The following is a 288,358-nucleotide window of genomic DNA, read 5'->3' on the forward strand; positions in this document are numbered from 1 at the left end:
TTTCCTAGCTAAGTCCACTGATTTTTTTTTTTTTAAGCCATAGGTTGATGGTTTGTCTTCCCAGTGAAGATAAACAGTTGCTATTGCCTGATTGACGACTTGATTGACTTGATTATCTTAGAGTGCCTCAATGCCTGTGGTACTCTGGTGTGGCCGTGACCCACAGGTGGGAGAGGTTTAGCTCCCTATTGCACCTCTTCTCCTTATACTCCTTGATGTGGTTTTGTGGCTTTTTCTTTACACCTTTTAGCTATTGAAAGTCTGCTCTGCCAATCTTAAGACATTTTTATAGTGAGTTAGATTACATGTAGTTATTTCTTCAGTGTTTCCATGGAGATGAGCTCAGGATCTTCCTACTCCATCATCTTCCTCTCTCTCTCTCTGAAAGTCTGAACAATACTGCATTTTATATGCCCTTGGAAATTCCTAGTAGAGTAGTTAAATGTTTGCACTATTAAAAGATGGTAATTATGCAAGATGATGCATAGCATAGCATCATTCTACAAAGACAATTTCTCAATAAGGAAGTATATCAGGTCATCACATCGTATGCCTTAAACTCATGCAATGTTAGATGCATCTTAATAAAGCTGGGGAGAAAAGAATCTTGATTTACAATCCTATCCAAAGATAGATTTTATATGTTCAAGTCTTTGAATTATTTAGGAGGAAATAAGAGGTAACTATTAAATAATTCCTCTATGTGTGTATAAATATTCAGAAAATTGATAAAGATAACCAGATTTTGGTTATGACTCCTCCAAACATAGGGACTAAGCATTAAGTTATGGGAACATTATTAATCTGACCACTTAATGTGAAGCACATTTGGACAGGCAGCTTTCTTATTTGAAGGTTGCGCCCGTTCTGGGTCCCTAGAAAGGGTCTCAGCCTCCTTGCATTCTTCTGAGGGTCAAAATGGTCCTCTACTCTCTCAGCACATTGTTGTATTATGCAGTGTTTTGTTGGAATTAACTTCAAATCCCTCCTTCACTCATGGCTTCCTTCCTGCTAGAGTTCCAGTGACATGTGGATTTGGCAGTATAATTAATGCATGACTTTGCTGAGAGAAAAGCAGTAGATCTTTTACACTGGCATTTCCCACAAACTTACATGGATGTTAACATTGTTTGTCATTTCTGCCCTGGTACCAAGCCCATGGTAGGTTCTCCTAATGATGGGATGGGGCAGTGATTGGGAGTCTGGGGAAGTAGTGGTTAAGAACGGGTCAGGGCAGAGTGCCAAAGTTGAACCTCCGGCTTCTGCCTTTCTCTTCCCTTCATCTCTCCAGGATTGAAAGTTTCCTATCAAATGTGAACTTTTCTTTCAACATATTCCCCAGATCGCTTATACTAGAACTTTCAGTGCAGCCCTACCGCTCAAATCAGAATTGGATCATGATACACACAGGAAAGTTAATAAAATTTAGAAAATACTCTCAACAAAGCCTCACTTTCAATGCTATTGTTTCCTCATGTTCTTTTAAGATTTTGAGCTCAAACTAAACAGTAATTTCCTTGGTCTAATACTGTGCCCAAATTTAGGAGTAATGAATACTGTTGCTTCATTAGTTTTGGAGCTGCAGAGAATCACAATTCAAGGAAAATGATAGGAAATTTTTTGACAGCTTAAGATTTTCCATTATTTTCCTATTACATGCAGCATGTCAACTAAAAGCCAGAGTTAATAGAGGAAAGAGGAAATAAGGACAAGGGAAATAAGAAGAAAAGAGTAGATGAAAGCTGGTGAGAAGAGAGAAAAGGTGGGGGCGGGGTGGGGGGAGGGACTACACTCTGCTGCCATCTCTTTCATTTCTTATACTATTGTACCGCTACTGCAGATAGAAAACAAGAGTGCCTGTTAGAGCAAAGGGTACCCCAAATTTAAAGCTGTAAATTGGCGCTTTTGTTGATTCATTCAGATTAGATTCAGATTAGGACTTCCGGGTTGTAGTTGCCTCACTGTTTTGCAAGTAACTATAATGATTGCCACAGGTCAGAGAAGATTGAAAATCCTACAGTTTCCCCACACTGGATTTAATTGGCTAGTCAAATATATATTTATAAATATATATGTACATTTTTTGTGAAGATCCATGGGACATAGTTAATATTTCTGATCTAGAAGTACTTTTGATAACAGCTTTGGAATGTCGGTGAGAGTCGACTGCCAAGAAAGAATTCTTGAGGCCTCCTTGGAGGAAAAGGTGATTTTATTAAAGCACAGGGACAGGGCCTGGGGGCAGAAAGAGCTGCTGCACTGCCTTTATGAGGAATGGCTGATTATATACTTGGGAGTTGGGATAAGTTAACAAAGGGAGGTGTCCAGAAGGACTTTCATATGCTAAAGAAAACCCTCAGGATACTGGAGGCCTTGCTAAGGTCAAGTTAAGGTGGTTTTTCCCTCTAGCAAAGCGTTAACTTTAAGAGGGTTGGGGGTTTCCTGGAGGAATGTCCTAAATATCCCACCCAGTAGTGGGAGGGGTAGTTTGCAGGGTGTCAGCTCCTGCTTTGTTCTCAGCTTGCCTTCTGCTCCCTTATCAGTTTGATTGCCTTTAGTAGCCAATTTACTGTTATATAATGGACGCTCAATCTAATATCTAAGTGTTTGCCTTTATGAAATAACTAAAAGAAAGTGGAGTTTAATTTGCATCTGACATCCACAGAGTATCCCTGACTATATAGACTTTTATAATTTTTATTATCTATTTGCATTTGTCTTCATTATTTACCTTGTTTCTATTACTAGTGATAAGTGCGTCAAAGTAGGCTGGGTTATTTTATAGAAATGAGCTGTCACAAAATGTCAATGGATCCCAATAACAAAGGTTTATTTCTTGCTCACACTACAAGCTGATTTACATCTAGGTTCTGACTGTGCCCTGTTGCTTTCCCTGGGAGGTCCAGGCTGATCAAGCTGCTTCTCCCTATACTACTACTAAAAGGAAATCAGAAATCATGACAAAGTACATTTTGGGTCTTAAAACTTTAATCTGGGAATAAAACATGTCCTTTCTGCTCATTTTTCATTGGCCAAAGCAAATCATAAGGCTCTCTGAATCAGTGAGGTAGGGAAATACATTGTTGCTACAGGGGAGCCCAGAGGATATTTGGGTATAACAAGTCCATCCAAAAGAGATAGCATTTAAATAACTATTCTGAACTCTGTATCCTTGTAAGACTGACATATTTAATACTCATCAGAGTCCTTGTTGGGTATACATGAAGTTTTTCTTATCAATGAGCAATAATGAGTTTGGAGAGTAAGAAATTAGCTTAGGTTTATAAAATTGATATTGGGCTAAGATGGGATCAGAACTGGATTTTTTTTTTTTTTTTCTGTCTCCAAAGGCAGTTTCTACTTACGGTTATTGTATTGCATTTGTTTTCATAAGCTCTCTGGGATAAGGAGGGAGTTGAATATTTAAGCAGAAGCTGATGAGAAGCTGAATGATCCACATTACCACTCTTGGTATTAGGAAAATCCCATTTGATGGTAGTGAGTTTTCCTCTACCCTTGTTTAAGGAACCAACTGCTCATAAGCCAAAGTAGCTGCAAATGAGTCAATGATTTTCTCTTACTGGTAATTAAGTAACCTGGGGGCACTTGTCCATTGATGTTGAAAACCAATAAATGCTAGACTAGCTAAACAGGTAAAACCAGATTTGTGAAATACAAAAATTTTGTGTGTGATAATAAATTACATGTATACATGACAACTAAAGAGATGTTACAGTCAAATCTATATATCCCCTTTGTATTTTCTAAGGTACCATTTATTTTGTATATGAATAATAGAATTTCAGTAAGCCATGGGCTTCTTAATCTAAGCAATCACTGACCACAATACTTAAAACCATTTTGGGTTGTTCGATAGGCAGCTTTAGCTTTCTGGATGGCATTTTTCTTCACATACAAAATTGCTCTTGCTTCCCACTGCTACACTCCAGTGTAACTTCTTAAGGCATCACTGAGTGTATACTAAGGCAACATAGAGAAGGAATCCGGAAACACAATTATATACCTGTGCTTGTGGTGAACCTGGATGTTAAAAGAAGAAAAAAAAAAATCTGACCTCTTGGAGCTAAAAGTCAACTGCAGTGACTAATTTGCAAAGGTATTTGTATAATTAATATCAATTATGGCAACATTAAAGCATTTTAACAATACATCCCATTTGTAATTTCCTCATGAAGTTAAAATTACATTTAACTTCTTTACCGGCAGTCCTGACTTTGACAGAAAAGTAACATGCAAATTCATTCTCTTCAACTTCAGTATTAATTGTGGACTGAATTGTTGTATTTCTCCTGAAATTCATATGTTAGGATCCTACCCCGCCACCCCCATATAATGGTATTGGGAGGTGGGCCTTGGGAAGGTAATTTATGTTACAAGGGTGGAGACCTCATGAATGGGATTGGTATTCTCCTCAGAGAGACCCAGAGAGTTCTCTAGCTTTCTTCTCCCCATGTGAGAATAACACAAGAGTCAGCATTTGCAGCCTGGAAGAGGGCTCTCATCAAAACCCAACCATCCCAGAACTCTGGTCTCACTTTCAGCCTCCCAAACTGAGAAATAAATTTTCTTATGTGGTACTTTGTTATAGCAGCCCAAGCTAAGATGTACTATGATTTAACTTACACTACATTGAAGGTAGATATTTGTTAATCTTGATAATTACCTATGCTTTGACAATTATATATCAGGGATTTAGAAATATATGTATCAAAATTAAAAACTTAGGTATTTAAACTTATTTTTGAAGGCTTCGAATTTCCTCATGAAGTTAAAATTACATTTAATGCTTAATTTTTGAATGCTGCCAAAAAAACTTCAAATGTAGTTATAAGTAAACATAAATATTGGAAAGTATCTTTTGTTAAGTAAAACTTTGATTTGTCATGAGAACTGAAAATTGTTACTAATAGACCTCTTAAAGTTGGTGAAAATGGTACTATGTATTTAACTCTATCATAATAAAAAGACTTGCATTTTCTGGTTTCTAGAATATATGACCATATATTCTCATCCTTGAATATCTTGTAGCATACTGTGAAGCTTAGCATAGAAGTGAAAGGCCCCTCAAGCAGGTGGATAACATAATTTTCGTTTTCCTAATGTATAACAGAATCTAAATTGCATTTTGCCTTCATTTGAAACCCAACCATTTGGTTATGGTAAACTCTTGATGGGAAGTTTATCTTAAGACTTATGTAATCTTTGCCCCTTGTGTATCATGATATTTGGGGAATATATTTTCTGGGGATAACATATGGTGGAACAATCTTTCAGGTTACCTGTTGTGACCCTGAGTTTGCATTATGGGGGGAAATATGCTTCCAATTAAAATTGTCCTATGGGGATTCTATTCTTTATGAATTCAGGGTGAAGAATAGCTAAGGAGTCTGGTCTGTGTCTGACAGCTGGTGCAAAGCACCTTGAATCAATAAAACTCTTATTAATTCCATGCTAAGTACTTGCTATTGGTTCACATGAACATGATTCTACAAAGAACTGTAGATTTGAAAACTCTAATACAGGTTATCGTTCAGAACAATGCCAATATTCCTAAGAAAGGCCTACAAACTGACAAAAACGACATCAAGTAAATATACGTTAGCAATTTGTGGTCAGCGTTTTAAGTGCTTTGAGGGTTACAAAGAAGTTTAAAGACCCAATTATTTCCTTAAATGGTATTTCTAGAAAAAAAGACCTAGAACTTTAAGGCTACATAGACTATGGTTTATAGACATTCCTCTTATAACACGAACTCACTTTCTGTTGAAAATGATCCAGCCATTTACAAATGATCTTCTAGGTTGCACCCTGTATAATGCTAAAACTATTAAACATTCTGCAGAGTCAAGTAAAATTTTAATTATAAGAGGATTTATTTTTCATTACTGTTCTCCAAGCCTTCAGGTTGTTCCGTATTCAGTTTTTTTTTTTTTTTAATCATCATCCTTGTTTTAATCCAGGGCAAAATAGAACATTAAGTCATGTTTCTTCCCTATTTAGTCTTCATTATGCATCTCTAGTTTACTGGTATATCCCATTGGTTTTCTGGGATATGTTCTACTATTTTATTGTATAATTCAAATCTGAGTATCCAGATTCACAGAAAGTGTTTTCTCTTGATATCATTACTACAGACCCTCATCTTCATTAGGAAATCAACTTAATGACCAAGAAGGAGTTGACCATTCATTCCTTTTTTCCTCATTACAAGAATCTCAAGGTAGTTATTTTTTTAAAAGATCTACTTCTCATTCCTAATATTCCCTAATAACCAGTCAATAAGACAAAAGATCTATATTGCTTTTTCATATCTGCTTAGTCATAAGGATTTGGGTGTTGTTTAAGAACCATTTCTTGAAATGACATTACATGACAAAACTAATTCTTAAGTAAGTTAGTTAATTTAAAATTTCAGTCTTTTACTGAAAAAATACATAAGTGCAAAGTGATTGCTGTGTCTTAAACACTGAGCACATGGTTGTAGAAGAACTCTGAAGCTACAAAGAATTCCTAAGCATCTGCCCACCTAAAATCTTTGTGTATTATTTGAGCGCTCTTTTAACCAACTTGTGTCTGTGTGTCCATATTCCTCCATTTTTCCCTGTGCTTCTTTGAGTTTCCCAGATGCCTTGTACCTCTTTCATGCAAAGGATCTTGACACTTAAGTTTCCTTTCACATGAAATGGTCTTTTCTCTCTCTTATGTAGCACCTTAATTTTTTTAGACTTCACCTCACAAATCATGTCCTATGGATGGAACCACTTGGCAAGGTGGGTCATACCTTCTACTATACACAGAAGAAAATGTTTCTTCTTTATATCACTTATTACAAGTATAATTGTCACTTGATGATTTTTATTTCCCCCTCTTAGATAGTTCTACAAGGAACTGCGGGTGGTTTTACTCAGTTACATCTCTAGCACATCATACAACCTGGCCTGTATTTGGGCTGGTTGACAGTTGCTTTCTTGGGATCCAGTCTCACATCTGTACATAGAATTATGATTTTTTTTTTTTTTAGGGTAGCAATATGCTCAAATGAAATGCTTGAGTTCCCTGACTCTTTAACAACTAAGTAGAGTGATGACACATTTCTGGCTAATGACAATGGGAAGACTATAATTTTCCTGATAAAGAGACAAGTGTAGCAAGACTGCTGTTGCCCTCACTTCTGACCTAGAATGTGAATGTAGAGACTGGAACTATAGGAGCTATTTTGAGACCAGAGGAAACCAGCAAAAAGCTGAAAAATAACATACTTCCATCCTGGTGAAGCAGAAATAGAGCATTACAGTGTTGTGATTACTTACAGAGACAGGATAGGCCTCCACCCAAAAGTGGTTCAAATAGTGAAACTGGTGATGCTTGTGAAGAGATGTATTCCTCACATAGTGAATCTTTTTGAGATGATCAGAGAAGATAGACAAGCAGATATAAAAATGGCTTGTGCAAAGGAAGGTATGATTGGACTTGGATTTTATAGTGGCTAGGATGTAAAGCCAACATCCAGATTTCTGCAGTTTAAACTTACGTGCTGGTGATTGCATGGTTTGAACTTCCTCACCAGCACCAACAGGAGGAGCAACTGGGCTTTCCTTTGAGGGTGTCCAAAGGAAATGTGGCAGGGGGGTGGGGTAGAGAAGTATGGGGAAGATATAAAAGCTGTCAGTGGTTAAACACCAAAAGGGAGTCAGGCATTTTATTACCTAGAGCATTAGGACAGTAACTCCAACCATGTATCTCTGTATTCTTGTTACTGGCAGGCAGTCACAATCCTAACTATATAATAGGTGTTGAAAGAATACTACGCATTTGTCTTTGAGGTATAATTGAGTTATAACATATTCTAAGTATATAACATAATGATTCAATATTTTATATAATAGAACTATCAAATAAATCAAATTAGAATCTATCACCATCCATAATTACAACATACTTTTCCTCGTGATGAGGACTTTTAAGACTTACCTATTAGCAACTTTGACATACGCAATACAGGATTAACTACAGTCGTAATGCTTTACTGCATCTCTATGACTTATTTTAAACTAAAAACTTGTACATTTGGACCCCTTTCACCTATTTTGCCCACCTACCTACCCCCTCTATCCCGGCTTCTGGCAACCACCAATGTATTCTCTATATCTAAGAGATAGTCTTTGTTTTTTAATTTTTTCAAGATTCCACATATGAGATCCTATGGATGTCTTTCTCTGTCTTAGTTCATTTAGCATAATGCCCTCAAGGGACATCCTTGTCACAAATGGCAAGATTTCATTCTGTTTCATGGCTGAATATTTCATCATATATACACCTGCATACATGCATCCCCATATAGATATACACGCACACATGTGCAAGTATGTTTCTACATCATATCCACACAACCACATTGTCTTTATCCACTCATGTGTCAATAGACACTTAAGTTGTTTCCCTTTCTGGGCTATTGTAAAGAATGTTATAATAAACATGGGGGTGCATGTTTCTTTTCAAGATAGTTTTTTGTTGCTGTCTTTGTTTTTTTTAAGATTTTATTTATTTATTTGACGGACAGCAAAAGAGGGAACACAAGCAGGGCGAGTGTGGGAGGGAGAAGGCTTCCTGCTGAGCCAGGAGCCTAATGAGGGGCTCCATTCCAGGACCCCTGAGGCCTAAGGCAGACACTTAACAATTGAGCCATCCAGGCACCACTAGTTATTGTTTCCTTCAGATAAATACTCAAAAGTAGAATTGTTTAATTCTTTTTAATTTGTTGAGGAATCTCCATATTGTTTACCATAGTGGCTGTACCCATTTACATTCCAAGCAGTGATGCATAATGGTTCCCTTTTCTCCACATTCTCACCAATGCTGGTCTTTTTGATGATCACCATTTTAACAGGTGGCAGGTGATTCCTTCTTGTGGTTTTGATTCATGCTTCCCTTAGGTTTAGTGATGCTGAGCATCTTTTCATGTACCTATTGGCCATTTGTATTTTTGGGGGGGGGGGGGAATATCTATTCAGATCTTTCCCTATTTTGAAATTGGATTGTGTGGGTTTTGCTTCTGAGTTATAGGAATTCTTGATATATTTTGAATATTAATCCTTCTCAGATCCATGATTTGGGAATATTTTCTGATTCATTAAGTCACTCTTTCATCTTGTTGATGAGTTTCTTAGCTGTGCAGAAGCTTTCTACTTTGATGCAGTCCCACTTCTTTTTTAGTTGTTGTTGCTTTGCTTTTGCAATAAAATCTAAAAAATTATCACCCAGACCGAAGTCAAAGAATTTACTGCCTAGGTTTTTTTTCCTAGGAATTTTATGGTTTCTGTTCTTATATTTGGGGTTTTAACCCATTTTGATTTTTTTTTTTTTATGGTATACGAAAGTAGTCCAGTTTCATTCTTTTACTTGTTAACTGCCCCAGATTTCCCCAACACCGTTTATTGAACAGACAGTTTTCCTTTACTATATATTCTGGCCTTGTTTGCTGTGTATTAATTGACCATATAAATATGAGTTTATTTTGGGGCTTTCTAGTCTGTTACGTTGATTGATGTGTCTGTGCTAGTACTATATGTTTTGATTATTATAGCTTTGTAGTATAGCTAGCAATCTTGGCTTGTGATACTTCTAGCTTTGTTCTTTCAAGATTGCTTTGAATATATAGAGCCTTTCGTGGTTCCACAGAAATCATAAATTACTGTAATTCTGTAAAAAAGTGCCATTGGAACTGATGGGAATTGCATTCTTTCCATCCATGGTCATAAACATCTTCCCATTTATTTGTCATCAATGTCTTAAGTCATCATTGTATGTCTTTTACCTCCTTGGTTAAATTTATTTCTAAGTATTAGTTTAACTTAAATTTTAGTTAACATATAGCATAATATTAGTTTCAGGAGTAGAATCCAGTTATTCATCACTTAAATATAACACCCAGTGCTCAACACAACAAATATTGTTGGATGCCATTTTAAGTGGAATTATTGTTTTTTTTCTCATACCTTGTTATTAATGTAGAGAAATGCAAAAGATTTTTGTATACAGATTTTATATCCTACGATTTTACTGTATTTTTTTCTTATTGGTTCCAATATTTCTTTTCAGTTTTTGTTTTTTGTTTTTGTTTTTAGTGGAAGCTTTAGAATTTATATATATACATATATATGTATATATATATGTAAAATCACGTTAAATCACATTATATGTAATAGTAATAATTTTACTTCTTCCTTTCCAATTTAGAAGTTTTTTTTTTTTTCCTTGCCTAATTACTTTTGTTAGGACTCCTAATATTATGTTGGATAAAAGATGAGAGCAAGCATCCTTGTCTTGTTAGTAATCTTAGAGGAAAAGCTTTCAGCTTTTTCACTGTTTGACTATGATGTTAGTCGTGAGCTTAAAATATATGGCCATTATTAAGTCAGAATATGTTCCTTCAATACTCACTCTGTTGAGTGTTTTTTATTGCAGATGTATATGGAATTTTGTCAAGTGTTTTTCCTGCACATACTGAGATGATCATAAGATTTTTAACCTTCATTTTGTTAATGTAGCCTGTTGATTGACTTGCAGATGAAACATCATCTTTGCATCCCTGAAATCATACCTGATCATGGTATGCTCCTTTTAATATACTGTTAAATTTGGTTTATTGATATTTAGTAAGGATATTGGCATCTATGTTCATTAGAAATTTTGGTATGTAATTTGTTGCGGTGTTCTTCTCTGGTTTTGGTATCAAGGTAATACTGACCTTATAAAATGAATTTGAAATTACCCTTTTTTTATTTTTTTTGAAGGGTTTGGGAAGCATTATTATTATTATTATTATTATTATTATTATTATTATTATTTTAATGTTTAGTAGAATTCACTGGTGAAGCTGTCTGGTCCTGGGCTTCTGTTTGTTGGGAGGCTTTAATTGTTGCTTAATCTTCCTATCCATAATTAATCTATTCAGATTTCCTATTTACTCATGATTCAGTCTCATAAATTTGGATGTCTAGGGATTTAACCGTACCTTCTGAGCCCTGCAATTTGTTGATATGTATGTATGTATGTATGTATGTATGTATGTATGTATTTATTTATACTAGTCTCTAATAATGATTTGCATTGATCTGGTATCAGTTGTAATGTCTCTTTGTTTCTGATTTCCTTGAGCCTTCTTTTTTCAGGTGAGTCTAACTAAAGGTGAGTCCATTGTTCATCATTTCAAAGAACCAGTTCCTAGTTTCATTGTTACTTTTTGTCTTTTTGTTCCCTATTTGATAAATATTTATTAAATGATGAAAAAATGAATATAAGTATATAAGGTATACAAAGCCCTAGACTTTCATAGTTGCAACTTTTATCTTTTTCTGTATATACTATGCCCTTTCAGTTGGGCATTATAACAAAGAACAGAGGACCAGTAATAAGGAAATTCACACAATGGTACATCGTTACCTACCTATGCTAGAATTTGAGGCCAGGTACTGAGTCAGAACCAACAAAGTAATATGGAGATATTATGACTGAGGAAGATAAAGTTTGGCATAAAAGCAGACAAGTACACAGAAGTATATAGTGGGCCTAAAATTGAGACAAAGTCTTCCCAGACTTTTTCTCTTGTTTGTTTTCTAATTTCATAGTATGTGATCAGAAAAGATGCATGCTAGGACTCCAGTCTCTGACTTTGAGCCTTCTTTTGTGGCCTAATACGTTTTCTATTCTGAAGAATGTTCTTTATTCTGGAGAATGTTTTCTATTCTGGAAAATGTGCACCTGAGAAGAATGTGTATTCTTTGCTTTAAGATGGAATGTTCTGAAGATGTCTGTTAAATCCATCTGGTTCCTTGTGTCATTCAAAGTCACTGTTTCCTTGTTTCTGTTGAGATGTCTGTTCATCTATGTTAGTGGGGTGTTGAAGTCCCCTACTATCACTGTATTACTATCAACTCATTCCTTTATGTTTGTTATTAAGTATTTTATGTATCTGGGTCTTCCCTTGTGGGTGTGTATATATTTACAACTATTATATCTTCTTGGTGGATTGTCCCCTTTATTATTATGTTGTATCCTTCTTTGTCTCTTGTTATAATCTTTGTTTTAAAGCCTGTTTTGTCTGAAATGAGTATTGCTACTCCAGCTTTCTTTTGACCTCCATTTCCATGATAAATATTACTCCATCCTTTCACTTTGAATCTGCCTAAAGACCTAAAGGTGTCTTTAGGTCTGAAATCAGTCTCTTGTAGGCAGCAAATAAATGGTTCTAGCTTTTTTAATCTACTTCATCACCTTGTGTTTTGATGAGAGAACGTAGTCCATTTACATTCAAAGTCATTGTTGACAGATGGTTATTTATTGATATTTTGTTACTTGTTTTGAGGTGGGTTTCATAGTTTTTCTCTGCTCTGTCTTCTCTTTCTCTCTTTCATAGTTTGTTGGTTTCTTTAGTGATATACTGAGGTTCCTTACTCTTTATTTTTTGCATGTCTCTTACTGTTCTTTGATATGTGGTTCCCATTCAGTTTATAGACAACATCTCTTGGATGTATCAGTTTATATTTAGCTTAATTTTGAACTCATTCTTTGCTCTTCCCCCCGTGTGTTTAAAATATTTGGTAACAAGTTTTACACCACTCATTTTGTGCTTCCTGTTTCTCTTACTTTATGATTTTTGTTTTCCACTCATAATCCTCTTTATCATTTTTTAAGGTCGGGTTTAGTGGTTATAGATTCATTTAACTTTAGTTTTTCAGGGGAAATTTCTTTCCTTCTATTCTTATGTAGCAAAGTATTCCTGGCTACAGATTTTTCATTTCAAGCACTTTGAATACATCATGCCACTTTCTTCTAAACTGTAGAGTTTCTGCTGAAAAATCAGCTGATAGCCTTATGGGATTTCCTTTTTGTCTTCTGTCTTGCAGGCTTTTGAAATTCTTTATCACTATTTTTTTTTTCCATTTTAATTATGATGCGTGTTGGTGTGGACCATCTTGGGTTGAACTTGTTAGGGGATCACTGTGTTTCCTAAATCTGGATCTCTGTTTCCCTTCCCAGATTTGCGATGTTTTCAGCTATTATTTCCCCAAATACATTTTCTGTCCCCTATTATCTTCTCCTTCTAGGATCCCTATAATGCAAATATTACTAAGGTTGGTGGAGTGACTGAGTTTTCTAAGTCTGTTCTCAATGTACAATATTTCTCTCCCCTGTTCAGCATGATTGTTTTCCATTACTCCATCCTCTAGGTCACTAATACATTCCTCTGCCTCCTGTATTCTATTCTTTTCTTATTTCTTTAGACTGAGAATGCATTTGGGAAGGGGGGCAGTAGGGAGAAGGAGAGAGAAAATTCCAAACAAGGTTTGTATCAAGCCCAAAGCCCAATGAAGGACTTGATCCCACAGCCTTGAAATCATCACCTTAGCCAAAATCAAGAGTCAGGTGGTTAACTGACTGAGCTACCCAGGGCTCCGTGTGTATGTTTGTGTGTGTGTTTGTGTGTGTGTTTGTGTGTGTGTTTGTGTGTGTGTTTGTGTGTGTGTTTGTGTGTGTGTGTGTTTGTGTGTGTTTTTAACCCACAAGACAACATATAATTTTCATTAATACCATACTAACTTGTATGTGAGGCATTTGTAGAAAAAGTGGTTCACACATCAAATATATCTTGGATATGAACTGAGATTCTGCTGAGCTCTCCATCTTGACAGATTTTTAAATAGTAGGAAAATAGAATATGTCAAGAGGTGACTTAAGAGTGAGAGTTCTTTCAAATTAGGAAGATAAAGTCAGTTTCCCCAAAGAACACAGTCTTAGTGTACTGAGGGCAGGGCTTACATTTTGCCCTGTACATTTCAGTAATAGACTGCTAACTAATGAACTAAAAGACTAAAAGAAAAAAAATGAATAAAGTTAATAATAAATCCCCATATTATTAAGATAAAAGTATGTCAATTCATTTATTCTTGCAACATCTACTCATGAGATCCTACAATTTGTTAGATATTGTGAGAGTGACTGGGGATATGTAAGTGCATATGAGACAGACTGAATTTCAGAAGTTCACAGTCCAGTCAAATGGGTACATAGCAAATAATCACACTGAACAGTGATTAAGTATTAACAAATTCCAGTCGGAATATGCTGGAGGAATAGCAGCTACCCAAGGGAGAAGTTATCAGAAGCCAAGACATGAGCACGAGGAGAGGCAGAACATTGAGGAGTAGTATTTGATTTTGAGGGTGTTTGAACAGAGATTGTGGAGGGTAGGAAGTAGAAGATAACAAAGGTAAACCTGAATGGTAGATGAAATCCATATTGGGAATGGCCTTGTATGTTGTGAAGAGTTCCTGAAACTGGAGAATAGGGTGCCTGGGTGGCTCAGTTGGTTAAGCGACTGCCTTCAGCTCAGGTCATGATCCTGGAGTGCGAGGATTGAGTCCTGCATCAGGGTCCAAGCTCCATGGGGAGTCTGCTGCTCTCTCTGACCTTCTCCCCTCTCATGCTCTCTCTCACTCCTCTCTCAAATAAATAAAAATCTTTTAAAAAAATAAAACTGGAGAATAAATTCCTGACCATGGCAATAATACTTTCTACAGAAATGTTGATTCTTTTGATAGTTGTGATGTAAAGTGGAAATTTTCACTCAGCTTGGAAAATCCTGCATCTTTAACAGCCTATCCCTAATTCATATAGATAAGTGGTACTGTATTCAAGGTGTGAGATATAAAAATATTTCTTAAACAAACAACTTAAAGATAGAAATCAATGATACCCCTTCAAAACTGCTGACCTGAAACTCTAGGCACCTATTCAGACATTCTGCCAGTTATGTTAATGTGTTTATTTATGGTTTCATGAAATTGTTCTAGAAAAATAATCCCATTCTTTTGAATTATCTAGAAAGTTGAAAATACCTCTTGCATCAAGTTTTAGATAACTGAATATCATTTGGATAGAGACTTAGTTAATAATGTAGATAGTTGAATGTAGATAGTTGAATAACTACTAATAAAAGGTAAAAATAAAATATGGTAGATACTATCTTTGTTAACAATATCAGTGCAACCTTTCCTGCACATACAAAATATTTAATGATAGTGGTATACTGTTAGAGTCCAGTGAGTCCAGGGAATAGTGTCTCCTCATCTGAGTGATAACCCACCAGGAGGCAGAAGCAGACTAAGAGCATGGCAGTGTCTGTGTTGTCCTTTACATATGTAAACCCCTTACAGAAACACATCTACTTCCACACATTTCTAACATTTGTTATCAAATAATTCTCCCTTCTTATTGCTCATAATTCTAATCTGAATGTCTCTGATCTTCAACATGCATGAAGACCTTAAGAGATGACAAACCCAAGACGTACTGCTTTTTGCTTAAAGACAGGTCCATAGATAGGCTTTTCTTTATACATAGATGTGATAGGTATCTGAGTGTACAGACTTCTGTAAAAAAGAGCCAGATGTTATATACCTAGAATTTAGTCATCTTATAACTAGAACATTGTACTCTTTGACCAAAATTTGCCCATTTTCTTCAACCCTAGTCCCATTAACACCATTCTAGTATGATGATTATAGTTAATAATACCATATAATATACTTGACAATTGCTAAGAGAGCAAATGATAAATATTATCACCACTATAAAGTATTGGTAATTATATAACATGGTGAATGTGTTAGCTAACTATTGTGTTAGTAATGACTTTGCAGTATGTAAGGGTATTAAATCAACATATGTGTACCTTAAACTTATACAATGTTTGTCAGTTATATCTTACCAATGCTGGAGGAAGGGAGGAAAGCTATAAGGTCAAATAAACCTAAATAGAAGTAAATTGGGGACTATGTTTATAAAACCATGACCTAGGTTTTAAATCCCATCTTCTAATTTTTAGAAAGTTTTATTGAGATTCAATAAAATATGTTGCTTTCCTAATGTTTATCAGTTATTCTTGTATACTTAACAGAATAAGATTTTTAGGTTTTTAACAAATGCATTTCAAAAAGAAAACTATTGAGACGAACTAGTTTTTTAGATGAACTAGTTTTTTAGACAAACTAAAATAGTCACTTTCCAATGTTTTAAAATGAGAATATAGAAAGTTTTTATGGAGAGCATACCTTGTTTTCTCGCAACAAAATCTAACTAATTATTTTCAAATTAACTATTCTCAAAAAAATTTTCTGGTATTTCAATTTCAATTCCTCCCCTCTCCTTTGGTGTATACACACATTCAGAATATTGATTTTTATCAGCTGACTCCCACGTGATCCAGTGGCACTAGATGAAGCTCCTAGGAACAGTAAACAGTGTTTTCTTACAATGTTGCTGGCCTTGCAGAATGCTTTCTGATTGTCTGACCAATAACCCAATACATTTTCATTCACATACAAATACAGAGGTCACTGAGAAACCCTGACTGGGAAGCAGCTTTTTAGAATTCAGATGCTTCAGGATAATGGTCTGGCTACTTGTGATATGATGGTCAACTTTATCAATGACAGGGGCTTTAAAGAACTAGCTGGAGAAAGGCATGTTTAGGTGAGGGTTCTCAGAAGTTCTGAGGTATTTATTTCTTCTCAATTCTTAGAGTATAATCCTTTCCATATGCCATGTAAGCTTGATACTATGGTTCAGGACAGAAGAGAGCTGACTCCCATGGAAGCAGAGAAAAGCTCTCTTCAACAACAAAGCTTCATAAAAGAAGCATGTAGAATAGTATTCTATAGAACAAGAAGAAACCAAAGCCTGCCTAGCTAGATAGCCCACCAGATGAATACTGGCAACTCATGTAGCAGTAAACATCAAATCTACCTGCTCTCATGTCCAACTGCCTAAAGAATAGGACAAACAGATAATTTTCATGAAATTCTTGCCTTTAGGTGATGTCTGACATGGAGACTGAGCCTACTGTGATATTCTTCAAACAGATTTACTCAGTAAAATAGTTTACTCTGTAAAAATTTCATAATAAGTTCTTACTGAAATTATAGTTACAGGAAATGCAGAAAGAAATTAGTTCAGAATGCATAACTCAATGATGTAACGTAATAAGTAAAGCATAAGACTTTATCAATTTAAGATTATATGGTTCTGGGGTTTGATGGTGAACAGTCTCTTTTGGGATCACGAAAAGCTCTTCAAGACAATGCACACTTTACACGGAACAGAATGAAGGGTGATCTTTTATAAGAGCCTGAGAGCTAAACAGCTCATAATGGAATTCCACTGTAAGGCACGTCCATAGAAAGGGATCATAAAAATAATAATAGTTAACATTTACTGACCGCTTACTAGGTGTCCAGTACTTTGTCAAACACTTGTAAGTATTGCATGAAATCAAGGAGCTCTATAAACAAGGACTATTCTTCAAGTTTTACAGATGAAGGGAACTGAAGTTTGAAGTTTAAAGTTACTAGGTAAACTGACCAAGGTTGTATAGCCATTGAGTAATAGTCAGATGCTACCACAAGACTCAAGACTGATGGATATATAGTAAGTCCATTACACCCTTTCTCTCCTTGGGCAAACTAGTTTGTTGACAATGTCTTCTTCCCTCAACTGAGGCATTATGTCTAGTCTTCCTTTATAACTATCCCAAATACTCCCTAGCACTCACTCTATTTTACTTTTATACTTGTAATAATCTTGAAGAATATCATATACAGAAAATTGTTGGAATTTATCTCAGATCCGAGTCTCCTGGAACAATTCTGATGATGACCCTGTTAACATGGAACTTGCATTTTATGGAGCTGGGAAACAGTAAAGGGGAGGAATGTGACAGGAGACATTGATAGGTTTTGCATATTCTGCTTAGACCTTATAAGACTTTATCACATTGCAAATGTGATAAATGTGATAATATGGCTGTTTAGGTTGTAGGAGTTAATTTGAGGGGATGCTTTTGCTGTGTGAATGAGGAACTTGTAATAAACTGACTCTGGCCCATTTCCCCCCTCAATTAAAAGGGTAGTAAATCACTGTTGTGGAAAGAAATTCACTCTAGAGCAGTGTTCTCAAACTTTAGGGTACCTGAGAATGCCTTGGAGAGTCTGTAAAAACACAGCTTCTGATTGGCTTGGTGCCCAAGAATTTGCATTTCTGTTAAATTGTAATCACATGCTAATGTATTGGTACTCTATTCCTTCCCCTGATATCAGGAGTATAAACACATTAATGATCTGGAGTTTGTGAGTCGACTCCTAAATGACTCACATTTTTCTGAATAAAGCTTCTAAGAAAGATGTAAGCCTTGTTGCTGATGCTGCTCATCCTAGAGCCACATTTTATTTTATTTATTTCTAAGAACTTTTTTTTCCATTTTAGAGAAAGCAAGTGTGACCGCAAGTGGGGGGAAGGGCAGAGGCAGAGAGAAAGAAAAATCCTTAAGCAGCCTGCCCACCTAGTATGGTGGAGCTTAGTGCAGGATTCAATCTCAGGACCCTGAGATCATGACCTGAGCCAAGTCAACAGTCAGACATTGAACCAATTGAGCCACCCAGGTGCCCCCTAGAACCACATTTTGAAAAGCACTGTCCTAGAGTAGAGATGTAAATTCTGGCTTCACATGCAACTGCCTTGTATACATTTTAAAAAGAGAGAGAGAGGAAAAAAAAGGAAAAAAGAAAATACAAACAAATCCTCTGGTGTGCTTGAAATCGTAGTCCACACCAACAAAATCAAGTCTTTGGAGGTGAAGTCCAGGCATCTGTATGATTATCTACACCCCCACTTCCATCCTCCTTCCACTGATGGATCAAATGGACAGCCTGAATGGAGACCACAGACAGTAAGTTTGTGTCAGCCACGGAGAACGGAGGGCTATATCCATGTTATATATAACACACACAGAGACACACACAGAGACACACACAGACACAAACAGAGAAAGAGGTACAGAGAAAGAGACATGGAGAGACAGATACAGAGAAAGACACACACACACAGATACACATAGATGCAGAGACACACACAGAAATACAGAGAGACACAGAGGTACACACAGAGACACCGATACAAGGAGAGAGAGACAGAGATACAGACAAATAGTGGGATACACACATTCACAAAGGGTGATACAGAGAGGAACTATAAGCAATTCTTAAAATAGCTATGCTTTTCTTCCAACCCAAGAAGGTTTTTAATATTATCACTTTTGTATCAATCTGGATGGCTTAATTCCTGCTTTAAAAATATTTCTCTGACAAATTAGTTTCTGTAACATGTCTTAACCTTTTTGGTACATATATGCATCCCTTTTAGAGTTCATTCAATGTACTTTTTTTTAAGGATTTTCAATAAGCTTTGTTGTCAAACCATTATAAGACAAATCCTAACGAATGACTAAGGGCTCAGGAAAAAAATTAAGAAATATATTTAAGACAGTTCAGGTAGAATGGTTTTCTTACTTAAATTCCCAAATGTCTGATTTAAACTCATTTCTATTATTTTTCCTTCTCAGTAACCTTTACTAGACACTACAGTTCCAGGCCTGAGCAATATGTTCTGAGCACTAAGGAAGTAAAATTAAAGAAGGTGTAGCCAAGTCCTTGTTCTCATGGAGCATCTATTTGTTGGGGAAAGAAAGACCATAAACAACTAAATATACAAAGGATTAAAAATTCTATAATAGAAGTTAAACAAGTTAATGTGAGAGAAAGTTATTAAGACCTTTCTTTAGACTGGGTTGTCCACAAAGACTTACTAAAGAGGGGAGATCTATGCTGAACCTGAATGACAGATCAGAAGGAGCCAGGCTGAGAGCCAGGAAAAGCAGTCCAGGCAGAGAGAATAACCAACTTCCAGGACCTGAGGTGGGTCTGAATCTGGTTTGTTTGAGGAACAAAGACCTTGGGTTATAGTACAACGCATGAGGTGTAACAGGTAGAGGTACTTTGAATATACAAAGTTTCAGATGCCCATTAGACACCCAAGAGGAAGTATTGAACAGGCACTTGCTTCTTGAACTTTAGAGAGAGTAGGAGTCCTGGGATGGAGCCCGAGAGACTATTTCTCTAAAGGTCGCAAGCAATGGTAATTCTGCTGGCTGTGGAATGCATTTTGACTGGTGGGGATGTTGGAAAATTTGTATTGGTGGTATGTAGTTAAACACAAAGGAGAGAAGCAGGAGACCAAAATATCAGAAGTAGAGCACATGGGACCAGAGAAGTGGTGGGACGTGCACAGAGTGGTCCCTAGGGGCCAAGAAGTGCTTCCAGGAGGTGAAATGTCAATTGGAGTGTTAAGGTTAGCATGAGGACGGATACTTACTCCTGAACTTAGTGCACAACAGCCACTGGAAAACTTGGATGGAGTAATAAATTCTAACAGAGCTCTAGGTGGATTTCAAGCTTTCCCATTGTTCTCCAGCCCTCACTCCACCCCAACTGATGCATGAAGACCTTACCTCCTCTCATTTCAAAAATTAGCAGGATCATGTACTTTCCCCTTAAAATGCATACCCCTCAACTTTAAAACTTCTCCTGTTTCCATCTTTTGTCCCTATCTGTGAGAAGCTAAATATGGTCTTTCCTTAGAGTTAACTCAATTGCCTCAATTCCCCACCATTTCATCATAAAATGTGCTCCTATGAGGTTTTTTTTCCTCCACCACTTCATGGATTTGTTGAAGGTCACCAATGACCTTAGTTGGTCTATCTTAATGTATTATTCCTGTCTTAAGTTAAAGTTTAAGGAGGGGCATGTAATGTTCTTCTCATTGAAACCTGAGAAGTTTCTAATGCTGGGAAAACATTCGTCATTGATTTAAAAAAAAAAATCAGAATAAAAGCTGCTGAACACTGTGTGGAATGTGAGGCTGGGAAGTGTACACACTATCTTGTGACACTGGGGAGCAGGGGCCTGACCATGAGCCAGAACCCTGAGACAGAGAGGACAATGCAGAGAAACTTCTTATTTGGAACATACTGAGCTTCTGAATAAAGTGATGGTGGAAAAGCAGTATTTCTTAACTATTGAAGAGAATTTTGTTTCCAAAGCTTATCAATTAAGGCTTTTTTTTTTAAGATTTTATTTATTTATTTGACAGATGGAGATCACAATTAGGCAGAGAGAGAGAGGCAGGCAGAGAGAAAGGAGGAGGCAGGCTCCCCACTGAGCAGAGAGCTCAATGCGGGACTCGATCCCAGGATCCTGAGATCATGACCTGATCCGAAGGCAGCGGCTTAACCCACTGAGCCACCTAGGCACCCCAATGCTTTTTATTTGCAATTTATAGCAGCTAACAGATGGACTCCATCATAGCAGAGTGTGCCTTCCTTCGGGTCTCAGGGCAAACAGCTTCTCACCCCTCTCGCCAGCCCTTTTCCCCCACCAAATTTCCCCCCTCCCCCTCCATTCTTCACCTTTCCTCCCTGCCTCCCTCCTTGCCCAAAATCTTCCTCCCTTTTTCCCTGTCTCCTAAAATATTCTTTTAACTTCTGGGTCTACCCCACATGGTACAAAACTTATATTTTCTAGCTTACAAAAGTAATTGGCAAACGGTTATTGGTATTCACAGCAACTCCTCACCGGCCTGTTACTTCCATTCAGATTTCTGGCTGTTGCCCAGGCCTTCATTTTATCTCCTCTTGACCATTCTGATAGGGATGATATTTGTGGCTCACTTATTCAATGTTGTATAACCTGTCACTCTCATATCTGGAGTCGATCATTTTGGAGGTATGGGATGCACATATCCAGAACTGAGTAGCCATAGAAGAACAGCTAAGAAGGAAGTAAATGTTAGAGTAATCAGAATAACATAAAGCGGCATCCTACATTTTCTCAGAAGGTCCTAGTCCGTTACCATTTATTTGCTTGGTGAATTTCATGAATCTGGAACTTGGAAAATTTATAGTTTTCGGAGGACATCATTTTCGTTTTCATCTATAATAGGTCATCAAACATAAACTTATGATTAAATATGTCACATATTCTAGAACACAGGATATTTTCCCTAAGGGCAGATGTCATAAAAGATTGTTTTGATAAGTATTTCAGGAAAGGTCATAATTACTTTGCCATTCTTAAGCCTTTCCCCAAGGCTAACTCTGGTATGGGTTTATGTGTGGGTTGCTGGGGTGGGTCCTACAGTGATTACAAGGTTTCCTGGTTAGTTGAAATGTGGCTTTGGGGAGATTCTGCCTGTGGACTTTGGATGGTTTTATGTGCTTAAGTGATTTCTCCCCCCACCCGCCTGCCCCCAAAGCAGAAATGAAACTCCAGTCTAGCAGAAAGGTTTAGATGGTTTGGGTAGGGAAAGGGTAACCGATAACTAAAACATCAACTTTCTTGTGGTGAGTGTGAAGAGGAAACATTGAGGTATTCTCGGAAATGAATCTGTAGACTGAGCTGTGAGCTAAGTGTGTGCTAAGCTGCACCGGGGGTTTTGGATCACTTGCTCTGCCTTCTGGAGAGTCCATGGTTTGTGTTTCAAAACAACAAATCCTAGCTGTTTCTATAAGCAGTATGCACCAACAGATCATTTTGCAGGTAGCTTAAAACTAAGAATCTCACAGTTCCATAAGAGAGAAAGATCCAGTCTCCACAGAAGATGGGGTATGCATCTTGCTGTGCACTCTAGGGCAGATATCCCTTTACTGTCCCAGTGCACAGGGCTGTGTTCTTGGTGGAGAGACTCACAGGGAGATGTAACAGGTTGATCCATAAAAAATGATGATTTTGTTTGCTCCCTGCACTGTCCCCTGACAACATGAACCCAAATGCAGTGACTACTCAGTACTCAGGATAACAAGTTCCTGCTCCAACACCCATCACAACCTGATGAGTTAGCCTCTTCTGTGGGAATTTAGTGTACTTTTGTCAATTACCAATATGCTTTCCTTGTGATTCTTATTACGAATGTCTTTAAAGTTAACTGAGTTATAATCATTACTTCTCATATTTTCTTGAATTTCTTTTTATTTCAATAGTTGTGAATATTTAATAGACAGTCCACAATGCTCACTTTCATATTTAAAGTTATATTCAAATTTATTCAAAGAAAAGATCACTAAGTATTACTGGAGAAGTCTACATAAATAATAGAACTGATGGTTCAGACCTTCATTTAATAATTCTGTCCCCTTGTGATTTGCATAGGTTAAAGAAATGTTTTTTTTTTTTTTCTTAATGTAGTCTTCCTGCTCTTCTCAACTTGGACATATTAATTTTTGTTATTTCTGAAATGATGTCTATTACATCATTGTAATAAAATCTCAGTCATTTCAACATTAAAAATAACCATAACATCAACCAAAAAAATGATGTGATTTAATCAAAGTAGACCTGAATCAATGGAAAACAGTTGTTTTCGTTTTTGTTCTTTGTTTGTTTTTCAATAAAAAACTGCCTTAATATTCTCAGGGTTACAGTGACCTTTCCTTTGGCAATTTGGATGTGATCTGAAAGTTACCAAAGTGGATTATAATATATGTATCAATCTATTCTTAGCACTGCAACTGAGACATTGAGATGAAAGTCAGACCTTATATTTTTCAATAGTTGAGTAACACCATCCTGGTTTTTACTGATGAAAGAGAAAATATGGTAAACTGGATACATATAACAAACATGGGAGGTCGTAATGTTTCCAGGATATGGCGTCTTGCCATTGACCACAGCCTCTTGGAACAAGATAAAGTCATTGAAATAGTTAACAGATGTTAACCATACTAGAAGTATAAAAGTTCTATTGCTAAAAGTTATGTACGGTCAGATGGAGATTTGGCGCTTGGTCCATAATTTAACTGACTTGGCAAATGGAAAGTTAAGATCCAGAGGCATAATGCATATCAAGGCCACACACTTTGCACACTATGCAGGAGCTCATAAACTACTGACAATATGTATACTGTGCTAAGCCAGCTTGATTAAGTATTAACACAGTATTTGATACTTAGGGAAATCTGAAGTCAATTTTCACATCTACTAAATTAAAAAGTTATTTCTATAAGAGCAAAAGAGTAGACTTTTCTCCAAGTTCAAAAGCAGGTCTACAAATTGTATTATATAGCTTCAGCTTGCAATTTACCAATGATTGGTATTGCTTTCCACCGATTTTGTAATCCATCCAGTAATATTCTTTAAAATTATATTTTTCCCACTCTTGTCTATTACTTCACATTTCAGAACAAGTTGACAGTAATGATTTTCAGATGAGTATCTGTAGCTGAAATGGATCTTCTCAGCCTTGAGTCACAGGTTCATCCAAGTCAAGTACTGAAGGAGGCTTGTGCTACTTTAGAGTTTGTGGTTTTATTCACAGCTTTGCAAATAAAGTCCCCAGCTTCCATCACTTTGTAAAGATTCACACCCTGTTAAGGGAAAGAAGGGATACCAGGTGGATTAGGGAGAAAGAAGACAAAACAGATTTCTTTCCATTTTATTAGTAGTTAATTAACAATTTGAAATTATTAAACAAAATGTTACTCCTTGTTGATTTGAGAGTAACATTTGTCGTCTTCTTCATGAGTCACACAATCTGCAGATTTTAGATTTTTATGCTTTATTAAAGCATATCTTGAATTTGACTTTTAAATAAAATCATAGGCTAGCCATTCCTGAAAAAAATCCACATAATTCGGGGTAGTATCTGAATTCTAGGAAGGACAATAACAGAACTAGAAACAATCTACAAAATACCAGTGGCAAGCAATTAAAATTAGTAGGGTTTGGAGGAGTTCATAGATAATCACTTAAGAAAGAACCTTTTTACTATATAAAGAAACAACCTGATAAGCCTATGAGCAATGTATATGTATAATTTTAATGGTATTCAGAAACACTACCGGTATGATATTGAGGGAAGTAGTTGTAGGTCAAATAAAATGGAGCAGTATTAGTACACATCTGGAACTTGTTTGTCTGAGAAGTTGTACTGTTTGAAAGCATAAACAGGATCAACAAAAGCTTAGGTAAATCCATGAAAGACAGATAAGCAGTTGGGTATGAAGGCCAAGTTCAGGGCATGCTCCTCATCTCCTGGTCCCTGTGTAACCAAAGATCCCCATCGAGGTCTCCACTCTGCACCTCAGCTGTCACTATAGGGGAGGTAGAGCATTAGGTGGATTAGCCAGAGATTTGCCCTCAGCTAGCATTTCATAAACTCCTATGTCTTGCCTTACCATGGAATAGAAACAATGTTGACTTAAAACTGAACAGACTCGGGCTTCCTTACTATTAAGTAGTTCTTAATATTTATGTAAGTCTGTCATTTTCTTAAAAGAGACAATAAAAAGTTGTTCTTCAGGTCTCAACATTTGCTTTGATTTGAGATTGTCCTGTCCTGGGAACAGCTACAGGTAGAAAATATGTTATATATATATATAAATGGATATATATATCCATTTAAGATGTCAACTAAGAAGTGCTAACATATACCTATATAGCATAGAGATGCTTAACATATACCTATATAACATATACCTATATATATGTTTTGTTGTATATGTTATATATATATATGTTATATAATATATAATATATATGTATATCTATACAACTAAGAAGTGCTATACCTATATATACACATATATACAACTATGTATATATATATATACACACACACATATATATACAACTAAGAAGTGCTATAACTATATATATAGATATGTTTTTGTTATATGTTATATATATTATATATATGTATATATATATACAACTAAGAAGTGCTTAACATATACCTATATATATAGTCAGACGTTCTACACACCAGGGTGGAGAATTGAATACCCAGGAAAGAATTAGGGAATTGTGCCGACATAGCTACAGCATGGGTATTAAAGAACAAACAACCAAAATATCTTGCACGTCAAATCAGTGGCTCTTGGTAAGTGACTTGGCATGGTAGCCATAGTAACATTATGTTCTACAGAGAATCTTGGCTTGCTAGTCTAGGTAGCTCGTTGAATTTTAGATCCTACCCCATGTAACCATTCTCTCCTTAAATTTTGAATTCTTAGGAATGAAGCCATGGTTTATGTGCATTTTAGTCCTCAAGTTCTAGAACAGGACCTGATATATAATATGCATCAAAGCATCAGCTGAGATCAATTCACTCATCTAAACCTCCAAGAAATAATCTAACTTGCCTCAGTTTTTGTCATGGCCATACAATTCTACCAGAAATGATTAAGTTACTGTAAATGAAATAATAGTTACTCCTAACCAGGAAAGACAGGCAGTAGTGTTTTTTTTTTTAAGTTATTTATTTTTTTAAGTTATTTTTAGTTATTTATTTGACATACAGAGAGAGATCACAAGTAGGCAGAGAGGCAGGCAGAGAGAGGGAGGGATGCAGGCTCAGCACTGAGCAGAGAGCCCCACTCGGGGCTCGATCCCAGGACCCTGAGATCATGATCTGAGCTGAAGGCAGAGGCTTAACCCACTGAGCCACCCAGGTGCCCCCAGGCAGTAGTTTTTGATGTTTATCCCAAGTGACACCCATCTCCCAGTGAATGTTATTGAGCATTTCTAGGTAAGGCACATAGCTGTAATTGCTCCCTGGCTGCAGGGAAAGCTAAACACAGAAATAAGGTCCGGAGATCACCTCAGGTTAGGTTCAGAGAGGTAGAAGCACACAGGTTGGCATGGAAGTCATAAGGTGAGGAACCCAACAGCAGGAGCCTGGGGGTTAGGCAGGGAGACACGAGAAGACTTCAGTGGTTGGGAGCAGCTCACTCTCCAGGTGAAACTGAGTGTGGGGAGTAAGGCCATCTGAGTGGTGATGGACACAAGAGCCAGGAGTGAGAAATAAAATGGTATGGAAATGGAAACTACAGGTAAATGGTACTGCAGGAGCTTTCATGTAAGTATAGTGAAGAGAGAGAAGCTTTCATGTTGTAATCCGGAGGATGCTTTGACATCTCAGAAAAATATTTTGAACTTCTAATCATCTGTGAACTTTTTTCTTCTATATTTTTGCTCCCTTCCTCCCCAAATCTGCCTTAAAGACTAGTAAGTAATGTTAACAAGCATGTGGCAAACAAAGTACTAAATTATGTGGATGCCATAGAGGATGTGGCTTTCCAGGAACTTTTACTTAAGAGACAGTTCTTGCTGCCCAGTGTCTCCCATGCTAAGTAGTGTTAAACTCTCTTTTCTGACCATTCCAATAGTGCCCCGGGCTCTTTTAGAGAAGCCCTAGTTGTCACTGCAAGAAAATCAAGATCTCTGTTTCCTCCTAGGAAAACATCCATCCCAAACCAAAGCGCCAAAACAACAATCCTAAAGGCAGAGACACAGGCTCTCACTCAGTTTGTGAAATCAAATCAGATGATACATAAAAAAGTACTTTGGAGGTCATGAAGCACTATAAAAATGTGAAATGGTAGCATTATTGATGATGGAGCTACAGCAATAAGTTACTTTATAAAGCCCCCTAAAGAATTTTTACTGTATTTTCCCACTGTGCATTTTAGCAAACAGCAAAAGGGTAGTAAAACTTTGACCTCAAAATTGCTTCCCAAATCTGAGACACATTCCCACTTGTATCTGAAAGGCATACATGAATATTAAAATATGTTAAGTGACTTACCGTGTTGAGCCCCAAGCCATTAAGCATATATATCAAATCCTCAGTGGCTACGTTCCCAGAAGCACCCTTTGCATAAGGGCAGCCACCTAATCCGGATACTGCTGAGTCCACCACATTAATCCCCATCTGGAAAACAAACCAGAACACTCAGGGCTTGTCTATTCAAGGCACATAAATTGTTGAATTTCTATTTAATCTGTTCCAAAGAGCAAATAAGCAAAATCTAAACCCGTTATCCAAACATACTCGCTTACTCACCTGCTGCTAGAAAAGTCCCCAGGGTGCTCATTTCTTTTTTACCTAATCTTGTCTTTTAAGCTAACAGAAACTCAAGGGATCTCAGGAAGTAGAATAATCTTAGATCAAAATTGAAGTGGTGTTATTCGTTGATAACCACACAACTGTAGGGGGTGAAGCTTGAAGTAAGACGAATTCATTCCCAGGTTGTATAGATTCTCCAACCAATTCTCCAATTGGACCCTAATACTGTTATGTAAGCACAAAACACTTCCAACACTCTAACTCAAAGTCAAGGTGCCTTGGACGACTGGTGGTAGTGGTAGGGTCGCTGTGTTTGAAATAGGATTTTTGAGGGCTTAATTCATCCTTTCAATTCACTTGTTCTTTACTGAGCCATTATTTTGCATACCCAACCCTGCTGCTTTGGGAGAAGCAGATAGCTACCAGCACCATCTCACACTTACTGAGTCCTCATTAAGGGAGGGGATTATTCCTAACATCTTGTGAGTAGTAACTCCTAATCTTCACAAAAAGACCAATGAGGTAGATCTCCTTCTATCATCCCAAATCACAGATGAAGAAACTCAAGTACAGCAGGATCACCAAATTGGCCCAAGGTCACCTCTGTCTCCTGGAAATTTACACTGGGATTTATGGCTTCTGGAAACATGCAGATTGTTACAGGTCATGTGTGTGGGGATATCAGAGGTAGAGGATATGTATAAGCTCGAATGTCCTTGAGGACATGATTACAGTGGGGCCTGAAAGGAGCCCTGAAAATCAGAGGATTGGAGAAGACTGGAGAAGAGAGGCAGGGATGTCCTATCTCTGTAAAGGGTGACAGTTGGATGATCAGAAGCTACCAAGAGGCATAATCTGGTCACTCAGCTCCCGGATATTAAAGGAAAAAAAAGTAACATGACTTCTGTTAAAATGAGAAGATTTTAGGCAGCATGTTAGGTCAGCTGTTTGCATTCACAGGATCGGAACCCTACATGGTGGCTACATCTCCAGAGTCAGTCTCACAAGACCTGTGCTCAGTCTTGAGAATCTGAGTTTTTCACAAGATTGCAGATGCTGCACTCACTGCCAATCTGGGGATCCCACTTCTTTTTGTTTTTCTTTTTTTCTTTTTAATATATATTTTTAAAGATTTTATTATTTATTTGACAAATTGAGAGATCACAAGCAGTCAGAGAGGTGGGGGCCGGGGGTGGTGGCAGGAAGCAGTCTTCCTGCTGAGCAGAGAGCCCGATGTGGGACTCGATTCCAGGACTCTGAGATCATGACCTGAGCCAAAGGCAGAGGTGGCTCCTGAGCCACCCAGGAGCCCCTTGTTTTTCTTTTTGATGAACTTTTTATTATAGAAGAGCTTCAGATCTTCAGGAAATCGTTGGAGAACAGAGCATCCCCATATACAATGCACCTAGCTTCCCATATTGTTACATTATCTTGCATGATTATGATGAACCTGTCCCAGCTGAGGGACCAATATCAGAATGGTATTATAGTCCATACGTGATTCCAATTTCCTTATTTTGAACTTCATGTTCTTGCCTGTCCTTCAGTTTGGGTTTGTCTGATATTTTTCTATTTTTTTTTTAACTTTTTATTTTTTATAAACATATATTTTTATCCCCAGGGGTACAGGTCTGTGAATCACCAGGTTTACACACTTCACAGCACTCACCAAAGCATATACCCTCCCCAATGTCCATAATCCCACCCCCTTCTCCCAAACCCCCTCCCCCCAGCAACCCTCAGTTTGTTTTGTGAGATTAAGAGTCACTTATGGTTTGTCTCCCTCCCAATCCCATCTTGTTTCATTGATTCTTCTCCTACCCACTCTGATATTTTTCTAATGGCTAGACTAGAATTCTGAAATACTTCAAGGCAAGCCACAGAGGTGAAATGCTGTTCTCAATACATCAATCATATCAAGGGTGCACATGCTGTCAACAAGATTTAGGACTGATAAGCACCCTGATCACCTGGCTGAGGTAGTGTTTGTCAGGGTACTGAAGTAAGGAAGCCTCTACTCCCCTCTTTCCATACTGTACTCTCTGGAGAAAAGTGACTGTGTGCTTACAGTTAGAGGTGGAGATTTCTGCAGAGATCACTTGGAATGTCCCGCTTGGACATGTATATTCTCCTCTGTTTATTCAAACATTATTTTTTATCGGTAGGGACTCAAGGTATTTTTTTTTAGTTTGGTTTAGAATCTAATATTACTTTATATATTTGGGGGATCAGGTTGGTTTTTAGCAGTTCTTTTAGTTGGTTCCTGTGTCTCTTTGTCCTACCAAAGGGACTGTGTTTCTTGAACCATTCTTTTATATTTCCCTTTGAGACTTAAGATACCTACATCAAGGCCTACAAGGTTTAAAAAAAAAATTTTTTTTTTAATGGTAGACCAAAACAGTTAATAGCGGTGATCACTGGGTGTTGTGTTTATAGCACATAATTAATTAATTAATTTTAATTTTAATTTATTTTATTTTAATTTGTTTATTTTAATTGTCTTTATTTTCCAATTCTTTCACAGTGAATTCTAATTATATATAAAGCATAAAAAGTTTCTATAAACTTTCACCTGTAGTAGAATAACAATATGGAAAGGAGAATGAACATAAATGAATCCAAGACTCATTTTCTTGATTAACGTCATTATTTTGCAACTAAGTGATCTTCCTAGGGTGTCTTCATTAAAAAATGTTTTGTAGATACTCCTTTTTCTGTGTCTCCAAACACAAACCACTATTTTCAGGCTTTCACATTCCGAGGGGTATGGGTCTGTGTGCACGTGTGTGTGTGTGTGTGTGTGTGTGTGTGCCCACGCGCGCGTGCAGGAGAGCAAGCTTTTTGCACCATAGATTGAAAAACAAAGCACTTGCTTGTTTTGAAGGAAAGTACGTCTTTAGACAAAAAACCACAAGGTGGCAATGTCGCTTCAAAATCAGAGTTAAAGCCAAGCATTTGACCCCACTGTGTTCAGCTGCTCCAAATGACAAACATGTAAATAATTAGCTTTATATTATACAAATAACTATTTTCTTTCCAAATGAGGAAACTTTGACTAATGGTATAGAATAAAAACTGTGGTTTAATATATTTTTTATTAGTCATCCTTTGACGTGAACACGTTTATGAAGTGCATTCTTCGCACCAGGGACTTGGAATCCATACAAAATCCTGTAGCTCAGGGAGTTTAGCATTAGAAATCAAAATTATATATTTTGTCACTGAGAAGTAGCATATTGTTATTAAACGAGAAACCATTTTCTTCAGAGCTAAGGGAACTGGTAGTCCTGCCTAAACTAAAACAAACCCAGAACTCAAAGTGTTGTGGTATCCTTGGCTCCCACCTTCCTCCAAGCTCACGATTAAAGCTACTAATCCAGTTACCAGGAAATGATTAACTTGTTTAGTTACATATGCTCTGTCTTCTTGAGCTCTCTATTTACACGCTTGGATTTAGGGGCTGAGAAAAATGAATAAAATACTAATAGCCACTTTTTCTGGAAAATGGTAAATTGTAGATAAACCACGAGCCTGTCGTTCTGTGCTACAATCTTAGGTGAGCTCTGTGTAGAATTAATCTTATGTAGTGCTTAGATGCCTGGACCATGATGATATGCTAATGAAAAGTACAACTTGGCTTTTTCTTAGTGCGGTAAGAACCTATTTCCCAAAGAAAATGAGAAATCCTGAAGTCAAGTCAAATCATTTTGCAAAGCTTATAATGTCCCATATTTTCATGATTTCAAAATGTTTAATGAAATATTAAGTTTTAGGTATTGTGGATACTAAAATACTAAGGAACACATAAAATTTTGATATGTTAAGTTTTGAAATGACATCTACTTTCTTTCCCCTCTAAGATCAACATTTTCTTTAAAAGAATCTATAATCTTAGATTTTATTTAAAAGGAGATCTTTCTGATGGTGTAAGGTACTCATTTTTGGATTTCAGTTCCTCGGGAGACAAGTCAAATGTTCATATGGGATAAATATTAAAAATATACTCCTTTTTCTAGTAGTTGTCTCCTCAGCCATTTCTAAGCCAGTATACCCTCCAACAGAGGATTGCGATTACCCAGGCATACGGTGCTACTGGTCTTCCAGTCATCAGGCCAGATAACACTAATGGAACAGGGCACTCTTGCCACTAAGCCCACCACTCTAAACGGTTACTGTATATGGAGTTAGGCTACCACCTGTGAAATAAACACTATTTGCATTCATGGGTACTAGGGATGTAACATATTATGTAAATTTCTGATAATGAACAGTTAGCATACATGAATTAAGCCCAGGGTTTAAATTAAGTGAGGTATATACCAAATTGGTATGTAAATAATGACAGGCATATATACTGCTGTTGGGGGATAACTAAGCTAATGGGACAGTGTCATGTAACCTCCTTCCTCTTTGAGAAGGTTTTCCTACATGTTTCACTCTTCTCTGCCTTAGTACACATAATGAGATAGATTATATTCTTTGCCTCATATAGTATATTTCAAATGGAGATAGAAATGGGACTGTGTACGTAGACGTGGGGGTAAGGAAACAGATTAAAAAAGGAATTCTTGGGTGCCTGGGTGGCTCAGTGGGTTAAGCCGCTGCCTTCGGCTCAGGTCATGATCTCAGGGTCCTGGGATCGAGTCCCGCATCGGGCTCTCTGCTCAGCAGGGAGCCTGCTTCCCTCTCTCTCTCTGCCTGCCTCTCCATCTACTTGTGATTTCTGTCTGTCAAATAAATAAATAAAATCTTTAAAAAAAAAAAAAGGAATTCTTAATTTCAGTAAGAGGAAATAATAGACTATTAATGAACATTTATTGAATGCTTATTTTGTCACAGATCCTGTGCTTTAGGCCTTACATATGATAAAGCCATGCAGAATTAGGGTGAAATGCGTAGGAACCCATGCCCATTTTACTGATGAGGAGACTGAGGCTCCAGGAAGATAAGCACCATCTCCTGCTTCAAACAGTGTAAGACAGAGGAAGAATGCAGATAGCTGGGCTCTACTGTCCAGTGTTAATTGTTAACATTTCATTAACATTGACTGTCTGCCAGGCACCTGACTAAACACTTCCCGTGCATTGTTTCATTTAATCCATATAATAACACCAGGAGGCAAGGTATGAATTAGGAAGAGAACATTGACCAATCAAAAGGCTTCCCTTTTCTTAAGATTCTGTTTTCAACTTTCTGAAAAGTCTCTACACAATGTACTGATAAGAGGCTTTTGAGAAAGTAATGCTGATTGTCCAAAGGATTTTTTCCTAGGAAGCTATCTCAAGAAAATAGCCAGAAACTTTAATTATAGGTTATTGTTCAAGGACAGATAGTCTTTGTAGCATGATTTATAATTGGAGAAAAAAGGCCATAAGTTAATGTCCAATAATAGGGAAATAGTTAACAGATTATATAAGATAGACTACTATGAAATCATTAAATATTTTTAATGAGTTTGGAATTGTATAGAATTATACATTATGCTCCTGAGATGGAGCCCCACAGCAGTGTACCTGCTCAGCAGGAAACTTGATTCTCCCTCTCCCTCTGTGCTCCCTTTTTCTCTCTCTGTCAAATAAAATCTTAAGAAACTGGAAGATACGAGAGGATGCCAACCATGCTTGGCATTGTTTGTTTCTAAGAATTTTTTTTATCCTAATAAATACATACCACACATGTCAGGTGTACTCTTGTTTCCTCATCATCCCCGTCTTCTGCCAAAACAATATCCCAGAACCATACCGGCCTTTCTTGTTTCCTGGTTTCAGTCCAAATTCTAGAGAGGGTTCCTCTAGGAATCCTCTACTTCTGCCTGTTCTTGAGAGGCTTTTACTCCTAAACTGCACTTCTTCAGTAACCACCTATTCCCTCTAACCTACTGGCACAAAATAATTAAGCCAGCCTCCCTCAAACGTGACTGAGCATAAGATTCCACTTACAATGTCTGACTAGAGGGTATTACATGAAGTGAAGTAAATGGGACAGAGAAAGACAAAACCATATGATTTCACTTATATGTAAAACCTACAAGAAACCCGAACAAAAGAAGAAGCATTTATGATGTCTGAGGTGGGACCTGAGCTTCTGCATTTCTACATTTCTAACACTTTCTAAATTCTGCCGAAGCTGCTACTCCCCAGAACATAGCTGAGTGGGAAGAAACTCTGGTTCTTCTAGGGAAGAACTGGTTCTCGAGGGTGTCAGTACATCCTGGTCCAGTGCGCAGTGGTGCCATCTTGCGTTGCACCATATTGCTCAAAATGGGACCGCCCGAGTATCAGAGTTACTTCAGTCCTAGTTTAAAAACGCAGATGTCTGGGGCACCTGGGTGGCTCAGTTGGTTAAGCAGCTGCCTTTGCCTCATGTCATGATCCCAGCGTCCTGGGATCGAGTCCCACATCGGGGTCCTTGCTCGGCAGGCAGCCTGCTTCTCCCTCTGTCTCTGCCTATCACTCTGTCTGCCTGTGCTCACTCTCTCTCTCTCTCTCTCTCTGACAAATAAAAATAAAATCTTAAAAAAAAAGGCAGATTTCTGTTGTCTATCCCCAAAACTGATTTTTTTTTTCTCATAAAGTCAAAGTACTTGCATTATTTCCTACTCCAAGATGACTTTTATGCATAATAAAGTTTGAAAATAGCCTTCTGATTTACCTGTTGATCTACGGCAGATAGTGCTGGCTCTTCAGAAAAAAAAAAAAAAATTGTTTCCTCTTCTTCTGGGATTTAGCTAGGTGGCATAATCAAATTGTCCTTTAACTTACATGTGGTTACATGACTGTAAACTAGCCAATGATGCATAAGCAGAGAGATACAAGCCATTTTAAAATTATTTCTTCTCAGAAATTTTGTCAATAGTCAAATGCAGATGACAAGACCTTAGAGAATGGTAAGCCAAAAAATGGGAGGAGCCTGGGCCCATGAATTACGTGGAGGAGAGATACCCACTGACAAAAACATGGATGCTTGCCCCTCACTAAACATGTGTTTGAGCTGTTATTCATTTTGGGGTGTGCAGTTTTATCAATCAATTAGAACTAATACACCAATTGATGAGACAGATTAAAATTCACCTTTTCCAGCTATTTTCTATTCTTTTTTTGTCCTCTTTTCTATCTTTTGTTGAGTATTTTTTTTTAATTCTTCCATTTTCTCTCTTCTACTGACTTAATACTTCTCCCTCTTTACATTGTTCAGTAGTTACTTTATGGTTTAAAACATAAACTTAAATAGGTCTACCTTCATGTATCCATTCCACATGTATGGAAAGACTTTACAACAATATATTCTCAATTCCATCCAACTGCTCTTTGTGCTATAGTTTCCCTACCTTTACTTTTATATACCCATAATACATTTACATGCCCATGAAGTGTTGCTCTTCTTTTTGCTTTAGGCAGTTGCCTTTTAGAGCAATTAAGATTTAAAAAGTTATCTTGATTTATTCCACTTTTTCTCTGAAGAAACTTGACAGGAATAAGAATATCAGAGATTCGAATTCTAGTATTTAGTTAACAATCACCTTTTGGAGGTAGAGGAAAGAAGGTGAGTTAGTGAAAGAGACAAGGAGTTCAGGAGGTACAATGTCACAAGCCAGAGTAGGAAAACTTTCTTTTCTTTTCTTTTCTTTTCTTTTTTTTTTTTTTTTTTTGAGAGAGAGAGAGAGAGAAAGAGGAAGGTAAGAGAAAATCTCAAGCTGGCTCCATGCTCAGTATAGAGTCTGACATGGGGCTAGATCTCATGACCCTGAGATCATGACCTGAGCCAAGATCAAGAGTCAGACACTTAACCAACTGAGCCACCCAGGTGCCGCAAGATTTCTCTAAATACTTATACCACAGTGATGAATACTTCTCCCACTTAAGGAAAGTAGCTGAGAAAAGTCTGCTGTATTTATAAAGTTGACAAATTTTTAGTTGGATGGTTTCAGCAGAGATCAGACAGGAAGAGCTGGCAATTAATTGAAAAACAAACCGAGGACATACAACCTAATGCTTAAAAAATCAGTTTCAGGACACTTGTATTTGGACCTGTTCTGCCACTTGTTGTGTGATGTTGATGTTATTTCTCTGTCCCACCAACTGTAAGATGAATATAACAGTACTGAATCGTGGGCTTGTTGAAGACTCAGTGGAATCTTCCATGAAAGTGCTTATCACATAGGTTGGCACATAACACTCAGCAAATGTTGGCTCTAACAAGTATGTGTCAAGTACAGGATCAGAAGACACATGGTGATAAAGAAGAAAACCAGGGCACAGTTGGGTGTATAAGAATGGAGACATAAGGAGGATATTTGAGACCTGTAACTGGGAGGCTTTAAGGGATAGAGGTAAGTAAATGGAAGTAAAGAATGATACCGTACACAGAAGAGAAAATTCACAGAGAAAACAACCTTGGAGAATGTGGATGGGTTTGGGATTAGGGCAGAAACCTGGGTTGAGCTAGAAATTAGTGGAGAAAACTATCCTTTGAAGTAGGTTGAGAGGAGAGGATGGATGAGGTATGAAGATATATTAAAGGAACACAGACCATGAACTCTTTAGGGCAATAAATGATCAATACTCTCAGAAACACAGTAATTGAGCTAATCTGCTGGAAGTTCAGAAATTATATCATTTCTAGATCCCTGACACTAGCTTCTCTTGGAACAGCCCTACCTTCCACTTACCACACTCTTAGATGTGTGCACAGAGGAGGAGGAAGGAATGGGAACAGAACAATAAATAACACCATGTAAATAATTAAAAAATTGTACCTATACATGTGTAAATGACATTTTAATAAGAATCTATAAGTCCCACATTTCTACAGCTAGATAATTTAGTCAATTTTCCTTATGACTGATTAATTGATTTAAAGGGAACTAAGCCCCCGAGTTCCTAGTGGGGCTACTAAAAGTCACAGAAGCCATTATTCTATAGATGGATCTAGAACGTCGACCTTCATGTTTTTGGAATTTCACTGGTAGGAGGTAAATAACTTCAATTACAAATTAATGTTAGTGGGAGGTCTATGCAATAGTGTAAATATGCAAGTAAATATTAAGTGAAAAGTTACAGAATGAGAGCGCAGTGCTGCCTAATAAGAATTAGGTGTTACAGGGGCGCCTGGGTGGCTCAGTGGGTTAAGCCGCTGCCTTCTGCTCAGGTCATGATCTCAGGGTCCTGGGATCGAGTCCCACGTTGGGCTCTCTGCTCAGCAGGGAGCCTGCTTCCTTCTCTCTCTCTCTCTCTCTGCCTGCCTCTCAGTGTACTTGTAATTTCTCTCTGTCAAATAAATAAATAAAATCTTAAAAAAAAAAAAAAAGAATTAGGTGTTACAGTGTTATTACAAACCAAGGAGGGCTTGGGTTAGTGGGAGGACCAAATTTTGGTAGGAGGCCGGGAGTCAAAAATAGCAGGTAACATATACAAACTACATGAGGGCAAGAGAGTTCCTCTATCTCACTCTGTTCTAGGATCCACATATGGCGTAGCACTCAGAACATGATGAGTTATCACACAAATATTTCTGAAAGAATTGAACAAATAACATACCTAAAAGAACAATGAATGCAAAAGCAAGGCCTGTGGGCAAGTATAACAATACATGGTAATAAAGGAACTTGATACAATTCAACTGGAAATACAGAACTGCATAAGGAGGATACTAAAATAAAACAGTTCAGTGGTTCAGTACCTTCTTTTATTTTCTCCCTCAACCTCCTTCTCTTAGTACTGCCTTCTTATAAAGATGGGTTCTTGGAACCTGTTTGTTCAGTGATTTCTCATTAATCCTCAGTGCAATTGATGGGCCTAAGTTGGGCTAATCACAGTCTTCTTGGCCAAAATTTAGAACAGAAACAAAGACAGAATCCACCTTTCTAAAAAGTGAGATGTACAGCATATGAGGTATGGACAAGCAACTTTTTCCACAAGCAATGGGAAGTAGAGAAATTGAGTCTGCAGTGAGAGGGAAAAGGAAGCATCACTGAATTAGAAATGTCACCTGAATTCCAGACGACTTTTAATCTTTCTAAGGTCCAGCTTCATTTCCTCCCTTTGTTTTTGAAGTAACATTTAATTAGAGCTATGCCAAGTGCCTTAAACCACACAATAAAACCTGGAAGTAGGCACTATTATCATCCTCATTTTCTAAATGAGAAAACCGAGCCACAGAACATTTAGTATGATGACGCGTGGTGTTACATATTTGGTAAGTGATGTAAGGTGAGATGCAGGATCAGGTGGAAAATCCAAATCTCTGCTCTTGACTTGTGTGTATACTTCTCTAAGAGGTTTCCATGGGACATCCCTGTATCCTCATAACAAAGTCTCCTTTTTGCTTAAGGTAGCTTGAGTTGGCTACTGTTACTTGGAAACAAAGAGTAGTAACTAACACATCATTAAGTTAATGACCTGGCAGGGAAGAGATTCATAAGTACAGAGAACGATAATGCAAAGTAGAGTGTGGTAGCTATTATGAAAATTACAAACAGAGCTATTCAGAAACACCAGTGAGACCATTTCTATATTTTGTAGTAGAGCAAGGAGGGAGGGGCAGGGTGAAAAGGTTGATGAATAGTTTGGCTCTGCTTTGGACCTTGAAGGATGTTGACAAGTGGGGGATGGTAAGGGAAAAGATATTCTACAGAGAGGGAACAGCTTGAGAAAAGGCACATATGATGAACAGGCCAAGGATGGACTGAAACTATTTTAATGTGACTTGTATTGTAGGGGCTGTTGAGGTGTGGAAGGAGTACAGCTCCAGATCATGATAGGCCCTTAAAGCTTGTCTCTGGGGGATGAACTTTATTCCCTAAGAAATAAAGAGTTACTTACAGTTCATGAAAAATCATGACATCATCAGCATTTGCTTTACTCAAATTTTTTTAACAGGGGAGCAATAATTGAGATGGATAGAAGGTTGAGAAATCTGTAAGTAGAAGTACTTGTTAGAAAATTGGTGCAATGCATGAAGTCACTGGTGATGAGTATTTAAAGTGAAGCAGAAGGGGGAAAAGATTTTTGTTAAGGAACAAATTTGACATTTATGAGGTAAAATTGTGTCTAAATGAATGAGTAATAATGGAAGAAAGAGGTGTCATCGACAAAAACAGAGATTTCTAGCTTAATAACTAAGATGATCCATTAACTGGAATGGGACGTAGGATCAACTCTAGTGGAAGGTAGAAGTTGCTTTCTTGGAAACCATTACAGATAAACAACAAAAAAAAATTGGAATATTTAACATGTTGTTTCTTAAAGCATCCCTGCTTATTCAAAACTAGCTTTAATTCTTAATCTTACATTGCATACCTACTTCTTCTCATTGACATCTGGGGTGATCCATAGCTTTGGTAATGTTCAAATTCATGGTTAAGCATTCTTATAACCCAAAGAACTGGCCTCCACGGGGTAGTGATATAATTTATAAAGATATAACAATGTGTTTCCTAGGTCCCTGAGTTGAAGACTTCTCCTCTCTGCTGAGTACCAAGGGTGTGGTTGGGGGAATGGGTGATAAAAATTCCAGATAGGTTTAGGGGAGCCCTAGAATACAGGGGGCTGGTCCTGATTCCAAATGTGTATAATGGAGAATGTACAGGACTCAAAACTCCCATCCAGTTGGCTGAGATACCACGGTAGCAAAGGTAAAATAAGGAGCCTGGCAAGTGGGACCCAAGGCAGCCTCAAAGACAACAGGACACTTAAACCTGGCCATCAGACTAGGTAACCCCTGGCTAATGGTAGATGGATACTCAAACCTCCTTCACACTAAGCATGAGCATAAGAACAAGCGGCAAAGAGGGGGCAGGGGAAAATTGAGACACAGAATTTTAAATGGAAATGGCTAAGCTGATTAACATATTATTCAGCCATTAATTAGGAAATATTTAGGGCATTAAACTGAACATTGTCATTTACATAGAAAGTTTTAAGCATTTCACAGTATTACATCACTACAAGAATATTACCACTCCGACCTTATTGTTCATTTCAAATAGTTCAAGTTCAGTTTGATTTTTCTTTCTTCCTTTATTTCTCTTTCCCTTTCTTCCTTCCTTCCTTCCTCCCTTTCTTTCCTTTTTTTTCTTTCTTTCTTTCCTTTTTTCTTTCTTTCTTTCCTTCTTTCTTCTTTCTTTCTGTCTTTCTGCTTCAAGAGAGGTAGAGGAGAGGGGAAGGGAGAAAGAGAATCTTAAACAATGATTGTAGAGCCCAGCACAGGACTTGATCTCACAACCCTGAGATCATGACCTAAGCCAAAATTAAGAGTGTGTTGCTTAACTGAGTGAGCCACCCTGGTATGCCCAATCTGATTTATAAATGACTCACCAGAAACCTTGCTTACTCTAAATACACAATAGGTCAGAATATCTCACAAGGTATTTATGATAATGTGTTAATTTTTCTAAGTAGTAAGCATAGCTTGAAAAGTGGGAAAGCTGAGTACACATGAAATCAAAATAGATTTTCCTCCAGTTGAAGCCAGTTAACTCAAAGAAAGTAGGAAAACAAAAGTAAGTATAATTACATTTACATATATAGGAGGTGAAGCAGCCTTGGAGCAAACTAACATATTTGGAAAATATGATATAATCAATGGTTGAGGCAATTGTGGGTATTGATCTTTGATAAGATTCAGAGGTAGATAATAGTTGCAGTTAACAGAGTTCAAGGTCATTATGTGGTCAAGAAAGTAGACATACTCCATATGATTCCAGAGGAAAATTGACAGAGGTCGATTTTGCTTGATTATGAGAGATAACTCTGTAGCCATTCAATGCTGCCTAAACTTAAGTGATTAGATCTCAAAATAATGATCTCTCTGTCACTGAAACTATTAAGACAATCTAAAAGTTGTAGAAAGAATCCCTACTACAGTGAGTGAAGCTCTTGTCTTTGATGCCCCGTAGGAATTTTATCCAATCCTAAGTCTGTCTATAAATGCATGTTTTACTTAGCTTACTCAGTAACATCTAATTTTGTCATAAAATTATAAACATAGACAACATTAAAATATGAAGTGCTGCTGCTATTGTGACTTGTGGTTACACATTCCTGTGGTAGGTCCATTCCTTGGCATCTGAACACAACAGGTAAATTCTAAGTAAAAACACAGCAACTTCTCGAGAAGGCCACATGCAGTAATCTTTTAGATGGCAAACAACTTCAGAGTCCAGAGCTAATAGCCAAGAAAAAGACCTATAAAACATAGCTTATAGAAAAAAGAATTCTTGCATATTCTCTTGAAAGTCTCAAACCCACGCATCTTGCATATTCTCTTGAAAGTCTCAAACCCACGCATATTTGGTATTTGCGGCAAGGTTGCCCAATACCACTAGAATTACAAAAGCTTCCATATGACATGTAACATATTTTAGAATTTGTTTTAATACTTCCAAGAACCTAAAATTCAATGCCACCCTTAGTTAAAAGTGAAAATAGTGAAGCAGATAAGAATTCTTATATCTGAGTCCAAGTACTATTCCCTCACTTGGCTAGATAACATTCAAAGAAAAAGAAAACTCACCTATGAAATATATAGGAAAATAACAATATTAACCACGGGGTGGGGGGAGCTGATAGATAAGGCCAAATATCCTGTTCATGCAAGAATAAAGTAAGACTCCTCAACTTTCACAACTACAAGAAAGCTGCCACCTGTATCTCTGATTTCCCAAGTGCATAGCCCTGTGATGGTCAAGTGTTTGATTGTTGTGAGAGGTCATTCTTGTCTGTCTCTTTTCTGTTTTTTAACATAGGGGACTGCTTGTGCAGTCCCAACTCCCAAATGAGATAGATTCCAACTGGTTCAGCCATCAGAAGGCTCTGTTGGAGGGAAAACCAGAATATTCCCCCTTTCTGTTTCAGGTGCTATTTCTAGCAGAGCCTGTTTTCTCAGTGGCTCTAAATGTTGACCATGGACAGGCCCACCACAGTTCCAACTTCTTCCTGGTGATTCCTGTAACAATGTCTTTTTTCTTTGTGGTCTTCAGGTGGTTTCCTGCTCCTGCTCATCTCAGGAGTTAAAAGTGCGGGCACTGAGAGGCAAGCTATAAGGAGGCACTCACATTCAGAGTACAGCAAGTACAATCAGCGCCTGAGAATGAGTGCTCCCTAAATGATGTGCCCTAGGCACCTTGTTTCCTTGCCCTAATCCAGACACTGCTAATTTCTGGGTTGCTTTGCTGCCTAATGTTTAGTTTTATGGTTCTCTAGTCCCCTGTGCAGAGTTCCCTGGATTCAGTTGCTTACATGGCTCCTGTTTTCCAGCTGGACCTTGAAAGACCCAAGCATCCCTTTCATGGAGTCAGTCTGAATTTGCTTCTATCAAGTTCCTACCAAAGCTAAATTGAGAAAATATTAAAGGAACACCTTTTTAGGAGTATAGAGACCTTTTTCTTCTAAGGATCTGAATTCTAGACTTACACCAATTTAGTTTATCAGAACGACATCTACCAGGATCTCATCAGCTCAGAATCCGGCAGAGATAGCTTCCCTGAATCCCAGTTTAAGGTTATTTTCTTGTATTTACTGAAAGTCATTAAAAAAACACTAAAGAATAAGTCGTGATACAGGATTTTCCCCCAACATGTATCTTACAACCTTCTGTTGGAGATATCATTCATTAATTTTACCAGATTCTGTCCTGTGGAAAATTGGGTTGAACTAAGAGGGAAAAAAAAGAGAGGAAATCTAGTGGCTCACTTAAGTGGATTATGGGAAGAGTTTGGAGCTAATCTTGGATAAGACTGGAAGCTTTCTCTTTCATTCTGTCTCTTCCCTTCTCTTCCTCCTTCTCTCTTCACCTTCCCATCCTCCTTTCTCTCCTTTCCTCTGTCTTCACCACCCATCCTTCATCATTTCTTTTCTGTGTTGACTTTATTTTTTCATGTCTGTTTTGCCAAAGGTCACAGGATTTTATTTTATTTTTTAAGATTTTATTTATTTATTTGACAGAGAGGGAGAGATCACAAGTAGGCAGAGAGGCAGGCAGAGAGAGAGAGGGAAGCAGGCTCCCTGATGAACAGAGAGCCTGATGCAGGGCTTGATCCCAGGACTCTGGGATCATGACCTGAACTGAAGGCAGAGGCTTAACCCACTCAGCCACGCAGGTGTCCCTGGTCACAGGATTTTAAATAAGAAAAGTGAGTACTTTTTTCATGAGCTCCAGCCAGGAAACTATTGGGGAAGGGATCTTTGTTGAGCCACCTTGAGTCACATGTCCATCTCTGGATGGGATATTGAAGCCAAAGGTTTCTTGAACTAGAGCCATGAGTCTACCATATCATCCACTTAGGAGGAGTGTTGGGTATATGTTGTGTGTGTGTGTGTGTATGCGCGCACACACGCACGTGCACAAAGGGAAAGTGCTACCATTTGTATGCCTTCATAAGAACTACATGGTTTGACTTGTGGGGAGCAGTTTCTTAGAAGAAGGAAGGTGTTATTTTCACAAATCAAACAAGGACTGTTCACCAAATTCCTTTGGTAGAAGTCACTCAGTATATTCCATTTAAATTTCAGTACCATAAAAAGATTAGTGTTTAGCACTCACACAACTCGCTTTGTCTTTGTTTTTAGAAAAGTTAAAACATCACGTAATGCTCTATAATGGCAACTATTGGTCCCACCAGTACACAAACATTTGTTGAGTTCCTATGCTCTTGGTGCCAGGTTTCAAGTCATGGGAAAGAACATGCACAAAATTTGTGCTCTTATGGAGCCAACTTTCCAGTGGAGGAGAAAAACATTTAAGGTGGTTAAACGACAAGGTAAGAATAATTCAGGAAACAAGTGACAGGGAAAAGATGCCAATTTATACCACTCCTCCAAGGAGCATTGCTTGACAAAGGAGTATTTGAGCTGGGATCCAGCTGAAGTAGGAAACTGAACTTAAGTACTTCTGTGAAATAACTGTGTTAAGGCAAAATGAACAAAGGACAAATGCCTTGAAAAGGGATGACACTTGGTGTTTTGAGAGCAGTAAAGAGACCACAATGACTGCAGTAGTGGGAACAGGAAGATAGTGTTAGAAAATAATACCAGATGTGTGGCAGGGACAGATCTTGTGGAAAGTATATTTTGATAAGGTCAGTATCATTAGTGTGGCAAATAGGAGTCTCAAACAGCATTTTATTCGATGGCAGGAACAGAATGAAAAACATCGTGGGGCACTTTCCTGTTTGATAGGCCACAATGTTTTGGATGAGGAAACCACAGTAGGCAAGGGACTATGTTACAGGCCAAAGCTCATGAGGCTATTAACAAATTAACCAAAGTCATGTTAATGCTTTCCTGTCAAATAAAACATGTTTACTTGAACAAAAGTCTTCTGTAATTGACTATGGGAGATTTAGTTTCTTACTAGACAATGTAATAAGAATTTCATAAATGTCTATTAGTTGAACAAGTTCTGATTTCACAGGGAGACCTCCTCTTTTGTTGGATTAGTATGAAATGATAGCTCTTATGAACATATTCAGCTTTATAAAAGCTAAAGAATCAATCAACCAATGTTGCAAAGTTTTTGGATACCAGTATATTCAAGGGACAGTCCTTGATAGAAAAACTTATGATCTAGTGGAAAAGCTACAATGTCTATGTGAATATATAGAAAGAAGACTGTGAGAAATACTAATTCAGGTCAATTATGAAAATATTATAAGAGTTCAAGGAGGAATGAAGTTATTTCAGGCCCAGTTCATCAGAGCACGTTGCACGGAGGAAATGATGTCTGAATCTGGCTTTGTGGAGTAGGATGATTTTACAGAGTGCGGCACTTGGACTTAGGAATACTTTAAAAAGAACTAAAAACAACACCAATGACTAAACTTGTTAATAACAGTTTCCTGTTTTTTGACATTAACATGAGCTCGATTCGTCCCACTATGTAGAGAAATTTTGTAGATGTATCTGAAATATTATTCATTTACTATTTATTAAAGCATATTTATTAGGTGGTTTCTATGTACAACTCACTATGGGGACAAAAACAAAGATTACATGCAATATTATAAATCTAGATGCTTAGTAGGATGGGTTTTTAAATAGAGGATTATGGTATGTACACACAAATACTTTTTAACTTTCAGTTAAATGCTACATTATTGACTATGGTTAAGATAGCTATATATAAGTATAGAAGGAGATATCTATATGTTGCTTTTGGTGGGTATGTGTGTGTATATATTTCAGCCATCTCACATAATTCATGTTTAATTTAGAACTCTTAGAATCTTCTTTACATTTATGTCCAAAAGACATCTGTAGGTACTGCTGCAGTTCTTCATAGAAATATGTCTGTTCTGGCTCAGTGTTTCAGGCCCGTGTCTAATCTTGTATCAATTACTCACATCATCTCACATGTCCAGAAGGAATTTATATCAAAGTTTGTAAGCCATGTAACAAATGTGTGCATGCTTCTCTAAAGTAGAGCTGTATTTGAAATTTTACAGAGGTGGCACTCTTCCAGGCATCATATCTCACAAAGGATAAGAGAAATCCAAAACTTTATACAAAACGAAGCATAGCATTGTACAGTTATCTATGCAAAATGTGCTAGTTACTTATTGCAATATATGTAAAACCAAACATATCTCTGTCAAGTTGGTATCTAATTCAAAGGTGAATGATTTATGTACACAAATAACTCACTTTCACTTTATCAGAAACAAATGACAATTAAGAGTCAGAGAAGCACTCAAGTTTAATTTTACTCAAGTTTTTGTCCCCTTCACCAACCACATACTGATAAACATCATTTCACACCAGGCAAGGTTTGGGGGAACACAATAGACATGGACTTTGGTTTTGCTTTTAGTTCTTCAATAACTGGTATTTGAGTTGGGAAAGGTCACCTTACTTCTTTGGGTCTCACTTTCCATATTTGAAAAGTGAGTTGTTGAAATAGTCCCCTTTGAAGTCCTACTCGTAGAGTACAGACAAAAAGTCTTTAAAAAAAGAGGAAGGACAGAGTTCACGGTTACTCCCCTAACTATAAAGGAAATGAGGGATGTTTATGACCTCCCTATAAAGTTTCAATAAAATGTCATTCAGGGTGCTCATACCTGCTGAACGTCAGACATTCATAACACAGGTTTGTGCATGGTAGACAGGCAGTCTGTAAGTGTTGGGTGAGTCGGCGAACATATTTTGTGCTTTTAATATATTATTCTAGTGATAAGATACATAAGAGTTAAAATGGCATATTTAACATTAAGAGAATAGCGTACTGAATGTACTATAAATCATTCTGCTTCTCAATATACATGTAATTCTTTTCCTAACTCACAGTTCCAAATGTTTTATAGGTCATATAAGCACAAAAAAGACACACATTCAAAAGTGAATATATTGATCTGATCTATGGGTAAAACACTTTTCTAAAAGAAATGTATTGAATCCACTTATCACTTTTACCCAAGGGAGGAAAAATGTTCCATTGTTACGAGTAAGCAGTGTAGCCCATGTTTCTGCACATTGTTGGTTATTTTTTAATCTAGACATTTCTGAAATTTAAGATGAAGGTAAGTTTTAATGTTACCATTTTTGTATTAGTAAAACACTAGCAACATTTAAACATTTATGTGACCAAGTAACATTAAGTAGGAAATTTCTATGAGACATAAAATGTAAGATGTAATCTCTTTTCATGAGAAACAACTTAATGTGTTTTATTAAGACTTTTGCCCTTAGGGTGCTGCTACAGAACTTGGAACCAAAATCATTTAACTCTGTGCCCTGAATATGGAGAAAAAGAAAGAGAAAAAAAAAAAACAAAACCCACAAATCTAATTTGTAAAATTATTCTGTGGTGCTTTGTCGGCAAGCAATATAAACATCTTAAAGAATAATGACCCATTGTATTTTTTAGTCATCCAGACATTCTTTAAGGTAGTAAAGATTTTTTTTTTTTTTGAGAGTAAATTGTTTTTTGGAGAGTCAAAAAAGGAAACATGTGGAACACATTCCTTGGTTTTCCAAAATCTCCAACTGTGAGTGACACATGTACAGTATTTTAAAAGTTTCAAAAATAAAAAGCACAAATCATACTGTCATTCTCCAAATAATACTATATCTACCAAATAGTACTGCTTTTGAAAAGGTTTAGCTAGCTAGTGTGTCAACATCTGGTAATCAAAGGTTGGGGATGTAGGGTAGGAAGTGGACTAAAATCAAATAGTCAAATATTTGCCACATTTGAAGTACACTGTTGGTTAGAATACTTGGCACATGGTAAGAACAAGAATACAATTTCTTCCTTTGTGTTACTTTGACTAGTAAATTCACTTAAAGAAAACCAATGTATTTTGGTACTTCATTTAAAACTAAAACCATCCTTTGAATAAGAGAAGGTAACTATCATTTTATCAGAACTTCAAAAAATACTACCATAAAATTAGACCAATGTTCTACAAAACAATACTTTGTATTTTAAATGTATATGTACTTGATCAGACTCTGGACTTAAATAAATTGAAGAAGTACTCAAGATAGTCAATGCCAGACTGGCCTCTGCAAAACACATAGCTGGGCAAAACTACCCTAAAACACACCAATAATGAAACCATCCTACTTATAACTTGAGAGAGGAAGGTTAAATAGTAGCAAAATTAGTAAGAATGTAAATGGCTATTTACTAACTGGGCAGAAGGTTTGTGTGATTCATTGTAATCCATATGAATGACAAATACAACAAATCAAGACAAACATTGCTCCTATCAGACATGCAATATATGCATTATTACGGGGCCTTTGGAGCATAACTGATGGAAACCTCTGTTGAAATTAGTCAACAAATTAGACTATAGGAAAACTTACCTTAGAAATTTTCAAACAGATGGAATAAGAATGGCTGTTATGCTTCTCTATGCTTTTTTTTCTAAAACATGAGTTAAATTTTTTTCTCAAAAGAGGCAATCTGCTGTCTTGGGACCTTGTCACGTTGTCCTCAAAATTTTCACTTTTATCTGTTGCAACCATATCCAAAATTATTTCCATTCTTCCTGTGCTAATCATGGATACTCCCCTGGTAAATTTCTGGGTTTCTTTTTCTCTTCCTCACTTATACTGCAACATAGCTTTCTCCTCCTCTCCTCTCCCTCTTGCCTAGGCTCCATGACTACTAGAGCTCTCCTCTCTCCCACACATATCTACCTTCAACTTCTGTATCTGGATTTACAACTATATGATTTTAATTTCATCTAGAGATTTATGTTTCAAAAATGTAATCCATAACACTGTGCCAATAGAACCTTAAAAATTCTTTAAAAAATCTAAAGGAGGGGCACCTGGGTGGCTCAGTGGGTTAAAACCTCTGCCTTAGGCTCAGATCATGATCCCAGAGTTCTGGGATCAAGCCCAGCATTGGGCTCTCTGCTTAGTGGGGAGCCTGCTTCCCCACCCCTCCTGCCTGCCTCTCTGCCTACTTGCAATCTCTGTCAAGTGAATAAATAAAATATTAAAAAAAAAAATCTAAAGTAGATGGTGCAAATGATCACTGAAAATGCCAGTCATCTTTAGCTGTACTTGGATAAGCTCCTATAAAATGGGCTAAGGATTATTTTGAATACCACCTAAGACCAAACCAATTATACAGACTTCCTTTGCTATAGGCATGGCTTAGATGCTCAGATCTCATATTGGGACTGTATATTTCAGCCAATAGGCTTTTCAGAAGTAGTGCAAAACATATACACCAAGTAATGACTCCATCACAATTAAAACACAGTTTATGAAAGCAAATGGAAGACACAAAGAATCTCTTCCCATGTGGAACAATATGTGTCAATATTAACAAAAACATTATGTTAGGGTTGGGGTGCTGAGTCCATACAGCCTTTACCTCAGAAGAGTGAGAAAGATAAGTGGGGAAAAAATGGCCTTTGCAATGTAAAAAAAAAAAAAAAAAAAATACAACTCTTTTAAAGCAAATGTGAAAGAAATGTTATAATTTATAATTTATTTATGGCTGTGCCTTAATTTCCTTGCTTTAGAACTTTTACAGAGAAAATTCCAGAAAAAAATATGTTAGAACATAGTTTTCAAAGTGTTTCTATAAGATAAAATAAACTCAGAGACTGATATCTCAAAATATAACAATAGAAACAGAAAAATCTTGGTTTGAAACCCTAGGTGAACTGTAGATTTTCTAATATTTCAAATAAAAAAATACCTACTTTTGTTCCCTAAATATAGTAACCCCTTGGCACCTCTCCAGATGGAACCATCACTAAAAGAAAGTGAGCTTTGTCTTTTGTTCTGTTTCTGATTGAGCTGTTCATTTTTCTACTCCACATACTTCTGCTTTCCTGAGAGAACACATGGGACATGCTTTCAGTATAAAATATTCCAAAGTCTTTTGATTGTTTTGAGTCTCACCTCCAGGGCCATACTCTATAGGTACAGGATCATTTTTTAAAAATGAGAATACAAAACAGGTGGAAATCAGGAACTAAATAAAGCTTTTCAGACTAAAATGCCTTATTTTGATTAGAGTGTCATTCCTTTTTTTATATGCTTTAAATATTGGTAATGAGACTCTTGTACAATTATCTAGGATTAAGATTTCTGTCAAGATACACGTTTCTAGAAACAATGACTATGACCAATATTAAAGTTAAATTCCAAGAGAAATTGTTAATTGCTAGCATGTGATAGCCACTGAAAAAATTACACCTATGTCATTAGATTTTCATGAAGATGATTCACTGGTTTTATATACAAAAATATTAGACTCTTTAGTTGCAGAAATCCAATTAAAAAAAGAAGACATAAAAGTCTTATTCTGCAGCCATAACGCTGATAATGTGACTTAGTGATTTAAGTTTTTTGAGTTTAAGAAAGCAAAAGGACTCTACTGCTAGGCCTCTATATATCCATCCAGATAGACATCTAAAGGATATTTTTAATAGGTATAACCTAAAACAAAGTTCTCCCAACACAAATAAAATGGCAATAGCTAAGTCTGACATTCAGTTTGAATTGTGACTCAAACTCACTCACATTAACAACCTAGTGAAGACTAACAACAAAATAATGTTTCCTCTGTGTGGATTTCTACAGGTAAAACCGACACCCTCTCCTACTTTCTAGCGTTTTAGAATTAAGTATTGAGCATTTTCTCAAGCATTGTAAACTGGCCTAAGGGCCCCATGAAATCAGTCCTGGAAGCTGCTTTGTCATGATGAAGTGTTTTCCTGATTAGAATTTGGTAAGGCAGGTTCTCTTATTTTAAAACTTGTTTTTTTTATTCTGCCTTCTACGCCTGTTTGTTTTGCTCTTTCTTATTAGCTTTATTGAAAGACAGTTGACATGTAAGATTATGTAAGTTTAAGGTATACGGCATGCCAATTTCATACATTTATATATTGCAAAATAATTACCACCATGGCATTAGCTAATACCACCATCTGGTCATATAATTACCATCTTTTGTGAGTGGTGAGAATATTTAAGATGTACTCAGTTCATAACTTTCAGGTATATAATACAGTACTGTTGGCTATAGTCGCCATGCTGTATATTAGATCCGAGGAACTTATTAGTTTTATAACTGAAGGTCTGTACCATTTAACCAATATGTCTCCATTTCCTCTACCCTGCCAGTCCCATTTACTGTGCTTCTCTGAGTACACCTTTTTTTTTTTAAGCTTTCACATATAAGTGATAACATACAGAATTTGTCTTTCTCTGATTTATCTAAGTATAGAAAGTGCATCTAAGTTGCTGTCATAAACAAGATTTCCTTTCCCATGGCAGAATGTACATGTGTGTCCACACCACATCTTCATCCACCAAAGGGCACTTAGGTTGTTTCTCTATCTTGGTTATTGTAAATAATGCTGCAATGAACATGGGGTACAGATAGGCCTTAAAAAATTTTTTTTATTAGAAAAGAAAAAATATATTGCATAGGTCTTAATACTCGGATACCAAGTATTTTCACAAATAGCAAGTAAGTTCATGTGAACAGTTCTGGGTGGGAGACCCTGATGGCACTCGTCTGGGGGAGGGGTTTAGCCCCTACCTCAATCAGCCCCATCCTCTCACAGCTCAACTCTTGGGTACATCAGGGAACAAGCCCAAGGCAGCCCTCCACTGTATTTTTCCTTCAGGTGTCCAAGATCCCTGAGTAATCACAACATCCTCCCCTTCCTCCTCTTAGATCATGCCTCTGTAAGATAGCTGCCTAGGACAGGTCAGTAGTGAAGCTCTGATCAAACAAACAAACAAACAAACAAAAAACACAAAGGCTACAAAAACAAAGAAGAAACACATTGGGTCCCTTAAGACCATGAGACACACAAACCACTTTTATGACCTCCCCATCGTTCTGGGGCCATGACCAGAAGCACATCCCTTGCAGGGGCCAGTGTAGCCCAGACACTCTCCTGGCTCTGTCATACCACTGCTGTCTTACTGACAGTAACAATAAGGCACCTGCTACATATACATCCAGCCAGAAGCCCGGTTGTCCTCTAAGCCTGTGCTTTATGCTATAGCACTAGGGAGCATGTGCCCCCAACTGGAAGCTACCTGCACACCCCAGTGAGCTTCCTAGGAAACACAATGTTCCCTCTATCTCCATCTTCTTCCCCTCAGGTGGCTGTTGTCCATTTTCTAACAAGCACCAATCCCTCAGTTCCTGCCTGCCAAAGTCCATCCCTAAAATTCGGTTGTCTCTGCCATATGGGTAAGGTTGGTCCCCAGGTCCAAGTTCAATATTTCTCAAAAAACAGTTCTTAGGAACTATACAGATTTTTCTTGATGATTCAGAAGACCATGCTTAGGGTCAGGGACTGGCTGAAGGCAGAGATGAAAGGAGTGATGGTAGAGCTGAATAGCCCCTGGCTCCTAGGCCAGAGGCAATAGTTCAGACACCGACATGAGGGTCAGCTGGAAGCTGGGCACTAAGCTGGGGTTGAGGGCCCACCGGCCAGTGCTGTGGCAGCTCCTGCCCTGCTGTACATAGGAATCCAGCAGTGCCTCTCAGAGACCACAGGGCTTGCTGTAGCCCAGATGGAGTAGTTTCTTGCCCACCTGGCAGACCAACTGGCTGGGCATTGATGACAGCCATTCTAATGTGTATGAGGTAATATCTTGTGGTTTTAATTTGTATTTTCCTGATGATCAGTGATGTTGAGCACCTTTCTATGTATCTGTTGACCATCTGTATGTCTTCTTTGGAAAAATATTTGCTCAGTTCTTTTGCTCGTGTTTTAAAAGATTTTATTTAAAATAGAGTGAGTGAGGGAGCACAGATGGGAGAGGGAGAGGGAGAGGGAGAAGCAGGCTCCCTACAGAGCAAGGAGCCCAACACGGGCCTCCATCCTAGGACTCTGGGATCATGACCTGAGCCAAAGTCATATCTTGACCAACTGAGCCACCCAGGCACCCCTTTTTGCCTATTTTTTGTTGTTTTGCTCTTGAGTTGCAGGAGTTCTTCATACATTTTAGGTATCAATACCTTATCAGATATGTGACTTACAAATATTTTCTCCTATTCCACAGGTTGCCTCTTTATTTTCCTGATTGTTTCTTTTGATGTGCAGAAGGCTTTTGGTTTGATGTAGTCCCATTACCCTCTTGTAGTTTATTTTTGCTTTTGTAGCTTGTGCTTTTGATGTCATATCTAGGAAATTGCTTCCAAGACCCATGTAAAGGAACATTTTCCCTATGTTTTCCTCAGCGGTTTTAGGGTTTCAGGTCTAAGAGTTTCATCCATTTCAAGTTAATTTTTGTGAGTGGTATAAGATAGGAGTCCAGTTTCATTCTTCTGTATGTGGTTATCCAGTTCCCAACATCATTTATGAAAGAGACTATCTTTTCCCCATTGAGGATTCTTGGCTCTCTTGCAAATATTAGTTGAACACATATGTGAGAACTTATTTCTGGGCTCTCAGTACTGTTCCATTGGTCTATATGTCTATTTTTATGCCAGAAACATTCTGTTTAGTTTTGTAGTATAGCTGTATATTCGATTTTGAAATCAAGGAGCATGATGCCTCCAGCTTTGTTCTTGCTTCTCAAGACTCCTTTGGTTCTTTGGGGCCTTTTTAGGAGAAAAAAAAAAATATACAGACACACACACACACACACACACACACAATTTCCTTGAATAATGCCACTGGAACGTTTATAGGGGTTGCATTGAATTTGTAGATGGATTTGGGTAATATAGACATTGTAACAATATGAATTCTTCCAATCCATGACCACAGGATATCTTTCCATTTGTTGTGTTTTGTTCAATTCCTTTCATCAAAGTCTTCAAGATCTTCCAGCTCGTGGGTAAAATTTATTCCCAAGTATTTTAATGGTTTTGATGATACTCTGTATGGGATTGGTTTCCTTATTTTTTGGATGATTGGTTGTTAATGTATAGAAACCCAATTATTATCTGTTGATTTTTGCGTATGCAACTTTACTGAATTCATTCATTAATTCTAGTAGTGTTTTGGTGGAGATTGAGATTTTCCGTATATAAGACAGTATCATCTGTAAACAAAGACAGTTTTGCTTCTTTCTTTGATGTCTTTTATTTCCTGTCTGAATGCTCTGGCTAGGACTTCTAGAACTATGTTGAATAGAACTGGAAAGGGGGTGCGGGGGAGGCCACTCCTGTCTTGTTCCTAATCTTAGAGGAAAAACTTGCAACTTTTCACCATTGAGCTTGAGGTTGTTTGGGTATATCACACATAATACTCATAGATTTTGTTTTTAAGTTTCATGACCAAAGCTGTTAGGATCATTTCAAAGAATATAAACTTTAGAAATCAATATTGGGACATTTACCATTTTTTTAAAATTTATTTTCAGCATAACAGTATTCATTGTTTTTGCACCATACCCAGCGCTCCATGCAATACGTGCCCTCCCTAATACCCACCACCTGGTTCTCCCAACCTCCCACCCCCCGCCCCTTCAGAACCCTCAGATTGTTTTTCAGAGTCCATAGTCTCTCATGGTTCACCTCCCCTTCCAATTTCCCTCAACTCCCTTCTCCTCTCACTTGTCCTCCATGATATTTATTATGCTCCACAAATAAGTGAAACCATATGATAATTGACTCTCTCTGCTTGACTTATTTCACTCAGCATCATCTCTTCCAGTCCCGTCCATGTTGCTACAAAAGTTGGGTATCCATCCTTTCTGATGGAGGCATAATACTCCATAGTGTATATGGACCACATCTTCCTTATCCATTCGTCCATTGAAGGGCATCTTGGTTCTTTTCACAGTTTGGCAACTGTAGCCATTGTTGCTCTAAACATTGGGGTACAGATGGCCCTTCTTTTCACTCCATCTGTATCTTTGGGGAAAATACCCAGTAGTGCAATGGCAGGGTCATAGGGAAGGTCTATTTTTAATTTCTTGAGGAATCTCTACACTGTTCTCTAAAGTGGCTGCACCAACTTGCATCCCCACCAACAGTGTAAGAGGGTTCCCCTTTCTCCACATCCCCTCCAACACATGTTGTTTCCTGTCTTGCTAATTTTGGCCATTTTAAGTGGTGTAATGTGGTATCTCAATGTGGTTTTACCATTTTTAAGATACTGAATTCTCTCCTCTGTGAACATTATATATCTAGTTATTTGCTCTCATTTCTTTGTATTTCTTTTTTTTTATTTTTAAAACTTAAATTCATTTAGTCAACATATAGTACATCATTGGTTTCAGATGCAGAGGTCAATAATTCATCAGTTGCATGTAGCACCCAGTGGTCATCATGTGCCCTCCTTACTGCCCATCACCCAATTCCCCCATCTTCCCACCCCTTTGTTATTCCTAGTATCATTTTTAATATGTATAGGTTTTTACATCAAAGGTTTAGTATATATTTGGTTTTAATACATATTTGGTTTCTTCTAGTACTTTATAGTTCTTTTATTGCTAACTTGAATATTTTATTATTTTATTATTTGTTATATTTTGATTGGTAACTATTCTGTGTAGGAGCACTGTTATTTTGGATATTTTTTAGCCTGAAATTTTGCTGAATCCTCTTACTACTATATATATTCCCATCCCCGCTACCACCCAATACCTATTACAAATGATAGAACTGTCTACACGAAAATCCAAGAGAATATATATTATCTTATTATAACCAGCCATTTAAAAATACAGCAGATTTTTTAAGTTTTCAAAGATATTTCCCTTATGTATGAGAGAGAGCACGAGATAAAACACAAGTGAAAGAAGGAGCAGGGGGAGAGGGAGAACTGGACTCAGGACTCACTGCTAATCAGGAAGCCAGCTGTGGGGCTCAATCCCAGAACCCTTCGAGCATGACTTGAGCTGAAGGCAGACACTTATCTGACTAAACCACACAGATAACCCTGATTTTTAAGTTCTAATTACTTTTTATTTCTTTTCCTTATGTTATTACATTTATGATAGTGCTAACACATTGACAGGTTTTTGTTTGTTTGTTTGTTTTTTGTTTTTTCAGAAAAAGGCTCAATTAAAAAAATTAATCATTTAGTAAAATATTCATTGTAAGGTTTTGGTAGATAATACTCATGAGCTAAGGAAGGTTCCTGATATTGAACCAATCTTCATTCATTCCTGGTATAAACCTTGGTGTTGCAGTCAGTTTGGGCTATTATAACAATACTATAAACTGCATGGCTCACAAAACAGCCATTTGAATCTCACAATTCTGGGGACTGGGAAATCCAGCATCAAGGTGTCAACAGATCTGATGTCTGGTGAGGTCCCTTTTCCTGATTTGCATATGGCTCTCTTCAAGTTGTATTCTTACATGATCAAGAGAAAAACCAACTAATTTCTTCTCAGAACGCTGTCCTACTCATGAGAGCTCTTATGAACTAATTACCCCCCCCCCAAATTTTCCCATCACCTAAAAAAGAACATGGGTTTTAGGATTTCAGCATGTGACTTGGCTGGGGGAGGGAAGAGGGTGGGCACACACATTCAGTTCATAATAACTGTTCATGTTGTATTCATTTTTTTGATTTTGTAACAATTTTATAACAGTTTTTCAATTTTGTAAGTTTAAAATCTGTGTTCTTAAAACTTTCTTTTTTTATATTTGCATTTATGCCCATGCATGTTTTAAAGTTGGTCTGGCTCCAGAACCACGGCACTTAATCTCTATGGTGTACTGCCATCAGTAATGGAAGTTATTAAGTAACAACTCAGCAAAGTAAATTTTAAAGATCCAACTGGATTTACTTAACTCGATTAATGAATCAGGCAGTATCCCTTCTAGCAAGTAGAGGGGAGGTTCAAAGGGCTACAGAAAAGAGTTTTTAAATGTAAAGAGGGAGTAGAAAAAATGAAATTATTAGCAAAGAACCCATTGTTCGAAGCAAGGTCACCCTCCTAAGGAGAATAGAAGGGGTCTATCAGTAAATCTCCTAGGGCTGACCAGGAAATTCCCATGTTGACTGGTTAAAGGTTACATTCTTCAGGGGTTGAAAGTGCAGTTAAGTTAGGTATTAAATCTTGATTTACTGACTTGTGGCCTTAACCTAAGTGATGCCATCTTGGGTCTGTAGTTTTCTTTTTAACAAAGTGAATAATTTTCCCAAGATACAATAAGGTGAACGTAAAAGCTGGATGAAAGTATGCCAGACTGTAAGATTCTTGAATACAGAATCTATTTGTAGACCTGTGGAGGTTCAGTATCAAGGGCCCTAGAACCCTACTCCATAAATCTTAATGGTTAGTGGGGCAGAAATTTGAGTGAAATTATGCCTGAAGGACTAAATCAAGAGTCAATATCACTAGCCAAGCAGGAAGGAAACAATTTTGTAGGAAGCTTATGAGGGATGAATGTTGAGAATAGTGGTAGCTCAAGGGAATGAGACACAAAATCAAGAACAAGAGCTTTGTCACAAGTGCCATAGAAATAAAGGATGAAGTTCCACTTCTTGAGCAATTCTGACAACCTGAAATGGCTCTGGTTCTTGCTCGCTTGTTTGGCTCGCTCTTTCTTTCTTTCTTTCTTTCTTTCTTTCTTTCTTTCTTTCTTTCTTTCTGTTTAAAGAATTCATGTGTTTTTTTAAGAGAGAGAGAGGGCGAGCATACAAGTAGTGGGGGCAGCAGGCAGAGGGAGAAGGTGAAGCAAGCTCCCGGCTGAGCAGGGAACCCAATGCGGGGCTGGATTCTAGGACCTTGGACTCATGACCCGAGGCAAAGGCAGACACTTAAGGACCAAGCCACCCAGGAGCCCTGAAATGGCTCTTGTGCTTTAACTCCTCTGTTTCCACCAACTGCTTCTTCCATATTTTAGGCACACTGTTCCTGCTGGAGGAACATAGCAGTTTAAATGTATCTACAGAACAGTGGTTTGATCATTGAGTCTCCAGTCACTCCTGCAGAAACCATGGAAATCAGCTCTGCATCTCCCCCTCCCCTTTCTTTCTCTTTCTTCCCTTCCATTTTCAGCCAATCATGAGGTCTACGAATATCAGCTTCTAAATAAATTTCCAACAGCCCTCTTCTCCTACTCGGTACAGGATATGCCCTATGCACTACGCCATTAATAACTCCTGCTTTGTTCACTGAAAGAGAACATGATCTGCCTTGTCCTATGTTCATTACATTGATCTGTTCCTCTACAGATCTGCCGGAAAGATTTTTCTAAAATACAAACCTAAAGTTCTAATATCATTTCCCTGCTTAAAATCCTTTGTGGCTCTCCATCACCTACTGGGTGAAATCCAAGATTCTTGCCCATGCAGGTGAGGACCTTCATGTTTTGGCATCAGGATATGTTGTGCAGCCTTTTTTTTTTTTAAATAATTGTCTCATATTATATTTACATCACCATTTTATTTATGGTACCATTGTCTTGAAGTTCGTATTTCAACAACATAAAACTTCATGTAGATTCCCTCACACTGTAACTTCCTTGTTACCACAAGGTCTTTTCAACCTGAAAGTTTTCCTATATATGAAGTAATTTTTCCTCATCTGAAAGACTGCTTCTTTTACAAAACTACATTTTTTTGAATAAAACTATGCCTTCAACTAATAAAGATCTCATTTTAAGAATTTCTTACACACATGTAAGAAATCATTTATTTTATGGATTTCCATGCCTATAGTTCAAATATACAGCCTACATTCAATATGGAGTATCTTTTTTAGAATTTATTTTCTTTTTGTGAATTTTTTTTGCAAATGTATCAAGCAAGAGTCATTTCAGATTTCTTTTGTATAGACATCTAGTATTAAGTTGTCATGCTACCTGAATGAACATTATCTAATTCCTGCTCTACCTTATATCTAACACCAACTAAAAGTGAATTAAATAATTCAACCAGAGTTCACTTAAGGAAAATCAGCAGACCTAAACAAATGAACCAAAGTCAGCTTCTGAATTTTTAATCATTTCATAGACTTCCCAAGTATTCCCCCATTAAGTTTATATGTTCTGTTCTTCTTGTATCCTTAGGTACTGGAGTATCAGGTAATTCAGTAGAAATTTCAGTAGAAATCAAGTAAAAAAAATTCCTTATCACTGATGTAAGAAATAAATTGTTTCTGTGGAAACTGTATATACTTAGCAATATTTAGTTACTCTGAAGATAGGTACTGAACATTAAGCTATTATTATGTGCTAGTCTTTGTGCTAAAAATTATGACTAACCATGATACACAGTCTTTTTCCTCACTGGTAAGTGGGACTCTGACATGTAAGTAAGCAGTGTATAGTGCTGCAATAAACATGGAGGTGTGGGGGTGCCTGGGTGGCTTCATTGGTTAAGATCTGCCTTCAGCTCAGGTTATGATCCCAAGGTCCTGGGATTGAATCCAACTCAGGACATGATCCCAGGGTCTTGGGATGGAGTCCCACATCAGGTTCCTTGCTTAGCAGGGATGCTGTTTCTCCCTCCTTCTGTTCTGCCTGCCACTTCCCCTGCTTGTGTGCATTCTCTCTCTCTCCCTCTCACAAATAAAATCTTGAAAACAAACGAACAAACAAATGGAGGTGTAGATATTTCTTCAATAATGTTTTCATTTCCTTTGGATTTATACCCAGAAGTAGGATTACCAGATCATATGGTAGTTCTGTTTTCAATTTTTTTGAGGTACTATTTTCCACAGAGGCTAAACCAATTTACATTCTCACCAATAGTGCCAGGGTTCCCTTTGTTCCATAACCTCACCAGTATTTATGACCTCTTGTTTTTTGACAGTAGCCATTCTAACAGGTATGAGGTTATATCTTATCATGGATTGACTTGTATTTTCCTGATAATTAATGACAGTGAACAACAATTATCAACAATAGTTAAAGATATGGAAATAATCTAAATGTCCATGAACTGATAAATGTATAAAAAAATGTGGCATATATATGCAATGAAATATTCTTCAGCCATAAGAAAGAAGGAAATCCTCTTATTCCCAATAATATGGATGGACCTTGAGGTCATTATGCTAAGTGAAACAAATCAGACAGAGAAAGCCAAATACTGCATATCACTTATATGTAGAATCTTAAAATACACACACACACACACGCCAAACAAACAAAAAGCCCCCATGCTGATAAAGAGAAGTAAAGTGGTTACCAGAGGTGGGGGCAGGTAAGAGAAATAGAAGTTAGATGAAGGTCACAAATTTTTAGCTATGAGTGAGTTCTGAGGATCTAACATAAAACATGGTGACTACAGTTGGTAACACTGAATTGTGTAAGTAAAATGTGCTAAGACAGTAGAATTTATGTTCTCACCAAAATTTTTAAAAAATGGTATGTAAGGTAGTGGATGTATGGGGGGAATCCTTTCATAAAGTATACATACATATCAGAGCACTATGATGTACACTCTAAGTATATTTTTGGTCAATTATACCTCAAGCTGAAATTTAAAGAAAGAAATCAGCAGTGGAAATACTGTGCGAATAGCAACAGAGCTGGGGGTTTAACATATGGTACAGGAGCACAGTCCAGAAACACCTGTTAAGGAACTCTTTGTAAAGTGTGACTTAAAAGACCAATAGAGATTGTCCAGAGATAGTCGAAAAAATATTCCATAAAGAACAGCCTATTTGAAGGCCTCCAGTTCAGAGGATTTGAGTGAAGAGTAGGTGACCGGTGGTAAGGCTGTGGTGGCAGGCCTAAGGCACCCTAACGAGGGATTTGAGATCTATTTGGAGGACTGAAAAGGGCAGGGAGTCACTAAAGTCTTTAAGAGTGTGAGTTCTTATTGTCTTTGTTAGGTAACAATGGATTCAGTTATTAATTATTTTGAATATTATTATTTTGAAACTATTAGAAAATGATCTAATGCCCTCTCACAGATAGATAATTAAGTGCGATAACCAATTTTACTACCTAGTGAAGTACAATATATTTTCATAAAAGTATAATGAACATATTAGCATATTAATATTAACATACTAAAGTATAATTAACATATTACATAATATGTTATATATATAATTAATATACAAAATCATATTAGTTTGAGGGGTAGAATCTCATTAACAGTTCTGTTACAGGTCATCACAGTGAGTATAGTCATCCTCTGTCACCATATAACATTATTACAACATTATCGACTATATTCCCTACACTGTACTTTTCATCTCTATGACTTATTTATTTTATAACGAGAAGTTTGTATCCCAATCTCCTTTATCTCTTTGCTCATATCCCCACTCACCTCCTTTCTGGCAAATATCAGTTCACTGTATCTAAGAGACTGTTATTTGGTTTGTTAGTTTTTTAGGTTGCCTACAGTATTAATTTCTCTGACTTACATTACTTAGCTTTATACCATATAACCGCCACCCATGTTGCTCATTCTCTTTGTTGGATGAGTAATAGTCTATCTTCTGTATCCATTCATCTGTTAATGGATGCTTAGACTGATCCCACATCTTGGCTATTGAAAATAATTCTATAATAAACATAGGACTACATATTTCATTTTAAATCAGTGCTTTTGTTTTCTCTGGGTAAATATTCAGTAGTGGAATTACTGGGTCTTTTTTTTTAATTATTATTATTACTATTTTATTTTTTTCAAGAAATCTCCATTCTGTTTTCCACAGTGGTTGCAACAACTTGAATTCTCACCAACAACATATGAGGGTCTTTTTTACTCTACAGCGATGGGTTATTGTCATTTTGATGTGCATTTAATTGGTCACATTGAGCATCTTTTCATGTGTCCATTGGTATATGTTGTCTTTGGAAAAGGTCTGTTCAGGTCCTTTGCCAATTTTTTAATTGGATTATTGCTTTTTTTTTTTTTTTGGTGTTGTAAAATTCCCTAAGTATATTGGATATTAACTCCTTGTCAAATATATCATTTGTGAATATTTTCTCCCATTCAGTAGATAGCCATATTATTATTCACTTTTTATTTTTTTATTAACGTATAGTACATTATTTGCCCCAGGGGTACAGGCCTGTGAATCACCAGGCTTATACATTTCACAGCACTCACCATAGCACATACCCTCCTCAATGTTCATAACCCAACCACTCTCTCTTTACCCCGGACCCCTCAGCAACCCTTAGTTTGTTTCATGAGATTAAGAGTCTCTTATGGTTTGTCTCCCTCTCTGGTTTCATCTTGTTTCATTTTTTCCTTCCCTATTCCCCAATAACCCCTCTCAAATTCCTCATATCAGAGAGATTATATGATAATTTTCTTTCTCTGATTGATTTATTTTGCTCAGCATAATACCCTCTAGTTCCATCCACATCATTGCAAATGGCAAGATTTCATTTCTTTTGATGGCTATATAGTATTCCATTGTGTATATATACCACAATTTCTTTTATCCATTTATCTGTTGATGGACGTCTAGGTTCTTTCCATAGTTTGGGTATTGTGGACATTGCTGCTATAAACATTCAAATACATGTGCCTCTTTGGATCATCACACTTGTATCTTTTGTGTAAATACCCAGTAGTGTGATTGCTGGGTTGTAGGGTATCTCTATTTTCAACTTTTTGAGGAATCTCCATACTGTTTTCCAGAGTGGCTATGCCAGCTTGCATTCCCACCAACAGTGTAAGAGGGTTCCCCTTTCTCCATATTCTCACCAACATCTGTCATTTCCTGACTTCTTAATTTTAGCCATTCTGACTGGTGTGAGGTGGTATCTCATTGTGGTTTGATTTGTATTTCCCTCCCTGAGTGAGTGATGTGGAGAGCTGAGTGATGTGAAGCACTTTATCATGTGTCTGTTGGTAGCCGTATTATTTTGTTGATGGTTTCCTTCACTGTGCTATAGCTTTTTATTTTGGTACAGTTCAAATACTCTATTTTTGCTTTTGTTTCCCTTACCTGAGGAGACACATCTAGAAGAATGATGCTAAGGTGGATGCCAAAGAGATTACAGTTAGTTTTCTTTGAGGATTTTTATGACTTCATGTCTTATAACTAGGTCTCTAATCTATTTTGAATTTATATTTGTGTGTGATACGAGAAAGTGGTCCCATTTCATTCCTTTGCATGGAACTGTCCAGTTTTCCCAGCACCATTTATTGTAGAGACTGTCTTGTCCCCATTGCATATTCTTGCCTCCTTTGTTATAAATTAATTGACCAAGTGTGGGTTTATTTCTGAGTTCTCTGTTCTGTTCCATTAATCTATGCATCCATTTCTGTGCCAGTACCAAACTATTTTGATTACTTTAGTTTTATAGTAAATCCTGTAATCTGGCATTGTGATTCCTCTACCTTTGTTCTTCCTTTTCAGGTTTTGGCTATTTGGGTTCTTCTGCAGTTCCATATCAATTCTAGTATTATTTGCTCTAGTTCTGTGAAAAATTCTGTTGGTATTTTGATGGAGATTGCATCAAGCCTATAGAGGGCTTTGGGCAGTGAGGATATTTTAATGATATTAATTTTTCCAATCCATGAACATAGAATAACTTTCCATTTGCATTATTTTCAATTTCTTTAGTCAATGTTTTATAGTTTTCATAATAGAGATTTTTTTTCACCTCCTTGGTTAAGTTTATTCTTAGGTATTTTGTTCTTGCTGGTGATGTGTAAATGGAATTGTTTTCTTAATTTCTCTTACAGTATCTTATAAAATATGCTCAACAGATGTTTGATGAATTTCTAAGGAACACAGGAAAGTTCTTTTATAATGCAATGTTGCCACACCTAGTTAACTACCTACCTCAGACACAGATTTAGAGAAGAAGCCAACCTTCCAGTGGAAAGGTGTAATGATTGAATGATATTCCTGATCCTGGTATGAAGGCTAGACTGCCTGTTAGGTGAGAAATGGAGCAAATATGAGGAGTGAGAAAAGATAACACTATCAATTATTAATATGTATTCACACTCATTTATTCCTCACAACTTCTCATGAGTAGGTACTACTGATATCCCAAATTTACAGGTCTGGAAACATGGGGAATGGGGAACTTAAGTAATTTTCCCCCAGCTGCAGCATCAGTTAGAACTTAAACATTTAGAATCCAGAGGCTCTGCTGGTCACTAGTGCTCTGTATTCTCCCACTCAGGAGCTAAGATACCGTAGATAAAAATCAGAAAAAAAAAATGAGTTGGCTTAGGAGAAGCAATAGCTGTGCTTTATTTTTAAATGATATATTTATGTATTTGTATATTTATATTGATTAGGGACCACACAAGATGTTTGAGGATAGAGAAAGCAAACCTCTTGAATAGCATGTATTTACAGACCTATATTTAATTGTGCATTTTCTTTATTCTCTAATTCATTTTATGAGTTTCACTTCATGATTTAAGTATTTTAGTATTAGTATTTTGAAACTGGGCCGAAGATATTAATGCTGAAATGAGGAACTTAGTGGAAATTAAAAAAAAACAAAAAAACAAAAACAAAACTGGGGGAAAAAAGTTTTCAAAAGACTGAAAATGACAAAAGCCAAAGCCATCCAACAGCAACTTGAAGCAAGGGAATACGCTACATGAAGGAAGGAGCAGTGGGCAGAATCCACAGGGAAGCTGAAGTGAGGAATAACAAGTCCAAATCCTCGTTATGTTTTACCATGATTCTGTATATCTTCTAGACACTGCAAGACAGAGGCAGCTTCTGCAGTCCGTTGATCTTAAAGCCAGACATTTATGCAGTGACCCTATAGCTTGCCGAGAACATGGAAATATACAGAAGAAAATAGTTGTACTGTCTTACTCCTTTGATTATTTGAAATACACAACGCAAGAGCAGGGGAAGCTCTTGAGAGCTAGTTAGCAGAGAGGGAAGGACAGACAGAAGGGGAGGAAAAAACCCTTGCTACTGTTTGCAATTGTCACTGGCCAAATGGAACCCGAGTAAAGGGGGCAAATTACTAAACCAAAGCATAAACAAATAATGCAGGGGTCTTCTTACTTCATGGGGGTGATGCAGGTGTATGTCCATCTTTTAGCACGTTTGGGAAATGAAAATTCTATTCTTTATTCAAACGCCATTAAGTTATTTACAACTAGATCTGGATGTTTCATATATATTATCATGAAGTATAAAGCCAAATGTCCCTTTTTCAGGAGCACCAAAGATTAACAGATTAGAATGTTTTCCACATGTCCATTTTTACTGTCAAGAGAATTTTAAAGAAGTTTTCCAGCTTCCGCAGCTGAACCAGATGTCAGTGGGTCCCACAGTGAAATGAAATTGGCAGAGTAGCCTTCTCATGACCTCAGGGTTGTTTTATCAGGAATCAGTTTAATGTCTAAGAGCCATTCCTTGTTGAAGACTGTAAAGTTTTTGGGTCCAGTCTGCCACAATTACAGAAATCTGCTGACTTTGTTGAACCACTGAAACCAAGCAATATTTCTTATAACTTTTCTCACATGATGCTATAATTGTTGCTTATGTTGGCACAAGAAAAGTAAAGGGTCTCATTTCCACTGTGAATTTCTGGTCTCTGGTTTCAGGAACATCAGTAGAGAATATTTTACCAGCCACATTTTTTGTTGTGTAAATAGTCCTGGTGATTTACCCTATAGGTCCTTCCACTGTGTTCTCAAAAGACCACAGGCTGAAAGATAGTGGATGACACTTTGTAAAATAACTGTAGAAGTGAACACAATAATGTTTTATATTTTCATTGCTAGCTTTGGTTCAGGATTTCAAGGCCAAAAGTCCAAATGTGGTTATGCTGACATATTTCATTCTTTCTTTCTTTAGCATTTAATTTGTCATCGTTAATGTAAAAAGCATAAAGTGGACATACAGTTTAAAACATAAAAAATGAACATACTTTTTACTGCACAGTTTAAGAAACAGAGCATTACCAATATTTTTTAAACCCCCTGCAAAGGTTCCTTTGCAGAAAATTCTACAAATCACTGTTTCTCTTTATAGTGTTACAAGGTAATGTGATTGCTAATTTTGTCTATTTTTGAACTTTACATAATTGAAATATTGCTTTAGATATTCCGCAATAATTTGCTTTTTTTCACCCATAATTAGTTTTTTGAGATGAATCTTGTAATTGCTCAAAGCTCTAGATATTCATTTTTATAGCGTATTTCACTATGTGAATACGTCCTATTCTACCCAATTCATTTGAGATGGAAATTGGGGCTGAATGAGTTTTTATCATTAACAGTTTGCTAGAGTCTCTTTTGCTGCGTCTCCTGCTGTACATGTACATGAGATTTTCTAAGTTTTTATCTCAGGATGAATTCCTGGATCATAGGGTATGTACATGTTCAAAATTACTATGAGGAGCCAACCTTATTCAAAAGTGGTTGTATCACCACATATTATCATTAACAATACGTGAGGTTTTCTGTAAGTAGACATCATTACCAGCACTGGATATTCTGGATATCCAACCCTGGATATGTCTGACTTTGAGACATTTGGCAGTATACTAAGCATATACTAAGTATACTAAGTATACATGGAATTGCTTATTTTCATTTGCTTTTTTCTGATTAATAACATGTTGAATATATATTGTATGTTTATATGGCATTTTTGTTCCCTTTAATGTGTACTTCCTAATGGAGTCCTTTGACCATTTTCCTACTTGTTTCTTTCATTTGGGCGGTTTTGTTTTGTTTTTGTTTTTTTAAGGAAACTCTTTAAGTACAACATACATAGAGAAGAGCACAAATCATAAGTGTACAGATCAATCAAAAAATTTTATAGTTCATAAGCCCACCCATATCAGGAACTAGAATATTACCAGTCCAAGACATGCCCCTGACACTGCCCCTCCCACTTTATGCTATTGCCATCTCAATATCTATCACTGTGGATGAGTTTTATGTGTTTTTGAATGTTCTGTAAATGTAACATAATAAATACTTTATTATGTCCGACTCCTCTTGCTCATCAAGTTTTCTTAAAATTCAAACATGTTGTTATGTAGCAGTGTTTGTTAATTTTCATAAATGACAGATGTCGATTCCATCTATATAACTTCTATTGCTAACGTACATTTGAGTCACTTCCAATTTGGGCTATTACAAAGCGTATTAGTGTGAAAATTCTTGAACATATTTTTTTGATGAGTATACACATACATATCTGCTGGTATATATTTAGGAATGCCATTGCTGAGTTTTAAAGTACGCGTATGTTAAAAAGTGGTGATATCAACTTAAACTCCCACCAGCACTGTGTAAGAGTGTCATCTGTTCAAGTGTTCAAGGGTCATCTTCCCAGTATCTACCAGACATCATAATTTTAGCAAGTCTTGTGGCTATCCAGTGATATCTCATTGTTGCTTTAATTTATGTTTCTCTGAGTATTGAGTTGAGTAATGACCATTAGTAAACTTTCTATTGTAAAATGTTTCTTCAGCTCATTTTTTCTTTCTTTTTTTTTTTTTTTGAGATTTTATTTATTTATCTCAGAGAGAGCAAGAGTGCATGCGTAGGAGAAGGGACAGAGGGCGAGGGAGAAGCAAACCTCCTGCTGAGCAGGGAACTGATAAGTGGCTTGATCCCTATGATCTGAGCTAAAGGCAAATGCTTAACTGACTGAGCCATACAGGCCAGGATTTCTTTTTTCATAGATTTTCTATATGTAGTCAGTATTACTATTCCTTTGTCAAATATATGATTACAAATATCTTTCCCCACACTCTGGCTTGTTTTTTTTTTAAAACACTTTCATAATGCATCTTTTTGTTTTAATAAACTTAATATTTTAGGGCAGCTTTAGATTTTCTGTAAAATGTGAATATAGTACCTATAATTACCATATTAACTTTCCAATTACCATAGCTAGTTACTCCTATTAATAACATATTTTATTAGTATGTATCCTGCTCTTTTGGGGTGAAATATCCTGCAAATGTCAATTAAAATAAATTAGTTGATAGTGCTATTTAGATCAACTCTACCTTACTCATTTTCTGTTGCTTGAGCTATAAATTACTGAAACAGGTATGTCAAAGTCTCCAACTATAATAGGGAACTTGTCTATTTCTTGTTTCACTTCTATCAGTTTTGCTTCAAATTTTGATGCTGTGCTGTTAGATGCATCTACACTTGCAACTGTTATTTCTTCTTGGATTCTTATCCTTTTGTCATTATTAATAAGCTTATTTATCCCTGGTAATTTTCCTTGTTGTTAAGTCTGCTTTGTCTGAAATTAATATTGCTACACCACCTCTCATTTAATTGGTTTTAGTATGGTATGTATACATGAGTATTCATGTTTAAAGGAGATTCCTGGTATACAACAAATAGTTAGGTCTTACTTCTTATCCACTCTGACAATCTCTGTCTTCACATTGGTGCATTAATGTTATAGGTATAAATGTATATACAGAATATATATATATATAAAGATATATATATATACAGACACACACACACATATACAAATATATTTGAAATGACTGAGATTATGGGTAGATTAATAAACACCATGTTTGTAAATGTGTTTAATTCATTGAATTTTTTAATTTCTCCCATCTTTTTCAGTCTTCTCTTGTTTTAACTGGACATTTTATATGACTCTATTGTATCTCTTAGTATATCAATTATAATTCTTTTTTTTTAAAAAATCAGTATAGGTTTGAGTATTTAAAAAAATTATTATGTTCAATTAGCCAACATACTACATCATTAGTTTCTGATGTAGTGTTCAACAATTCATTAGTTGCATATAATTCTTTAAAAAGTTTTTAGTGATTTCCCCTAGGTTTTCCCATAGACATTTTTAAAGTCTAAATTCACCTTCAAGTAATCCAATAGCATTTATGTGTAGTGCTGGTACCTTATAACAGAGTATTCCCCATTCCTCTCTCCCATCCCTTGTAACACTGCTGTCACTCATTTCATTTATCCTTAGGTTAAAGTTACTCAATACCTCATAACTATTATTACTTGGAACAAACGGATGTCTGTTAGATGTATTAAGAGTATTTCAAATAAAATAATTGTATTTTACTTTCATTTATTGCATCTGCTCTTCCTTTCTTATGTAGATCTGATTTTTCAGACACACATAATTTACCTTATCTATGAAGAATATCTTTCACAGTTCTAGTAGGGCAATTTATTGACAATGAAATCTATCAGTTTTTGTCTGAAAAAGCATTTGTTTCCCTACCACCTTTGAAGAATTAATTCTTTTGAATACAGAATGCTAGAATTGTGGGTTTTTTTCTTCAACATTTTAAATATCTCACCTGATTTTCCTGTTGCTGGCATGGTTTCTAACGAGAAATCCAATGTAATTATTATGTTTCTATACAAGTAAGATGTTTATTTTCCTCTGGCTTTTTAAAAAGATTTTCTCTATCTTTAGTTTTCTGCAATTTGAATATGATATGCCTAGGCATAGATACTTTTATATTTATCCTGCTTGGTGTTCTCTGTGTTTCTTGGATCTTTGGTTTGGTGTCTGCCATTAATTTTGAAATATCCTCAGATACTTAGATATTCCTTCTATTCTGTTCTCTTTTTCTTCTCCTTCTGGTATTATAATAACAAAGGTTACACCTTTTAAAGTTGTCCCACAGTTGATTTATAATCAGTTTTTATTTTTTCCCATGATTTTTCCCTTTGCATTTCAGTTTAATGAGGCTTCTTTTGACATATTTTTAAGCTCACTGATTCTCTCCTTGGCTATGAATGAATCCATCTCATTTTTCATTTACCCCTGGGGATAAAAATATATGTTTATAAAAAATAAAAAATTAAAAAAAAAAGATGGAAAACCATTCCATGCTCATGGATGGGATGAATAAACATTGTCAAAATATCTAAAAAAAAAAAAAAAAAAGAATAGGAGAGAAAGGAAGGAACAAATGAAAAACTAGTAGATATGAATTAACTTGGGGATTTATCTGAGACATGATAGAGTGAAGTCTTAAAAATTTACAGAGTAGAAACATCTTTGGGTGAATGGATTATAAAGGAACAAATATGTTTTAAAAACGAGAGTCATGGGGCGCCTGGATGGCTCAGTGGGTTAAAGCCTCTCCCTTCGGCTCAGGTCATGATCCCAGGGTCCTGGGATCGAGTCCCGCATCGGGCTCTCTGCTCCATGGAGAGCCTGCTTCCTCCTATCTCTCTGCCTGCCTTTCTGCCTACTTGTGATCTCTGTCTGTCAAACAAACAAATAAAATCTTTTAAAAAAAAGAATACATGTATTTATTTAAAAAAATGAGAGTCATTACCAAAATATTTCATATAACCAAAACAGTTCTTGAAGATGAAAATATTATTCAAAAGAAATATAAAAACATACATGAATCTAGGTTAGTAATCACATAGATGTTTAAACATTTTACATATTTGGTTAGATTTCTCTCAAATCACTCGTGAGGCACCATTGCAATGCCAGTCATTCTCTTTGTCTTTTGTGGAATGAAAATTTGCATTTGAGATAACATCTTGTTAAATTGAGATATAATTAATATACATAACTGTGTAAGTTTAAGGTGTAGAGCATAATGGCTTGATTTACATATATTGGAAATGATTACAACAATAAGGTTAATTAGCATCTATCATCTCATATAGACACATTAAAAAGGAAAAGCAAAAAAAGAATAAAACTTCTCTTGTGATAAGAACGCTAACTTTTTACTCTTAATACTGCTGTAAGATATATATAGATATAAATATAGATATAAAATCCTGATGCTATACCCATCATCAGTACCTATTTATTTTTTTTAACTTGAAGCTTACTCATTCTGAACATAGTTCCCCAATTTCTCTTCTCTCCTTTCCTCACTTCTGATAACCACAAAAGTGATCCTTTATTTATGAGCTTGTTTTTTTCCTGCAGGTATTTTGTTATTAGATTCCATATATAATGGAGGTTATACAGTATTCCCTTTCTCTTTGTCTGCCTTATTTCACTTAACATAATGTCCTCAAAGTGTATTGTGTTGTTACAAATGGAAGAACTTCTTTTTTGTGGCTGAATATTTCACATTATATATTACAAACTTCTTGGTCCACACATCTGTCAATGAACACTTAAGCTGCTTCCATATCATGACTGTGGTGAACACTGCTGTGCATGTGGGGTTGCGGATGAAAAGGTTATACCAACATATCTGAAAAGTTAGGTTAAATGAGAATTCATAGAATGTAATAAATTATCAGAAATGGAAAAAAGAAATAAAACCTCATAGAATGAGTAGTTTGCATATTTCAGATCACTGTTTTCATTTCTTTAGATATATTCCCAGAAGTGAAAATGCTGGATCATAAAGTGGTTCTATTTTTAATTTTGTGAGAGTACTCTTTTCTAGTGTCACTATACCAGTTTACAATCCCAGCAATGGGGCAAAAGGGTTCCCTTTTCTCCACATCCTCACCAGCACTTGTTATCTGTTGTCTTTTTGAAGACGGCTATTCTGACAAGCATAAAGTAGTATATCATTGTGGTTTAGATTCCTATTTCCCTAATGTCTGGTGGTCATCTGCTTGTCTTCTTTGAAAAAGGTCTATTCAGATCCTCTGCCCACTTTTCAAGTGGATTATTATTTGGTTTTGAGGTGTAAAAGTTTATTTTAGATATTATCCCTTTATCAAATATAATTTATTAATGTCTTCTCCCATTCGTAGATTCCCTTATCAATTTTTATGGTTTGCTTCACTGTGCAAAAATTTTTATATTGGTATAGTCCTAATAGTTTATTTTTGGTTTTGTTTCCTTTGCCTTAGGAGACATATCTAGAAAAATGTAGCTAAGGCTGATGTCGAAGACATAACTGCCTTTGTTTTTTTCTAGCACTTGTATGGCTTTAGGTCTCACATTTAGGTCTTTAATTCACTTTGAGTTTATTTTTCTATATGGTGTAAGAAAGTGGTCCATTGTCATTCTTTTGGTATGTATTTGGTTTCTTCATCACAATTTACTACAGAGACTGTCTTTTGCCTATTGTATATTCTTGACATCTTTGCTGTAGATTAATTGATCATGTAAGTATGGGTTTATTTCTGGGCTATTTTGTTCCACTGATTTATGTGTCCATTATTGTGCCAGCAGCATTGTTTTGATTACTCAGCTTTGTAGTTCTTTTTCAAATCTGGCATTGTGAGGACTTCAGTCTTGTTTTTTGTTGTTGTTGTTGTTGTTGTTCTTCCCCTTCTTTTTTAAGTTCAATTAGCCAACATATAGTACATCATTACTCTTTTTCAGATAATTTGCTATTAGTGTATCAAATGCTACTGTTAATTGTATGTTAATTTTGCATCCTATAACTTTAGTGGATTTGATTTTTGTGGAGACTTGGGATTTTCAACATATAAAATCATATCACCTACAAATAGAGACAGTTTTACTTCTTCCTTTATAATTTTCATATGTAATTATTATGTATTTTTTTAAATTTTTTATTAACATACATTTTTATCCCCAGGGGTACAGGTCTGTGAATCGCCAGGTTTACACACTTCACAGCACTCACCAAAGCACATACCCTCCCCAATGTCCATAATCCCACCCCCTTCTCCCAAACCCCCTCCCCCCAGCAACCCTCAGTTTGTTTTGTGAGATTAAGAGTCACTTATGGTTTGTCTCCCTCCCAATCCCATCTTGTTTCATTGATTCTTCTCCTATCCACTTAAGCCCCCATGTTGCATCTTAAATAATTGCTCTGGAAAGGACTTCCAATACTGTGTTGAATAGGAGTGGTGAGTGGGAATCACATCAATCTTAGGGAAAAGCTTTCAACTTTTGTCTGTTGAGTATGCTGTCTGGGGACATATCATACACAACCTTTATTACATTGAAATTTGTCCTTTATATCCTAATTTGTTAAGTGCCTTTAATCATGAATGGATGTTGAATTCTGTCCAATGCTTTTCAAGTTTCTTTTGTGATGACCATGCAATTCTTTTTTATTCTATTAATGTATCCTGTTGATTGATTTGTGGTTATTGAACTGTCCTTGTATCCCAGGAATTATACCCACTTGATTATGGTATGTGATTTTTAAATGCACTGAATTCAATTTTTTAGTATTTTATTGAAAATTTTTATATCCATATTGATCAGAAATATTGATCTGTAGTTTCCTTAGCCGTGTCTTTTTCTGGGTTTGAAATCTGGGAAATTCTGGCCTTATAAAATGAGTTTAGAAATGTTCCCTGCTTATTATTTTAAAAAAATTGAGAAGTGGTATAAATTATATAGGTGTTGGAAAAAATTCATCAGTCAGTGAAGCCATCTGGTCCTGGGCTTTCCTCTGTTGAGAAGTTTTTGATTATTGATTCAATCTCCTTACTAGTAACTCAGTCTCTTATTAGATTTTTAAATTTCTTTCTCATTCATTCTTGTAAGCTCTAGGTTTCTAAGAATTTTACACCATTCCTTCTAGGTTGTCCAGGTTGTGGGCATATGTTGATAAGGGTAGCCTTTTGTGATCCTTTATATTTTTATGTTAGCTGTTGTAATGTCCCATTTCTCATTTATAATTTTGTTGGTAAGTGTTCTATTTTCTCTTTGGTTAGTCCAAATAAAAGTTTGTCAAGTTTATATTTTCAAAGAACTGATTTCTTGGATTGGTCAAACTTTTCTCTTGCTTTTCTGTTCTCTTTTTTATTTCTATTTGCTTTATTCTCAATTTTTTTTTCTCTGCTTCTGCTAATCCTGAGCTCAATTTGTTCTACTTTTTAAGGGATAAGATTAGTTGGTTACTTGGGATCTTTCTTGCTTCTTATTGTAGGTGTTTATTGTTATCAACTATCCTCTTGGAACTGCTTTGTTGCATCTTATACATTTTGGTATGTGGTGTTTCCATTTTTGTCTCAAGATACTTTTTAATTTACCCTTTCATTTCTTCTTTTATCCATTGGTTGCTTAAGGGAAAGTTGCTTCATATACAAGCATTCTTGAAATTTTGTTTTGCGCTTTTTTTTTAATTGCTGTGTGACAAATCATCCCAAACTTCAACAACTTAGAAGAGCGCAATCATTTGATTCTCTCTGGGTCATTATTTGGGAAGGTCATCCCTGGCTGCTTCTGACTCAAGGTCTCTCCTGCAGTTACAGTCAATGACTGGTGCTGTCAGTTTTGCTCTTTTTATAGATTTCCTGTTCCATACCATCTAGTCAGAGAAGATAGTTGGTATGATTTCAGTGTTCCTGAATTTGCTGAAACTTGTTTGGTGGCCTGACATATGGACACTCCTAGTTAATGATTGATGTGAACTTGAGAAAAATGTATATAGGCATACCTCCTTTTATTGAGCTTTATTTACTTCACAGGTACTCTATATGTTTTGCAGATTAAAGGTCTGTGTTAACCCTGAGTTACATAACATACTAGCATCATTATTTCTACAGCATTTGCTCAGTTGGTATGTGTTATAATTTTGGTAATTCTTTCCATATTTCAACTTTCTCATTAGTACTTTGTTATGGTGACCTGTCATTAGATTATGACTCCCTGAAAGCTCAGATGATGCTTAGCATTTTTTTTTTAGCAACAAAATATTTAGGTATATACATGTTTAGACATCATGCTATTGAACATTTCTTAGGCTATATACTGTATAAATAGTGTACACATATAATGTAAGCATAACTTTCATATGCAATGTACCGGGAAACCAACAAAATCATTAGATGCAATCATCATTTTTGCAATAATCACTTTATTATGGTGACCTGGAACAAAACTCCAAATATGTCAGAGATGTGTCTATAGTCTCCTATTATCAGATATATATATTCTATATAAGTCTATTAGGCCCATTTGGATGATAATGTTCAAATCTGCTGTTTCCTTATTGATTCTCTGTCTGGATACAATACTCATTGTTGAGAGTGGGGTATTAAAATCTCCAACTATTATTGTATTCCTATGTAATTTTTCTTTTAGTTCCCTTTGTTTATGCTTTATATATTTAGGTGCTCTGATGTAGGGCACATAAATTTTTAGTAGTCACATCTTCTTGATTGACACATGGCCTTTTTGTACCTTTTTCCTATTTTTAAAGATTTTATCTAATATATCTCCCTCTGCTTTTTTGTGGTTAACACTGAAATGAGATTTTTCCATTACTTTGTTTTTAGTCTGTTTGTTTTTAAGGCTAAAGGGAGTCTCCTATTGGCAGCATATTGTTGGATCATGTTTTCCATTTTGTTTTCCATTTAGTCACTCTATGTCTTTTGATTGAAAAATTTAATACATTTAGGATTTATTATTAAAATTTGGTTTATTGTTTTTTGCTTTTTTGTGAATCTATTGTTCCTTTTTCTTAGCCCACTGTCCCTTTTTTGTGTTTTGATAACTTGTGGTATCAGTATACTTTGACTTCTTTATCACATGTTATTACTACTAGTCTTTCTATGTGGTTGTAATGAGTCTATGTTAGATATCTTAAAACTATAACCCTCTATTTTAAAGTAATAACAACTTAATTGCAATGGAATTCCTTTACTTTTCACTTTGATTTCTCCTTTCTGCACACTTTTAGTTTAATGGTGTTAGAATTTACATATTTTATATTGTGCAATTATAGTAAAAATAACCATAACTACATTTTTAAGCATTATTTAAATCACGTTGTAAGTGAATTATATACCACCATTACCACACTACAGAATCCAACTTTGACTACCTATTTCTATTACCAGTAACTTTAATAGCCCTCTGATATTTTTATGACTTAATTAGTGCCCTTTTTATTTCCCCTCTATAACTTTTCTTGTAGGCAGGACTAGAAGTCCCTCAACTTTGTTTTGTTTTGTTTGTAAAACTTTTATCCCTCCTTAATCTCTGAAGGAAAGCTTTCCCATGTATAGAAATATTGGTTGATTTTTTTCAATATTTTGAATATATCATCTCATTCTCCTCTGGCCTGAAAAGTTTTTATTGAGAAATCTATTGACAGTCTTATATGAGGCTTCCCTTTTATGTAACCTCCCCTTTTCTCTTGTTGTTTTAGAATTTTTTGATTTTTGATTAGTTAATTGTAATATGTCTTGGTATAGCCTTATTCAGGTCACTCTATTTGGAGTGTTTTGGGCCTCTTAAATCTGGATGCCTGTTTCCCTTACAAGGTTTGAGAAGCTTTTAGTCTATATAGTTTTAAATATATTTTCTGTCATTTTTATCTTTCTCTTCACCTCCCAGAATTCCTAAGGCAAATATTGTTTCTTTTCATTGTGTTCATAAGCACCTAGGCTTTCTTCTTCTTCTTCTTCTTCTTTTTTTTTTTTCCTTTTACTCCTCTGATGACTGAATAATTTCAAATGTCCTGTCTTTCAGGTCACCTATTCTTTCTTCTGTATGATCAAATCAGCTTTTGAATCTAAAGAACATATCCTTTCATTTATTTTATTTCTTAGCTCTAGGTTTTTGTGTGTGTGGGTAGTTTCTTGAATTTCTTATTTAGCTCATATATTGTTTTCCTAATTAGTGTTCTTGTAGTTCACAAAAGTTTACAATGATTATTTTGAATTGAGAATTCATAGGTCTTAATTTCTTTAGGATCAGCTGTTACAGCTTTTTATATTTCCTTTGTGTCAAATTTACCTCCATTTTCATGATCCTTGATTTGTGATACTGTTGTTTTAGCACCTAAGTGGTCTCATCTTCCAAACTTTGCAGGTTCTCTTTGTCAGAGACAGTTCTCCAACAGTTTGTTCAGTTTTGGTTCTGAATATGTTTAACTGTAAAGTCCTTGACCAAATGGGATCAACTACTATGTCTATTTTAGGGTGAGTCAAATGGTCGTGCTTGAAGTTCAGGGTGAGTATGCCACTGGCTGAAAACAGTTGGATAGGACTGCTGGCTTGGTTCCATACCCAAATGAGGCTATAAATTGGTTCATTCATCAGTTTCCTTAATTCTCTAGTCAAACTTATTAGATGATGTTCATGACTGGGTAGTCTAGTCAGTATTATCTGGGGCTATGAATTAGCTTCTCTGCATGGGAGGAAAGCAAGAGAAGACCCAGGGCCTATATGGGTTGTTGTATGGGGGCTCTAATCAGACAAAAAGGTACACTGAATATCCTGGTCAAGTGAGGCCACCAGTTTTTCTCTGCAGCTAAGGAAAGCCACAAGCTGTGTTCTCTTCTTAAGTGCCACTGTAGGCAGGGTTGTTGGATGGGCCCTGCAGCGCTCTATGCACTCTGGTACAGTTCCCTGGTTGGAAGGGCTGAAGGCTGCCGTCATCAATAAGTGGGGCAAAAATTGATTTTCTAGCCTGGGTACAGTGGAAGAAGTGGCTTCAAGGCTGCTAAAGCTTTTTGTTGAATTTTCTTTCTAAAAATATTTTTGAAATGGATAAAAGGTGTCATATTTTTTATTATAAATTATTCTATTAAAAAAATAGTTCAGGAACCCCTGACAACCACCAATATATTCTCTGTATCTATGAGGGTCTTTTTTCTTGTTTTTCTTGTTTTTTTTTTGTTTGTTTGTTTGTTTGTTTGTTTTACATTCTAGATATAAGAAAGATCATACAGCATTTATCTCTACCTGACTTATTTCATTTAACAAATGCCCTTGAAATCCACCCTTGCTGGATGGCAAATGGCTGCAAATGGCACAATTTCATTTTTTATGGCTAAATAATATTCTATTGTATAAACATCTTTATTAATCAGTGGGCACTTGTTTCTATATTTAGCAATTGTAAATAATGATTCAGTAAATATGATGGTTCATGTATCATTTTTTAAATTAGTATTTTCATCTCATTCAAATAACTTCCACTTCAAAATGAAATTGCTGGATCAAATGGTAGTTCTAATTTTAATTTTGTTGAGGTACCTCCATACCATTTTCTATAATGGATGTGCCAAATTACCACCATGTTTTCTTCTAGAAGTTTTATGGTGTCATTCTAGTTTAGTTTCATTCTGTGGCATGTGGCAATCTTATTTTCCCAACACCATTTATCATAAAGATTATCCTTTCCCTATTGCATATGTCTGGCTCCTCTGCCAAAAATCAATTGACCTTGTATTTGCAGGTTTATTTCTGGCTGCTCTTCTGTTCCATTGAGCTATTCATTTATTTTTATGCCAATACCACTGTTTTAATTACTGTAGGTTTATAATACATTCTGAAATAACAGAGTATCATTCCTCTCCCTTTGTTCTTTCAAGATTACTTGGACTATTTGGGGTCTTTTTTAAAGTTTTTATTTTAATCACAATTAACTGCATGTATTACACTGGTTTCAAGTGTATAAAATAGAGTTTCTACAGTTTCATAATGACTCAATGCTTATCAATCAAGACTTATTACGTGTACTCCCTAACCCCCATCACCTATTAAAACCATTTTCCCACTCACTTCCCTTCTGGTAGCCATCAGTTATCTACAATTAAGAATCTGTATTTTGGTTTCTCTCTCTCTCTCCCCCCTTTGCTCATTTGTTTCTTAAATTCCACAGATGAGTGAAATCATATGGTACCCGTTCTTTCTCTAACTTCACTTAGCATTCTACTCTCTGTCTCCATCCACGTTATTGCAAATGGTGGGATTTCATTCTTTTGGCTGAATCGTATTCCTGTGTGTATGTATAAACACACACAACATATATATCACCTTTATCAGTTCATCAATCGATGGACACTGGGCTGCTTCCTTATCTTGGCTACCATAGGTAATGCTGCTATAAACATAGAGATGCATGTATCCCTTCGAATTAGTGTTTTTGCATTCTTGGGGAAAATAAATAATAGTGTGATTGCTGGATTATAATTAGTGATCTTTTTAACTTTTTGAGGAACGCCCATATTTTTATCTAGTGATTTTACCAGTTGTAGTACTATATAAATCTTAAAACTGTTTTATGGAAAAATGCCATTGGAACTTTAATAGTGATTACAGTAAATCTGTAGATTGCTTTGTATAATATGGACATTTTACCAATATTAATTTTTCTAATCCATGAACATGGACTATATTTCCAATTATATGTATCTTCTTCAATTTCTTTGATCAGTATCTTAGAGTTTTCAGTGTATCAGCCTTTAACTTCCTTAGATAAATTTACTGAAACTTTATTGAACTTGTTTATTATTTCTAAGAGGTTTTTTTGGTTCAGTCTCTAGGCTTTTCAATATATGGTATGTCATCCACAAACAGTGACACTTTACCTTCATCCTTTCCACTTTGGATCCCTTTTATTTCTTATTCTGGCCTTACTACACTGGCTAAGACATCCAGTACTATGTTAAATGGAAGTGGAAAGAGTGAACATCTTTGTCTTTTTTCTGATTTTAGAGAAAAAACTTTCAGCTTTTCATCAAGTATCATGTTAGCTGCAGACTTGTCATATCTGGTCTTTGTTGAGTGCTCTTTCCTCTACCCAGGCTTTGTTGAGAATTAGTATTATAAATGGACTTTAAGTTTTGTTAAAGGCCTTTTCTGCATCTATGGAGATGATCATATGACTTTTATCATTCTTTTTGTTAACATGGTATATCATGTTGATGGACTCATGAACGCTGAACCATCCTTGCAGCTCTGGAATACATTCCACTTGAATAGCTATATGAGCTTTTTCATGTGCTAAATGTGGGCTAATCTTTGTTGAGAATTTTTGCATCTAAATTTATCAGGGATATGGCCTATAGTTGTTTTGTTTGTTTTTTATTTTGGCTGCCTAAGACTGCTAGCCTCATGAGTTTGGAAGTATTCCCTTTTTTATAGTTTTGGGAAGATTTTGAGAAGGGCTAGTATGACTTCTTACTCAAAGCAGTCTGTTCTTGGACTTTTGTTTGTTGAGAGGTTTCTAATTATTGGTTCAATTTCCTTAGTAGTAGTAGTAGGTCTGTTCAGATCTTATAATTCATTGTGATTAAGTCTTGGTTGGTTATATGTCTTTAGGAATTTATCTATTTCTTCCAGGCTGTCCAATTTGTTGGTATATAATTGTTCATAGTCGTTTCTAACCCATTATTAGTGGTTGACATTTCTTTCCTTTCTGAAGGTCTGCCAATTCATTTACCTTTCAAAGAACCAGCTCTTCATAGAAAATATCTATGGACTTGTCTCTTCATTCCCTATTTTGTTCATTAGGGCTTAATTTGTTCTGGTTGCTTGAATTGTAAAATTAGGATATTTACCATTATGAACTGCCTTTGCTGTGACCCACAAATTTTGGTATCTTACATTTGTGTTTTTGAAGTGTCTGTGGTCTTGACACAAGCAGATGTGTATGCAAGAATAGAGCCACTGGCTTTGCTGTGTGTGCAAGGAGGTCTGTCCACCTGCCTGACTACAGTTTTCAGGTGTTCTCATTCTTCCTGTCAGGGGGCACTTAGGCTACACTCCACACTAGGTGGTCTATGATGGCACATTCCAGGTTCTCAAAATTTCCTGAACATGATTTCTAGTTGGGAGGGGTCATAAATCAATCAGGAATTGGTGGGGTTATGACTCAGCTCTTCTGGCTAGGCAGGGACAGACCAGCCTTCAGGGCAAGCAAACTAGGCAGACTTCCACCTCACTAGCTCTCTGGTTAGAGTCCACCACCAACTTGGATCTGCAGATGAACAAAACTACTAGTGTGGATTCGTACTTGGATTGTGTGGATATAAATTACTCTGTCAAGAATCAAGTACTGGGGCACCTGGGTGGCTCAGTGGGTTAAGCCGCTGCCTTCGGCTCTGGTCATGATCTCGGGGTCCTGGGATCGAGTCCCGCATCAGGCTCTCTGCTCAGCGGGGAGCCTGCTTCCCTCTCTCTCTCTCTGCCTGCCTCTCCATCTACTTGTGATCTCTCTCTGTCAAATGAATAAATAAAATCTTAGAAAAAAAAAATCTTCCTTTAAAAAAAAAAAGAAAAAAAAAGAATCAAGTACTGTTTTTTGGGAGCCTTTTCTTCCTTCCCCTCAGAACAATTAGATTCCCAAAGGTTGAGCCCTGCAGCATACCTTGAAAACTCTGAGGTGAAATCAGTAGATGTACCCACAGTGGTGGAAAAGGCAGTGGCTGGATGTGACACCTGGGCTCTCTCTTCCCACTGGAGGAATGAGAGGCAGAGGGGAGACTTATTACATGGTTCTGTGTAGCCCAGGAAAAGGGAAATGTGCTTATCATGTATCTGTTCATCTTACCCTTCTCCTGTTGTGTTGGTCTCTCAGGTGCAAGGTGGTACTTCAGACTTACTCCTGTGTTCTACAATTCTCTGAGTAGTGCCTTGTCCCTGAATAGTTGTTACTTCTGACTTCACTTTTTCTCACAAGTAGCACTATGTCAACATCTTGGTGATGTCAACCCTGTAAACCAAGTCTTTTCCAGGTTATTCTCACATAGAACTATACTGAGGGAAAGAGAATTTCACTTAAATTTCTTTTCATGATAAATATATAACTTCATATTGATGGAGAAATATTTCTCTAGAAATTTATTCTTCACCAATATGTCCTATACAATTTTTTTTTTTAATGGGAGATAGTAGATCTAAAATGTCCTCAGGTCTTAATTTGTCTTATTTTTTCCTTATCTTCTAACAAGGAATTGAATGTGGCTTTGACTATAAACCAAAATGAAGGGACTCTCAAAATCACCCATACATCCAGGCTTGGGCTTTTTTTTATAAAGCTCTTTACCAGCCTTTCCACATTCTGCATGGGAGCCTCTACTGTCTGCTGAGAACAATTTGCCACCCCTATTGTTCTTAGTCACAACCTCTGACAACACTTAGAACACTTTTCCTTATATTACATTTGAGTGCAGCATATGTATTGAAATACGAAGTCTTAATAAATCTCCTTTGAATTTTCATTGAATATAAAATTATAAATTCCCTGTTGCTCTCATCTTAACTTTTTCATTTATATAACCACAAGTGATTCTCCTATAATCTTACACTTTATATCTATGCTGGTTCCCCACACCCACCCAGTTTTGTATTAGGACAAGATCTCCATACAGTGTAGAAACTCACTTGAAATATTTAAAGGTAATATTTTTTTTCAACTAAAGGAAATCATTTGTGTAAAAGTCTGAAGGTTAAAACAATACACAGAGATAATTATAAACGTACATGTGTATAGATCTACTACTTTCATTTGCTTTAGCTGACTGTAGTTCAACAGGATTCATTTTAACCTATAATTCCAATTAATCTGATCTAGAATTTCTAAGACCACAGACTCTGATTGAATCCTGGCTTAGGAAGAGGTCCCAGTATTTTTATGTCTTAAACCCAGCAACCACTATAACTCAAATTCTTGCAGGGATGAAAAACAAGTAAGTGAGATACAAGAAGCAAACCAGATTTTAGGGCATGTTTTAGGGCATCCCCTTTGCAGGGGCTACCTGTAACTTTGGTCCAGCCTATTTCTGTCAGGCAAGAATATAAAGTCACTTTGACAAGCAACTTAGCAAGATTCTCAAGCACCTAAAATTTTAAGAAGGTAAGTAGTTAATATAATTAACAGCTCATCTAATATTATATGTATTGTTGTTCCCTTCAATCTTATTTCATTACAAATGTCTTTTTTTTTTTTTTTTTTCAATTTACTTCTCAGGCCAAATGGCCAAGAGAGGCTACTCTTCGTCTGCCTCTTCCCTAATGTCACTTCTATGTTTTTACTTTAACTTTTTTGTAATACAGTCACATCTTCCAACCCATGCCACAAAAGAACACACTCACCTAGGATTTCAGATGGGAACATACCATGATTTTTAATAACCAAACACCATAACCACATTGGCAAACATAGTAACATTCCTAAATCACATTATTTTGAATTAATATAATCTCACACACTCTGGTGATCCTTAACTCTTGGTAAGTTCTATGCCTTTGTATTAAAAAAAATGAGTCAAAAATAAACTAGGATCAAATTCAGAAAGCTATATTTTAATTAAAATATCTTGCTTAGTTTCAGTATCTCCCTTTCTTTTTAAGAGATACACTATGGATAACTGTTGGCCTTCTTAGAGTTGATGTGAATGCTAATATATTTCGCTTGAAGGTCTGGTACCCATAAAGTCTTGTGTATTTTCAAGGGGAAGTGTTCCAAAATGTCTATGTAGAAAAATAAATAGGATTTTCTTTCCTTACAGAATAGAAACAGTATTCTTTTAATTTAGACTTTGAGTGAAAACAGTGGGTTTTGGTTATTGAAACAAATGTTTCCTTTAAGAATGTTTACTGAATTGGAAACATTTTACTAAGAAATATGACCTTTATTTAGTTATCTATAGTTATTATGAGATCAAAGTAAAGGGAATCTAATTCTGAAAGCATCCTTTTCAAACCTCAACTTTTTACCTCAGGAAATGGATGTTGTAAACATTTTCCATATCCTGTAAGGAAAGTTTTCCCCCCCAAAATTAATGAGGAAATGAGCCTCATGGAGAAAAAGATGGAAAAAATATAAGAAAGAAGCAACCCAAAATCAGGAAGAAAAACATAAGCATATATTTAAACAATTCTCATCCAGGGTTAGAAATCTAAATTTGTAAGCCATCTACTGAAATAACGTATTTCATTTTTATATAAATAACATGAAAAAAAGTAAAATATACCAATTTATTGAATGGAGAGACAATATTCTTATGTCGCTCCTCTCTAAATTTATGTCTTCAATGGATATTTGAAGGATGAGGTTTTAGATAAATTTAGTTAAATGAGACAAATATTTAAAAATAAAGGTTTGATAAAAAGACTAAATACAGGGGTTGTGCCATATTAGATTAAATCTCTAATAAAAAGTCACAGTAATTAAAGGTATGACACTTGCATGAAATAAATAGACAAAACTGACAGGAAGAGACAAGATAACCTAACTTGTTATCCTAATTCTATTACCTTTCAAGTTGGTGCCTTTGGGCAACTAATCTAACCTTGGTAAGTAAGCCACAGTTGCCTTAGGTGGGAGAGAAAAAAGTATAAAAATCTAGCATTTGTCATAGCTTAACATTGTCTATTGGTGAGGAAAGAAGTTGTATAATAACTACATTAAAAATTCTTTTACCATAAATTAAAATATAGTACAACTGGATAAAATATTGGAATATAAGAAATGAAGCCAAAGAAAAGACAGGTAAGCAAATTATATAATTTAAAGGTTCTTCTAAGCACAATTCCAAAGGCAGAAGCCATTAAGAAAAGATAATATTATCGATATGCAGTATTCCTCTATCCAGCACTTACGACCATTGATACCCTCTTCTCTTTGAAATACTTTTTCCTTGAAAGTTTAGGAATCAAGAGTAACTTGATTTTCTTCCACCCCATGAGACACTATTTCTCAGTTTCTTCAATATCTGCTTTGATCTACTGATACAATAGTTTGGTAGTTCAGCTTTTGTCCTCATTTCTTCTCTATTATCTTATGCATACCCTGGGATTTAAATATTATCGACAGCTAATTACTTCCAAGTTTACCTCTCACCCAAAATCAATTCTTAACCCTCAAATTGCCTCTAAGTATGTGTAGGGGTGTAGTAGGGATCATGAGGTACAGGTTTTTTAGCTTAATACATGATCAAAAACATTAATTATGTGTGTATACAATTAATTATTAAAATAAGTCTTACATATGTAATAATTTCCCCTACATGGTGAAATTATAAGTACAGAATTTTTCCCTGTGCTTAGCTATAGCTTCCAAATATTTAAAAATAATGGTTTGGGGTGTTAAAACCCAACCTATAGGAGGAATGACATCACCTAGAAGGCAATATCCATTGTTCCTGACTTTGCTTTCCCCCATAAGAACAACTACTCATGGACAACACACCCCCTAAGACAATCCTAGAACAGGGGAATGAGACCTAAGAGACAAAGGCATACTGCATTAGAAAGTAGCTACAAGGAGACTGCACTGCCACTCTCCTAGGTAAGTATAGGACCATGCTGAGAGGTCTCCCCAGGGAAAAAGAGGTGCCTCCAAGGGGGGGGAAAAAAAGCCTCACGGTGCATCTGGCTGGGTGACATCCTACTGGGGTCTTACACTGTATTGATTGAGTAAAGAAAACCTGCATGTGACAGAGAAAGGTATAGTGGCTTGTAACAGTCAACACTCTAGTCTTGGCAGAATACATTCATACAGGCAGCATCTCCACTAGCTAAGGGCAGAACCAAATCAATGGTCCATTAGGACCAGGGAGATCAGTTGAATGCCTGTGTGATCCCAACCCTCAAAGAGCGTTACCAATCCTTGAGCTTGGTTGGCCCAGATCAGGGAGCTAAATAACTGCCAAACGTGCTGTAGCCCAGCCTGGCCCCAGTTGACCAGAAGGGCTGATGGGAGCGCCTGAAAGCTGCACAACCTAGACATGTTGTTGTCCTGTTGCTCCAACGCGGCTGGAAACACAAGTTATAGCACCCTCTAAAGCTGATTACAGTACCCAGTCACAACCATCCAGTAACCTGACCAGAGAACCTACCAAACCAGTGAGACCATCCTTCAGCCTCATTGGGGCAGGGAACCAAGCCAAAGGTCCAAATCAAACTGCACTTACCCAATGGTACAACTCCAACCACTGATGGCAAGCTTGAACAATTGACTCTGCAAAATAGACATGAACACTAAACCCAAGGACATTACCAGCAGACACTTTAAGAACCCAAACTGATGGGTGCTATACTATTTATGACAAAGCAAGTCTGCAAAGTTTAGAAAAGCAGCCTTCTTATTAAAATGCAAAAATCACGGGGCACCTGGGTGGCTCAGTGGATTAGGCTGCTGCCTTTGGCTCAGGTCATGATCTCAGGGTCCTGGGATCGAGTCCCACATGGGCCTCTCTGTTCATTAGGGAGCCGGCTTCCCCCTCTCTCTCTGCCTGACTCTCTGCCTACTTGTGATCTCTCTCTCTGTCAAATGAATAAATATTTTTTAAAAATGCAAAAATCAGGCAAAGATACCACTAAAAGAAACTAATAAAGCTCCAACAACTCTAATGAAAGAGAGATCTATGTAGTATTGTCAAAGACTTCAGAATAATGCTTTTAAGAAGTTTAGTGAACTATAAGAGCATATATACAAGTGATCATAACTAGGAAAACAATGAGAAGTTTTACAAAGAAACAGAAACAAAATCTCAGAACTGAAGAATTCAATAACAATAGCTTCAAAAGCAGATGTCACCATCTTTACCTATTAGTGATTACTTTAGATCAGAGAGTTTCTTCCATTTTTATGTAAAGACATAAAATAGCTGAATTGATTAAAATAAGACATATTAATATGCCACCTACATGAGACCCCCCATTAGCCCTTAAAGACACATACAATAAGAGTGAAGAGAGAGAAAATGTATTTCAAGCAAAGCAAAGGAACTACAATAAGAAAACAAACTGAACCCAAAGTTAGAAAACGGGAAGAAAGAAAAAGAAGAGAGGAAATTCAGGATTCTTTGAAAAGCTAAAGTTGAGGAAGCTTTATCTAGACTAAGGAGAAAAAAATTAAAAAATCCTTACAACTGATACCAGAGAAACAGAAGGTAAAATGCTACTATGATCAACTATATGCCAACTGGGCAAAGTAGAAGCAATGGAAGAATTTTTAGAAACATATAACCTACCAAGACTAAATAAGCAAGAAGTAAAAATTCTTCCAACAAAAGAAAGCCCAAGAGATGTCTTTGATAGTGATATTTATGAATACTTAAAAATGTAATACCAGTCCTTCAGAGAACAGTCCCATTTATTTTACAAGGCCAATATTACCTTGACACCACAGCCAGAGAAGGGCACTACTAGAAAACCACACACCAATATTCATGATGAATATAGATGCCAAAATAAAATACTAAAATAAAATTAATTGAGCAGCCCATTAACAGGATCGTTCACTACAGTCAAGTGGGTATTGCCTCTGGGGTACAAAGATGGTTGAACGTCTACATTACTTAAATCACATTACTATAATGAAAGGAAGGAATCCAATCATCATCACAGTAGATGCAGGAAAAGTACCCAATGAACACTCATTCATAATTAAAAAAAAAAAATTGTACTCAGGGGAGAAAGGTTGAATGCTTGTCCTCTAAAATCAGGACTAAGGCAAAAGGTGTCCACTCTCCTCACTCCTATTCAACATAGTACTGGAAGTCCTTACAAGATAAATCAGGCAACAAAATGAAAGCCATAAGAATTAAATAAAATAAAAGAAGAAAAAGAAGTAAAATTGTTTCTACTTGCAGATGACATAGTTTTCTGTACTGATCATCCTAAAGACTCAACCACAAAACTGTTACAGCAATGAATTATCTGGAAAAGAAATAAAGAAATTGATCCCATTTTTAATACCATCAAATAAATTTAACCAAGAAATCAAGAAATTACTCTGAAAACACTGATGAAAGAAACTGAAGGAACCACAAATAAATGGAAAGTATCTTGTGTTCATAGATTGGAAGAATACTATTAAAATGTCAACAATACCAAAAGCCATCAAGAAATTTGATGCAATCCCTATCAAGATTCCAATTGTACTTTTTCCATAGGTAGAGAAAAAACAATCCATATAGATAGATATACAGATATATAGAACCACAGAAGATTCAAAACTGAGAAAGAAGAACAAAGTGGAAGGCATCAGACTTTGCACTATTCTACAAAACTACAGTAATCAAAACAGTATGGTACTGGCATTAGAAAGGATCAATGCAACAAAATCTAAAGCTCAGAAAATAACCTTAAGTAGTATGTTTAATATTTGACAATGGAGAAAAGATCATCTTCAATAAATGGTGGGGATAAAACTGGATATTTACATATAAAAAATGTAACTAGACCCTTTTTTATACTACTCACAAAAATTCATTTGAAATGAGTTACTGTCTAAAATGTAAGATCTGAAACTATGAAACTTCCAGAAGAAAACAGTAAAAACTCCTTGACATGACTCTGGCAATGATTATTTGGTTATCACACCTAAAGCATAAATAAACAAAAAGTTAGGACTACATCAAACTAAAAAGCTTCTGTATAGAAAAAAAAAAACATGAAAAAAATCTACAGAATGAGAAAAAAATTTGTAAATCATTAACTGGTAAGAGATTAATATCCTAATTATGTATAGAATTCATACAACTCAACAGCCACAAAATAAAAATCCAATTAAAAAATGGGCAAAAGGGGGCATCTGGGTGGCTCAGTCATTTGGGCATCTGACTCTTGATCCCAGCTCAGGCCTTGATTTTGGGGTTGTGAGGGCATGCCTCATGTTGGGCTCCACACTGGGCATGGAGCCTACTTTAAAAAATATGGGCAAAAGATCTGAGTAGGCATTTTTCCAAAGACACAATGCAAATGGCCAAGAAGCATATGAAAAGATTTTAACATCACTCATCAGTAGGGAAACACAAATTAAAACCACAATGAAATATTACCTCATGCCTCTTAAAATGGCTATAATTGAAAGGACATGAAAAAAGTCCTGGTAAAAATGAGGAAAAAGTGAAATCTTGTACACTGTTGGTGGGATTATAAACTGGTGCAGCCACAAAAGATAATAGTACAGAGGTTCATAAAACAAACAAAAACTACAAAGAGAACTACCGTGTTATCTAGCAATTTCACTTCTGGGGCTATATCCAAAGGAAATGGGAACACTGTAACTCAGATATCTGTACGTCATGTTCAATGAAGCATTATTTATCATAGTCAAGACGTGAAAACAACCTAAGTGTCCATTGATGGATGAATGGTTAAAGATGTTTTCATATGTGTGTGTACACACACACACACACACACACACCCATGGAATACTCTTCAGCAATAAAAAAAAAAAAAAAAATCATGTCATTTGTAACAACACAAATGGACCTTGAAGAAATTATGCCAAGCAAAATAAGTTAGACAAAGGCAAATACTGAATTATGCCATTTAAATCTACACTCCAAATTTAAAACCCACACACCACACACATATACACAAAACCCTAGAGAGATCAGGATTTTGGTTACCAGAAGTGGATGGAGAAGGAACTGGAGCAAGGTGGTCAAAGATGTCAACTGATAGTTATAAATAAGTACTAGTGATAGAATACACAACATGATAATTATACTCCCAACTGTTTTATATGAAAATTGTTAGGGGTACCTGGGCAGCTCAGTCATTTAAGTGTCTGTTTTTGGCTCAGGTCATGATCCCAGGGTCCTGGTATCAAGTCCCACATTGGATACCCTGCTCAGCAGGTAGTCTGCTTCTCCCTCTGCCTCTCCTGTGGCTTGTGCTCTCTCTCTCTCTAATAAATACACAGAAACTTTAAAGTAATCTGTTAAAAGATTAACTTTTTTTTTTTCATTTCTTATCACGTCTATATGAAGTGTTAGATGTTATGGAAACTTGTTACTGTGATAATTTCACAAAATAGGTAGTCAAATCTTTATTCTTTACACTTGAAACTCATACATTGAATTGTATCTCAATAAAACTGGGAAGAAAAACAATAATATGCCCCTTTAAACCTGTTTTAAATAATAAAATAATAAATGCAAAATTTAGTTTTGACTGTACTGTTAAATTATTAGGTGGACAGGCATTCTAAAATTCTATTTGCCTTAAAGATTGAGGCAGCCCTGAAGAATTATTTTGCTGTGGTCATGTCAAATATAAATTCATAAAATACAGATGACTATCATTAACAGAACATTTCATTTTTTCTCATAAAGTTGACAATATCTTAGAAAGATTAAATATCCTAATCCCCTGTTTTTTATACTTGCAGTCTTGGAGTTATTACTCTGATTTCCTGAACAACTCTCACCTATAAATAAATAAATGGGCAATTCCTAGTCCCACTGAGTCTGCATTGAAATAACATTTTTCTTATGTGTCCTTCATTCTGTTTCCCCCTAATCATTTATCAGAAGGGACTATTGTAATAGGTTTTGCCCTACTGTGTCTCTGGTCTCTGTAACTTTGTCTTCTCATCTCTGCATCGCCCAGAATCATATCCGTTCATCTTCCACAATAAAACAAGGCATTAATCAACTTATCTGACTTGCAAACATAGCTGTCTATTGACAGTAAAAGTATAACAAAATAAAAAAGCTCTTCCATGTTTGGTGCATATATTGCCACCCTTGGTTTTCTGTGAAACTGGAAATTCCCTCTGCTCATACAGGAAACGCTCCAAGGTCTGACAGTAACCAAATCTACTCTTGTATGCATTCTCCCCACTACTTAGAGCTCTTCACTGTTCAAATTACATATCTATATCTATATATCTATATACACACACCTATCTATAGATACTTCTCTAACCCTCTATAGAGCAAAGCCAGTACCAAGCATGGAGGGTTCCCGTGATACATCCAGATGAGGACTTAATTCATAGCCTCACCCACTGCTGGGTGTAGCTTCTGACATCACCCTACCTGTTCTCCCCAGGCAGGAGAGCTGTCATAGCTCTACCCACTACAGAGCACAGCTCCTAACCCTATCTGATCAGAAAGTCTGATAAGAATACCTGGATATTATGTAACTGACCAGTGCTTGAGCTGACAGGAGACAGAGCTCATCAACCACAAAGTAAAGCCAGTGGCTCTGCTGGGTCAGGGAACAAGGAACACAGGTCATCTAAGATCACAAAGAACCCTGTCACAGCAGGGAAGCTAATCCATTCCCCCAGTTACTAGTAAATATACTAGTCAATCACAACTATTTAGTAAGCCTGAGCAAAGAATCCTCGTAACCATAGAGCCATCTTACAAACCCATTTGGACATAGAACCATACATAAGTAGTTTCCAACTGTTTTCAATCAATGGCATCCCCCCAACCCTGACCTCTGAGCTCAAATAGTTGCTTTTTCCAAAAATAGACCCTAGTGGCAAGCCCCATCTACCCAAGAATATTACCCAGAAACTCAAACTTAACTGAATAGTGAAGAACTATCTCCCATATGCAAACCTGCAAAGTTGGGAGGAGATTGCTTACTCCGATGTGCACATAATAGCATAAGGACTCAAGGACCATGAAAAAATCAGGTAAATAGGACACTGTGAAAGGAAATTAATAAAGCTTCAATAACTGTAAAGAAATGGAAACCTATGAATTGTCTGATAATTCAGAAGAGTCCTCTAGAAGAAATTTAGTGAACTGTTTGTTTAGTGAACTAAACAAAATTAGGAAAATGGTACATGAACAAAATGAACAAAATGAGAAGTTAAATAGAAACCACTAAACAACAAACAGAAACACTCAAGCTGAAAAATACCATAAGTGCATTCCAAAGTGAGTTCTAAAAGCAGGCTCAACCTTGCAGACTGAAGAATCCACAACTCCTAGATAGGACGTTTGAAATTATCCAGAGAAGCAAAATGAAAGAACAAAGAAAGTTGAAAGAACTTATGAGATACAATGAAAAAAAAAAAAAAAAGAACCATATTCTCATAGGAATTCCAGGAGATAATACAAAAGGACAAAAAGTATATTTAAAACAATACTGGTTGAAAACTTCCCAAACATGGGGAGAAAAGTACATAACCAGGTCAAAGAAGACCGTGAGATCCAAATACTTTTAGCCCAAATAATGCTACATGGAGATACATATTAAATTATCAAAAGTCAAAGATGGGAATCCCAGTCCAAGACGGTCAGATAAGAAGACCATGAACTCACCACCTCCGTGAACATGGCAAATCTATACCTATTTATAATGTAATTCCTCCTGAGGAAGAAGGGGGTGCTGACTGAACAGCTTCTACACAACAAAAGATAGAGACCACATAGAGAACAGCAAGGGAGATGGAAACATGTACTGAAGGGAACCCTGAACCCCAACACCGCAAACTACAGTAGGGAGAGCTGGTAATGAGAGAGTGAGTAGATCTGTCTGTTCCATGGCACAGAAAAAAAAAAGCCATGGTTTAAAAGGGCAACTATAATGTAAAACAACCAGACCTAGAACCCTACAAACCTCTCTGGGTCTGAAGGGCTGGACAGCTCCATGGTTCAAGTTCCCTCTACAACTTAATAGCACAGAAGGAAGCAAGGTTCCAGGTGCCTTAACTGACCAGCCCCCTCAGTGAGTCCTGGGCCGCTAGCCCATACTAGCCCTGGACATACTGAGGCACAGGAAAAAAAAAAAAAAAAAAGAAGAAGAAGAAAAAAGAAGGAAGAAGGAAGAAGGAAGAAGAAAGAAGCAGAAGCAGCCATAAAAGCAAAAGAAAAAGCAAAAGCTGTGATTTAAAAGAGCAAGCAGAATATAAAGGGAAGAGCACTAGAATCCTTCAAAATAGCAGCAAGTCACTAGAATACTCTCTAGATTTAAGAGGCGAGATTTAAGATTCCTCTCCACAATGACAGAGTGGATGGGAACATGGTCTAGGCCCTGAGCCCCTAAACGACACCAGACATAGCCATCCCACTGAGCTGGCCCTAGCATGACACACACCGGGACACTGGTCAGCACTCACTGTAGCTCCATCTATCACACCAAGAGAATACTGGCATAAAGCACACTGGCACACTCCAGGCTCATACCACCTTGGCTCCAGATACCTTCCTAGGGTACCTCTGGTGCACAGTGCTCCAAGACCTGCAGGTTCATGTCTCCTCACACAACAAAGGTGTCCCATGCATGGTGTACCCTGGGAAGCCCAGCTGGTGCCCACCTTGATTTTAGGTCTCCACCAGGTCACCCTCTGTACTGAGAAATCTAGGTCATCCCAGCTTGACCTTCAGCTTTAACAGTCCTGCCAAGATGCCCTTGCTGCAGAGAGCACAAGGATACATAAGCTTACACCTGCTTTAACTTCAGCTATTTAGTCAAGAGACACCAGGCAAACTGTCTACTTCAGGGGGTGACCATACATAAAACCATTCCTTCAAGTTTAGGTCAAGAACTTATTCTAATTCACAGAAACACAGAAAGCCAAGCAAAATAGGGAAATAGACAAATCTCCAAATGAAAGAACAGGAAAAAACCTGAGAAAAGGAAGTAAATAAAATGGAGATAAGCAATATATCTGATAAAGATTTTAAAATAACAAAAAGAGGCTCAGAGGAATGGAGAGAAGAGCAGAAGAACTCACTGAGAACTTCAACCAAGGGGCATCAAATATAGAAAAGAACCAATAAGAGTTGAAAAATATAAAAACTAATATGAAAAATACACTAAAAGAAAACAAAAGTTTAGTAGATACAGAAGAACAAATCAGTTGAGCTGGACAACAGCACTTATGTTGAATAAAATAAATAATAATTAGGGGCGCCTCTGTGGCTTTGTGAGTTGAACATCAGGCTTTGGCTCAGGTCATGATCTCAGGGTCCTGGGATGGAGCCCCACATTGTGCTCCCTTAGTAGTGGGGAGCCAGCCTGGTTCTCCCTTTCCTTCTGCCCCTCTCCCCAACTAGTGTGTGCTCTCTTTCTCTCTCTCCACTTAATGAATAAAATCTTAAAAAAAAAAAAAAGAAGAAAAGTATAATTTAAAAAAAGAAGAGAGCTTAAAGATCTTCATTAATATCAAGCAAACAAACACTCACATTATAGGGATCTCAGAAGGAGATAAGAGGGAGAAAGGGACAGAAAACTTATTTGAAAAGGTACACCTGACCGGGGGGAGGAAACAGACATCCATGCTCAGGAAGCACAGACAGTTCCAAATAAGATTAATCCAAGGAGGTCCACATGAAACTTATAATGATTAAAATGCCAAAGGTTAAAGATAAAGAGAGAATTTTAAAAGCAAGAAAGATGCCAAAAGTATAAAGGAAACTCCATAAGGTTATCAGCTGATTTTTCAATAGAAACTTTGCAGGACAGAGGGAGTAGCATGATATATTCAAAGAGCTGAAAGGAAAAAAAACCTACAACCAAAAATATCTGCCTGGCAAGGTTACCATTCAGAACTGAAGGGATATATGGTTCCCAGGCAAACAAGAGTTAAACGAATTTATCACTTCTAAACCAGACTTCTAGGGATGAGAGAGACCTCTTTAAGTGGAAAAGAAAAGACCATAATCAGAAGAAAATTATGAAAAATAGACACAAAATATGATAACACATACATAAAACATGGATTGAAGAGTAAAAACTGTTCTTTTAGAATATGTTTAAAATTAAGTGACCTTCAATTTAATATACACTGTTTTAAACTTAGGGTGCAATGTATGAACTTCATGATAACCACAAACTGAAAACCTATAGTAGATACATTTGAAAATAAGGAGAAAGTCAGGACTAACACTACAGAAACTACAGAAAATCATCAATCATAAGGAAAGAGATCAACAGAAGAACAGAAAAGAACTACAAAACAACCATAAAACAATTAACAAAATGGCAATAAGTACATACCTATCAATACTTACTCTACATGAAAACAGTGTGAACGCTCCAATTAAAAGATACAAGGTGGCAGAATGGGTTTCCAAAAACAAGATTAACCATATGCTTCCAAGAAGAGAATCACTTCAGACCTAAATACACATACACACACAGACTGAAAGTTAAGGGATAAAAAGAGACATTCCATGCAAATAAAAGTGGGGGGAGGACTGTAATGAAAAACAGAAGGGGTCAATCCAAGGTAAATATCTATGCACCCAACAATGGAGCACCTAAATATATAAGCAAATATTAGCAGACATAAAGGGAGAAGTTGATGGTAATATAATAATAGTAGGGGGCTTTAATACCCCATTTATATCAATGGATAGATCATCCAGACAGAATCAATAAAGAAATGATGTCTTTGAATGACACATTAGCAGAGATGGACTTAACAGAGAAATTCAATACAAGAACAGCAGAATATACACTCTTTCAAGTGCACATGGAACATTCTCCACTTTGGGCCACAAACAAGCCTCAATAAATTTAAGATTTAAATAATATGCCATCTTTTCTGATCATGATGGTGTGAAACTAGAAATCAATAAGAAAAAAGCTGGAAAAAACAAAAACACATGGAGCCTAAACAACATGCTACTAAACATCTAATGGGTATATGAAGAAATTAAAGAGAAAATGAAAAAAATACATGGAAATAAATGAAAAGACAATGGCCCCAAATCTTTGGAATGCAGCAAAAAGGAAGTTTATAGCAATACAGGCCTACCTGAAGAAACAAGAAAAATTTGAAATAAACTATCTGAATTTATGCTTAAAGGACCTAGAAAATGAGAAACATAAAAGCCTAAGATTAGCACAAGGAAGGAAATAATAAAGATCAGAGAAGAAACAAATGAAAGATTAAACAATCAAAAAAGAATGGAAATGACTGATGTAACCAAGAACTGCTTCTTTGAAAAGACAAACAAAATTGCTTAATCTTTAGCCATACCCAAGAAAAAAGACAGAATTCAAATGAATAAAATCAGATATACAAAAGAAGTAACAACTGACACCACAGCAATACAAAGGATTATAAAAATACTACCAAAAATTATATGTCAATACATTGGATAACCTAGGAAAAATAGATACATTTCTAGAAACAGGCAGTCTTCCAAAACTGAGTCAGAAAGAAATAAAAATCTGAACAGACCAGCTAGTAGCAACAAAATTGAATCAGTACTCAAAAAACTCCAAACAAGCTAAAGTCCAGGACCAGACAGATTCACGGGTGAATTTTTATCAAACGTTAAAGAAGAGTTAATATTTGTTCTCCTCTAACTATTACAACAAACTAAATAGGAAGAAAAGCTTCCATATATATTCTACAAAGCCAGAGTTACCCTGACACCAAAAGCAAATAAAGACTACAAAAATAGAATCCTACTGGCCAATATTACTGATGAACATAGATGCAAAATCCTCAACAAAATATCAAGCCATATTCTATAATATGGTAAAAGTATTATCCATCACAATCAAATGGAATTTATTCCAGGGATACAAGGATGGTTCAATACTTGCAAATCAATCAATGTGATAACAAAAGGAAGGATAACAATGAGATGATCATCTCAATTTATACAGAAAAAAAGCACTTGACAAAATTTCACATCACTTCACAAAATTTTATCAGGTCATGATAAAACCCGTCAACAAACTGGATTGAGTGGGGATATGTCTCAACATAATAAAGGCCATACATGAAAAACCCACAGCTAGCATTATACTCAATGACTATTTTGCTCTAAGATCAGTAAAAAGATAGGGATATCTGCTCTCTACTTTTCTCAACATAGTACTGAATTCTAGCCACAGCAATCACATAAGTAAAAAAGACATCCAAATGGCAGGAAGTTCAACTGTTACTATTTGCTAATGATGTGATATTATGCACAGAAAAGCCTAAACACTTCACCAAAAAACAATTAAAATAAGTGAATTCAGTAAAATTGTAGGATACAAAATTAATATGCAAAGTTTTTGTGTTTCTATACATTAATAATGAAGTAGTAGAAAGAGAAATTAAGACAATTCAATTTGTAATTCCACCAAAAAAAAAAAAAATACAAAAACCTAGGAATACACTTAACCAAGGAGGTGAAAGTCCTCTAAAAACTATAAAAGTTGATAAAAGAAATTGAAGACTGCACAAACAAATGTCAAAATTTTCCATGCTTATGAACTGGAAAAATTTAATACTGTTAAATGTCCACACTACCGGAAGCTATCTACAGATTCAATGCGATCCCTATCAAAATACCAACGGCATTTTTCACAGAACTAGAGTATTACTCAAACTTATAGAGAACCACACATGATCCCAAATAGCCAAAGCAATTTTGAAAAGAAGAACAAAAAAACTGGAATGTCACAAACTCAGATTTCAAGATATACCACAAAGTCACAGTAAACAGTATGGTACTGGCACAAAAACAGACACACATCAGGATAACTGAATACAGAGCCCTGAAGTAAACCAACTCTTATATGATCAATTAATCCTTAAGAAAGGAGGCAAGAATATACAATGAGGAAAGGACAGTCTTCCTGATATGTGGTGCTGAGAAAACTAGATTATCTACAAGCAAAAAAATGAAACTAGACCACTTTCTCCTATCATGCCCCCAAATAAACTAAAATGGATTAAATACCTAAATGTGAGACCTGAAACCATAACAATCCTCAACAAAACATAAAAATCCTCAAGAAAACATTGGCAGTAATTTCTCTGACATTAACCTTGTCACATTTTCCTAGATATGTCTCCTCAAGCAAGAGAAACAAAAGACAAAAAAGTTATTTTGACTATACCAAATTACAAAGCTTTTGCACAGCAAAGGAAACCATCGTAAAAATAACAAGGCAACCCATGAACAGGAGAAAATATCCATAAATGACAATGAAAATGAAAATATCCACAAATGACTAGTAAGTCATAAATATCTAAAATAAAGAATATATACAACTCAAAACCAAGTAATAATAATAATCTCATTAAAAATGGACAAAACAGTTGAATAGACATTTTTCTAAGGAAGACATAAACATAGCCAGCAGTCACATGAAAAGATGCTCAATATTACCAATCATCAGGGAAATGCAAATCCAATTCACAACGAGATACGATTTCAGACCAATCAGAATGACTAGAATCCTAAAGACAAAAAGTAACAGGCGTTTGGTGAGGATGTGAAGTGAAAGGAACAGTGTGCCCTGTTGTTGAGGATGTAAACTGGTGCAGTCACTCTGGAGAACAGTATGGGGTTTCCACAGAAAGATGAAAATAGTAATACTATATGATCCAGTAATTCCACTCCTGGGTATCTACCAGCATATATACACTCCTATTATCACTGCATTGTTATCCATAATAGCAAGATATTGAAGCAACCAAGGTGCTCATCAATAGATGAAGAGATAAAAAGAAGTGATACATACACACTCACACAGGAATATCATTCAGCCACAAAAAATGAAGCTCTTGTCATTTGCAACAACACGGATGCCCCTGGAGGATATTAGGCTAAGTGTAGTAAGTCAAAGAAGGTCAAATATAATATTATTTCACTTACATGTGAAAATTTTTTTAAAAAAGCAAACAATGGAAAATCAGAAACAGACTCATAAATATATAATAAGCTGATGGTTTCCAGAGGGGAGGGAGGGAGGGCGATGGGCAAAATTAATGAAAGGGAATGGGACATAGAGTCCAGTTATGGAATGAATAAGTCCCAGGGACAAAAGGTACAGCATAGGGAATATTGTCAACAGTGTTATAGTAGTGTTTTATGTCTAACTGAACATTTTGTATCAACTATATTTTAAAAAGTCAGACAAAAAAGAGGGTTGAAATTAGCAAGGAAAAAAATAGAGAAGTACCTGCAAGGAACCCACATAAGATTATCATTAGATTTTTTTTTTTTTTTTAAGATTTTATTTATTTATTTGACAGACAGAGATCACAAATAGGCAGAGAGGCAGGCAGAGAGATGAGGAAGCAAGCTCCCCGCTGAGCAGAGAGCCGGATGTGGGGCTTGATCCTAGTACCCTGGGACCATGACCAGAGCCGAAGACAGAGGCCTTAACCCTCTGACCTACCCAGGTGCCCCTATCATTGGTTTCTTGATGGAAACTTTTCAGGTCAGGAGAGAATGAAAGGATATACTCAAGTACTGAAACAAAAACTGTCTGGATTCCTGTGTGGTGCAGTCTGTAAAGTGTCTGACTTGGTTCTGCAAAGGTTATGATCTCATGCTCATGAAATTGAACCCCACATTTAGCTCTGTGCTCAGCATGGAGTCTGCTTTAGATTCTCTCTCCCTCTCCTCCTCCCACTCATGCTCTCTCTCAAATCTTTTTTTTTTTTTTTTAAGGAAAAACCTGTCAATCAATCTATACCAGCCAAAGTTGTCCTAAAGAGATGAAGAAGGGATGACAATGAGTTATCACCTTGCACCTCTACAATGGTCATCATCAAAAAGACGGAGATTACAAATTCTGCGAGGAGGAGGAGAGGGAACTCTTACGTACTATTGGTGGAATTGTAAACAAGCATGGCCACTATCAAAAACAAAATGGATAATCCTCAAAAAAATAAAACTACTCTATGGCCCAGAAATTTCCAGTTCTATGAACAGATCTAAAAGAAACCTATATTGAAAAGTTATGTGCATCCTATGTTCACTGCAGCATTATTTAAAATAGCTAAGACAGGAAAATAATGTGTCCACTTTAAGATGAAGGGAAGAAGCTGTGTTATGTATATGCAGCCATAAAAAATGAGGAAATCCTGCGCATTCTGCTGACATGTTTGGACCTTGAGAGCACTGAGCTAGGTGAAATAAATCAGACAGAGTAAGAAAACTGCTGTATGATCTCACTTGTATGTGGACCCCAAAGAACAAAACTTCCCACCAAACTAAGAAAAAAAGATCCTATTTTTGGTTAACAGAACCCTGGTAGAGGGAGGGGATTGGGAGTAAAGTGGTCAAAGGGTACCAAAAAGTACCAGTTTCCAGTTATAAGATCCATAAACACTTGGGATGTAACGTACAACGGGATGACTATAGTTGCGATCGTTGTACGACACACAGGGATGGTGTTAAATTCTGAGTTCTCATATCAAGGAGAAGTTTTGTATTCCTGTCTTGCATTTTCTTTTTATTGCATCTGTATGAGATGATGGATGCTAACTAAGCTGATCATGGTAATAATTTCACAATTAATTAAGGGTGATTATGTGGTATAGCTGAAACTTACAGTGATTTCAGTTTTATCTCAGTAAAACCACAGAAAGACAATTACAAAATATATTTTACTTGAGAAGTCTTTAGAAATGTGTATCCGCAACCTGATTTTTAGTTATTATTATTTACACATATTTTTAAAAATATGAGTCTGTAGAACCTAAATTTGTCACCTAGGTGAAAATAATATTAACTAAACAATTTGACATGATTTCACTATTTTGAATGATGAAAATATTATTGAGTAAAGTGATGGTATTGCATCTGCTTTTTTTTTTTCTCTGTCATACCTAATAGAGACACGGTCCCATGGAAGGTAGACAAATTTTTGGTTAAGTGAACATTTTAGAATAAATTATAAAATAATTCTAAAGGTTCACAATTGATAAGCATAATTTCCATTTTATGTTCTGCTCTATATTAAAGAAATTTATCAATAATAAGGAAAAAACTTTGTAGCTTCTAATTCAAGATCTCACATTTGACATGAACTTATTAAGCTTCTCTACCTCCATTATTACTGAATCTAACTTTTACTGAGAGCACTAAAACCAAGTTTGGTATGCTACAGTGAGACGTGGTTTTATAAAAATGAGCCAGTGTGATCTAACAACCATATTGATAACATATATTACTCCCACCTATTCCAAGCTCAGAGCTAGAAATATCTGGCAACCTATGAGAAAGTTGTTCAAACAATAAAGCTGAGGGATTCTTGAGTTTGGCTTAGTAGAATTATCAGTGGTTCCAATTTTCTGTGTTTGTTCTTGTTTTTGTTTGCAGTGCTGGGCATCTAACCATTAACTGGTTACATTACAATAAGCCAAATATGAGTCAAGAGAATACTACTTTACATGATTATCAAACTGATCAACTTCACACCAATATTCTAAAGGAAAATGAGTGTTCACATTACATTTAGTGGCAAAATTATATGTGGTATATACAGTTTCCTTGTAAATATGAACGTCCCAAGAGACAAAAAAAAAAAAAATTGAGGGAAAAAGAAAAAAAACTTGGAAAAAATTAGAAAATGAAAACCTGAATGTGTTTTTATACAAATAGGGCAAAACAACAAGATTTCCAAATTGAAACCATATGTGTTGAGAGAGATGTGATGAGTACTTGGTTGAAAACAAGATCTTGAACACAAGATTGAAACAATAAGATGAGACATTTACAGAATGAATAAGAGAGGTGCTTGAAAAGATAGTGAGTTTTGAAGTTTCCATCTCTTATGCCAAGAGAAGAATCATATCATATCCTGGCCCAAAGAGCTACCAACAATATAAAAGCCGAAGTTAAGTCTAAGGAGAAGAAAGACTAGAGTGGGAAGAAAATAATTTTATGAATAGATGTTATTCTTTTCCCTGAAGGTGGTAACAGCAACAATGATTCATTTTAAATTAAGAATGGCTATGTTTTAGAAACCGATAAAAATATTTACCAGGATGAGTCTGCCCTCCTTATTCAAAACTTGCATTATTATGTGGAAAGGAAATGAAATTACAACTTCAGCTGAGGATTTCTGTCTTACTTGGAGTACTCAGGGTAAAGACAAAGAGACATCCATTAATCTGATTTTTGGAATAAAATGGTCGTGCTAACAAAATCAAAATTTCTAAGAGAAAACAAGATATTTTGATTAACCATATCTGCTATGAATTGATGAAAATTTAATGAAAGAGATATGAACATGTTCTTTATCTTCTAAGGTGGCAGATGTTTTTCATATGAGGAAATGGGAATCTAGAAAAATATGAAACTTTCCCAGTATCCATAATTTGTAGGCAATGGAAAACTCAGTGCCTTAGCATAATATTGTTTGCAAGTCTCCAGTGGAAAAAAAAAAAGCATACCCACTGGGAGAACACTAAGTAATTTCAAGAAAATGAAGCCAACAGACCACATTCAGGCTCATGGGGACTGAGAAGACATCACGTAGGTCCACTCTCCACTTTCTACTCCAAGCTGCATCATTCTTCATTCTACTTTTCTGTTCACACCTGTTCTCCAGGACTGCACCCTCCACCCCACTCAGCCTCTGGGTCCCAAGAAAGATGGTCTAATGTGTGTTAGGGATTCTCCTGGATCCTGAGAGCTGAGACTGGTGGGAAAGGTCACAAGGTTTAAATAGTGTTCTCTATGCATATATCCCTTTATCCCAGAGTGTCAATCAGATGTAAAGGACAGATTCTGATATAGCTGAAGAAACAATGATTTTTTTTTTTTTTTGCAAAGTTAAGCCATGATTAAAGATAAAAAAGATTCTGCTGATGAATTCAGTGTTTTTCTTTATAGTCTCATAGAATCTTTTCTAAATAGAAAAAAAACCCTGATAATCAATTTTTATAACATTTGCCTCTTTAATCAGCATGGATGCATTACTGTAGGACAGACAGAACATTTTTGGACATTTTTCTTTTGTGGTGAGCTTCAAGCTTATGATCTAAGCATAATCCATTGCATAAAGATTAAATACTTTCATTTTTAGCACATGACAATAGAATTCATGTATTTTATATGCTTTTATTCATATATTCATGAATTCATGTATAGAATTCATGTATTTTATATTTCTATAAGCTTATTTATTTTTCTAAATGCCAGTTTAAAATGCCATCTAGCTCAGAAACAGTTTTTCCCCCTCTTTTAAATACCTGTGGAAGGACACCTGGGTGCCTCAGTCGGTTAAGCATCTGCCTTTGGCTCCAGTCATGATCCCAGGGACCAGAGATACAGTCCCACCAGGAGCCCGCTTCTCCCTCTACCTGCTCTTCTTGTTGCTCCCCCTGCTTGGGCTCTCTCTCACCCTCTCTGACAAATAAATAAAAATATTAAAAAGATAACTGTGGATTTGTAGAAATAGATAAAAATTGTTATCTCTGAAAACAAAACAAAAAAAATTGGCACCTTTTGCTAAAACCAGAGAGAAGTTTATACTAATAAAAAGATATTGGTGATAAACAAAAGAAAGCAACATTATTCAAATATTTAGCCATTTTTCATCACTGATATAAGCAATCCAAACACTTGAAAAAAATAGGAAGGTACTTTGTTCATCTTTTTCCCACTGACTTGTGTGGCTCAGGAGCCCTGCTGGTACACACTTGAAAGTTGGACAATGCTATACTTTTGCTGGACTTCTTGTCCTCTTTTATTTATTTTTTTAAAATAATTTACACATTATCCTACCTTCCATGAAAATATATCCCAACAGAATACTGTGTTGGAGAAAGTTAATTGTGTAGAAAAAATATAATCAAAAAGTTTTGAAAATACAGAGTTAGACTAAAACAATTTTCTTTACAGAAGTACTGTTCAGGGACTTTAGCATCTGAATCTAACATCTACAAGAGCATCTGATAAAATAAATATTTATTGATGAAACCGTTTAGTAAACCTCTGTAGGGGCATCTGATTTTAACCATTTTATTTTCTTTCTTGCTCATTGATACCTATTTAGATCTTTATTCATATTTAAAAACTGCATCTAATGCATGTATATACACAACACATTTTTAATGCAACTTTTTATGTCTCTGGGTCTACTCACAAATAAATTGAGTGATAAGTTATTATTACTATTGTTATTGGTAGTTTTTTTTTTTTTAAAGATTTTATTTATTTGACAGACAGATATCACAAGTAGGCAGAGAGGCAGGCCGAGAGAGAGGAGGAAGCAGGTTCCCAGCTGAGCAGAGAGCCTGATGTGGGCCTCGATCCCAGGATCCTGGGATCATGACCTGAACCGAAGGCAGAGGCTTTAACCCACTGAGCCACCCAGGCGCCCGTTATTGGTAGTTTTAATTGCCATGACTATGATAATAGTATTAAATGTAGTGTTATCAAGGCAATCATTCTAGAAACTCTAACTCTCATCTCAATTCTGCAGAATTTAAAGAGGGAGACATCATTGTATGCACTCTATCGATGCAGAAATGAAAAAAGTTTCCATGGCCAGTGTTTGGAATTTTGAAAAGTCTTCCTTGTGAATCTCAAAAATAAATCACATACAACATATCTGTAGGGCACTTGGGTGGCTCAATTGGTTCACTATCTACCTTCAGCTCAGGTAACGATCCTATGATCCTAAGATCCTAGAATCCAGCCCCACATTCGGCTCCTTGTTCAGCTGGGATCCTGCCTCTCCCTCTCCTTCTATCTGCCCCTCCCTTGTCAAATAAATAATTAAAATCTTTAAAAATTTTGCTCTTGGGGGCTTAAGTGGGTATGAGAAGAATCAATGAAACAAGATGGGATTGGGAGGGAGACAAACCATAAGTGACTCTTAATCTCACAAAACAAACTGAGGGTTGCTGGGGGGAGGGGGTTTGGGAGAAGGGGGTGGGATTATGGACATTGGGGAGGGTATGTGCTTTGGTGAGTGCTGTGAAGTGTGTAAACCTGGTGATTCACAGGTTTAAAAATATATGTTTATAAAAAATAAAAAATTAAAAAAAATTTTGCTCTTTGCTAGCATTTAAATATGGTTTACTAAGAGCCAATATAAAATGAATGCTTTGATATGAACATTAGGAAAATAATTAGGTTTTTCTAAAGGAGAATAAACATGTGGAAAATATTAGGAAGAAAGACATTAACTAAGAGTCTATTACATTTAAAAAAAAAAAAGGCAAAGTATTTCTTTGGGAGAAATTTAAATATTGCCTATTATGTCTTGTCTCCATGCTACCAATTAGCACATACTGTTTTTTGTGGTACTGTTTTACTCGATTCTTACCCAGTTATGAAGACAAATCATTTGGATGAGAAAAAAATATATATTGTGCAATTGTCTGGTAGATCAAATAATTTGTTCACTTATGTTTTACCCAGGTACTTGGGACCACGAGAAGGGTGAAAGTCAACTTTTACATAAAAAATTAAGACAAGTATATTGGTTCATGTACGTTTCTTCCATTACTAAAATGTTGTATGTTTTGTCACCTCATTTTCTTGCTCTTTCAGTTTTGAGTGGTTATACATATCCCACACTTAAAACTCTTGTCTCAGAATTATTTCTCTATATTAAATAGCTGATAACTATGTATTTTTGACGTCCATACAATTATGTACAATTGAAGAAGTCATATGTTCAAGTAATAAAAAAGTAGAATAAGACCTGGGAACCCAAGAAAGATCTCTCTACTCCACGATTAGGATGTGCTTTCCAGACTGAGGGGGATGTTCCATTTATAACTCTCATTTGTTTCCTACCATTGTGGCCAAGTTTCCACTTATTATATGTCTCCTTGCCTTAATATTAACTTCCAGTTTAGAGCTCTGTAAACCGTTTCTCAAGCCCTAAATTAAAACAAATGATATCCATTCCACATCCACCACCAATTTTTCTAGAAGCCACTTCAAAGATTCCATTTAAAAAATGAAGTATGGCCACCGCTTCCTGAGGCCAAGGTTAGCCCCATTCATAATGAAGCGGAACTTTCTCTGATTCCCTTCTATTTAAACACTGGCAGTTTTTTCCAAGATATTTTTTCTCCCCTACTAAAGGTAAAGCTGGTCATTTTGCTGTCGTGGCTATTGTTATTGGGGATGGGGGGAACAAGAAAAGGACCCCGGAGAACTCAGCCTTACTTGCTGCTGCTGGGGACCAGCACTCATGTGTCTACGTGGACAGTCCAGAGCCACGTCCAGCTCCGTCCAGGAACATCCAAGCTCCACAACATTAAAGATGGTCTCAGCCACACTCTGTTTCAAAGAGAGCAGCAGTGTAGGTTCTTTCTTATGCCCTCACTGACTTATCCAACTGTACAGAAATGGATGGCAAAAGAGACAGAACTTTACGTCAACTTTTAGCTTCCCCGGCAGATCTCTGCTTTTCGACCATTTCCTCACTTGTTCATTTCAACTCGCCTCCCCCGCTTTACATCATGCTGCTGTTTAGACAAGCCACTGTTACCTTCTTTCCCTGCTGGTACTATGACTACAACTTGAGCTATGGGGCAATATAAGACCAGCTGGAAGCACCATCTTGCTTTCCCTGGCCCCCAGCCTCCATTCTGCTGTCCGGCCTCCCGCAGTTATCTGGTGCTTGTGCACATAGTACAAGAACAGAAAATACAGTTATAGTCACCTGCTCAGTGGGGAGTCTTCGTGCCCCACTCCCTCTGCCCAGTTGGGCTCACTCTCTCCAGGTCTCACACTCTCTCTCAAATAAATAAATTAAAGAAAAGAATATCCACCTTCTTGGCCCCTTCGCTCCCTTGACACACACAACACACATACGCACATACGCCAAATAGTTCATCTTAAGTTGAAGATGTTTTCTTTTAGAAGAGTTATAAGATTCCTGACACCTGAAGCCAAAGCCATAATGAATACTTTTGCCTTCTCCCCTTGTGAGGTGGAATTTTTGCAGGTTCATCCTTGGAGAGTGTGCTATCTTGGAGGGAGTCTCTCTATCTCATACAGGTTCCCATCCATGTTCCCTATAGTGTGCTTGGGCCCAGAGTTGTTATCTGACCCTTTATATGGCTATTGCAAGATGAGAAAATGCCTCGGGATTTTGGTCCTCACTTCTTTCCAGACACTCTGCAATTCAACTAATTCAGCATATGTTATAAAGCTTCGCTTCCCTCTGAATATATTTGCTTCTCTCAGTTCCTAGGACATAATCTTCCCCTCTCCCAAGTCCTTTGAGCAAGGGGTGTTTCATCAGTTTGAAGCACTCTTTTCACATACTGGCATGCACAGTTGCACATGCCTGCACACAGACACACACCTTATAGGAGTTAGTTTCATGCTTTACATTTGATTTTTTTCAAAGATTTTATTTATTCATTTGAGAGAGAGCACAAGGCAACACTAGCAGGGGAAGTGGCAGAGAGAGAGGGAGAAGCAGGCTCCCTGCTGAGCAGGGAGCTCTGTGGGGGGCTGGATCCCAGGACCCTGGGAACCCTGGGATCATGACCTGAGCCCAAGGCAGACACTTAACAACTGAGCCACTGAGGCGCCTCACTTTACATCTGATTTTAAACATCACTTCCTCAAATATACCTTGTTAACCATTAAATCACAACAGGGAATCAGCAGTATTTTGCATTTTGGCATTTTCAAGAGGCAGAGATTTGGGTGCCTGGATTTTGCGCTATAGCCCTGAATCCCAAATAGCTAAGCTGTCGTTCATTACATAGTAAATATGCTCCACAAGTAAATTACTACTCAGTGTTATCATATAGAAGATATATAAAGGAAAGAGAAAGGGAAGGACAGGGGAGAAGTAAGAGGAGGAGGAGAGACAGAAATTAAAAAAAGTAATATCCATATCAGAGGGGTGGAGGTGGTGGGAGAGACAGATGTCTTCAGGAACATGCTGGTCAGGAACACTTAATAAGTTACAGTTGTGCCTGAACACAGAATCCTGAAGTGATGCCTAGTTCTCTATTGTTTTAGAAACTAGAATACCTAGGAAGGGAAAATTGTAAAAATTCCCACGCCCAAAAGTCCATGGGGTATCAGTTTCTATTCTAATTCAATACAATATTCCTTACCTGCTTCCAGAGGATAAATACGGGTTTGTGCACATATGCTACAAAGTCAAAATAAGCCTTTTCTAGGGCTTGATCTTCGCTTTTTTAACTTCTGCCAAACAACTGCACACTTTAGGTCTATGACATAAAGCTTTACATGTTGATTTTCAGCCTCACAAAAATGTTCTGGTAGTCTTATTTCCAGTTGTCAAAATCTTAGGTTTTGAAAACATCACATGAACTTATTTTTGGCCAAGTTTAACAAACTAACACTAGTTTTAAGATATACCCTTAAATACTTTTTATATGGATTGTTTTAAATAAATATATTGAAAATAGTTAAGTTTTTAGAATTTAGTAAGTAATTTTTAATCATCTAATTTTCCAGATCTCTTCACTTTGATTATCTAAAAGCATATACTTGACAAAAACCAGGGGTTCTGATGCCTGCAATATCAGAAAAATATGTTAAACAAAATACAAAATTATTTTAGCACCATATCTTCTCATAACAGAACACCAAATTATCAACAAGAGCATTAGTTACATGAATACAGTTGAACACAGTCTTTGTATTTTGTTCTCCTCAAAATGCCATTATACTTTACTAAATATATAGCTGAGAGCATGTAAGAAAATGTCTCTAAAAGGATTAATACTTTAAAAAGAATAAATTCGGGACTGAGGAACTCAAGCAGGTGGCATAAGACGACTCTGGGCTTGTTTCCTCCCACAGACACACCGAGTCTATACCCATATATGGCGCAATTTCTCCTGAATAGGAACTGAGGGCTGAATGAACTGCTTCTGCACAACAAGGGATGGAGGGACCATATGACAAATGGCAGGAAAGAAGCAGGCATGGTAGCAATGGAAATCCTACCCCTATACTATGAAATGCACAAGGAAGGACAGGACTATGGCTATGCACAGATTTCTCTGACCTGCAGAACAGCAAAAAAGCAGTGGTTTGAAGGATGCTTAGACTTTAAGTTAAGGAAGCCTATTTACTAACCCTAGAGTATTCAGTCAAATGGTGGGGGATCTGCTAGAACTCTCTCTCTGGGATTGGAGGTAATGGGGGACACCATTGTCTCCATTCTCTCTCCATACATAGGTCTTATCTGAGCTAAGAGCAGAGTCTAGGCCCTCTAGCTAGCCTGCTGACTCTGAGCTTCAAGACCCTAGCCCACAACAGCTGTAGCCATCCCCATGATATAGTTCTCCCCATAATGCTCCCCAGCCAATGCCACCCCAAATATAGCTGTCCCACCAAGGATGCTCCTACACAGCATATAATATGACATCCTCAGTGTGTACCCACTATAGCTCTAGCCATTTTGGAACATCTCCTGCCTGTGTCCATGCTGTCAGGGCACTTCCTATACAAACCACCCAACGCAATTCTACCCAACTCTGGCCAGATAGCTAAAGCCTCCAGGCACATGCAATCCACAAAAGAGATGTTTCTGTACAGCGCCACTCCTTCAAGACTGGGAGAGGTAGCTGTTCCACCTAATTCATAGAAACAAACACAGAAAGTCAAACAGAATTAGGAGTCAATGAATATGCTTCAAGCAAAAGAACAAGATGATGCTTTAAAAAAAAAAAGAATTAAATGAAACAGAGATAAGTAATCTACCTAAGAGTTCAAAATTATTAATATAAGGAAGCCCACTGGACTTGAGAGGAGAATGGATGAACTCAGTAAGAACTTCAACAAAAAAATTTTTTAAAGGAACCAGTTAAAGCTGAGCAATACAATAACAAATGAAAAATCCACTATCAACAGTAGATTAGCAGATGCAAAAGAATGGATCAGCAATCTGGAAAAAAGGGTAATGGAAAGCACCCATGATGAACAACAAAAACATTTCTTTTAAAATAGAGGTAGGTTAGGGAAACTGAAACAACATCCAGTGTACTAATGTTCACAATATAGGGATCCCAGAAGAAGTGAGAGAAAACGGTACAAAATGTTTACCTGAAGAAATAAGAGCTGAAACTTTTCCTAAGCTGGGTAACGAAAAAGACAGCCAGGTCCAGGAAGAACAAAGAGACACTACTAGGATGAACCCAAGAAAGTCTACACCAAGACACAGAATAATTGAAGTGTCAACAATTAAAGAAAATCTTAAAAGCACTAAGAGAAAAGCAACTAATTACATAAAAGGGAAAGTCTATAAGGTTATCAGCTGATTTTTCAGCACAAACTTTTTAGGCCAGAAGACAGTGGCATGATATACTCAGAGTACTAAGAAGAAAAGAAAAAAAGAAAAAAACAAAACAAAACAAAAAAGAAGAAAAACAAACACTACAACTAAGACTGCAGACTAAGACTAAACTACATGGCAAGGTTATTTCAGAACTGAAGGAGAGAGAATGAGCTTCCCATACAAACAAAAGTTAAAGTTCATCACCATTAAACCAGCCTTATAAAAAGTTTCAAAGGGATTTCTTTAAATGGAAAAGGCAATAACTAGAAAATTATTAATGGAAAAAAACTGTACTAGTAAAGTAAACATACAAAGCTAGTGAATCAATCAATCCAGGATAAAGCTAGTATGAAGACAAAAAAAAGCAAAATCAATTCTGTTTCAATTATTAAGGGAGTCACAAAATCAAAACATAGAAAATAGACATCATATACATAAAACATGGAGAGGGAGTTCTTTTACCCATGTAATTCTTTTACATGTGTTCTAACATAAGCAAACATCACTTAACATTAACTTCTGTATACTTAGAACATTATATATGAACTTCATGGTAAACACTATCCAAAGACTTATAATAGATTCACAAAAATTAAAGACAAAGATAGTCAAGCATAACACTGAGGAAGGTCACTCATCAAAACGGAAGAGAGCAAGAGAAAAAGAAAGAAACAAAAAAGAACTACAAAACAACCGAGAATAATTAACAAAATGACAATAGATATAAACATATCAATAATTAAATGTAAATAACCTGAATGTTCCATCAAAAGATATAGGATGAATAAAAAAATGAATAAAATGAATAGATAAATGAATTTTAAAAAAGCAAGCGCCACCTATAAGCTCTCTATAAAAGACTAACTTCAGACCTAATGATACGTATGGACTAAAAGTGAAGGGATAGAAAAGACCTACCATGCAAATGGAAACAAAAAAACTAGGATAGCAATGTTATATAACACAAAATAGACTTTAGAACAAAGATTGTAACAGGAAACAAAAGGGACATTACATAATGATAAAGGAATCAATCCAAGAACAGGATATAACAATCATAAATATCTATGCACCCAACCATAGGCGCAACTAAATATATAAAACAAATATTAACAGACATAAAGGGAGGAATTGGCAGTAATACAATAATAGTAGGGATACTGACCACCCCATTTACATCAATGGGTGGATCATCCAGACAGAAAATCAATAAGGAAATGCTGGTTTTAAACAACACATTAGACCAAATGGACTTAACAGATACACACAGAAATTCCATCCAAAAACGGTAGGATACACATTCTTTCAAAAATGGATGGAACACTCTCCAGAAGAAATCACATGTTAGGACACAAAACATGTCTCAATAAATTTAAGAAGACTGACATCACAGTGAGGATCTTTTCCAAAAATGAAACTGGAAATAAATTACAGAAAGAAAAAGAAACAAACAAACAAGTGGATGCCAAACAACATGCTAGTGAACATTCAGTGGGTCTCCAAAGAAATCAAAGAGCAAATCTAAAATTACATGGGACAAATGAAAACAGAAACACATTGTATCAAAATCTTTGGGACATAGCAAAAGCACTTCTTTTCTTTTCTTTTCTTTTAAGATTTTATTTATTTATTTGACAGAAACAGTGAGAGAGGCAACCTAAGCAGGAGAAGAAGGCTTCCCGCCAAGCCAGGAGTCCAATGTGGGTCTCCATCCCAGGACCCTGGGATCATGACCTGAGCTGAAGGCAGACGTTTTATGACTGAGTCACCCAGGCACCCCCAAAAGCAGTTCTAAGAGAAAAGTTTAGAAAGAAAGGGCCTATCTCAAGATACAACAAAAATCTCAGAAAAACCACGATCTAATATTATGCCCAAAGAAACTAGAAAAAGAACAAAGCCCAAAGTTAGCAGAAGGAAAATCAGAGTGAAATAAATGAAATAGAGACTAAAAATACAATTGAAAAGATAATCAAAATTAAGATTAGGGTCTTTGAAAAAGTAGGCAAAATAGACAGCCAGATCCATCAAGAAAAGAAAAGAGAGGGGACACAAATAAATAAAATCAGAAATGAAAGAGGGTAAATAACCAACACCACAGAAATACGAAGAATTATGAGACTACTATGAAAAATTAAACACACTCATTTGGACATTGTAAAAGAAATGAATAAATCCCTAGAAATATATACTCTTCTTATACTGAAAAAGAAAAATAGGAAATCTGAAAGACTGATTACTATCCATGAAATTGAATCAGTAATCAAAAAATTCCCAACAAACAAAAGTCTAGAACCAGATGGCTTCCTAGGATAATTCTACCATACATAGAAAGAAGAGCTAATATCTATCCTTCTTAAACTAGCACAAAAAAATTAAAGAAGAAGGAAAGCTCCCTAATTTATTCTACAAAACCACTTCACATTACCTGATACCAATATTCTACAAAACCACTTAACATACCTGATACCAAAAAAAAAAACCCAAAAAGATAAAAATACTATTAAAAAAGAAAATTACAGGCTAATGTCTCTGATGAACATAGATGCAAAATCCTCAACAAAGTATCATCAAACCAAATCAATAATACATTAACGATCATTCACCATAATCAAGTGGGATTTATTCCAGGGAAGCAAGGATGTTTCAATATCCAAAAATCAATATACAAGATATATCATATTAACATAATGAAGCATAAAAATCTTATTATCATCTCAATAGATGCAAATAAAGCACTTGATGAAATTCACCATGACTCGATAAAAACTCTAAAAAAACTGGGTTTAAAGGTTACATTCCTCTATATATTGAAGGCCAAATATGACAAACCCACAGCTAATATCATATTCAATGGTAAAAACTGGAACACTTTTCTGTTAAGATCAGGAGTGAGACAAGGATATCCAATCTTGCCAGTTTTATTCAACATAGTACTAAAAATCTTAGCTTTGGCAATCAGACAAAAAAAAATCTAAATTATTATGGAAGAAGTAAATCTGTCACTATTTGTAAATGACATGTTACTACATATAAGACCCTAAAGACTACATCCAAAATGCTGTTAGTGTTACAAAATAAATTAAGTAATGTTTCAAGATGGAAAATTGATAAAGAAAAAATTCTGTTGCATTTCTATACCATAATAACAAAGTAGAAGAAAGAAAAATGAAGTAAGTTGGGGCGCCTGGGTGGCTCAGACACTTTTAAAGCATCTGCCTTCAGCTCAGGTCATGATCTCAGGGTCATGGGATCGAGCCCCACATCGGGCTCTCTGCTCAGCAGGGAGCCTGCTTCCTCCTCTTTCTCTGCCTGTCTCTCTGCCTACTTGTGATCTCTCTCTCTCTGTCAAATAAATAAATAAAATCTTAAAAAAAAAAAAAAGAAAGTAAGCAATCCCATTACAATTGCATCAAGAAGAACAAAATGCCTAGGAATAAATTTAACCAAGCAGGAAAAGACATTGCAGTTTGAAATCTGTAAGATTCTAATTAAAAAAATTGAAGATGGCAAAAAGAAGTGGAAAGCTATATCATGGTTATGGATTAGAAGAATTAGTATCATTAAAAAGTTCATACAACTGGTAATAATCTAAAGATTCAATGCAATCCATATCAAAATACCAACAGCATTTTTCACTTGACTACAACAAACAATGCTAACATTTATAAGGAACAACAAAACACCCTAAACCGTCAAGCAATCTTGAGAAAGAAGAACAAAGCTGCAGGCATCACAATCGCAGATTCCAAAGTATACTATAAAGCTTAAGTAATTAAACTAGTATTAGACACATCAAAAATTAGATCAAAAGAACAAGACAGACAGTCCAAAAATAAACCAATCATTTTATTAATTCATCTATGACAGAAGACATCAGAATATACAAAAGAAGTTTTTTCCAATAGGGAAAAGACCATCTGTTTAATAAATGGTGTGGGAGAGCTGAACAGGCACATACAAAAGAATGAAACTGGACCACTATTTTACACCATATACACAAATAAACTCAAATTGGATTAAAAACATGAATATGAGGGGGCGCCTGGGTGGCTCAGTGGGTTAAAGCCTCTGCCTTCGGCTCAGGTCATGATCCCAGGGTCCTGGGATCGAGCCCCGAGTCGGGTTCTTTGCTCAGCAGGGAGCCTGCTTCCTCCCCTCTCTCTCTGCCTACTTGTAATCTCTGTCAAATAAAATAAATAAAATCTTTAAAAAAAAAAAAACATGAATATGAGACCTGACACCATAAAATTTTTAATATAAAATGCAGGCAGTAATCTCTTAGACCCTGGCCTTAGCAATATTTCTCTATACTTGTCTCCTCAGGCACAGCAAACAAAAGCAAAATTAAACTATTGGGACTACACCAATGTCAAAAGCTTTGTCACAGTGAAGGAAACAATGAAACAAAAAAACATCCTACTGAGTGGGAGGAGATATTTGCAACTGATGCATTTGATAAGGGGATTAACATCCCAAATATATTAAGAATTTACACATTTTGGGACACCTGGGTGGCTCAGTTGGTTGGGCAGCTGCCTTTGGCTCAGGTCATAATTCCAGTGTCCTGGGATTGAGTCCCACATCGGGCTCCTTGCTCGGCAGGGAGCCTGCTTCTCCCTCTGCCTCTGCCTGTCTCTCTGTCTGCCTGTGCTCGCTCTCTCTCACTCTATTCCTGACAAATAAATAAATAAAATCTTAAAAAAAAAAAAAAGAATTTACACATTTTAACACCAAAAAAAAAAAAAAATCTAATTACAAATAGGAAGAGAATCTGAATAGTTTTTTTTTTTTTTTTAAGAAGACATACAGATGGTCAACAGACACATGATAAGATACTCAGTATGCGTAATCATCAGAGAAATACAAACCACAACCACAATGAGATACTGGCTCATTCCTGTCAGAATGGCTAGTATCAAAGAGATGAGAAATAATGAGTGCTAGTGAGGATGTGGAGAAAAAGCAATCCTCAGGTGCCTGGGTGGCTCAGTGGGTTAAGCCGCTGCCTTCGGCTCAGGTCATGATCTCAGGGTCCTGGGATTGAGTTCCGTATCGGGCTCTCTGCTCAGCAGGGAGCCTGCTTCCCTCTCTCTCTCTCTGCCTGCCTCTCTGCCTGCTTGTGATCTCTCTCTGTCAAATAAATAAATAAAATCTTTAAAAAAAAAAAAAGCGATCCTCATGCACCGTCGGTGGAAATGTAAACTGATGCAGCCACTGTGGAGAACGGTGTGGAATTTCCTCAAAAAATTAAGAATAGAAATGCCATACAACCCAGTATTTCAACTTCTGGACATTTGCCTGAAGAAAACAAAAACATGAACCTAAAGAGCTATATATCCCTATCTGTTTTACGACAGCATTATTTATAATAACCAAGACATGCAAGAAATTTATGTGTCCATGAACAGACGAAAGGATAAAGAAGGTGCAGTACATACATTCACAATGCAGAGTGACTCAGCCACAAAACGAAATGCAATCTTGCCATTTATACCAACATGAATGTTGCAAATTAACCAGACAGAAAAGTCATATATTTCATGTATAATAATATAGGTCAGCAAACAAGCCAGACAGGAAAATACAAATAGTATATGATTTCTCTCATATGTGGAATCTAAAAACCCAAACAAACAAGCAAAGAAAAAGAAGAAATAGACTCATAAATACAGAGAACAAACTCTTGGTTACCTGAAGGGAGGAGGGTAGGGGGAATGTGTGAAATAGATGAACGGTATTAAGAAGTACAAACTTCCAGTTATAAGAACAGTTATAAGCACGAAAATCATGTAGAACATAGTCAATATTATTGTAGGTTTGTATGGTGACAGAGAGTAACTACACTTGCTGTGGTGATCATTACATTTATATGATTATTGAATTACTATGTTTTACCTAAAACTGATACTGTATGTCAATTACCCTTCAGTAAAAAAGAACAAATTTTATCAAATCAAATTGACAGTAATAGGAGACATCATTGCCCTAAAAAAGAAATGTGTAGAGATATTTCCTGAGTGCTTGTCAGGTGGCGGACACCATTTGATCACTCTATTCGTAGCAATTTATAAATATTATCCCACTAAAGCTCTTAATGTTTATAAGTAAGGATACCCATTTTACATGTACACACAAATAACACAAAATACCTGAAGGGCCGTGAGGATATTTGCTAAGGCTTGTCCATATGTGTCATGGCAGTGGACAGCAAGAGCACTAGGTGGGATTTCTTTCATGACGCTCTCCAACATTCTCTTCATGCTTCCTGGAGTTCCCACTCCAATGGTGTCTCCCAGAGAGATCTCATAACAGCCCATGCCATACAGTCTCTTAGACACCTGTTGGGAAAAGGGAGGAGCTCGTAAAACAATGGAAATGGAAAGACTCAAGCCCTGTTATTCCTTAGCAAACATCATCTAGAAGTAAAAGTCACAACTGATATCAGTTACATATCCATAGGAAACATTTATTTTAGTTTTCTGGTCCTTTTCCCATTTATTAAATCCAAAGCATTATATAAAAGTTTTAAAGACATTACTCTATTTTTCTAACATCCAAGTTTGCCTTAGAATCCTAACTATCTACATAGTTTGGTTGTGAAATTATAAGCTACAATTTCAAATACAGGAACCTTATGTTCGCAACACTTTAATCAAAGCAGAAGCATTACAAATTTACTTTGGAAGTTGTATTTCTCAAGGCCTTAAAGTAGAGATCAAGAGATACCAATCCTAGTTCCCACTCTGTCAGTAAGTAGTTTTGTGATTGGTAGCATCACTTAATATTTCTAACTTAATTCTTCTGGCTCATAAATGGATGCACGTGTGCAAGGTAAACTGCAAGTTCCCTCAATGCTGTGTAACTAATGTCACTGTAAAGGGCAATACAAATTTGCAAAAAGGCAGCATGGTGTGTGAACAAAGACTGGCATTCTGGAGTCAGACAAGCCTGGATTTACATCTCAGGGGTGAGGCATGCTAGTCATGTGATACTGTTAGAAGACTGACCTCTTTAAGCCTTAGTGTCTCTTATGTAAAACAGACACCACAAATACTCTTATTAGCATATTTTCTAAGTCTTATTAATTTTTTAAAAATTATATTAACAATGACATTAATAAGGACATGTTGGTTATGAAAATGAAATGAGGATCTATAAAAATCATTTTGTACAATATCTGGCACGTGTACAAAATACTGTAACTCATTATTATGTATTTCTTCAGTGCCCATTTTATGACAGGCACTTGGCTAGGTGCTGAGATATAATAAGCATACGAATGTTGAGATGGGTTATGCTGTTGTGGAGCCTGGAGTCAATTCAGGATTGAACTTAATCAATTACACTCAAGAATGTGTAAAAACAAGTAAAATAAGAGTTCTGGAGCAAAGAAACAGGATTCTAAGCGCATGTAGCAAAGGAAATTGACCCCCATCTATCAAGTAGGATGGGCCTGAGTGAGAGCTTAAGATAAAATAAGCGTTAACTTGTTGAAGAGGGTGAGAAGAAGGGCACAACAAGAATGTTTCATGACACGAAACACGTTTCAGACAGTTGAAATGGAAAATGCAAGGGGCATTCCCGATAGGAAAAAAATACAAAGGGCAGGCGTGGCAAGAAAGCAAAAACGAAGCTACATGAATCTGGTGAGGTAGGCTGAGGGCAAACCAGGCAGAGCCTTGCAAACCAGCCAAGCTGAGAATTTGGGTTGAGGATTCTATCATAAGATCAACAGAAAGCTACAAAAGACTACTGAGGTAGTGGTGGTAGGGGCAATATTAATCTTCCAGAAAGGCACTATCAACAATATCAAAAACAGGTTAGAGGGGACTCAGAAGGGCTCCCTAGTCCAAGCAGGAGACTACTATTGGATGGAAACTTGAATTAAAAAAAAAAAAAAAAAAGGCATAATTCTCAGTCTTCCCTACGGCTTATTAAATGCTGGAATTTTTTAATGGCCCAGTAAAGGACAATGATATTTCAAAAGAGGAAACCTAACCACAGTTGGAGAAAAACCCTAAGTGTGGTATCAAGGGACTTTAAGGAATACAAGGGTGTCCTCAAGGACAAATGATAAGTAGTCCCTAATCCTGCCAAGATGTCAAGATGAGTACTAAATATCATTTTGCATTTTTTTTTTTTTAACCCAAGTGCTAAGTAGTGGTCTTACAAAGAGGGATTTCAGTGAAGTGAATGGTCTAAAAGTCACCTTGGAGGATGAGGAAGAGCTGGTGGCACCTGAGGAAATAAACACCAGCAGTGTAGACAGCCCTTTGAAGAAGTTTAAATGTAGAAGAATAAAAAATAGGTCGCCAATAACTACATGCAGATGCTTCATTAAGAAAGGAAGCTTTCAGGCAGAAGAGACTAGAACGTGTTCAGGAGTCAACAACAGGAAAGATTCTAAGCAGTTAAGTATATAGGGAGGAGGAAGTAAATGAGGAGAACTAGAAGCTTGGACAGAGTGAACAGTTTGTAATGGTGACTGCAGGGAGTAAGAGAGTGAGTGGCCACAAAATGTAATAGAAAAGCACAGAACGCTCATTTATGAGAGCTGGCCATCAACACCTAATGCCTCCAGTCTGCCTGTTACATGATTCTTCTCAGCAATTCCTCAGGCATTCTGGTGCAGGCATGGAGAGTATGCGGGTGTGGTCCGTCCATGGATTCCACCAGGCAAAAGGCAGAAAAGCAAGGGTCTTGATGTACAGGTAGAGTTGGATCCTAGTGCTTGTGGAGTCTGAAGTTAGACCATTTTTGAAGTTTTAAGAAAAAAATAAGTAATTGTGAATGCAAATTAATAACCAAGTCTTGGAAGGGTTCCATGCAGGTGAAGGACTATGACACTGAAGCTTTTTTTTTTTTAATTTTACAGTACCTGCCATGGTGTGCAAAGGTCTTGCTTAAAAAAAAACAGACTGTGGGACAGCACTCATTGAAAAAAAAAAATCTGCAGTACATTTCAAAAGTTCAAATGAAAGCACAAAGGAGGAATGGCTTTAGCCAAATTGAATGTTTGTCTGCCTAAATTCTGGTTTTCTAACAATGTTATCGTCACTACTTTGGTACCACATTACAAAATATATGAAAATAACAGCCTTAACAGCAGGGACACATTAGAATAGTTCATAAACAAGTATGTTTCTGAGAGCTTAATATAGTCTCAAAGACTGAGTATTTTGTATTCCTTGGTATCAATAAGTAGAGCAGGAAGTAGAAAATAAACTTCAACAAGCAGGTCTTTGGGGACCCTGGGTGGCTCAGTGGGTTAAAGCCTCTGCCTTTGGCTCCAGTCACAATCCCAGGGTCCTGGGATGGAGCCCGGCATCAGGCTCTCTGCTCGGCAGGGAGCCTGTTTCCTCCCCTCTCTCTCTCTGCCTGTCTCTCTGCCTACTTGTGATCTCTGCTTGTCAAATAAATAAATAAAATCTTTAAAAAAAAATAAGGTCTTTAATTACTATAATCTATTGCTACAAAATTGCTCTCTAATAAAAGCAACTTGAATCTCAGCAGAAAGAGCTATCAGATCTCAAAGGAACAAAGCAATGTACCCAAAAGCAGTGTATACTCTGATCCAAGATCTGAAGCATGCAGGACAAAAAGAAAGGGAGCCTCCCTGCTCGGTGGGGAGCCTTCTTCCCTCTCTCTCTGCCTGCCTCTCTGCCTACTTGTGATCTCTGTCTGTCAAATAAATAAATAAAATCTTTAAAAAAAAAAAAAAGAAAGGGAGCCTATCCGAGCAACCAGAGTGAAGGTCATCTGTGTGTGCATAAACTGTCCTGACATTCTGGTGGAATGTAGAAAGGCCACTGAGTTCTACCCATGGAAAAAGGAAACAGGTATTTTTATTCCTTCACCTGTGAGCACCCAAATCATAAGATTCAAATGTTATTTAACTTTGAAGAATTGTCCCCAATATAACCATCTTAAGTGTTAGAATCAAACTCTTAGTTAAGTAATCAAACTTGTCTTCCATCCCATGGTTCTCCTTAAACTTTGTTGTGCAGATCAACACACAGCAAGGAAAACAGTCCACTTTTTAAAAAAAGATATATATCATTTTACCAAGAACCAGAAAACCAGGAGTATCTTACTTCTGTCACTTTTTGTGGTGTGATGGTTCCTTCATACGGACAACCCAGGGCACAGGATACATACCTAAAATACAGAACCATATAAATACATAGATGATGGATAAGTCATTTCCTAATTTTCATTTTATAAAAATTAAGAAATAGCTTAAAAGTCATCAAAATGTATTTTACAGTAATTCATTCTTATTCTTACAACAAATAAAGAATTTTGGAACATTTTCAATTTAACTCACATTTTCATCTAGTAATCACAATTTGATACATGTTATTTGATGGCAGATGGGAAGAAGATAAAAGGTGTTTATCTTGTGGAGTTATTTATACTATAGCAATATATGAACATTCATGTATGAATGAAAATATCACTGAATTACATAGTTTTATTTAAGTAAGGATAAACATTCAACTGTTAAATATCCAGGTCTTTGGAATCAGAGAGAGACAGCATGTAGATGACTAACTGAATTTCTCTTTACTCCCATCTGGATATTTTGGCCTCATTTAGATACAGTCATTAATCACCCCAAAACTCCTAAACCTGGCCACAACCTCAAAGTTCATCTTGTTTATCTCCCGTGGGTACACCTAAATCATTCCAAACAGAAGAGTTTCTAGTCTATGTTTAAAAGACTACAAATAAAGATATTCTATAAGCTTCTTCAACAATTTAATATAAAAAGTCAAGCCTTTCCTGAAATGATAATGATACTTTTCCATCTTAAAGTATTAAGCTTTAGAAAAACCTGTTTTAGCTATTTTCAGCTCAACACCAATCCCATTTTATTAAACTTTCCTCAGAGATTTTACAATGCTTGTATTAAAATAATGCATCATGTGCTTGATTGTCAGGGGTGAAGCAATTCACATGAGTGAGAGGGGGTGGTAGGAAATGAGGCTGGAGATGCCATTTTCTGAGCCAGAATATAACAAGCTTTAGATAATAAGGCCCTTGAATGCCATGCCAAGAAGTCTGAACTTTGAGATTACTCAAAATTATTAGGTAATGTAGTGACAAGATCAGAGTAGTTTTCCAGAAATGTTAACTCTTTGAGAACGCTGGAAGTGGCTGCCAGAGGAACGGTGCAGGCAAAAAGAAGATAAACTCTAAGACCCTTATTTCCACACTTCTAAGATGCTGTCCGTGGTAAGAAACACTATGAATTTCATAACAGATTTTGGAGGAAAAAATGATTCAATCCATACCCATTAATTCCAAAGATATAATCTAATTTCAAAAGTATTAAATTGTGAATAAAAGTTGTGTTTTGTGATTCAAACAAATACACAATTTACTAAATCAGTAAGCATTAATAAGAACAGAGAAGGAATACAGTGGTTAATTCAATTAAAATTTGAAAGTTATGTTGGAGAGGAAATCAATTTTTCTGTCCTAATAATTACTATAATTGAATCTTGTTTGAATAATCTGTATAAATTTAATCAAGACTAGTAGAAAGAAAATGTTACAGAAACCTAACCCTTGGGAAAGGGAGCTAAGGTTGAAAAAGAACAAACATTTTCAATTCAGATACAATGATTACAGATAAGTAAATATTTTCTTTTTTTAAATTTTTTTTAATGTTATGTTAGTCACCATACAGTACATCATTAGTTTTTGATGAAGTATTCCATGACTATTTGCATTTAACACCCAGTGCTCCATGCAACACTTGCCCTCCTTAATATCCATCAATGGGCTAACCCATCCCCCACTCCATCCCTTTTAATGTGCATTTTCTACATGTGTGTATAATCACTTTTACTCTAAACCCAAAATATCTAAATGTCATTAAATAGAAAATCCAAGCCATGCATTTACATGCCATCCCTCCAAGTAGAAAAGAAAAAAGAAAAAAGAAAAGAAAAAAAAAAGAAAGAAAACACAAGTACAAAACAATAGAAGCAAACTAACCTCCCCTGCATTCTCAACTTATCTGGCCATAGCTACCTCCTTTGTGCTGTAACTTTAAGTTGGCCACATGCATTTTTATTCATTAAAGTTTTCCCTATGATTCCTTCCCAGGTTTGCCTGGGTCTTCTTATGCCACTGCATTTCACCTTCATATATTCTTTTCCGTCCTTGCAAGTGAACACTCCCTTAACCTATTCATAAATGGGGCTACTTTCTCCAAAACAAATGTGATGGTTCTCGACTATGTTCATTAATTTATTTTAATATTATATAAGCAGAGCTTGACAACTAAGACCCACAGCCCAAATCCTGGTCATTAGTCTTCTGCAAGTAAAAATTTTTTAAAGATTTTATTTATTTATTTGACAGAGATCACAAGCAGGCAGAGAGAGAGAGGAGGAGGAAGCAGGCTCCCCGCAGAGCAGAGAGTCCCATGTGGGGCTCAATCCCAGGACCCTGGGATCATGGTCTGAGCTGAAGGCAGAGGTTTTAACCCACTGAGCCACCCAGGCCCCCCTGCAAGTAAAATTTTATTGGAACAATGCCATGCCGGTCTGTTTACCTATTAGCCATGGCTATTTCTGCACTGTAAGAGCAGAGGTAATTAGTTGCACATAGATTATCTGACCCACAAAATCCTAAAATATTACTGTCTGGTCCTTTATAGAAAAAGTTTGCTGATGGTAATAAATGAAATACTTTCATGAGTATGAGATAGTCTCTACCATGATAAAAATAGTCTACATCATCTGCTTTGACTAGTGGCTAGAATCGACATCTAGATTTCTGCTCTTCTCTAGCAATCTATTAGAAGGGCTCACGAACTTGCCTGCACCCATCACCTGGGAGCTTAAAAAACAAAACCTTGATGGTTAGGATACACCCCAAACAAAACAATTAAATCACAAACTTAGGAGAGGAAATTCAACCACTAGTATTTCAAAACCATCTATAAAGCTCCATTATTTTGTCAAAATTGAAAACCACTAACCCTTTAGCAATATTACCTCCCCTGGATGGCCTGACTGATTTCCTTGTATTAAAAAAAAAAGCGGGATAATACAGAGTTTTGAGAGCTTGTCTCGAGAATCTCCCCACTACTACACCATGGAACCTCTGATCTATTTTCAATTATCTGTTGGTTTACTTTCTCAGAGACCTATCTCAAATCATTTCTACTCTGATGAAGCTCTAAACTACAACCTCTCCATTTCTTTTTTTATCCAGTTTCTTACTTCTGGCTTAATGTCCTTTAGTTATTATTTTTTTTTCCACCAGTGTTTGAGTTTTGCAGACCATTTTGTCAGCAAATTATTTTATTTCCCCTTCATTAATGTATAATAGTTTGACTAGGTATAAAATTTTAGGTTAAGTTATTCTACCATTTGAACATATTTCACTATCTCTGTCTCTGTTTTGCTGATGAAAATTTTGCTACTAAAGGTAATGCCTTTATAGCAATTTTATAGTAATTTTTTCTCTATTGTCTTTAGGATTCTCTGTTTAGATCTAATATTCTACATTTTACCATGAGAGTGTCAGAACTTTTATTTTTTTATTTTTTATTTTTTTTACTTTTTGTAAAAGCTTCATTTTTTAAAAAATAAAGATCTGTTCTTTTATGTTCTTCCTTTTCCTTTCCTTTTATAATCTTCTATTCTAATTGTTCTATTTCCATCTTTTCTGTTAAAGTTTTCCTGATTTTTTTTACTTTTTTTTTTTCCTTAGGTTATACTTCATATCATCATGGGATTTATAACTTTCACTGTGTCTTTTCATGGTGATTTAGTTTCAGTAGGAGTTCCATGAGAGTCTTTACTTATTCAAATGTCCCTATAAACAAGATCTGACTTCCTTTGGCCCTTGCCCTGTGGACTTTATTAGTTCTTGGACAAATTTCCACCTGAATTTCTTAATTTGGGTTTCCAGAATGCATCGCAAGTTCTACTGATTTTGCATTCACAAAAAGGTGATTCCTAGCTCTAAGAATAATCACTTTGAAATCAATATTTTAGTAGAATACCTGTCTTTTCCCCATATAGACATTAAAATCCCATTTTTAGGACACTATGGATTATATCTGAAATAGATACCCCATGTGCTAGTGGCATCAACCTGCATGTTTACCACACTTTCTTTAATAAAATCTGAGGACTTTCTTTTCTGAGTTTGGCTATATGTTTTAGAAGTTGTTATATTTGTTTGTAATGGGAATAAAAAAGGGAGTCTCTAGAGAACATCAACTCAGTCCCCCACAGTTACTGTCTTTCATCATTACACAGATAGATAACCCAAGGAACAACTACAAATCTCATGAACATTATGAATTGATTTCCTGACATATTCACATAATATATTAAGCTCAGTATATCCAAAATCGGGCTCATTTCTGTTTCCCCTGCATTTGCCATTAAAATAATAATGATACAGTTGTTTTCAGAAATTGTACTGGCAGATCACTTAAAGGTCATCTTTGAGAACATATTCAATAACCTGGGTTGGCTGGTTCTTCCTTTCCAACCTCTGTAGCACAGGACATCTGCCAGCGCCAGCCCAAGTATACAGAACAGTCCCTGAATATCTTCTCCAGGACAGCTGCAAACATTTCCTAAGTGCTTTCCTTGCATCTGGTCTCACATCACTCATTTGTACACCAATGTCTATTGACAAAATAATATGACACAGCATAGATCTGTTTATATAGTTTTATACTTTGAAAATCTTTAAGTGGCTTGCCATTGTCTACCAAATAAACCTGGTATTCAAGTTCCACAATTTTTGAAACTTCAACTTTCTATTTCTCTGCAGTTACACAGCTTCAAAAACTCCAATTCCAGTGAAAGTAAACTTTTTCCTGTCACCTAAACATTTCTTGAGATTTCTCTTCACTGTATCTTTGTTCTTTGTAGATTACCTGTCCCACCTGAAAAGGCCATCATTTCTCATTATGCTTTCATAAATTTACCTAATCTTTAATGACTTCATTTTACTGACACCTTCTGCATTAAATCTCTCCAAATTACCCCACAGAAATTTAATATACTATTACTTAAAACTTGAATAAGATTTGTCTGTATGTCTCTTAATGTATTTGCCTTTTTTTGACAATAATTATTCTCTCTATATTGTTTTCTAGTCTGCTTGAAACTCTTCTAAAGTCAGCTACTTTTTCATTTTCATATTCCATACAGTATCACCAGACAGTGCATTATATAAAACATATATTATTTCTTGAATGAATTAATCCACAAATGTGTTAAGGTACCATTTTCATCATTTGAACAATTTTCTTTCTTTTTTTTTTTGAAAGTTTTTTTATCATTATTTTATTTTTATTTTTTTTTTAATTTTTTATTTTTTAAAAACATATATTTTTATCCCCAGGGGTACAGGTCTGTGAATCACCAGGTTTACACACACTTCACAGCACTCACCAAAGCACATACCCTCCCCAATGTCCATAAACCCACCCCCTTCTCCCCAACCCCCTCCCCCCAGCAACCCTCAGTTTGTTTTGTGAGATTAAGAGTCACTTATGGTTTGTTCCCTCCCAATTCCATGAACAATTTTCTAAGCAATTCCTAATCTTTTCTCTAAATATATAACCTCCTATAGGTTTTTTTTTTTTTTTAAGATTTATTTATTTATTTATTTGACAGACAGAGATCACAAGTAGGCAGAGAAGCAAGCAGAGAGAGAGGAAGGGAAGCAGGCTCCCTGCTAAGCAGAGAGCCCAATGCGGGGCTCGATCCCAGGACCCCGGGATCATGACCTGAGCCCAAGGCAGAGGTTTTAATCCACTGAGCTACCCAGGCGCCCATCCTATAGGTTATTAAATTTCTAAATCCTGTAGCCAGAAAAGATAGCATATATTTATGAGTTCAGACTTAGAAGGATATTTTAAATACTATATACGATGACAGAATAATAAAGGATTTGCCAACCATACTGAAGCTCATTGTGTTAAAATTAAAAGCATAGTGTTACAATAAACTCTGTGGATAGAAATGTAAGTTGTTTTATTTTTATTTGTGCTTGTTAAGGCCTATTATCAGTATTGTGCAAAATCATGATAAAAGAGAAACGGAGGCATTCAAGTCTTTGCCAATGTTTCCTGGTGAAACTCAGTCACGAAAAAGTACCTACAGTGAGGCCTTACCTAAGCCTACCTTCCCACAATTATCCTACATCCTTTCAACATTCTGGTCAAAACGATGAGGAAAGGCTTGGAATAAATGGTGCAAAGACTTTGAATGGAAATAATCAACCACTGCTATCCTCAGAAGAGAAAAGCAATGCCAAGAGCAAGGAGATGACATGTGATGTCAATTAAACATAATTAAGACATTTAAATGTGAAAGCTGTTTTGATGCAGTCATGCCAAATACATCCATCAATAAACAATTCAAAATAGCATTCCATCATTAATAAACTAACCAAAAGAGGGTTGTGATAGTTTGTCAAACAGTTAACACTGTAGAAGATAATAAGAAATAAATGCTGTCCCTTGGCCTCAAGGAGCAATTCTGCTAAGATGCTCTTTTGGCTCTCAAATGCTAACTTCATGAGAAATGAAAAAATACATTCTTTCCTCAAAGACTCTAGATGAAGGCTGTTTAGACATGACTGTACCAACACAGCTTACATGTATTAACTATTGCCAGCTATGTGTTATTCTGATTCACAGCAGTGCCAGAATAATATGTAAGGTTAAAAAAAAATAAAGTATAAACCCTCAAACCATATGCATGACACAAAATAGCTTTAACAGATGTCTCATTTATAGAGTTTTATTTACCATTTTTTGGTAAATGATGCTTTGACTTGCTCTTCTCATTTTTCTTCCAGGCCAACACAAAGCCCTCAGTTTAGCAGAGGTTGGAAAGGAACCTGACTAATAAACTATCCACTTAGAAGATGGTGCCACATCTTCAAGTGAATTCCATTAGGGCAGATCATCCAATGGAAAGTATCTGCTATATCAGTCATGACAAATGCTGTCAGTCACTGTGTGTTTAAAAAATTGAGACTTAAATAAGGACACTCACTGTCATGCTCAATAATATTGCTAGTACCTTCAGGCTCAGGATAGAGATCGGTAATGACATGTCGTATCAGAGAGAGGAGGAGTGAGAAATATAATATGGGCAAAATGACCTAAATGGTTTGGCTAACAAACAAGCAGTCTGCAAATTCTTGAATATGGGTGTTATAAATTATCTCTCAAAAGGAAAACCAGGGAAAACTGACGACCTTCAGGGGTAGGGCTATGCCCTTACTTCATGACAGAAAGATTGCCATTCTAAGGGTTAGAAATTATACAGAGCTAGACAATTAGTCAAAAAAAAACAATTAAGTACAAGAATTGTCTAATATCATTGGTGTTTCATCAAAAAAACTGGTCACAGATATACGTAATACAATCTTACTCAGAAGTTTTAAGCCAGATTTGATTTTTATTGGTCCTGGCTGAGGAGAAAGTAAGTGGTGAGGGTGACAGTAGATCAAAGATGCAAAAATTATGCTCTCTAGGAAAACAAAAGCAAAAAGATATATATATTCAGACTATAAAAAGCCTTTGCATAGTGAAGAAGACCATCAACAAAATGAAAAGGCAACCTACCAAATGGGGAAGAATATCTGCAAATGATATAACCAATAAGGAGCTCATATATAAAATATATAAAGAACTTATGCAAATCAATATCAAAAAACTATAATCCAATTAAAAAGTGGGCAAAGAACCTTTATAGATTTTTTTCTAAAGAAGACATACAGATAGCCAAGGGACACATGGAAAGATTCTCAACATTATCAATCATCAGGGAAATGTAAATCATACCACAAGATATCACCTCACACCTTTCAAAATAGCTAGTTATCAAAAAGATTAAAAAAAAATTAGCAAGTGTTAGCACCGAGGTGGAAAGATTGGAATACTTGTGCATTGCTGGTGGGAATATAAACTGGCAGGCACTGTGGAAAACAAAGTGGAGATTCCTCAAAAAATTAAAAATAGTAATTCCATACCATCCAGTCATTCTGCTAATGGCTATTTACCCAAAGAAAACAAAAACACTAATTTAAAAAGTAAAACACTAATCATATCCTAAAACTGCTTTTTGTTTTTCTGTATCTAAAAGTTATGCGTAGTTATCTATATTAGCTTAATGACTAATTCATCTTTTACTCCTTATTCTCATTGTTTTGTACCTTTTTTCTACAGAATTAGGAATTTCAGGACTTATAATTCACAGTTAAATATTTTTTGCATTGTAAACCTACACCAAAGAAATACAAACAATTATAAGAACATATTATGAGCAACTATATGCCAGCAATTAGACACTATCTGGAAAAAATACATTCTTAGAGATGTGTAAACTACCAATACTGAGCCAGGAAGAAAGAGAAAACCTGAATAGGAAAACAAATAAGGAAATTGAAGCAGTAATCTAAAATCTCCTAAAAAACAAAAACCCAGGGCCAGATGGCTTCCTAGGTAAATTCTATCAAACTTTTAAAGAATTAATACCTATTCTCCTGAAATGGTTCCAAAAAATTGAAATGGAAGGAAAACTTCCAAACTCATTTTATGAAGTCAGCATTACTTTGATTCCAAAACCAGACAAAGACCCCATCAAAAAGGAGAATTATAGACCAGTATCTCAAATGTACATGGATGAAAAAATTTTCACCAAAATACTAGCCAACAGGATCCAAAAGTACATTAAAACGATTATTCACCACAACAAAGTGGGTTTTATTCCAGGGCTGCAAGGTTGGTTCAACATCTGCTAATCAATCAATGTGATATAATACATTAATAAAAGAAAGAACAAGAACTATATGATACTCTCAATAGATGCAGAAAAAGCATTTGACAAAGTACAGCATTCTTTCTTGATCAAAACTCTTCACAGTGTAGGGATAGAGGGTACATACCTCAATATCATCAAAGCCATCTATGGAAAAACCTACAGAAACTATCATTATCAATGGAGAAAAACTGAGAGCTTTTCCCCTAAGGTCAGGAACACCACAGGGTTGTCCACTATCACCACTGCTATTCAACAAGTACTAGAAGTCCTAGCCTCAGCAATCAGACAACAGCAACAACAACAAATAAATAAAAGGCATCCAAATCAGCAAAGAAGAAGTCAAACCCTCACTCTTTGCAGATAATATGATACTTTATGTAGAAAACCCAAAAGACTCCACTCCAAAACTGCTAGAACTCATACAGGAATTCAGTACGTGTCAGGATATAAAATCAATGCACAGAAATCTGTTGCATTTCTATACACCGACAAGACAGAAGAGAAATTAAGGAGTTGATTCCATTTACAATTGCACCCCAAACCAGAAGATACCTAGGAATAAATCTGACCAAGGAGGCAAAGAACCTATACTCAGAAAACTATATAATATTCATGAAAGAAATTGAGGAAGACACAAAGAAATGGAAACAATGTTCCATGCTCATGAATTGGAAGACTATTGTGAAAATGTCTATGCTACCTAAAGAAATCTACACATTTAATGCCATCCCTATCAAAATACCACCAACTTTTTTCAAAGAAATGGAACAAATAATCCTAAAATTTATATGGAAACAGAAAAGACTCCAAATAGCCAGAGGAATGTTGGAAAAGAAAACCAAAGCTGGTGGCATCACACTTCCAGTCTTCAAGCTCTATTACAAAGTTGTCATCATCAGGACAGTATGGTACTGGAACAAAAACAGATATCTGGAACAGAATAGAGAGCCCAGAAATGGACTCTCAACTCCATGGTCAATTAATCTTCAACAAAGCAAGGAAAAAATGCCCAATGGAAAAAATACAGTCTCTTCAACATGTGGCATTGGGAAAATTGGACAGCCACATGAAGAAGAATAAATCTTGACCATTTCCTTATTCTACCCACAAAAATAGGCTCAAAATGAATGAAAGACCTCAACGTGAGACAGGAGTCCATCAAAATCCTTGAGAAAACAGGCATCAACCTCTTTGACCTCAGCTACAGCAACTTCTTCCTAGAAAGATCACTAAAAGCAAGGGAAACAAGGGCAAAAATAACTACTGGGACTTCATCAAGATGAAGAGGGTTTGCACAGCAAAGGAAATAGTCAACAAAACCAAAAGACAACTGACAGAATGGGAGAAGATATTTGCAAATGACATATCAGATAAAGGGCTAGTATCCAAAATCCATAAAGAACTTAACAAACTCAACACCCAAAGAACAAATAATCCAATCAAGAAATGGGCAGAAGGGGCGCCTGGGTGGCTCAGTGGGTTAAGCCGCTGCCTTCGGCTCAGGTCGTGATCTCAGGGTTGTGGGATCGAGTCCTGCATCGGGCTCTCTGCTCGGCAGGGAGCCTGCTTCCTTCTCTCTCTCTCTGCCTGCCTCTCAGTGTACTTGTGATTTCTCTCTGTCAAATAAATAAATAAAATCTTAAAAAAAAAAAAAAAGAAATGGGCAGAAGACATGAACAGACATTTCTGCAAAAAGACATCCAAATGGTCAACAGACACATGAAGAACTGCTCAACATCACTCAGCATCAGGGAAATACAAATCAAAACGTCAATGAGATACCACCTCACACCAGTCAGAACGGCTGAAATCAACAAGTCAGGAAACAACAGGTGTTGGCGAAGATGTGGAGAAAAGGGAACCCTCCTACATGGTTGGTGGGAATGCAAACTGGTGCAGTCCCTCTGGAAAACAGAATGGAGGTTCCTCAAAAAGTTGAAAAAAGAGCCACCCTCCATATCAGCAATTGCACTACTGTGTATTCACCCTAAAGATAACAAATGTAATCCAAAGGGGCATGTACACCCCAATGTTTATAGCAGCAATGTGCACAATAGCCAAACTACAGAAAGAACCTAGATGTCCATCAAGAGATGACTGAATAAAGAAGATATGGTGTATTTATACAATGGAATATTATCCAGCCATCAAAAAAACACAAAATTTTGCCATTTGCAATGACATGGATGGAAGTAGAGGTTTTTATGCTAACTGAAGTAAGTCAATTAGAGAAAGATTATATGATCTCACTAATATGAAATTTGAGAAACAAGACAGAGGATCATAGGGGAAGGGAGGGAAAAGTGAAGCAAGACGAAACCAGAGAGGGAGACAAACAATAAGAGACTCAATCTCAGGAAATAAACTGAAAGTTGCTGGAGTGGAGCTGGATGGGAGGGATGGGGAGTTTGGGTGATGGATACTGGGGAGGGTATGTGCTATGGTGAGTTCAGTCTGATAAATCACAGACCCATACCCCTGAAACAAATAATACATTATATGTTAATTAAAAAAATGTTTTTTGCATTTTGCAGTTTTTTTTTTTTAAACAATGGATGGATAATTTTGTTTGACTTCTAGGAAATTGTTACAAATATACTTCTTTCAACTTTCAGTAGGTTCAGGCTTTGAGTAATCCTGAGTCAACTCATTTTAAATGATTTTAAAGAAGTGGCTTAAAATGTTATTATGTAAAAAGCTTTTCTTTGTTGTGTACTACTGCTGACCTTGTGAATTTATAATTTATAAGCATTTTAATAGTAAAATTAATAATGGCTCCTTAGTGATAGTTTCCTTTTTTAAATTAATATTCTCAGAAAGAGAGAGAGCATGTGATTCTAATGACTTCATTTAAGGTTAAGTTGATACTCAGACAAAAAGGAATAAAACTAAATGTCTGATATATTAGAATACTACCTTCATATCTTGATGCATTTCAATTTTGAAAGGATCTTGACAAACCAAGAGATAATTATTTCAACAAATGCACTGATAAAAATAGAGAAAATGATTACATTTCTCATAGATTTCTATTTTTCTTTGCCTTTTTTACTTTTTAAAAATTTAGATAATAGAAAAATAACCTACATATTTTAAACATATGTCATATGAATTACACAGCAAAAAATGAAGTCTAAAATGTAGATATTTCATTGTCCATTCATATATAATGTATATTCAGCGGCAGTTAGCTGACTTTGCTTTTTATGTCAATGATTTGGCATGGTATGTTTTCCCAATGTATCCCAGATGTTATGTGAAGTCCTAAGCGTATATAAAATATGTGTACACAAGCATGTGTATATGTGTGTGTTGGGGGGGGGGGACATGGGGAATCCAACATTAGCCCTCATAACTTTAATAAAAGCTGCTATTTAGACCATATGAAAGTTAACTATTTTCATAAAAATTTAAATGGTTTTACTGAGCATTTATAAAATGTGTGCTGCCTTATGGCCTTTAAATCTGACAGCTGATGACATGAATTTTCTGGATGGTGATCAAGTACATGTTGATGCAGCTGTTGCCATGTTGCCATAGAAGACATGCTGAAGCGTCTACTTCAGTTTCAACTGGTGGAGCATGACTCTTTCTTAAATGATTACTAATGACCTATGACTCTTCATAATGAGTATCTAGAATCTCAATTGCCAGTAAAAATAAAATCTAATTTAAACTCTATAAAAGTTTTGGGGAGGAGGAAGATAATTCTCAACTGAGCAAAGAGCAAACTCATGTACTAAAAGGCATCTTTCTGAAAATGAACAGTGTTTCAGAAAGTCTACGAGTTGTGCTTCCACGGAACAAAATCTGCATTGGCAAATATACACCGGTCTATTGTGTAGCTCTCCAGCCCGTCTCCAATGTACTCTGCGAACTGCATTGGACCGTGGGTCATTTTGTATCTATCTTGCACTCTGTGCTCCTCTTATCAAAGCCTGGCGAGGTTTTTAAGCTGTAGCATGGTTAGGACTCTCTTTGCTGATGGGACACGATTATTAATTGCTCAACAATCAGTATTCGAGAGAATTTAGGGTTTCTATTAGCTTTAATACATTACCTATTCTACCTCAAAAGAGAAAAACTAAGATAATAAAATATAATATACAATTGATTTTTTTTTAAAGATTTTATTTATTTATTTGACAGGGAGAGATTACAAGTAGGCTGAGAGGCAGGCAGAGAGAGAGAAGGAGGAAGCAGGCTCCCTGCTGGATCCCAGGACCCTGGGATCATGACCTGAGCTGAAGGCAGAGGCTTTAACCCACTGAGCCACCCAGGTGCCCCTATACAATTGATGTTTACATCCATCTTTTAACATTAAAAAAAACCTTGCCATTTTAAAGTAGCAAACTTCCTGCTTGAAGTACTGCACACAGTTTACTTTTATGATTATGCATTGTTTTCAACTTTCCAATAAGGAAGACTTCACTGTAAAACATACACTTCACATTGAATCACTTTAAAATAGAATGGTGTCTTCTTTTTCCCTTTCTTTCAAAGGAAAGAGACAAACAACTTCTGTATGTTTGAATTTAGAAAATGACTGTACATTTCTTCTTTTTGATTGTGGTTATTCACTTTTGCTTTAAAATCACACATCCTTTATTTTCTGTCTATGGAAACACATTTTTAAAATGTGTTTTAAATGTTTTTAAATTTTTCTTGTATATGCATGATATGTATATATTTCAATAACAGAAACAATTTTAGGGGCACCTGGGTGGCTCAGTGGGCTAAAGCCTCTGTCTTCGGATCGGGACGTGATCCCAGAGTCGGGCTCTCTGCTCAGCGGGGAGCCTGCTTCCTCCTCTCTCTGCCTGCCTCTCTGCCTACTTGTGGTCTCTGTCAAATAAATAAATAAACTCTTAGAAAAAAAATCCACGTCTTTGAAAACTCATGCTGGAAACTATTACTATGGAGAGAAGAAAAAGAAAGTAACAAAAGTAAGCCAACCAACAAGACCGTTCCCTGTGATGTATTCTAACTCTATTTGCTCGCCAAATGACTTTGAGTGACTTCTAACCCTCTTCTGGTACCGCCACTCAAAATTAGGTCCGCTTGCCTTTTCATTAACCACTGAACCTTCCCTTGCCACTCTGAATTTTGCTCACTTCAACCAGAGGAGGTAAACCTGCATCTAAATCCAATAACAGCCCCTCAGGCTTCTTTTACAAGTGCCCTGCATTTTAATTTGTTAATATCATGATTATCATACCTCAATACTCATAAAAACCAGGAGAAAATTAGCTAATGTCGTAGAGACAAATGCTTCCCTAAGTAACCAATAATTTATTATACACTCCACAGAGCATAGGCTTGGGGGTTGAGCCTCTTTGCAGTCTATGCTGCAACTGCTGGTTCTGGAAAAAGGCAAGAACCAAAACAGGTCTCTCTCTCCTTCTTCCCCATTTGCCTTTGCTTTCGGGTCACAGAGAGACAACAGGGAAGTCGGCTGTTGAGGGGGAGGTTGAGTGGGGAAACGACAGGCTGAACTTCTCAGGGCAGCTCAAAGGCTCAATTTCATGTTTTACATACTCTATTGAAGCTCTGCATAAAGTAATATTTGAAGAAAATCATGGTTCCTTAAAAAAATGTTAAAGCTGTGGAAACCACATTAGGTAATTCCTTCCCAAATGCTACTATGAGTTTACACAAATTTATCAACCCACAGTAGGCTGAGATGAAGAGAGGGGTGCATTTGGGTATTAATAAAATGAGTAACGACATCAGGTTTGCAGGCAATGTCTGCAATAAGAAGTGTGCCTCTGATCTTAGCTGCATTATACACTTCAAAGCTGGACACTAATAATTAAGTGACATGCACAAGACATATCACTACACAGTGATGGCCCCAATCATACAAGGCACAAAAGATACCCTGCATATATTATGTACAATGATGTCTTCATGGCTCATAAATGAGCTTACATGATAGATAATAACTAAATAGCATTTGTGGGATTTCATAAATACCCTCGCACTGGAATATTCATGTGCCTTGCAGACTTAACAACCTCCTCAAACTTCTGCATACTTTCTTCAATAGAACAGTTGATATTCTTCTTGCTAAAGGATTCAGATGCAGCACCAAAAACTGATATCTCAGTGGCTCCAGCAGCAACCTGGAAAAGAATTTAAAGGCAAAAGCTAGTAATTTCAGAAATGTAAATGATAAGCAGTAGAAGAAATATTATCTACTCAGTAAAGGCATACTTGTATTCTTTAACATTTGCCTTGGAATTTAATATTAGAGTCTGCTCATCCTGCCACATACGCTCTTTCCAAATTTAAAAATATTTGATGATAACACAAGAACTCTCTGAACCGTAACATAAATCTGAGGCACAAAAAACACAGTGATGAAGTTCCAATTTTACCTTTCCTAAATTATGTGTAGGCTTCAGAAATATCTTAACTGTAATTATGGAAAATACTAGCACCCCAATAAAACATTTTCATATCTATGGGAAACATTCTTTTTAGACCAATTATTAAACTAGGGAATAGTAAATGCTTTCTGTTCTTATCTTCCGATAACCAAAGGGAAAAATGTTTTTCCAATTCATCATTTAGACTTTGCCCAAAATTTTCTTCCTGTCTCTTAACCTAGCTTCTGTTGTTTCATACCTTGACTGCCACAACCATACTCTTGTGTGTTTAATGTCTTAATCCTCTTGCCAGTCTTTAAATTCAAAATATTATCCTCCATGTTTTTCCCCTTTGCCGTCTTTTATTCTTGTCCCAGGCTTCTCCAGTGACTTATTTTCAAATACCAAGTTTCCTCATTTCCCAGCTGGATTTTTAAAGACTTTTTATTAATGTATCTCTAGCATTGTACAAGATCTTCTCTCTTTCTCATGCTCTATTAATATATTAAGAAAGAAAATAGGTCATTTTTTCTCCATTTAAAAAAAAATACTGGCTTCTAGTCCTCTACCTGAGATAAATTTTTAAGTTCTAAAATTAAAATTCTATTTATTTGAACACTTACTATGTACCAGTACTGTTGTGTACTTTGTGCGTCCTCTAACACATAATCTTATAAACGAAGTATCATTTTGCCCATTTTACAGAGGACAAAACTCTGGCCCACAGAGGCTAAATCACTAAAGCTACTAAAAGTTCTGAAGTCCTGCTTTGAGCACAGGTGTACCTGACTCCCAAGCCACTGGTTTTACTCCATTACCTTAACTGCCCCTCCAAACTATGAGAGGGTGTGTGTACTCGGTATCTTTCTCAAGGTGGAGACATGCCTTACTCTGTTAAGACCTGTGACAGCAATTTTTGCAATTTCTTAAAATGCCTCTTGCTTTCTTTACAATGGTTTAAAAAAATTGTATGAAAATAAACAACAACAACAAAAAGAGTGGTTTTAACAAGCTACACAAGTGACATATCAACTAAGACCCACAGCCTCAAATTTATGTAACACAGTCCCAAAGACAAAAGTGAAAAACATTAACACCAGAAATAGCTGCTGCCAAACTTTTAGAGTAAAACCTAAGAGTGTAACACCTCAAGCCTTTACTTAAAATTGCCCTGATTCTTCTTGTGTTTTTTGCATATAAATTCGTAATTCACGTAGGACTGAAGAAACCAACCAGAAGAGGAACAGGGAAGGTTGTTAGAGGCAGCTGCAAATTAGCTTTACCTAGAGGGAGGGAAAAACCTGCATCGGAAAACTGATCCAAAAAAGTTGCCAAAAATGATCTACTGTAATAATATTAATAATTATTATGTTGAGAAATGCTTAAGTTAAATTCTGTATTCCTTATTTAAGGGGGAAGCACAAAATATACTTTCAAGAGAATGATATCAAAATGGATTACTGTATTTTTGTGTTTTGATTCCTGAATGGTTAAAGTGGAAGGGCCATTCATGTGGAACAATATCCTGAGGTTACAGATCACAGTGTATTCATGTGCCTACATCAGAACAGCATTTATACATGGTAACAAGGAGGCTACATAGGATACCATTTTAACTATGTAAAGACCTTAAAACAATAAGAAACATATCGATTTAAAAATAATTAGTAGCACACTTACAGCACGGTGAAAACCCTGAAGATTAGGAGTAAGGACAGGATAGCGAACTCCTGGGTATTGATGAATACCTTTCATCACTTCAGAGTGATCAGCCATCTAAAATGCAAAGTAGTTACATATATTCAGCTTTATATATTTTATCAAGCATGTGTTTAGTTTCATAGGAAGGTTATAATTGCACATACATTTATACTCTATAAATTAATGTTGGAAATAATAACCTATGCCAACGTAGCTAAAGATGAGTATAGTTCCTAAAGTCATAAGTACATCAAAACTAGATCTGAATTTAACTTATTCACATCACAGGACCTGGCTAAACGACTGATTACAAATAATTCTGAATTACAAAGAATTCAGCTGAATTCTGAAGTGACCGAATTCTGACTGAATACAAAGAATTCAGCAATTCTTAACTATCCTACTTTCATTTGACGGTTTTTTTAGTCTCTTCCTTTCAAATCACAGTCCAAGTTGCAAATAAAATATCCTTGAGATTAGAGAGAGGGTATTTTGGTTTTGTTTTTAAGATTTTATTTATTTATTTATGAGGAGGAGGAGAGAGAGAGCACCCACAAGAGCAGGGGGAGGGAGAGAGTGTCTCAGAAAGACTTACCTTCCCACTGAGCATGGAGCCCAACAGGTAGCTCTATCCCATGACCCTGAGATCATGACCTGGGTGGAAACCAAGGGCCCAGGGTTTAACTGACTGAGCCACCCAGGCACCCTTCCATTGGGGATAGTTTTAAAAGAAATATGCCATGCATTTGCCTTCCATATGAAAATTTTATGTCTAAATAACTTTCAATGTATGAAATTTAACATTATTTTTTTAAAGATTTTATTTATTTATTTGACAGAGAGAAATCACAAGTAGTCGGAGAAGCAGGCAGAGAGAGAGAGAGGGAAGCGGGTTCCCCGCTGAGCAGAGAGCCTGATGCGGGACTCGATCCCAGGACCCTGAGATCATGACCTGAGCCAAAGGCAGCAGCTTAACCCACTGAGCCACCCAGGTGCCCCGAAATTTAACATTATTTACCAAAAAATTACACATTTGTCTGAATAATTTAACAAAGCTCAGATATAAATATATTATTTGGCTAGCATAAATATTTTAGTAATAGTCATTGTGTTCTAAGCATTATTATCATTGAATCACTATTTGTTCTCATAATGCAAATAAATGCAAACAAATACATAGTAAGAAAATTTAACACATTCTTCCAAGCCTTTATTTTTGTATATTTTCTATGAGTCTTTAAAAATCAACTTTAGGGGCACCTGGGTGGCTCAGTGGGTTAAGCCTCTGCCTTCAGCTCAGGTCATGATCTCAGAGTCCTGGGATCAAGCCCCATATCGGGCTCTCTGCCCAGCACGGAGCCTGTTTCCCCCTCACTCTCTGCCTGCCTCTCTGCCTACTTGTGATTTCTCTCTCTGTCAGATAAATAAATCTTAAAAAAAAAAAATCAACTTTAAAATTAAAATATCAACTCTACTAGTTTGCCACAAAGTCTTTAATTTAGCTTCTTACAGCAAATAAGTGATGATCAAACCTCATAATCATCACATAGACAAATTAACATTGACATAATCATGAACTTTACATATTTGGGAATAATAAATTATGACAGGAACAATAAATAAATGGAAATGATATATAAACAATGAAAAGTATACAAAATGAGCAGGGAGAAAGATGTAAAAACATGCACCAAACCAAATTCTGTATCTTCAATATGGGAATAGATGAAAAAAGACTTACTTTTTCTCTATATATCTTGAGTTGGTACAATAAGGAAGTATTATTTTTAATTTTAAAATGAAGTAAAAATTAATCAAAATACAAATGCTTTTTAATGTAATTACATGCTTCTAAAAATATGAAGTATTACAATATTTACTGCTATTAGCTGATCAGTCTTTCAGTGAAATGCCAGTGGAATTACATTTAATACTTTCAATGAATATAATATGGATTAAATGAGTTTTAAATTTAAAATTATATATTTAAGAGGCAAAAAAAAGTTGACTGCCATCATAACTTACTAACATTTAAACCTCTAAGCTTTCATCCAATCCAAATACATTTACTTCTGCTTAAAATATGATTCTTGCTTACTTCTTAGGGATCACATTCACTATCTGTCACTGATATCTGCATTCTGTACAAAGACTAATCACTGTGTTCATCTACAATGCATAGAACCTCAGTCTCTAATTTCATTGTGAGCTTATTTGACTTTAAGCCAGATGTTTATTAAGCACCTCTGGTGTCCAAAACCCTATACTAGAACTGTGGTAAATATAAATACAAGTAAGTCAAGTCCTTGCACTAAATAATTTGTAATATAGCTGGGGAGAGAAAACATATGCACATGGAAAAACACTAACAATTCAAAGGAATATACTGGTTATAAATGAGAGCAAAGGTTAAATGAGTTCAGAAAGGGGAAGTCTTGGTAGGACCTAAAATAGTCTAGGAAAGTTACAAGACATATGGGATACAAACTGTAGAACATGACTATGACTTATTAAAATTTAAAAAGATAGGGGCGCCTGGGTGGCTCTGTCGGTTAAGTGGCCAGCTCTTGATTTACACTCAGATCATGATCTCGGGGTCTTGAGATTAAGCCCTGGGTCATACTCCATGCTCAGCATTGAGCCTGCTTGAGATTCTTTCTCAATTTAATAATTTTAATTAAATTAAAATTATTTAATTTTTAAATAAAATTTTAAAAGTAGCCACAGAAATATGTTTAATGCCACATAATCTAGAAGCTCAACAGTCCCTATGAAGAGGTGAACTGTGTTTACCTGCCACTGAAACCTAGGCAGACTTGTGACTGTTCCAATGACAGAGTATAGCAGAAATAATAACATGTGACTTGAGAGTCCAAGTTATAGAAAAGGATACAGCTCCCACATAGCTTTCTCTGTGGCCGGGGAGCCACTATGGGGAAATCAGCTAACATGCAGTGAGAAAAATTAGCTTCTGCGGAGACACCCTGTGCAGCAGCCCAAGTGGAGAGACCCACATGCAAAGGAAGTAAAGCCCCCAGGCAAGAGCCAGCATCACCCCTGAAATTTGTGACTGACAGAGCATCAGATGACTTTAGCCTCCAGCATTCAAGTCACCCAGATGAAGCCCCAGACACTGTGGACCAGAGACAAGGTGTCCTCCTTTGTGTGCCCTTTTCAAATTCCAACCCTCTGATTTCTTGGAACATAGCAAATATTTATTTACACCACTAAGTTCTCAGGTAATTCATTTACATAGCCATAAAAGCTGAAACACAGAAAAATCAATAGAGTTGGAAAAGAGAGAGTGATAGGTGCCATAGTAGGAAAGCATTATCTGGCTAGAGAAGATTATGGGTAAATAATGTGGGAATAGATTATAAATGAAGATAGGGGACCATACTTTATGATGTGTTCCTGAGTTAGGTTCACGTTATTCTAAAAATACAGAATTTATCATGAAGGCAATAGAAAGCCATGGGGAGTGGGTATTGAATTAGCTGAAGACTGGGAAACATGCAGTATTTTGGAAAGATCAACCTGGGAGAGATACAAAGGGCAGTCTAGAGACAAGTGAGGCAATTCTCAGACAGCTTTGAGAATTGATCATGTAACAAGTTCTAGAGGAATGGTACTAGGAATAGAAGTTCCCAGGAAAAAATTAATAGGACACACTGTCTAGTCCTGCAACACAGAGGACTTTATTCAAAAATGTAAGCCCCATTAGTTTATAGCCTTTTAAAATGGCTTAGCATTACTGCATATTTCAACACAGTCTTTCATTATGTATCTATGAATTCAGCCTTTCTGTCAGATGCTAGATTGTGAGGTCTGCCTTTCTCTGCCTGTCTTTCTCATACACACACACACAAATGTACATGCAATCATATACACACAAATTATAGTAAAAAAATTAGAATACCACTCCTAATTTCAAGCAGAGTTACTACTAGTTTTAGGGCACTGTAATGAAATCTAAAACAACACTCTTACTGGACAGGAATGTTAGTTGAAATTACGAATCCTTACACCTAACTGAACATAACATGTTTAAATATTTATTAGAAAAAATTATATAACCATGATAACAGAAATGAATAAAGTGCTTCTCTAACCAATATACAGATTTGGTTAAAGTGTGCATCAAAAAACAGCATAAAGGGCACAAAACACATTTTAATCTTTAAGAAATATAGGTTATATTGACCTATATGATATTATTTCATTCCACATGTAAACTAACAAAAATTTCAATAGGTGTTTTAGTCAGTAAAACTGAAAAATGAAAAGAGATGATAGTAACCAAATCCCCAGGTCATGAAAGCTAAACTTTGATAATCATTGAAGATACCATAGTAAAATTATAATACATGAATTTGATTCCAACAAATCAGTACTTTTTCCTTTTTAAAAATAGTGACAGTATAGGGGCACCTGGTTGGTTGGCTCAGTGGATTAAAGCCTCTGCCTTCGGCCAGGTCATGATCTCAGGGTCCTGGGATTGAGCCTCGCATCGGGCTCTCTGTTCAGTGGGAAGCCTGCTTCCCCCTCTATCTCTGCCTGCTGCTCTGCCTACTTGTGATCTCTCTCTCTATCCAATAAATAAATAAAATCTTAAAAAAAATAAAATATAGTATAAAGAGGTCATTTAATAAGTAGTAGCATTCAGTCTAAATTTGATAAATAAAGACAGTTATGTAAAGAGCTTTAGAAAATCCTGATAGAATATAATTTTATTACAATGAATAAAATAAAACAGGTTTCAATGAAAGGTATAAAATTCTTGCCTTACTACTTTTTTTAATCTTTGGAAGCTTATGCATATTTCAATCTTGCTGTTATCTTAATGTCTAAATTTTAAACTATTATTCAAACAATAATGGAACTATTCCTTTGCAGCACTATTTTGACATTTTAATGAAACCTTTCCACATATGGTTTAGCCTATTTTGAAGATTTTGCTGTGACTTTTCATTTAAGATCACAAAAATCCCCATAATTTGGTTGATAACATACTTTGCAATCTGACCCCAGTTTGGAAATGGCAATACCTAGGTTTATCTGGCCAACAAAACTGGCTATACCTTGGTTAATCAGTTTCTTAGGAGTCCACATTTATATATAGATTCAAATAATAATATTCATGTAAAAGTTTGCAAGGGTATTAAAGACATGTAAAAGGTCATAAAGATTAAAGTATAATAGTCATATAGTTTATAGAGATTTTATTTGCTACTGTCATGAAGTAAATTTAGACACTCCACATTATACATATTTAGACATCTTTCTAATATTTTGTCATTATCTGAATACTCTAATCACTCCTAAATACATACAGTCCTCATCCAAATTTTCTGAGTTCATTGGGATTTTAAGATAATGAACAAGTCGTAAACAATATCAAAGCATTTCTCATAAACTAAATGAGAGAAAAAAATAGACATTTCAATTATATTTTGTAGACAAACTTTTAAATTTCCATTATGTCCTAAGACCTTAAAAATAATTTTTAAAATTCATTTCAGTATTTTATGCACTTACTACATATTTAACATGGCATAGAAAAATTAAGGAGACACAGTTTATACACACAGAATCCACAGATCAGCAGGGAAAGATATGTGTGTGTATATGTGTACATACCACACCACAAAATATAAATGTCATGTGATCTGGAGTTTTATGTAGCACAGATAAGAAAGCATTTTTCTTGGTAAACTAAACTAGAATAATGAGACAAATATTTAAGCTACACTTTGTCTACGCTAAATGTAAATAACTGAATCTCTGGTTTTTTAACAGAGCAAATTACTCATAAGGATTTAATGAAGCAAAACTATTCAGAGAACTTGAAACTATTCAAAAGTATTCATAGAACAAGACTATTCACATATATGTATATATTTACTTTCCATGATAAATTCAACTTCCTATGTACTGAAAAGGAAGAGTTTAATATGCCTAAACTTAAAACATAATTTTTATTAAGATTCTTCAGATAATTGGAGAACGATTTTATAGATTATTTTTAAATCACAAAATTCTTCCATTTTTAAATCCAATCAAATGAAAGTAAAAATACCTGTTACTCTTGATCTCTCTTCCAAATAACAACTGACATAACAGAATACTCACTAAGTAAATTTGTTCAGTTCCAAATGAATATATGTTTTCTGAGATTTCAATAAAGTGGAATAATTATTTATAATTAATTCTCGATAAAACTGCAGGAAAAAACTGAGACTTTATTGTTTTTAGAAGAACTATTATTCACTTACCACTGATTAACATTTTTCCTTTTCCCAGAACAAATCCAATTACAAAGATAACACATAGTATAGGGTTTTAAGTTCCAGAGCTGCATTATTAAAATTTTATAGAAGTCTCACATACACTGATGACATATAAAATCATTATATTATTAACTCAATAAGAGTTTAATCACTAACAAGACTGCAAAATACATAAGAGGAGTTTAGTTGTTTTGTATCACCATGGAAATTATGCATCTCTGTGGCTCTGCTGAAAGTGAAGAAATTATATTCTGTTATGGGGTGGAAATATTAAGAATTCAACTTAGCACTGTATTATTAAATGACAAAAGTGTTTAGAGTAGAATTTAAAATTCATGAGACTCCTTCTGTATGGTGCTATCTGCAAAGAAGTATCTGCCAAATTATATTACTTGATCATGTCTTACAACTAGATCCTATAATCTAAATATGGGACTCTACTTTTATTCCTTTTCTCTCTGCCCTGGTACAGCCAACATGACCAAGTCAAGCATCTTCAAAGGCTGTGCATTACCCATTGTCCCTCCCTTCACTCCAATCACCTACTAAAAACCTCAAATTGTTTCCTCTCTTTTATTCTAACAAGACTGCTGCACCTGATTTCTTCTCATGGCATGTTAAGAGGGAAACTGAAAAGTAAAAGATAGACAGAAAATCTAAATAATCAAAATGCCAATAAAGTTGGAAGAAAACAGGATGGAGGGTGAGAAAGAAGTCTTGGTGGCAAGATGCTTTTATTGCTCTGGAGCAGTCAGCAAATATGAGAAGAGAAGACAAAAGGGAAATTATACAAAATGCTGCTTTAATCTATATAGTGGGTATTGTAATGGTCTTCAACTCATACACATAAAGACTGGAACACCATTGGGTTCCTTTACATTGCTATATTATATTTCTGTATGTATGTATGTGCCTGAATTTTCAGGCACAAACTTTGCCACTAGGAAGAGCTTGTGATTCTCGTGCTCTTCAAGAATATTGGCATAGGGGCGCCTGGGTAGCTCAGTGGGTTAAAGCCTCTGCCTTCAGCTCAGGTCATGATTCCAGGGTCCTGGGATCAAGCCCCACATCTGGCTCTCTGCTCAACAGGGAGCCTGTTTCCTCCCCTCTCTCTTCCTGTCTCTCTGCCTACCTATGATCTCTGTCAAATAAATAAATAAATCTTAAAATAAAGAATATTGGCATAAATATTATCATGTATTTAAAATACATAAAATATATAACATATAGTACTCAGTTATACCTCCTATTAAAATCCCTGTTCTAGAGTTTAGCAAAAATTCCATATTCACCATGTCCTACAATATCTGGCACCAGAAGTACATAAATATTTGAGGAGAAACAAGTTTCAAAATGAATAGAATCAGAAGCTAGACTATAAAAAATTCTGAATAAACATTTTATGTATAAAATTGTAGATGGAGGATTCAGTTTTCATCAATGTCAAATTAAATGAAAGTTCTTTCTTATCTTAAATAAATGCAATATGCAGTATATAAAATTACATCATTCATATTTTTATCTATTATAAAAATCACAGTATAGAATATGTATCAAAAATCTTCCCTGTAAAGGGCACAAAACTATGGTAATTCTTCTGAAATAGTGTATCTATTTGTAAGGTTACACATCACAAAGTTTTAGATACAATATAGAAAAACATTACCAAAAATGTATTATTAAACTGAAATACACTTTGCTAACCCAACAAAAACAAACAAACAAAAAACCTTAACACCACAAGAGAACAGACTCAATCATCTTTCTAGTTTCTCCATAGAAAATAGCACTACAAAGTGCTATTATGAGAAAGAGGCAAACTAAGAGTATGCAGTCAAAAAAAACATGAAGCAATGGACAATCACAATGGGACTACAACTAGCAATGAGACCAAATCAGTAAAACTGAACAAAAAAAAGAACAGGACTACATGAGTTCTATCAAACATTTAAAGAAATCTTAATGCCAATCCTTCTACCAATTCTTCCAAAAAAACCCACGTGGAAGAAATACTTCTTTTTATATGAACATGCAGTAGAAGCTGGTCTTATAAGACCCTGATACCAGAACCACACAAGACATTACAAGAGAAGAAAACTACAGGTAATATTCCTAATGAACACAGAGGAAACAATCCTCCACAAAATACTACCAAACCAAATAGGATGTGTAAAGGATCATAAACCATGACCAGGTGGAATTTATCCCTGGGATGCAAGAAAGATTCAGCATGCTCAAATAAACGTGATACACCACAATGACAGAATCAAGAATAAAACCAAATGATCATCTCAATATATGTAAAAGTTTGACCAAAAAATGCTTCATCAAAAAGCATTTGAAAAAATTCAACAGTTTCATAATAGAAACTCAAACAAATAAAACTTTAGAAATAGAATAAAACTATTTTGACATAAGAAGTACCATACGTGAGCCCACAACTATCATTATACTCAATAGTGAAAACCTTTCCTCTAAGATCAAGAATAACAGGATACCCATTCTTCCCGTTCCTATTCAACACAGAATTATAAGTCCTAGCCAAAGCAATTAGGCAAGAAAAATAAAGGAAATGCAAAGGAAAGGAAGAAGTAAAATTTTTTCTGTTCACAGATGACATGATCTTTTTTTTTTTAAGATTTTATTTCTTTAAATATTTGAAAGAAAGAGAGAAAGAGCATGCAAGCAAGAAGGGAAAGGACAGAGAGAGGAAGAAAAAATCTCAAGCAGACTCTGAGCTGAGTGCAGAAACCAACATGGGGCTTGATCTCATGACCATAAGATCATGACCTGAGCCAGTATCAAGTCAGATGCTTAACTGACTGAACCACCTACCCTCTCCATAGATAATATGACCTGAAATGTGGAAAATGCTAAGATTCCACATAAACAAAAACAAAAAACCTCTTAGAATTAATTTACAAATTCAGTAAATCTACAGGATACAGAATCAGCATATAAAAATCAATAGCACAAAACAGACACACAGATCAATGAAACAGAACAGACCACCCAGAAATGGACCCACAACTCTATAGTCAATTAATCCTCAACAAAGCAGGAAAGAATATCCAATGGAAAATGAGTCTCTTCAACAAATGGTGTTGGGAACATTAGACAGCCACAGGCAGAATAATGAAACTGGACCGTTTTCTCATACCATACACAAAAATAAACTCAAAATGGATGAAAGACCTAAATGTGAGACATTAATCCATCAAAACCCTAGATGAGAACACAGGCAGCAACTCCTTTGACCTTGGCGGCAGCAACTTCTTGCTAGATACATCTCCAAAGGCAAGGAAAACAAAAGTGAAAATGAACTACTGGGACTTCATCAGGATAAAAAGAGTTTTGCATAGCAAAGGAGAGAGTTAACAAATAAAAGGCAACCTGCAGAACAGAAGAAAGTATTTGCAAATGACTTAACAGATAAAGGGTTATTATCTAAAAATCTATAAAGAACTTACCAAACTCAACACCCACAGAAACAAATAATTGGGTCAAGAAATGGGGAGAAGACATGGCCAGTCATTTCTCCAAAAGAAGACATACAAATGGCCAAAAGACATATGAAAAAATGCTCAACATCCCTCAGCATCAGGGAAATACAAATCAAAAGCACAATGAGATACCACCTCAGATAAGTCAGAATGGCTAAAATTAAGAGGTCAGGAAATGGTAGATGTTGGTGAGGATGTAGAGAAAGGGAAACCCTCTTACACTATTGATGAGAATGAAAACTGGTGCAGCCACTCTGGACAACAATATGGAGGTTCCTCAAGAAATTCAAAATAGAGCTACCCTATGGCCCAGCAATTGCATTACTAGGTATTTATCGAAAGGATACAAACATAGTGATTTCAAGGGCATGTGCACCCCAATGTTTGTAGCAGTGATGTACACAGTAGCCAAACTATGAAAACAACCCAGATGTCCACTGAGAGATGAAAGGATAAAAAAGATGCAGTGTGTGTATACACACACAGGCATGCACGAATGCACACACAGAAAATACTCAGCCATCAAAAAGAATGAGATCTTGCCATTTGCCACAATGTGGATAGAACTAGAGGGGATTATGCTAAGCAAAATAAGTGAGAGAAAGACAAATACCATATGATTTCACTTCTATGTGGAATTTAAGAAAAAAAAAATGAACATAGAGAGAGAAAGGGAAGGAAAAGTAAAAGAAGATAAAAACAGAGAGGGAGACAAACCATAACAGACTCTTAACTATAGTAAACAAACTGAAGGTTCCTGGAGATGAGGTTGTTTGAGGGATGGGATAACTGGGTGATAGGCATTAAGGAGGGTACTTGACATCATAAGTACTGGGAGTTACATGCAACTCATGAATTGCTAAATTCTATCCTTGAAACTAGTAATATACTATATTTCAACTAAGTTAAATTTAAATAAAAAAATTATTTAAAAATCAGTTGCATTTCCATACACTAACAAGAAATCATCCAAAGAGGAAATTAAGAAGACAATCTCATTTACAGTAATATCAAAAAGAACAAAATACTTAGGAACTAAGTTAACCAAGGAGGTGGAAGAACTTTACATGAAAGCTATTAACATTAACATTGATGAAAGAAATAAAAGAAGCTAAAAACAAACAGAAAAATATCCCATGTTCATGGATTCCAAGATTTAGTGAGTGAAAATGTCCACACTACACAAAGTGATCTATAAATTAAAGATGAAATCCCTATCAAAATTTCAATTCAATTTTTTCCTGAAATAAAAGAAAAAATCCTAATATTTGCATGAAGCCAGAAAGAAGCCCAAATAGACAAATTAATCTTGAGAAAGAAAAATAAAGCTGGGTATATTATACTTCCTTATTTCAAAATCTATTTCAAAGCTACAGTAACTAAAACAGCATGGAAGACTGACATATAACCTAATGCGATGGAATAGAGAGCCCAGAAATAAACTGATGCATATACATTCAACTGATCTTTGACAAAGATGCCAGAAATACACAATGGGGAAAAGACAATCTCTTCAATAAATAGTGCTGGAAAAATTCGATACCAACATGTAAAAGAATGAAATTGGATCCTGATCTTAAACCATATCAAAAAGTGAACTCAAGGGGCGCCTGGGTGGCTCAGTGGATTAAAGCCTCTGCCTTCGGCTCAGGTCATGATCCCAGGGTCCTGGGATCGAGCCCCGCATCAGGCTCTCTGCTCGGCAGGGAGCCTGCTTCCTCCTCTCTCTGACTGCCTCTCTGCCTACTTGGGATCTCTGCCTGTCAAATAAATAAATAAAAAATTTAAAAAAAAAAAAAAAAAAAAAAAAGTGAACTCAAAATGGACTAAAATTTAAGACCTGGATTTGTAAAACCCGGAAGGAAGGAAGGAAGGAAGGAAGGAAGGAAGGAAGGAAGGAAAGAAAGAAAGAAAGAAAGAAAGAAAGAAAGAAAGAAAGAAAGAAAAGTTTTATAGCACTAATCTTGGCAATGACTTACCATATATGACACCAAAATGATAGACAACAAAAGCAAAAACAGACAAGTGGGACAACACAAAACTAAAAAGCTTCTGCACAGCAAAGAAAACTGGAGAGTGGAAAGGCAACACACTGAGAGAAAATATTTGCAAACCACATATAGGTTAAGAGGTTAGCATCCAAAATACAGAAGGCATGCTGCCACCATTATAGTAAAAATAACAACCCAATTTAAAAATGAACAAAGAATCTGAATAGACATATTTCCAAAGAACACATACAAATGGACAACAGACATATGAAAACATGCTCAATATCACTAATCAGGAAACAAAAAGCAAAACCACAATAAGATAATTACTTTATACCTATTAGCATGGCTAGCATGAAAAACATGGAAGATAACAAGTGTTGGCAATGAAGGATGTGAAGAAAATGGCACTCTTGTGCGCTGTTGGTGAAAATGTAAAATGGTACAGCCACTAATGTGTGAAAGTGCCAAAAAATAAAAAATAGAAATACTATATGTTCTTGCAATCCTAACTCTAAGTAATTATCCATAAGAATTAAAATCAAGGACCACCTGGATGGCTCAGTAGGTTAAAGCCTCTGCTTTTGGCTCAGGTCATAATCTCAGGGTCCTGGGATGGAGCCCAGCATCGGGCTCTCTGCTCAGCAGGGAGCCTGCTTCCTCCTTTTTCTCTGCCTGCCTCTCTGCCTACTTGTGATCTGTCAAATAAAAAAATAAAATCTCTTAAAAAAAAGGATAAAAATCAAACTCTCAAACATGTATTTGCATCCCCAAGTCAGAGCATCATTATTCATAATATCCAAGAGGAAGAAATAGTCTAAGTCTCCATGGATGAGTGAATGGATAAGAAAACGTGGCATAAACTGACAACAAAATACCAAAAAAGTAAATTGTGCCAAATGCAACAACACAGATGAAACTTGAGTACATTAGGCTAAATGAAACAATTGTAGAATGATAAACACTGCATAATTCCACTTATATGAGGTATCCATAATATAGTCAAACACATAGAAGCAGAGAATAGTGATTGTGAGGGGCTTAGGGGGAAGGAGAAATGGGGAGTTGTTATTCAATGGGTAGAGTTTCAGCTATGAGAGCTGGTTAACTTCGGAATGTGTTGTACAACATTCTGCCTGTATTTAGCAATACTGTATGGTACTCTGAAAAATTTTAAGAGGGCACATCTCATGTTGTTTCCTTCCCATTAAAAAAAAAATTATGATGTAACCTCAGACTCTTAATTTTTAAAATACTTTTCCTAAATTTCGAGGTAACTTTGATAACTGATAACTTTTAAAACTTTACAATTTCATGAGATTTTTTGCACATTCAAAATTAATAGTTAATTTTGCTACCTAATTTTACATTTGACATTACACATTCTTTTTTCTTAGTAAGGGTCCTCCAATTGACATCTTCAAATTTGAAAGTTCCCTACAAAGTGGTTAGCCTGTGTCCCCTAGTGATTCCCAGATCTCAGAATGAGAAAGATGGCCCTGAATGGTCCAAATATTGCCAGTTAGCAATAGCACAACAATTACTTCATTTAGAGTTATGAAACCTACCTGCTGGTCATCTATCTCAAAACTGAATGACCTCAAGTTCCAGATCATACTTTGCACCTTACCAAACACAATCCTTGAACAGGAAGGCAATTGAGCTATACATACCTGTTTGTTCACTGGAAAACTGCATATTCCCTAGTTCAAGGCAACAAGGTTAAAATTTGACCACAAGAAGCATCAGATAGGAATAAAGTTATGAAGAGGAGAAAAAGGAGAATAGACTATAATAGAATGGGTTCTTTGGGTAGCACGATTAACATTGGTAAGTTTCATGGAAATGAAAAAAGATCCTAAACAGTAAAAATTGGGTCAGAACTTTGACCCCACCATCATTCAAACAAAGCTTTGTCAATGTCAGCAGGATGCCTCCCTTACCCTGACCCATACACTTTATCTTTGCTGGTGTGAGCCAGGCATCCACTGTGATATGCAATCAGGGGACTAAACAGAGATATACAGAACCTAAAAAGCATAAAGAAGAAGACTCATTGAGAGAAGAAGAGACTCAAACATATGTGGGGCATAGGACATTTGGAGAGGTAAGGAAAGTAAATTTTCAAACTCCCATAATAGGATACAAATTAGGTCCCTTTTAATCATCCATGTAATGCACAAGTGAAGACTGGAAGGACTTAATTATTTTCATTCCGAATGTATATACACAAGTTATGGCCAAACCACGATCTTGTGGAACCCTCAATTTTATTTTAATTATATCCGACTAAAAGAATTAAGACCCTTCCTCTTGTTAGCTATGCTCTATGTAGACATAGACGTACTGACCATGACTGGAGATCTCCTAGAAAACCCATTCCCACCAGCAGGAATATGGGCATGGTCTGTAGCACTCACTCCAAGATCCAGTGTACTTTGAGAAGTGCTTCTCAAACACCAACATCTGAAGACTACCTAGGTCAGAATTATCTAGGATGGTTTATAAAATTCCTATTTCTGTATTGTATGGAAGCCCCAATGAATCAAAATTTCTGAGAGTATAAATTGTAAATGTGCATGGTGGAGAAGTTCGTTGGCTGATTTATATGATCTGTCTAGAGGAGTCTGAAACTCCACCCTGGAGTGAAGAATCAAAATTTTAGAGTAAGTTTCTCCTTCAGCTCACATAGACCCAATGGAATAAGATTTTTCTGTTGCTTTCTAAGAGCATCACCACAGTCCAGAGTGCTGTGGTTAGGTCACACCACCCCAACTCCAGAAAACTGGTGTCACATTAAATCAGACATCCATGACCACAATAGCTGAGGACAGCATTATATCACAGTTACTCATTCTTTGGCTAGAACCCTATTCTCCTCTCCCCACTGCTGAGATTTCAGAAGAGTTTGAAACTAAGCCCTTGAAAATTTTGAGACCTCCAGAATCCTATTTTTCCTTAATAGTTCATCTAGTTCTTGATGATAATTCACCTAGTGCTCTCAAATATCCTCTAGCCATAGCAAAATGTTTGCAATACTATGTCAAACTACTTTGCTGCTATGATCCTTTGCATCTACCATTACATCTGCCTGAAAATCATTTCTATTTTCATCAAGTTCATTTCATCCAATAATCAGCTTAAAAACGCCTAAGACATTCTCAACAATCAACTTGATCCATGTGTCTCTATTATCTCCCTAGCTATGTGCCTGTATAACATTACTCATTACATTTTATATGATTTATTGTTTTATAGCTTTCTTTCCTTAAATTATTAGCTCCTTAAAGAACTTGCATAAAAGGCACTTAATAAATTGTTTTTTAAATGAACTGAAATTTCTCTTCCTTGTCATTTATTCTATTTTGAATTCAACCCATCTTGAACCATGATTCTTTGTCTCTACTAATTCTTCTAAGATTTTACTGTTAGCAGTGATAGTGATAAGGATAAAAACCAACACTTACTTTATGCCAGTCTGTATGTTAGGTTTATGTGTGTTGAATTCCTTATTTGCATAATCTATTTAAATGTTTTTAATAACCCAGTGAGAGGAACAATTTTTGTAGAAGATAACTATAGATATTAAGGAGGAGGAAGATTACCCAGCTACTGGGTATATTGATAAATATAACTCCTATATAATCTATTGTCTATATCTTTTATTTGAGTCATTGTTAAAGATTTCATGTGTCAAAAGATCAAGGAAAACTCCTAGAAAGATCCTACCCTCAAGCTAAACAATTTGGGTAGGGATGCATGGTTTAATTATCTAAACCAGTGCCTCCCAAACTAGATTCATCATCAGAACTATCTGAGGTACTTTTTAAATAAAAGTATTTTATTTTTTGGACCCGTCTGTACAGATTTTTTGGACCCGTCTGTACAGATTCTGATCCTGTTCTGCTGTAAGACCCAGGAATCTCTAGTCCCAAAACTTCTCAGGAGATGCTAGCCATCAACAAGACAGAATCACAATAGATTCAATCACAAAGGCTGTTGCCTTTGGATTGGACCAGAAGGACGTCATAGATATAAACAGAACATTCATTCCACCCTAAAACAACAGAATACTCATTCTTCTCAATGGCACATGGAACTTTCTCCAGAATAGATATACTAGGTCACAAATCAGGTCTCAACCAATACCAAAAGACTGAGATTATTTCCTGCATATTCTCAGACCACAGTGCTTTGAAACTAGAACTCAATCACAAGAAAAAGTTTGGAAGACATTCAAACACTTGGAAGCTAAAGACCATTCTGCTCAAGAATGTTTGGATCAACCAGGAGATCAAAGAAGAACATAAACAATTCATGGAAAGCAATGAGAATGAAGACACATCAGTCCAAAACCTATGGGATACGGCAAAGGTGGCCCTAAGGGGGAAATACATAGCTATTCAAATCTCACTCAAAAAAAAAAAGAAAAATCCTGAATACACAAACTCTCTTTACCTGTTAAAGAACTGGAAAATTAACAACAAATTAAGCCTACCTCATGCACTAGAAGGGAAATAATTAAGATTAGAACAGAGATCAATGAATTAGAAACCAAAGACACAGTAAAACACATCAACAAACGAGAAGCTAGTTCTTTAAAAGAATAAGATTGATAAACCATTGGCCAGACTAATCCAAAAAAAAAGAGAAAGGACCCAAATTAATAAAATTATGAGTGAAAGGGGAGAGATCATGACTAACACCAAAGAAATACAATTAATCACCAGAAATTATCATCAGCTATATGCCAATATGTTAAGTAACCTAGAAGAAATGGATGCATCCCTGGAAACCTATAAACTTCCAAGACTGAAACAGGAAGAAACTAACAATAGACAAATAACTAGTAATGAGATTGAAGCAGTGATCAAAAACCTCCCAAAAAACAAGAGTCCAGGACCTGACAGATTCCCTGGAGAATTTTACCAAAGATTCAAAGAAGAAATAATACCTATTTTCCTGAAGCTGTTACAAAAAAAAAAAAAAAAATAGATACAAAAGGAAAACTTCCAGACTCTTTCTATGAAGCAAGCATTAGAAGGGCAAGGTGTAGGGGAATGGGTGAGCCTGGTGGTAAGTATTAAGGAGGGCACGTATTACATGGAGCACTAGGTATTATATGTAAACAATGACTCTTCAAACACTACATCAAAAACTAATGATGGGGGAGCCTGGGTGGCTCAGTGGGTTAAGCCGCTGCCTTTGGCTCAGGTCATGATCTCAGGGTCCTGGGATCGAGTCCCGCATCGGCTTCTCTGCTCAGCAGGGAGCCTGCTTCTCTCTCTCTCTCTCTCTCTCTCTGTCCTCTCTGTCTGCCTCTCCGTCTACTTGTGATCTCTGTCTGTCAAATAAATAAAATCTTAAAAAAAAAAAAGAAACTAATGATGTACTCTATGGTGACTAACGTAACATTAAAAAAAAAAAAAAGTTTGTTACTGGCTTCTGCTCAAGGAAAGACCAATCAGTGCATTTAAGGCTCTTACTCCTGCTTCAATAAAGAAGATCCATTTTATTTTTACTTGGAGGCAAATGCAGGTTATGTGGCTCTAAAATGACTACAATATAGAGAGGAAGCTTTTTTAAGAAAAACACAAAAATATCTAAGTTTTGTAACTTTCACTGAAATATCTGACCAAGCAAGTACATTCCTAGGGTCCCTCCCAGGACTTTGGGAGGGATCTGTACAAATATTTTAAAGTACTTTTCCTGTTCACAGCACATTTTGAGGTACTAATATTTTTTTAACTAGGGTGAGAAAAATTCCATGGATTAAAGAATAAAAGTTTGGAAATTATCAGCCTTGGTGAAATGTCTTACTATGCTCTTAGCCTCAACAAGATAATTAAGGATCTTCTTGAAATACACATTCATGGTGTCTTATAATATTCCTTTCCCTTGCCACTTCATGAAAAAAAAAAAAAAAAACCTACCAAGAAAGTAATGAGATCAGTCTGTAATGTCTTATTCTTGGTATATCCACAATATCTCTAAGTCTATGCATGTTTATAAATTCTTTGCTTAATAAACCATTGTAAATTATGCCAGGAAACAGAGTTAAACCCATGGACTTATAATCCTCATTTTTTCCCCTGCTTAGTAATATAGTCTGCTGAATCATTTTTAAAAGCAGTTTTGGAGGATTTTTTTTGTTTTTGTTTGCCTCAACTCCACCACCATCACCTAGGACAACATTCACGTGAAGTTCAACATAAGCAATCAATGTCAGAAGGCATTTGCCTACCATCTCTACTAGCTAGATGAGATGTAACTGATGGTATTACTTTCCATAGGCAGCAGAGTAGCAGGAAAGATGGGTACAGAATGTACAATTTCTTCAACACATGCCATCGATTACTATAAAAATGTAAATAATGTGGTTTCAGACACTGTAACTCAGTAACTCCTCTTAACCGTAATACATTTGTAATTTCATTAATGAGAAAAAAATGAGACTAGAGCTCTTCCTGACAATTCTGGGTGAAAACACTCTATCCAGCTATGAAGAGCATTGTAGCCTGGGTACTATAACCCTGTCTCATTCACAGACTCTTTGCACAAACGCCATATATCTTAGCCTCAGTAGCACACAGGAAATTTTGGTCTGCTTGAAGAAGTAAGACAGTTTTAATAAATCACAGTCTTATAATAATAAACACAGGAAATCTCTGGAAAATTGAACATCTAGTTTTTTTCCCCCTCCCCTACCCAATACCCTGTTTTGGCTACACTACTAAAATGGTCTGACACCACACTTAAAAAACTTCTTAAGTTCAGAAGCGTTAAAACTAATTTGGTCTGGTGTATAATTTCCTGAACTTCTTTATTCAACATTACCTTTGTATTCTAAGGACTTCTGTACTTCCTAGTACTGGCTGGAACACACATGCTTTTCAAGAGTGACCAAATCAAGTAACATAGGACCCCTACTCTTATGCAAATGCAGACAGGACATTTTAATCATAATCCATTAATGTCTACAAATATTCATTTTTAAATTACAAAATAAACCTAATCTACCCAATGGATTTGCGGGTTATAGACCGGAAGACCAAAGTTTCAGACAGAGAAACCAGTCATTTTATTCAATAACAGTTCCCAGTTTCCTAAGATAAACATAACAAATACACATTAGTTATTCTTTGTTCAGGTCAATGCCTTCGTGACCACCCTCCTGGTCTTCCCGTGTCAAAACAATCATGTTCCCAACATCACTCTGAAGTAGGGGCAAGAAGTCTCAAAGCTCCCAGTACATAATTTTCTTTCCAGTCAACTGTGTTGCCTCTCATATATCATGCCTTTGTGTCTGATAATAACACTGTCAACATTGTTATTCTCCATGCATGGAAGAAGTCATTTTTAAAATACTGTATCTAATTTTACTCATTCTATACTGACTAAATGGAGTTCCCCTTCTTTACTTACACGTCTTTCTATAAGCCACCTCTATTCACAGTGGACAGTCACACTGAGAAGAGGGTAAGCCTGGGTGGTTAGAGGGAGACTAGCTCACTGGCAGTTAAGGGCTATAGTAAAATGGTCTCACTACTGTGAAAAGCAATGCCATCACTGTGAAAGTTGTATAATCAAATACAATGATTTGGCCACTGTTCGGATCTGGAGGTCTCTTTTTTTGTCAACAGTACAGAACGCAGAACTTTAAAATATTGGACAGAGTGACAGATGGCCAACTGCTTGATGTGTCCTGGTTACCAGGTTCTATCTTATTATAACTAATTTACAGATACTCATTTGATTTTAAAACCTGTAAGTTTTCATTGTTCATAATGAATTCATTCCCATTATCCATTTTAATTTTACAATTGCCTTGTGTCAATATTATGGTTATTGCTAGTAATAAAATTAGTCAATTTTGAGCTCAAAAAAGAACCTGATACAGTTCTTGATAGATACAAGGGAAGCAATGAGTGGGTGAATGAATAAATAAAAAGGATCTAAGCCATAGAGAGATTAAAAAATACTTTGCCAAATCACATCATAAGTGAGTAAAAGTCAGGTTCCAGATTTTCTACCATTCCATTAGAAAAAGTAGATGTTACTGTATCTAAACAGTAGATGTAATAGTATCACTAAAAGCTCAGGAAACCCGCAACCTGAGGGCCTGAAGAAAAGTATGACTGTTTTGCAGTTACTAAGAAATGCATTTCTTTTTTTTTTTTTAAGATTTTATTTATTCATTTGACAGACAGAGATCACAAGTAGGCAGAGAGGCAGGCAGAGAGAGAGAGGAAGAAGCAGGCTCCCTGCCAAGCAGAGAGCCCGATGAGGAGCTCCATCCCAGGATCCTGGCTGGGATCATGACCTGAGCTGAAAGCAGAGGCTTTAACCCACTGAGCCACCCAGGCACCCCAGAAATGCATTTCTTAATACATATTGTAAGATGAATTCAATAACAAAATTCAGTCTTAACTGAGAGTAGTGTTACAATTTATTAGTGTGTCTCATCACAGCAGGACGTGAAGGTTGAGAGTAAGCTGTATTAGTGTTCTAAAATTATTGGCACGAACCAGCTTTGACATGTTGGTATTTCAGAAAGAACTTAATAATACAGTTTAAAAAGACACACATGAACATGAATACTTAAAACAACTATAACCAATGCACCTTTGCAATTACAAACCAGAAGCTGTCCAAGACCTTTATAAAATGAACAGCATTCTTCAAAGAATATTCTATATATTAACAATGAAAACATTTTAAAATTCACAGATGCTCTTCTAAACTATAATTAAAATCAGAGTAATTTTATAAATTCAGTATTCAAGAGAAGTGAATATGGGTAAAAAATGTTTCAAGTATAACAGAAAAGTTTTCAAGTATGAAATTTAATCGATTCTTTAATGTGATTTTTGGAATGTAATGTTAATTTTAGAATGTTTACTTATCTAAATCTGTTTACTACCTATTATTCTTAGACAATGGTCCAAAAATTTAACCAGACATTTTAGATAAGAGTGTCTGTATTCACATGTGTGCGTCTAAAAATTAGACCCCAAAGCCCCCCAAACTTCACTTTTTAAAAATTAATTATAGGGGCGCCTGGGTGGCTCAGTGGGTTAAGCCTCTGCCTTCGGCTCAGGTCATGATCTCAGGGTCCTGGGATCAAGCCCCGCATCAGGCTCTCTTCTCAGCAGAGAGCCTGCTTCCTCCTCTCTCTGCCTGCCTCTCTGCCTACTTGTGATCTCTCTCTGTCAATAAATAAAATATTAAAAAAAATTAATTATAAATCACAATTCTTTATGAACTTATTAACAAAATATATCTTTTAAATCAATCTATTTTAAAATGATTGGTGTAATATTTTTGCTTTCACTGTTCAGTATACAAGGATCATCAATTTTTGAAAGGAACTTCAATTCCTTGGCATACTCTGCTTATTACAAGGGACTGCATTTAAGTGGTTTAGTCAGGAGACATACCAATGGAATAGTTTACACTAAAGGGGCGCCTGGGTGGCTCAGTGGGTTAAGCCTCTGCTTTCGGCTCAGATCATGATCCCAGGGTTCTGGGATCGAGCCCCGCATCGGGCTCTCTGTTCAGCAGGAGCCTGCTTTCCTTCCTCTCTCTCTGCCTGCCTCTCTGCCTACTTGTGAATCTCTGTCTGTCAAGTAAATTAAAAAAAAAAAAATTTTAAATAAATCGATAATGTTTACCAACAAACTAACTAGTGCAGTGCTGAAAAGAGCATTAAAAAGATAGACTCAAGTCTTTTCTGTGCCAAAATGTACTTCTATTCAGCTTTTATGCAATTATATGCAGACTTTCCAACCGTCAATGCATATCAATAGTCCTAAAAGACCAGACTTTAAGATCAGTTTAATCAGATACAGAAATTGGCTTTGAACAACTGTTTCTTTATTTCATGGGAAATAGTAGAGAAATATGATAAACACAGTAAATTAAATATAAGTGAATAAAAGGTGAGATAAAGAGTTTTAACATTTGGTTATGGTTCCTTTTCTAAACGGAAGAACAAACCGCTCCCCCCCCCAATTTCTTGTTCAAAATATGATTGATCAAATTAAATAATCATAAAAACAGTAAACATGGAGCATAATAAATCTTTGAGTATAATTATAGTCTTTGGCTTCATGAGGAAAAAAAAAATCCCAAAATATTGAATTACACCTTTAGCATGAAAAAAAAAAAAAAGGAAAGTATAACCAGTAGAGTTGTTGACATTATTGCTCTTAAATATAAGTTTTGCTTTGGATACAGTAGTGAAACTCATGCTAGCTACAGAGCAAGTTGATATTGAATGCTGAGTAAAATGTATAATGTTAGTAACTCCTATCTTTTCCAATTTTATTACAAAGTAGAACCTTAAACCTGTTCAAAAAGAAAAAAAAAAAAAGACGCCCATAAATTACACTCTTATAACTAAAACACTCATTTTCATATTTCCATGTTTGTTTTTTACTTTTTTATTTATTATTTTTTATTATAGTCCATGTTCTTTTCTGAGATAAAAGGTGTTTTAAAAGTTTGTGAATATAGGGTTCCTGGGTGGCTCAGTGGGGTAAAGACTCTGCCTTTGGCTCAGGTCATGATCCCAGAGTCCTGGGATGGAGCCCCATATCGGGCTCTCTGCTCAGCAGGGAGCCTGCTTCCCCTGCTCTCTCTCTCTCTGCCTGCCTCTCTGCTTACTTGTGATTTCTGTCTCTCAAATAAATAAATAAAATCTTTAAAAAAATAATAAAATAAAAGTTTGTGAATATGTTTTAGGCAATTTGCTTGCCTCATGTGAGAAGAGTACTGATAAAGTAGTTGTGCAGTATTTTAAAAAAAATACTTTATGGCCTTGCGGAAGTGGAGATGGCGGAGCTGTACGTGAAGCCGGGCAACAAGGAGCGTGGCTGGAATGATCCCCCGCAGTTCTCCTACAGGCTGCAGACCCTGGCTGGTGGACCCAAGCGCACGCCGCTCACCAAGAGGGACGCCGCTCCCCAGGATGGCTCCCCCATCATCTCCACCTCACAGACTTCTCCCGGGCCTCCTCCAATGGGACCTCCACCTCCTTCCATTAAGGCTCTTGGGCCTCCACCCACCGGGAACTGTCCTGCCTCCAGTGCGGAACCAACAAATTTCCCAGTCATCGAAGCTGAAACTGCTGGAAGATGTGCTCAAACCTTTGGAAGAGGCACTGGAGGACTGCCGTGGCCACACAAAAAAGCAAGTATGTGATGACATCAGCCGACGCCTGGCTCTGCTGCAGGAAACAGTGGGTTGGAGGGAAGCTGTCAGTGCCTGTGAAGAAGAGGATGGCTCTGCTGGTGCAAGAGCTTTCAAGTCACCAGTGGGATACAGCAGATGACATTCACCGCTCACTCATGGTTGACCATGTAACTGAGGTCAGCCAGTGGATGGTGGGAGTTAAAAGATTAATTGCAGAAAAGAGGAATCTGTCTTCAGAGGAAGAGGCCAATGAAGAGAAATCTACAGCCACAGCTGAGGAGAACCAGACAATCCCAGGTGTCCAAGAGGCTCCATAATCCTGGATCCTGACTCACCTCACACCATTTCCTATGCCTTGGCACAGAAGCCTTCTCTCACCTGGCTCCCTCTTACCATTTGGGAGACTGTCTGCCTCCTTGTGATCCTTGGCCTCATCCACCCATCTCTGGGGGAAGAGGTGTCAGCCACCTGGGCCACAGGGAAGTCACCTGTTACCCATAACATATGCATTTCAATAAAAACATCTTAATAGTGGAAAAAAAATACTTTAAAATATTTCATTCAGTTTAGTCAATGATTAAAAATATAGAAAATTATTAAGCAAAGCCACCCTGGATCAGAGAAATGCAAGCTTTTATATCATCATTATTTGTAAGGCTATAGTAAGTAATACCCACTATTATACAAACAAAACTTACATAGGATAGAAATCAAATTAACACCATACTGTAGAGAGACTAGTATAGCACTCAGAATACATCTGATTACTCTTTCTTTTTTTACTGCTTTTTTTTTAATTTTTAATTTTTTATAAACATATATTTTTATCCCCAGGGGTACAGGTCTGTGAATCACCAGGTTTACACACTTCACAGCACTCACCAAAGCACATACCCTCCCCAATGTCCATAATCCCACCCCCTTCTCCCAAACCCCCTCCCCCCAGCACCCCTCAGTTTGTTTTGTGGGATTAAGAGTCACTTATGGTTACTCTTAAATGGAGAAAACTTTGGCTGCAAATCTAGAGAAATATTTTAATACAGTAACTTAAAATAATGCATGATGTTTGCTCACAAAGAGTAATAAAAAAAAAATCTATTTGCTACTTTTCATTTCTAGAGTACATTGACATTTGCTTTTAAAAAAAAGAAAAGAGGGGCACCTGGGTGGCTCAGTGGGTTAAGCCTCTGCCTTCAGCTCAGGTCTTGATCTCAGGGTTCTGGGATCAAGCCCCCGTATCAGGCTCTCTGCTCAGCAGGGAGCCTGCTTCCTCCACTCTCTCTGCCTGCCTCTTCTGCCTACTTCTGATCTCTGTTTGTCATATAAATAAATAAAATCTTAAAAAAAAAAAAGAAAAGAAAAGAAAGGAAAAAAAAGGACTTCCTACAATTTGCTCTTTCAAAAGGAAGCAGACATTGCCTAGATAATTCAGCACACTGAACTGAATCATGTGTGTAGGTCAGAGATGCCAACCAGGTTCCAAGAGACCATCTGAAAAGGTGTCTGTCCAGAAGTTAGGACCTACTGAGCAGGTCTCGACATGAAAGGCTCAGCTTCTGGGTATACGAAAGAATATTCTACAGTGAAGATAGTGATTTCCTACAGCTCTGTGTGCTCATCATCTTCAGGAGGACGGTGTGGATTTGGGGATATGGAGTCAAACCTCAATCTCTAACTTTTCTCTTTTGTTTTCTGGCTTTTTCTTTTTTCTTCTATCCCATCTTCCAGAAGGAGGTGATTCTCCCCTCTTGTGGCCTCCTCTTCCACTCAGGAGCATATTTAGAAATTGGGACACAGGGAAAAGCTGGCTTCACTTTGAGGTAGACGGGATTATGAAGACAAAGGCCTAGGACTCTGTTTCTCCAGCTTTTACCTCATTTCTGCCTTAACCAGAGGTGAGGAGGAAAAAGATCTGGAAGGGGCTGTGGAAACAGCTTTTTCCCCTTCATCTCTTCTGTTGTCTAGTCAACAACCTCTTTTTCAAATACCAACCCGAATCCCATTGGACACACAAGAGTTTTATAAAGGGAGTGGGAAGGAGTGAGGTAAATATCAGCAGCCCTGACAGTGCTAAAATACTTATGTTTTTGGAATTTAGGGATTTCAGAATGCAGATCCTGCTTTTCTATCAACTATATTTATTCTTTAATTATCAGTAAGAAAAAATGTGGAACCAGATTACTGTATCCTTTTTAAGAACGTGTCACAGATTATAAAAACAGCTCCAGGGGTATTTCCCATAAAACACACTCTTCTAGAAGGACACTTTCCAAACAAAAAGTGACATCTACCCCCTCCCTTTGAGACAGGATGGCTTTGTAGTTGCCGCAGCTAATAATAGATTATGGAAAAGTAACACTATGAAATTTGTAAGACTTGGTTATAAAAAGTACATCGTTTTTGCCTGTCTTTTGGAGCAGTCACTTCTGCAACACTAAGCCACCATTTTAGATGTCTTAGCTGCCATAATGTAAGGATATCCAAACTCGCCTATACAGAGAGACCACAGAAAGCGGATCAAAGAACACATGGAGAAAGAGGTATCCAGCCAGCTCCCAGCTGCCCCAGCCTCCCAGGCCCTGCTGTTGCAGCTCTGACCACCATCTGTGGAAAACCTCTAGCCAGAGGTGCCCAACTGGGTCACATCAAAATTCTTGATAGAAACCACGAGCAAAAACAATAGCTGTTACTATCTCAGGAGAATGAATTTGGGGTTTACTTCTCATGCAAATAATCAAATAGGACCAGCATTCCTTTTACTAGCTTTCAGGGACATGTGGCAATTGGATATACGTGAATACACATGTGCACACACATATAGAATATTTGCCACATGTTACACGATCAGTGGAACAACACTGGACATACTGAAGCAATCTGAAGAGGCTGTGCTTTAGGCCATGAAATGCCGGGGGGACAATGAGGTAGAAAATATCATATGCTTGTTTTTTTATTTTCTTGAGGAGCTAATGAAATTTATCTATATGGATATAGCTTTTATAGCACAATTTTATCCCCATCTACTCTGAATAACTATCGGAGCTCATTTACTAAAGAATTTTGTTTATTTCTTCTGAGATCAAATACTGAACAAATATTGAACAATTATTTTTTGACATGTAAGAAATTCAATGTGCTCAAATAAGTTGGAGGGGGGAAAAAGGCAAGAAACTATTGCTTAAAAAAATTTTAAAAATATATTTTTTTAAAAGACCCTTAAACTTCTTTTGGGGCACTTGGGTGGCCCAGTAGGTTAGGTGTGATACTCTTGATTTCAGCTAAGATTGGGGTCTCAGGGTCATGGGATCAAGCCCTGTGAGAGGCTCTGGGCTATGCATGCAGGCTGCTTAGGATTCTCTCTCCCTCTGCAGCCCCCTCTCCACCATGTGTGTGTACTCTCTCTCAAAAACAAACAGACGTTTATAATAAAACCTGTGTATAAGCAGGCAGCGCTGGTGTGTGCACCCGGACTGCCAATTCATGAGATAAGAAAAAAAGAAATGGAGAGCTCACCAATGACTGGTCTGGTGATCCGATGGTCAGGTACTTAATGCGGACTGAGGTAATTACACAGATAAATCTCTGTTACAGAGATGGTATGTGGAAGGCCCAAAACTATGCAGTGGGATGGCAATTAAGTGAAAGTCAGTCTCCGTGTGCAGCAGGAAAGTGTGTCCTAAACAGAGCAGCAAGCACACTAAGGCAACTCCCCTTGAAGAGAATCGGGGTTAAATTCCGCTCCTCCTTCAGCTGCTCCCCCAGAACAAGCTGGGTAAAAGGACTCCCTGTAGTCATGAAATGGGAACTGTGGTCTCGGCAAATCTCTCCTGCATCCCCTTTGGGGAGATGGCAGAGGCCAACTCACCTGAAGTACAACAAAGGAGACTTGCACTGGAACACTTCCCAGATGATGATTACCCTGTCAGTTAACTGTGCCTCATAAGCAAAATAATATGGGGGCTCTGTGTGTGTGCACATGCTTGCTGGCTCTCTTTCATGCACACACATGCACACACTCACACACTCAACAGCTATGCTAAATTACCCTCTTCCTTGCTGCTTCTCCACACATGCATCCTTTCAGCAAGAGCAGAGCCAGAAAGAGAAACAGGGGAACCCTCAGAAGCAGAAGCTACTGCCTCCCGCATCTCACCAATGTAAAGCTGTATTTGAAAGTTCAATCCAGTAACTGTTTTCATTACTAATAAAGAATTCTGTCACACACTGAGAGGAGGGCAGGGAAAAGTTTACATTTCCTCAACATTGTACTTTGGCAGTATTTTTAATTGTTCAACTGATTCATCAGTAATTATTAGGGTTTTTAAGTGTATTTCTAATTTTATGGAGAAAATCTATTTCTACATCATGAACTTTTTCAATAGTTCAAAATTAATTTAAGAGGGAGCATTTGCCGAGATTTTGCATATGACCTATAGAAGCACAGACTGTTGTATACATTTTATGTAGTTTTCTTTTACTTATTTTTTTTAAAGGTTTTATTTATTTGAGAGAGAGAATCAGCAAGAGAGAGCAATCGTGAGCAGGGGGAGGGGCTGAGGGAGACAGAGAGGCAAAGACTGCCCTCCGAGTAGGGAGCCTGACTTGGGGCTTGATTCCAGGACCCTGGGATCATGACCTGAGTCAAAGGCAGACACTTAACCCACTGAACCACCCATGCTCTCCTGTAGTCTTATTTTTCAGTAAATGATACTCACTTTAATCACTCATGGGAATGAAAATAGTTAAAACCAAATTGCTAAATACTATGAATGTAAAAAGATTTGTTCACTTTTGGAAATTATTATAAGGATTTAAATAGCTTACTACTAAGAGCCACATTCCAAAATTACAGTAAGCCTATTTTTATAAACATGTTTTCTTTCTGATATTATTGTTCATTCCATAGAAACCGAAAGGCTATCTGGATTCATTTCAAATGCTCTTATGTTATAAGTCACTCTCAGGAAAACTTTTTTCCAGATAAGTTGTAAAGAACATGTTTTGTTTCTTGGGTTTTTTTTGTTTTTTGTTTTTTTTGGGGTTTTTTTTTTTTTTGGTTTTTTTAATGGCAGGTATTTTATCATCTCTGGCCATTTAGATGATAGGTGTGGGATCCTGTTTTATATGGCACCCTGCTACTGTGGAACTTTTCTTCTAGCTGCCTTGGAAAGCTGCTGCCAAACAAAACAGTGGGAGGCAACTGTAAAAATGCTTTAAAATGCTAAAAAAAGAATAAGTGAACAAGCAGCAATCTAAACATAAACTAGAGGACTATTCCCATGACCTATGTTTAGGGGAAAGAAATAGAAGAAAATGTAGAGAATTAATGGATGACGGGTTTAGAGGCACACTCATTGTCTTTAGAAAACGCAGTAATTACTTCAGACCATTACACATAAGCTGTTGGACTAAAATTGTCCTGTCCCATCTCAGATATTAAGTTAAATGATGGCATGACATTTTCTTCAACAGTAAGTGATTAAGATATAAAATTTCAAAAAAAATTAACATTATGAATTAGTTCTGCTAATTTAATGCCTTTTTTGGCTAGCATAAAGACAACAAAATCAGCAGAATTACATGATGAGATGACCTCCACCCACAACAGTAAAAACTGCTCTGCTCAGGCAAGCTCACTGAAATCTAAAACCCAAACACAGCTATGGAAAAAATCAAAGTGCAAAAATGTGATATTCTCAATGTTGCCCTTTGAAAAGTCCTTGATATGTTATGTAGTAATTGACTGGCATAAGATCAGTCTGATCATCTTTGATTTAAGCACACTGCCTCTCCCCTACCGCCATTTTTGTTTTTGTTTTTTTAACAGATTTGTGATTTATTTTTTTCTCAAGATTTTATTCAGTCATTTGACAGAGAGAGAGAGTGAATGTGTACACAAGCCGGGGGTGGGTGGGAGCAGGCTCCCTGCTTAGCAAGGAGTCTGACACGGGGTTCTATCCCAGAACCCTGGGATCATGACCTGTGCCAAAGGCAGATATGTAACTGACTAAGCCACGCAGATGCCCATCGATTTGTGACTGACTGATTGATTTTTGGTTTGGAATGCATGTAACCGCATGAAAATTAGAAGTGAAATGTAACATCTCTTTAGTATTTGAAGGACAAGTATCTTCAATTGTTCAGATGAGGCCTTCCTGATTCAATATTTAAGCTAAACACACTTTAGTCTTTAAGATAAAGGCGTTTGTCCACAAAGAAGGAAGTTAACTTGTGTGGAATCCAGTGAGTCAGTCTATCAGCTAGTGAGGCATTCCCTCCAATAACACTGCTGAGTGCAGGTCAGGAGCCAGGTGCTTTGGACGTTGGGCATTCACGTGCAGGGAGCCACTCTTGGCCCTAACTGCCCTCAGCACTCCTGTGCTCTAGGTAGCACTGCTGGAATTTCCTAGGTTCAAAGAGGTTAAGTCACTGACTTAAGCTTGGGGCAGAATGTAGACAGTAGCATAGTACCAGAGGTACTTCTGCCTCATCACAGCTGGCCCCAGGAGCTACAAGAGGAAGTCCATAATTTATTCAATAATACTTTGAGACTATGAAGTGTTCATTAAATCTCAATAGGTTAAGTCCTGAGTTCACCTCCAGACCAAGCCCAGAATAAATCATCTTATTTTACGGCCCCATCACCTATCTATTTAATGTGAGACCAGAAAGCATTTCCCTATTACTGCATACAGATGGACTGCCTTCCCTTTTGCTTTGACCATTTGATCTTTTAAATAGCTAAACAAGAAGTATGGCTCTCAAGGAAGGGCCCTGGCCTAATCTTTCTCTATGTCACCGGATGTGTCCTAGATTAGTTTCAGGAATAATCTATCAAAGATTTTCCAGTGCTGTGTAATAATAGACTAGGACAAAGGGCATCCTTTTATCAAAGAATAATATTTTGTAAGCAGATTTATAAAACCTTTGGGAAATACTATCTTGAAAAGAACCTAGTAAAATATATTATCTGAATTACAAGTGTGGTTGGTCATCAATTAATACGACCAAGACCTCTCCTTCTTTCTTCATTACCCTCAAGTTTCCAGTTTCTCTCCAATAATAATCAAATTTGTGAGATGAGCACTGACTGAATCAAACAGAAGACTTTAACATGATAAAAGAGTCTCGCATTCCTGTAAAATTAATGACAGCTCGTACAATAACAATGGCTAGCCATTTTGCGAAATGGCAAAATCAAGGAAATACATCTAGTCTCATAAAGCTATCTATGCCTTCCTAAGGAAAATATTTATGGCCTGCATTACACAGAATCAAATACATGAACAAAAGTAAGAGTCAGTTGTCCATACCAAAAAGTTTAAAGTATGCATTATTATTGTTTCAGACTGATGGCTTTTTATTCATTTCACAACTACTTACTAAGCACATACTTACTAGGCACTAAGCAAGGGGGTGCAGTGTTGAACAAGACAGACATGGTCGCTACCTCCATAACTCCTACAGTCTAGAAAGCAAGTATTTTTTAAATATTTACCAAAAGGGCTCCTGGGTGGCACCATGGGTTAAGCCTCTGCCTTCAGCTCAGGTCATGACCTAGCCCTGCATTGGGCTCTCTACTTGGCGGGGAGTCTGCTTCTTCCCCTGCACCCCTGCCAGCCTCTCTGCCTACTTGTGATCTGTCAAATAAATAAATATATAAATAATTTCAAAAATATATTTACCAAAAAATATATGATTATAAACAGTGACAACTGGGTTAAAGAAAAGTTAGATTTTTGTTTCAGGAAAAGTGTAAGTAACCCTGATATTTGAAAAACTGCCTCTGTGAAAAGTGATGTATTACTGGCAATGCTAGTGTGGCTTCTGGTGCTTCCCAGGTCTTGCAGTTAAAAGGCTTAACTGTTTTAAGTCTTATTACATCATCCTATTGTAATTGCAGAGCAATGCAGAAATTGAGAGATGCACAAGCAAGTATAGATAAGGTGCTATAGAGATACAGAGGCAGGACTTGCAATCAGGGAACAAGCAGCAATTTGGTTTGGCAGAATCCTCAAGGGGGAAATAAAGTTAAGGCTGGAAATGAAAGAAGGGGCTAAAGTAATGAGAACCTAGAATAACAGACTAGTTCCCAGACTTTTTTAACAGGGAAAAGGCAATCTCTGAGGGGACGTGTGGGTGGCTCAGTCGGCTAAGTGTCTGGCTTTGGATCAGTTCATGATCTCAAGGTCCTAAGATCGAGACCCACGTCGGGCTCTGTGTTCAGCAGGGAGTCTTATCCCTCTCCCTCTGCCCCTCCTCCCACTAGCCCACTCTCTCTTGTGCTCTCTCAATAAATAAAATCTTTAAAAAAAAAGAAAGAAAGAACTTAGAAGCTTGTTATTTCAGGGAGATTTTAGAAGCAAAAGGCAAAATATAGGCAAAATATAAAAGGAAAAGCGAAATAATGCTTATGAATATCATTTAAGTGACTACCACAATTATTGTCTAATAAGGATGTGGATTACTAATGTTACCAAGGGAACTGAAGAGAAGAGATATAGGTAAGCTACGCTGAGGAAAAATAATTGTTGTGTCAGTAACTGACTAGATATGTAAGAGAGACCTTTGAGTACTGACGTCCGGGACTCCAAAGAGAACAGATGAGCTATTTACATAAATCTGGGTAGTTAGAAAGGAACTTGATTTTGACCCAGCTGAACCTGAGGTACCAGTGACACATCTAGCTGAAGCTTATCGGAGAAGGTAGGACCAGAAGTACAGATCTGTCATCCTTTTAAGGTGACTGTTGATGTTGGAAGGATAGGCAAAGAAGAGAGCACAGTTAGGAGCACCTGGGTGGCTCAATGGGTTAAGTCTGTGCCTTCGACTCAGGTCATGATCTTGGGGTCCTAGGACCGAGCCCCGCATCGGGCTCTCTGCTTGGCAGGGAGTCTGCTTCCCCTACTCTGTGCCTGCCTCTCTGCCTACTTGTGATCTCTCTCTCTGTCAAATAAAAAAATATTTTTAAAAAGAGAGAGAGAGAGCACAGTTAGAGAAAATTGCTGAAGGCAGAATGTTAGGGGAATCTTAAACTTATAATGAAATGATGCAGAAAAAGAGAACTTGGGGAAGTAAATGAAAGAGAATTATGGAGAATAACAGAACCAGGGGAATGGGATGAGAAAGGAGTCAGTGAAGTTAAGTGCTAGAGAGAGATAGAAGGATCTAAGGAATGAGAACATGTATCAGATAGTGAAGGAAACTAATCATGTTTCAAAGTCCAGAGCCAAGTCTCAGGAGTCATGATTGCTGCCACATTCCTGTCAACTCTGGGTAAGGCTCTATCCTCTTTTAAGATTCCAGGAGAGCCTGAATGGTGCAGTGGGTTAAGCATACGACTCTTGGTTTCGGCTCAGGTCATGATCTCATGTTCTTGAGATCAAGCCCGGTGTCTTGCTCCCCATTCGGAGTGGAGTAAGCTTGGGAATGTCTTTTCCTCTGCCTCTGCCCCTCTTTCTAAATAAACAGACCTTAAAAAAAAGGAGGGGGGAGATTCTAGACAATTTACTTTGCCTTATCTGTGATAGATAGATTTCTCTAGCAAATATTAAATGCAAAGAAAAAAAAAGCAAAGTGTAGGGGTGCCTGGGTAACTCAGTTGACTAAGCAAACGGCTCTTGATTTTGTCTCAGGGTCTTGAGAGCAAGCCCTGGGTTGGCCCCAAGCTGAGCATGGAGCCTGCTTATAATTCTCTCTCCCTCAGCCACTCCCCTGCTCTCTCTCCAACACAACACAAAAAGGAAAGAGTATACATCTACCTTTCTAATCAATATGAGATTATATGAAGAGAGTATCATCAGGCCATCATCAATACTCCATTCTAACAGGCAAAAAAACTGAAGCACCTGAAAATATTCAGACTATTCACAAGGTTGGTAACATAGTAAGTGGATGGCAAGCTCCTAAATGGCTATTTAAGTGCCTTGTCTATCCCTTAATTTATTATAACATATAGTCAGGTAGGCTTAGGATAGAGTTCCAAATACTTTTTTAGAAGATGTTTCGTGATAGGGGTTTTTCTTTAATCATGTCTCAGTGCATGAGCTAATATTGAGTAAGAACATAGTAAATAAGTCATTATAGCAGGTTAATATCACAATTTATATCACAGTATTTGCTAAATCTTGGAAAAGTTGAATTAAAGATTCAGTTAGGGAATTATGGATTTACATACCTGTGGTACCCATCTGGAGGACACAAAGCTGGTCACTTCTATTACAGACAAGCCAGTTTGGGAAAGTTGGTTGATAAATTCAATTTTTATATCTGTAGGAACTATAACCTATAAGAGCATTAAAAATTATTTTGTAAGTACTTTGTATAAGGTCTATGGAAGCATAAACAGAAAATAACTTCCTAACAAAAGCAAATTATATTTAATATGCATACATTTAATAGCAATTCAGAACAAACATTATCATGTAATCTATGAAACACATGAAAGTGTTTAGAATCTTAATAAATATTTTAACTTAGCATTTGAAATAAACTGTCTAAAACTAATATCAAACTACCTTTTCATTCTGCAGTCCATCCCTAGGTCCAACTTCCACTATTTTAACATACTCAGGGAGTCCAGATAACTGGGAGGTTTCCTGAAATGCAAAATAGAAGGCAAGAAAAACAGGTTAATCGTGAAAACATAAAATTCGCTTTTTTGAAAAGTCAATCAATTACAGTTTGTTAAGTAAAATTCTCACTCCGGAAATGTAAAATAGCAAGAAACCAACACAATGCTGTGACCCAAATATCAAGTTTATATTATTGGCAACACTAAGTCATTTTTTTCTTCTAGCTCAATGATATTCAGTCTAATTATGGTCACAACTGGAAAGATTAATTTTTAAAATATAACTGTGAAAACATAACATACTCAGGATCTAAAGAGCAAACTGTTAAATAACTACACGTGATGATAAATTCACCATTTTTAGAATTAATTTAATAATTCTATCTTTTGGGGTGTCTTGTTTGCTCAGTCAGTTAAGCATTATAGCCTGGTTTCAGTTCAGGTCGTGATCTCAGGGTCAGGAGATCAAGCCCTGTGTCCCGCTCCGTGCTTAGCACAGAATATGCTTGGGAATCTCTTTCCCTCTGCCCCTCCCACTGGTGCTCACTTGCTCTCAATCTTAGAAAACAGAAATGAAATTAAAATAGAAGTCTGTTGTATTAACAGACTTCTACTGAGCACAGTCAAAGATGCCACACTCCATGAGGAATGCGGCCCTGGTTTTCTGTCCTGTACCCAGAATGCTGAGGCAGGAGAAATGGGTCTGCTGTTTATTTCCTTTGTCACAAGGCACAACCAGCACCAGAACACAGCTTGCAGAAGGACAGAGCCCCTCCACTGGGACCTAAACCCTCAATATTCCACTGGGAACATTTAACTCTAAGCTCAGTGCAAAGCTCTGTTCTACCTTTTGGTCAAATCTGGAATGGAAAGAGGTCTGGACTCTAGAAATTCTGGCCTTAAACCAAGTACTATGGACATGTCATATTTAGAAAGATATTAGTTTAAAACAGGAAAAATATAAACTTTCTAAACATCATATTGAAGTTAATATTGGAATCATCTCCTGGTCTCTCCGAGCCATGTTAAGTGAGGGTAACTACCATCGATTTCTTCAAGGGATCGCTGACAGAGTCCATCAAAATCAATAAGACCTGTACTTCCCAGTGGCTTTCATTTTGCCTTTGAACAGGAATCATGGGTGTGGACTAACCAATGTGTATTTTCCCACTCTTTCCTTGTGGCAGTCATCGACATACACTGGTGAAGTGGCTGGTTTGGAGGCAGAACCCAGTCTGTTTCTATGACAACTAAAAATGCTCCCTGGTACTTTTAGGGCTCATGGCCAATGTTGTTTTATTGACATTCTGCATGATCTCACTCAAGAGATGTACCCAGATGATCCCTGCTACAAATGCTCCACATTTCCATGGAATTGGGCAATCCAATAAGCAAAAATTAGCCACAAAGAAAAAGAATTCCCATTTCTACACCTTCCAAGCAGGTTGGAATCCATGCAGCTGGACGGGTGTAGGGTTGAGGAAGCATGGGGTTACGGGGGCCACTCAGCTTTAAGCTCAGCTTGGGATAGCAAGCAAGAAACCATGTCTCATTTACAGTGGTCATAACTGCAAGCAGCACTGAAGGATAGGTGGCAAGGGGAAGGTGCAGTAAGTAAGAGAAGTTCACTCTTCTTTGCTGTCACCTCTAGCCCTAGGATTGCAGTAACGAAAAACAAAACTGGCCAATCTTAAACTGTGTTTTTTCATTATCACGGATTGTTTCCTGAAACTGCACTTGTAACAGCAATTAGCTTGGAGCATACATGGCTGCAGAGGACATCTTTATTAAACAGCAGTGCTTTAACCACCACAAGGAACACTGTTTTCTAGGGTATTACAATTTGCTGAATGCAATAAAAGAACCCAAAGCCCTCTTCTGTAACATTGCTGTAGGTAGCTAGCAGAAGGAACAATCTGGAAGGAAAAAAAAAAAATCTGAACCCCCTACCCAATACAGCCACTTCAGTCAAAGTGTTAGGTAGAAGCTAGATAGGAGCGCTGGAGGGAACACCTTGAGGCAGAGTCCCAGGTCCCTGAAGGAGAATGATAGAGACATGAACTAGAGGCAGGGATGGTGACAAATAAGCTACACATTAAAAGCTGGGGAGCACCACATCCTGACCTTGTGGTTTCTGAGCCCTTGAGCCGACAGACCAAAGAGGCTGTGGAACATGCCCTCTCCTCTTCCACCTTTGCCCCAGGGAAACTTCTATACTCATTATACTGCATCTGCATTGTGGGTACAGCCCTGTAGGATGGAGAAAGCCTGGCATGACAGTGTGTAGTACAAACCTTGTAGGATCCAAAACTCCCCCCTCCTAACCTGTGGGAAGAATTCCCCATGTGACTAGAAGCAGCCTCTGTCAGAGAACACCACAAAGCACTTCACTGCTCCTCCCAGACCAGAGAGACCCAATAATATCTATTCCATAAACAGCCTAGGGGCCGCCTCCACCTCATGGAACTGACCACTCGCCCACCTTGAGAGTCTGCCTCTGCTTTAATAAACTGCTTTGTGCTTGCTAGGTTCCTTCTGGTGGTCTTTATTCTGGCACGGATCTCCTCGTAAATCTTCCTGTGGGGAATCCAAGGACCAAGACCTTCATCCCACCCCACCATGTACACTCTCTCACTCGTAACAAAAGCTGTGTATGTGCTCAGTTGATATTATTTTAGATTTCTTCGTGAATATCACGCTATTCTTTTGTCTTTATAGGCATGAATATTGTATTCCCTCTAGCAGTGTATCTGAGAAATCAAAAGAAAGTTCAAATGTGTTCAGTAAGCTCAGAGTTAACGAGTTCTCCTTGATGATCTCTGGTCTTTTTTGAGGCATTACTATATCTGTATGGATTTCTCTAAGGAGTTGTAGCTATATGTCAGCAGGGCCTACTGAAAAAATTCACCTAAATGCTATACAAGCCCACAGAAGTCAGTGATTCAAAACAAATCTCGTGACTTTCCCCACCTCATGCCTTTCCTCAGATATTTCTCCACCACAAGCTACTGATACCTAAGTGTCCATTTATTACTGGTTTGAGTTTGTCAGATTGCCAGCATCGAGCACAATGCCTAATACTTAGACTATGCCTGATAATTACCCGTTGATTATATTAGTGAACCTCTTCTTTCACTGGCTTCATTAAAATCATTTTTTCCCCTCAGTCTGTTGTTATAGCCTCCCTAAGAAGTCTTGCTAATCTTGTTTTTCCAGCATTAGAATCTTTCAGCATCCAGCAGTCACCTTCAGGAGACTAAGGTGAAAGGATTCACGACAAGCCTCTCATCTACCATACTGCCCTTCAGGCATCCTCTGATTTTAGCCATGCCAAAGTCATGCCTTCCATACTTTAATGTCTGTACACATGAAGTTTCTATTGGTAGGAAATACATTCTCTCTATGGGAAAGACTTTTCAGCAAACCCATTGGTCTTCTTCATGGACAAGGGACTGGACTGCATTTCTCCCATGTCAGAGTTACTTCTGAACAAATTCCAGTCAATGGAATGTAAAGGTGAAAGATATAGACTACTTTTAGGGTTGGCCCATGAAAACATCCCATGCACATCCCCCCAAGTGCCCTCACCTTCAGTCAGCCTGATGCCAATGAGTATGGCAAACTTGAAGCTGACAAAAACAAAAAACAAAACAAAAAATTAAAGAGCCGATCTCTCTGGATCACTGCTTAAGAATTCTGTGTCAATAAGAAGCAATTATTTTATGTTTTATGATGAACAAAAATGTTCTCTTAGACCATTTAGATTAGAGGTGTATCTTTATAATTACTAACTGAAGAATGGGAAAGGGTCTGAAATTTTAGCCCACCTAAAAGCTAATTAGTGAGCCTACCAAGGATGCAGGTGAAAGGCACAAGACTCCTGGGTGAGAGAAAAAAAGCTTATTATAGCAATAGCAGTAGCTAGAGGATCAGGGTTTGTGCTGGGTCCCAAGCCCCAATTCCCACAGAGAGAAGCAAAGAAGACAAGGTAACACTTGCACAAGCAATGCGTTGCATTACAGGAAAGGAATCCTAAGCCTAGTGAACTCGAAACTCTGGTAATGGGTGGTAAGCCTATCTCCATGGCCAGAGATAAACATCATGATTATTATACTTGACTCTGAGCATGACTTCATGTTGCTTTAGAGGAAGACTGTATCTCCATCTTCTAAGATTTTGATCACCCTTAGCCTTTGCTCCAGAAGGAGACACTCTATCATGTAAAGCTGCTCCCAACACAAAAAATCTTGAAAAGATTGTTTGGAACCAAGGCACTTGGAACTCTGCTTATAGACATAGAAATTCAAGACACACCTGGAGAATTTTTTCCCAATCCTACCCATGCTTCATTTTTACACTGTCTTGATTTGTAGCAAATTTTCACAATTACGAGGCCACTATGTTGGCTCCTCCAATTACAAACAAAGGCTGGGGCCAAATTTGTTCAACTGATCTCATGAGACATTTAATTAAGACTACTCTCAACAGAACTATAAGCAATAGAAGGCAACTGGCAGTGTTGGCCCTCACCCTCCTCTGAAGTGTCCTAGGCCTAATCAGCTGAATAAATCCTACGCAGTAGAGGCTTCTACACCAGAAACTAAGAGCTGTTTACTTGGTGCCCGTCTTTTGATGGTGGGCATGTTGCCATGCTCACCTCTAGGATGGATCCAGATAGTAATGATGGCATTCCAGTGATGGAGACTTGATCAGCAGCTTGATTCTGGGGCCTCAGCAGAATTTGGGCCTCAGGTGATTCAATCAGCACAATTCATAGCACCCAAACATGTATCTTTGATTGTCAGTCCGAGGATGTCCAAATGGCAGACAAGTTGGATAGGGCATTGATCACAACCCCAAAGTAAGCCAGAAAAATGGTAATAGCCTTGAGTTCTCCTTAATGGGTGGAATAACCACAACCATTTTTAGTTCTTTGCAACTACAGCAGGGGTTTTACAACTGCAGTAGCCCTATGGACATCATCAGGTCTCGGCCATATCACCCCAAACCAAGCCACGGCATCAGGAAAAGCACTGTGAATAGAAGGGTACCATGGAACTGAGTCTGCTTCACGTAGCGGGGTGAGCAGAAGAGGGCAACTGTCACTTTTTTGTGTAAAGCTGAGACTGTGCAGGGGACAGGCTGACGACTTGCTCAAATATGCCATCTCAATTTGATTAGTGAGGCCTGCTGAGATTGTCCTACCTGTTAGTCATTGAGTCCAAGCTGATCTCCCCAAATGGAAATAGGCCAGTCACAAGGCCTCCATCATTCAGGTGTCCAGTTTCAACAAGAACCCAATAGCAAGGTAATACCTGATATTCAAAAGGTATCTGGTAGCTGTGCCAGGGCAGTGAGGGATCTAAAATCCTAACTAGCACCTCCAGATGGAGCACCTGACTTCATGAGAAGTTCCAATTTGCATCATCACCAGTCAGAGAGACATGCAGCTCTTCCTAACTGAGATGATCCCCTCTGGCACATATCACATTACACATCACACATCAATTTTCACCAAATGTTCATATATAGAATCAACAGCAGTACACTGTATTGGCCTCACTCAAAAGGTTACTCTGGTTCTCTTTCCCCACCGTGGACACTGCCCAAACCCCATCAGTTGAAACAGGACTCCCCACCCTCATGGGACTGAGCAGGATGGGGACTTTGATCCTTTATATGACAGCCATAAACATTTGAATCCTCCCTCTCCCCAAAGTTCCCCAGCATACTCAGATGGGCAATTTCTAATTATCATTTTTCCTTAAAGCAGATGAAGGGGGAATGCTGGGAATAATCTGGGGGCACAGAGGGAGAAATGGGTTCTGAATCAGTAAGACACATTTACTTTCAATTTTGGGTAGCACAGTAGCTCCTTACCAGCTCAATTAAATCAACCTGCAATGTTTGGAAAGCACACAAAGCCCTACATTATATATCAAAATCATCATTACGAACACCATTGATTTTTAACGTGGGGAACCCCTGGACTCTGCATCTATAACTGTGTTGGGTGTCCAGCAGGATAATAGGGTTTGTTCCCTCTGGCTGACATACGCTTGATTTGCATATGATCCATCATCAAGATAACATCTCTTAATTCCTCATACAGTCACAATGTATTGGCTAAGGGACTTCTGCAAAGTGGCAAGGCTGACTATAAAATTCATCTAGAATTCTTTGGCTCCCTTCTCATTCTCCAACAGGTTGCCTTTCAGCACTATTAACACAATCTAGGTCAGTAGGGTCCCCCATATTAGTCAATGGCTGACTCATCTATGGCTCCTCATAGGAGCTTATCTACCCTGGCCAAGTGTCCCCAAGAGGGCCAAAGTTTCTGTATAGCAGGCAGGACCTGCAGACTCAGAGACCTTGTGCAGAACAGGCCAGGCTGTATGAAGGTCCATTACTGCTGTTCCTCCAACACAAGCATTACTTACCCCACCCTATCAACTCCCAACTGAATGAATCAAAGTACTTATGATTCACTTGGTTTCTTTTCCTAATGCTGGCCAAATTTATTCCTTCAATACTCCTAGCAACTCTTGATGAAAAGAGGGAAGAGAAGCTTCAGCCCACAAAGTGTTCATCTTACTACCAGTTGTTACAATGGGTGTACCTGAGACTGACTTCCAGGTGGCCAAGGACGTTCCCCTGCTCCTAGGAAAGTTAACATAACCAAGGCACCACTCAGCCCTTGAACCTGCTTCCTAGAAACTAGACAGCCACTGTCTTCCTAATTTCTCATCATTAACATACAATAAAATGGAAGACCATATTTTGCTCAATTGACTACAAAATCTGATCAGTATGTTTGTTACCAATTTCCATTGACTTCCCTCAAATCCCTTTCATCCGTTGGCAAAGTCCTCATTCAAGAAGTCATGTTTTCCTCTATATCTTATCCTCATTAACAAAGTGTCACAACTTGTGAAGGACTAAGATTATACCCTACGTGCTAGCTCATAAGCAACCCTACCACAGTTTAGGGGTGCCAGCAGAAGATAGGCAACTCTTGAATCCGAGACAAAGGCTTTATTATTTGCATTAATAGTAGAGCATCAGAGCATCGACATTTCCTTGCACTGGTTCCCTAAGCATGACAGGAGCTTGGGAACCTCAGTATTTTATAATGGGCATTAAGCAAACCTGCCCTTTGCTCTATTTCCCAAGGTTGTTTGCTAGACAAACACCTTGAAAAATTATTTCCAAAGAAAGTTAATCAGTGCCTTGCTAATATGTCATACAGAAATGCAGGAGATCCAGGGAGGATTGTAACTCAACATTCTTATGACCTCAATTAATACTTAGCTATTGTTCTCAACAAAACTTTATTCATTATCTAAGGTTCAGTTTGTCCTCAAGACTCTTCTAACCTCCTGAAAGAGAATTCAGTAATTTCATTTCTATGATTCTGTAGAGACTATAGTAAAATAGGTCTGTAATTACCACTTTGCCCATTTCCCATTTTTTTATTATAAACCTTCAGGATCATCAGGGGTGCCTGGGTGGCTCAGTCAACTCAGCATCTGACTCTTGGTCTCAGAGTCATGAGTTCAAGCCCCATGATGGGCTCCACACTGGGTGTAGTCTACTTTAAACAAAAAAATAAGTAAATAAATAAAAACAAGACAAAAAACGTCAGAGTCATCAGAGTGGACACATAAAAACACTTAAATGCTGTTTTTTAAATGAATGAATGGGTGAAGCAAATGAGCTTAGATCTAAAATATACACAAGTAGGACTGACCCTTCACTTATCCTTCACATGTCACCAACATTATTATAGTTACTGGATACATGGAAATGAACCAAAAAAACCACCACTACCCATAACAAGCTTATACTTCAGTGGCACAGGGATCTGCAGGTTACCTTCTGGAAGTGAACGTGGGTGGGGGGGGGGCAATTTTTTTTTTTACACCGAATACATGAGAGTTGATGAATGACTTATATGTTCCAAGGAGTTGCATTAAAAAAAAAAACCTGTACAAGTTACCAACATAGTCTTTAAACAGGCCTATAGTCTGAATTTATTTTTATAGCATTAAAAGCTCTATGTTACTGAGCTCAGTGTATCCTGTTGAACATGGACTAGTGGAGAACTCCAGTGAAAAACAAAAGCTGTATTATCCAGAACAAGGCTTTCAAAAAGCGATGTTATATGGCTGACTGTATGCCCACATCTGGCATCAAATTTCTAATGGTTCACTTTCATAGAACAATAACAAAAGCAATACTATCTTGCCTTTACATGTTGCTGTATTATTCCAAAGCACTTTTCTTTCTACATTTCATCTGTGAAGCTACCCCGTGATGTAGGCAGAGTTGTAAGAGATTAAGTGACTTTCTAAGGTTACCCAACTAAGTTCCCTGGCTCCTTTTCTAGTTTTCTTTAGGATGAGATTAAATATACCACAAACTATTGAGCTTAAGGTTGAGAAATAATGAACCATTCTTCAGCACAGGACATAAATGGGCTGCTTTACTCACATTTTCAATCTTACATAAAATTAAGTGGAAGGCATATTTTGATGAAGATTTCTCTGAAATCTTAATGGGGTGTGTGCATGTATTTATTTTTTATATGTATACACAAAATATACATGTGAGGCTTCTATATATACAGTCAACCCTCTTGATGGTGAAAAAGGATTCCTTACTATTCACTCTACAAATACTGCCTTTTTCTCCCTGCTAAGAGACCACCACCAACCACAGTAGAAATTTCCTGACATAATTTTATATGTTCCACTCACTTCATTTCCTGAGGAGTAATTTCATGTGTAAATAAAGTCTTATATAATGTTGACATATCCGGTTTCATAGCTGGTATTCTTCCCATGGAGAACTGCTACACCAGCCAAATCAAATGCTCTCACTACACAGATGAGCAGTCTGAATCAGGAAGTTGTAGGGTTTTCTTTTGAAATTAAATTGAATTTTTTAAGGGAGCATTTGATGTCCACTTTTCCAAAAGAATCTACTTTTTCCATCTCATCTGAAATATGCGCACGGTACATTTTCTGGTAACATTAAACCCTCCACATTCCCCTATTTGTTGTTTCTTAGATATTTCCCTTTTAACCTAACACAGTCAGAAAGACATAAAGCATTATCATTGATTGGCTAGATAGCCACAGAAACCTTGGTCCTCTGGAGTAATCTAAAGACATTTCTCTCTCCAGTGCCTTTCCGGGATGAAGGGCTGAATCAACAAGGCTGGTATTTGAAACCCTTCCTTCAGAATATCCACGTCCCACTGTTGACTCAAAGGCAATCTCTAGCAGTTTAAGAAGAATTAACTTGTAATAAGGTAAAAATAAGTTTGTAATGTACTATTAAGTCACCTCAAACTTAATGAACAATATACCTTAATTTACAAAATCAAAAGGTAGAAGGTATCCACTTACTGTTTAATAATTTTTGACAGCCAAAGGAAAAATGGAATTTGTGCAATACCTTGTTCCCAACTACAGTCAATGTTTAACAGAGATTAAAAACAAGCTCTAAAAATGTTAACACTCTTCTGTGTGTATACATACTAATATTTGTTGTAGGCACTAAATGGAAAATTAGGGCTGGGTGTCAGGGTAGATAGGGAACATAATTAAATAGGAATTCCTTCTGGGAATATATAAATTTTATGAATACTTAAATAAGAGTGGTTACCCAAAAAAGCAGAAAAATACTATATAAGATTATCGGCCATATGCAGCTGATTGAAATACAGAATAATGGACACTACAAGAATCAAACTTATTAAAAACTTTTTAAATGAGGTGGGGTGCCCGGGTGGCTCAGTCAGTTAAGCTTCTGCCTTCTCCTCAGTGGGAGGCCTGCTTCTCCCTCTCCCCTCTCTTACCACTCCCCCTTGTGCTCTCTCTTTGAAATATATTTTTTTTAAGATTTTATTTATTTATGTGAGAGGGAGATAGGGGAGTGGCAGAGGAAGAAGCCGACTCCTGCTGAGCAGGGAGCCTGATGCAGAACTTGATGCTAGGACTCCCAGGTCATGACTGGAGCAGAAGGCAGTCACTTAACCAACTGAGCCACCCAGGCACCCTCAAATAAATATTAATTTTTTAACATCTGCATCACTTAAGTTCATTTCCCAGTTGAATAAATTCCACTTTTCAAAGTGTCTTGACCCAGGGGCCCTGGGTGGCTCAGTAGGTTAAGCCTCTGCCTTCAGCTCAGGTCATGATCTCAGGGTTCTGGGATCAAGCCCCACATCAGGCTCTCTGCACAACAGGGAGCCTGCTTCCCTCTCCCCCTCTTCCTGCCTCTCTGTCTGCTTGTGATCTCTCTCTCTCTCTGTCCAATAAATAAATAAAATCTTAAAAATAAGAAAAATTTCTTGACCCTATAACCCAGCAATCACACTACTGGATATTCACCCTAAAGATAACAAATGTAGTAATCCAAAGGGACAATGTTTATAGCACCAGTGTCCACAATAGCCAAACTACAGAAAGAGCCCTGATGTCTATCCACAGATGAACGGATAAAGAAGATAAAGAAGATATATCTATATAATGGAATATTTGCTATCAAAAAAGATGAAATCTTAACCATTTGCAATGATGTGAATGGAACTAGAGGGAATTATGCTAAATGAGTAAGTCAGTCAGAGAAGGACAATTATCATATGATCTCACTGATATGAAAAATTTAAAAAAAAAACAACACAGAGGATCATAGGGAAAGGGAGGGAAAAATAAAATAAGACAAAATCAGAGAGAGACAGACAAACCATAAGAGACTCTTAACTCTAGGAAACAAATTGAGGGTTGCTAGAGGGGAGGTCGGTTGGGGGGATGGAGTAACGGTGATGGGCATTAAGGACACGTGGTGTAATGAGCACTGGGTGTTAGATGCAACTGATGAATCACTGAAGTCTACCTCAGAAACTAATAATATATGTTAATTAATTGAATTTAAATAAAATTTTTTAAAGATCGTGTCTTGAGTGGGTCACCTGGGTGGCTCAGTCAGTTAAGGGGTCTACTCTTGGTTTCAGCTCAGGTCATCATCTCAGGGTCCTGGGATTGAGCCCTGAGTCAGGCTCTGCACTCAGCATGGAGTCCGCTTCTGTAATTTCTCTCCTTCTCCCTCTGCTCCTCCCCCTGCCCATGCTCTTTCTCTCTTTCTCTCAAATAAATCTTTAAATGTCTTAAGCAATAAATGTATAGATATGTACTTAATAGTCATTCACTGTTTTCGTACAAATGCATAACTATATTATAAATTAAATATTATATGAGGACTGAAAATACAGAATATTAACATAGTGAACAGTTTATGAAACACGGATGGTAATCAATAGAAACACAATAAAATGAAACTTAAAAGGAGAAACAAAGTGAAGAAATCAAGAATAGTGCTTTTTTTTTAATTTTTTTAAAATTTTTTATTTTTTATAAACATATATTTTTATCCCCAGGGGTACAGGTCTGTGAATCACCAGGTTTACACACTTCACAGCACTCACCAATAGTGCTTTTTAATGCAAGGATTCTAAATTTATCTTAATGCTTTTACTGGACAGATTATAGAATTCAAAAAAGAAAAACTGCTATGCATTGATATAGCATGAGATCTTGTTTCTGTCAATGGTTGCTGTTATTTACATTATTTAGTTTCAAGAAATAAAATGATTTATTCCTGCATTCATGGCAATTTAACAATAAAATAAACTTTATGAAAAATTAGCCAACATCTATAGCTTTTCCATTACTATGATCATTAACATGGTATTAAAGTTTAAGATAGTAATAAAAGTGTTAATTAGAAAGCCAAGAGAAAAGTTTGACTTGAGATATTTTAAGAATGGAAAGTTACTTGTTCCTTGGTGACTTTGTTAATACATATATATTTTTTAACCACTAAGATTGTTTTTGGCTCCTACAAATAAAAAAGTAGTCAGACTAATTGAAAATATACACATGCACATGCACGCACACACACAGACACACACAAACAGTTTTAGAAAAACTCCAAATTCCAGGGGGAAAAAATGTGATATATCATGTAATACACCAAGTTTCATCATGGAAATCTTTTTTAGGATGATAAACTTCTGAAAATAGTATCTTGTAATAGAACATGCAAATAAGTATGTTAAGCTATACAAACAGCATGTCCTTACAGCCACAAAGTTTAAGAAAACTATTGGAATATGTAATTTTGTCAGAGTTTTCAAGTTCATACACCCAAGCTGGTATAGCAGTGCTTTTGCTGGGGAAACTTGGCTTATTATTTGGATAAGAAGCCACAACTCACTGTTCTAAACAGTTATTTAAATTTGGGTTGCCATCATCATTGACAAAAAGCAATTATTACTTTACATGACTTTTTGTTTTGCCATTGTTGGTTTTATAACTATGGCAAATTATGAAATCAGAGCTGTGCCTTGAGTCTTCAATTTTATAATACTCTTTATTAAGCACAGTAATACTAGAGAATCCATTCAAACTTCAAATAAAATTTTTCAGCTCTTAATGAAGCCCCTTTATCAAAACACTATTCGGTAGTGGGTGTTTTTTGATGGGCAAAAATCAAAATGCCTGAGAATTTGCAAGTTTATAGACATACACCAAAAGTTCTTTGAAAAGAGCACACTAATAATTTATTGTGTCTTATCTCATGATAGGTCAACAGTTTTTTGATATTTGTGAGTGATGAACTGTTGAGTGTTAAAGATGGCAGAAAAAGAGACTAATAGAGATAATACCACGTGCTAGTGAAATTAGGTAGAATCTAGGTCTTTGGAAATTCTGCCTCCTATTATTAATGCGTGTTTTGGTGTGCTGCTGAGCTATACCTTTCAGGACTGAGACATTTCCAGAAGCCGGAGTTTTGGCAGCTGATGACATTTCATTTAGCCTTTTCTTCAGGGACTGCCCTCAACTAAAGAAAGCCACCTCACCCACAGTTGATCTCCTCTCTGTGATGCAACACTGTCTCAGGTAAATGTAGGTGGCCACTGATGGAGCAAATGTGCTCTTTTGGATACCTGATAGAAAGAGCATGAACAATCCCAGTGGTTTGGGACAAAACTGAAAACATTCATAGAATTTCCCATGGCTATACTAACTCTCTTACCATCTCTCATAATATTTTTCAAGGGATATGAAATATCAGAGACATTCTTCAGAACATCACACTGATTCACTCTATCAATGAATAAAGTTCTAACAGTATGAAAGGATACTCAAAAGTGTATTAAAAATATGCAAATAATTCACAAGACTTAAGTGTTTATTTTTTTTTAAACTTGGGCATCTAAACAAAACAAAAATGCTGAATATTCAGTATAGAATTCAAAGTGTCAAACAGTCCAATCAATACAATCCTGTCTCTAGGGCATATATTGCCCCAAATGCCAAGCGTACCACCACTCCTCTATTTCAGAGCAAGGGCAGAAAAAAGTAATAAAACATGGCAGTCTTTCACAATGAGTTCAGGTATGGGCTCCTAGGTCTTCTCAGCACAGCCATCTGCTTTAGTATCCACTATCTCTGTAGACACTAGTTACAGTTACCTATTACCAATGATTGAACCTAACAGACAAACCCAAAACCTATTTGTGATATTCAGGGTAGTGGAAGTGTTATCATCACTGTTAACCTTAAATAAAATACAACTCCTGGTTATTTTACTAGGGAAAAAAAGGGGAGGGTTATTCAGGAATACCAGAGAAAAGCAATTTGGGACAAGCGAGCGATGACAAAACCATACGCAAGTCTGGAGAACAAAGGTAAGGAACACTCTTTTAAGACGGAACATGGTGATTGGGGAGGCTGTTATGAACAAAAAGTCCATTGTTGTAAAACCAGAAGTTCAGCTTTTTCCTGGCTGATGTATAACAATCTCTTCACTAGCTGGTCTGTTTCAGGAGAGGCAGAGAAAAGGAAAACCTTTCTTCCCCCTGGTGGGCTAGTAAACTAGTATCAATCTGCAAGGTAAGTTTCATCCTGTTGGGTCTGCAACTGACAAGCAGTGCTAAAACTGAGTGCTGGCCCTTCTGGCCTCCAACTCTTTATGAGTGAAGTATCCTTTCATTACTTGTCACATTATTCTGTATCTTATTTACTCCTCTATGAAATGAGAGCATAAGGGGTTGATATCCAAAATAAATATAGAGCTTAATATACCTCAACACCAAAAATAGTAATAATACAATTAAAAATGGACAGAGGACCTGAAAAGACATTTTTCCCAAGAACACATACAAATGGGGGCATCTGGGTGGCTCAGTCAGTTAAGCATCTGCCTTGGGCTCAGATCATGATCCTAGGGTCCTGGGATCGAGTCCTGCATTGGGCTCCCTGCTAAGAGGGAAGTCTGTTTCTCCCACAGCCCCTCTCCCCCAGCCCGTTCTTTTTCTCGCAATAAATCCTATATACATATATACATACATATATATCAAACAGATACGTGAAACTATACTCAATGTCACTATCATCAGGGAAGCACAAATGAAAACCACAAGGAGATATCATCTTACACCTATTAGAATGACTAGAAACAAAAAAGTTGAGAAATAATATGGGACGGTAAGGATGTGGAGAAGAAGGAATCCTCATGCACTGCTGGTGGAAATGTAAATTGGTACAGCCAACACGGATAACAGTATGAAGGTTCCTCAAAAAGTTAGAAATAACAAAGGATCCGGTAATTCCACTACTGGGTACTAACCCAAAGAAAATGAAAACACGAACTCAAAAAGAAGTAAGCATCTCCATGTTTACTGCAGCATTATTTACAGTAGCCAAGATATGGAAGCAATGTAAGTGTCCCTCGATGGACAATGGATAAAGAAGATGTTCTTTACACACACAGAAATACCGCTCAGCCATAAAAAAGGATGAGATCTTACCATTTACAACCACACAGATGGACCTAGAGGGTATTTTGCTAAGTGAAATAAGTCAGACAAAGAAAGAGAAATATCATGGGATTTCAACTACCTGTGGAATCTAAAAAACAAACAAAAAGCAGAAACAGACCCCTAAATACAGAGAACAAACTGATGGCTGCCAGAGGGGAAAGAGGTGAGAGGATGGGCAAAATGGGTGGAGGCAAATGGGAGGTTCCAGTCTTCCCGTGATGGAATGAGTAAGTGACAGGGAAAATTACAGCACAGGGAATATAGTCAATGGTACTAAAATAGCGTTGTAGGGTGACCAATGGGATCCCCACTTGTGCTGAGCCTAGCATAACGTACAGACTTGTTGAAGCGCAGGGTTGTACACCCGAAACTAATGTAACGTGTCAACAATAGTTTGATTAAAAATAAAACACTGACAACTCTTTGAAAAATCACTTGAAATAAAATGGAGATCATAGTAGCTGTGAAGAGTTGCAGCAAAGCCGCATGTGGTGCTGTACATAGAACGGCCATCAGACAAACAGGCCCAGGCAGCCATGTTTTTGTTCATTCACTTAATTCTATCTGTGTAGCTAACAGACAAAACCCTAGGCTAGAAATCGGTCAAAGAAAGTCTGTTTGGATTTGAATATCCATTTTCATGGAGTTACCCTAGTTAAAACATTCCTAAAATAAATTATTGTAGTAGTTTTTTTTCTAACACAACTACCGAAGCAAATCTTAGAAAGGCTTTTTTAAAGGTTTTATTTCTTTATTTGACAGAGAGAGACACAGCGAGAGAGAGAACATAGCAAAGGGAAAGGGAGAGGGAGAAGCAGGCTTCCTGTGGAGCAGGGAGCTCAGTGGCTAGATCCCAGGACTGTGGGATCATGACCTGAGCGGAAGGCCGACGCTTAACGACGGAGCCACCCAGGCGCCCTTAGAAAGTCTTTTAAATGCCATGGTGCAAGGGCCATCCTGTATAGTAGTAAACAACTCTGGAGACAGAAGACCTGGCTCTACCATACACTTTGATGCACAAATTTTAGGAAATAATTTGATTACTGTTCATTATCCTCTTTTTCAAATGGGAATGTGACTCACCTCTGAGCCAAGCGGTCCTTCTCTTATACGTGTATTGTGAAGACTGAATAGGAATATAAAATATGTAGCTTGGTGTAGAGTTGGTACTTGAACAGTGTTTATCACATGCCCTTCTTAAGGTTAACATGAAGACGCAAATATTTTAGAAGAAGCATAGCTTAACGGTATTTCATTAGCACTTCAAAATGTACCGGTCTGTTTAAAATATACAATGAAAGGAATCATTGTCGATAGCAGAGCAGATTACCTTATATAGTTCTAGCCATAATCAAAATAATACATGGAAATTATTCAAGGTCTTTCAGCAAAGAGCTCAAAACTCTTCAGAGACATGATCCTATTCTGGAGCCTGCCAACAATTTTATCCACCTCCAGGGCTGACACCATCAACTCCACCCATCCTGTTCCACTTGGCAATGTCAACCTCAGTTTGAACCTTTGAGAGGCGAGAGAGGGGCACTCACTTCATTAAGAGGGTAAATAAGAGCTCAGATTCAAAACCTGGCTGAATAATGCCATAAGTGAACACAGGAGTCACAGTTATTTACTTGTTGGAAATGTTCTCCTGGGGGGGAAAAATGAATTTAAAAAGCAAATTAAATATATTAATAATTCTAATTGGCCTCACATGCTCAAGGCAAGAGTATCAAAAAAGGTCCCTGAAAAGAAATAAAATAAAATAAAATAAAATAAAATAAAATAAAAGGCCTCTATCCTCTCCACAAGCTAGATTTCTTCTTTCACCCCAAGGAGCTTCCTTTCTACCTTAAAGAATAGTTTTAGGTATGGAAGATCCAATTTAAAAAAAAAAAAAAATGAAGAAAACAACAAGAACAATGTAGCTCTTTTTGTGGAACACAGAGCCAGAGGAGGACATCACAGGGTCAGGTTTAAGCTGACCCACACCCTTAAGCATGAGACACTTCCCAAAGCCCAAAAGCCACCCAGTTACTCATTTTGTCACCATTCTTGGAGTATACTAATTATTCTAATTACCACTATAGGAAATGGAATACAGAAGTTCCTGACCTCAAAATCCATCAGAATTTTCAGAAATCTCATCACTTGGGACATTGAAAATATATGGCAATAAAATATACTGAAACCCTCAAAGTGGGGTCTTAGATCATTTCGAAAAAGTTAGGGCAATATGCATGGCCCCTTGAGGCATGGAGTCCATGGCAGGGCCCTACAGGTGGTAATGTCTAACACTTAGACTTCTTTGTCTCTCTACAACCTGTCCTCCTAAAGGCTTCCACATCTCCGTAAGTGGCATATTCTCCTTTTAAACACCTCCTACAGACTGAACATATGTTTCCCCTACAAATTCATATGTTGAAACCCAACCCCAAATGTGATAATATTTGGAGGTAAGGCCTTTGGGAGATGATTAGGTCATGAAGTGGAGACCTCATAAAAGGAATTAGTGCCCTTAGAAGAAAGACTCTGGAGAGCCCCCACTACACATCCCCCACATGGGGACAAATAGAAAAGACAGAAAGACCGCTCTGAATGAGGAAGTGAATTCTCACGACACCAGATCAGCCAGCACCCTGATGTTGGACCTCCCATTGTCAAGAACTAAGAAATAAATTAGTTGTCTATAAGCCATCCAGTCTATAGTATTCTATTAGTCGTCCCAATAGATTAAGGGAACAGTTAAAGCCTGAACATAGACTCATCCTTGACCCCTCTCTTCTTCATGCACCCTCAGTCAGGTCAACCAGTGAACCATGTCCCAGCTTTGAAATAATCACCTGTGCCCTGGATTCCTGGAAGAGCGCTGTAAGCTGCTTCTCTGCGTCTTCTCTTGCCACCCCCTCTTCAAAGCAGCAACCTTACTAATACTTTCAAAACATAAAACCAATCACATCATTCCTCTGGTTCAACCACCTCCATGACTTCCCATTTCCCTTAAAGAAAAATCCAAAGTTTTTACCATGGCTGCTGAGGCCTCCAAGATGTTGTGCCTTATTAGTTTTCTGGGTCCCTCTCCCACTCCTCCTCGACTCCTGCTCCAACCACACTGAATTCCCTGCAGCCCCTTGAACACCTGTGTAGCTGCACTTTTCCCACTGGACTGCTCTTCCCTCATGTATCTCTGGGGCTCACTACTTCACTTTCTTCTTGTCTTTGTTCTTTGAAAAGCCAATATGATAAAAACAACAACAACAAAATAATCAAAACAAAACAACATAAATCTTACCACCCTTAATCTTATTATTCTTCTAGTACTCATCACCCCCTAAAATGCTGTGAGTATGTCTATTTAATTATCTATTGTCTGTCTCTTCCCATTAGACTAAGAGCCATGAGCGTATGGACTTGTTTAAATTCACTGTTGTATCCTGGCTCTCTGAACAGAGTCTGGCATATGGAACATGCTCAGGAAACACTTATGGAATAAATGGATATGATTTATTCAATCAGAATTTATAGAAGTTAATCATATAATAACGGATGTTCACACCATGGCTTAGAAAACTAACAAGGATTCACTAAACATAGTGTTCCCTTACACACTGAAGAAGACAACTGGAAGCATTATTTGCACATGAATTGTCCAAGGGAAGCTTTCAAAAACCCAACAGGAGTTGCATGTGGTAAAGAAGCTTCAACAAAAGAAAGTTAGGTCAAACATCTGGACCACTGCTTTTCTAAAATATAGAATGTACTGTAAGGCTAAGGGAATATACATGCTTCTGTTGTACAGATTCTCCCGGGCAGGGTGGCGTAGAGTTGAAATTTTATACTGGTATTACTGGCTATGATAGACCAAAATATATCCAAAGTCTTGACCTTGAGGGCCCAAACACCTGCCAGTATACAGGAATGCAGCATCTTTGGGGTAGCGGGGGTGGGGGAGGGGAGTTCCTATGTTAGAGAAGGAAGAGTTGTGATCATTGCTATCAGCATCAATTACCAAGGGTGCCACAGAATTCTGTGACTACTAATAAGCTGGACTTTCTTTCTTCCCTTCACTTGATAAGCCATGGCCTACTGCAGTGAACAAAACAGACAAAAGACCCCTTCTTCATAGACTTTATAGCAAAAAATAAAACTAAATATGTTCTAAGTGTTACAAAGCAAAAAAATGAAGGAAAGGGAAGAACTTGGGGGACAAGAGACACGCTGCAAGTTTACAAAAGAAGGTGAACTTCAAGAAAAGAACAGAAGGAGGTGATGGGACTGGGTACCAAGTTATACAGAGGCCTTGAGGAAGGGTCTTCTAACACCTAGTGCCATGTTCTCCAAGTTGACTAGGGGAAATGCATCTGGTGTGTTAACTGGAAGAGCCAGAAGGCTACTGTCAAATGGAGAAGAGTGAGCAAGAAGCAAAATAAAGTAGTAAAATAAAATAAAATAAAATAAAATAAAAGGTGTTGGTAGTATAGAGAGCACCTACGTAAAGACTTATTCCCAGGCAGATGGAAAGCCACTGGAGCACTTTGAAACAGAGGACTGACAGGATCTGAGGTGTATTTCACTGGGCTCTCTCTGGCTACTGTATGAAGAACAGACTGAAAGAGGCCAGCATGAAAACAGGAGACTCAGAGACCCACAAAAGTCTGCAGCAATAACCCAGGTGACGGAGGACAGTGGCTTGGGTTAGGACAGTTGAGCAGCAGGGGAGGCAAAACGAGATCGTGAAGGTACAACCTTTCACCCTAAGAGACTATCTCCTGACTCCCAGGCTAGGCAGGACAGATGAAAAACTTATACCCCGATTTTCCCTTGAAGTCTGACAATGTAAAATGCAGAGAAAGTCAGAATACGTCCGAGAGGGGAGGTACAAAAATAAATAAATAAAGAGGAAAATAAATTGCTAAGTTTATTCAAAATCTGCTTCTTCATTAAACTCCTTTCCACCTTCATTGTGAACACTACTGCTGTCTCCCTGTCTGGAGCTTCGAATCCAGGGCAGGCCTGGAGCAGAATTCCATTAGGTGGCCTGGCCACACCTCCTTCTTCCTGAGGCCGCTTGCCTACAGCAACCCCAGCTCTGCCTTCGGTTAATCTCTAGACTGTTTCTCCCTCTGACTTCTCACCTGTCTCCACTTTCTAACACACTGACCTCTCCTGGCCCTAATTCCAATTAAAACTTATGTTTTGCTTCCTCAGGGCTCTGAATCCAACTGATGAGGTTGCTACCAGCTTTATTACCCTTTCCTTTCCCGGTGGCCGATTTCATTTTGGAGACGCTGAATCGCAAACCTCAGAGGTGTCTCTAATGTTAGAAACGTGAGCAGGCTGGTAAAGGGTGGTCTGGGGCTGCTGAATTTCTGATCCTTCTTAAATCACGTCATGTGTGTATTTGTTCATTCCATATAAGCTGAAATCTAGCCCTGCTTAAATGTTCTCCGTAGAAGGGGAAGCAGGGGGGGAAAAAAATCAATAAATTATGTTCCCTAAGTACAGTACAGCTGATATGCACACTTTACTTAAAAGTGTTCCATGTACTTAAGACCATGTCTCCTTCATTCCACCACCTCCTATTCTCAAGCTGAACAAGGGGAGCAACAGGATACTTACATAAAGGTTTAACCTGTTGGGTCAGTCTAAAACCCCCCCTGCATTTCCAGAATTCAGCTGGAACCTACCCAGAGAACCCAGTTCTGTTTCAGACTCCATTTAAAGAGACAAAAAAATTAGGTAAGATCTGCATAGAAATTAAAGTAGCAGGCACAGCAAGGATGAGAGAGGGTAGAGGACTAGAAATATCAGGCTGGAGTAGAGAGAGAGAGAACTAACGGGCAGTTTCATAACTTGTAAAGGACAACCTTACAAAGAATGGGGGTCTCTGTCAGTTTTTAATTTAATGCAGGAGTTAAATGAAATAGCAGATAGAGTACAAGAATAAAATTTTATGAAAAGGATGGCTGTTAAATACTTTGAAGGGTCATTGACGGATGACTGCACTAACACGCTTGGAGGCAGCCACACATCCCTTTTTAAGTGGTCCTAGTTTACACCTGTTGCCTTGGGGTAATTAACATTACCCTCTTTTACCCTCAAGGTACCCAAGTTGGGACCATGAGTTATAGGATCATCGTACCTAAATTCCCTGCATAAACTTATTTTGAATGAATACAGACTTCATTTCACTATACATCCCTTCTAGCTCTCCCAGAACACAGAGTTTTTCATAGTGGCAAGAAGATTCCTGGCTCTAACCCTGCCTATAATTTTCAGTCTCTCCATGTGACTAGATGACCAAGAAGAACCACAAACTAGCAAGGCCATTGCTCCAAGAATCCTTGAATCCCAATACGTGGGCCTCCCTAGAAACTGAACCTTTTCTTGTGCCTGTGTTTCTATAGGCAGATCTGGGCAACGTGAAGAAGGAGACTTGCTTTCAGCACTACTTCCTCCAGAGCTGCTTCCTGACTTTTATTTATTTTTTAAAATTTTCTATCTTGCAAAGGATCAACCATCCTCAGAAGTATCCAAACTTCAAATCACACCAAAATTTTCCTGACCATGTCCATCATCTGTCAGGACTATGGGCTTGGTTATCAAAGTGCCATCCTCACCCTGATGTAGCCCAAAATAAATTCTGGGTGGGCAGACACTCCCAGACCTCTCACCTAGCACTGGAACCAACGCGAAGGCACGTTTTAGCAGTGACACCTCTTAGGTTCTGACTTCTCACTACCACTTGATGAAGTGATCAGCCTAAGGGAACGCCGTTATGCTGGAGAAGGAAGAGACACCAGGGAGATATTTAAATAGAATTAAACAGGACCTTCTATGACAAAGTTTTGTTGTGGGACCAAATACTGTACACAGAGCCCTCTATTTGCCTAGTCATTTGTTCCTGAATGTGCCCAGATTATATGCTCTTGTAATCCAAAAAAAAAAAAAAAAAAAAAAAAAAGAACCTGCCTAGAGATTTAACAGGAAAGTTCAAGTCCATATGGTGGAGATTACTGTGCACACTCCACTCTCACCCTCACACCTGGGTATAACCATTCAAGTGAGTTCTGGACAACGGAGTGAAGCCAAAGTGTGTTCCTGACAGAGTGGGGCGGGGGGAGAAATACAGGGGTCTTCCCCACGATCTTTTCTTCCCCGTACACCAGCTAAATGCAAGAACATAGTGTGGAGCAGGGCCATGCGGAGGAGCCTAGGTCCCTGAATGACCAAATCATCTACAGTAGATTTGAGTAAGAAGTCACCTGGGATTATTTGAAACTACAGAAAATGTGTAACTGTGCATTATAGTGATTAGATCATTGGATACTAAAACTCTTAAGATTTTGAGTGTGGAGTCGAGCTGGAGACTTGAGAGTCTCCGCACAATTAAAGGGCCTTTAAATAACCACTGGGAGGCCTGGTGGGAGAACAGGGCATTAACCTCCCTAAAACTGGCTTCTATTTCCTCTCATCTCTGGCTTTTCCCAATGTTCAAATATCTGGCATCAAGAACAAACAAACGAAAATTTCTATTCAGAGGAAAGACTTGATTTTGTTTTTAATGATAAATAGGAGCATTCTGTGGAAAAATAAACCATTTCCTACCATCAGAAGGGGTTCAGATCTATAAAGAATTCCTGAAACTCAACACACACAAAACAGACAATCATATCAAAAAATGGGCAGACGATATGAACAGCCATTAGATTTCTAATTTCCAAAAGGCTTTTATGCTTCATTGATAACCTTTTCTTTTTTCATAACATCATGTTATGATGGTGTGAAATAGTTTCTTGAGTCTCTTTGAAAATATTTTTTTATTTGAACTATTCTACTGAATTATGGGCTTATTAAACTATTTTTGTTTCCCATGAAAAAAAAGAAGGGGTTCAGAATAACAAACATGAAGTGTGCGCATTATTTTGACCTGAACATAATCTAGGTCCTTAAAGACTCAGAAGGAGCATTTTACCTCCCCATTAATTGCCTCTAAGAATTCATACAGAGGGCCTGGCCCAAGAAGACAGCTATCAGCGGACATAACGATAAAGAGGAAAGCTAGAAATGGTAAGCGGAGGCGAGCTTGGCAGGACCTGTTTGTTCAAGTATCTAAGCCCCACAGTCTCCGCAGATCCTGACACACACACTTCTGTACCAGCCTTCTGCTCTTCCCATCTTCCTGTGAATTATCTTCCTTCCCTTTGAAACTTTAGACCCCTACCCTCTTTTGTTTGGTTCAGGATGACATGTAAACATACTTGCCTGTCTTGGAGCCTCTCGTGTCTTTGAAATTAATTTTTCTCCTGTTAATCTGTCTTAGGTCAATTTGACAAACAGACCAGACCTCCGCACCAATGCCCCCAAAAAAACCTAGGAAGAGAAGGAAAATTTTTTGGTGCTTCCATTAGTGACCATGAAGGGACCTTCTGCAGCTGGATACTGTTTACTCTGGGACTTTTGCAGCTGAGAGATCCTAGGACCTCGGACAAGCAGCAGCAGAAGGTAAGAATTCTTGCCATGTCAGTCTCCCAGATCTCTGCCTGTGGGGTCCAGTGGAAATAAGAGTAGTGAGTCCTTTTTCCTTTTTACAGTTGAATTACCAGGAAAAAAAATACTGGGTGAACTAGTTTCTTGGGTGTAGTAACTCTGGCAAAGATTTGGTTTGAGTATTCTTATTTTCCTATTGATTTCCTTCCCCCAGAGATAGTTGTTACTTTGCTTCTGTCATCTTGTTCTGTGTCCGGAGAGCTTGGCTTTAAAACCACGGAGAATATTCTCTCTAGTTGCCACCAACCAAAAGATACATGTGTCAGTGTGAATCCAGCAGAGCCAAACAGGATGTGGATCTGATAACAAAACTAGACTTGGTCCAACTTGAGCTGGACGGGTTCCAGGGTGAGGTGGCATTCTCTTTGTCCAACTGTGGCAGCCCTTAGGGGATTTTGTCATTAAAGGATCCCCGTCCATACAAGATCGTGGTCATCTCCATCTTCATTGTGCTGTTACTGCTGGGAAAGTCCTACTCTAGGGGCACCCGCCCAGTGCCACGGATTAGGGGGTCCATGACTGGAGGCAACTCACATTCGCATGAGAAAACAGACTCAATTTGGACTACACCATTCTTACCAGCTATGACAATGAGGGTCTTTGGCTTTCTTAGGCTAACCTTTGTAGTGAACTTTCTGGATTTTGTGAGGGCAGCACCTTTTACACTCTCCTTTGGGATGGCTCTTGCAGAAAAAGGCTTATGGTTTGAGTCCCTATTAAGAAAATAAGATCCTGCTCATTAATGGCCACATGATAGATCCTTTGAATTGGCTATATTTGACAGAACAAATTTTAATAGAATGCACACCCTAAGTAACTGTCTTATCGGTACCTATGGAAAGACCAAATTAAAAAGAAGATACAAGAAGATACAAGGATTATAATGCTAGCCTTAGGGATTTTCTTAATAGAAGAACAGAAATTAGGCTTATAACAAAAATTAAGCTCTATGCCCAATGTAAACTCCCCTTCTTAAAAACTACCCCATCTCCTCATTCAGTTCCCAAACCTCCTGCAAATAATCAGGAAATAGATCAGCTTGAAGCCAATGTTCAGGGGGCTAATGGAAGCAATAGTAAAGTTTTTTACTCCACAGTGAATTGGTCTAAGGTTGAATTGTGCACTCAGGAATGAGAGTTGTTCAATGTTTTATACAGACTTTCCTAACCTCCTGGGGTTGACAAGACTCTGGAGAATTTTCTGGCAAATTGCTACATTATTCCCTTAAATAACTAAGGGAAATTAAAATTAAAATTAATGAAAAATCTTGCCAAATTCTGACAGATACTAGAGTCTGCAGAGGAGACCTTAGGAAAACTGGCAGAAGCCAGCTAGGAGCAAAGATTCTTGCCAGATTCAGCTCTCTTGCCTGTCTATAAGGCCCAGTCAAGAGAGGAAAATAAAATTTGACATCCCTTCCTTTCCAATTCCAGATTTATTGGTTATTGATCCTTTCTCCCCCAGGGACCAGTATTGCTTTCTTGCTTGTCTCACTTTGTGTCCTGAGAATCTGGCTTGACTTTCCATCTGCCTGGACCCTGCTGACTAGGCTGTCGGTTCTTTCTTTTGGTTGGTTATCTTTATGAGTGAGGCTAGATTTTGTGAAGCTATCCTTTGTGCCTTCCTTGAGGACACCTCTTGGGTCCACAGTTGTTGGATACTGCCAGAAATATTTACTGTTTGTCCCAGCTGAAACATGACAAGATATTTGAAAGAATTCAATAACTCTGTGGTTAGAAATCTTGGTTCTATTGGAAGCTGATATGCATAGCCTAATAGGCTATTTGAGACCTTCTTCTCTAAGCTAAATGTGTCCAGAGAAAAAGGAAAACATTCCAGTGTAGGTGGATGGATAGGTCAGACCTTCATCATCCAAAGTACAGCCCCGTTCTTTGAGGAACTAAAGCAACTGCCCTTATCTTTAAAATCAGAGGGGGAGACAAACCATGAGAGACTGTGGACTTGAGAAACAAACTGAGGGTTTTGGAGGCAAGCGGGCTAGGGGATTGGGTGATCCTGGTGGTGGGTATTGTGGAGGGCACATACTGCATGGAGCACTGGGTGTGGTACAGAAACAATGAATTCTGGAACACTGAAAACTAAAAAATAAGTAAAAATTTAAAAAAAAAATACTACTGATTCTTTCCAAATACAGGAAAACCTCTCCTCCTAAGCTGTGACTCACAGCAATTTAGAAGAATATATCTTTATGAGATATCCAAAAGGGTGTAATAATAATTTAAATAATTTAAATAATAATAATATACATTAAATAGGATATAATATAATAATTTAAAAAATAATAATTTTCTTGGGGCACCTGGGTGGCTCAGTGGGTTAAAGCCTCTGCCTTTGGCTCAGGTCATGATCCCAGGGTCCTGGGATCGAGCCCCATATCAGGCTTTCTGCTCAGCAGGGAGCCTCCTTCCCCCTCTCTCTGTCTCTGTCTGCCTCACTGCCCACTTTTGATCTCTATCAAATAAATAAATAAAATCTTTTAAAAAAATAATTTTAAAAAAATAATAATTTTCTCTATAATCATCCTATTTTAATTTATTAAAGTAAACAGACTAATTTGTTCACTGATTAAGTCCATTTTTAATAAATTTGGCCTGATTATGTAATTATAGCAGAAATAGTGATGGATCATGTAGGCTCTTTTAAATCTGCTTTGCTGGAACTTGTGTTTTGTTTTTATTTTCTTAACAGAGAGAGAAAACATGAGGGAGGGGCACAAGAAGAGAGAAGCTTAAGCAGGCTCCACTCTCAAGGCGGCAGGGGTGGGTGTGGAGGGTGGTCTCAGGACCCTGAGATCATGATCTGAGCTGGAATCAAGAGTTGGTCTCTCAACTGATTGAGCTGCCTAGGCACCCTTACTTTTGCTGGAACTTTTTATTTAAAAAATCTCAGACTGAATTTTTAAGAGCCTCTTGAGTCAAGGAAGTCAGGGCAATGGATTTTTGCCATCAGACTTCACCAGCAACACCTATAGATTGAGGTTAATTCTTATCTTCTTGAGGTCTCCCAAACATACTGAAGTTTCTATTCCTGCCATTAAGTGACCTTATTTATCTGGTAAGGCTACCAGGAACCCTGTAAGCAAGTTGCCAGCCTGATTTTTCTTTTCCCCTCTCAAGGGGTTTTATAAGCTCCATAGTTTAGCTCCTTAAAGCTGTCTCATCATACCTGAGTTTATGCATGTTATTCTCCAAATAGGATAGTCCCATCAAAGCCTTGGTAACATGATCAAAGTTTCCAATTATATCTTACTATAAGGTGAGATTCTTACTGAACTTAGACAAATAACTATAGTCCCATGAAAATAAGAATACTCCCAGAGAGTTTTCAAATTCTGGAGGGATAATGTAGGGAGGAAAGATGTAAAAAATATATATGAGCAAAGATTAAACATTGAATTGCTCAAGCCATAATTTTTCTTTTTAATTTTTTCAGTGTTCCAAGATTCACTGTGGATATCAAATTCTAGCCCTGTTAATGGTCTTTGAGATTTTGTTTTCTACCTATAAATTGAACTAGATCCTGAATTCTTCCAGCTTTCTTTCCAATAGCTGGCTACAATTCTTCAAACTGACACTCTTCTCCTAATTTCCTGACTTAGAATCACAAAGAACAAAAATTGCCCTTTTCCCTAAGCCATGCAAGCTAAAGTTAGGCAATTTGCTATGAACTTCGGAGAAATCACAACAGTCCGTGTCTAAACAATCTTCATGCCAGTTGCCGAGTGACCACCTGGAAAGATCACCAGAGGCACTCAAACTACAAAGCAGGATTATCTATCAGACTTCCTCTGCCTGTCCTCACTCCAACTGAAGCTACTTCAAACCAGACATCTAGAAATTTTCTCGACTAGCTGCCTTCAGAACTCAGAAACTAGAATTAGTTTGTCTAATCACAAACCATTTTTTCCCCTTTGTTTCCATAGACATGTCCCTTACTAAAAACCTGATTGTACCATAAACTTAACTTTGGGAGTCCACCCGCATCACCATCTCCTGAAAGGAAACAACTGTTTAACTGAAAATACCTATTCCCAGGATGAAAGAGACAGGTTCAGTGAGATGGAGTAATCTAAAAACTCAGCTTCTGGACTGTCAAACTTCCTGGTGAGGTTTTATAGGTGGGATGAAGGGGGTTCAGAATGAGTCTCCCCAAAATGTGTCACTCTGACACACAGATTATTTTGAGCTGAAGCCAGTCAAGACCCAAAGACTCCAAAAGACTTTTTACCTCCCCATTAACTGTCTCTAAGAATTTAGATTCAGAGCCTGGTCCAGGAAGAGAGCTAACAGCAGAGAGAACTCTAACTATAAGAATTATAGGGCAGGTGTGGTAAGCTAGGCGAAGTACCCCAGAGCCTGTTTGTCCAAATTCCTCTCTGTGTCCCACTGTCTCTGTGCGGCATGACAAATCTTTACCAAACTTTTCGCTCTTTCTATCTTCCTATCAATTGTCTTTCTCGTCTTTGAAGCCCCGGATGCTTACTCCCTCTCTCATTGGTTTGGGGTGGCATATAAGCCTCAGTTGCTTGACTATCCTTAAGCTTCTCTTTTTGTGAGGCTCCTTTAGGTATGAAATTATGTATGAAAATATTTTTTTTCATTTAACTAACAGACTAGCCCATATATTCCATATATTCAACAATTCATTCATTCACTCATTCACCCTTTGGAGTGGAAAACAGTCATTAACAAGAGAAACAGGTAGGGAGATATGATCATTTATAAGAAGAGTAAAAATAAATTTCTGTGGAAACCATTTTAAAGTAATACTGTCATTATGTATTATGAACAAGGTGGTATCAAATTGCTAAATCACAACCACTTATTGATCAAAGCCTTGGACTTCTATTTACAAACTCCAGAGTTTTCTTAGGACTTTGAAGTAGTGCCAATATAATCAGAGTAAGACTATAAAGGTATCATGCAGGATGTCTTTCCAATTCCAAGAAATGGTTCCCAGTGGCTCTGAATAACTAGACATCATCACTGTCCTTTACCATTCAAAATATACATATATACACACATATATATGTCCAGTATGCTCTGTATTATGTGAATCTCATGTTCTATTTCATGTGATACCTATAAGCTATTCTGTCCAAATTCCAATTCCAGTTTTTTTTTATAAGTTCAGCTGTGATCCACGATTCATTCTGTTAAGTCTCCTCCATAATCCCTCCGTTCCATATTGTATATATACCTTCAGTGCTTCCTTCCCTCCCTCACATCCTAACACCTTCATTGAATCACTTCTTAATCATTTGCCTGAAAAGTAAACCCTCCAGTCACTTATTGTTTCCTTCCAGATGCTGCTGTGGAATGACTCCCCATGGGCTTCACCTAACATTCCAGCCATGTTCATCTGGCTGTGCAGACTCTGATTCCAGCACTCTAAAGCTTTTAAGCTCTTTCTTTCCAAGAAAACTCATAGCTAACACCATTATTTCCTCACAAAAACAGCTAACATCTGCAGACTGAAACATCAAAACAAAGAAAAAAATGTGCACACTTCTGCTAAAGTTGGATGCAAACTTTATCAGCCATTTTAGGCAATAAATCAATGTTCTTTTTTTCAATTTCCATTAAAAAATAAACCATAAAGGCTTATTTTCAATTTCCCCTCAGAGGAACTGTTAACAAACAGGTTACATGAAATGACTAATTAGTCTTTATGCCTTCCAGCTAAGCAAAGTAAGCTTCTACTTGGAAACCTAGTCTCTATCAAAATTTATCAGGTTGCTCAATAAGGTTTAATTTTATTCTGTACATAAATAGTTCATTTCAGCAGCATTATTTATTCAGTTTATTCGGTAAACAAGTATCCCAACAAACTGCTTATTCTAAATGAATGGTATTCAATGTTTTTAAAAATTATTGGTTAGAACCTGCATACTAATAACTTTGAATGGCATTAAAACAAATTCTTATAAAATCCTTTTTAAAACTTCCATCTTATTTGTTTTACAACCTCTGTTAATGGATATTCTTTTTTGGAAATAAGGTCCTTACAAGACAGAGACGAACCTCAAGCCTCCTCATTCCAGCTGTTTCCTGTATAGATCATAATGGCCTTTAGTCATGGGCAACTCCTTTAGATCAGTATTTCTCAAATTTTCATGTGCATGTGAATCCCCTGTAGAGCTTATTAAAACAGCTTCTTGGGCCCATCTCCAGAAGTCATTATTCATTAGGTCAGACTGGGTCCACGATTTTGCATTTCTAACCAGCTGACAGATAATAGTGATGTTATTGATGCAAGGACATCATTTAAGAACCATGGGTCTAGCTCAAGCCAACTTAAAAGAAAATCTATATGATCATGCTTAAGAGCCCACCACCATCAACTATAAAATCAGTTAAATCCCTCTGCCAATATAATGTAAAAATAACAAAAATTAAAATCACAATCCTTATATTAATATCTATACTAATCCCATAGCTTCCTAACTCTTTCCTTTCAAAGACCATTATTTCATGTCTAAGTGAAAATTATTTCTCTTGCCTCATCTGGACCATTCCAAATCGGTCTTCTCAGCATATGCTAGAGTAATTAATGGATGCAGTTGTAAACCGTAACACTAGAATCACAAACAATTCTACAAACTCTCTTTATAAAGTCTGCAAGTCATTTAAACATTTTTCTACCACTCATTAAATTTTCAGTGGTATTTGAAATACCAATATTGGTAACATCTATGTATATTAGAGCACACTGATAGGTACACAGAGTCATTAGGTTAATGCTGATTAGCTTGAGAGAATGGGAGGTGTTTGTTCAGGAAAGGCCTCAAGGTCTAATGCCGCCACCAGCAGGCCATCTGGCCTCTAGGGCTTGTTTTCAGTCCTTGTAGAGGGAAAAAGTTGGAGCATCAATGGCTGACTTACACAGATTTGGTATGGCAAGAGGAAGTCCTACTGTCCAAAGTGACAGAATACCAGTGGTAATAACGAATAGTGGTTATCGGAAAGTTCGAGATAATATATTCAATTCTCAAGGACACTCAAAGATGTCAGCAGAAAAAGCCAAGCAGTGAACTACAAGGCTGTGGGTGGGATAAATGAGAGGCACTGCGGAAGCTTCCGTACCAATAGATGCCTTCTCCTGCTTCTCCTGGATGCCCAATTTTCAGTGGTCTCTCCCAGTTTTTCTTCTATCAGCCCCATACAAAATGCCCTCAATTGTTCCAGTTCTTAATCTCTCTTGGTTCAGCTCATCATTTTCCCCTGAGTGCTCCAACTCCAAAAAACATGTGATATATGATCATTTACCCACCAATAAGAAATACGAACATCCATATATCCATAGATCTAAACCTACATACATGGAGATGCACAGTCATACTCACAGACATGTCTGGTCATGGATTGGGTGATATTCAGCAAGTAGGTATATGTGGTTGCAAATGATGATAAACCTACTCACAGGAACAACAAACTCTTGAGCTATAAATATTTGTCTTCAGGAAAATTAGAGCAATTGAAATGTATCGGCACTCAGAAAGTATTCAAATGTTTAATTACAACTAATAAATTATCAGCTAGGGTTCTCTGAAAGTATTAATATGTTCTGATAGGGATGTGAAAGCCAAAATGTGAAAAATAAAACATATGCCCTAGGCCAAATATCATTTACTCTGCCACAACAGTAATACAAGTAAGAATTATGTAAGAATATGCTCCGTTTTTTTCTGGTTTAGAACTCCTGTGGTCTTTATCACTTAGGAGAATCGTATATTTTGCAAATGATTAGGCACAAATTTAATTTTTCACACATAGTTTTTCTGCCTAGGAATTAAGGATGTATCTACTGTCTAGTGTGCCTTGGTCCTTTTTTCTTTCTTTTTTTTTTTTTTTAAGATTTTATTTATTTGACAGAGAAAGAGATCACAAGTAGTCAGAGAGAGAAGGGGAAGCAGGCTCCCCACTGAGCAGGGAGCCCAATGTGGGGCTTGATCCCAGGACCCTGGGATCATGACCTGAACAGAAGGCAGAGGCTTAAACCCCTGAACCACCCCGTCACCCTGCCTCAGTACATTTTAAACATTTCAAATTTCCTAAAAGAGCCCTTGGCATTCATCTTCTCTTATCCCTATTGGGTAATAAATAAGGTCTCCAATGACATTGGGAATCACAAAACAAAAGAAAGTTATTATATGTAGTTTGAGTGATTAGCTAATTTGATACCAAGTTTTGCCTGTGGTTTCATCAGAACCAGTTAAACAGGAGTTCATACAAAATTAATGACAAGAATCATTTTTATTTTCCTTTTCCAACAGTTTATAAAGAAGCTGCTGGTCTCCTTTTGCTTCTGCCTCCATTAGTAAAAGAAGAGCGGCATCAAAACTCACGAGGTTTGTGGCTTCCTCAGAGGTGAGTCCTACAGCCTTAGAACCTAATGCTCCCAAAGAACAAAGCCAGCCCCAGTGGCGAGGAGAAAGAAGGAATGACAGCAACAGGCCACCTCAATGTTCCCTACTTTGGCATTTTTAGAAATGCTGAGCAGAAATGGAAGGACAGCAAAACCATAATAAGTGCACCCTGACGGTGTAAATTCGACTCAAATGTTCGGTCATAATGTGACTGGTTCCTGAGCTCCTCATTTCTCAAATGGAAATCTCTTGAGGTTTGTCTCTTAGGAACACATTATAGGGCTAGAACAACTGTCTTGTGATCATGCGATTTCTTTTTTCTTTCTCACCCATTATCTTTTTTTATCTAATAATCAATTATATACAATTTGTTTCATCATCTTTACTTTCTGACCTTCAGTATCAAGCAGAAAATTCTTGTTTTCTATGCTTGTATACAATCCAGGTCTTCTTAATAAAGATTTTTATGAACCTCACAATAGCACTTCAGCACATTTTATGTGACTGAGATTTTTTCTTTTGTTCCATTTATCGTACCTTGGCGTGGTTCTACTGTACACACTATGGTTTTAGATGACCTCTTAGAAAACAGAATAAAGATGCAGTGGTTAAAGGAAATAGATTTTTCCAACAGAACTTAGCCAGGAACTTTCAATTGATATGTGAAGTCTACACACATAGTATTTGGTATGCATACAATGTATTTTACCTAAACTCTGACTTTTTGGTAGTACCTTAAGCCAACTGTACTTTCCCCAAGTTTAAGCTACCTACTGAAAATCTATGAAAGGCCATATTTCTCAGAAATATCCTATACAACCATTTCCCTGAGTACAGGGATAAAAGAAGTGCTGCTGTCAGGTACAGAGCGAAAGGGGATGGTAATGAAAGATTCAGGAATGATGGCATCATTTTAAAAAGTCTAAATAACTTCTCTCTAAAATAAAAAGGATTCTTTCAGATTCATCTACCTTGGATTTTAAGTGTTCAGTCTTGGGACACCGGGTGGCTCAGTGAGTTAAGCCTCTGCCTTCAGCTCAGATCATGCTCCCAGGATCATGGGATCGAGTCCCACAGTGGGCTCCTTGCTCAGCAGGAAGCCTGCTTCTCTCTCCGCCTCTGCCTACCACTCTGCCTTCTTGTGTGCTCTGACAAACAAACAAAGAAACAAACAAAATCTTTAAAAAAGTAAATAAATATTCGGTTTCAAAATGAACTAATGAAGGACGGTGAGCTGTATCATTTCACGTCATTTGTAACCAACTGCAATCTCCCTCCTTAACATGATAGATTAATCTAGAACCTTCCTAATTATGCTAAATGAAGTTACGGTAAATGAGTACAAAGCAATTTTCTTACAATTGAAGACCTTACTGCTCAACAGACTAAGAGGATGTAGCATAAGAAGTATTGGCTTTGGAAACGGTTATAGGTTCAAGGCCAGTGCCTCTACTAGTTATGTGGCCTGAGGAGTTTTTTATTAACTTTCTGAGCCTCCCTTTCCTCTTATTAAAAGTGAGGTAACAGGATCTGCTTTACGCAAATCTAAGAGTTCAGCCCTTAGCAAAGTCATTGGGATAAGTTTCCTATCTGATAAAGAGTGGTTGCTAGTACTGATGCTGTGTGAGGGGCGCTTGGTGGCTCCGTCTCTTACACATCTGCATTAGGCTGAGGTCATGATCTCAGGGCCCTGGGATCCAGCCCCACATGAGGGACTGCTTCTCCCTCTCCCACCCACCCTGCTTGTGCACTCGCTCTTGCTCTCTCGAGCTCCCCGTCCACTAAATAATAAAATCTTAAAAAGAATATACTGATGCTGTGTGATTTCCCAAACTCTTGTTAATAATACTCTATCAACAGTTTATATAGCATTTTATATCTCCTGTATTCTTTCATTTGTCCCATTTGGTAAGTCAGTTGGAAATCTAGAGCAGGTATGCTAAAATGACACCACTGCCCCTGAATAATAATTTTTGGTTGAGACAAATGATTGACATTCTATTTAACAAGTTATCACTCTTCCTTTCTCACCAAAAGGTCAATATCTGTATGCATTCTTTTAAGAGCAAATAGATATTTAAGAGATCTAGCTCTCTAGAGAGGAGTACTTACAGAGGCGTATGTTCCATCTCCTTGAGCTCAAGTTTTTCTTTCAATATTTTCTAGAGCATACATTTAGCAGAATTATATTCAATATTAAAATCATGTCATAAGGGAATGGGGACTAAGTGATAGCAGACATTCATGAGTGAAACTCTGAATAACTACATCTGTTTCTCCACAGGTCTTGCAAATGTCTTTTAAACACAGCCCTAAAACCTAGGCAAACAGAACTCCAAATTGCCCTCAGCTTTTTAGGTTTGACCAGGTCCACAGCGTTCTATAAAATGCAAGATTTGTAACAGTGCCGTAGCATTTTAAAAAATCTGAGAATTCTCAGTCCTTAAATCACAATTCTCAGAAAGTAGAAATTGTGTCTAAGTAAAATAAGATTTGTATTTGGACTTCAACATTAACCTATGTGATCAGCTTCGATTTCACAGTGAAATAAATACAGATTGAGGAAAGAATTTAAAAAGTGAATGCCAGACTCCGAACACTCAGTGGGTTACAGATGTATGAAAGTGGTGGCAGAAAGCCACTCCACTTCCTTCAAGCTCCAAAAACATTTGGAAGGAAGCCCCAGAAGGAAAGACGTCTGACAGACATGTTCTCGTTGGGGTTTCCTGCCTCCTTGTTTGCCAAGCTTCCTAGACCCCGTTGCTTGTTAATAAAGTTCACCAAGAAGGCTTTATGAAATGCTGATTTCATAGAGTGAAACTTGTATTAAAGGCATTTTTATGTAGTCAAAGTTTCCTGACATCTGCATTTCCCTACTTCACAAATCCAAGGAAGCGTGACTTGGAAAGTTAACGAGCGTAAGGTGACATTTGATGCGCTTACTATCAGTGGGATATTCAGGCCAAACACTGAATCCAAAACCAGAGACTGTGGCTTAGACACTGCAATAGAGAAGCTGCTTCACCCTGAGGGTATCATTATACCCCTCAGTGTTCCTACCCTCCCCTCCCATAAAACAGAGTCCCTAGAAGATGCATATTATACACCGTGTGAATTAACTCTGTAAAAACAAAGATATGGAAAGTGAATGAATAGCTAGATTCTACCTTCTTAGCCAGGAAAGAAAAAACAAAGCAAAACAAAATTAGCACGTGGATTGAAAATCTACGTTATCCTCCAATGTGAAAAATAATACAGCACAGCTAAAACTACTAACTCTAGCTTACAAAAGTACTATTTTTGATATTACTTGTGTCAATCATAAAGTCTGTTAATATGGCTGAAAGCACCTGAAGTTTGTCCTGTGGGTGTTAATATGTTTAACACGCAGAAACAATTTCGTTCTGGAAACATTTTTAAAAGATCTGTGTCTTGGGGTGCCTGGGTGGCTCAGTGTGTTAAAGCCTCTGCCTTCGGCTCAGGTCATCATCTCAGGGTCCTGGAATCGTGCCCTGCATCGGGCTCTCTGCCTGCCTCTTTGCCTACTTGTGATCTCTGTCAAATAAATAAATAAAATCTTAAAAAAAAAAAAAAGATCTGAATCTTTAGGGCTCCTGGATAAGAGAGAGATAAATAAAATACAGTTTCTTCTGTTAAGAAGCTCTCAGTCTAGCACTAAAAATACTGTATATTTAATATGGAGATACTTCCATCCATTCAAACATACTTGGTGGGGAACTCTACTTCCCAGTGGAAGATGGGCCCACTAAGCCCTAGCCAGGAATTGGGGTTAGGGGAGGTGAGGGACATAAGCCAAACAGGCATAAGATTCACCACTTGCAAAACTAAACAACCATTTTCAAATCAAACATGAAGACAATTAGTAAGGCAATTGTTAAGATTGAGGCCTTTAAATTCTTTTTCCCTGTAAGAGACAATGGACCAGATAGAAGATACAAATGTAGGTTGATATGTATATACGCAGACACAGAAATATTCCTAATTAAATGAATTTTACTGTATTAATCCTGCTCAAAAATCTTCAATCATCATACTCTGACCAGGAATGCCTCCTATCTGTCCAAATCCCATTTGACCTCCCATATACCTCCAACACAAAGCCTGTTATCATCCTCACTGACCCTCTTGCATTAGAACATATTTACAGGCTTATATTTGTAACTGAATTGCAATCAAGGAATGCGGGGAAAAGCAGGATTCAGACTAAAAGCAGGATGAAGAAATGAGCTTTTGGGAGTAGTGCTGTTGGGACACAATTTCTAGTGTTTCTATCTCCCCTTCTTGCCCAGTAGGGTCCTTAGCACCTTGCCAACATCAGAGAGCCAAAGCTCAGCCCTTCCTCTCTCTAAACCATGGAAGGAAACATCAGCTCCTCTTATCAAAATCATGTTTGTAATGCACAGCTCTGATTCCTTAATCACTGATGTAGAAAGCAGTTTTGGTTACATTTTATATTTTTCAGCGAGCCTTCCCACTTCTTGGCTTTCCATTACACTATTACTAGACTTTCATATAAATGAGGCATAAAACATGTTATGCTAAAAGCATAAACATCTAAAAACTTGAACCATGTTCTAAATTATCTTCACATAAAATTCTCTTTATATAAAGTCTGATTTCAGAATGCATGTTTTGGAAACAAGATCTCCCCACCAGTATTACTTTCTGAAGAAAAGAACATAAAAATTGACGCCAAATTGGTCATATGTTGAAGAAATGCAACAGCACCTCAGTGTTCGCTTCGGAATGAATTCTGATCACTCAGAAAAGGAAGATCATCCAAAGGGGAAGATGGAAAATTTCTGGTAATTTAAAGACAACTCCTGCCTGCTGAGTAATTATGATTAGGGTCTGTAGGGCTGAATATATACCAACATTCAGAAATGTCCTAATGGTCTCATTAAAGCCTCACCATGGAGCTATCCATCAAGGATAACAAAATCAAGCATCCACTGACACAAAGATAATGTGGACGCCAGAGGCAGAGAAGCATACAAATGAAGACCGCAAGTCCTGCTTAAGGCCTTTCTATGTAGTAATCTTCTACCTGTAGTCTTGACCAAAGTATTTCCAGAGGTTAAATTCTGCTCACCTGTGCCACAGCCAATTTGCATCTCCCACTTAGATTAATAATAGAGGGACTGGCAGGAGGAAACAGGGATTCTGTATGTTGCTTTTATTAGTAGGGCTACAAGCAGGTTGGACAATCACGTTCAAATCAGAATTTCTGTTAAAACAATATTTCCCAAATACACGATTCTGCTTTAGCTCTTTTACCATGATCTGTTCCATGAGAGTGACCCATAAAGTCATGGTTCTGCACAGTCTAGCCCCTTAGGTGAGGAGGAAAAATAAAAAAGAAACAAAAATAAAAGCTAAACTTGGAAAGGGAGAGACAAGGAGAGAAGAAAGGGTCAGGGAAAGTTACAGCACAGAGTGAATAAGCATAAAGAAAGCCAGAAGACTTGGAGGAGTTTGCAGCTAATGAAAAAAACAAGAACACCGAGTGGGGGGAGGGAAGGAAGTGAAAGCCAGCTGGAATAAGAGAAAGCAAGAAATACAGGAGCCAACAGAAATCCAAGGACAGAAAGTATTGGAGATTGAAAGGAACAGGAAATTTATTGGAAACCAAGTTGTTTTTCCTTTTGTATCCAATGCAATTCTATTCCAGGCAGAACTCTAGTCTCAACCTCAAAGAGGACAGAAGGGAAGTTGAAACTCATTGGAGTCTTTCCTGGAGAGTGGCCAGGAGCACTGGAAAGATAGATTAGGGAAAACATGATAGGACAGCAGACCCTCTGAAAGCAGATACAGGGAGAGAGGGGTGGCTGTCTCACCCAGCACAGGATTTTCAAAATTAAGACAAAACAAAAAAGGAACAAAGTGATAGTTGGGCTCTATCTCAGAGCTACTGAATCGGAATTTCTGGTACATTTAGTAAACACCTCAAGTGATTCTTATCACCCGGAAAAGCCAAGAAAACATCGATCTAGTAGTGAACATTGGGAACTCTGAAACTAGAGCTGCCGGATTTCCTTCTGAGCTCTGTTATTCATTAGCGCTGGACCATGCACAAATTATTTTACGTTTCTGTACCCCAATTATTCAGTTTATAAAATGGGTTGTTGGGAGTATGAAATGAAGTATTGTACATAAAGCAGTTAGGCAGGACCTAGCACCTATTGATAACCTCCACAGTGGTAGCTCTAGAACTATAGAAGTACTCTGAATAGAAAACTCATACAAAACAATGCATCTTAATTGATTAAAAACTAAAATATGAAAAAGGAGTAAGAAGGCTGCATCTTAGATGCAGTATGCATGTGATGAAGTATGCACGGGAGCATTCTTCCCAGCGGTACAGAGACCACGCCACAAACATCAGGCTTTCTGCTCTTGGTCTCAGCATTCATGAGTTGGGAATCACCATGTGAACAAACTTGACAGAAAGCTTTCTTTTTTTTTTTTTCTTTTTCTTTTTTCAAAAGTACGTATGAGTCACTTCAAATTAAAGGGGACTCCAAGATTTGGAGTCTCCATGCTCAAAAGAGGAGGACTCTCTTGAAAGGCAAGAAAGCCAGGACTTGGCTGATGTGGAGAACCCAAAGAGAACCACATCCAACCCAAGACCACTGGGAATCAAACACAGGGTAACCCACCTTATTTTGCAATCCTGTATAGTCTTTAGTCACTTCCCCTCTATTACTTCCAACCATCTATTTCCTCTATAGAACCCCAAGTAGTTCTCTGCCTTTCTCATTATGTGAAGACTCAAGTTCTTTCCTTTTCCATCTGGAAACTCAGCTCTGTCGTACAAGCTGCACCACATTCACAACCTCTACTGGACTATTCCCATCATCTTCTGACCTTAAATGAAGACCTGATCACCCCTACAGAAAGCATCTGCCCGGTAACCCTCTCATATAGAGACTGCTTATCTTTCTAGGACTTGCTTAGTGACCAGAAGTATGGATGGCATCTGCAGCTATTACTTCCTGAAAACTGTAGCCCTTTATTTGTACAAAAACTTCTCTTCCTTTGAGATCCAAGTGATTTGGCCATATGGTCCTTTAGCTCTTTTTGAGGACTTGTATCCTTTATATCCCGAAGCCATTAGAACTTAGTTTGCCAGTTTTCTTACCTCCCAGTTTTGGCATTATTTGGTAGTTTACTCAATGTCCTGGTGAACCTTCTATCCAATATTAGATTTCCACTGAAATTTACTGGATTTTACTTTAGTTGAGCCATTAATTCACATAGTCATACATAGGACTTATTATTGCTTGTGACTGCTCACTTACTAAGATTCTGACCACGAATATTTTCAACTTTCTAACTTTGTTGCCCGTGAATAAAATCATAATCTACATCAGTACTACAAGTCATTAAGCACCTACTTCTACCTACTTCCACCTGTGACATACCTTAGGTTAACAAAGAGTCTTGAGAACAGCAATACACCTGGTAACATGCTAGCTGAGGACTCATGGTGTAATAATAATGAAACAGACTTTTTCCTCAAGATGAATGAGTTCACTCTGTGAAATACATCTTTTGTTCTAAACAAGCGTATTAACTTAAATCTAAAATAAGGACACCAAAAAAAGTATAAAAAGCCTCAAAGATAAGAAATATAATGTGGTGAGTGAGGCTGATAGATACAGCAGAAAATAGGATAAACATATCAAGAGTCACATGTAATCACACATAATTAAAGGTAAATTCACCTAATTAAGAATAGAGACAAATCAGATAAGCAGCTTAGCTTATTAGAGACACAATTTAAAACAAAATGACAGAAAAATAGATGTGAACTGTCCTAAGGTACTTTTTTTTTTTTAAGACAACTAAAATTACAGGAGCTATACATTCAGATAAAAACATTACAATGTAAATTTAGAAAACAAATACAGGATTTTCTCTTCAAAAAATAAAAACAGTTGTTAGCATGTCATACATATGCACAAAGATACAAACATACACATATAGAAGAGAGGATCAGCAAATCTACAAAGTACTTTATAAATCAACTGATAAAATATATAGATGTCTCCCAAGGATTAGGAATCAACAAAGAGAAAGAATCAACCAGTAATGAAATAAGGCAATGCAAAAGATTATGAAAATAAAATTTGTTTACCACCAACTCTATGTCCATAAAAGAAAAAGAAAAGATATGAAATAAACTTTTATCAATAGACACAAAATGTCATGAAGGGACTACACATTTAATCATTCATTGATTCACTCAGTAAATTTTACTGAACTATGTCACAGTGAAGAAGTAAATAGCACATTGCTTCTCAAAGGCCCGATATTGAAGTTGAGCACAATGTTTCTTATTTTTAAAATATCTTCTTTCTCTTTTATAATTTTTCTTTATAGTGAAAACCATCGGAATAGCCTGTTTTTCTATGAAGTATTACTTTCTCATAAAGCATCCAATCTTGAGCTTTAAATTATTACCCTATACAAACTTTTGGCTGCAAGTGCTGGAAATCTAATGTATAGCATAGTGATTGTTAATAATACTGCATTATATACCTGAAAGTTGCTAGGGACATAGATATTATATATTCTTAACATAAAAAAGAAATCGTAATTCTGTGATGGGTCTCTGGTGTTAGCTAATGCTAAGGAGGTAATCATCCTGCAGTATCTAAGTGTGTCAAAGCTGTACATCTTAAGCTTACACAATGTTACATGGTTATATCTTATAAGGCTGGGAAGGTAAATAGTTACTCTAAACAGTTTGTATATTACCTGGAATACAACTACTGCAAAATTTTTATAATATGGTAAATTAATATATTTTTACAACTTCAATCACATTGCATAATTGTCTGTTTTTTTTTTATATTTTCCTTCTTATATTGTTAGCATTTCAACTAGCTTGTACAGAGGGAGTTTCTAACTAAGAACAACCAGAAAATCTAGACAAATGTTAATGAAAACACTTGTTAGATAGCCTTAGAAAATTGCCAAGGCAGTGAGTACTTAAAGTGGCCAATATACCATGCAGAAGAAAGACAAAGTGGTAAGACCAACATTGACCATGACTTCATCTTGAAACATTTGCCAATTTGAAGACCAACATTGACCATGACTTCATCTTGAAACATTTGCCAATTTGATATCAGCAGTTGAAAAGATCATCAGAGCTTTTAGAAGCCTTAAAGGCAGAGGAGAAAATACTTTGATGTTGGGTCCCAACCGGGAGACACCCAGGTAAACATCCTAGGCTTTTTAGTTAGAACCACTGAACAGCAACAAAATAAAAGGGTGAAGAGAGAAAGACAAAGCCTCACAAATAAAGTAGGTCCAAACTCAAATCAGCTCAGCATCTGATTGGCTTAAGATAATCTATCCTTATATTTACTATTTGCTAAAAGCTAAAAATAATCCTTTCCACATCTCAGAACTGTTAGAATGGCTACTTTAAAAAATTCAAGCAAGTGCTGCAAAGGATGTTGGAGGGTTGGGGGGCGATGCCTCCTGTACTATCGGTAGGAATGTAAATTGGTGCAGCCCCTTGGAACACAGTATTGAGGGTCTTCCAAAAATTAAAACTAGAACTTCCATATGATCCAGTAATTCCACTTCTAAGTATCCAGAAGAAAGGAAATCATTATATTGAAAAGGTACCTGCACCCCCATGTTCACTGCACCATCATTTATAATAGCCAACTTTAGTGTCCATCAACAGACGAATGAAAAGTAAGATGTAGTATAGATAGACACACATACATATTTTTTAGCTTTAAAAAAATTCCTTTCATTTGTGACAAGATGGGTAGACATTAAGGGCATTATGCTTAATGAAATAAGTCAGGCAGAGAGAGACAAATACAGTGAGGTATCATTTATATGTGGAATCTAAAAAAAGCAAACTCAGATAGAGAACAGATTGTTGCCAGAGGTGGGGTTGGGGTGGGGAGGACAAACAAGGGGAAGTAGGAAAATAAGGGGGAAAAAAGAACCCTTTCTGGGGAAGGATAATTTGAGGTGTCTCAAATTAGGTCTGTAATTTTTATTTCAGGTATCTAACACACACCCCAAAGTCAGTAAGTATTTGAGGAGAAAAGATAAATAAATCAGACCCACTAGAGATCTGAATATTGGAGTTATCAGACATGGAACTTAAAATAACCCTGATAAATACTCAAGAATTCATGGCAAGATGGAAAATTGTGGCAAAGAACAAAGAAGTGGTTTAAAAAATAACAGAAATGCATTAACTCAAAAATATAAAATTAAACTCAATAAATTAGATTGGCAGCAAATTACAACTCGAGAGAATTAGTGAAATGGAATACAAGTGAGAAGAAAATATTCAGAATGAACGTGGAGCAAAAGGATGAAAGATACAAAAATGAATGTAAGAAATAGATGGAGCACAGGGAAAGTTTAAAGATTTTTCAAATTATAAGCCCAAGTGGATGGATTAAAAAGGAAACAGAAGTAATACTTAAGGAGAAATGGTTGAAAATTCTCTAAAATCTATGAAAGCCAATAAAGCATGGACCCATACATCCAAAAAATGCTACAAACCACTGGCAAATGCAAATAAAATTAAATCTAGACACATCACAGTCATACTGTTGGAACCCAAAGACAGTGAGAAGACTATCATCAAAGAAGCAAAAATAAGACTAATAGTTCATTTCATTGTCTGGCTTCCATTGTACCGATCTACATTTTGTGCTGCTGTCATGCATTTTAATTCTTTATATGGCATATATATTTATGGCCAATATTAACTTGCATTTATGTACATCATTATCAAAATAAATGTAATTTCAAACAAAACTTAAATCCTATTTTTACTAAAGACTATAGAAAAAAATACTACTTCTAGCTGAAGGAAAATAATTTCAGATGGAAAGATGCAGATGAAGAAAGGAATGAAGACCAAAGGAAAGAAGAATATTCTAATATAAAATGTCTATCAACTGTATACATACAGATAATAAATATAAAATTAACATATACAACAATATAAAAAGCAGAAGTCAGTAATGGAGCTAAAATACTATATTATGCATGTTTAATAAGTTGCAAAGGTACCAATTTACATAATATTTTAAGAAGTCCAGGTCATGTATTGACATCTTATAGATAGCAACTAAGAGTATAGTAAAAACAGCATATAATTAACAAGTTATGGTAGGGGGAAAATGAATAAAAGCATATCACTCAAAAGAAGCTATAAAAGGAAAAAAAGGGGAAAAAGCATAATAGAATGAAAAGAGGGAAAAAAGAACATTTGAGACAAATTTAAAAAAACAAACAATGGAATGGTACATTGGTTCTTTTCTGAAAATTCTTCCCCAGTCATCCTAAGGTTTTTAGCAAATGTACTAACAAATGCATAGCTACAGATTAAAAAGCATATAGTCACATTATCCTCAAGTTAAATTTATGCAGAAATATATTTAAGTTAAAGTCTCAAAACATTTTAACACCAAATACTTTCTTTGAACCATAATTTTTGCTGAGAGCAAATGTAACTTAAAATCATTCAGGATATAATGTACAATAACCATATGTTTAATATCACATAATCTACAATTTTGCTTTTATACATCTACTGCATTTAAAATATTGTTTGTATTAGAATTTAGGCCCTGGAGAATTTTATTGTCACAACAGGGTATTAATATATGAAAAAAATTAGTTACTGCTTAAGCAGCACCTGCAAATCAAAAAGGAATTACTTTACCAGGTACCTTACATTTATTCAAAATCTTAAAATACACCAATTAAGGCAGCTTCTCCATCCCTATTTTAAAAGAGACAAACATAGAAAATAAAACAGGCCTGAAGAGATAGCTTGAATGATAGGATAATCAATTTTAACTACCTGCTCTATGAAAGGAATCTTCTGAAAAATCGGGGTCATTAGCAAAAAATTAGAGACTCAAAAATTTAATTAGTGGAGTAGTGGTACAATAAATCTTTTATTCACTCACCTCTTCTGTATTGGATAATAAATTGTTAGACTTCAAATGTATGTGTGTCTACTTTTACACATACACAACTCCAGTATTTTTCATCCTCATAATTTATCAGGGATATATTATTATCTCTCATGCATAAACTGAAATTTTAAGACCTAGCCAGGATATTTCCTGCACAAAGTCACAGAATGAACTGATAGCAGAAAAAGATCTAGGTTTCCAATCTTGCATTGCCTAGCACAGGATTCTTTCAAAATGTAGTATTCTATCTGTCCCAACGATTTCCAAATTGTTTCAAATTCCAGAGATCCTGCTCATGATGCTCTCTGCCAGATTTTATATTGACTTGTTAAGCACAATGCTGTCTCATCAGCACCACCCAGAATCCATTTTCAACTCTTCTCCCCATCAAAGCCTGACTAGCCCCCCGTGAGATGAAAAGGTAAGACACAAACAGTAGTAATATCCATCTTCTATCATGAAGACCAAACTGTATTGACATCAAGTATTCATTCTCATCACATTAGCATTAACTAATATTTATCAGGGTACCACAAGGTACCAATCATTGATTTGGCAAGTGCTACGAGGAATTTCATGGTCCCCATAAGCCATGAGATCAACATTCAATCATGTTTTCATTCAGTAAGCATTTACTGGCCATGAAAAACTAACCGGACATTCTGTTAGTTGCTGTGAATGGTGGATGTTTCCCATACTTTTATGATGCCTAGACTCTGGTAGGGAACTACACATCAAATAATCACAAAAATAAATATGTAATTCATATTCTATATAAAGAACTGTCCACTGAGCCATATAGGATAACAAGAGCTGCTTGCTTTAAGAGTCTGGGAAAGAACTGATGAGAAGGTAACATTTGAGTTGACATCTGAAGGGTGAACATAAGTTAATTCATTAAAAAGAACCTTTCCAGCAGAGGGGAAAACAGAAAGACCAGGACTCCAGAGGAAGAATTGTTAGGAATTCAGAGAGGGCCACCTGGCAAGAACAAGACAATACCTTAAGATGATGCAAAGAGATGCAATGAAAATAACAGAGAATGCTTTAGAGACACATTGAAAGTTTTGGTATTCATTCCTAAAAGCAATGGAAAGGCACACCAAGCTATAAAACAAGGGATCAGCAGGATACCATTCGAAACAGACAACATCTCCCAACCAGCTACATGAACAGGGGGTTGCAGAAGGACTGCAATTGTCTAGTAGACCGTGAGAGAGAATGCCATTTTAAAATTGGTAGTAGGGACGCCTGGGTGGCTCAGTTGGTTAACCAGCTGCCTTCAGCTCAGGTCATGATCCCAGCGTCCTAGGATAGAGTCCCACATCGCGCTCCTTGCTCGGCGGGGAGCCTGCTTCTCCCTCTGCCTCTGCTGCCACTCAGCCTGCCTGTGCTCGTGCACTCTCTCTCTCTCTGGCAAATAAATAAACAAAATCTTTAAAAATAATAAAAATAAAATAAAATAAAATTGGTAGTAGCAGCAAAAGTTGGGAAAAAGAGATGGATTTCAGAGAAATTGGAAGAGCTAAATTTGCAGGACTTAAGGATACTTCGGATGTGGAAAAATGAAAATGAAGAGCTCTTGCCTGGTGGTGTATAGAACTGAACAGACTGTGATGGTTTCTCACAATAGCAAGTACTGGGGAAAGTCTGGGGTTGAAGGAAGGAGAACGTGAATCCAGTTTTGGAAATGGTGAGTTTGAACTGCTTTTGAAATATCCAAGTGATGATGTCCAGTGAGCAGCTACACATCAGCACTGTAGCCTAAGAGGGAGATAGGAATATAAATCTGGAGGACACAAATATATAAACAGTAACTGAAACCCTGAGTATGGATACAAAGTCATGAGGAACTCGTCATTTACCGGACAGCAACAGGTCACAGAGTCTGACTTGTGCCAGACCAAGGAACCAGAGACTCGCCTGGCTTAAAGCACTTACAGGTGTTATTAAACAGATGCCAACGAAGATCAGTTGCAATGAGTTAAGTGTCAGATGTCAACGGTGCGGAGGTCAAATAAGACAACATATAAAAAACTATAATTCAATGAGCAGGACTGAAAAAGAATGATGCATAAAATGCCATAGAAGCACAGAAATGGGGCATTAACTCTGGGTGGAGTGAAGAGTTGATTAAAGGACGTGACATTTAAACTGTGTTTGAAAAATGAGTAAAGAGTTCCCAGGCAAAGAAGTCAGAGGAAGAAGTCACTATTTCATGAAGGTAGAGCTATTTCTCACACTCCTAGTCACTTTGGATTACCCTGCTTCTACATCTTAAAAGGGCAAAGCAGACATCCTCAGGTAGCAGCCAAGCTTCCATCACTGCTCCCACGGCCCACGAAATCAGAACATGAGGGAGAGAAATACAGTATTAACACAGCAACAAACATCATGTAAAGTCTCAGAGTTAGGGAATAAAAAGAGCATTCCTGATTCTATAACAGACTGAATAGGAATATTAAAAAAAAAAAAGTTATAAAAGCAAAGTTATTATAAAAGCAAAAAGTCAAATTAGAATGTAGAAAAATTCAATAGACAGGGGATCATATGATCAGAATAACTTCCCCTCTCATGCATTTTCAGCAAAAGGCTTCAGGCCAGATGACCATGGCCATCTTTTAAGTAATGAGGAGCAATGTATCTTCTGATTGGTTTTGAAAGAATCCACAAATGCTGAATTACTATTTGTAGAACGAAGACCACAATTTCACATACTGATACACTAAACTGAGAATACGCTGAAAGTAAAACTATAGGAAAAATGGGTACCTAGTATTGGAAGAGTTGATTCAAAGCCACATAGTCAAATTATGTTTACCCACTGAAATATTATAATTAATCCATTATTATTTACAAGATGAATCAGGGACAAACATTTTTGCATCCAGCAAAAAATAAAAAAAGAGTGAAACCCTTATACTGACTGCCCCTCCCTTTTCCCATGCTTTAACATTCACATAACAATGGTCACTGTTACTACTTGGTGGAATTTTACATTTTGAGCTCTTTAAAAGGAAAAGCGCATTTCTTTTTCCATTTACCTCCCATTTTTTTGAGTGCAGTAAGCTGCAAACACGTGGATACAATTAAGTTGCCTATTAAACTGGGCATTCCGGAATCACGGGGATATCAATTTGGCTTTGAAAGTGCTGTTTTTTCAAGCTTGTTTAAGTGTGTGTTGAAGCATAAAAACATTAAGGATAATTAATGATAGGCTAGATAATTTCATCCTATGATGTTTTCCTAGCCTTACATGCTGGCTTCATTCCTCTTTCTGCCACACATTGTCCCCTTTGTTACACAGTACAGGGAAGGAACTGAAAATTAAAGGCACTGTCCCTGGAGGAATGCTTACAGATACGCGTATTCTCTAATGCAGCCCCTCCAAGGGAAAAACAAAGAAGCAGTTTCCGTTAGGCGTCCTGCAAAAGGCCACAGGTAGAGATTTTGCTGGGTCTGAGCTATAGAGGCGAGTCTGCATGTTCACAACACAGAGAGGATAGGGAATCTTTTAAGAGGTGAGGCCTAAACAAGACGGAACTGCTGCAGGGAGGACCCTGGGGTGCGGTGGTGACATAACAGGGAGGGCCCTGGGGCGCGGTGGTGACATAACAGGGAAAGAGCCGGCTGTGTGCAAAAGGGTGGGGACACCCTGGGCCGCGAGGTGGTACCTGCGCAGGGTCGAGCGCCCCAGCCACTGAATCCCCGATCCAGAGATGCTCCCGGAGAAGCTGCTGGTAGCTGAGGCAGTGCTTCACCGCAGATGGCACATTCCCCATGGCAGGGCCTGGGACTGCAGACGGCGATAGGAGGGCGCCAGGAGCCGGGAGGAGAGGGATGCCGAGCGAGCTGCGCCAGCCCAGAACACGCCCCTCCGGGCCACAGGCGGCCAGCACGAGCCCCGCTCCTCCGCTCACTGCGTCGGCGCCGGGAGGGTGGGGAGCGGGCAGCACTCCCGGCCGCGCCCGGGGCTAAGAGTGCCGGAGGCACCTGCGGCGAAGGCCCGCGGCACTCGGCACTCGTAACCCGAGAAGAAAAGGAATTGAGCCCAAGGATGTTCAGGTGTGGCGCATTTTCCTTACTGCGCTGAGCGTGCCGGGCTCTCTGCACACGCCCCACTTTCCGACTTCTCACCTGATTCAGCTCTTAAGAGAAAGGGTGTAAATAAAAGGAAGGGCGCATGCGTTTTTGTGCTGGTGAGTTGCTCCTTTCCAGCAGCAGACTTTCATGCTTAATGTAGATTTGCCCAGCGTTGAACTCACTTGAGTTTATGCTTGATGACAATAAGCTCTATTTTTAAATATTTTGAGCTTGTTTGCAAGCTTATAACACAACCTAATAAAGAAGAAAATATAAACAGTATTACATTGGGGGAGATGTCACAGGTAACTTGGTTAAGTCAGTAAATTGTCCTTAAGCTCGTACTACAAGTTAAGTACTGAACTGGAATCCAGTTGCTTAAGAGATGCATGGCTCCAAATTGTTAAAGCCCTAAAGGCTAAATTCATTGGGACTAAAAATGCTACATAAATCCTTAGGATATTAAAGTAGCAGTAATCTTTGGTGTGCAGGGGGTTGGTCCTGGAAAGGACCATTTCCCTACTACCTCTCCTTCATGGGCACACTTAAATCACCTGGACCCACTCTGAACCAGTGATTTCAGCAGCTTGCAACTGAACAGACATTCGTCAAGAACAGTCTTGTGCAGCCAAGCGTGCATGGCCAGGCATACCAGTCAGTTCTACCTGTCGCTGTAGCAAATAGAAATCCGAAGCTGGCTGATGTTGCACAACCAGATGAAAGGACCAAAGATTGTCTTGTAAAACATAATATAAACACACTTACAGGGAATTTAATACCCAGAATAAGGAAACAATCATTACTACTTGGGAGAGTGGTGAGACTTCCACCTTCCGCAGGCAATAGAAATAAAGCAGTCAAAGAATAAGAGAGGTATTTATGTAGATCCATGTAGTTCCTTAGTGGAACAGCACTGGAAAAGGCAAAGAGGAGAAGGGAATCTTACACCTCACAGCTTTGACCAAGAGGGTTAACTTGGAGAACATGCCCTGAGCTGCTAAAATGAAGTCGCCCAATTACTGGATGACTTTAAAACTCTTAAAGTATTAAAAAAAAAATCCAATTATTATTTTCCTGAAAGTTACTATTTTATAGGAGTATATTCACAGAGCTAAATCTATTCTAAGCTGTCTTTAGCAGAGCTTAATGAATGCATTCTGGTTGCACCAATGCCTATTACCTTTTTTTTTTTTTTTTTTTCTGTCCCTGTTGTAATACTATAATAGGAAACATTGTTTCTGAAAGAATTTAAAAGGACCAATTTGAGCAACAGTAAACAAGGTAACTTTCAGAATGGAGTCAATCCTTTAAAACTTGAAATAGTTCTGACAGTTAATAGTGAACTTTAAATTTTTGGAGAATATGACTTCTGAGATTAGCCAAAATTATATGTTCCCTTGCTATGAAGAACACCTAGAAGTAAACTTTACTGCTGAATAGTTTTCTAAATAGGAAGGTCTTCAGAAAATGCCATATCCCAAATAGTTCACCAAAGTAATATAGTGGGGTTTTGGGGTTTTTATTTTTGTTTTTTGTTTTGTTTTGTTTTGTTTTCAGAAAAGCCTTTAAAATATGAAAATATTTGTTGACATAGACTGAATGCCTTTAATATGGAAATGCTGTAATATCAAAAATGTAACCTATAATTCCTGTAATTACCAAAATCATTAGCAATAATAAGGACCAAATATCTTAAGAATGTTAACTCTCACAAATGAAAGAGCATGAAAATAGTTGGGCTTTTGCTGGAAGGTACAGTTTGATATTAAAGTTAATTATGAATGCTGAAAATGTATAAACTTTTACAGTTACATTAGTGTACATCTTTCTTTTTATCATTAGAATGAAATTTCAATATGTACTCCTGTTAGCGCAAATCAGGAAAGCTCTGGATGAAATGAAAGTAGATACAGAAAATCCCTGTGGTGGGCAATGTAGCTCTTTCTCCCCATATGCAGGTTAAGAAACTTGAGCTCTTCAGAGCAGTATAGGAAATACTTCCTAAAAATCACAAAGTGTGTGGTGTTTCATGATCATTGTACATCAGAACTAAGCTATTTCTGTTTGATTGCTGTTCAGTCTTTCACGTGTAAGAAGATCTAAAAAATCATTGCAAATTAAAAGCAGTTTAAGTTCCTGTTTCCTCTAGTGAATATAAATAACTTCCCATTCAAAACATTGACATGTATCTGTCTTTCCTGAATTGTTCTTGACTCCCTTCACTCCTACCTTCACTGCTACCAAAAATCCAATCTCTCAAGAAGAGATGTTAATTAACATCTTGGTCCCATCCATTGTCTCTCTGTATTCTCCTGTTGACTTCTCTCTGCCACATTTCTCTTTGAAAGACACCACCGTAGCACAGTGAGGGAAAGAGCCCTCACTATGGTTTTAGATCACCAGAGATGGGAGCATGGTTCCACCACTTATAAACTGAGTGACCTTCAGCAAGTTCTTTGGTTTCTGTTTCCTTATGTATAGGAGGGCAATGATAAAGTCTCCTACCTGACATAGCTATTGCAAAGATTAAATGAGCTACAATATATAATGTTATGAACACATGGTCTCTGGCACAGAGTAGGTGCCCAATAAATTTTAGCTATTATCACTATGGTGGTTCTGGCTCTCTGCTTTATTTTGCATTCCTAAAATCACATTGTATAGCTGGAGCAATTTTTGAAAATATATATATGATCACTATTTCTATGCTTAAAATTCTAAGAGATTTCTCATAATTTTGCTGAGAAGTTCATTAAAATGACACTCAAGTTTTCTTGAGAATGCTCTTAGTTATCTTTCCAGTCCTATCTCCTATTTCCAAACTTGCTAACTGCAGAAATCTCAAAGTATTTGCATTCTCAAAATTCCAGGGCTCTCCCATGCTGTACTTTCATTTGAATCTTGTTCCATATTATACACATTTTGGGAAACACAAAAGATTCATGAAGATGTCAATGAATTCAACCATTGCTCTAATGCTAGAAATATTTTAACATATTTTCTCTCAGAAAGAAAATAAATTAACATTCTTCTGTCTCTGCTTTTTATTCCATCCTTTTCATTTAACATTGAATTAAATTCTTTCAAACTATTATGCTACTGGCTATGCAATATTCCTACATGCACATATAATCAAAATCATTTTTAATAATCTTCTAAAGCATAGCCTTTTACTTATTTTTGAAAGGGAGGTAGATAACTAGAATACAATCATGTGAATGTTTATATAAAAAATTATCTAATTAATCTTCCAAAAACAAACCACTGGTGGAAATCTTCCACAATGGTTTTATTTCTGTCCATTTCTATTTCTGTTTTTAACAAAGTTTTGTTTCATATATAAGCCTTTCCTCATGTTGTTAGTAATTTACTAATATAAGTTGATCCTTGGTGAAGGCTTTTTTAAAAAGATTTTATTTATTTATTTGACACAGAGAGAGAGAAAGCACACAAACAGGGAGCAGCAGACAAAGGCAGAGGGAGAAGGAAAGGTAGGCTTCTTGCTGAGTAAGGAACCCAATGTGGGGTTCAATCCCAGGACCCTGGGATCATGACCTGAGCAGAAGGCAGAGGCTTAACCAACTGAGCCACCCAGGTATCCCAAGGCTCCCCGCCTCAATGGGTATCTTGTCTGGGTTACTTATACATCCCTACAGAATGGCTTCACTCTGGCTTGGTGGGGATTTACAATGAGTTTGGTGTGACAGTTCTGGGATATATTTTTTGTTAAAATCTTAGCTTAGGGTACCATAAGAACATTATGAACCTGAAACTTAAAAACCATGCACAATGGAATTCAGCTTCAGTTTTCTTTTTTTCTTTTTTTTTTTTTAACTTTTTATTTTTTATAAACATATATTTTTATCCCCAGGGGTACAGGTCTGTGAATCACCAGGTTTACACACTTCACAGCACTCACCAAAGCACATACCCCCCCCAATGTCCATAATCCCACCCCCTTTGGGAGGCAGCTTCAGTTTTCTTAACAGGGATTTCACGTCCCACTCACATGCTCAGGTGAACCTTTTCCATCTCATATAAATGGAACTGACTTTGGAGACCCAACGGCTCATGATCTTGGCTCAGTTAGCTCCCTTTCTCAGATGGTCATTGGATATTCCATTCCTATGCGATAAAAGTCCCAACCTCTGGCTATAAAGACCTCTACCTTTTGTGGGCTTCTTGGCAATATTTAGTCCCTAGGTATATCCTGGGTATCAGTATCTGAGGGGAGGGACCAGCATCTCTCACATCAGCTAAGTCTTCCATACTTACCAGAATTCTAACTGGAATTTTTTTTTTCTTTATGATTACTTTGTTTGCACATATTTTTCAGTTCCTGGAATTCCTCTCACCTCTAGGAATGCAAACGTAGAATCTAGGAGATGGTGAAATGAACTGAGAACATTAACTTGGAGAACCTGCAAAACTCATGGTAGAGTTCCTATATTTTGATGCATCTGCAAAAAAGAAAACTAGACAGAAGCCATATGCTCTCTTTATACACTCCCATCCCTCTCCCTATCTCTTCTCCATATAAAATAACAACAATAAATTACATAGCTGTACATTGGCTGTATCCTAAACAAAGGATATATCCTCTCAAAAATAGAATGGGGATGGGTTTGTATTCCAGAGGCCAGTCAACCCAAAATGGGGTAGACTGACCACTATCAATCCTCTTGAATGGTAAGTTCTTGGGGGAGAAAGGTCTAGTTAAAAAAGGTTATTCTGTGAGTCCCTTTGGTCCCAAAGCTGGTTGTTTAAGGGTTTGTATGATGACAGCATGAATAAAATCAGAAGCAAGTGAAAAAATCAAAATAGTAATAGTAATAAGTGCCAAACTGGCATGTAGCCAAGGTACCTACTGGGCAGGGATCAAAGACACATATGGTGAGTCTCAAACAATGATGCTGTAGAACTTTGGCAAGTATCACAAGGCTAATGTGCTCCAGCCTTAAACAATAAAAAAGAAAGAATGAAAACAACTTCGTTACCAACACTGGATGATACCTAAGGGGAAGCAAAGCTTTCATCATCTCAGTTTTATTGCTGAAAAATTTAGATAACTTCTCACATATGTTATGTCTGGCTGATCTAAACTGATGGGAAGGATAACAGTGTGTTTAAAAACATTCTTGGCATTTCGTCCCTAAAATCAAAGTTCCATGAACAATAGCATTGTTTTGAAATAGAGCATTTTTTGAGAGTAAGTAATGAGATCTATTTTACCAAAATAACACCCCACCCAGGTGATGAATACCTGGCACCAGATACAGAAATCAGAACAAAGCTGCAAACCACATTTCTCCAGATGCAGGAGTCTATTTTTCTTCTTTCACTAATTCAGAAGGATCCAAAAGCATTACCTTTGCAGCTATGTTGTAAAATAAAAGGTACATGCAGTGACTGTTCGTTGACTATTATTAGTTCATTAATGGCTGCAGTGCAGCCATTATTTTTGCCAATTTTTTTGCCAATAGATATAAAATAACTTTCCACTCCATTACCTACAAACTCAGACTCTATTTGAAAAATGTTTGTATCAATCACTTGATGTATTTTGATGGTTCATAGTAAATGTGACCTTAACAGGTAAACTATATTAACTCTTACCCATGAACAGTATCATTTTTTGAATCTGTTATCAAGCAGAATTGAATGAGAAAACAAGTCAATATCAATTACACATACAAAGCACTTGGTATTTTGCTTTGCACAGAGTATGTGTTCAATAATACATCTTCGTCTTCTATCTTTTCTCCTCTTTTCAAATCAAATCAGTTCACTGTTAAGAATATGTGATATTGCCCCAGTTGGAGGGAATCTATAAAGCCTGAATATAACAACTTCTATAGAACATTAGTTTAATTCACTAAAGAGATCTTTTTGATGCTTAGTAGTTAGTGGGAAAACAAATTTGGACAAACATATGTGACATATCCTCTTGGCTTTAAGGGTCTCCCATTCTAGTGGTGACATCCAAAGAAAACAAAAATTAAAATGTATACATATATAATATCATATAGTAACAGATGTATTTTAATTAGATGAATGTAAGACATTAAATGCCACAGTTATAGAATCTAGATTAAAAAAAATTATAGTATAATTTGCATATTCATTAAGTGTACATTAAGTATTTAATTGCATAAGTATAGGGCACTATACCTGTGTGGGGAGTAATGATGAACAAGCAGTCTTTAACACAGACTTCTAATTTTCTAGTGAAATATGCCACTCAAATATCTACAACAAAAAGTCTTTGGTAAGTGCCAAATAATAATGTAAGTTGATAATTGGAGCAGAGCACATTCCATTTTCAGTTAGGAACATAAGAGTAGGCACAAAGAAAAAGGGCACATTGAGAGGATTAGACAGACCAAGCCCATCATGGTGAAGGCAGCAGGATGGCACAAGGAAGATAATTGATAACAGGCTACGTTACTACCAAGAACAATCAAGACATAGAAATCACTTCAAATAGAAATCTTCATAAAAGAACCTGATATAATGATATTTTTATGTTCATGATTCCTTCAGGATGGAAATTATAGATAAAATGAATCTTTTCAGCTTTGCCACAGATGAACATAAACACATACATCCACTGGAGGTGTTAAGGAGAATAATTTTAAAGTGTTTATTTTGCAAGTCAGGCTTTTATATACAGATTTAGAATTTTTAAAGTGTGTCATACCTGTTCTCATGAGCAGGGGAGGAAAGGCTGTATTTATTAAGTGACAAGACCTACAACGCACTCCACTGGATACTTTAATAATATGCATGAATTCTCATCTCCATTTAATTGCTGCAGAAACTGAGGCTCAGCGATCTTGAACAACTTCACCAAAATCAAAAGGAAGCATGAGAGGGCATCTGGGTGGCTCAGTTGGTTAAGCGACTTGCCTTCTGCACAGGTCAGGATCCTGGAGTCCTGGGATCCAGTCCCACATAAGACTCCCTGCTCGGCAGGGAGTCTGCTTCTCCTGCTGACCTCTCTCTTCTCATGCGTGCACGTGTGCTCTCTCTCAAATTAAAAAAAAAAATTTTTTTTTAAAGAAAGTATGAAAAGTGGGTTCAAATTTGTGTCTCTCAAACCCTTTGCCTTACCTTTTTCATGTCATGGTTTTCAAGAATAAATATAAACAGACATTCTTCATACACACATAGTCATTGTGTTGCTCATAACCCTTTCTAGAAAAGGAAACCTTTGCTCAGAGAGGTTATAATGTTTACTGTAGGGCTCAGTCTTCTAATTCTGATTTCTATGAGATTACCACAATGTATGGAGGAATCTAAAGTATGAAATTCGAGGGCCTTTTCAGGCTTGATGACATTAAAAGTACTTTCCGTGATGTTAACATAAGGTTAAAGAACTCTCTTCATAACTTCAGCATCTGTATCTTCTCTGTCTTATTTCAGGGTGTAAGACTAAGCTCTAGGTCCTCAAGAAAACTTGCAGAGGAGGGTACTTCATCTTGATAATCACATGTATGTCGGAGTCATGCCCCCAAGATGGCGCCGGAGCAGTACGGACAGCCTAAAAAATATCTGCCCTGGCCACACGTGACCTCGTGCTCCTCATATGAGCACCATATGCCACCACTGCCTACGAGCCCCAGATACCTCCTGTTCACGTGAACACCCCTGTGATTGGCTGTTACACCCTATATAAGGCAAAGGAACTTCCCCGCAGGGGAAGGAGAAGGAAAAAGGGGAGGAGAAAGATCGACCAGGGAATAAACAAGAGCTTGTGCATCGACCTGTGTGTGTGTTGCGTCATCTCTGCGGGCAGGGAGAGCACGACATTTGGTGCCGAAACCTGGGAACTCTGAGTATATTTAAAAATAGCAAAGATACAGTGAAGGTAGAAATTCTGATACTGGTTGAGATATGTTCTGATTTACTGATAATATTAAGGTATATTTAACTTTTTAATTTTATGTGTATTGATCTCACATTGAACAGTTTTGTCAGAGTGAAATACGTTTCCATTTTGTTTACTTGATTTTTAGAAGTGGTAGTTCTAACAGGAAGATTTCATGGAATAGAAGTTGCACAGCTTTTTAAACTTAGCGTTTTAGAGAGAAGGTGAGAGAAGGCAATACATGAGTATTTTTCCCCCTCGCCATATTGCACGTTCATCACTAGGGCGACCACAAAGGAAAGGTTAGAAGTTTGCTGAAGAACAACCACAAAGGGACAGCAGCTGTATGTTCGCGGATCGCGACTGTAAAGGTAAAGATAATGGGGTCGGAAATTTCTAGACTCCGAATGGAGAGCCCCTTGTAGGCACTTTTGAAAGCTAACGGAACCCCTCTTGAGAGTTATTTAAGAAGTTGTTTTTCAGGAGGTGGGAATTTGAATAGTAAACCTGCATCATCTCTGTGGAACCTTAAGATGATGAAATAGAACCTTTCTTTGTTCCTATTTCTTTAGTTATCACTGTCTTATCTAACACTTTAAACCAGTTAACTCAGTTGGAGCATGGTGCTAATGTGGCTAAGGATGGGAGTTCAATCCTTTTATAGGTCCCTTAACTTTACACACTTACACAGAACTCTTCATAGCTACAGATTGCCACTTCTTGTAGGTATATATCTCACAATTCAGCTCTTAGTCACAGGGAAGGTGAGGAGTATAGCTTAGCATAAGCCTTTCATCTCAAATGGAAAGACAGCTTAAATAATTGGTATATGTGATACTATAGACTTTTAATCTAATATTTAAATTAAAAATAATAATGCAATATCTAAAATATGTGTCACTATAATTTTCTCTGGGTAAGGCCATTTTCTAAATAGTATCTTTTAAAAATTAAATTTCAATGAATTAAGTTTCAGTAAAAATTAGGTACAAATACAAATAAAACATAGTAAGAAAAGGTGAAATCCTGTAACACCGAGTTCTTGTGCCTAAGTTTGGGTTTATTAAAGGAAAGTATACTTGGTGCTATACAAGGCAGCAGAGTCTTCAGGTCACATATACTATTCAGTATCACACAACTCCTAATTTCTGTTCTTGGCCTTTGCAGTTTATGTTAGTACCAGTTCATGTTAGTACTTTTCTCAGTTATGAGTTATGATTAGTATTATTTTTAGTACAATTTTTTGGTAAAAGATGTTAGATAAGTAAATATTGTTAAACACTTCAGTTGCTCTTAAGCTCCTCACATGCTGTTTAATCAGAAGAGTGTTGATTTGATCTTCAGAAAGAACCAAAGAAAGAGTTTACAAAGTATTTTGGATGTTGTACTGACCTAGATTAGGATAGTTGCTGTCTGTCATTGCTCATTTGATATTGCGCTGCTAACCAGTATCCAGAACTGAGGGACTACCCAACATCTCCGAAGCAGCGTACAACATCACTTCCTTACTCCTTCCTGGGAGCCTTTGCTTCTTTGTTCGTTTTAACTATTCTTTTTCCTTTCAACCCTCTTGTATATCACTCGTAATGATCCTCAATCAAAGGGTATATCTCCTCCAGGAACAAATGAACCTAATGTCGCAAATTCTCTCCACCAGTTGTATCCAGCCCTTATCGGGCATATACATCACATCTAACTTGTATTCTAATCTCTCCCGAGCAGCGAACCTCTCTCAAGAATTATCTCAGATGCTCAACGGCACCTGGTCAGCCAAATTCCACAATCTGACAGCTTCCCTCCAGATGGAGATTCTGCAGATCAATGCCATGAGAGTAAACCCTCTCACGGCCTCCCAATTCCTACAAACTATGCAGGCAGTGGTGGCTTTTGGGAAATCCTGGTTTGGGACTATTGCACTCGGCTATATTGTGCTCCTCGTCTTCCTCCTGGCGCTGCGTTGGATAAGGGCCCTCCAACGCACATTAGCCAGAGACCGGCAGGCTGTACATCAAGCCTTGGTAGCCATAGAGCATGGTAGCTCACCCCAAGTATGGCTTAGCATACTGGACCGGTAGTCAATGACAGGTAATGAGGACAATAACGGCGTACAAACCTAAGACAGAAGCTGCAGCATGCTCTGCAGTATTTGATGACGGGTAAGGGCGCAAGTTGATTGTCCCAACCTAAGACAGGCGTGGTCCCTTATCCATACAAATAAATAAAGAAGAGGGAGCTGTGGGGGTCACGCCCCCAAGATGGTGTCAGACGCGCCCCTAAGATGGTGCCGGAGCAGTACGGACAGCCTAAAAAATATCCGCCCTGGCCAGACGTGACCTCGTGCTCGTCACATGAGCACCGTATGCCACCACTGCCTACGAGCCCCAGATACCTCCTGTTCACGTGAACACTCCTGTGATTGGCTGTTATGCCCTATATAAGGCAAAGGAACTTCCCCGCTGGGGAAGGAGAAGGAAAAAGGGGAGGAGAAAGATCGACCAGGGAATAAACAAGAGCTTGTGCATCGACCTGTGTGTGTGTGTTGTGTCATCTCTGCGGGCTGGGAGAGTACGACACATGTGGTGCTGATTGGTAGTATTTCTCTTTGTAGAAGTTATTTAAGCCATGAACTTATGTCCAGGCTATTAAGTTTATCAAAGCATCTATTCAAAGAAATTGTGATTTTTCAGTTTCTGGTGACTTTTTTTTTTTTTAACTTTTTATTTTTTATAAACATATATTTTTATCCCCAGGGGTACAGGTCTGTGAATCACCAGGTTTACACACTTCACAGCACTCACCAAAGCACATACCCTCCCCAATGTCCATAATCCCACCCCCTTCTCCCAAACCCCCTCCCCCCAGCAACCCTCAGTTTGTTTTGTGAGATTAAGAGTCACTTATGGTTTGTCTCCCTCCCAATCCCATCTTGTTTCATTTATTCTTCTCCTGCCCACTTAAGCCTCCATGTTGCATCACCACTTCCTCATATCAGGGAGATCATATGATAGTTGTCTTTCTCTGCTTGACTTATTTCGCTAAGCATGATACGCTCTAGTTCCATCCATGTTGTCGCAAATGGCAAGATTTCATTTCTTTTGATGGCTGCATAGTATTCCATTGTGTATATATACCACATCTTCTTGATCCATTCATCTGTGGATGGACATCTAGGTTCTTTCCATAGTTTGGCTATTGTGGACATTGCTGCTATAAACATTCGGGTGCATGTGCCCCTTTGGATCACTACATTTGTATCTTTAGGGTAAATACCCAATAGTGCAATTGCTGGGTCATAGGGCAGTTCTATTTTCAACATTCTGAGGAACCTCCATGCTGTTTTCCAGAGTGGCTGCACCAGCTTGCATTCCCACCAACAGTGTAGGAGGGTTCCCCTTTCTCCACATCCTCGCCAGCATCTGTCATTTCCTGACTTGTTGATTTTAGCCATTCTGACTGGTGTGAGGTGATATCTCATTGTGGTTTTGATTTGTATTTCCCTGATGCCGAGTGATATGGAGCACTTTTTCATGTGTCTGTTGGCCATCTGGATGTCTTCTTTGCAGAAATGTCTGTTCATGTCCTCTGCCCATTTCTTGATTGGATTATTTGTTCTTTGGGTGTTGAGTTTGCTAAGTTCTTTAGTTTCTGGTGACTTTTTATTTTTCCTTCTCTGTCCCCTGAAGTACCTAGTATATTCCCCCACATATTGTATGGTATTTTTTTTTTCCTGAACTAATGAAGTTCTACTCTACCACTTAAGGAAGTTTTTCCATCATGGAAAAAGTAGTTGCTGTGCCAATACTTGCCCAGTGTTCTCTTGGAGGTACAAGTCTCTGGAGAATTCACAACAACTGATTGGATAAGGGAGTCCCTTCCTCACTAAAATGCTGTTACTCCAAGAACATTTTAGTTAAAAACTGTAAGGGCAGAAAGCCATAAGAGTGCATTAATAAGTAGCATTACACAATGCCCTGCATTTTTCTGACCTCAAATCTCCACTAAATTCACAAATGGAAATGCCTCAATATGAAAAATATGAATTTTAAAGACAATAATCTATAGTTATTGTACAATGCAGTACTAATTTTTACAGCTTTCAAAAACTCATACATGATGCTTAGACAACTTTTCACTCACTCATTTAAAGTTTGAAATTAACTAAAAAGTTATAAACGCACCAGAGCCCAAAGTGAGGGTACAAAGGGGAACAGGAGCCTTAAATTCAGCGGGTTTTTTTGTTTTTGTTTTTGTTTTTTTTAAAGATTTTATTTATTTACTTGAGAGAGAGACAGTGAGAGAGAGCATGAACGAGGAGAAGGTCAGAGAGAGAAGCAGACTCCCCATGGAGCTGGGAGCCCGCTGCGGGACTCGATCCCGGGACTCCAGGATCATGACCTGAGCCGAAGGCAGTCGTCCAACCAACTGAGCCACCCAGGCGTCCCTAAATTCAGGTTTTTGAGATGCCCCTCTTCGTGCTCTGTCCCTGTTGTATCTGTTCCCCTCAGTGTTGGCCCAATATCTTCTATTTCACTTTCTTACTCTATGCTATAGGAACATACTTGTTGCTTTATATGTTTTATTATTCCTTCAGAAGCTTTTTCCACCCCATAATTACAGATCCATAGAGATTTCTGATTCTTGGTAACTCACAGTTTGCTTAGCAGAAGCTTAGAAAATACAGAGTTAATGCTGAGGATTTTCAGCATTCTTTGCAACATTTTGAAAATGTTTTTTGGCCTTTAAACTTCATCTCCAACAACAGAATAATGTAAATCATTGTTTCTCAACCTCAGCACTATTGCTATTTTAGACCTGGTAATTCCGTGTGTGGGGGTTGTCCTGTGCATTGTGGAAATTTTAGTAGAATCCTTGCTCCAATCTGCTAGATACTAGTAGCCTTCCCTAAGTCATGACAACTAAAATCATCTCCAAGCACCGACAGATGTCCCCTGGGAGGCCGAAACCACCACTGGTTGAGAATCGCTGGTGTAATAATGATGATGACAATGACTTAACCATGCGACGAGAACTATGTTAAGTACTTTACACATTACCTAATTGATGAGAAAGGTTTTGTGATTCTTATTTTCCAGGTGAAACAGTTGAGCACAGAGAAGTTAACTAAATCATATAATAACACATGGCTAGTTAGTAAAACAGCTAGAATTAAATCCAAGCAGTCTGACGTCAGAGACTACATTTTTTTATCATCAGGCTATAGATCCTTTGCTGGAATCACACTATGCAAGAATGGAATTCATCAAAAACATGGATAATTTTAGGGTTACATTTTTCCCCCCTGATTTCAAACATTTAACCCATGGAAAAGAGATTTCCTACAAATGTAAAACCTCTCCTGATAAGTAGGTTCTCTTATTCCCTTAGCCTTGTTCATTGAGTTGTTGAAATTCCATCAAAGACCAGATTTCCGGGGTGCCTGGGTGGCTCAGTGGGTTAAAGCCTCTGCCTTCTGCTCAGGTCATGGTCCCGGTGTCCTGGGATTGAGCCCCGCATCGGGCTCTCTGCTCAGCGGGGAGCCTGCTTCCCCCTTTCTCTGCCTACTTGTGATCTCGTTCTCTCTGTCAAATAAATAAATAAATAAAATCTTAAAAAAAAAAAAAAAAAAGACCAGATTTCCCATGCAGAGATTTAAAGCTCAGTCCAAGGAACTAGATTCCTGAGATTACATCCTGACAGAACCACAGTTATGAGTGTTTTACTTTATAATCACTCAAATATTGAGGTTCTATATATTTTTGTTAGCATTAGTGTGAAACAAAATCTTTAAAATTATTTTATGAATCTTTTGTCTCTTAGCATTCAAATATTATCTTCTCCTAAATAATAGTCAACAAAAATATGATGTCTTTTGGTACGTATCTTAACTGTGTGTGGCAGATGTGACATTTTCACACAAAATAAAGACTATCATACAGCATAACTTATAATGGTTTTGCTTCTATAAGTACCATGTCTTCAAAAAAATAGGATATCTCTTGATCTAAAACGTTGTTTTGTTTCATGCTGACTATAAAATGTTGTAAAGAGTTGAGTCTAATAATCGAAGTTTTAAGCACGGTTAGTTTATATAATATTAAATACCTGATAAGCATTCCCTCCTTCCAAGCTTCTAAGGAAGTTAACTGTAGTAAGAAAACATTAACTTAACTTGTGTTCATTTATGTTTTTAATTTTTTTATTAACATATAATGTATTATTTGTTTCAGGGGTACAGGTCTGTGATTCATCAGTCTTATACAATTCACAGTGCTCAACATAGCACATACTCTCCCCAGTGTCCATCACCCAGCCACCCCATCCCTCCCACCCGCCTTCTCTGTAGCACCCATCAGTTTGTTTCCTGACATTAAGAGACTCTTATAGTTTGTCTCCCTTTCTGGTTTCAACTTGTTTCATTTTTCCCTCCCTTCCCCTATGATCCTCAGTCTTGTTTCTCAAATTCCTCATATCAGTGAGATCATGTGATAATTGTCTTTCTCTGATTGACTTATTTCTCTCAGCATAATACCCTCTCGTTCCATCCATGTCATTGCAAAATGGCAAGATTTCAATTTTTGATAGCAGTGTAATATTCCATTGTATATATATACCATTCTTTATCTATTCATCTGCCAATGGACATCACAGTTCTTTCTATAGTTTGGCTACTGTGGACATTGCGGCTATAAACATTCAGGTGCATATGCCCCTTCAGATTACTACATTTGTTATCTTTAGGGTAAATACCCAGTAGTGCAATTGCTGATTCATAGGGTAGCTCTATTTTTAACTTTTTGAAGAATAGGCATGCTGTTATCCAGAGTGGCTGCACCAGCTTGCATTCCCACCAACAGTGTAGGAGGGTTCCCCTTTCTCCACATCCTCACCGGCACCTGTCATTTCCTGACTTGTTAATTTTAGCCTTTCTGATTGGTGTGAGGTGGTAGCTCATTGACGTTTTGATTTGTATTTCCCTTATGCCAAGTGATGTTGAGCACTTTTTCATTTGTCTATTGGCCATTTGGATGCCCTCTCTGCAGACATGCCTGTTCATATTACCTGCCCATTTCTTGATTGGATCATTTGTTCTTTGTATGTTGAGTTTGATAAGTTCTTTATATTTTTGGACACTAGCCCTTTATCTGATATGTCATTTGTGAATACCTCCTCCCATTCTGTCAGTCATCTTTGGTTTTATTGACTGTCTCCTTTGCTGTGCAAAACCGTTACATCTTGATGAAGTCCCAATAGTTCATTTTTGCCCTTGCTTCCCATGCCTTTGTCAATGTTTCTAGGAAAAGTTGCTGCAGCTGAGGTCAAAGAGGTTGCTGCCTGTGTTCTCCTCAAAGATTTTGATGGATTCATGTCTCACATTGAGGTCTTTCATTAATTTTGAGTCTATTTTTGTGTGTGGCATAAAGGAATTATCCAGTTTCATTCTTCTGCATGTGGCTGTCCAATTTTCCCAACACCACTTGTTGAAGAGACGGCCCTTTTTCCATTGGACATTCTTTCATGCTTTGTTGAAGATTAGTTAACCATGGATTTGAGGGTTCATTTCTGGGCTCTCTATTCTGTTCCAGGTATCTGTTTTTGTGCCAGTACCATAATGTCTAGATGATGACAGCACTGTAATAGAGCTTGAAGACTGGAATTGTGATGCCACCAGCTTTGGTTTTCTTTTCCAACATTCCTCTGGCTATCCAGGGCCTTTTCTGGTTCCATATAAATTTTAGGATTATTTGTTTCATTTCTTTGAAAAGTGTTGATGGTATTTTGATAGGGATTGCGTTAAATGTGTAGATTGCTCTAGGTAGCATAGACATCTTCACAATATTTACTCTTCCAATTCATGAGCATGGAAAATTTTTCCATTTCTTTTTGTCTTCCTTGATTTCTTTCATGAATATTCTATAGTTTTCTGAGTACAGATTCTTTGTTTCTTTGGTTAGATTTATTCCTAGGTATCTTATTGTTTTGGGTGCAATTGTAAATGGAATCAACTCCTTAATTTCTCTTTCTTCTTTCTTGTTGGTGTATAGAAATGCAACTGATTTCTGTGCATTGATTTTATATCCTGACACTTTACTGAATTTCTGTATGAGTTGTAGCAGTTTGTGCCTGAAATCTTTTGGTTTATCCACATAAAGTATCATATCATCTGCGAAGAGTGAGAGTTTCACTTCTTCTTTGCTAATTTGGATGCCTTTTATTTCTTTTTGTTTTTTTATTGCTGAGGCTAGGACTTATAGTACTATGTTGAATAGCAGTGGTGATAGTGGAAAGCTCTGGGGTGTTCCTGACCTTAGGGGAAAAGCTCTCAATTTTTCTCCATTGAGAATGATATTTGATGTGGGATTTTCATAGATGGCTTTTATAATATTGAGGTACATGCCCTCTATCCCTACACTGTGAAGAGTTTTGATCAAGAAAGGATACTGTACTTTGTCATATGCTTTTTCTGCATTTATTGAGACTGTCATAAGGCTCTTGTTCTTCCTTTTATTAATGTATTGTATCACACTGATTGATTTGTGAATGTTGAACCACCCTTGCAGTCCAGGAATAAATCACACTTGGTCATGGTGAATAATTGTTGTAATGTACAGTTGGATCCTATTGGCTAGTACTTTGGTGAGATTTTTGCATCCATGTTCATCAGGAATATTGGTCAGTGATTCTCCTTTTTGTTGGGGTCTTTGTCTGGTTTTGGGATCAATGTAATGCTAGCCTCATAAAATGAGTTTGGAAGTTTTCCTTTCATTTCAATTTTTTGGAACAGTTTCAGAACAGGTATTAATTCTTTTCTAAATGTTTGGTAGAGTTTCCCTGGGAAGCAATCTGCCACTGGGCTCTTGTTTGTTGGGAGATTTTTGATTACTGCTTCAATTGCTTACTGGTTATGGGTCTGTTCAGGTTTTCTGTTTCTTCCTGGTTCAGTTTTGCAGGTTTTATGTCTCTAGGAATGCATCCATTTCTTCCAGATTGTCTGATTTGCTGGCATATGCTTGCTTGTAATATGTTCTTATGATTGTTTGTATTTCTTTGGTGTTGGTTGTGATCTCTCCTCTTTCATTCATGATTTCATTAATTTGGGTTCTTTTTCTTCTATATTTGATAAGTCTGGCCCAGGGGGTTTATCAATCTTATTAATTCTTTCAAACAATCAGTTCCAACTTTTGTTGATCTCTTCTACTGTTATTTTGATTTCCATTTCATTGATTTCTGCTCTGTTCTTTATTATTTCTCTTCTCCTACTGGGTTTAGGCTTTATTTGCTGTTCTTTCTTCAGCTCCTTTAGGTGTAGGGTTAGGTTGTGTATTTGCGACCTCTTTTGTTTCTTGAAAACGTCTCATATTGCTATGTACTTTCCACTTAGGATTGCCTTTGGTGCATCCCAAGGATTTTGAACAGTTGTGTTTTCATTTTCATTTGTTTCCATGATTTTTTAAAAATTCTTCTTTAATTTCCTGTTTGACCCATTCATTCTTTAGTAAGATGCTCTTTAGCCTCCATGTATTTGAGTTCTTCCCAACTTTCCTCTTGTGATTGAGTTCTTGTTTCAAAGCATTGTGGTCATAAAAATATGCAGGGAATGACCCCAATCTTTTGGTACCAGTTGAGACCTGATTTGCGACCCAGGATATGATCTATTCTAGAGAATGTTCCATGTGAACTAGAGGAGAACATTTATTCTATGGCTTTGGGATGAAATGTTCTGAGTATATCTATGAAGTCATCTGATCCAGTGTGTCATTTAAGGCCTTTATTTCCTTGTTGATCTTTTGCTTAGATGATCTGTCCATTTCAGTGAAGGTGGGTATTAAAATCCCCTACTATTATTGTATTATTGTTGATGTTTTTCTTTGAGTTTGTTATTAACTGGCATATATAATTGGCTGCTCCCACATTAGGGTCATAGATATTTAAAATTGTTAGATCTTCAATTAAAATTGTTAGATTCTTAAGATGTTGGATAGACATCTTAAGTATGATATAGTGTCTTTCCTCATCTCTTCTTACAGTCTTTGGTTTAAAATCTAATTTATGTGATATAAGGATTGCCACCCCACCTTTCTTTTGATCACCATTAGCATAGTAAATTGTTTTCTACAACCTCACTTTAAATCTGGAGGTGTCTTTGGGTCTAAAATGAGTCTCTTGAAGACAGCATATCAATGGGTCTTTTTTTTTTTTAATCCAATCTGATATCCTCTGTCTTTTTATTAGGCCATTTAGCTCATTAACATTCAGGGAAACTATTGAAAGATATAAATTTAGTGCCACTGTATTGCCTGTAGGTTGACTGCTGCTGTATATTGTCTCTATTCCTTTCTGCTCTATGTTACTTTTAGGTTCTCTCTGCTTAGAGGATCCCTGAGCATATTTCCTGTAGGGCTCATTTGGTATTCATAATTTCTTTTAGTTTTTGTCTGTCCTGGAAGCTTTTTATTTCTCCTTCTATTTTTGTGACAGTCTTCCTGGATACAGTAATCTTGGCTGCATATGTTTCCCACTTTATTTTTTGAGTATATCATGCCAGTCCTTTCTCACCTTCCAGGTCTCTGTGGATGGGCCTGCTGACAATCAATGTTCCTGCCATTGTAGGTTACACACCTCTTGGCTGGAGCTATTTTCAGGATTTTTTCTTTGTCTCTGAGACTTGTAAGCTTTACTATTAGATGATGGGGTGTTGACATTAATTTATTGATTTTGAAGGGGGTCCACTGTCCCTCTGGATTTTGAGGCCTGTTTCCTTCCCCAAATTAGGGAAGGTCTCTGCTATGATTCACTCTAATATACCTTCTGCTCCTCTCTCTCGTCTTCTTCTGGCATCCCAATTATTCTAATAGTTTCATCAATAGTATCATTTATCTCTCAGATTCTCCCCTCGTGATCTAGTAGTTATCTCTTTTTCTCAGCTTCTTTACTTAGCATCATTTTGTCTTCCATATCACTAATTCTCTCTTCTGCCTCATTTATCCTAACAGTTATAGCCTCCATTTTTTATTGCACCTCATTAATAGACTTTTTGATTTTGACTTGGTTAGATTTCAGTTCTTCTATTTCTCCAGGAAGGGATTCTCTAGTATCTTCTATGTTTTTTTAACCCTAGCCCTTATCTTTATAATCGTCATTCTGACTCTAGTTCTGACACTTTACTAATGTCCATATTATTAGGTCCCTGGAAGTCAGCACCGCCTCTTGTTATTATTATTTTTTTTTGAGGTGAGTTTTCCCATTTTGCCATTTTGTCCAGAGAAGAATAGATACATAAGAGAACAAAATGCTAAAAGGGTAAAAATGGCCCCAGAAAAATATACACTGAAGAAATCAGAAGAGATGCAAAACCAGGGGGGAAAAAAGGGGAAAAAATATGATCAGGCTGGTGAATAGAGCAGAGACACACTTTTAAAGAAAGAAAAACTCATATATGTAAAAAAAAAAAATAAGGGTAAATATGATGAAGGGATGGTATAGGACTGTAAAGATGAAAAATAAAAAGGATGTTAAAAAAAGGAATTGTTAAGATAAGAAGTTGGTTGAAAAAAGAAAGAAAGAAATAAAAAGAATATGATCAGGTGGTATGAGACTAATACAAAGCCATATACTAGATTTATGGTATATTTTGGTCTGTTAGAAGAAAATTTTTAAAAAATTAAAAAGGAATTGATAAGATGTTGGTTAAAAAAGGAACAAAAAAATTCAAAAAATAGAAAAAGAAAAAAAATGAAAATTTTAAAAATCAACTTTACAATTCTAAAGAATCATGGGGAAAAAACCATGCATTCTATGTGCTGTATTCCCCTACTGCTGACGTTTTACTGTTGTCATTGATCAGTAAACGTGGTCCTGGCTGGGTGTTCTTGCTGGCTTCTGGGGGTGGGGTCCATTGCAGGGATTCTCAAACGTCTTTGCCCCAGGTGGAATTGCACCCCACTTGCCAGGGACCAGGCTAGGTAATCTGCTCTGGTTTGCTCTTGGCAGCTTTTGTTCCTTGAAACTTTAGGTACAGATCTAGAGGACAAGGATGAAAATGGAGGCCTCCCAATCTCTGGGTGTGGAGGAATCGAGAGCTTGGGGCCCCACTCCTCAGTGAGTCCTCAGAGAAAAGCAGTCAACTACTCATCTCTTCTTGGTCTCTGGCCACACTCCATGCTCACCTGGCCTGTGACTGAATGTTCCTGTCTCTGGCACACGACCCCATTTAGAGTTTCCAAATCCAGCAGATTCATGCAGTGTGCTCCCAAGTCACTCTTTCCATGGAAGGAAGGGGAATCTCCCCATATCTGTCACTTGTTGGGTCCCTGCTCAAAGAGTAGTGGCCCAACTGTGCCGGGGATCACAGTTTATGTCCCTCAGCAGAGCAGACTTCTAAATGTTCTAATTTTGTGCTCCTCTCCTAAATCACTTGTTGGTAGCCAGCTGAGGGAGGCTCCCTCCCCCGCAGTCTATCTTCCCAAATATCACCTCAGATTCACTTCTCTGAATGACCACTTCTAGAACGTGGTCACATTTCTGTGTATAGAATTCCTGCTATTCTTCTATCTCCTCTTGAGTTTGTAGGTATTTAGAATGGTTTGATAACTATCTAGCTGAATTCCTGGGACCAGCTCCCAATCAGCTTAACTTGTATTTATTGACTGATTTCTATATGCCACACACTATATTAAGTTCTTTATATATTAACTCATTTAATCTTAATAACAACCCCATTATGTAGGTATCTTTAATATCCCCATTGTGGAAGCAAAGAATTAGAACCATAGAGAGAGTAAAGAACTTGACCAAAGTCACATAATTTAGTTTGGTGGGTTTAGTTAAATCCACGCAGTTTGGCACCAAAGCTGTAATGGAATCGCTTATGTATGCTACCCTCCTAAAGTGGGAGAATTATCATCACATATTTTATTAGTCATCATTTTGGTAGCATAATTAAATTAGAACACCTATCTTGCACTGACACAAGTAGGGAAAATGTACTTGGTCTCTTAAAAACTGTATCATCTATAAAAAATTCTTGACAGCAGAGGGTATGAATTTCATCTTATGAAGAAATGAATTCATAATTATAAAAATGCTTCTGAATTCAATGATTGTAAACTATTATATAGACAATTAATTTCTTTCCTTTCTTCCCCCTCTCATTAGTTCAAATATCTGAGTCCTCTACGTCTTTCATATCACCTGTCAGTGAGACAGCTTTTCCAGTTTGCTTGGGTCAGTCCCAGATTATACTTGTTCTGGTGACCTATATAGTATTAAGAATTTCCTGAATTTCTCATTTTTAAAAAAGAGTTTTATTTAATAATTGTATTAGAATAAGCTAGGATGGGTTATATTGACTTCTAGCTTCTCATCTTAAACCATAATCTCATCTTTCAGAGTGTGAGACATTTGTTCTGAGAATGGAGTTCTCACTTTAACACGTGGTTAAATCTGTAAGGGGACCAGCATCAAGACTCTTTCTTTATTTGATCTTTTCCAGATGCAACATGTAACTACTATCTCCTTTTCAAGGACAGCATGCAGGGTGCCAGCTGATCAAATAAAATGTGCTTTGTGAGAAGCAGCTAGGGACAGCTAATTCTATGTGATCTTGGGTGGTGTTGGTCAAAAAAGAAATCTCCCCACCAGCCCCTGCTGGTCCCTTGGTCTCCCCAGCTGGCTCATTTTTCCATGACCCCTTCCTGGTCTTGTGAGATATCTGAGACTGACAGAATACCAATCCTCTGGGCCAGCGGGAAATATTGAAAATCATAAGCTAAACATACATGAATAGAGGCTGAGGGAACAGGGGCTGAGCAGTCCTGCTAGAGTATAGATTATAGTGAATGCTCTGGATATTGCAGAGTTTTAAAAAATTGTACAACATAAATCTACAAGTGTTCATTGGATTTTTACTTACACTTATACTTTTTATTTTGTAATAAAATCTTTGATAGTAATCTCATGAGAAAACGGCAGTGTGGGTTTAGAGTAATAGGTTCCAAATTTCCATTTCTCAAGAAAGTTGATGATGCGCTTCTAATTAAAACAAAATGTATTTCACTATTTACCATCTACCCTGGGAGTTGTACTGATCACATTAAAATCTAAAGATAAATCTACAACAGAAACATCAAGATTTTAAGAAGACTGCACCCAAAGACAACTTCTAAACACATAAACAAGTAGAGGTGGGGCATATATTAATCTATAAAGCATGACTTTTCATTTAGTTAAGTAACTACCCTAAGTTAATCTTCCAATTTACTTCCTAAGACTCTGGGTCTTTTGTTTCTGTATATTTGTGTGTGTGTGTGTGTGTGTACATGTAAATAGTAAAGATCGGGTTGTTAATATATTCATCCATGAGAAAGAGAACTTGTAAGTCATACCTGTTTATTAGTTTTCAGAAATTTCAGTGGAAGAACAGCTTAGCTAATTACTGCAAAAGTTTTGTTTCCCATCTGATTCATGGAATCAAAGCAAAGGTGTTGAAATGTATTCCACCAAGGTAAGATTTGACTTGACTGTGAATGCTATTGCCAGTTCTGTGAAAAGTCTAACACGGAAGATAATTTTTGTTATGATTGTGATAATACAAATGAAAATTTTGGTGTGACATACCAATATAATAAAAGCACCATTCCTACTTAAAAAAAAATGTGGGGGGCACCTGGGTAGCTCAGTGGGTTGAACCTCTGCCTTCAGCTCAAGTCATGATCTCAGGGTCCTGGGATCAAGCCCCATATCCAGCTCTCTGCTCAGCAAGGAGCCTGTTTCCCCCTCTCTCTCTGCCTGCCTCTCTGCCTACTTGTGATTTCTCTCTCTCTGTCAAATAAATAAATAAAAATAAAATAAAATCTTTAAAAAACAAACAAAAGACCTATAAAGAAAAAAAAATGTACTTGGGATTGGCTATGATGTCACAGTAATTCATGAATGTAGCCAAACTGGAGAAATATTCTACTAATCAAAATTGAAGATCTAGATGTCAAAATTTACACATATTAGGGAATATATCATTGAACTACAATCTTTTGTGATGAACTGATGTTGAAAAAAAATACCATAGCTTAATGGTAAAGTATACCTTCTTCACTGATTATCTTTGATCTTATTTTAGAATATTAGAGCCTTTGTGAACAACTTTGCAAATCAGTCTCAGTTTCTAATATGTACTGAACATTTTTTGCAAAGGATTCCTCTAAACTGATGGCCTTTTATTTGGAATGGGTTGGAAACCTTTAATATATATGTTCAATTAATGGAATGCCCAAGACTCCAACTTCTGAAAATTTAAGCAAATTATAATTATAGAAAACAAAATTTGGATGAAAGAGTCCAGTACAGCAATAAAATTTCAGTTTTATTATACAAAACATATAACTTAGGAAAGAACAAAGAAATATTATGGAAAACTTTGATGTTAAGTCCATGTTGAAAAAGCATATTCCCAAATACATTTTAGAAAATATCAGGGACATGCTATCAGGCAAAGATATGACTAACAAGTGGATTAAGTTCATGGATAAATGCAGTGCTTTTTAAAAAATGTTCAGATAATTACTAGAATAAAATCCATTTTCTTTTTATACAGTTTGGTATATATTCTTTAAAGAAAATTAAAAGTATTGCCATTTTATAGGTGTATCAATATACTGTGAATAAATAAATATTTCAGAATTTACATAATTTTAATTACTTTAATGCACTTTTTTAATTTAAAAGAGTCTCAGTTTGGACAATAAATTCATGTGGTTACTCTATATGATTAAAACCTATAATAAGATTGTATTGGTGTTTTGTCACTGTGTAACAAATTACCACAAACTAAGCAACTTAAAGCAATACATATTTATTATCTCACAGATCCATATGAATCTGGGCATAACTTAAGAGCATACTCTCCTCAGGGTCTCACAAGGATGCAATCAATGTAGATGGACTATATTCTCAACAAAATATTCAGCAGGGAAGAATCCACTCCCAAGTTCATCTAAGTTGTTGGTAGACTCCATTTCTCTGAGGCTATATGATTGTTAAGCCCTGGCTTTTTGCTGGCTGCTCTCATGTCTTAGAGACTACCCACAGTTCCTTTCCATGTGGGAACTTCTCCAACATGGCTACATCCTTCACTGAACACACAGAATCTCTAGCTCTAGTCAGCTAAGATGATACCTCATGTGATATAATATAATTGCAAGAATGACATTCCATCAGCTTATTTTACCAGTTAAAAGCAAGTTCAAAATTCTGCCCACACTCACAAAAAGAGTATTACACAAAGATGTAAACCCCAGGAGGTGGGGATCACTGGGTTCAATTTAGGATTTTTTTTGTTGCAAACATTAGATATTTCAAAATCTTTAAAAAATGGGCACACTTAAAACAGTGGTTTTAAGATCTGTCCATAAGTTCTTTGATAACCCTACCCTGAGAGGTGGTGTCTATGTCCTCTTGACTCAGAGCCAACCTTACTTGACTTTTTTTTTTTTTTTTTTAGAAGATAGAACCCAATGGCAGTGAACTGTTGTGGCTTGGTCAGAAAAGGCCATGCAGCTCTTATTCTATCACTCACTTGTTTCTATCACTTACTCTTTGGAGGCCTCTCTTGGGACACATCCTTTCAGAATCCAGCCTCCAATCTCTGAGGAATCCATATCACATAGAGAGGTCATGTGTAGGTGATCCAGTCAACAGATCCAGCCCAGCTGCCAGAATGTGAGAAAAGAAGCCATCTTGGAAGTAAATTCCCCAGCTCCAACTTCTCAAGGCTATAGCCATTGCTCAGTCTTCCCAGCTAAGGCTCCAGACATTGTAGAACAGGGAATATTTGTCCTCTGTGCCATTTCCTAATTCCTGACCCACAGAATCAGTGAGTGTAATAAAATGGTTGTTGCTTACAACTAAATCTAAGTTCAAGGTGGCTTGTTACATGGCAATAGTAACTAGAATATATATTGAGAACCTATGTGCAATTTTTATTTAAAATCATGGGTTCAGAAAACTTGATATAACTCAAAATGTCTCTAGCAAAAGTATGAATAAAAAGACAGTGAAAGTTTAGAAATTTCATAGATTTGCATTGTAAAATCTCAGGTACATTTCATTATGTATTTAAATTACGCACATATTTAATATTTTTCTTTCAAATCTGTTATTAGCAATTAGGTCATGAACTTTATATCACTATAAAGTTTATATCATCATTTTAAACTACTGTCTGCCAAGTTAAGCATTTAACATTTAAAACCACTGTAACAATTCTATTTACTATGTAGATATTGAAAATCAGTGACAAATACTAAAATACACTTGGCTTGTAACTAAAGCCAGTTGTTGGCTTATCAACATGGAAAATATTTAAATTATATACTATCAGCTAAATGAAAAATATATTAAAATAACATGTCATGTATAAAAAAAGTAAAATGTTATGTGTGAAATGCAATGATTCTTGATCAGCAACAAAATGTTGGTATCATTTGTTTTTCCACATTTCATTTGGGTTTTATCTCAAGGTCAGGTTACAGCAATCAGATGTTATGAATAAGGTAAGATCTTTGGAACCTAACATAAATATTTTTACTTTTGGCTTTCATTACAAACACCATGTCAATAAAGTTAATAATACTTTAATAAAGAAATTCTAAAAAAATGTAATTATACATACTTTTATGAAGTTCAAAATATAATGCCTTTATAAGACTTTCCCTTTCAACACAAGAATACTAAAGGCATATTAAAATAAATGTTTAAACATGATTTACAGCCTCTTTTTATCTATGAAGACCTAGTTTCTTCCATAACAGTACAGTACTTATATAAGAATTAATCCCAGATTTTCAAAGCTGCCATTGAAAAGGATACAGAAGTTGTTAAGAGGGAATTGAAATACAAGACATATTAAGAAGTTGTAAAGGGAAGAAGTTGTAAGAGCTCAGGTCTCATGGTCCAGAAAATTACATGTCTGGATTCTATGGAAATTAAAAAAAAAAATTAAAATAAATAATAAAAACTGCCTGCATTATGCCATTATCTTTGAGAAGTGGCATAAAGGAACTATCAATGGTAATGGTAAAATGAAGTAATTATTTTCAAGATAAAAAGCTTAAAATATTAATTCCGGGTGAGATGCTAGCTGAAATTATAAATGGGACAGGTTGTAAGTACAGAAAATAGAAATATTAATCATTATGGTCCACACAACTTCACAAAAATAAGTCATTTTAAACTAAATTTTTTTCTTTTTTTACAGACTTAACCTTGTAAGATAAAGAAATAGAGCTTAGTATCTGGGCATTTCACCTTAATAAGACTAAACTCAGAAAGGGTCATGATGACTAAAAGAAAATGTTTGAGGAAATCCATTCTGGAAGAAGGATTAGACTGGTTCTGCATGATTACAAAGATTAGGATTTGGATCAGTGGGTGAAAACAAAGGCTCAGTGTACTGAAGGCTAGGTATCCCACAAGAAGAATGTGGTCAACTAGACTACATATTCAGGATATGTAAGGTCATCACTGGAAGTGTTCAAATTAAGGGCTGAAAACAAACAAACACCACCCCAGAACAAAAACAAAACTCCACTTGTGCAGGAGAAGGGTCTGTTATCTACTGTCATTATGGTTGCCAAGTGTCCCATATGAACTGAACATGTCCTTGTGTTGAATGATTTTGCTCTGCGTCCTGGAGTAACTTTGAAAGGATACATTTAATGTCTTTTGGCTTTTGTCAAAAAACTATAATAATATTTCAGATCTATTTTTCTGCCACAGTAACTGGGCCTTAAATAAATTACATGCCAAGATTAGTTGAAGCCATACCTTCATTTACTAATAAAGATCTGAATGATCCCTTATGGTTTCTCCTGAAGTTATAACCAAGGGAAAATGAAGAGTGAGGGCTGAGAATTTTTCTCTTCTCGTAGGAAAGAAAGAAAAAGACTGTTTTGACCAGAGTTCTAAGTCATGACAAGTAACCACCATTAAGTAGCAACAACTTCAAATCTGTTCACATGCTCTCAAATCAGCCACTCACCAACAGTCTCACTTTGGAAAGTGAGCAAATGAATGATAGCCTCATGCATTTGAAAGTCAGCAACCTCATCAGTGACAGGTCTAGACAACAGCCAATCAGCCAGTGCCTCATTCTGGTGAATGTGGCAGTCAGCCAGTCAACAGCAGACTTCCTTCTAAGACCCGAAGTAACACACCTTAAAGTCCATCAAAACCATATATGCTTCTGGAAGTCCACTAGTTCTTGAACTCAGGCTTTCCTAAACCTTACAGAGGATCACAACTCTAGTTTTGTATTCATATCTTAAAATACAGCTATCTCTTGTAGGCAAACAGGAAATTAACATTTTTTCCATCAGATACCAAAGACGCATATTGTTAGTTTGCAACTCTCTCAGGAATTCCAACTCTAATTAGTTGGTTATGAGTTTGCACGTGTAAAAAACAGACCCATTGGGTGTGGCTGTGAGATTATCATATGGAATCTTTTTGATTCCTGCAGTGGTTGCTATTATCTATCTTCTTTTCCCCAGCTAAGACAGCAGAAGTGATGATGTATTGTACACTCAGCCACAAATGAAAACAGAATGAATCCCTTTGTCCAGGGCAAAGGACCAAAAGGGATTGTTTTGGTGTGAGTCAAATGGGTCTTTCAAAGGCGGTCCTTGCAATCCACTGAATCAAGTTCTAGAAAGTAAGCAAGCAGTCCAATTTGTACCAGCATCCCTGGCCTCCACCTTTCTGTGGTTCCGCTTCTGTGGCTTCCATGGGTGCACAAGCTAGAGGTTTCCTTGGATCTCTGCCTCATCGTTTCTCACTTCAGCCCGTGAGTGCTTTTGCCTCCACTTGGCTGTCATGGTGCCGAGATTTCCAGGAAGATGTCACTAATGCCCAGAGCTCGCTTATCTATTTTTTATCTGTATATATTTGTACCCCAAAATGAAAAAGAAAATTTTGTGATACATTTCCTGAATAGTGAACACTTATTAAACAAAGAAAAAGAACACTTGAGGCTCTTCAAGCAATATGAATTTGTTAATTCAATACTAATAATGAGGGTGCCTGGGTGGCTCAGTGGGTTAAGCCTCTGCCTTCGGCTCAGGTCAGGAACCTCAAGGCCCTGGAATCGAGTCCCACATTGGGCTCTCTGCTCAGCAGGCAGCCTGTGTCCCCTGTCTCTCTGTCAAATAAATAAATAAAATCTAAAAAAAAAATAGTAATAACGATGGAAAATCAGATACAAAGCAATATTTTCCAGTTAGGATCCTCAACTAGTGCCGGAAATGGCCAGCAATCCCTGGACCTACGGATGAAAGATTACTCCAGACTTTACTGTGAAAGAGAGAAGGCAAGGGTCAATACTCAGAGATGAGAGCCTTTGCTCTTCTTTGCTCCTGCCCTTATTGGTTCTTCAGGATAATCACAAATCTTTATCACTGTTTCTCAAGCACCTGATGTGTGACAAGGGGTCTTACGGGAACTGAGAGGATCTGTTTAAGGGAAAGATACGATATGCTAATCTGCATGTTCTACCAGTTTTGCTAAACATAGCCTAAGGGAAAAAGTATATATCTCTTAGATCACACCACATTCCTAAGGCAGAGTGGTCAAGCAGGCCTAGGCATTCCAAAGGCCTTCGCCCTTTTTAGAAACCTTCCCTAGCCCCTCCTAAGCTTTGTGTTACATTTTAGGAAGTCTGGTATTAGGGATGATTTCATGCTCTTCATTAACCCCAACAAACTAGTACCAAAGAAAGAGATAACAAACATTCATATGAAAAGGAATTCAGATAAACAAAACAAGTTGAAATGGCCATCCACTGTATATTTTTGTTAATCTTTTTTCAGCTCAAAGAACTAGACATACTCCTATCAAAAGAATTTTCTGATTCCAAAATTGCAAGCAGATTGTCAAGCACCAAAACAAAATCTATTGCAATAATTTTTTAAAGTACTAACTCCAATTACTACTACAGAGATAAAAATATGTCTTACTTTTTAAACTATAACTTGCATAAACCAAAGATACGCAGTCATAATGCTGAAAAAAAATTTCCCTTAGCCCATGCAATATTCTTTGTGTGTGTTTGTGTGTGAGAAAATGTCTTGCTTATAAAATGAGACTTGAGAAACAATAGAAAACTTTGAAGGTTCTCTTATTTAGTAGTTAATGGAGAAAAAAAACTGCTTTTAATGGAGGTCAAACAAACAGAAATTTGGTAAATGTTAGTATAACGTGAAGACAGTGTTTATTTGAAGTTGAAGCAAAACATCAATGGTCCTATGGCAAGTAGGGGCTGTCTTGTCTATATTCTAATAATGTTCCTCAAGTATCATTGGATGTCCATTCTATTGAAATAAATGTTATAAAATTATTCTTTTATTTCATTTGTTCTATTCAAACTGAAAGATTAAAGAATTTTTATGATGATTTTGACATTCAATATCAACTTCCTTCACATTCAAAACCCTAGTGGCGCTCTTTAACAAACAGTTGAGAGAATCCTCAATTTATTTGAAGCTCTGAAATCTGTTCTAATTCTAAAGAAAAGGACCCCCAAATTATTTTTTTAATGTTATTTATTCATTTGAGATAGAGAGGGAGAGAGCACAAAGCGAGCACAAGTGGGGGGTGCAGAGGGAGAAAGAGGAGACTCCCCACTGAGCAGGAAGCCTAATGCAGGGCTCAATCCCAGGACTTTGGACTCATGATCTGAGCTGAAGGCAGATGCTTAACTGACTGAACCACCCAGGTGTCCCAAGTCCCCCCAGATTCTTGTTGACAAGAATGTTGACATTGAGTGAAGCTTATACTTTCTCTTTAACATTAGGATTATGTAAATTAAAAGAAGAGTTAATAGTGTTATTGAAATACTGCCTTGTTTCAAGGAAATTTTCAGATGTGTTAAAGAAAGAATCAATGAAAAAATGTATCCTGTTAGGTATCAAGGCTCTTCTTAAAAGAGGGACATCATTTATAAATAGGAAAATAAATTCTGATTTGAAGTGTATAATTGTTAAGGTAATTGTCCTATTTTTTAAAATAGACTTCACCCCTTAAAGAATTTGATTCTTCTATATGGATGTTAGTAAATATTCTTCCAGCATGAGAATATGAAATCATTATGTGTAGTGCTGAAGAAGAACGGAATAGAAGATAATAGCAATAATCTTTTCTTATTAGTGGGCAACATTTTAAAAAGTTGCTTATCAGGATATGTAACACAATCCTGAAAAAGGCAAAAGCAAGTTGCCTCATTGAAAGAGCATCAGGTGTCATACAGTACCTACACTTGGGCTGAGCATAGCACAATGTATAAACTCGCTGAATTACTATGTATACTTGAAACTAATGTAACTTTGTGTGTCAACTGTACTTCCCCCCCAAAATAGTATGTGCTTCAACAAATCAAACTGAAAATCAACTCTGAGTTAACTTTATGCTAGCAAGTGTTTGGTATACCAGTGTATAATGCTCAGTATGTTTTCCCATTAATGAATGTTCAATGGACCAAAAAACAAAAGAAGTTGGCTATTATGATTGTAGGAGCTGTGTTTCAATGGAATCTGAAAAGCAAATTACGCAAAACCAGAAACTGTTAAAGCCAAATCATCAGGGAAATAGAGTTGAAGAAAGAAGTATGCAATTCAAATACTTATAATTTATTACAGATAAATCAGAAATAATTTTTAGTATAGATATGCCTCTCACAAATTTTCTTTTATGTCAATGTAATACTCAAAGCTGGTTGGAAATAATTCACTACTTAACCAAGCACCTTGCATTATTTTTAAAGATTTTATTTATTTGAGAGAAAGACAGAATACACAAGCAGGGAAGGGGAGAGGGAAAGGGAGAAGCAGGCTCCTTGCTAAGCTGGGAGCCTGATGTGGAGCTGGATAATGACCTGAGCCTAAGGCAGATACTTAACAAATTGAACCACCCAGGTGACCCAGCATCTTGTATTTTTATTAATCCAAATGTCCATAAATAACAAAACCTCAGTGCTGTGCATTTGTGAATGTGAATTGTGTTGTGAATTGTGAGTTTGTAGGTCAGTTGGGTGGTGCTACTGATCTTGGCCAGACTTGGCTAATCTAAAGTGGGCTTTCCTCAGTATTGATATTCAGCTGATGGAAAGGCTAAGGTGTGGCTGTTAGAGGATGGCCTCACTCATTCGTCTAATTAGTGGTTTGCTAACTGTTGATGGAAGCTATTGGGGTGGCTGGGACACATGACTCTGATCATTCTGTAGCATAGCCTTGACTTGTTCTCAGTAGCTGCAAAGGTTTCAAAGAGAAGTGGTGGAAACACATCGTCTCGTTACTGACATATTATTGATTCTATTGCATTGTACCGGGCAAACCAAGACCTAAGTTTAATACAAACTCATAGAGTAAGAATATAGACTTTACTCCTTGAACCTACTGAATTAAATTGTAAAGGGTGTAAATATAGGAATAAATGGAGAATTGTGGCCATTATTGCAATAAGTTTACCACACAGAAATTCAAGCTGTGTAGCTCTAAAAACTGTTTTCTTTTTCTTAGTAAGTCAGCATGTTTGCTAATTTTTAGATTAGCAAATCTTGATTTAATAGGTGAATTGGATATAAAATTAGCATTTAAGAAAATTGACGACTATAAATCACTGATTTTGACCAAATTTCTTAACTAGGATGTTTTTATTATTAATTTCTTATATTATATAAAGATTAAACAATATAAATATTTTCACTGTAAGTAATATGGGGCACCTGGGTGGCTCAGTCAGTTAAGCATCTGACTCTTGATTTCGGCTCAAGTCATGATCTCAGGGGCCTGGGATTGAGCCCCTTGTTGGTCCCAGTCCAGGATCCCTCCTCAGGAATCTGATTGTCTCCCTCTACCTTTGTTCTTTCTTTCTCTCACTTTCTAAAATAAATAAATAAGTCTTAAACCCTAAGTAATATGATTTAAGTTTAATATGTTTGTTATTCTTTTAGCAATTATTTTCCCAAATACATTTTTCAATCTAGATAAGTCCAATCCTCATATTTTTCCTTTATGGACCTTTCCTTTTGGCTTCCATGAAAGTTTCTCTATTTTAAGATAGGATAAATATAAATAATAATATATTATTAATAAAATACATCATCTCTTTAGAAGTGTTTCATTTGTCTCTAGGTGTCTTGGCTTGCTAGATAAATACACAAAAATTACATGAAAAGAATATCCTTTGTCAAATAATGAAATTAGCATAAAGTAAGTATGCGGAGCATAGAGTAATATAAAGCTGGCCTTTTATATTTGATTCTCTGGTAGCAAGAAAGTTTCATAGATCATTTAGTTTGAGAATAACTGATTGAATATTATTCACATGCACACAAAAATAATTAACGACTAAAATTATAAGGAAAATAAAACTTTTTCTACATATTTTATGAGCATTTTCAGTCCCCAAAAGCAAAAAATAAATAAATTAATAAAGTTACACAACTTGCAATTGCCTTTTCTTTTAAATCACAATCTTTGATGATACATTTCCAGCATTCCACACATTGTCTCAGCTCGTTTGTATTTTCTTCCACAATTACACGCAATATCAATAAGATTAGGCCCCGTAAGCATCCAACAGAGACTAAAAATCTGCAATTTATGGTGCACTCAGTTTCAGGTTTTATTTCACTCACATACAATTATGAGAATTCTGTTTCAATAAGTAGTGTGAGTACTTCAGTGTTTATGTTTTGCACTCTTTCTGTATAAAAGCAAGTAAAAAGAAATCCAACAACTGGTCAAGCAAGCAAATACTTATATATAGTTTAGGAAATGATCCTGAAAAAAGATGAATGGTTGGCATCACCATATGAGTCAGCTAATATCTAAGTACATTTTATCTAAAATACAAACATGAAAATTAAGATATGCATATAACTTAGTAGAATGGCATTTCTTTAGAAAGGCATATAATTTCCTATAAAACAACAGTTCCAAATCTTTAGCCTGAATCAGAAGCACATGGAGAACCTGCTGAAACACTGATTGCTAGGTGTTACCCCAGTTTTTTGATTAGGGGGTATGCTTGAAATTTGCATTTTTAACAGATTTCCAAGTAATGGTGATGCTGCTGATCCAGAAACCAAACTGTGAAAATTGCTGATTCCAGATGGACTGAAGAAACAGTATAAAAATTAATTACTCATTATTCTTGACTCTCCAGTCTACCACTTCTTTGGGCAAATTGTTCTATTTTTCTAGATAAACCTTGATAAAACTAGTTATCAATCATGCTGATCTGAGGACAAATGTTGCAATTAAGGATTATATAACTAAAAAAAGTTCACACTGTTCCTACATCAAGTGTTGAAATCATGTCCCTCATTCCTAGTTGACAGTATACTTGGACTGTCCTTTGAACTCCTTTATTTACAGGTCATTTAAGTTACAATGTATTTTAGGTTTTATTTTTAGTTAATAAACTCTATTTTTAAATACAGTATAAAGAGGGACACCTGGGTGGGTCAGTTGGTTGAGCAGCCAACTCTGGATTTCTGATCAGGTCATGATCTCAGGGTCCTGGGATGGAGTCTAGAGTCAGGCTCCTTGCTCAGAGGGGAATCTGCTTCTCCCTCTCCCTCTGTCCCATCCCCTGTTCTCTCTCTTTCTAAAATAAATAAGTAAATCTTTAGAAAAAATAAAAATAAATACGATATAAAGAGATATTTGTGAGCACTCTTGCTATCTGTGTATATCTATTCATACTGGGGGTTCTCATTTCTCAATTTGGTAGAAGTATGATAGTTTGCTGTTTTATCTTGTGTTTACTCAACATAGAATTGTAGAGTTTTTGAATATTAGACTCTTCTAGTGGTCTCGGTATTTGACTCATTCATTTCATGATTTGGGGGAAAGAAAATGCCCATGCCGCCAAGCTTAGTAAAATCTGTCACCATGACAGTTCTTCTTGCAGAAAAATTGGTGGTATCCTTTCTACAGCCCATCAGTAACTCAGTCTTTCATTATGTCTAACCAGTCTGAAAGTTACTAGGACAGGAGCTTGCTCAACTTCAAAAAATCACAAGTTATATGGCATGTTTATGTTTGTCTGAAATTTATTTTTAAAACATTAGTGATTTCTTATGTAGCTTATGATTTCTCCAGCAAGAATGTTCTACTTTTTCCTAATAGGGACAAACTGAAGAGCTGAAGCATAAGAAGCTTCCTGATCATCTCCTGTATCAAAGTTGGTTTTCTCAGTGACAATGTTTGATAAAAAAATTAAGTTGATTTGATTCTGTAAATGCATACGGAAGTTACATGGGTTTGCTATCTATTCCCACAGAGAAGTAGTTTGTTGGATGTCTGGAGTGTTTGGTGAGGAGAAAGGTCATTAATAAAATGGTCTCATCCAAAATTTTCCTTTTTCCCTTTTTTCTTTAAAGGAGAAAAAAAGTCAAGGGCAGCAGGAGGCTGACCCAGGGGCAGCACGCTTCACCCCCAGGGAATGTTCAAGCTGTAGGGCTCTTTGCCAAACTTTCTGAGGACAAAGAAAGCCCTGAAATGGGAACCTTTAAGTCAATTCATCAGAAAACAAATATTACATATAAATTACTTTGAGGAAAAGAAAATCATACACATTCTTTAACTTCTTTAGCTATTTTGAAACAAAACATACCCCTCCTTTCTCTGCCAAAGTGCGGGGCAAACACATGTAACTAGCTACATTTTATGCCTTAAGATCGAATTTATAGTTCTAGATCAGTTTCAATTCATGTTTGGGTTGCTCAAGTTTTCTAGGTTTATATTTTGTAATTTTAAAACCACATTTTCAGAGATTGTGCATTTGGTTTCCTAAAGCTTTTGATTGAGACAAAGGAAGTTTTAAAATATTAGTGGAGAAATAGCAATATGTATCCCCGAGGGATGTCTTGAAAACATAAATGAAAAACCAATGAAATTTTCAAGGGCTACTGACATCGAAAGCTTGCAGTTTTAAGGGTTTTTCTTTTTTTCGGTTTTAAAATTAATAATATATGAAACAGTTTCCTTAAAAACATTCCAACTGGCAGAAAACCTAGATGTATAGAACAATTATTAGGATGATACAAGCTATGAAGATTTTACCCTCTCCAAAAGCAAGGATAAACATGACTATTTTACAATCATGAATATTCATGCAGCGGGCGCTACAATACACTGAGTATTCTAAGCACTTTTATATGTATTAATTTTCAACAATCCTGTATATAGATGTGATCATTTTAAAAAATGAAGAAACTAAACCTCATGGAGGTCATTTGGCCAAAGATGGTATTGTTGCTATTTAAACTCATAAAACGCTATATTCGTGGTAAACAAGGAGATCTGCCACACCAGTTCTCCCAGTGAAGAGTTATAGACTCAGCTGCTAGAAACTCTGTTGGCAGAAAGCCTTCAGCTGACAGAGTTTGCAAAAACTACCTCTACGAGAGAGAGCTGACCCCGTCTCCCCAGGGCGGCCCATCTCCAGTGGCCAGTGGAGATGTTGTTGAAAGACTTAGCCATCCCATCCAAGATGCGTCATCTCTGACAGGCCATATTAGCTCCAGAGGTTATTGTCAGGCTTCCATTGCACCCTGTCCACTCGGTCCTGCTTGCCTTCCTTGACTTCCACAGATACTGATTGCAAGGACACTTACCAATAAATATCACATGCCCTCAGCTTCATCTCAAGATCCACTTCTCATTCAAGAGAGAACAGAACACGGAACACTGTATCTGCACCATAATTAAACACACTTGTGTCTAGGATATACATGTCTGTTTATTCAGTATAATATTCAATAAACATCCTTTGTAGGTATGTTTTGTAGGTACCTCAATACATTTGTGTAAGTATTGGCAAAAATTCATATTCAGATGGATAGAATTATTTTTTATTTGAGCATTAATTTTGCTTCAGTTTCATATTCTATCTTACAGACTTATTATGCCATCTTGATTTAGAAAAGTCACAATAAGGGGTGCCTGGATGGTTCAGTCATTTAAGTATCTGGCTTCAGCTTATGTCATGATCCCAGGGTCCTGGGATCGAGCCCCACATCTGGCTCCCTGCTGGTCGGGAAGCCTGCTTCTCTCTTTCCCACTCTCCCTGCTTATATTCCCTCTCTTGCTGCTTCTCTCTCTGTGTCAAGTAAATAAATAAAATCTTAAAAAAAAAAAAAAAGGTCACAATCACTCTCTAATTGTAAATCTTCCCACCAACTCTAACAGTAAATCTTTTAAGGCAGGTGATCTCCTTATCAATTCTGTACAGTGCCAGCTTCTGCAGTAATGAGTGCCCCAGGGTCCCACTGCAGCAATCCTCTCAATCACTTCCCCAAGCTCCTGATTTAAAAATCCATTCCAAGTGTACTATTTTTTTCATATATCATTCCTATTATATAAAACTTGGGATTATGTTTTCATCAATATCATATGTACTTTGCAATTTTCCTCTAGCAAAATACCTTTTTACTGCTTACTTTTCCTGAAACAGATGAAATAATATCAGGTCTTCATTTTATAATTTTCTTGTCGGGTAGTTTGAAAAGGTACAGGTTATTAAAGGGCCAGTCATCTAGTACAAAGGTCATTTTTCCAGGTACTTCTGTTGCTACTTTTTGAATATTTTATTGCTCTGTAAAGCTGAGGTTTCATGGTAAGTCAAGAAAGGAATAGGGAAATAAGAAACTAGAATTCAAGGTACTGAATAAACTTTATTTCTCTAATTAAAGCTTTGGTTGAAAGATACTATGATTAGAACAAAAATGAGAGAGGCTGGTGATTTTTTTCATACATGTAACACATCTCCAAGATTGGGACAAATAACCCATTAAAGTTATGTAGAAAAAAGTCATTTTTATATTTTCTATATCGAATGGATCACCTCATATTTATAAAAAGAAACTAAGAGCCATGAGCTTTCACAATCAGTTAGTGGCAGAGACATGATGCAAACCCAGGTATCCTGGACTTCCAGTCCAATATTCTCCCATTACCCAATCAGTGTTTCATGGTCTTCCTAACCCACAGTCCTTCATTTTATCTTCTCGACAGTACAAACTAATCGCTACACAAATTTTTCTAAGAATTTTTAAAAGAATGTCCTAAAAAAGGATGATGTATATTTCTATCTCGAAAGATGGGTATAAAGGCCTAGCTTCTCAGCTCATTTGGGGATAATGTCAAAGGTCAATTTGGCACCAGAGCTCTCTGTGGGGTCAGCTGTAACTGTCACTAAGCCTGACTTTTCCTTCTACTCATGCTTGCTTTCTTTCTCAGTTGTTGATCCCAAGAAGATTTCTTAAAAAATATCCTGCATTCTAAACTCCACCTCAAAAATCAGCTTTATTTAGTACCCAACCTGCAGAGATGAGAGTCTCTGAAATCTAGCTCTACCTCTGTCATTTAATATTTAGGAGATGAAATATTAATTTCTGCCCCCTAATTCAGACTTCTACACTCACATGAAAACTAATATTTAAAAAAATACTTGCTATTTTAAAAGCAGCTAATACTATTCCCCCTTCCTGCTACATCAAGACCATTTTCTACCTACTTAGTATCCATTAATTTACATTCATCTTAGTAAACATCTGAGGATACAAATCTTGGCATTCTCCCAGTTTTTTGAATTACTACAGAGTTCGTCCTACTCTACACCATTTCCTGGGTCAACTAGAATCTGCTGCTACCACTTAACTTCTGATCCTCCTTCAAAACACTTACAGTATATCTTGTAATATTTCCTTCATGGGACACCATTACATGTACATGTATCATCTTCAAAGAAAGTCAACACCCTGCCCTTGTCAGAGGTAAATTCTAAGTTTATTGATGAATAAGTCAGGGGCTCCAGAGAAGTTTGTGGATGTTTAGTTTCTCCCTTGTCCCATTCCAGACTGAAAGGAAACCCTACTGACACTTATGCATTTCTGCTAGAGAATCCAACATTCTTCAGATAAAGGTAATGAAAATGAAAAATAATTTAAACGAGGACTCCAAGCTAACTCAGACCCAAGAAAATTTATTTTAGGTCAGCCAGGAAGACCAGTCAAATAATTGCACTGAAATAAAGAAGAAAAAGAAAAAGAAAAAAAAAATCATCGTGGTAAGATAATGCCTCTTTTCTTATTTTTTAAAAAATTCAATGTGTCTGTGTAAATTAAGGAAAAATAACTGTCTTCCTTCCAGTCTCACCTAAAATCATTTCTGAAATTTACACTGTGGTAACCCTGGAGTATTATAAATCTGTTTCTTAAAGTTGTATTTAAGCATGGCAAAAAGTACTAATGTTTCTGTTTTAGTGAACAAAACAATATATTCTGACAAATAGTGAGTATTGATAAATATTGATATGGCCTTAATAAGTCATAGTTTTTCAAATATCCACATTCCTCCTTGCTATTTTTTAAATTATTTTTGTGGTGCTATCAGTGCCCTTATGAGAAGAGATAAGATATTTCCTCCCCTCCATCCCCCTCTGTCTCTCTCTTTCCTTCTTTCTGATATATGCCTAGGATCTGGTAAGAAGGCAGCTGGCCTGCAAACCAGGAAAACTACCTTCACCCTACACCAAATCTGCTAGTATCTTGATCCTGGACTTACCAGCCTCTAGAACTATGAAAAATAAATGTCTGTTGCTTATAACACCCAGTCTATGTTATTTTGTTACAGCTGTTGAAGTTGACTAAGACACCATAATTTCAAAATATTTTATGGTATGAACTAACTTTAATTATATGCCATCTAATAATCTTTCTATTTTGTTAAAGTTCCTTCTGATTAATTTGAGATTTGGAGATTATGGGTTTTTTATTGTTGTTGTTGTTGTTAAACCATTTTGGCCTAAAATATGTGTGGGTTTTATTACTTTACATTTCTACAGATTAATAAGCATAAATGCATTTAATCTTAAAAATATAAGTATAGACTTAGCATTTAATCTTAAAAGTATAACTACAAACCTTCAGGATACTTATAATAAAATCTATATACTTCAGTCTAAGCAACAGCAATAAATATCCCCACATATGGTCAATTTCTCTATTAAATGCTAGATGGAAAAATTTATGCTACATTCTAATGAATAAACTTACTAATAGAAAAATAATCATGAAAAAAAAGAAATAATAATCATGAATGATATTTTCTTGCCATTTACTAAGACCACATTTCATTTAGGATTGGCTCTTGGTAGAAACAGATGGTGGTTTTCTAACACCAGATTATACGTAAATGTTTAGTTTTTACATAGTTGTAAAAGAAGAAAGAAAAAGAGAACCATGTTTACCTCCTCCACTCCCTCCTAAAAAAATTACAATTTAGTTAAGCCCACATAAATAAGAAAGAACATGATAGCAAAAAGTGTTGAAATCTGAAAAGCATACAGATCACCACACCATGGAAAGTAAATCCAAATCCAGGTTTGGAGCAGGATTGCAAAAAATAGTAAGGCATCTGGCACCTCTAAAAGTTTGCATACAGGTAGAGAGGAGCTGAGGTTTCGGGGAAATCTTAAAAAGATTTTAGGGGCACTGAATGGCTCAATTGGTTAAATATCTGACTCTTAATTTTGGCTCAGGTCATGCTCTCAGGGTTGTGAGAGGGAGCACCACACCAGGCTCTATGCTGGGCATAGGGCCTAATTAAGATTTTCAGCCTCTTCCTCTAGGGACACCTGGGTGGCTCAGTCGATTGAGCATGAGCATTTGGCTTGAGTCATGATCCTGGGTCCTTGGATCCAGTCCCAAATCGGTCTCCTTGCTCACCAAGGAACCCTTGCTTCTCCCTCTGCCTGCAGCTCCCCCTGCTTGTACTCTCTTTCCCTCTGACAAATAAGTTAATAATCTTTAATCCATAAATGTTCCGTTTATGGAAACGGAATCTTAATGGAGACGTTATTGGAAATTTGAAATATGAGAGCAGAAACAGAAAACTGAATAGAAACACTGGATGAAAAACTGAGAAAATCTGCCAGAATAAAAAAAAAATGAGATTAAAAAATAGGAGGAAAAGGATAACAAAATATGAATCAGCTTAAAATCTGAATATGAACAATACACATTTAAGGGAGAAGAGAAAAAAGAGAATATATTATAAAAGAAATGATATCAGATTTGTTTTTACAAGTTAAGCACCTTAATATTCCAGATTACTGTACAATAATTTTAAAGGGATGGATATAGGGCACATAATTTGAAATCTTACCACTCTAGAAATAAAGACTGTGTAGAAATACAGAGGAGAGGAAAAGAAAAAAGAGTTCATATGCAAAGAATCTAGAGTAAGAATGTTATAGAACTGCTAAATCAGTAACTTCTTAGTTACTTTTTTCATAACTTTAGTAACTAAAGTAGTTTTTTAATTTACTGGAGATTAAAAAGCTGAAGATCACTGAAAGTTAAAAAGCATCGAAAGCTAAACCCCTTAAAAATGCTGACAGGACATAATTCTTAACTAGAATGCTACACCCAGTGTATTTATGTCAAGTGTGAGAAGAAGCTAATGACATTATCAGGCGTGCAAGGTTTTAAAGTTTTTATTGCCCATGCAACTTCTCTCAGGAAACTACCAGATGAGACATTTCCTCCAAAGAGAAGATAGAGCAAAAAGAGGGGGAAATATGGATTCCAGGAAATGGTAGAAAACAGCGGATTCTGGGATGAGAAAGACCATCGCAGTCTCCAGAGCAAGCTGACGAAGTGTCGTAGGAGGACGGAGGATGTGGAGAGGGCTGTGGCAAGAAGATGAGACTGGAAGAATCCTGGGTGCATTTAGAACATGTGGAGGGGCCTGGTAAGGAACCTCCATGCTTGCTTTTGTACTTACATCTCAGGAGGCTGATCACACAGAGCATTCATAACGAAAAGTATTTAAGTATCAGAGGATTGTGCTCAAAGGTGTTATAGGCACACTTCCTATAAAATGGTATCTCCAAAAAAGTGATTTTTGTTTCTAACACAACGTGTAAATTCTATCTTTGAGGAGTTAATAAGGCTACTGGTTCTCATACCTTTTCACATATTTCAAATTCAAAACAAAATGGAAAGGGTGGGGGTTTCTGTAAGCTATCTGTATTTACACTTGGTCAGTTACATGCATTTGATTCCTCCATGAATCATGGAATTTATAGACATTTCATAATGAATTACTCATACTACTATAACCATGAGCATTTTCCCCAGGAAAAAATAAAGTTGTCAGGACTAAGGTCATGGTTGTCTGCCAAAAGCCAAGGTATTAGAGAGTGCCTGGGTGGCTCAGTCAATTGAGCGCCCAACTCTTGGTTTTGGCTGGAGTCATGATCTCAGGGTCATGAGAATGAGCCCTGCCTTGGACTCAGCGTGAGTCAACTTGGGGTTCTTTCCCTCTCCCTCTGCGCCTTTCCCTGCTTGTTCTCTCTTGCACTCTCTGTTGCTCTCTATAAAATACAGAAATTTAAAAAATCTTAAAAAAAAAAAAAAAGGCCAAGATGTTAGGACAGCCTTTCAGAAGCTGTGCTCTTCCAGGGATCCGGGAACCCTGCTTTCGTATGCACTCCTCTCCAACACCTCAGCATAGTGCATTTCCCATTAAGTCCCTGATTCAAACTACAACTTGAGACTGTTGTTAGACCAATCGTTTTAGGGGTGCCTGCATGGCTCAGTTGGCTCAGCATCCAACTCTAGGGCCGAGGTCATGATTTCAAGGTCATGGGATTGAGCCCCATATTCGGTTCCACACTGAGTGTGGATTCTGTTTGAGATTCTCTCTCTCCCTGTCCTTCTGCCCCTCCCCCCACACAAGCGTGTTCTCTCTCCCTCTCTCTCTAAATAAATAAATAAATCTTAAAAAAAAAAAGCGGGGGGGGGGGCCTGGGGGGCTCAGTGGGTTAAGCCACTGCCTTCGGTTCAGGTCATGATCTCAGGGTCCTGGGATTGAGTCCCGCATTGGGCTCTCTGCTCAGCAGGGAACCTGCTTCCCTCTCTCTCTCTTTCTCTCTCTCTCTCTCTCGCCTGCCTCTCCATCTACTTGTGATCTCCCTCTGTTAAATAAATAAATAAAATATTTAAAAAAAAAAAAAAAGATTCTCTCACTGCCCCTCCCCACTCGTGTGCTCTCTCTCAGAAAACTGTTCTATAAATTTAAAAATGTACCAATTTATTGATTTCCATTACTGTAGCATTACTAGGCACCACCTCACAATTCACTTCGGGATTGTTTCATGTGTTCTCATTATAGCATGAAAAATAAATGAATGCATTGCAAAATATACATAAATTAAGTTTGGTATAATAATGTTTACAGGCCACACCCTCCTATGTTAGGTCTTATGCTGACTGTGCAATTTGGAAGCTTGGAAGTGTCACAAAGGAAAAGGGCAGGACACTTTAAGGAAAAGTATGCTACTAACCTTACCTAGTTTATCATACTCTTCACCTATTTTATCATAATCTGCTACAGGTCCACTGAGATTAGCCTTTATGATCTCTTGTGTTTCCAAAGCATTGAGGTTTTGTTTGTTTTTAAAATTTTTAACCAAAACATGAGTAAAATATATCAATACCTCCCAGAGGACCCCCAGATAAAAAAGCAGTGAAAGCCTAACAAATTTGAGCCAAGAATAATATGAAAGGATGCACTTAAAACAATAATTTTTAAAAAAAGCCTAGAGGACCATTTCCAGTTGCCTCACATTTCACCTTAGTAAAAGCAATAGAATATACTGGCAATTCAAAACAGACTAAATAAACTTCTAGTCAGTTATTTTTAAGAATTCTGATAGTGAGAGAATAATACAGCTAACCAAAATAAGCTAAAATAATCTGTGCATGGTATGGCATTTTTATTCATTGAATGAACATATTTTAATACATTTTTGGTACAACAGAGTTGATTATTAATAATAATTATTTAAATTTCATAGAAAGTTATGTGCCACTCAATATATATAATTTGCTTATAGTTTAAAATTTGTTATTCTTGCATATAAAAATATTAAAAAATGAGCATTTTTTAAAAATATGCATTTTGATTTGACCTGAATTTCTTGTTGTTTCAACTTTTTAAACAAAATCATATCATTCAACTTTTTGGGAAGTACTCATCCTTTTAAGGAAACCTATCTATCACATCAGTTGAGAAAAAGAGTTTTGTACATATTTATGTTATAGTAGCTATTATATTCTAATGGATAGTGAGCTCTTGAGAGGGGCACAAAAAATTTATAATAACAAGTAGGATGCCTAATGGGTGATCATATAATTTGATTATATGGGATCGATTATAAAGGCATAAATATAGTCTTCTTTGGGCTCTGCTAGAAAATTCTTAGGATAGAGAATCTCAATGAATTCATAGTTCTCCTGTGAATGTTATTGACTAGCAGGAAAGACCACAAAGTTATACATAAAGCAATGAAGAAACATAAAGCACATAGGTTTTTGAAATCTCTGAGAGTCATCTAGCATCCTGTCTGACTCACTTTATTGGCAAGGATTTGCATTTGTTGTGGATGTTATTCTTCACATAAAATAAAAATTGTAGTACTTTACAAAAGACTGTAAATGTGAATGTAAAGCAGGAGACAACAGTGTTGGTCAGTTTGCTCACTAGTATATGACTCACTAGCCTACACCAGCCTCAAGGCATGTGTGATTCAAAGTTATGCCTCACCAAATTACATAGAGAAATTACATGGATTTCTTTGATCTTGTAAAGGTCAAAACCACAAATGTAAATATGAAAATGCTTATGGTCTAATATATGGTCAAGTGTGCCCTTGAGTTACAGGAATCAAAAAAAGAGGTAAACCAGTATCAGTTAAACTGGTCTAGTCATTTATTGCTCATGGAAGAGATGTATGTTCAGTAGCCTCAGAAGAAGGGTGTGTTTGAATAGGCAAAGAGAGCATTTCAAGTAAATAAAGTAGCATAATTCAGAAATAAAGATGGAAATGAGAATGCTGTATTCATGGAACAATGGAGAAACCAATTATGCAAATAGAAAGTAGATATATGAAGAAAATGGAAAATAAGATCAGAAAACATTTGTTTCTCAGATGTAGAGGAAGTGTAGCATGCAAAAACAAGACAAAAACAACACATTAAAGGTAATGTGAGAAATTCAACCTTGATACAGTAGACATCAGGGAATAATTGGTTTTCCAGCAAGATAAAGTGATTTGGGCAAATGATATTTTAGACTAAAAAGATTAAAAATGTACAACAGCAATAATCTTCAGGAAGCTCAGAAATGACTAATTAACACAGGATGCCTGGGTGGCTCAGTTGGTTAAGTGTCTGCCTTCAGCTCAGATCATGATACCAGGACACTGGGATCAAGTCCCACATTGGGCTCCTTGCTCAGTGGGGAGCCTGCTTTTACCTCTGCCTGTTGCCCACCCCTGCTTGTGCTCTCTCTGTATTTCTTTCTTCCTGACAAATAAATAAATAAAATCTGAAACAAAATAAAACTTAAAAAGAAAAATAAGCTGTGGGCAGTAAGAAGTGAAGAGGAATGTACAAATCAAAAAGAAATTGAAATGATATTAGAGCCAAAACTTTGGTGACTGTATATTAAGAAGGAGGAATAAAAGTGAAAAAAAAAAAAAAAAAGTTTTGTGTTTAAGCTAGTTTCCTCAGGTGTGGGCAATGTCTTCTGAGTAAATTTGCACATATTGACACGTCTCATTTTAAGATCTGCTTCAGCCTGTTTTTTTAGCAAATATTCCACTCAAATCAATTCTATATTCTCATATCTTATTACTGTCAACCCTTTCATGCTTATTTAAGAATTATATTTGAACATTTTGGTCATACTTTTACCATCTTTCTTTATTAGCTGAAAGATGAATTTGTTGTTAAAAATAACACCAAAGCCCGATCTGAAGGATAGAAAGCAAAGTAAATGTGTCAAGAATAGAAATGATTCCAAATGGTGCCCCTGATTCAAAGTGTCATCCGGCACTTGAGAGTAGGGAGACAGATATTAATCAAGTTGATTAATTTAGACCTTTACTGAAAATGTGCTTGTGTGTACAGTGTTTGCTAAAACATCTGCTCGGCCACCTCTAGCAAGGGTAACAGAAATAATGAAAAGGAAAGGGACATAAAAGAGAAACTATGCGTCTGAAACCTCAGAATGTTTGAGTAAGCTTTTGCTACTTGACTTTAGCACTCTGCCTTTAAGATTACTACTGTGAACCCAGCAGGAATTTAAGACAAGGAGGAATTGGGGAAATGATTTGGAACATCTTAATCCATGTAGCCAGAAGTAATAAATGACATTTCTAAAATGACCAAAATGCTTCTTCCCAACATTCCAGCAGTTGAATGCCCATGATGATGAATGTAAACACGTCACATCTCTTTTCCAAGTAGATCAATCTGTTGATACCTTTCCCAAATTCTAAAACCTTACTTGGTTGAAATAATGAGAACCCTCATGGCACACTGAGTAAATTACTCATCCATATGTGGTACATTATTCATATCCTGGAAAGGGAAGAGTCCTCAGAGGAGAATTTTAGTCCCTGGAACATGTTTTACTTCCCTTGCTCACCACCTAATTGGGCCTTTTGTGAATAAAATCAAACACTGCTTAATGTGAGGGTGGAAAAATGCATTCTACATAGGCAAATTGAAGATGAGGATTTCTAAATATTCTAAAAATAACTGAGACAGTTTATTATCTGGGAAGGCACACACATCCTGAGTCTCCAAGTAAACAAACCTCTGAATATAAAAACTCAAAACCTTCCCTAAGGGAGAATTAGATGTGCCTACAAAGTGGAAATAAAATGACCTAGACAAAACAGCTAACACTATATTGTCTGAATAGACAAAATAATCTGATTCTAATAGATGTGTCTCCATGTCATTCTCAAGACCTGTGAGCACTTTACAGAAAAAAATAAAATAAAATCATATGCCCATGACAACAAAAATAGAAAAGTTGAAATATATATGGAATTTTTTTCTAGTAAAATTTATCTCTCTGTGCATGTCTAAGAGTAGAGTAAACAGACAACTGAGACCTAGCTTTGAATCATACATAATTATATAGCTAAGGGAAATGTTGACAAGGTAGAGCCAATCCATTAGTCTGAAACATCACAGAACGAGAGACTGTCAAGTTAGAGATGATGAAGACCTGACTGTTACGAAGCCCAGCCAAGAGTCCTGGGTGAGGAAAAAAATAAATAAATAAATAAAAAACACCTCTTCATTTTAGTGGAATATACAGCTGAAAACAGAGAACTAAATTTCATGTATTGTATTATATTCAATTTACTGTGGTTGAATTGATGACTGTCTCAAATTACTAAGACTAAGTATTTCTTTCCCAAAATGCATGCTGGTTGTCACTTAGATAACATCCCTGCAGAGAGTCAGTTTTCACTTTTGCTTAAGTTTAGGGAAAAGGTACATCATTTTGACTTTTTTTGCCAAGGAGCTACAGCAGGATTTCCTTCTTACTATACCACTAGAGGAATGGGGCAGGGGGAGATTTAAAGGAGTTCAAGGGCTAGGACAGAAAAAACTCTGAAAAAAAAAATTATTTGTCCTAGCTTTATTGACCCTGGCCATTGCTGAACACAAAGAATGGTGATGTTTAATAAAAACCAGAGAAGTAGAGATAAAGTCTGGGGAATTGCTAACAGTCAAGAGAAGTGATCACAGATGCTACTGTGGGAACCCAGCTTGTTTGCTAGCACTGTCTACAAGTTAACGCAAACACAGGTCTAATAGGAGGCAATCAGACATCCTCCAACAGTGCACTGCACCCCTGGACAGAACGACGACTCCACTCAGAAACACTGAGACTGCAGATCTCACGGTCAAGTACAGCACTTGCCTTTAGGTCACTTGTTTCATTTTCACAACACAACATTATCAGTGATGTGACTCAGGACGTTACACAGAGTCCACTCACACTTTGATAAGACCTAGACCATCTCAAGGGGGACTGCGAGAGAAGAGAGATCGAAAACATTTTAAATTAAAAATAAACACTTTTAAGCATTTTTAAACATTGAAGTGTCAAAAAAAATTCTATGCATATTATGCTCAGGATATCCATAAACACCCAGATAGGAATAATGATAGAACTTAGTGGAACTCTGAAGGATAATACAAATAAAAGTAAACTGTACAGTAACATGTTCTCACTAAGAACAAAGGGTCCCAGTGTCCTGACTGTGCCAGTAGTAGCTCATTCATATTTCCATATGTCCTTCTTACTATAAATGCTTTGTTTCCAGTGTTACAGCTGTACTCACAACCTAAATCTTTTAAATTCAATTGCCGGTAAGCTAAATAGCTTATGGCTTAGTGTAAGGATTCATATTTCTTAACTTTAAGCAATGAGTTGTTGCCTGTGGGGATGTGTTAAACTAACATAGGAGTAATATGCGTCCAGAGAGTTCAAACAAAGGAGGTACCTTGCAGTCACACCGGGTCCCCCATGTATTTTTCTCATTATGATTACAGACAGAATAGTATCATTTTAAAATCTGGACAGCAATAAGGGGGAAAAAAAGTTTCAAGACCAAAGTAATGAGTTATTTCACAAATTTAATAAAAGGGAACAAGCTCTGTAAAACAAGTGGCTTGAAAAGGGTCCCTCATATCATTATTTACTTTTGACAGACCCACGTGGGGTGAAGAGCGATATAGGCGTTTCCTGCAGGGATACAAACTTTAAAACCCTGATTCAGTTGCTCCTAATAGCTGATAGAAGTGTGGCAATAAAATGACTTCTCTCACAAAAACACATCGAAAATTGACTTTAAGAAAGTCAATTGAAAAATAAAAAGATAATTCTCGTTTTAAAATATGCATATTTTTAAAATTGTTCTTATTTTCTGAGCTTCCTTGTTAATACTCACTTAAATGCTCAGCCAAAGAACTAGTATACATCCCTCTGAGTAGCGACCATATTTGATCATACAGTTTCCTGTCTTCTTCCTAGAATAATGAATGCTCAGAATGAATATCAAAAGACACATTTGTCCCCTTGGCTTTCTTGTGCAATTTGATGTGGGTGTACATGTGCATGCGCACACACATATATACAACATAATTGACCTAATTATCTAGTAGAGAAATGGGACTAAATCATTTGTTATGACAGTGGCTTTGTGAATCCAAGGCAAAGGGCAGTCAGTGAAAAGGCATGCAGGGAAGAGTACACAGTGGCTTAAGTCTGCAAAGCATAATTTGTTTTATCCATATACTGCCAAAAGTCGAAATGATAAAACTCACCTTAAACGTGTTCTATATAACTTTAACATAGAACTCAATACTTAAAAGTGATATAATTTTGTCATTATTGCGATCTTGATATTTTTACTTCCTTTTTGCTAAACTATAGACAAAAACATCAGAGTAGGGCAGAGTGATACTAGAAATTAGAAACAAAAATTAATAACCAAATAGGAACTTTTCCATATTAAAAAAGTTTACCGATACTTGGTTTCCCAAACTACCTTAAATGACAAAAAGCAGTTTGATACTGAAAAATAAACTCAAAAACAAAATGAGAAAGAAAAAAAAAAAAACTCAATGTGAATTGAGCTCTGGATTTTTCATTTTCACTCTTCACTATCTTGTGAAATTCACATTACCATTTGAAAACCCTATTTCTTCATTTGTAAAATGTAGATGATAAGTCTGCCTAACTTGAAAGGTTCTTGTACAAATAGCAGGAAATAGTACAAGAGGAAAATTTATTTTGATGTGTCCCTGACTTTGTTTGGTTTTAGGTAGCTTGGTAGTTTTCAAAATTATGTACAATAAAAGAGATAAATTAAATAGCTTAGGGAATTAGGATAAATGGAAAGCAGGAACAGGGCAACAAAGCCAGGAGCAAAATAAACATTAAATTTATACCATATGGTCCTAAGTATTGTTAAGGTAAGCTGTGATGTTAAATCTATGTTTTCTAGCACCCCAAGACTGTGGAGAATGACAGTATATGCAACACCTGAAAGATGAAAGATAGACCAGTTTTTTAAATTAATATGTAATCACTCTGTAAATTCGTGTTTTTTTTAGATTTTCAAAGTGTTTGCTCTTTTTATTTTTTTAAATTTTTTCCATTTTATTTCATTTCAGTGTCCCAAAATGCATTGTTTATGTACCATACCTAATGCTCCATGCAATATGTGCCCTCCATAATACCCACCACCAGGCTCCCTCACTCTGTAAATTCTAATTAATAATAATTATTAAAACATTCTTTGCTTCAGTTTTTCTATTCCTGAAAAGGAAATTATATGTAGTGCAAAAGTTGTTCAGTGATCAGATTATTCATGTGTGTGAATATAGTACAATTTCAGTAAGTGTTAGCTACTATTATTACAATAGCAACATCGCTATTATTAACATGGGCCCTACCACCACCTCTACTTTACTGATAATATTTTTACTACTACTACTACTGCTACTGCTACTGCTACTACTATTACTACTACTACTACTACTACTACTCCTACCACCACCGTCACCAGCAGTGGGAGAATGACTAACTAGCAAACATTTAATAGGCATTTGCCTATGCCAGGCACCTTGCTTAGATTTTTCCAGTTGCTATGTTGTTAAATTATTTAATTCATTTTGTAAATATTTATTGAGTAGCTCCTAGATGAGAGCACAGTATTCCAGACACCGAAAATATAGTGGTGAACCAACTCTCACATTTCTGTTTTTTGTTCTTTGTTTTTGTTTTTTTCTAGAGCTAAAGTTCTGCTGGAGGAGATAGGCACAATTAGATTTTTCTAATTTACTGATAGGGAAAAGGGGATCAACAACTCATACAAAAATACATAGCAAAGGATGGCAGAGCAGATCTCAAACTCAGATTTATGGCTTTCTACACATAAGCCCATAGAATTCATGCTCATTTTTAAGAATGGTTTAAATGTTTTAAGATTTAGTCATTAAAGGAATTACGAACACAAATTCAGTGAAGTTAAAGATTATCACAAAATCTTTCCCTGCTCTATTTTTCCTTCCAGTTTTCCATCTCTAGTTGTCTAAGTCAGGTTAAAGGAAAACAATGGCAACACCCGCAATGGAGAAGAAAGAGAAGGAAAAGAAAGAGGCAGGAGGAAAGAAAGAGGAGCAACTGCACAGTATCTCACGAAACTGAAGATACTCATACCATTTAGTCAGGCCGCTTCCCTCTTTGGTACATATAAGTAGTAAAGAATATAAATTTGCATCAGCAGGAGAGTAGGTCAATTTATCATACTGTATATTACTCAATGGAATGCTATGCCAAAAACTAAAACTGAATGCCTATGAACATGAGTTGTATAAATGTAATGTATAACAAAAGAGCAAGGCAGAGAAGAGTGTATAGAGCACTATTCTTGTATATAAAGCCATAAATCTTGGGCTATTTAAAGATAGATATAAATTAATTAAGAAAAATGAAAAACTTTGCACTCAGATTATAACTTTCACTAATACTGTGAGGAGGTGGAAGAAAGAAAGATGTAAACTACAATCAGGACTAGAGAAGAGCTCTCCTGTGCTTTGGTGATTTGTGTCAACAAATGGTAAGCACATACTACTCTTTAAGTCTTTATCATATATATTTTTGTATATTATATCTGTATTATGCATTATATATTTCACAATAATACATCATATCACATAATTTACATTTTATATATTACACACATTATTGAATAAAATAATTTTAAATTTTACTCCCATGAGTACACTTTGTTTACCTTTTGGTTATATAATGGGAATCCTAATACAAAGTTATGATCAAAAACAAAGTTATGAATAAAAGTTATGATTAAACAATTTTTTAAAAGGCTTTACTTATTTATTTGAGAGAAAGAGACAGAAATAGCAAGAGAGAGCATGAGCAGGGAGGAGAGGGAGAAGAAGGCTTCCCAATGAGCAGGGAGCCCAATGCAGGACATGAACCCAGGACCATAGGACCACGATCTGAGTCAAAGGTAAATACTCAACTGACTTAAAAAAAAAAAAAAAAAAGATTTTTTTTTTAGGTGCAGTTAAGTAATGTTAAAGAAGTAACATTTATGTTATATCCTTTATATCATTATTTATAAAGCAAGACAAGAATAAATGAATTCTTATTAATGGAGGAACGGTTGAAAGAATTAAAGAATATCTATATTGTGAAGTATCCTAAAGCCATTAAAAATAAATTAGAGCTATACCAATTTATTTGGAGAGGTTTCCGTAAGATATTATTGAGCAGAAAACAAGCTAAAGAGAAAGAAAGCTTGAGAAGCTTTTGGTTAACAAACAATGAAAAATCTATACACATACTGGTGTACGTTTCATTATTGAGAAGATGGGAAGGAAAGAGGGGAAGCAAACAATAAACAGAAAGACTCAATATGTCTTTAAAGCTAGCACTTGAGGTATCATTACTTATGTATAATTATTTTTGTGTATTTATATGCATTAATAAGTTAGAATGTCAAAACAATAAAGTTAGATCTATTGATATACAGGAAGGACCAATATACAACTGAAAAGCAAGTGGCAGAATAGCAGATATATTAAATGTAATATCTATAAATAATAACAAATGATGAAAATGTTTTATATATGTGTGTATAATACATATACAATGTTTGTGTGTGTGTGTGTGTATACACAATTTGCATTCTCATACTATATATGCTTTCTCAATCAAGGAGGTTGAAATAATAGAATAACACCTGTGGTTAATCTTGGTTACCCGAGAAAAAATAAAATTGGGATAAGGATTAGAGAGGAAGGGGACATATGACTAAATATATTTTTGTACATCTTTGAATAATTTAACCTAGTATAATAAATATGCACCGTTCTATAACTTAAAAACCACCAAATGGAAAAATGTGATATTTCTCAAAAGAAAAAAAGGATTTGTTTCCCTTGCAATTACATTTCTGTTACAATGACTAAAGTAACCCTTTGTAATTTTAACAAAAAATACATTCGCATTCCACTATCATTTTCTTAAGAAAAGAAAATTATATCAGAACAAGAAAAAGATACAGTATTCTTAATGAGTTGGTTAACAATAGGTAATATAAAACTGATGGTCAATCTGCATGAATTTTTTTTTAAAGATAATCTGCATGAATTTTTGATCAGATTTCTGATGCTTCTAACAGAATGTCCATTGTGTGTATTTTTTTTCTGTCTATCTCATATGGAATCTCTTTTAGAGAAGAAGCCCTCCATGTTGTCATATCAGTATTAGGACATCATTGTCAAAACTCAGTGGAGGCCTGGTAGGCATTTGAGGGTGAAAAAAAAGCTGACTTTGAATCATAATGCCTTGACATTAAAAATTCCAGATTTACACAAAATTTAGACACTTCAGTTCATTATGCAGAAAAAAATTTAAGAAAAGACAATTTAAGAAAATAAGCCATTATAAGAATAAAGAATACAATGTTCTTCACCAGATAGAAAACAGGTATTAAGGTTTTGCGGTGAAGGATCATGAATGGTTCAGCAGGTGTTTCCGAAATTAGGTTTGTCAAGGACGACCATGGTCTGCAGTTTGTCTGTCATTGTTTCTGTCTTACAGAATTTGAACTCATAGAGTTGATGTTGATGGTCAGGGGAATCTTATGGCCTTCAGAAATTATAGTCAAGTCAGTCTTTTCTGCAAACCCTGCCTGTTTGGGGAAGTGGAGAATGTCTTTGTCTTCCTAAACATTCTGTAACTATCCTAAAAACAAGGAAATATCCATGAACAAATGGCTATGGGAACAAAAATTAAGAGTAGATCTTGGATCATGACATTCCAAAACAGATCTCACACTTATTTTCTTAAATAGCTTCTTCCATTTATTTGCATGCAAATTTGTTATTGTTGTTTATGCATCAGGGAAATACAAATCAAAACCACAATGAGATATCACCTCACACCAGTCAGAATGGCTAAAATAAACAAGTCAGGAAATGACAGATGCTGGCGAGGATGCGGAGAAAGGGGAACCCTCCTACACTGTTGGTGGGAATGCAAGCTGGTGCAGCCACTCTGGAAAACAGCATGGAGGTTCCTCAAAATGTTGAAAATAGAACTGCCCTATGACCCAGCAATTGCACTATTGGGTATTTACCCTAAAGATACAAACGTAGTGATCCAAAGGGGCACGTGCACCCGAATGTTTATAGCAGCAATGTCCACAATAGCCAAACTATGGAAAGAACCTAGATGTCCCTCAACAGATGAATGGATCAAGAAGATGTGGTATATATACACAATGGAATACTATGCAGCCATCAAAAGAAATGAAATCTTGCCATTTGCGACAACATGGATGGAACTAGAGCGAATCATGCTTAGCGAAATAAGTCAAGCAGAGAAAGACAACTATCATATGATCTCCCTGATATGAGGAAGTGGTGATGCAACATGGGGGCTTAAGTGGGTAGGAGAAGAATCAATGAAACAAGATGGGATTGGGAGGGAGACAAACCATAAGTGACTCTTAATCTCACAGAACAAACTGGGGTTGCTGGGGGGAGGGGTTTGGAAGAAGGGGGGTGGGGTTATGGACATTGGGGAGGGTATGTGCTTTGGTGAGTGCTGTGAAGTGTGTAAACCTGGCGATTCACAGACCTGTACCCCTGGGGATAAAAATATATGATTATAAAAAATAAAAAATTAATAAAAAATTAAAAAATATATTTTAAAAAACATGAAAAAAAACCCAACTAGCACATCCCTTATTTCTTTCTTACTTACTTTAAGTAACCATGGCTTTATTCTGAAATCTCCATTTTCTCAACAAGTCTTTTGTGGAGAAAAACTCATGATTCTAGGGGAAAGAATGACATTCATATTCAACTTTTTCTCTGAAGTTCATTCTATACTATTACTTTTCCATTCCTGTCTGAAACAATGAAGGAAGGGAGGGAGTAAAGAAGAAAAGAAGGAAAGAAGGAAAAATAAAGAAAGAAAGGAAAGGAGAGGAAAGGAAAGGAAAGGAAAAGAAGGAATCTCTCTTCCTAAATCTCATACTCCTTAGCTTCTTCATTTCTATTGGGCAAAATAAATTTTTAGCTAATAAAGATTTTTGTCCCCTGAATTTTTCTTGTTGTATAGCAATATACACCCCTAAGCTAAAGGTCCTTTTACTGTAGGATAAGAGCAAACAATGGAACTCAAAGAATTTTAATAAACCAAGTGAATTTTAAATAGATTTTATTAAGTCCAGAGCAGAAACAACCTTTTTGGAATTTGGAATTTGCAAGAGTGTGGACTTTTAAGAGCTGGATTTTAGAGAGGAACGTTTTTTTTTTTTCTTATTACTAAAAAACGTATCTTCAAATAATGATGAAAAGCTCAAAGGGTTCTCTCTATTTTTTTTTTTAAAGATTTTATTTATTTATTTATTTATTTGACAGAGATCACAAGTAGGCAGAGAGGCAGGCAGAGAGAGAGAGAGGAGGAAGCAGGCTCCCTGCTGAGCAGAGAGCCCGACGCGGGGCTCGATCCCAGGACCACAGGATCATGACCCGAGCTGAAGGCAGCGGCTTTAACCCACTGAGCCACCCAGGTGCCCCACAAAGGGTTCTCTCTAAAGGTGGAATTTAAGTAATGAAAACAGGACGACAAAAACACAGAACACCTGAAATAGATAAAGATTCAGCTTGGGGAAAGAAAAAAATGTCAGGAAAGATGAAAACTAAAATTAAGTAAACATTGTTGAGGGTCTCTATATAAGGTAGGTACCTCATATCAAATCTCAGATACAGGCAGAGCAACCCAGTAGGATCAGAATGAAGCTGAAGGAAACCCAGAGCAGAGCACACCTTCTCAGTGGGTATCTGGGAAGCCCATTAGGAAGACCTGACCTCTTAGGGAGGTTCCATTTTCAACATGGCACCAAAGGTTATAATTAGAAATGAAACACAACATATTTAAGCAAGAGATATGTATGTATCAGCTGAGTACCCTGATAACTTACTGTAAAGGAACATTTGAGATTTTTTCACATCTCAAAAGAGTTACATTGAATTGACAGAGATAGCCAGCAACCATGAAGGTTCCTGATGGCCAGTATCTTAATAGTGAGCATGGCAGCACTACGGTTGGTCATTTCCATGTAAGATAGAGAGGACAAATGCCAACAACACAACAGCATAAAGCCACCCACCCAGGTTGTACATTTTGGCAAAATCCTACATGAAAAAGTTCTAGTAACCAAGTACTAGGAATTATCTTTCCCCAATACCACACAATACACAAACCTATGAAGGAGAAGAGGAAAAGAAGAGACAGAAGTTTGAATTGACTTAGTTTATAATAAAAATGTTTCAATAGCCACTTGTTTAACTGTGTTTGTTTCATAATAATTATATAATGTATATCATAATTTATTATCATAATATTAAATTGTATGATTCAAAATAAGTAGAGTCTTAAAGTTAAACCTTCAAGTTATTTATAAATATATATTGTGTTTTGCACAGCAGAATAAGTTGGCTATGAGCATGTGTCCGCTGTGATGCCATCTATTAACTTGAAGACTTTAGCACAGGGTTCAATATCTTTCTCTTTGCTGAATGTTCTCCCACCATTAGATCATCTCAGTGTCAATGAGGATGATCAACAACATCAACAACAGCACAGCTTCCTAGTTCTCTGACTTCCACATTGCCAGGAGTCTTGACCATATTCTATTTAATCTTATGGTCAAAACTGATTATCTCAGAAATACCCAGGACAGCTCCATCTCTGAAATATTAAACATCTATTTTGATCATCACAACTTCCCATCCTCTGGCTTGCTCCTATTATTTTGTTTTAAAATTCTTTATGATCTCAAATGTTTTTAACACCTCAAATTTCTTCCTATCAACTCATCTCAGGATTCACTTCCTGCAATACCAACTTCAGACTCTATGGCTAATCACATCAACTTCTCTCTTTTTTTTTTTTTTTTTTTAAAGATTTTATTTACTTATTTGACAGAGAGAGAGATCACAAGTAGGCAGAGAGTCAGGCAGAGAGAGAGAGAAGCAGGCTCCCTGCTAAGGAAAGAGCCCAATGCGGGGCTCAATCCCAGGACACTGAGATCATGACCTGAGCCACAGGCAGTGGCTTACTCCACTGAGCCACCCAGGTGCCCCCACATCAACTCCTCTTGTCCTCATAACCTTAAATCAGGCCTTGCATTGGTCCAATATGCAAATGCCAACCTTGAATCAAATGGTTCAACATGTTTCCATCTGTACACGTAACTGCTGAGCACTTTTTAGGGAAATTTTCAAAACCACATAGATTAGGTTTATTATAAATTTACACTCTCCAAGCCTAAATTGAGTTATCAATTGTGCTAATTGATATTTCCATATTTCCCTAATAAGCTATATTTTCAATTCTTATGACATATTTTCAACCTACTATACTTTTATCAGTATATTTTTACTTTCCATTTATTTATGGAAAGTAAATAAGTTGATAAATTAGTTGATACACTTTTCTCCTACTAATCAGAGAAAATATAATTCACCCAATCAGAGGTCGAAACAATTTACTCACAAAACCAATACAATTTACCTTAATAAGTATGCATCTTTTCACTTTATTCCAGTTATGACTAGAGAAATTTCCCATTCTAAGCTAAATCCCTTCACCACCCTGGATCTCATGTCCTCTCTTTTATAGTCTGTTTCTACTGGCTTCTTCCTACCAGTATTTACATATGCTGCAATATTTTTTTGTCAAAATAGATAAATGATCCATATATCGATAGGGTATAGATGATTTCCTCTCTAGACCTCAAGTTTCCTGATAAATATCACCCTAACATATTCGAAAAAATATATCATAATGCTTTTTCCAGTTACCTCAATTTTTTCCTCAATCTGCTACTTGAAGAATTATCAATAGTTACCCCACAATATGCTCGTTAAAAAGTTGTCAACAGCCAATTTTGCTACATCATTGAATTATTCTCAGTTGTCATTTTAGGTGACCTCTCAACCACATTTGAAATTTTTTACAATTTCTTTTTTTCAGAACGATCTATTCCTATAACACCACCCTGTCCTGGTTAAACTCCTGTTAACTTTCTCCTGTTATTCTTTGGCCACCTCTTAAAATTTGCTGTTACTTAGTTCAGTTCTAGACATCATTCTTCTTAATCTTCTTAGTCTCATATACGCTCTTGATTTCAATTCCTATCCTAATACATATAAATCCCAAATAAGTGAATGTCCACATGCAGAAGAATGAAATTGGATCCTTATCACACATCATTTACAAAAACCAATTCAAAATGGATTAGAGACTAAAATGCAGGACCTGAAACTATAAAACGACTACAGGAAAGTATAGGGGAAAATTTCCTTGACATTGGTCTGGGCAATGAATTTTTGGAAATGACCCCTGAAGCACAGACAACAAAAAGCTAAATAGACAAGGGAGATTGCACTAAATGAAAAAACTTTTGCACAGCAAAGGAAACAATCAACAGAGTTAAGAAACAACCAACGAAACAGGAGAAAATATGTATCTGAGGAGGTTAGTCATATATCTGATGAGGTTAATATCCAAAATATACAAAGAAGTTAAATGACTCAATAGCAATAAAACAACTTGACTAAAGAATGGGCAAAGGACTTGAATAGACATTTCTCAACAAACAAGACACATAGAGCACCAATAGGTATATGAAAAATCACAGTATCACTAATGATCAGAGAAATGCAAATCAAAACCACAATAAGACATCACCTCCTGTCTGTTAGAATGATTATCACCCAAGAGAAAAATGATAAACATTGAAGAGGATGTGACAAAAGGGAAATTTTATACGGTTGGTGGAAAGATACATTGGCACAGACATTATGGAGAAAAGTATGGATTTTCATCAAGAAACTAAAAGTGGAACTGCCATATGATCCAGCGATCTCTCTTCTGGATATATACACAACGGAAAATAAATCACAATTTTGAAAAGATGTTTGTATTCCCATATTCATTGCAGAATTACCCACAATAACCAAGCTATGGAATACGGATATAGGCAATGGAATAAGCAGAGGTTAATGGTAGTTTGATCTTGAGTGATACCAGGAGAAATGAGGTGGACAAATACAAAAAATATTTGGAAGAAATCATCTATCACATGTGGTGTATATAGGTTGTGTGTGAGAGAGAATAAGGTTAATTCTAGATTTTGGCTTATTTAATTGAGTGAATAGGGATGTCATTCCTTGAGAGAGAAAATCAGGGGGAAAAAAGGCAAGGAAGAACAAATGACTATTTGTTAAATGAATAATATAATGGAATTATATGACACAGCTCCTAAATCAAACAGTTTATGACTTCACAAGATATTGTTTCAGTTATAGTCTCCATGACTCTAAGAGCTGGAAAAGCAAGTTTATTTCCTCTCTTTCTCTCTTTCCTTCCTTTCCCTTCCCCTTTCCTCTCCTTCCCTGCCCCTCCTCCCCCCACCCCCACACTTGCAGGCATGCTCCCCCTCCCTCCCCTTTCCCAATCCACTCTACAGAGATAGAATCAGAAACATATGTCTTAGATGTCAAAATGAATGCTGAAGAAAATAGCTAGTGTAATTGCTTAATTGGTAGTTGTCAAGTAATTGAAGAGGGAAGGAAATGAAATTAGAAATAGGTGATTTTTCCAGACCTCTCAAATATCTATCATATCTTCCTTTGTCTGTTCAAGAGGTATACGTGAAGTATAATTTTTCATTGATGAGTTTACTTGTATATTTAAATTCTTCACATTTTCTGAGATGTTGATTTCCTTGTGTAACAGTGAGTTATCCTGAAGTTCCACAGACATATTTTTCATTCACTTTATGCCAGATAATCCCTTCTTCAATACAGCTGGGAAGTAAATTACCCTGTAATAGCCTCTAAACAGAGAGTTACCAAAGCATTTCCCCCAGAGGTGGCATTTATAACATAGCTGCAAGATCAAATAGTTACTAATCTCCTCTAATCTCCTTCACATTTTAGAAATACCACTCTCTGACCACATGCCAGAGGACTGCAAAATTAGTAATTCCTTTAATTCACTACTTTCAATGGTTATTGTAGTGCCCAATGGCATGGGAAAGAGCAATTCTCCTTCAAAAATAAATGTATCCATTAGCATTTTCATCCAGGCTAAATCCTCCCCCAGTTCAGGAAAGAGTCAATTAAATAATTGTTTAGTGACTTGAATTATCTCTTTAATGCACCTGACACCCTGTATGGCTAACAAATATTTAGTAAGTAGTTGTGTAAGTTTTGTTACATAATTAACAAGCAGTTCAGGGGTTTCCACAGTTTCAGAAAGTCAGGGTCAAAGACAGGTATACTTAACGAACTCTTAGCTTTTCTTTTTTCTACTTTTTAATGTACTATCGATTGCCTTCCTCACCCTCTACTGAACATTTTAATCTTTGTAACGTTGTTATTATTTCTCAAAATTAAATACTAACTACAGCACCTGCATGAAGTCTTTCCTCAAGCTGTACATAGAGATATTACCAAAAGAAAACAAGCAATCCTTACTCATTGGTGTATCCTTTTTGCAGATACTTAATAAATATTAACTCATCTAAGCACAGCTTAACTTCCATTAACCAATTATTGATGATTGATCTATTTCCCTCAGTATTCTATGTCTATATGCCCATAAAATATAAAACAAAGGACCAACTTGGATAAAACTTTTGAACATATGTAGTAGACAAAATGTAATTTTTTTATCTGTGAAATGTTTCTATAAATCACAAGGAAATGATCAATGATCCAATAAAACAAAAAGGCTGAAGGGTACATATACACAGTTCATAGGAAAGGAAATACAAATGGCTTTTAAATATCCTAGGAAATGGTCAACCTCAGCTCTAAGTAACATTATACCTAAGGAATATCAGGGCCTGAATGAACTATTTATTTATTAGCATATGAGATTAGCAAAGATAAAAAAAAGTTTGAAAACCATGTTAATAAAAGTGTGGGGAAGTGAATACTATCTTAACTTGTTCTGTAAATTGAAACAAAGTTTATAGAGGAAAGCTGAGCAATATCTTAATTAAAATTAAAGAAAATATCTGGAGACAGCACTTCCATCAAAGTTATCCTATAGGTATGTATACAAAATACTTGTTTTAGCATCATTTGTGACAACAAAATATTATAAATCAAATGTTCATCAGTTGGGTATTTGATGGATAATGATGGCATGTAGCCATTAAAACAACAAGGTGCCTAATAACTTGATTCAAAAACATGTCAGTAAATTAAAACTGCAACATGTGTAATAGTTACATGGATGGCTATGTGTGTTTTTTTAATGATATTTAATCATATCTACTTGTATATGTATTGACTGTCTCTATTGAGAGACATGACACAGTAACAGTGGTTACCCCTGGGAAAGGGGACAGGACAGTGGGGAGCATGGATGAGAGAGAAACTTATTTTTCAAATATATACAGAAAAAATAAATTATATATAATTATGTATATATGTACTAATGAATATATGATTAAAACTATGTCTATAAAATAAAATGTTTAATCTTTAAACAATCAACTTAAGTATTTCTTTTAAAGATTTTTTATCTAATTATGTGACTGAGAGAGAAAACACACACTGCGGGAGCAGCAGAGAGAGAGGAAGGGGACAAGCAGGGTCCCTGCTCAGGAGCTCCATCCCAAGACCCTGACCTGAACCCAAGGCAGACGCTCAACCAACTGAGCCACCTAGGTGTCCCAACCAATTAAAGTATTCTGATTTGTTATACATTGCCATGTAACAATTTACCTTAAAACTCAGGACCTTAAAACAACAACCATTTATTTAATAATTTCTGTGGGTCAGGAATCTCTTGAGGCTTAGCTAAGTACCTGTGGCTCAAGGCTTTTTATGAAATGTGTACAAATTGTAGCCAGCCTGGATTCATCCCACAATTTCACTAGAATGAAAGGATCCACTTCCAAGCTCCCTCTCCATATACATAGCAACTTCTCACTGACTAAGTGATCAGATGTGGAAAAAGAGTGTCAAAGAGAGAGAGAGAGTCAGAGTGATAAAACAAGAGTGAAAAAGCCATGGTCTTTTCATATGACACAGTAAGAATTGATATCTATCACTTCCTCCATATGCAATTCTCTAGAAGTGAGGTAATAGATTCAGAACATCCTCATGGGGCTGGGGGGGTGGTATATCAAAGTGAATACAAAGAAATGGGACTCATTGGGGGCTTCTTAGAAGTTGCCTGCTACATATTTTAAATATTTATCTTAAGGGATAGACATTTGTCTCAATTGCACAGGAAAATAATTTTGCCTTCACAATATTTTTGCTCTTTTTGGTTTGCTATTTGAAAACAGTTAAGTATCTTTTTAAGTAATATCTGAAGACTAGGGCATATACTCTAGTCAGTTTATTGGATTTATTGAAAATAAGGGTATAACAGTGAAGTGAAAATACACACCCCTTTGAGTAATTTATGAGTTTTCATTCATCAGAGTAGACACAAGATGATTTTCAAGTACTCACGTTTTCTTAATTAGATTGTTCCTTTCTATTTTGGACAGGGACAGATTAGAGTTGACTGGGTAATATAAGATTTAGGAGGAGTTTCCAGTGTTCAAACAAGCAGCGCCCCCTCTCTTGGTAATTTCTCTAGCACATTATCTGCTTCATTCCCCCACGTGACAGCGTCACAGCTGTTGAAGTTACTTCCTCATCCAAGGCCAGTTTGAAACCTTTCCTTTTATTCTGGTTGAGAAAGACTCTTGGGCTTTTAACTGGAATTAAAACATTATTGAAAAGTCATCTGTCTCAAATCTCGGCTGTGGTGCAAAAAGCTCTTCATGTTAAATGAACTAGTTACACGAGGAGATTTTCTAAATTGCTGTTAAAAAGTCCTCATTGTAGCCTATTCTAAAATTTCTCAAGGTAAATAGATGTATGTTGTTGAAATGTTTCTTTTCTGAGCTATAAGTCTATTTTGTTATGATACAATAGGTATATACAATATACCTATTATAAAGTTGGAGAAACTGGTAAATTATTAGTTATACAACTGAAACCTACAGGAAGGACCACAGTTTGCTTCACAATAACCACACAAGAAACTACTGCTCCCTTGACTAGAATGTAAGCTTCTGAGAATAAAGCAACATAAAGAGGCAGAGGGGAAAAAGTCCCTATGCTCATAACTTTTCAGCTCACAAGCTTTCTCCCTGTAGAAATGCACTTTTATAAACCCTCTGTTTTGGTTCTGAATCAAGCGTAGACTATGCAGTCCCAATTGTATGCTAAAAAGTAATGGAACCAACATGACCCAGCCATGCAAATAACTTTTTGCAAATAAGGCCTAAAAACAGCATTAACTGAAAATGTACAATATGCCAGAAATAGGATCCCCTTTCAAGAATTAACCCACAGGGTACTCAGTAATAAGTTAACCCTCTTCATGGAAAACCACATTTTTATCCACTCAAAGTATCAGAAATCAGTTATTGTACTTTGGGAAGTGCCTGAGTTACTCAGGGCAGCCACCTTTAAGCAAAAACAGCTACATTCTCTTTTCTCACTCCTTGCCATGCGAAGGAAGAAGAGGGGGAAAAAAAAAAAACAAAAAAAAACCCCTACATGTTATTGCATCTAATATTACATGTTAAAGCCTTGTAAAGATTCAAGTTTTTATTTTTTTATTATGGGAGACCAGGCCACAAATTATCATAGATGCACAACAGGACTCATTCATTTTACTTTAATATTTTCTAACTAACGGAGCATGAAGGACTCACACAAATATTCTTTCCAAAGCAATAAAACGCAAATTATTTTCTCTGAGCTATCATCTTAAATGTTTGATTTATACCAAAAGGAAACAAATCCTACTGCATGGGTAGCAGCCAATTGAGAAAGCTGCACCAGTTAAACATTTCAAAATTTTTGGAAACATCATCTGCCAAAACTTTGGACTTCTGTATATTATGTGCTTACACATACTAGGTTATAAAAATCACAAGCAGGGTTTCCATTGACCTTTGCCCTGTCTTCTTAACTTCAAAGAGTTTTGTGACTTGTGTTTGAAGATAGACATAAGCAGGCTTCTAGTAGAGATATTCCTGTTTCTAGTCACCAGCGAAGACCACCACATGCAAGAAGGTGGGCATGTTTAACAATGAGAAGCCTTTAAATTTACTAATCACTTACCAGAGTGCATCTTGAGTAACACAATATTCCCTAGCTGCAAACAGGAAGGTTTCATTTCAGTCAACACTGAAGATATCTTCAAGTGTCTCAGAAGATAATGTGAATAAATGCTACTATCATAGTAAAGAATGAACATCACTAATACTAAACAAAACTAAAATTTACTAAGCATTTACTATGTACCAGGCTTTGCTTTTACCTTGTACAATCCTCAGTAATTCATGAGCTTGGAACCCAAATCATCACCCTCATGTTATGGACAAGAAGCCTGAACGTAGAGAAGCCAAGTACTTGTCCAAAGCTACTCAGCTTTTAAGTGATAAGAAAGGATACAGAGAAGGCTTTTTTACTTCAGAGTTTGCATTCTTTTTTTTTTTTTTTTTTTTTTTTAAGATTTTATCCATTTGACAGAGATCACAAGTAGGCAGAGAGGCAGGCAGAGAGAGAGAGAGGCAGAGAGAGAGAGGAAGGGAAGCAGGCTCTCTGCTGAGCAGAGAGCCCAATATGGGGCTCGATCCCAGGACCCTGAGATCATGACCTGAGCTGAAGGCAGAGGCTTAACCCACTGAGCCACCCAGGCGCCCTCAGAGTTTGCATTTTTAACATGCATCCCAGGTTAACACATAAATACTTCAGAGGGCAAGAATTCGGTTTGTATTTTGTTCTTATAGCTTGTTGGTATGTTTGTAGCACAGAATCCTAAAAAGAAAATATATATGGTATTATGAATTCTAAGGCAAGTACAGACACCAGTGTCTGTATATTTTCCTTATCCACCTTTGTTCACTGCCATAGTAAAAACACATAAAAATAGGAGTTGATTTCATTACACCTTTTAGGTATATAAAACAAATTAGTACTTTTACTAGCACAATTCATTATATATTATTAGTAAATAAAGCAAGACCAATATTTCTTTTGTCTTCTACAAATTTCTCTAAATACAATTTCTGGTTGCCCAGCACCCTTTAAACATCCTAGTCATGCTTGGGGTGGGGAGGTGGTTTCCCTCAATAATTTACTACCCATACAACTCACTTCTCTGGCTTTTCAGTGTTAAAAATACAGGCATGTGGGGGCGCCTGGGTGGCTCAGTGGGTTAAGCTGCTGCCTTCGGCTCAAGTCATGATCTCAGGGTCCTCTCTGCTCAGCAGGGAGCCTGCTTCCCTTCCTCTCTTTTCTGCCTGCCTCTCTGCCTACTTTTGATCTCTCTCTCTGCCAAATAAATAAATAAATAAATAAATCTTAAAAAAAAAAAAAAAACAGGCATGTGGTTTTATCTGCATAAATTAGATTCACCTGTGCAAGACAGCTTTCAAGGTGAGTAATGTACAAGAAAGCATTGGGTGCCATGATGAATACCGGTTAGTTTGAGCTCCAGTTTGGAGACTCCCTCCTGATAGTGGTAGCAATTATGGAAAATGTGAGTTTCCGGGTAAGTATTAACTCTTGTGGTTATGGCAGCTTTTCCCTGGTGAAGAAGGTTCTAGGACAGGATTAGCAGCACTATCCCCGAAGCATGGCCTCTATCCTGATTCAATATTCTCAATAATTCTGTAGCTTACTCAATAATTTTTAAGAACAAAACCAAAAAAAACTGTTTTTCTTCTTTATCAGCCCAAGTCAGCGTCTATTGCATATATTTAAAAACTCCAAATTTAAGATCCAAATTCTGGGTCTGGGTAAAGTGGGAGTAAGCACAGACAGACCACTCTGTCTTTATCACTGGCCAAAACTAGAAAATCTGGACGAACCGAATGTGCCATAGTTTGAGGATTCTGAAAAGTAGAGAGCAACATGTGAGTAGAGGAAATGCATGAAAATTCAAAGCATCACCAAACCTGTGGTGAATTACAATTGTTTTCTTTCTCTTTTGAACCAAGCGGGGGTGGCGGGGGGACCTCTTAGACTCCTGACCTACAAACTTCAAGGTAACAAATGGAGGCTGATTTAAGGTACTAAGTTTGCGGTACTTTGTTGTGCAGCAATACAAAACCCCTACAAACACATAACAAAAGAGCTTTGGCATAAAGCAAAAATGGACAGAACTGGAAGGAGAATTGGAAACTTTAATCTGTAGTTGAAAGCTGAAAACTTCAACACTCCTCTCTCAGTAATAGATAAAGCTAGTAGACAGAAAACCAACGAAGATATCCAAGAACTTGACCTAGACATTTTTCACTTATTTATATTTAAATGGGGGAGCCTTTCATCCCCAGCCTTGGAGGAAGAATTATATGGAGTTAGGTACCCAGAGAACAAACAATAAACAGAGCATGAGTGAAAACTAAACTTTTGTTACATAAGAAGTTGAGACCTCGGATTGTTGCTACAGTGATAACTGCAGCAATAACTAACTTCTTCTGGGCAATACAATCTATCAACAGGGTGTTACATGTATATACACATATATATGTGATATGCACTACATATATATATATACACACATATACATATATATACACACACGCACATACATAAATATGTTACAAACAATCACATAATAAAATCCCCCATGAATGCTATATAAATGAGAATGCTTTCAACGTAGGATATGGAATGATCTCTAAGATACAGTGTTTGTTGAAAAAGATATGGTGGAGAAAAAAGTGAAATATGTGGATTTTGTGTGGCTGAGTACTTGTGTGGACATACGCTCTTGATTAGCTCAGGAGGTTTCAAAAACTGATAATCCTGACTGACTACTTTGGGAGACAGAACTGGGTGCCAGAGAGTTGAGTTGAGAGGGAGATTTTCAGTGTACGTTTTGAATTTCAAACCTTAAGGATGTATTATCTTTTCAAATATCAATAATTAATCTTAAATTTAAAAAATCTATATGATCTCAGTCATGTTTAAATATGCTTATAGAAAAGAGTAAAGAGAAATAAGCTAACATACTACTTTTTAAGTGTTCTGCTACCCTAAAATTTAGACTCCATAGTTTGGTCTTTCATGTTTTTTAGAATAAATATAAATTAATTTTATGTATTTGCTTTATTAAATAAAACTTATTTGTTTTATTCAGATTTTTAAAAAGATTTCGTTTATTTATTTGACAGAGAAAGAACACAAAGGGAGAGTGTGAGGGGGAAGCAGACTCCTTTCTGAGCAGAGAGCCCGAAGCAGGGCTCCATCCCAGGACGTTCAGACTGACCTGAGCCCAAGGCAGATGTTTAACTGACTGAGCCTCCCAGCCGCCCCTTATGTTCAAATTCTTACCCTAAAGAATAAATTTTAGTGCCTTGTCTTGGCATTCCAGATTCCCCATCATTTATACTTAATCTACCTTGCTGACCTACACTACCACCCCCTTCATCAGTTTATTTAACCAAATCGAAAAACTTTCTTTCCTTGAACACATTTTGCATTTTACTGTCAAAGGGCTCAAATAGACTGCTCCTCACAAAAAAAACCTGTTTCATTCAGAGTTCAAGGGTTTATGATTTAAAAAAAGAACAACAAAACCAAGTTGAGATGTAGACACTTCACAATTAACTTCTACCTAAGTGTCTTCTTATTGAACATTGGCCTTGAATATGAGGAATATTATTGAAACAAATGAATACCTCACTAAAACTGCTATCATATGTAACTGTATAGTACTACAACTGTCTGTAAAACCTCCTTATAGGAGCTTATATCAATTTTCCACTTAGGGTTAATAATTAGTATTTTTGCATATTAAAAGTAAAATAATTGACTTAGCTCTAAGAACTAGTTGATCACAAATGCATATAGCACATTAGCCTGGAACACTTCCAGGCACACTAACATGGGAATTAAAAAAAAAAATTTCTGCAGGGCTAACATTTTCAATTTTCCCAACTGGCAATCATTATTGACAACTTAGTTTATCTACTAGATGACCCCACAGGCTCTTCCTCAGAGATCTAGGAGAGAAAGGCGGTTTAGCAGGGTGGGTTTCAAGGTCCCCAGCTGATATAAATGTTAAGATGCAAAATTCCTTTAGGGAGTCACTTTCCAAATAGAAAGAAATTCTCATGCCAGAAAGACCTTAAAGTCAACTTAAAAGTTCAGAATTTTCCAGTTTGGTTGGGTGAGGATCTGCCTCCTCACAGCTCCAATATAAATATCAAAGGAGGCAGGAAACTGGGTCCCCCTCTTAGTGGGGAACCCATCTTTATGTAACCCCAGTGTATTATTTAGAAGCAAAGTAGATATTTTGTGGAGAGATCTGTGCATCCTGCCAGCCTGTGCCTGCAAGGTTCATTGAGCCTGTATTATGTGTTTTATATGGTGATCATCCTCTCCCTATGTTCCACAATTATAAAACTTAAAGGGGAAAAAAAAGAAGGAAACAAATCCAAAATGACCCACATAAAGTTAAATCATGCAATGTGACACAAAAGTGTTCACTCGAGCCAGAAATGTTTCAAATCTTTATACAGTACAAATAAATTGCTTGTGGGAAAATAGTAACCAGCCATTAAGAGAATTAAACAAGCAAATAAACAACAACAACAAGAAGATAGGATTAGAAAGTAATCATTTTTAAATATTCCCAAGGTTAATAATATGCTACAAATTGGAGATAAGTAGTGTGTACCAGAGAACTCTGTTTTGGTGGTGATACCACTTAAGAGATGGTGAAAATAATAAAAAAATATATATTTTAGAGGTAGTGATAGTATTCATTGTAAGCTTCTGTGGGTCACCCATTTTACAAAGTATATCCAATGTATCATCCTGTTTAATTCTCACAATCACCCTCTGATGATGTGGTCAGGTATTTGTTTTGTTTTGTTTTTTGGTTTCAAGTTTTTATTTAAATTCCAGTTAGTTAACATATAGTGTAATATTGGTTTCAGAAGTAGAATATAGTGATTCATCAGTTAAATATACTATTCAGTGCTCCTCACAGCAAGTGCCCATCTCCCCACTCACCTCTCCCCCTGCAACCTTCGGATTTGTTCTCTTTACAAGTTTCATGGTTTGTCTCCCTCTCTTTTATGTTTTTCCCTTCCTCTATATTCATCTGTTTTGGTTCTTAAATGCCACATATGAGTGAGATCATATGGTATTTGTCTTTCTCTGGCTGACTCGTTTCACTTAGCAGAATACCCTCTAGTTCCATCCATGTTGTTGGAAATGGCAAGATTTCATTCTTTTTGATGGCTGAGTAATGTTCCATTATATATAGAGAGAGACACATAGATAGTTGGCCATTTGATAGATGAAGAAACTGAAGTTTAAAAGTATTCAGAACTTTCACATAGATCAGAGAGGAAATAAATTCCAATGGTAAAACTCAAAACCTGTCCTCTTTTTTTTTTTTTTTAAAGATTTTATTTATTTATTTGACAGAGAGAAATCACAAGTAGACAGAGAGGCAGGCAGAGAGAGAGAGAGAGAGGGAAGCAGGCTCCCTGCTGAGCAGAGAGCCTGATGCGGGACTCGATCCCAGGAACCTGAGATCATGACCCGAGCCAAAGGCAGTGGCTTAACCCACTGAGCCACTCAGGCGCCCCCAAAACCCGTCCTCTTAACGACTATACTGTATCTATCTATATCTATCTATTTGCATCTGTAAATACAAATAGAATAAGAGTGAAATCTTGAATTTTGAGAATTTGAGAGTTAGGAAGGAAAAGGAGATTACTTCAGAAGTTACTAGCATTTCATGATGTCTATAGATGAAAATGCTGTAGCTGCATGTCACCATTATCAAATTAATCTCTAAAGGCCATGTTTTGTACATACTGACTCCTACCATGAGTTTAATGGATCAGTAAGGAGTGTTGTTATGCTACATGAAGGAAAATCAAGATTTTTTTATGATAATTCTGACCTCTACTTACAAAAGAGATTCCTAATCTAAAATAGCAGGAATGCTTTGAAAAATATTAGTTAATTCAGGAAAGAATAACTATTTTAACCATATGCAATACAAAATTACTAAGTCATGAAAAAGAATGAAAGGATCACACAGAATCTATAAGGTTACTATTACTTCATGTTTTATCATAATTACTGAAATATTATGCAGATGAGCCTGGCAATCATACCTTCGCAATAGAGTATGGTCTTGTGAGACTCCTCTTCCCAACTTGGAGCTCCACACACATGGGGCAGCGGTAATATGACTGGTTGCTTGCGTCTAACAATTTTAGCAAGGATAATAGGGCCTATGAGGAAAAACTGGGTTTTTAAATTGAACTAAAAATGAGAAAGTTAAGGAAGGACTTATTATTGTAAGGGGGTAACATCCAGCAGCTGTTCATTCTTTCTAGTCATTCAAGTGGAAGAGGAGACAGGCTTCAATGGTGGCAAGAGAAATTTAGACTTGACATCTGCTGAGTTGACATAATGACCTCCTTTTTGTGAAATAGAAAAAAAAAAAAAAAGAAATCCATGAGTTAGTATGTGAAAATATTCTTAAGACAATTTCATAAAAGTTGAAAATCCAGTCATGCCAATACATTCTGCAGGAAGGGAACAAAAACATTTACTTGTGCCTAACAAGTATTTTTTATTACATTATCTGATAATACACTAAGTAAGTAAGTACTTTTTTTTTTTTTTTTTTTGATTATGGCTAAGTCATTTATTGGAGTCAGGGTGGTGGAAGGTACAGAATCCTAGGGTATAGCAGAGCGAGAAAGAGGTTCATCTATGAATATCTCATCATTGTCTGAATACATCAGGGCAGGCAGATTACTATCATCTACGATACCACTCCAAAGTGAATGCAATAGTAAGCAAGTACTTTTGATCAAAGTATTAAAATCAAAAGTCCCATGTAAACATAGGCATAAAGTAGAACTTAATCACTGGAATTAGTACAAGATATACAGAATACTATTTAAAGGAAGTTTCAGGAATAAGTTTTAGGCTTATAAAGAGACAGAAAAAAATGCTAGGGAAACATACACTTTTATCTGGCCTATTCTTAGCCTTTCTGAGTATACTAACACTGCCTATGACAACAAAACGTTTTCTATTCTTAGAATAAATTATGAATCTTCTCAGGTGTTAGTGGCAATGCTCAAATTGACTGAAATATCAACGACCCCTCATTTTCTAAGGGCTGTCAGGACTAGCTTTCTTATCTTGGAATCTTACGCTCTTAAGACATTTGAAAGAACCATCATATGAAATAGTAAGTAGTCAATGAATTTAGGCAGGAAACATAGTAGCAAAGGTCACTGGCCCTTTCTTCTGCCATGCATCACTCTTTTTGAAACTCTTAAGATTGATTGATATAACTTAGGTCTTTTGTGTGTGTGTGCATGTGTCCTAATTTTTATTGTATTTGAATATAAAATAAAATGTTTTTATTTGGGGCACCTGGGTGGCTCAGCGGGTTAAAGTCTCTGCCTTCGGCTCAGGTCTTGATCCCAGTCTTGATCCCAGGGTCCTGGGATCGAGCCCCCATCGGGCTCTCTGCTCAGCAGGGAGCCTGCTTCCCTTCCTCTCTCTCTGCCTGCCTCTCTGCCTACTTGTGATCTCTGTTCTGTCAAATAAGTAAGTAAATAAATAAAAATCTTAAAAAAAAACGTTTTTATTTTATTGGTCATTTTAGAATTGTCAGTAACATGATCATTCCATTTACATATCAAAGTCTTCAACTCTCGAACTGCAATCCTTGGAATCAAGGACTGGATGCTTATGCCCCCTACAGCCAATTTTGCCTAAAGGTTGGTCTTCTGTGTTTGATTACTTCTCCACATTTAAGGCATATGTGTTTTGAGAAGGCACACTACATATTTTCAGAATTTCATCACTCAAGGCCACAGCTGGTTAATACCAAACACCACTCGTTTCCAAACTTTTAATGACCATCAAAGGACAATTCTGCACATCACAGAAAACAGATATTCTTATGCTTGGTTAATGTACAACAGGCAAAGATAAACGGGCATACACAGGAATAAAAACAGGCAAAGATAAACAAAAAACAAGGTGCTACATCTCAACTACTGTAAACTACTAGCAATAGAGGTATAGCAAATATTCCTACCATTCTCTTCTCCCTACCCTTTTATAAGAAACAGCATAGCCAAACAGTGTGAATCTCCAAACATAGGCCTTCCAAAATTTCAACACTGCTGAAAATCTGGGGAGGCTAAGATCATTATGCAGCCTAGCAGGGAGGAAGTGCTGATAGCAACAATGTAGCCTAAATTCCTCCCTTTTCCTCACCCCTTCTCCAAGGCCCATTTCCCTCACTAGTACACATTTGCCTAAACCTAATCATGTCAGTGTGGGGGAAAGCATGGGAACTAATTTTGAGACTAATGTTTACAGCGCTTGAAATAACCAAAGAAATAATGGTCCCCATAGACTTTCTTTCAAATATGCTTGGAACAGACACTGTGTACTAAAACTCTCCAGTTTGCAAATGTTTTAGTTTTCATATAAGAACTAAAAGCGAGGGCTTGGTTTTAAGAATAAAAGTAGTTTCTTAACAAAGGAACTATAGAAGCAATTCAGACTGCTGCCTGGGTGGAAGTTAAGTTCATAAGAGATGGTTCCCACATGC

At 36.8% G+C, this 288,358-nt stretch overlaps 1 protein-coding gene, 1 long non-coding RNA gene and 1 pseudogene across 5 annotated transcripts; 1 reads left to right on the forward strand and 2 right to left on the reverse strand.

Annotated features, from left to right (window-relative positions):
- Positions 1–22,919: 22,919 nt before the first annotated feature.
- HMGCLL1 (3-hydroxy-3-methylglutaryl-CoA lyase like 1) lies at positions 22,920–216,855 on the reverse strand. Of its 3 annotated transcripts, none has more exons than XM_082731243.1 (9): positions 216,376–216,855; positions 168,812–168,892; positions 168,472–168,579; positions 135,294–135,389; positions 133,219–133,367; positions 118,510–118,573; positions 114,565–114,753; positions 27,553–27,678; positions 22,920–24,331 (listed from the first exon to the last, which is right to left on the reverse strand). In XM_082731243.1, the coding sequence occupies exons 1-9, from the start codon at positions 216,481–216,483 to the stop codon at positions 24,230–24,232; spliced, it is 1,023 nt and encodes a 340-aa protein (XP_082587369.1). In that variant the 5' UTR covers positions 216,484–216,855; the 3' UTR covers positions 22,920–24,229. The 3 variants fall into 3 exon arrangements, 2 of the variants coding, with proteins under 2 accessions (XP_082587369.1, XP_082587370.1); XM_082731244.1 differs by lacking the exon at positions 216,376–216,855 and adding an exon at positions 173,525–173,680; XR_014311942.1 differs by lacking the exons at positions 22,920–24,331; positions 27,553–27,678 and adding exons at positions 113,150–113,392; positions 113,600–113,713.
- LOC309865611 lies at positions 112,236–112,909 on the reverse strand. Its single transcript, XR_014312197.1, has 2 exons — positions 112,655–112,909; positions 112,236–112,457 (listed from the first exon to the last, which is right to left on the reverse strand). It is a non-coding gene; the product is annotated as an uncharacterized lncRNA (long non-coding RNA).
- On the forward strand, positions 157,922–158,837 carry LOC309865081 (steroid receptor RNA activator 1 pseudogene; annotated as a pseudogene). The gene has a single exon. The product of its transcript is annotated as a steroid receptor RNA activator 1 pseudogene (transcript).
- Positions 216,856–288,358: the final 71,503 nt, after the last annotated feature.

Source organism: Mustela nivalis (genome assembly GCF_964662115.1).
Source record: "Mustela nivalis genome assembly, chromosome: 5".
NCBI lineage: Eukaryota > Metazoa > Chordata > Mammalia > Carnivora > Mustelidae > Mustela > Mustela nivalis.

Coding starts and splice junctions, on each gene's coding strand:
- HMGCLL1 (XM_082731243.1), bottom strand. CDS start 216,483: ATGGGGAATGTGCCATCTGCGGTGAAGCACTGCCTCAGCTACCAGCAG. Junction 114,754..118,509: donor CACCACAAAAAGTGACAGAA/GTAAGATACTCC, acceptor TTTTCCCAACAG/GTGTCTAAGAGACTGTATGG. Junction 27,679..114,564: donor ATATCCTCACGGCCCTTCAG/GTATTTTGTGTT, acceptor TTTGTTTTCCAG/ATGGGGATTAATGTGGTGGA.